Source organism: Furipterus horrens, unplaced genomic scaffold (assembly GCF_987537825.1).
Source record: "Furipterus horrens unplaced genomic scaffold, mFurHor1.1.pri manual_scaffold_4, whole genome shotgun sequence".
In the NCBI taxonomy this organism is placed as follows: Eukaryota; Metazoa; Chordata; class Mammalia; order Chiroptera; family Furipteridae; genus Furipterus; species Furipterus horrens.
The window spans coordinates 40,109,891-40,326,499 of NW_028327174.1; the positions used below are offsets into that span (position 1 = coordinate 40,109,891).

A 216,609-nucleotide genomic window follows, 5' to 3' on the forward strand; every position below is an offset into this window, starting at 1 on the left:
CAGTGAAGCTGAAGCTACAGAGCCTGGGCAGGGTGATATGGAGGGTCTGCTGTTGCCCATGCAGCAGACCCCCCCTCTCTTTGCAGCTGAAGGGTCCAAGGGAAAGACGGAGTCAATACAGCTTGGCTTCAGGTGCGCCGCAGGAGTTGCCGGTGTTGACTACAACGTCAAACCGCCTTAGGGACTCCGGCTCCGGATTTTCTGTCGGGGTTTACTCCCTTAGCCTTTCCCCTGAAGAGGTATGCCGCAAGGCAGCAGAGGTTTTTTGGAGTCAGAGTTTTCCTTCTCTGATGTGCCCTGACTGGAAGATCGAACCAGCGACACTTAGCTCGCAGGCCGACGCTCAATCCACTGAGCCAAACCAACCAGGGTTCAAAAGAGTACATGCATAGGATATAGAGATATACAGACAATTGATGAGCATAAACTACTAGGCTTGTTACATCTAAATGGAAAAAAAAAAGAGGGGGACTCTCAGCCTCTGCAGGAAGCAGTTGGGAGCTGTGTGAGTGCCAAGGCAGGAGTGGACCCGTTATAAGAGAGTTGTAGGAGTTTGAGTTGTGAAAGGTGTTGTCGTAGAGAACCAGGACTTAAGACTTACCTGTAAGGGTTGTAAACATGGATTCACAGTGTGAAATTCTGAGTGTTTTCACTTGAGTCAGAATGATTGAAAACTGATTTGATGATCCCTATCTGCCCACTGTAAATTCTCTAAAGCAAGGCTCAGAGTCCCATAGTTTCTTCTTATACTTGATGATTTACACAGAAAAAAATCCCATATATGATACCATGGCCTCATCAATATTCATATACCATACATAATACAGATGAAGGTGTTATTATTAAAAAGAGTGGAGGTAACTGATTCTTGGGGAGTGGAGTTCATTGCTGCCAAGTGGAGTCAGGGAGGCAGCCTTGGTCTCATCCTTCTTGCGGTTCACTTCCCTTAGGAATCCTTCGCTCTGTTTCCTTATTTGGAAATGGTTTTTGACTGACCCGGACAGAGAGATCTGTGCAATAAGCCATTTTGAGAACCATAAAAGTCTTGGTCTTGCACCCTCCCTCTCTTCAGTCCAGGGAGACCAACAGACAAAAGCCCCGGTCCCTGTTCATTCTCTCCTCTCTACACCTGTGGCAGAGGGCATCTGAGGGAAAGAGGATGCGATGGGCAGCAGCCACCCTCCCTTCATGTTCCTGTCCTGAGCTAAGCAGAAAATGGTGCCAATGGTGGCAGCAACACACAGATCTGGTGCCGTATGCATTTGTGCATGGCTCTGGGTGGGTCCCACCAGGTTGTTTGTTTAGTGTGTTTTCATTTCTTTCTTCTTTCTTTCTTCCTTTCTCTTTTTAGGTTCTGTTGTTGATAGTTGTGAGTTTGTTGCCATTTTAATGTTCATAGTTTTGATCCCCTTTTTCTTAAATAAGTCCCTTTAATATTTCATATAACAAGGGCTTGGTGAGGATGAACTCCTTTAGCTTTACCTTGTCTGGGAAGCACTTCATTTGTCCTTCCATTCTAAATGATAGCTTTGCTGGATAGAGTAATCTAGGTTGTATGTCCTTGCTTTTCATCACTTTGAATACTTCTTGCCTGCAACATTTCTTTTGAGAAATCAGCTGATTGTCTTATAGGAATCCTATTGTAGGTAACTCTCTTCTTTTCTCTTGCTGCTTTTAACATTCTCTCTTTATCGCCAACCTTTGGCTTTTTAATTATGATGTGTGTTGGTGTAGTCTTCTTTGGGTCTAGCTTGTTTGGGACTCTCCGTGCTTCCAGGACCTGTATGTCTATTTCTTTCCCCAGATCAAGGAAGTCTTCCCTCATTATTTTTTCACATAAATTTTCAAATTCTTGATCTTCCTCTTCGCCTTCTGGCACCCCTTTGACTCGGATATTGGCACATTTAAAGTTGTCCCAGAGCTTCCGAAGCCTCTCTTCATTTTTTTCAATTCTTGTTTTTTCACTCTGTACTGGCTGACTGTTTATTTCTTCCTTATATTCCAAATCATTGATTTAAAGCCTGGCTTCCTTCCCTTCACTATTAGTTTCATGTGGATTTTCCTTCATTTCATTTAGCATAGCCTTCATTTCTTTCCTTCTGCATTTGACATACTCAAGCATATCTGTCAGCTCTGTGAGCATCATTATCACCAGTGTTTTAAACTCTTCATATGTTGGGTTGGCTATCTCCTCATCGCTTAGTTCTCCCACTGGAACCTTGATCTGCTCCCTTTTGGGGGGCCATACTTCTCTGCCTCCTCAACTTGACAGGCTCCTGTATTTGCCTCTGTGTCTTAGGTACAGCTGTCGCACCTGTTACATTGTAAGGGACAGAGCCTTAGGCATTCATCAGTACAGGCCAACTAATTTCACCACGTTGTGGTGCTATCTGTGGGGGAGGAGTCTGAGAGGGAACAATGTTACTTGTTCAGCACTCGCCCCTTTTCTAGACACTTCTCCCACTTCTGGTATGGGACTGGCGCCTCTCTAGCTGTTGCTCTGGTTGTGGTTCCCAGAGTGTATGGGTCTGCAGATGTTCTAGGACTGTGGGAGCCCTCTGAACAAACAGACTCTGCTGTGAGACCGGCAGTTTCTTCCTCCGCCCCAACCCTCATTGGTTTTCACAGTCAGAAGCAATAAGGCTTTATTTTCCCCCAGCACTGGAACCGTGAGCTGTGCAGTCTGGTCTGGGGCTGGGATTGTTCCCTGGTGTCCCTCCCTAATTTTTTAAATGTATGACTGCGCTTTCTGCCGGCCCACACAGCCACTGTCGCCACCACTGTTGCCACCGCCGCCTCCACATCATATCCTCTCCACCCTGGCTCCTCCCCTCTTACCTGTCTGGATGAGTATTTCTTCTTTATATCTTTGTTTGTTGAACTCCCATACTGCTCAGTTTTCTGGAACTTCTGGTTGTCTCCAGTTCTGAGGTAGTTGTGTTCCTTTTTAGTTGGGGAGGGAGACACAATGTGTCTACCTATACCTTCATCTTGGCTGGAAGTTAGGCTCATACATTTCTAAAGGACATGCAAAATGGTTCAAGCTTTGTAAGTGGGAATTTGTCAATATCTAACAAAGTTATAAATGCATTTACCTTTTGGCCCAATATTCACATTTCTAGTAATCTATCTCAAATACACAAGTGTAAATAAACAAAAAATATTTGCTTGTATTTGAAGAATGAACCAATGGAAAGTTCATGAAAATAGTTACCCATGAGGGAATAGGATGAAAATGACAGGTATGAAAATAAAACTTGTCTGAATGTGGTTATTTAGTTTTAACTTTGAAAATAATAAAAAGTGTTTATATAATAATAAACTAAATTACATTAAAACGCAATATCTAGAAATTGAAATTAAATGAAAACAAAGGAATCTAACTATATTACACAGTATCTTGACTGAACATCTTGACAGTGAATATGTTCAAAAGATAAAAAGCAGTATAAAACATATCTTGAACTTCATTCAGTATTCTTATTGTTAACAACGATATTAATATTTTGATGCAAATATATGTATCTTTGTATATTTATATAGCTTGGTACAAATATATATTTTGATGTAAATTAAAAAGTAATTATGCTAATGATGTTAGGAACCAGGGTTTTCAAAATGAGAAAGGAAATACATGTAAATTAAATAAAAGATTTTACATAAAACCCAGTATTCTAAAACTTGAATTGAAAAAATTAAAGTATACTCATGAGTTTTTGCTGCCAGTGAAAAGCCCCCAAAACAATGACAACCCAACAATAAACATTCCTAAAATCTAGATTGCAGTCTTTAAATATCACTTCTCATCTACAAAAACTAAAGGTAGAAGGCGAGTTTGGCAAAGTCACCGGATACAAAGCTATTGTACAAAAATCAATATTATTTCTATATGTTAGCCACAAACAACTGAAAACTGAAATTGAAAATACCATTTATAGTAAGATTCAAAATAAGAAATACTTAGAAAAAAATTTAAACATAATATATATGAGATCTGTACATTGAAAACTATAAAACATTTCTGAGAGAAACTAAAGAAGATCTAAATAAATGAAAAGGTACACCATGTTTATAGATGAAAACAATCAATATTGTTAAAATGTCAACACTCCCCAATTTGTTCTATATGATTCAATGCAATTCCAATTAAAATTCCAAGAGTCTCTCTGGAGATATTGATAAGCTATACAATTAATATGGAAATTCAAAGAACCAACAATTTTGAAAAAGAGTCCAAAGACTTATCTAATTTGATTTAAAGACTTACCATAAAGCTAGAGGGATTTTATATTAGCATAAGGTGGTGCATATAAATCAATGGAATAGAACAGAGAGTCCAGAGGTAAACTCATGCATATGTAATCAATTGATTTTCAAAGTCAATTCCAAGGTAATACCATGACAGAATAACAGTTGTTTCCACAAGTAATGCAGGAAAAGTGGCATACGTATACAGGGAAAAAAATGAATCTCAATTCTTATCTTATACTATACACAAAAATTAACTCCAAGTGACTCATAGACCTAAATATAATAAAACCATAGAATTCTAGAAAACATAGGAAAAAATATTTATAATATTGGGATAGTAAAAGAGATCTTGGAACACAAAAACATAGAAACCATAAAAGAGATAACAATAAGTTGAACCTCATCAAAACATAAAACATCTGCTCAAAAAAGCACCTAATTAAGGAAATTAAATGTCAAGCCACAGACTGGGAGAAACAGCCAAAATACACATATCTGTCAAAAGATTTGTATTCAGAATATACATATAAAAGGAAACTCTTACAACTTAATATTAAAAAGACAACCCAATTTTTAAAAATGGGTAAATGACTTCAGCAGCACTTTCAGCAAGAAGATATATGAGTGGTCAATCAGCTCATAAAAAGATGCTCAAAATCACACGTCATCAATGAAATGGAATTAAAATCACAATGAAATACGACTATACACCCACTGAATTGCTAAAATTAAATTCATTTTTTACAAAAAGGCACCAAGTCTGATCCATGTGTGGGGCAGATAATGTACAAGATGAGCTTGGAACAGAATATTGCTCCAGAAAGCAAAAATGCTGTAATGAGGACACATCAGAAAACAAACTGACTTCTAGCCAAGATGGATGCGTAGGTGGACACACTTTGCCATCCTCTACAACAACAAGAAGAAATACAATTACCTCAAAACTAAAAACAACCAGAACTACCAGAAAATTGAACTATATGGAAGTCCAACAAAGATATAAAGAAGCAATACTTATCCAGACAGGTAGGAGGAGCAGAGAGGACATGGTGTGGAGGTGGTGGTGGTGGCAGCAAGGCAGTGGCTGCAGTTGGCCAGTGGAAAGAGCAGTCACACATTATAAAAATCAGAAGGGACACCTGGGGAGCAATCCCAGCCCCAGATGAGACTGTGCAGCTCATGGCTCCAGTGCCGGGAAAAATACAGTCTCATTGCTTCTGGCTGTGAAAACCAGTGGAGGTTGGAGCAGAGGAAGAAACCGACAGTTTCTCAGCAGAGTCTGTTTTTTCAGAGAGCCCCCATGGTCCTAGAATGTCTGCAAACATACCCACTCTGGGATCCACAACCAGAGCAAGAGTTAGAGGGGTGCCAGTTCCATACCAGAAGTGGGAGAAGTACCTAAAAAGGGGCAAGTGCTGAGCAAGTGACATTGTTCCCTCTCAGAACCAAACCCCACATACAGCGCCACAATGTGGTAAAACCAGTCGCCCTGTACTGACAAATAACTAAGGTTCCTTCCCTTACAGTGTAACAGGTGTGACAACTCTACTTAAGACACAGGCTAACACAGGAGCCTGTCAAGTTGAGGAGGCAGAGAAGTATGGCCCCCCAAAAGGGAGCAGATCAAGGTTCCAGTGGGAGAACTAAGCGATGAGGAGATAGCCAACCCAACATATGAAGAGTTTAAAACACTGGTGATAATGATGCTCAAAGAGCTGACAGATATGCTTGAGTATGTCAAATGCAGAAGGAAAGAAATGAAGGCTATGCTAAATGAAATGAAGGAAAATCCACATGAAACTAATGGTGAAGGGAAGGAAGCCAGGCTTTAAATCAATGATTTGGAATATAAGGAAGAAATAAACAGTCAGCCAGTACAGAATGAAAAAACAAGAATTGAAAAAAATGAAGAGAGGCTTCGGAAGCTCTGGGACAACTTTAAATGTGCCAACATCTGAGTCATAAGGGTGCCAGAAGGCGAAGAGGAAGATCAAGAAATTGAAAATTTATGTGAAAAAATAATGAGGGAAGACTTCCCTAATCTGGGGAAGGAAATAGACATACAAGTCCTGGAAGCACAGAGAGTCCCAAACAAGCTAGACCCAAAGAAGACTACACCAACACACATCATAATTAAAAAGCCAAAGGTTGGCGATAAAGAGAGAACGTTAAAAGCAGCAAGAGAAAAGAAGAGAGTTACCTACAATAGGATTCCTATAAGACAATCAGCTGATTTCTCAAAAGAAATGTTGCAGGCAAGAAGGGATTAGATTATGACATAAACATAGCTCAACTCTTGTCTATTTTAGCAAAATAGACTTTAGGATCATAGAATGAACTGAGTCATCACTGTTTTTAATGTAGGAAACCATGAGGCTTGCAAGATATACTGTGTCAGCCAACACCCCCTTCCAGGTATGCTATAGGCCACACTACACTGACTCTTCATGGCAGCCCAGTGTCTAAGCATTAGCCTCCTCCACCACCCCCTTTTATGGCAGAGGAAACTTAAGAACAGAGGGATTAGGGAACTTGCTCAAGGCCTTTCAGCTAGCAATTGGTAGAGCCAGTTTTCACATCTAGGTCTATTGGATCCTCGAAATGTGCTTGCATTTCAGAGCAGGGGGCAGGCAGGCTTGCATTTGTCTTAGTTGCAAACAAAGAAATGCACTGCTTCATTTAAACAGAAAGGGACTTATTTCAGGGTATGGAGTAGCTTACAGAATTCCAAGAGTGCCAGGGACCAAACCTGAATGCTGCACAGCCTGAACAAATACCCACCCACACCAGGGACTGTCAACACTGAAACCGTACCTCCACTTGTGTGCTTAGGTACTGGGCACCTATGGCACTGGGGCTTGCTCAGTGGGATCTTGGCCACAGCAGCCCTGGAAGAATCACAAGACTCAATCAGCCTCAGGGCAGGCTGCCTCCTCATGGGACTTCTTCCGCCCTCCAAGTCTCCAGGCTTGCTTGGCAAAACATGGTCATATATGTATCTGTGGCTACAAGGGAGTCTAAAAAACCAGAGTGCTTAGTTTTCCAGCACCTAAAGTGCAGGATAGCAAGCTAGAAGGGGTTGGAATTGGCACTGAATAGGAGGATCCGTCATAGGCTTCCTTAAAGAAAGATCTTGCTTCACAAGCACCTATTTAATTGGTTACTGACACAAGACGTAAAGCAAATGAATTGCACTTCGACAGCATCTCCAGAAAAACTGGAAGTGATAGAATGATTGGGAAGGAATTACAGCCATGAGGGCCATGACGAATGAATGATGCATCCCATGGGCTGAGGAGAAGGAAATAGTGGCTTCTTGCCATAGGTTAAGGGGTTATTCTGTTATTCCTGAAATCTCTTTCCAGTAGCTCCACACATGAAAAACCAACCTGGGGTACATCCCTTCTATGTTGCTGTGATCTTATATGAGATGTTGACTCAACAGACTTGTAACTCATAGTCATGGGGAGTTTTGTTGAAGAAAGGGTGGAGGAATGCCTTCTAACTGCTCCCACACTCAACACCTGGGTAATGGGCACATTTTAACAACTTTAAAAACCCCTGTAAATTTCTTCATTGGTCATTCTGTGCTAAACTGTTAGCCTCTCCCCACAAGGTCAATGTTCATTAATTTAGTACCACCACCTACTTGACAGGTTGTCCTATAGCCTGTCAAGGGCATTGACAGGTGACAAGGATATTGCTATTCCTGAAGGATAAGAGGGAGCTCTTCACCCCCATTCACAGAGTACTGACAGCAGAAAATGTCAATCCACTGTGGAGGTGTCACCAAGTGGCAGCTTGAACATTTCCTGCTGCTGCTAGAAACCAGATACCATAGCGTGAAGCTCTTCTTTGCATTCAGCACCTGTTCATTCATTTTCAGAGCCTGTTTTCCTTTGACAGCACTTCTCAGAGAGAATAGTGACGAGTGTACAAATGAACCACCTCTTCCTACTTTGCTGTACAACGACATGTCTACTATCTTAAATTTTCAAACATATCAACTTTTTGCTCATTTTCTTGATATATTTATCGTGGTAGCTATACTGAGGCTTATCAACTTAAATTTTTATTAGTGAATAGCTCAAAAAGATAAAGTCTATCTCATAAAAGTTGCTATGAAGTTACTTTAAAAATGAATTATGATCCAGTGATTCCACTGCTAGGATTAGACCCTAAGAATCCTGAAACACCAATTCAAAAGAACCTATGCACCTCTATGTTCATAGCAGTGCTATTTGCAATAACCAAGGCCTGGAAACAGCCTAAGTGCCCAGCTGTAGATGAATGGATCAAAAAAACTGTGGTACATTTACACAGTGGAATATTATGCAGCAGAAAGAATGAACTCTTACCTTTTGCAACAACAGGGATGGAACTGGAGAGAATTATGCTTAGTGAAATAAGCCAGGAGGCAAAAGACAAATACCATATGATCTCACCTAATACAGGCACCTAATGAACAAAACAAACAAGTGAGCAAAATAGAGCAAGAGGCATGGAAACAAGGAATAGACTGACAGTGACCAGAGGGGAGGTAGGGAGGGGGAGAAGGGAGGAAAGAAGGAGAAGGGTCTAGTCAAGGAACTAATGTAAATGAGCCATGGACATGGACAACAGGGTGGGGATTGACTGGGAGAGGGGGGAGGTGGGCAGGGCAGGGAAGAGCAATCGGGGGAAATGGGACCACTGTAGTAGAAAAACAATTAAAAAATGGAAAAAAGAAAAACCCCAAATTATGTTTCTTTTTTTAAACGTTATTTATTTATTTATTTTTAGAGAGAGGGGAAGGAGGAGAGAGAGGGAGAGAAACATCAATGTGGGGTTGCCTCTTACGCGCCCCCAACTGGGGACCTGGCCCACAACCCAGGAATGTGCCTTGCCTGGGAATCAAACCTGCGACCCTTTGGTTCTTAGGCTGGCACTCAGTACACTGAGCCACACAAGCCAGGCCATGTTTCTTTTTATTAACATCATCTGACAAAGGAGAAATTTCATGCTTCTTAAAAACTGTCATATAAGTAAAAACACTTAGCAGAATGCAGCAATTTAAGAAAGACCTTTAAAGGAAAAGGGAACATCAATAATAACAATTTTAGCGTATCTCATTAGATATATCAAATTTTGTGTTTCTTGGAATAAAATCATGTTGTTTGCACATTAATCCTCCTGGGTTATTAGGCCTAGTTACTCGGTAACCCTTTCAGCTATTTATTGCAAAGGAAGTTGTGTTTTGCTGTTTGCTCATCAATGTAGTTAATTTTAATAACAAATTCTCTTTTGTACAGAAGGTCTCACTACTTTCGAAATGTCTGATAGATAAAATTCTCAAATAGGGTCTTTTATAAAAGTTTATGCTATTATTGCTGAGCCTGGGACTTAATCTTATCTCTAGAACCAGATACTGCCTGAGCCCTCATGCACTGCCAGTGACTGAATGAGTTAACTTCAACCCCTACATGCTATGAAAATAATCACTTCCCTAATTTTTTTATTTCTATAAGTTTGTATGTCAGCATAGGAGGTTTTATTTAAATGGCATAATATGTAGTAATTAATAGTAACAGATGACAGAAAGAAGTGAGGTAAAAGAAGAAAGTAGATCATTGAGAAGAAGCTCAGAGAAATGTGGATAATAAGAATATTCGAAGTCACTAGCTGAGGACTGGTTTAACCCTGAGCAGGGGTTGGCAAATTGTGGATTGTTGGCCAAATCTGGCCCCAGGTCTGTTTCTGTACAACCCACGAACCAACAGTGGTTTGTATATTTTTAAATAGTTGAAAAAAAAAGGTCTATTCTGTGACGTGTATAACTTATAATAAATTTAAATGTCAGTGTCCATTAGTAAAGTTTTATAGGAACACAGCTGCTCCACTTGTTTACGTATTGTCCTCGGCCGCTTTCTCACTGTCAGGGCCAAACCGAGCAGTTGTGACAGAGCTCGTGTAGCCTGCAAAACCTAAAATAGTCACTGCCTGATCTTTTACAATCAAAGGTTGGCAACGCCTGGACTAAACTTCTGAGTTTTAAATTTTGATTCTTCTTTCTTCCTAGCTTTGCTTTTCCTACACTCACTAGTCTTTTCTACACCCATCTTGGTGAGCTACAATCTGTTCTCAGAGGTTTATACCTAAGCCTGAAGTAGAAGAGGCCCAGAAAAAACAGGGAGCTTGATAGAAGGCAAACCTTGGTTTAGATTCTGGCTCTGCTGCTTGTATATGTTTACTTAATGAGCATTAGTTTTGTCATCTGTCACATACAGATAATACTTCAGAGATGTGTAGTGTGTAGTCTAAAAAAATTGAATATGTACAGTGCTTGATATATACTATCTTCTCTAAAAGTACTAAATTCCTTTCCAGTTCCCTAAGGAACAATGTTCTATGACTCTGGTTGTTTGCCTAAATTCATAGAGATGGTTTGGGGACAAAGAACTTTTTGTCTGGAGCAGTTATTTTCTTAGGGTCCTCTCTGATAGGGTGACCATTCAAGTTACCTTCTTGGACTTGAGTGGACTTCCTCTCTAGCCTACATTAGAGCACCTTCACCCTGGGGTCTGAAGAGGCCTGCTTTGCACAAGTAATATTGTGGCTTTTCATAGTTTCATTAAAGATTATCAATGGTGTTTTCATTTCCATTTTGAATTCTTTCTCATTCTCTTCTATAAATAATATATGTCTGGATTTACACACTTAAAATGAATCTTATCCTATAGTATTTCTTTTCCTGTGAAGAGTCCTAAAGAAAATTCTGGCCAATTTCTACACTTAAAAAAAAAAAAAATCAAAATACTCCTAAATTCTTTGATCATATACTCTTAAACATATACTACAAACACTAAGCAATTTGCTGTGGTTTTAAATGTAACTCATTTTTCTATATAAAGTAGAGGTATTTATTAAAGTTCTCACACTTAAAATACTTGCATGGTTATTGTTACATCTCAACTTTGTTTTGGGTCTGGATAGAAGCCACAGTGATGACTCAGTTCATTCTATGCTCCTAAAGTCTATTTTGCTAAAATAGACAAGAGCTGAGCTATGTTTATGTCATAATCTAATGACCCAACAGTATATAAATAACATTTTAAACTTTGTTTCTTTTTTTGAGAGAGAAATTCACTTAAATATAATTTCTTTTTACATATATCTAAAGCATAACTATGATTTTTATGTTTTTTTCTACTTGATATCTAGAGCTAAATCTTACTATTTTGTCTTGTGGATGAATAATAAAATTTCTGGTCCTACAGTGAAAAAATAATTTTAAAAATTAATTTAGTATGTTGTGATATGAGTTATGTCCTCCATCCTGTTCCTGTCCACATCCTTTAACTAGTTGTCCTTTCTCGAGCCCTACACATTCAGTTTCATTCTGTGTTTCCATAGTCTGGAAAGTCTGCCCCTCATGCTCTGCCTTCCTCTTGTTCTGTGTAACAATTGCTTCAATGATCCATTTCCATTTTCAGCTTATTAACTGCTTCAGGAGTGATGTTTGGAAACATGAACAAAAATCACCAATGATATTTTATGTGACTCATTTTGCATTGCTTAAGTCTTAAAATGCATTCCCTAATTTGTTGTCATATGTTGGAGGTCTATCTTTTGGATGATCCCAGTGTCCAGTCTTTTCACTGGGGTCTGTTGGTATAACTAAAGCAGGCAAAGCATAAACCAGAATAATTTTCAAAATCAGTTAAGGCAAGTCTTCCAGGGCAATGGGAAAAGCGTGATTAAGTGACACAGCAGTAATGTCCAGGCTGTACCCATGCAGGACATGTCTGCTGACCAAAGCAAATAGTTTCCATTATGTATTTATTGACCTTACCAGGGCATGACTTGGGGACATGGGTTGCCACCTTCAAAGTCTTCAGTCTGTTATTTCAGCCACCGGCACTTTGCTCTTTGGGTTGTGACTGGTGGATACTAGCATGACCAATCCATTCTTGAATCATGCTAACAGGTTTTTATATGAGCAGAATGGGTAGGACAAGCCTGAGTGACCTCATAAAGTTATTGAAAGGATCAAATGAGGCAATGCATGTGAAACTCAGAGTCTGGAACATAGTCATTGCTCAGTGAATGTTATCTGTGATTATATCAGGACACACATACATCCTTCAAAATTTAGCTCCAGTATTGCCTCTTCTGACAATTCTCAAGACCATAGGTATAAAAAGTAATCAGAGTTGCTCAAGACTTTCCACCTTACAAAGACCTTTCATCTCCATCATCTCATTTGATTTCTGACTTCTCTGGGAGGTGATATAGGTGTTATTATTAGTCCTATCTGGCAGATGATATAACTAAAGCCCAATAAGTTTAAGTGATTTTACCAAAGTCACACAGGACATGAATCCAAGTCTTGTGGTTACTAGTTTTCTTTTTCGTCCACTATGGTATTTTGGTAGAGAAGATAACTTGTAATTCTTAGATACACATTGGGGATGGAGGAGGAAGTGGTAGAAAATGAGAAAGGAGTACATGGCTTAGGAGAGAAACTTATATGAACAATTGATGAACATTATTTGCTGGTTGTGAGGTTTAGGCAAGGTACATAACTTCCCTGTGTCTTCATTTTCTTATCTGTAAAATAAGAATATTATTACCACTATATTATGATTACTACTATAATCAGTTTCCTAGGGTTCTTATAAAGGGGGAAATTAATAATTTAAGTAAAATGCTTATAACAGGACTTGTCAGAGTGGTATTCAAGACATGTTATCTTTTTTAAAAAAGTTAAAGAAAAGTATGAGTTAAGTTGGAATGAACCTTCATATCTGTTCACCAAAATGAACTTCAAGAGCTTGTAAGTGGGTTTTTTCTGGATCACCCAAAGACTGTAGTTGCACATGAAATAAATTGTCAATGAGGTTTTGTAGCTCTGTCTAGCTTGTAGCCATCCATGAGCTGAGCATAGCATCTTTTTATCTCTCAGTATCCTCATGAAAATAGGCTGATATATCTAGGGACTTTATTAGATGAAAGTGGAGGACCGATTAAAGAACTATTATGACATGCACATTCTACTTACTAAAATTTTTCAAAAAGAACAGAAAAAAACTAAAATGTCAAAAAGCTAAGAAGTTTAGCTGGGTGTGTGACATGATGCCAAATCATGTAACTTATCTCCACTGGCAAGGAGAGGAAACATTTCTAAAATGAAGTGATTTCAGAAGACATAGTGATATGCTTGACTTGGTTTGCTAAAAATTATTTGTGCAAGTTGGTTATGCAGCCATGGCATCAGCTGGGTTTCTGTGGTCACAGAAATACTCTTCTACAGTCTGCAGCAGAGAAGTATTTGATTATGTTCTTAAAATAGTTTTGTAGTTCAAGGAATTTTATTTCAACTTAAAGAGCAAAACTTAATGTTTAACTTTTTCTGGAGTTGTTCATGTTTTAAAAGGATAAGAGGAGAAAGTTAGATTATGGAGCAGTATGCGCTGTGTTGCATTTAGAATTACACATCCATCCTTGGTTAATAAGATGGCAGTTCACTCTGCAGGATCCACACACTGAGCTGAGCATCTGTTTACGTGTTCCTGGTCACCCCCTTTCCATCGCCAATGACTATTATTTCCTTTTACTACCCTGTCTTCTCCTTGCTCAACAGATGGCTGAAGACAGAGAAAAGAGTCTCTTATCTTTTATTTTATTTTCAAAATCTTATATAAATAGATAAAAGGAAAAAACACAAAGACCTCAGTAGAAACATTGCATACGATGGAAAAAGAGAAGAGATATTAGTGATAAATAACTAAAAGTAGTATTTTGGTCTGGAGGTTTAGTCTCCTTAGTTATCAACAAAAGGTAGATTGAAATGACAATAAGGTGATACTCCTTTTTTGCCTGTTGAATCAGCAAGGATTTAAAAAAAATAATAGTTCTCAGCACTGGTAAATTCATGGTAAGACTGAAACACCTTCCACTTCAATTGATGTGAAAATTAGCACACAGCCTTCAAAACACATATGTTCTTTGACCCAGTAATTCCACTTGGAGTAAGTTCTATACAAGGTAAAATCCAACAATCAGAGAATGATTTAATTATTTCTTTTTAATTATTTTAAAGTTTCTCTTAAATACTTGACTATGAGCTAAGAACAAATTTGAGATCTTTGCACATATTTTGTCATTTTATCCTCATCAGAACTCTATAAAGCAATACTATTACTCTCTTCTTACAAGGGGAAACTGAGGTACAGAAAAGCTAAGTAACTTCATTGCTGAAGGGCACACAGACAGGAATGGCTCCAACTCTGGAGCCAGGCCCTAAACTACTATGCTCCACTGCCTAGTTCTGAAAGAGTTAAGGCAGCAGGCAGAGTTATATAAAACACAAGACAATTTCAAGAAAGGAAAAACAATGGTGGGGACATAAAACAGAGCTAGGAATTAGGCTAAAATACACATTATTCTACATATTCCCTTGTTATAAGAGGCCACACATTTACCTAGAAGCATTTCTTTTCTAGCAGCCAGTAGATAAAGGGAAATCTAATTAGCCATACAATTTACAGTACTTGTGAGATAAAAGCAGACCAATTATCCTGGAGAAGACCAACTATTCTTGGTTGTAAGACCAGACACAGATATATTCCACGGAACACGGAAGTTTCTCATAAAAAGAAATACTATTTGGCCAATGACTTCAATGACCACTTCTGCTGGGTGAGTCTTCCAGCTTTTCTCATTGGGCCTCATTCTGGACCAGTCTGGAGTACTGAGTACCTGAGAGTGAGTGGGCTGATAGCCTTCAAATAATCCTCCCTTTGATCAGTGTTTTGGGACATGAGATTGAGATGGTGCTTTTCAACAAGAATCTAAAATTCAGCTTTTCTATTTGTCAGTCTCAACATGGCTTCTTTATAATATATCCGTAGTTGTAGAACTTCCATTTGGCCAGCTTTTAGGCAGTTCTGAATGATGGTTGTTCTGTAGTTTAGTTGGAATTTTGATGTCTAAAGATTTTTCTAATGCATGCTGAAAAGCTAAACAGAAGTATATTGTCTCTTCTCATTTTTGTGTGGCGGAAACTCATTTGCCTTGAAAATTTTTTACTTTGTAAATGTTTGCACTTTGAAAGACCATATCCTTTTATTTAAAAAATTTAGATATAATTGCATACAACATTATATTAGTTTCAGGTGTACAGCACCCAAATTCCTAATTCTAGCCTGCTTCGTAAACCTCAAACTCTGGTTTTTATTCTTTGCACTCACCAAGCTCTTTTCTGCTTTAGGGTTTTATACAGGTGGTTCCCTCTTCCTGGAAAGTGCTCCCCCTACATTTTGCATGTCCAATTCCTTCATGTTCCTTACATATTAAGATAAATTTCACTTCTTCAGAGAGAGGTCCACTAATCTTCCCGTTGTTTCCTTTTTCTTTCTCAATCTTATCCTGTTTTTCCTCAAAAACTTAAAAAAAATGTATGTTGCTTATTAGATGTCAAATATTCTATTCACAACCATCTCATCAGTAGGTATATACTATTATCCCCTCTTAAAGAATGGGGCAACCTAGACACACAACTAGTAAGGGGCTAATTTGGATTTGACCCAAGCTGAATAGCTTCTTCTCTTAACCACTATGCTGTACCCTGCCCATCAATGTTACAATTTGGAATTATTGTATTAATTTATCTTTTTTGTTGCTGTCTGTTTTTTAAAATGTTTTGTTGGTTTCTTTTTTGTTTGTTTTTCCTTTCCAGAACAGAAGCTCCATGAAGTCAGGGATCATTGACCACTGATGTCTCATTTGTCATTGATTTCACAATGCCTACTATTGAACCTAGGAGAAAATGGGTACTTAATAACCATCTGTTTAATAATTGAATGGATGAGTGAGAGCAAGACAACACAATATTTATGCTGACAGAGTTTATGAGAGGTTGATTTGAGGTACTAAGTCACAAAATACAAGTTTTCCTACAGATTTAGCAGGTAAGAAATTTGGGAAACCTACTTCCAGGAATGGTTCAAGAACGAATTTTCTACATATTTTTCATTGATATATATATATATATATATATATATATGTCTAAATCTACATATTTATCTATACCTATGCTCATACCCATATTTCTGTCTTTACATCTTATGTACATGACATATGGGACATATACATGAGAACAAGAGAAGTGTAGCTATGCAGTACAAGAAGAGTCTGGTGTACAGTATAAGGAAATAAGTTTTACTTCTTCAAGTTAAATACCCTTATAGAAAAGATCAAAATTGTAATAAGCAAAATCTTAAAGTGTTAGATTAGTGTACATGTCTGAATTAACATAAGTGTATCAGTCAGAAAAATGGTACAGGATGGAGCATAGGGAATGGCAGTAATGGAACTTAGAAAAAGGAAAGTCACAGAGGCAAATTCTATTCTTTGTTCTGGCCAAAGGAAAGGGAAATGTAGGTAATGTACCCCAACTGCTATTATCCTTTGTGCGTAAGGGATGGGCCAGGAGCATACTGGGAAGAAGACAGTTTAGCTATCTGCAATACAGGTTTCACCTCTTTTCTCTTCAGTTCATGATCACTCATCACTGTGACAGGGTGGGCATGACAGGAGCACACAGGAGGGGCTTCTCAATTGCCATGTGAGGTTAAGGTAGCATAGGTGACATGATGTGATCATTATTATTCCTGCTTCTTTGCCAGGTTGGATTCATGGTGGTTGCAAGTTTCAAGTGCTTTTCTTTTCTTTTCTTTCCTCTTTTCTTTCACTTAGCAGACAATATTATGTTGTAATTGTCAACATCTGGAAGGAAGCTTTCTTGTCTGTTTTAGAGGCAGTGAAAATCACATCCGGAGAGCCTGTTTATTAGTCAAGGCTTTGTAAGGGCATTGTCGTTTGCTTTTCTTCCCACACCATCAGAAACTGTCTTTTTTTGCTTTATCCTGTACACAATGATGGGAGAGTTGAGTCCTGCTTTCTAAGTCAGAAAACGTGTGTGTGTGTGTGTGCGCGCGCACGTATGTGTATGTGTGTTGAACAACTGACCACTGAGAAAAAGCTGTGGAATAAGTGCTACCCAGGAGAGAGGGAAGGAACTGGTCAGACCCCTGGCTTATTGATCCCACAGCCTCCTAGTTACACAGAAACTGCCCTTTTTTCCGCTCCTATCTCTTGCTTTCCTCCTGGTTATTCTCTTTCCTCATCCCTTCTCTCCTCTTTATTCCCCTTTACTCCCTGACGTTGCCTTCATCTCCTCTTGTGACTCTTCATCATCACTCCGCATATTGATTAAAGTGGCCTTTTTAAGAGCATATAATATTTAGTTTCTGGGTTTGTATTATAATGAATGAATGTGAAGCCAACATAATGATCCAGTTCAAGGTTATGATTCAATTTTGGCTTTACCACTTAGAGTTGCCTTACTTTGGGAAATCACTCAACTTTTACTCTCACCATCTATAAATTGGGGATAATGCTTTCTACCTCAAAGAGTTGTTAGGATGGCAGAAAATGCATGCGCCATACTCAGAAGAATGCTTGGCACATGGTCTCAGTAATTATTAGCTTTTATTTGAAAAAATATTTATTACAGGGTATTGTTGATATTGTATTTAGGAAACTTCATGCAGCTTTCCTTTACTGAAGAATCTATAGAGTAAACCTACTGGGGCAAGACATTATGGCACCTAGAGTCTTCCTGGGTGCATGCACTATGGTTTTTTTTGTTTGTTTCCCCCCTGAGTATTGATCTTGTGATAAGCTGGGCATAGAAAGCTCAGACGACAGTAAGCAATCTTTAGCAAAGACTTTCCTCAGGTGGGATGAGCTTGTTGAGCATGAGGCGAACCAGGCCAATGCAGAGAGGAGGAAGAGGGAAGAATGGAAGGGGCGGAAGCTGGCGCCTTGGGGTGCAACTGGCATGCTCTGGAAGCGTAACGTTTGGGTACATGAGGCCGGGGAAGAACGCTGAGAGCTCAGACTAGAAGGATGCTAGAGCCCCGAGCGCTTTAGTTACTGCTTGCTTTTCTTTGAGGGAAGGCGCCGACCCCAGGCAGTTTGCGGACCTAGGGCTCCCGTGGCAGCCAGAGGGGCAGGGGCGCCCATGCCACGGTCGGGGGCTTTGACGCCCACCCAGGCAAAAAGCCCTGGTAGGAACCCCCACCCACAGCAGCGAGCTTGACGGGCGGGGCGGGCTGGGCGGAGGCTCACTCCCTGCGCGCGTCCCTCCTCCTCCGCTTCAGTCCCACGCGCCCCCGGTGCAATTGGCGGCAGCGGCCCGGCGTGCCCGACGGGATGCGCCGCGGGATCCGTTGGATCCTTCCCTCCTCCTCCTGCGCTGACTCCATCCGTCTCCCCGCCCCCTTCTCGGAGTCCGGGGCAGGCGCGCAGGGAGGGAGTGGGCCCGAGGCTGCATCATTCCACACCGGCTGCAGCACAGCCAGCGGGAGCAGGTGGAGGGAGCGAGCGAGAGGAGAGCCTGAGCGCGCGGGGTCCGGGGAGACTGCAGTGACGCTGCCCGGGAGACATGGCGGCCGGGCGCCAGTGAATAAGCAGAATACCGAGCCTCTCGCCGCCCCGGCCGCCGCAGCCAGAGCCATGCCGCACGGCCGCTGACCACACGCAGGGGCCGGCCCAGAGGACACATGCTGCAGCTGCCGCCTCGCCCCTGATCCTCTCCCCTGAATTCCCCATGTTGCATTTCACGTCAGTTTCTCGGGTGGTGTAGCTGCTGCCGCCGGAGGAGCAGCCAGGACATTGCTCTGCTCGTTCATCCAGCACACTTTGCTTACCATTTTTTCCCCTCCCCTCCCCAGTTCCTTCTCCCTTTACCCTGCCTGCTTTGCATCCGTCTCCCTCTCCTGTGACCCCCTCCTGCCTCCATCTACCGGGGCTATGGCCGCAGAAGAGGTATTGCAGACTGTGGACCATTATAAGGCTGAGATAGAGAGGCTGAGCAAGGAGCTCACAGAGACGACCCACGAGAAGATCCAGGCTGCTGAGTACGGGCTGGTGGTCCTGGAAGAGAAACTGACCCTCAAGCAGCAGTATGACGAGCTGGAGGCTGAGTATGACAGCCTCAAACAGGAGCTGGAGCAGCTGAAAGAGGTGAGTTGCCTGTCACCTCATCCCTCCCGGGCCCCGGTGCCCCACCTCCAGTGCCCCCTCATCATTTATGAAGAAATCGGAAAAGATGCTATTGAAAGGATTGTTTCTTCATCTTAGAGCCCTTTGTTGATAAGGGAAGATTGAAAGAGTCCATTGTTTTTCCCCACAAGGGAAAAATTGCCCAGGGAATGAATGTATAAACTGGAATTTGGGAGGCAGTGGCTGTGGGGGAGGGAGACTCGTGAGTCTTAAAGTCTCAGCATTCCAAGGCGACATTCAGCTGAGTTGGAATGTATTCATTAAACTTTACAAAACAGCTGTTCTTGCAAACCGAGGTTTCAGTGACAATCCCGTAGTCCACAAAGGTGATGGGTAGATATTTGTGGAGGACCCACAGTTTCAGGATATGGAATCTGTGGTACCTGAGCCTTCTGCTGAATGTAACCACTCCTTGAGGAGAGAGGGAAGTGTTGGAACACCCGCCCCGCCAATCCATCTGACAAAGGCTGGGCAGTCTTCATTCTCCTTGGCTTTACTTTTTCTTGTCATCGGGCTGCCGGAGAAAAACAACTGTGCTGGGTGATCCCGCTGCCTTCATTTCACCTGAGTGAGGCAGGCTGGGCCATGCACAAGTCTTATAAGGTCACCCTGACCAGGGAAAATTAACTCCCTTACAAATGGTCTGAAGAATGGTACAGATCAAATAGTGTGGGTAGATCTGCACTTCAAATAAAGCTCTTCTCTTTGAAATTACTATTTATAAAACTAGAATATCACAAATGGACACTTGTCCTCTTTAGTCTTTTGGTATTTATTTGGCTTCTTTTAAAGACTGGCTAATATACTGGAAGAGAATAATAAGCTTTGATTTTGTATCAACACTCGTAAGACTACATATTGTTGAAGGAACTCAAGTCTGTTTTATTCCCTTCCTGAGGCACTATGGGTAGCAAGTAACTGGTTATAAATTGAAATGTACACACTGCTTTTCTGTGTGACAAGTCTTTATTTTTAGGTGCATATTGGCATTTTAAATCTTAATTCTAATTTTGCATATAATATAAAAAATGTTTTTCTTACAATTCTTTTTTTGGGGGAGAGGGCAACTTGTTTTGTGTTATTACAGTTTAGAACATTTATGACATAATTAATTTGCTTTTTAATTTAGCATATAATATTGTAAGCATTTATACTTTCAGGTACATCTTATTTTTTTCTTATGCCTAAATGCCAAAAAAATAAATGTGGTAAAAATTCTACCATGAAATCTGATGTTTGTGTATCAGGCTGTAAATTTCTAGTTCATGTTTCTCTTACCATGGACATTTCTGTTCTTAACAACAGCTAGACTTAGTGGTATATTCCAATTTAGATTAAGTCTTAGGCTGATATGTTTATATTCAGTGATGCTAAATCTTGTGAAGTCAGGAAACAGGATGATGATTGTAATTCTCAGAGATGTTTTGATGTTGTCTACACCTGTCATCATTATTTTGCCAAGACAAGGAAGTGCAAACTCAGCAGTGTCAAGCCATCACCTTCTTGCTAAAGGAGGTACACTTAATTCAGTGAAATGGAGTATAACTGACCTTCCTGCTCGATTCAAACAACCTTTCTAGGGTTTTTGTTTTTGTTTTTCTGTGTCATTGTACTGACTGTGCATAGTAAACCTTAATGCAGTTGTCTTTTGCCTTTACTAGACCATGAGCGAGCTCTTAGGCAAAGAATCTATCTGAACTTACTTGGCTTCTCAAGTCTTTAACACAAAGCCTAGCACAGTGAGTGTGGAATAAATATTTTATGAAAGGATAAATTTATACTGGAAGAAGATACCTTTATCAAGCATTCACTAGTTGATATTAGCGCCAGAGAAAGCCTAAGAAAATTAGGAAGTATAGAAAGTGACTAGTATTAAAAATCTATTTTCTTAGCAATCGTGGGAAAAATGAGAAAACAATGTTTTGTAGGAATAGTATAACACTGGTTTCTTAATACAGAATAATGCAAATATCAATTATCATTTTTTTCTGTAAAATTTTGAGGCATATTTTGTTCTATATACCATGAGGTTAATAAGAATTTATCAGGCCCTGGCTGGCATGGCTCAGTAGATTGAGCACCGGCCTGCAAACCAAAAGGTCACAGGTTTGATTCCAGTCAGGGCTCATGCCTGGGTTGCGGGCCAGATCCTCAGTTGGGGACATGTGAGAGGCAACCAGTTGATGTATCTCTCACCTATCAATATCTATCTCTCTTTCTCCCTCTCTTCTCCTCTCTAAAAAATAAATAAATCTTTGAAAAAAGATTTTATCAGGAGGATTTTTACCAGTGATAATTGTTTACATATGTATTTTGAGTTTCATTTAGCATAAATATTATTCAGTTTTAGGTTCCTAGTGACTGGTTTATACATTTATATAAAAATATATTTTAGGGTAATAAAATAATTATTATACTTGATTACTTGATAATGAGACCTGTTTTTTTAATCCTTTAACCATAATATATACTTTAGTTGGGAGTATTGTTTAAATGAGCTAAATCAGTATAATAATGTTTTCTGTTTAAAAAGTAAATCCAAAATAATTGTGCAAATTAAGATACTCCAGTGATGATAGCATATAGAAGTCATTTTTGAAAACAATGCTTTGTGAGTGCTCTAATTTTTCAAAAGGGAGTTTTGTTCATTTTCAGTTATATACAGCAAATTATGTTGTCGTATTATATCTATAAAGCCAAGTATAAAATAAATCTTTGGCTTAATTCTAGGCTCTTTCAACAAGTATGATTCATTTAAAAATAATTGGACCAGCTTATGAGAATGTCAACAGAAAAGTACTGTACTAAGTCCAAGTTGGACATTAGTAATTTGCAGCATAGCAACATGGCTCAGTCTTTATAGGTCGTTTTGTTTTTGCGAGTCAGCACCCAGCAATCTTGCTGCCTTCCTTCCCACGCTACGTACTGCTAGGGTAATGCAAGTGGGCAATGTTGCCTGAATATGTACAAAATCAAGATGATGTAGTCTGTAATTTTTTCCCTAGTCATGTCTTTTCTCAGTCCAGATTGCTTTTTGGATTAGCCTGATATTTAGGGCTTTGCCCTGTGCCTACATGACTGCTGTAATTCTATTCTCGAAATAATACACTTCAAAGAAAAGTACTTAGGATCTGAAAAAAGGATGGCTTCTGACATCATCATGTTCTCCTTTTCATTATACTTGGGCATCAGTACAAAGCAACATGTTCACCAGAATACTTGACCATGGTTTGATTTCACAAATAATACTTGCTTTTCAGTGACCTGAGGGGCACCCCTGCCTAATTATGTCCTGGCTGATTTTATGTTTGGGATGTACATAAATCAACACTGTCTGTCCCCAGACAAAATTAGTATTTAAAGAAGAGCCATGATTCTAAGATAATTTGAAAACTAAAAATATGCATGCTTTAAAAAGACCTGTAAAATTTAAATTTAAGGTTTTTTTTTTTTAAACTTAATAGGTAGTTGAAATTTTAAATGCAGGAAAGTTTAAAAAGATTCCCTAAGAGACGAATAAGTGTTTCTGGTAGCATTTTAGAAAACATACCCACGTGACAACTTCAGAGAAGTTTTGCAGTTAGGTTACAGTAGACTGTGGACTCGGAATCTTCAACTCATTTTTCTCAACCCTGATACCAAGGGTAGACACCTGCTGAAGAAGCACTTTAGGGCATTGAACAGCTTCTCCTGGAGCCAACTTTCTGTGTTGTTTTTTTTCAGAGCCAGAGTGAAATCATTTAAGAAATAAACATTTAACTTACTTTTAGAGATTGTCACATTAGGGGCTTGATGAAAGACATTTAGTTACATGGCTTTATCTTTAAAGAACTATTTTCCCCCTTCAGATGCTTAGAAAGATTGTTAGCTTATTTTATGTCTGTAAATTTTAATCATGAAGTCATTTGGGGGTAAAAACAAAAACAAAAAAACCCCATATTTTTTCCAGTCTATGAATAAACAGAGGACGTTAATTATTTACCTAAGGTAATATTTTTCTGTTATTGTTTTTAAAGAATAAATATTTATATTTATTATTCCATTTATTATCAAATTAATTAAAACATTAAAATATATCAATATAAGCTTTGGGAAACTGTAAATAACTTAAACAAACATAATCACTTTCAATCACATCTCTTTATTTTAATTCAATTGCTTTACCTTGCATTATCCCTTTCTTTAAAAAAAATTTTTTTAAATGACTGATTTTAGAGAGAGAGAAAGAGAAACATTAATTTGTTGTTCCACCTATTCATGCATTCATCTTTTACTCCTGTATGTGCCCTGACGGAGATCGAGCCTGCAACCTTTGTTGTATGAGGATGGCACTCCAACCAACCAAGCCACCCAGCCAGGCCCACCCCTTCTTTTTATTCCAATCAACATTTCATCTCTGGCAAAGTTATTTCTCAGATATCATTTAGCAAGATCTTACAGTCTTTACCAAGAGTGCATGAGCAGGTACAGCAGCCATGGTTTGAAAATTTTTTCAGGATTCCATGCTTACAACATTTCATGCCCTGTTGTCCCCTTAAGTACACTTGTACTTTATGGATATTTCATTGTAGGTTGAAAATAGGATATTTACTTGCATGTTGAAATATATAATAAAGGACTTTCTCACACATAAGTTTATACACATAAATCTGGCTTTAAAGGAGAGGAGGACGTGAAGAGATGCATAGTCTTACTATTAAATAATATATCATTTTAAAGGAAAGGCAGGTGGCAGGAAATGAAAGCGGGACAGTGGCAGTGGCCACATTGTGTCTTGGTAATGGGCAAATATTAGAAGTTAGCGAAAGGAGACACTTAGTAACTGTGCTTGGTGCCTTCTGTCATATCTCATTTAATCTTCAAAGTAACTCAAGAGATTTATTGCCCATTTTCACAGATAAGAAAATAATAAAAACAATAAAGCATTGAACGATGTACAAAACTCCATTTAGGGACTCTGCATGTCTTCTCTCAAATTCTTGTAATACCCTTTTACAAGGTAGATATCACTTTAGTTAAACAGAAGAGGAAAGTACAGAGGTCTTAGGTTAAGTATTCTTCTCAAGGATGCAAAGCTAAGTGATGAAACCTGGTTTTGAAAGAAGCCCACTTTAAAAAAAAAGTTTTGTTTACTTATTTATTTATTTTTTAAATATGTTTTATTGATTATGCTGTTACAGTTGTCCCAATTTCTTTCCCCCCTGCTCCCCTCCACCCAGTGACCCCCCTCCCTCCAGTTGTCCCCCCCTTTTAGTCCATGTCCATTGGTTGTGCATATAGTTCTTCTCAACCTCTTCCTGTCTACTCCACTCCCTCCTACTATGCTTCTTAATTCCTGCATCATCTCCTCCCTTTTCCCCCTTCCCCCTCTCCACTGACCTCCCCCCAATATGTTCCCCATACCTATAATTCTTTTTCCACTCGCGTTGCCTACTTTGTTTGCCTTTGTTTCAATTCCCTAGTTTCTGTTGTTGGTTGTTGTGATACAGTTTTCATTTTAATGTTCATAGCTATGATCCTCCTTCTAAACCAGTCCCTTTAACATCTCATATAACAGTGGTTTGGATCCGATGAACTCCTTCAGTTTTACTTTGTCCTGGAAGCACTTTCTCTGCCCTTCTATTCTGAATGACAGTTTCGCTGGATAGAGTATTCGTGGCTGTAGGTTTTTGATTTTCATTACTTTGAATATTTCTTGCCTGCAGGGTCTCCTTTGAGAAATCAGCTGATAGTCTAATTGGGACCCCTTTGTACATAATTATTTTCTTCTCTCTTGCTGCTTTTAAGATTCTCTCTTTATCTTTAATTTTTGACATTTTGATTATAATGTGTCTTGGTGTGGTTCTCCCTGAGTCCAGCTTTTCTGGAACTCTCTGTGCTTCCTGGATCTGTAAGTCTGTTTCCTTCACCAAGTTAGGGAAGTTCTGCTTCATTATTTTTTCACATAATTTTTCAATTTCTAGTTCTTTTTCTTCACCTTCTGGCAATCCTATAATTCGAATGTTTGTTCGCTTATAGCTGTCCCAGAGGTTTCTGATCTTCCTCATATTCCTCACTTTTTGTTTCCTCTTTCTGCACTGGTTGACTGTTTGTTCCTTCCCTATGTTCTGATTTGTTGATTTGATCTCTGGTTTTTGTTTCCTCACCATTTGTCTCGTATGTGTTTTCCATTCATTTCAGCAGGGCTAGCCTTTATTTCTTCCCCGTTGTGTTCAATATCTTTTGTTAATTCTGTAAGCTGCATTATGACTATAGCTCTGAACTGAGCCTCAGAAAGTTTTTCTATTTGTTCATCGGTTAATTCCTTTATCTACTTTTTTGTTAGGTTCATGACTGGTATTTCAATCATTATTCCTGCTATCCTGACCATTTTCGTTTATCTTTCCTTCTTGGGCAGGGCTGTCACACCTCCTACACTATCGGGTGCAGCTCCCTGAACACTCGTCACAACCTGGCGACCTTTTTCACCACACTGTGGTGCTTTGTGTGGGGGCGGAGGTCCAAGATGGATTCCTGTCGTTACTCTCTGCTGAGAGACTGGGAGCCTCCATCCCCATGCCCTCTGGGCCTCACTGTCCAAGGCAGTGGGGGTGTCTGCCTTCCCCAGTGTTAGAATCACGAGCTGATGGGTCTCGACTGCAGCCGGGATTGCTCCCCTGGCATTTCTCGCCGCTATCCCTGCTGCTATCACCGCCAGCACAGCCCAACCTTTCCGTCCTGGTTTCGCCCCTCCTACCCGTCTGGATGAGCACCACTGGTTTATAACTTCATATGTTGGACTTCCATGTAGTTTTATTTTCTGGAATTTCTGGTTGTTTTTGGTTCTGAGGTAGTTGTATTCCTTCTTAGTTGTGGAGGGAGACAGAGAGTGTCAGTCTAAGCCTCCATCTTGGCCGGAAGTCCTGAAAGTTTTGTTTATTTTTATAGAGAGGGAAAGGGAGGGAGAAAGAGAGGGAAAGAAACATTGATCAGTTCTGTTGCCTTTCCCATGCCCTCATCAGGGAACCTTACCCAGTTGCCTCTCACATAACCCTCACTGGGGGACGTAACCTGTAACCCAGGCATGTTCCCTGACTTGAGAATCAAACTGGCGATCTTTCACTTTGCAGGATGATGCCAAACCCACTGAGCCACACCAGTCAGGGCAAGAAGCCCACTTTCTTATCTCTGCAGGGTGTGGAACACCTCGGTCACAGTGCAATGTAGAAGGTCATGGTGGTATTTACAGAGGGTGGATTGGAGCTGTGCAGGGGCAGTAGGGATAGGAGGAGTGAGCAAACCTAGGAGGTGGGGGGTGGAACTCAGTGCTGGATGTGACGGGAAATGAAAAGTGAGGCAAAGAATCGAGTTGAGAGTCTCAGGATGGTTAGAATGCAGTGTCATTCACAAAGGAAGGTCCATTGGCTTAGAGCAATTTTAGAGAATATGTAAAGTTGATGGCCAAATTATGTGAGTCCTTGTAATTCATCTTTTCTTTGAGGGGTGGCATACATTGTATGAGGAATTCAAATACTCAACTCTCAATAAAACAAATGAATAATCTATGTAATTGGTTGCCCAAACCTAATTTCCAGAATATGGAATAATAATTTAACTACATTTTCACTAACTAGTTGAGATTGCATTCTGAATTAGGAGAAGTGCAAACTAATAAACAGTGGGCAGAGAAGCTGGGTTGGACTTCCAGGGCAGCCTCAGTGGAAAACTAGCCTGTGATGACCTCTCTGGCCAGGGGGGCTGGGAGGAACAGTGCACGTCCCTCACTGATTGGTACTTGGAATTCCATTAGCGCTTTTAAGGGTTTAAAAAAAATTTTTTTTATCATAAGAATTTAGTTGCTCTTTAAAAATTCCAGTTGTGTAATTATGACAGCTATGGCAATAATCCAAGTTAGATAAAATCATATACAAATTAATAGATTCCTCTTCCTCTCCTCCTAAATCTATCTGTATTGCCAATACTTAGTGAGTATTCTCTTATACTTGTTTTAGATATTGTTAAACATATGAATTAGTATGCGGGGTTTTTTGTTGTTCTTGTTTCTCTGTTTTTGTGCAAGTGGGATCATGTCGTACATATTGTAACAGAACACTTGGGCTGCTCCCATTGAAACAGAACCCACGGGCTGTTTAGTTAGGGGCCCGATTGCCCACCACCAGAATTATAACTCTTAATACCAGAGTTTGGTGAAAAGAAAAAGAATTGTTTATTTACACATAGCCCTGCCTCCCTCTCCCAGACCTGGCCAGTCTTAGGAAAGTCAGAAACACCGTTTCCCTACTTCCTAGGCACAGTTCAGCTTTACCAGTAGCTGCCGATCACTCAGTTCTGATTGGGGAGGTCCTTTCTGTGCTGTGGTGCCCTCCAGCTCTCAATGCAGAACCGCCTGGATTCTCAGCCTCCTTGTAAACTGCCTTCTTCCTGTATACAGGGCCGATGTCCTCTCCTTCTCAAAGCAGCCTGGCAAGAGCTTCTTCTTTAAGCAGCCTGGAGACCCCTTCTCCAAGCCACATGGAGGGAGCCCACAAGAGCCAGAGAGTGAGGGCGTGAGGGCCAGAGAGAGCCTGAGAGAGAGAGAGCCTCCTAGAGCCAGAGCCAGCCCAAAATGTCTGCAGCTGCTTCTCTTCCTCCTCCCTGCCTCCTCTCTCCCCCTGCGTCCTCTCTCTCCCTCACTGCGTCCTCTCTTGCAGTGGGTGTTGCAAACAGTCCTGACCATTCACAGAACCCTACCTAGGCTCTGTCTGCTTCTTCGTACAAGCCCACAGTCCAAGATCCCTCCCATCTTCCTGAGTCTTGGAAGTAAAGTGGATCTTTGCAACAATGTTTCCAGCCACTAGCTCCAGGCATGCCAGGGCATCCTGAAAGCTGCTCCCTGCTCCCTATCTCCCAGCCACAAACTCTGGGGTTTGTTTTTGGACTCCCCTGTTTCTGTAACAATTTGACCCTGCAGCCTGGTGTTTTTCATTTCCTAGTATGTACTTTTAAAATGCAGTCATTTCTAGGACAGAACTGTATTTTTAAAGTCCTTATATTTAAAGTGGGAAGAACATGGGTCTGATTAGGGAAGAAGACCAGCGAACCTCAGGGGTGTGGGTGCTGGTAGAGGTGCAGGTAGGTGGACCACGTTCTGCCTCAAGGGTAGCTTGGGGGTAAGTGATAGACAACAAGTGTAGGTGTGTTTAAAAGAAACTGATGGAATTTGTTTGGTTGCCCCCCAGCAGACCTGTGTGATAATACCAAGGAAAAAGATGGAAAGCTTTGTGGGTGAAAGTTTTGTGGGTGAGTTAGCAGTGAATTTGATTCCTTGTCTTTTTGGCTGGGGTCAGCTATGTGTATCAGCATAATAGGTGGCAGGTTTCCATGGCCAAGAAGAGCCTGTCCAGCAGTGTGGCCACATCCTGTCCATACTGGGTTTTGGCGAGAAGCCAGGATGATTCAGATAATTGGGGCTCATTACGTCATCCCATAGTTGCCCTGGGATGGTTGAGTTTTAAGATAGCTCTTATATAGCACCTCAGATTGAGTGTGTTATGCAGGCAAGAGGGAGAAGAGGATACAAGACAGGAAAAATGTTCCATAAGTGTTCTTCCTTGTGGCAGTTGAGACCTTTTCCTCCTGGAGTTTAATTACCTTGTCTATAAAATTAAGGCTTTGAAATAGATAATCTCTGTGATTTCTATCAGCTCTAAACTTCTGTAATGCTGTGTTTTAAAGTAACTTAGTCTACTTACTGATTTACCTGTCCTTTTCAAATTTATTCTACTTTTTATAAAGTACGGATTACTTTTGTTTAATTGCAATAATTTTCACCTAGCCTTTAGGGATGTTCATCAACTGTTTTCTCTGTTTTTCCTCCTATCTGTTCCCACTCTGGACACTCACCTCTAGCCAGGAAAATGCACCTTCCATCTGTTTTTACACTTGTACTGTACCTGTACCCTTCCATTGTTTTCCTCCCCAAACAATGTATCGTTCTCGTGCCCTTTGAACACCTGGTCCGAGCTCATTTTCCTTCTGCATTCACTTTTCCCTTCTAATCAGGTCTATACTGTTGTAGAACTGATCCATTGAGTTTCTTTTTTTTAATTTTTAAAATTGATTTATTTTTTAAAATTTATTTGTTTGTTTATTTATTTTTAAAGAGTGGGGAAAGGAGAAAGAGAGGGAGAGAAACATCACTGTGTGGTTGCTTCTTACTCGCGCCCCCAACTGGGGACCTGATGTGCAACCTAGTCATGTGCCCTGACTGGGAATCGAACCAGCGACACTTGGCTCGCAGGCAGACGCTCAATCCACTGAACCATAGCAGCTAGGGCCATTGAGTTAGTTTTCATTGACATTTTTGTACTTGGCTTCGTAGAGCAGAACAAGGCTCACTGGGTCCCTGGGAGCCAAATTTTGGATCAAAATAGAGAACTAACAGGTACAGCTTCCTAAGGCTGGAATGAAGCAGCCTTCCTTAGGAAGTCATGAGTTCTCTGTCACCAAAAAATGTTTAAGGAGATTCTAGCCAATCACTTGCTGGGAATACTGTCCTGGAAGGTTTATGCTTGGAAAGGCGTTTATATTAAATGATCTTGAAGACACTCCTCCTAGTCTGAATATTTTTGACCTTATTCCAGTTGTTCCAAGTAATCTCATATGTTTCTGTTGTTTTATAGTCTCTTCCCCCACCACCAAGTCAGTGTTGCTAACATGATTAAAATTTTGTTTTCATGTTTAGCATTTCAGAGTATTTAGGACTTTTGAACATTTAGAATGTTTTTAAAGTATATTGGAAGTTTATCATCATTTTTGATCTACGTTTTGCTTGATTTTCAGAAGAAAACTGATGTGTAATAGAAAAGCTTGAAGTAACTACATCTGTAAATTTTGGAAAGTTTCAGTGAAACTATACATTTAAAAAATATTTTATTTATTCTTAGAGTTAGGGGAAGAGAGGGAGGAAGAGAGGGAGAGAAACATCCGTGTGCGAGAGAAAGAAATGCCCATCTTGCATGCTCCCAACTGGGGACAGGGCCTGCAACTCAGGCATATGCCCTGATCTGGAATCGAACCAGCAACCTTTAGCTTTGCAAAACGACCCTCAACCGAGCCATGCCAGTCAGGGCTTGCCAATATGAGCTTTTAATTTTTGCTTTAGATTACCCATTGTTTCTTGTTCTTTTTCATTTATTGATTCAAAAGTTTGTATTTAGTGGCTACTGTCTTGAGCACTCTGCCACTTACTGGAGATACAATGTTGAACAAGACACACAGGATGGAGCTGCCTGAATAGAGCTTATGTTGCAGACCTGGGAGATACTCAGCAAGCACACACACGCTCTTCAGATGTGAGAATTGGCATGGGTGAACAGACTGAGACTGGCTGGGGAAAGCGCCATCAGAAAAGTCACTCTCAGGGGGTGATATTGGAACTCAGACCTGAATGATGAGAAGTCATTTTTAAAAAGAGGGGCAAGTGCAAAGATCTTAGAACTCTGTAGTTGTTAGGGGGAAATGATGGGTTACCATGCCCTGTCACGATAACCATTCATATTTGAAAAATGACCATCTATAAAATAGTATATTGACTTCAGAGTTTTTGAATGAGGCTTTGTGTCTCAACATTGGAAGTGTTTGAGCAGAGCCTCCATACCCTGCTGAGGGTTTCTTTTAGAAGAGGTAGATCAGAAGCAGTGACTCTAGGATCACCTGGGTGACATAAAAACACTGCTCCCTGGATCCTACTCTGGGACGGTTCAAACCAAGGCATGAGATGGAGCTGGCGCTTCAGTATGTTAGCCCTCCTCTGCTCATAGGTGCAGCCAGGGTTGAGAGCCTCTTTCTCAGAAACTGCTAACTCTAGGAGTAAGTAACTCCATAGGGATGGAAGTGTCTGTTAAGAAAAGCTGGGGGGTTATCAGCTAATATGTAAACATTAATTGTACCGTCCTTTTACTTCTCTGTTTTCTGGAAATGAAGGCTCTGCCATGGCTTTCTGAAAACTAACAAACATCATCAAAAACTACATTACACAGTTACGATGTATGTTACATTAGAGTGTATTAACTTTTCTATCCTCAGAGTTGTTTAAAGTTTCTTTTTAAAGTTAGTTGTCTCCTTTGTTGTGTCCATTTTGTTTTTGTTCGGTTTGCAGTTGTTTATGCCAACTCGACAAGTTTAGAAATAGAATATTAAAAAAGAATTGCTCTTTAATTTCTGGGGTTACGAATTTTCCATTTTTGTTTTGGTTTACACATTCTTACCGTTTTAAAACATTTTATGGAGAAACAGCAATCCTCTAAAATGGAATATTTAACGGATATGTTTCTATATTTAAATTTAGAATTGAGAGTAAGAAACCTGTTTACATTTATGGCAAGTACACGATAACAGTAGCAATTTCCTTAAGGATGTTGTTGCAGTTTGGCTCGGGTCTGTAATAGACTGTTCAGAATGATGGGTCTTTGTTTTTCTCTTGTATACTGCAGACTAATGTGGAATCAAATGCCACTGCTGAAGGGCCCTTAGCCATCAGTTTTTGAAACTGAAATAGGTTTATATTATACTGTAGATGTGCCTTGTTGATAAACCTCACTGACTGCCATTTCCTAGATGGTTTTAGGAGATTTTTTGAAGTTGACCTTGGTGTTAGGTAACTAGATGGAGACAGGATGAGCTGAATCTTGTACACGACTTCCTTTGTTGAGCTCAAGATACCATCATCTTGCAGATTATCTCTTTGGCATACACAACCATTTCCCCCCTTTAAGTCACAGTCCAGCTTTCTTTATGCTAATGTTACGTACACAGAGCCTTGACACTCAAAACCTCAAGAAAAGGTCAGTAGGAGGGGAAAACAATAATTAGAGAAAAGGGCAATAATATAATGTATTTGAAAACCAATTATAGATACTTCTTGAATTTTGAAAACCAATTGTAAGTATCGTTTGACTCTTTGGATTTTTTTTTTTTTTGAATTGATAAGGTTCTTAATTAGTGTTAGCAATTCAGAATTAACTACAGTTTAACGATCTGGTTCTAATGATCTACACAATAAGCAGATTTTCTTTTTATTAATGTTTCAAAATAATTTAGAACTAGAACCTTCAAAGAGTTCTTAGGTCTCAGGTCCTCTATGTTAATCACTGCAGTTATTTCCAATCAAGTTTTAAGTGCTTTTTTTTTTTCATTTTAGTGAAATAAATAATATACCTTTGCAAATCACACTGAATTGTTTAGAATAACGTGAGCTATTGTTTGCTAAAATTTAGACCAGAGCCTCAAAACTACAATGAATGTATCAGACAATGGTCGCAGTAAGACGTGTCAGGAAAAGGCAACAAAAAGAACTCAAGACCAATAAGATTTTAGTTATCATGATTTAATTCCAAGTGACAAAATTTTAAGTTGCATTTTAATTTGTGATGCCAGTGTGATTAGAAATTAGGGAAATGGACAGCAAGGTAAATACTGCGAGCAGACAGGTCATTGCCTGAAGCTAAATAGGGGTTCATTGATTCTTCCCTTCAATATTATATATTTAGTGCCTCCTGTGTGTTAGGCACAGATCTGGGTGCTGCGGATACAGCAGAGAACAAACCCAGTAGAAATCTCCATGTTCATGAATCTCACATTCTGCATGGGTGAGATGTTGGGGGGGCATTGAGGAAGAGAGACAGTAAATAGATTGAATACGTAAAATAGAATGTTAGATGGTTCTAAATAGGAAAAGGGAGCTGGCCTGTGAAGTGGGGAAAGGTTGCTATTTTCAATAGAGTAGTCAGTGAAAATCTCCTTTAGAGGGGTGGTGAAGAGGCTGCCTGGCTGGAGGAGATTCAATGAGGGGGTGAATAGAAAATAAGGTCAGAGGGGGCAGTGGGGGTCAAATAATGAAGCAACTTATAGGTTGTTACCAGAACTTTAGGTTTTGCTCTGAGCAAGGTGGGAAACTTTTGGAGGATTTTGAGCAAAGGAATCACAATGTTTTGCAGTTTACTTCCCACATTGAGATAACCTGTACCAGGTCTATCCTGAAAAAGTGCAGTTATTGTTAATGTAATAAGAATGGTTTGTGCGACATTGATGTAACCTGGCAGCCAAGGAGAGTGGACTGGAATTCCCATGTGTGAACAATGACAACTTCCCTGTACTAGTCAGTGCGGGGTGGTAGTGTGACAGAACCCCTGGGCTGTCCAGATTGAAACAGAACCCATGGGCTGTTCAGTTATTAGGGGCCCGAATGCCTGCTGCCAGAAGCATAAGTCTCAATACCAGAGTTTAGTGAAAAGAAAAAGTTGTTTATTTAATAGTTATATCGATTTAGATTATTTGTGGATTTCTGCCGTTAAGTCTTATTTTCTTTAGAACACGCACAAACACATAGTTCTGCCTCCCCCTATCAAACCAGGCTAGTTTAGAAAAGTCAGAGATACAGTTTTAGCTTTACCTGCAGCTCCCAATCATTCAGTCCTGATTGGGGAGGTTTTGCCTGTGTTGTGGTGCCCTCCAGCGCTTAATGCAGAACCTCGTGGAGTTCCCGGCCTCCTTGGAAACTGCATGGAGTTCTCCCTTTCCTTTCAAAGCTGCATGGTGTTCTCTCCCTAAAAATGTCTGCAGCTTATCTTTAAATCCCTGACTGTGACGCAGTGGGCATGATAACCAGTCCTGACCATTCACAGAACCTTACACAGGCTCTGTGTGCTCTTTCAGTATCATTCCATGGTCCAAAACCCCTACCATCTTCTTGGGGCCTTGTAAGAATCAAAGCCATTTGTGTAACAAAGACACTAGACACTAGCCACTAGCCACAGGCATGTGAAGGCAGCTTAAAAAAAGCTGTTTCCCTTCCCCGTTCCCCCAACCTGCAGGCTCTGGGGATTTTTGGAGACCCCCATTCTGTAACAGTAAATGCATTGAGTGAGCACGTGTACTGTGTGGCTGTCTCATTCAAAATGACTGAGTACGTAGAGCAACAAATCTGCATCAAATTTTGCGTTAAGCTTGAACGTTCCTCCATGGAAACTATTTGGATGATTCAAAGGCTGCAGCTATGGGCAACTGGTGATTGGTAGCTTCAGCACAACATGCCTGCTCATGCATCATGTCTCATGCAGAGATTTTTGAGAAACATCAGATCAGCCAGGTGACTCAGCCCCGCACAGCCCAGATTTGGTGCTCTGTGAGTTCTGGCTTTTCCCAAAACTAAAATCACCTTTGAAAGGGAAGAGATTTAAAACCCTCGATGAGATTCAGGACAATACAACAGGGCAGCTGATGGCGATTGGGAGAACTGTGTGAGGTCCCAAGGTGCCTACTTTGAAGAGGACTGAGATGTCATTGTCCTTCTGGACAGACCCTTTATGTCAGAACTTCCTTTTCCTAGTTGTGGCTTGTCTTTTTACTCTGAGATGACCTTTGATGAAGATAACTTCATAATTTTAATTTAGCTTATTTATCATTCGTAATGTTATATTTATAGATTGGATTTTTTGATTCTTATTTAAGAAATCTTTTCGATGTCATGAAAGTATTCACCTATCTTATTTTTTGAATGTCTTATAGTTTGCCCTTTTTATTTAAATCTTTAATTCTCCCTGGAATTGATTTTTATGTTTGATGTGTGATAGATATCTAATTTAATTTTGTCCATACTTTTCACCAGAATTTTCTCCCTATAAGGGGAAAATAGAGACAGGAGAAGTCTTACTTTAATGTTTTTAAATGTGATACCTTATTGCTAAATTTTTCTTCTCCATATTGTGAATATTATAAAGAGAAAAAAGCTCAGATGTGTTGACTTGAAAATATAAACTATAAAAATAATTTTCATTGTCTGCTTTGTCATAAATCAAATTTCTATATAGGCATGGCTCTATTTCTGAACTAATCTGTTTCATTGGCTTGTTCTACTCCTGTGTAAATACCATATTGTCTTACTGTTACAGCTTTACATTATGGTCTTGATGACAGAATACTTCTCCCTCGTTTTTTCTTCTGTAGGAGTTTTCTTTGTTCCCGTTGGTTCTTTGCTTTGCTATGCTTTCAACATTGACAAGAAAGCATTAATTGAATAGGTGCAGATCACATTGTTTATTTCTGTCTCCTCAATAAGCATGAAGGAGGGGGATGTTGAGTGTCTTCTGATCGTGGTTGTCCTAGACTTTGAATAAGCAAAGGAGGCAAGCTCCAACAAGGGAACTCAATTGTCTAATTAGATGTTACCAGAAGTCTTAAATGAGATCTGTGATTTAATTCTTAATAAGTCACTTTGGAGAAAAATATCGAGGGCTTTTCATAAAGTACAGATATTGAGGGCTTTTCAAAAAATACAAGCTCTAGTTCCTAAAAGTTCCTCTTGTGGCTTTTGAGCCAGCACATGCGTAATTCTAACTTAGCATCTGAAATATCTTAATTACCTCTAGCTCTATAAAAATTCTTCCATTGATTATATTTTTCTTATCACAGTCATTGAAAAAATAAATTTCTACACTAATTCCCAGTTAACATGTCTATTTCAATATAAATAACATCATACTCCTGCGAAATTTGAAACTTCTATGGAATAAAAGGTGAAATATTGCCTAAGTAGGAATTGATTTCCTTTTGTCATTTTCCATTACATATTTCATTTGTAGTATTATGAAAAATGTGATTGTTTCTCTCCTTACTTAAAAAAATTTATTGTTATTTGTGCTCAGATAGTTTTAAACCAGTTTTTTTCTTATGTTTATAGTTTTTATTTTCAAATCAACATATTTGAGTTTTCTCTCTTTATCGCACTGACAACATGGAGAAGTTCAGCAATAAGGCGTCACGCCTAAAAACATTAAAAAATTAAGACTTCTTAAATCCCCTTTTTTCCCCTTATGCTTCTTTCTCATCTTCTTTTATCCCCTTTTCATTTTTACTCTACATGAGAATAACGAAGATTTAATGGATCATTAAAGAATAAACTCAAATTAGGAGAAAAGTACTGAGAACATTTATTAAACATGTGTGTGGAAGAAATCTCCCAAGGTAAGATATAAAACTTAGAATCAAAGGGCAGTACTGACACATTTGGTTGCATAGAAATTAAAAACAAATGTGATAGATACCTCAAACAAAAGTCAAACGCAAGCAATAATACAACATGGATGACTTATAAAAATTATTATTTCTAATGTAGAGCTCCTGTAAGTCAATTGAAAATAATAATACAATAGAAAGAAGACAAAGGCCATAAGTAGACCAACTGAAGAGGATATGCTGATAATTAATAAATATTTTTAAAATGCTCAATTTTAGTAGTTGTGAATGCAAATTAATAATAATGACTAGTTTTCATTTTTTAAAAAACAAAATTAGCCCTGGCTGGTGTGCCTCAGTGGACTGAGCACCGGCCTGCGAACCAAGGGGTTGCCAGTTTGATTCCAGTCAGGGCATATGCCTGGGTTGTGGGCCAGGTCTCCAGTTGGGGGTGCTCTAGATACAACCACATGTTGATGTTTATCTTCCTCTCTTTCTCCCTTCTTTCCCCTCTCTCTAAAAAATAAATCTTAAAAGTCTTAAAACCCAAACCAAACCAAATCAATTTAAAAATTTTAAATATTGCTGATATACAGTGTTGGAAAGTTTGTGGAAATGTGAACATTCTCATTTTTTTGTGGGAGTGTGAATTGCTGTGAGCTTTGAGAATGTGATCTGTATTAAGACAAAAAATGCCCACAAGGCTTGGGTCCCAAAATCTCCCACAAATCATAGGTAATTGTAGACTATTCCCCAAAGGGCTCCTGTCAAAGAGAAGGACTGTTTAGCATTTAATATCTATTTAGATTCTATCTAAGCATAGAATATATATCTCTGGAACATAAAAGGAATTAAATTAAACTCATTCTTATTTAACATATCTTAACAGACTTCTATATGCTTAAATAATGCTCTGTACTTTTAAATAAAATAATATTTTAAAACCTAGCTGTAATCCTACATGTCCCCATTTATCGCTTCTCCCTTAGCCCATTTCTTAGACCTGGTTTGAATTTTTGAATTAGCACTCTCAAAGTGTGATTTTTAAAAATTGTGTCAATATTTTTCACTCTTTTTGGTTTTGAAAATATTTGAGCAGTTTTGACACAGGGTGATGCTCATTATTATGGGGGTTTCTGGAGTGGCTCCTCCCACAGTAAAGGGACCACCATCCTCACGTGTGCACATTGCTGCCCCCGGAAGCAGTCCTATGGGGCTCCACTGACCATATTAGCCCAAAGAAGTACACATTTACCCTCAGGTTTACAAAAAAACACTGTGCTCATAATAAGGCCTCTCTCCCATGCTGTGACAGATTTGGTGGTGACTTGGGACATTTAAAATTTACCCTATGTCTCAGTGCTATGTAAAAATAAAAGTTATAGACTGTAAAAACAACTTTTTGAGAATTCATTGCAAAAAGGAAAAGCTGGCATAGGAAACAAATAACTAGTGTAGGGGATTAAAAAAATACTTTTTCTCTCACTTTCTAAGTTCTGTAGCAGGGCTAATAATCAAATTAACAGACAGATTAACAGGAAAAAATCAAATTAGTACATGTGCACAGGGAATTCCCATAAGCATGAAAATTCCAAAGACAGTGAGGTAAAATTGGGTATATATGTCATCTTGGACAAAGGAGAAGAGGGTGGGCGTTGTGTAAGGGTCTGAGATTTCAAAGGACTCAGGCAATTTACAGGTAGTTGAGGAAGAGTGCCACATACATAGCAGGTGAAATTTTGCTAGGCAACCCAGAAACAATGAGACACTGGAGCATCCAGTAAACATGTCCCTGCTAGATGCTTTCCTATCTGTCATACTCAGTTCAAATTAGGCTGCTAAGATGAACATCCTAAAATGTCCTTCCTGGAGTAGATATTTCCCTCTGACTTTTATGCAGGAAGCCGGGGAGGTCAAAGGTTCTTTTTGAGTCTTTTGTTTCTTAATAACCAGCTTAAAATCAATATTCCAAAAGGCAGCTTTTTGAGCCCCTTCACTAGAAATGATGGAATTAAATGGTACTGTACATTACTAGAAGTTTTTTTTCTTCATTCCTAATCTAAAATAAGAAAAGTTACCATAGACTTTTATTCATTTCATAGATGATTATTGGATACCTGCTATGTCGCAGGCATGTTGGGTGTTGAGGGTACAAATTTCTTGTCCTCAGAGGGTTGATATACCAAAATAATAAATAATTTTGCATAGTGATGTGTGCCAAAGTGTAAATAAAGCAAGGTAAAGCCTGTCCGGAATGTTAGTGGGGCAGGCTGTTTTAGAAATGGGGACCTTTCAAAGGAATGACAACCCAAGTGGTGAGAAGAAGCAACTGGGGAAAGATTTCAGTGTTCTGGGTTGAAAGTAATGGCAAATGGACAGACCTGGAGATGGGGATAAGCTTAGTGTTTGCGCAAATGGCCGGAGTATTAATGATATCCTTTTCAGTGTGAAACTGTTGAGGGACCAAGGGTCTCTCCCACTAAAGGCCAGTGGGGTCCCACTCCTCATGGTGATAACAAAACACTCACTGTACCGCGTGGTGATTATAATTAACAATCCTGTATTGTTTATTTGAAAGTTGCTAAGAGAGTAGATCTTAAAAGTTCTCATCACAAGAAAAAAAAATATGCGCTTTCCAGCCGGCGCCAAGCCATGGGCATCTCTCGGGACAACTGGCACAAGCGCCGCAAGGCCGGGGGCAAGAGGAAGCCCTACCACAAAAAGCGAAAATATGAGCTGGGACGCCCTGCTGCCAACACTAAGCTTGGCCCCCCCCCGCATACACACAGTTCGTGTGCGGGGAGGCAACAAGAAGTACCGAGCCTTGAGGCTGGACGTGGGCAACTTCTCCTGGGGCTCAGAGTGTTGTACACGGAAAACAAGGATTATTGATGTTGTCTACAATGCATCCAACAACGAACTGGTCCGCACCAAGACCCTAGTAAAGAACTGTATTATGCTCATTGACAGCACACCGTACCGGCAGTGGTACGAGTCTCACTATGCACTGCCCCTGGGCCACAAGAAAGGGGCCAAGCTGACTCCTGAAGAGGAAGAGATTTTAAACAAAAAACGATCAAAGAAAATTCAGAAGAAATATGAAAGGAAAAAGAATGCCAAAATCAGCACTCTTCTAGAGGAACAGTTCCAGCAGGGCAAGCTTCTTGCATGCATCGCTTCAAGACCAGGCCAGTGTGGCCGAGCAGACGGCTATGTGCAAGAGGGCAAGGAGCTGGAGTTCTATCTAAGGAAAATTAAGGCCAGGAAAGGCAAATAAATCCTCTTCCCTCCTTTCTTGAAAGCTCGTGCTTCAAAACAAAACAAGCTCGTTTAATAAATGTGTTCTCTGGTTAAAAAAAAAAAAAAATATATGCAACTGTATGGTGATGGATGTTAACTAAACTCATGGTAATCATTTCACAATATGTACATATATTAAATCATTGTGTTCTACACCTAAAACAAATACAATATAATATGTCAGTTAATCTCGATTTACAAAAAGAAAAGGAAAAAGAACACTCATACTTTCCAACCACACCCTCTCCCACCAGGGGGCACTGTGAGGTGGGGGGCATGTTGGAGAGGAGGATGGAGAGGTGGACAGTGACCAAGTCCTTCAGCCCTGGTAAACAGTTCGGATTTTATTTTAAGCATAACTGGCAGCCACTAGAGTGATGTGATCTGATAAATGTTTTAAAAAGATCACTTTGGCAGTTCGTTGTGTACTATGGAAAGAGTGAGCCAGGTGAGGAGGCTTTTGGCAGTAGTTCTAGTATTAGATGAGGTGGCTGGGACTGAGGGAGTATCTAATAGAAGTGACAACTGATCTGATTCAGGAAATATGTGAAAGGACTTGCTAATTAATTGAATTTGAGAGCAAATGAAAGGGAGAAATCAGGATGGCTCCTAGATTTCTCTTATAAGGGTCTAAAAAGAATATAAAAATATCATGGTAAGAAGATAAAAAGGAATAAAATAATATTTCACAATTGAAGGAATAAAATAATATCTCACAATTAAAGTTAGGAGATTAAATAGCCCATATTTATTTAAATTTAATTCTATGGATCCCAAATTTGATGCTTTGTTTTAAAAGAATTTATAAGTGTGTCTGCCAAAAGCATCTAAGAGTTGGAAAGGAGCCATACTTTGACAGAAGAACAAGCATCATCCTATAGTTATGCTCTATGATGTCATTTACTGGACTTAAGTTGGCTACATTTCATGATATACATTGAAATTATAGCCATATTTCTTAATTCCCTATTACAAAACTAAAGTGTTGTCATCTTTCTTCCTAAAAAATCAAACTAGCGATACATACTCTTAATATTCTGTGAAGCCAACCCCATCCAGTTACTAAAATGGATGTCAGTATTTTTTAATTGAATTTATTGGGGTGATATTGGTTAATAAAATTACATAGGTTTCAGATATACAAGTCTATAATACATCATCTGCATATTATGTGTTCACCACTGCAAGTCAGCTCTCCTTCCATCACCATTTGTCCCCCTTTACCCTCTTCTATGTCCACCCCCCCCTTTCCTCTGGTAAACACCATACTGTCTTCTGTGTCTCTGAGGGTTGGTTTATTTGTTTTGCTTAATCCCTTCACCTTTTTAACCCGGTCCCTCAACCGCCATCCCCTCTGACAGCTGTTTATCTGTTCTCTGTATCTATTAGTCTGTCTCTATTGTCTTTGTTGGTTTATTTTGTTTATTAGATTCCACATATACGTGAAATCATGTGGTACTTGTCTTTCTCTAACTGGCTTATTTCACTTAGCATAGTACTGTCCGTGTCTGTTCATGCTGTCACAAAAGGCAAGATTTTCTTTTTTATGGCCAACTAGTATTCCATTGTGTAGCTATACCACAGCTTTTTAAAATCTACTGAAGAGCACTTGGGCGGTTTCAAAATCTTGGTTATTGTAAATAATGCTTCAGTGAACATAGGGGTGCTTATGTTTTTTTTGAATTAGTGTTTCAGGTTTCTTCGGATATATCCCAGAAGTAGCATTGGTGGGTCATAGCAGTTCAGTTTTTAATTTTTTGAGTTAATGCCATACTGCTTTCCACAGTGGTTGCACCAGTCTGCATTCCTACCACTAGGGTTCCCTTTTCTCCACATCCTTGCCAACACTTGTTTGTTGATATATTGATGATGGCCATTTTGACAGGTGTGAGGTGATATCATTGGGGTTTTATTTTGAATTTCTCTGATGGTTACTGATGTTGAGCATCTTTTCATATATATCTATTGGTCACCTGTATGCCTTCTTTGGAGAAGTGTCTGTTCATGTCCTTCACCAATTTTTAAATTGGGTTTGTTTGTTTGTTTGGTTTTGAGTTGTGTAAGTTCTTTATATATTTTGGATAGTAACCCCTTATTAGATGTATCATTGGCAAATATATTGAACAGTTCAGTGGATTGTCTTTTCGTTTTGTTGATGATTTCCTTTTTTTAAAGATTTTATTTATTTATTTTTAGAGAGATGGGAAGAGAGAGAGAAAGAGAGGAAGAGAAACATCAATGTGCAAGAGAAACATCAATTGGTTGCCTCTCACACACCCCCAACTGGGGGCCTGGCCTGCAACTCAGGCATGTGCCCTGACCAGGAATCTAACAGGCAACCTTTTGGTTTGCAGGAGATCACCAAACCCACTGAGCCATACCAGTCAGGGCTGTTGATGGTTTCCTTTGCTGTGCAAAACCTTTTTAGTTTGATGTAATCCCATTTGTTTATTTTTTTCTTTTGTTTCCTTTGCCCAAGAAGGTAGATCAGAAAATGTCCAAGATTTTACTGCCCATGATTTCTTTTAGGATTTTTATTGTTAAGACATTGAAGTCTCAGGTGCTGACCACACAAAGAAGAATTCAACTCAGCATGGTCTAGTGTCTCCTGAGATCTCCCTTTGGATATGATGCTTGGGAAGCTAATTGGATCCTTCTCTGATGTTTCTGAAGCTGGCCACTGGGTGTGTTGCTTCTGGGACCTCTTGGGAGAGACTCTGGTATAGACCAGTATCAGACACAACCTGTGACTGGCCCTGGGCAACCTGTTTAGAGCTACAAAGTGACCCCTAGTTTGTGACTGTTTCTGCTGGGCATGGGTGTGCATAGAAAGAACAAAGCTGTGTACCAAGGCTGGCTTTTACCAGCACTGGGCCCAGGGACACGTCAGCAAAAGTTTCTAGGCATTGCAAGATCTGCCTCTGCCTGATAGCCTCAGGCACTGAAAGAGTGTCTGGCAGTACTTAAGTTGTATAAGGTAGGTTCTCAGTGAGTCACCAGGTAGGAGCGAGTGGTGGTCACCAGATTGAAGAGGTTCAAACTTGGTGCCAGTGCTGTGTCTGAGGCTACTCAGCAAATGTCCCAGTGTATACCAAATCTAGCTGCTACCTGCTGGGTGCTCGCACACCTTTGTGATGGGGCACGATCTTAGGGAGTCATTGGAATGAGGCCAGCAGAATTTTTAAGGCCCAAACAGATCAAACTTTGGTTGTATTAAGGGAGGGCTCCACTCAAGGAGATGGCATCTGTGGTGCAGGAGAGGGACTCTGCACAGGCATCCTGGCAGCTCTTTCTTCAGTTCTCTCCCCAGAGCCACAAACTCCAGTGTCTCATCATGCAATTCTAGTTTTCTCTGCCCTTCTTCTGCTGGAGCCCAGGGTGAGTGGCTGGGAACTAGATTTTGTTCCTTGGCTCTTTGAGAAGGCACCTGTGTCTCTAGTAGACCTCATCTCTCCCTGGTGGACAGAATCCCTGCCAATTTTCAAAGCCAGATGATATGTGGGCACCTCTTTCTAGCTCTGGTGCCCTGGGCTGGGGAGCCCAGTTTGAGGTTAAGACCCTTCACTCCACAGGATGAACCTTTGCAGCTGAGAGATCCCTCTGAAACTTCAGTTGTCATCTGTGGCAGTGGGGCCAGCCCTTCTCATATCTCTGCCCTTCCTGCCAATCTCAATATGGCTTCCTCTGTAAATCTTTGCTTATAAGACTTCTCTTCAGCTAGTCTTTCAGTGGTTATTCAGGTTGATTGCTCTATATTTTAGTTGTAATTCCAGTTTTGTCCTAGGAGGAGGTGAGTGTAGCTTCCACCTAATCTGTCTCCATCTTGGATTCAGTGTTAGTATTTTTGAAACCAAAGAGTTAAAATAATTATTTATAAGAAGCAATGTGTGTACTGTAGAGTAGAAACATGGAGACTGGGACATAAATATATCTTTCAATGGTAATTAAAAAATGTGACTGGTACAGATAACAGATTTCCTTCTCCTCTACAGTGGATCTTTGTTGACTCACTCACAGTGCTAGATCATGCTATAGCCCACAAGGGTCAGGGAGGCAAGTGAAGAAGTCTCCTGAAAAAGCTGATGTAATCTTGGTCTGCACTAATAGGCACTTTGTCCAGAATGTGATGTTAAATTGTCAGTCCATCCACTCCTGGAATATTGTATTGTAGGTATAATGATCCAGGGACCTATGGGTTTCAGATACAAGGATACAGAGCTCAAGTTAATATGAAGAAGGACCTTCCTTGTGGAAGTCTAAGAGCAGAGTGAGAATTAGCAGTCTTTTTGAGGAGAAACCTCCCTGTTGGGTAATGGAGATATTTAAGTAGAAGCCAAAAAGCTACTTGGTAGGGATGTTGAGGAAGTAAGTCAGGCAGTTAATGAACTTGGAACAGAGGATGTCTCCATTGCTTTCAGCACTGTGACTCTGTCATTAACTGTACCTGTCTCATAAATAGTGCAGCATTAGAATAAAGTCCTGATAACAACAGTCATACCAGTCCTGTGGTTTGTTTTGCAATGAACGCTTAGTCATTAAATTCCACAGGTAGAAAGAATTCCCGGAGATATTGGCCACCTGTCATCTAGAGCAGAGATTGCAGACTGGTATCCTGTGGGCAGAATCCAGCTGAGTGATTTAGAAACACTTACTGTAGGGAGCTGCTTTAATATTTGTTTGTTTTTGTTTTTAAAAAATCATTAGCATTTGTTTATTTACTTATTTATTTTTAGAGAGAGGGGAAAGGAGAAAGAGAGGGAGAGAAACATCACTGTGTGGTTGCCTCTTACTCGCGCTTCCAACTGGGGACCTGATGTGCAACCTAGTCATGTGCCCTGACTGGGAATCGAACCAGTGACACTTGGCTCTCAGGCTGTTTGTTTGTTTTTAAGTAAGGAGAGTCATATTTTAAAAGTCTGGATTTGAGGTCTCTTTCAGAACATTGAAAGATTTCACAAAGTGCTTGGCCTCCATTTCTGCTTGACTTTAGCGGGCTGGAACTGAGTGAGTCTCTTTCAAAACGGGCATGAACATCCAGTTTGTCACACTCCCCACCATTCCCTCTCATCTGCATCATCTTACTGTACTTCCCTTATTTCCATCATCTGTCATTCCTTGTCAACATTTGAGTTTTGACTTCTGATCTAGAGGCTGATGCTCTCTTGCCCTTCTAGGGGGGAAAATAAAGGAGAAAGAAAAGTCAAGAATGAAAAGTTGGAGGAGTTGGAGGAGGATCAAAGAGCCTTACAAGGAGCCCTGGACTAGGATTAAGAGCATAAAAATTTCATTCTGAGTTCTACCTCTTATATCTCAAAGCCTCCATTTCTTAATCTACTGAATAGGAACAGTAAACAGGCTGATGTTTATGTCTGAATGAGAGAGTATATACAGGAGCACCTGGCATACAACCTTGCCCAAAGTACACATTTTAGTTATCTTGTTAGCTGATGTCTCCCTTTGCTCTCCTATCAAATCTGAGGCAACTGTAATGTTCCCCTGTTCTGTGATTATTGATTGTTATGTCTGTTTGTTTTTTTACTAGATTCTTTGTGTCTCATTCAGCTTTATATCAGCAAGTACTACACTTGACATTTTGACAAGTAAAATAATTAATGAGCGAATTTTGAGAATGGGGGAAGAGAATAGAGAAAAGGGGAAGAAATGACTGGGCATCTCTCTTCCTCTTCCTCAGATCCCATCCTCTCCTTCCCCAGATCCTCAGTCTCCTACTTTTGCTGTGAATTCGAATCTCTTTAGAAGGATGTCCATCTGTACTTAGCTGGATCACTTTGTGTCCAGGTCGAAATTCTTAAGAAATTAAGGAGATGATTCTTTTCTAAATATAACCCAGTTCTTTATTTAGGAGCTTATTATGATATTTTCTTATAGCCTCAGAAACAGTGATTGATGCCTGGAGCTAAAGTACTGTTTTGGTTTATCATGACTCTGGTTTTTATTGAATACTTAGTATTTTAACATTGGTGTTTTATTAATAAGTTATTTTGCTCTTGTGACCTAAGTAATACTCTCAAATATTTACTATAGTGATTCATTACTAGATACATGGTTTTTCTATATTTCTTAAAAAGGAAGAAGTCATAGAAGAGAGGAGACAAGGTAGTGTATAAGGTGATGTTATGTTCTATTGGAACATCTGATCTGATTGCTTTATGTCATATAAAGCCTTTCATACAGTGTCAGCATGTGCAACCAATGTTACTGCTTGTTACTGCATCATAATTATACTTAGTTATATCTATTTGTTCAAATGGCCTCTTTTGTACATTTTCCAGCAGTGTCGGTGTAGAAAGTACTCTAAACGTTATCAGGAAACCTGGGGTCTAAATCATGTTCTCTACTTACTGGCTAGGAGGCCAAGGCCAAATATTTAAACTGTAAAAATTGCCGAATTGTGTTTGCTGCCCACCATATAGTGAGTATTGTGCCAAATATTTAATACATCCTATCTCAATGCTTCCAATAGCCTGTAAAGTAGATGTTTTTATTATTACTTCCATTATATAGATAAGAAAACTTAGTCAAATAGATTAGGCAACTATCTAGTTAGGGATGGAACTAAAATTTGAGTCACGCGATGTGACTTCAAAACTTACATTTTTAAAGTAACAGTAATATCACTAACAATAATGTTACTGTAATTGTAGGAGTAATAATTTGGACTTACAGTGCTGGTTATATGCCATGTGGTTCTCCAGGGCTTTACGTGTATTAATTTGTTCTAACTTATTGAGCTGTGTTTTATTAGTTCATACAGTTATTATGAGTATTAAAAATGAATATGTATGTATTTATATGTGTACATATAAATGCTATGGAAATTATAAAGTAATGTGCACTCACATGAGAATGAAGAATTTTGAGATTTTGATTAATTCATATTCCTTAAAGTGACCAGGCAGGTAGAGTTTGCTGCATGCAGGAAAGCTACATGTGTATTAATTTCATAAAACATTATGGCAGTAATAGCTTTTTTCTTTAGTAAGTTTGTAGTTCAATTTCCATTTTCTTTAAAACTTTTTACAGGCAAGAATTCACACAGTGCTGTTATTTAGCAACTATATTACAATCTCCTAATTGGGAGGGCTAATTACCTGTTTTATGCCTTAGCTTCTGTGGCTGCTAAGGTGACGGCTTTAACTACGTTCATTTACCTTTGCTTCTGAATTAGGCGTCAGGGCACCGTCCCTTGTTTAGCCATGTTCTCCAACATAGACTGACTTGGTTTCTGTAAAACTGTTTATTATCATCTCCGAGAATTTTTTAAAAATATTTATTTGTTTTTTTAGAGTGAGGGGAGGGAGGAAGAAAGAGAGAGAAACATCAATGTGTGGTTGCCTCTCATGGGTTTCCAACGGGGGACCTGGCCTTCAACCCAGGCATGTGCCCTCACTGGGAATCGAACCAGCAATCCTTTGCAGGCTGACGCTCAATGCACTGAACCACCGCAGCCAGGGCCTCTGAGAATTTTTAAGGCCATAGTTTTATTGCCTCTGTTGTACTTTTTCTTTTTGTGAGCAGCATGATGAAAAAATCAAAAGCCCTTAAATCAAATCAGTTTGATCCATGTTCCTAAACTAGATGGCAAGCTGCTTTAGACTTCTTCCTGTCCCTTATACATAGCCACAGCTAAATACTTGCTGATTGACTCTCAAGTTAAGGATTATTTTTATAGTAGCATATGGCAGGTGTAAAAAAAATTCCGGTGGTGAAAAACTTGTTGGCCTCTCTCCATTTTCAGATTTTTCTAAAAGGCCTCAGAGCAAATATGAAGCAGCAGAACCATCTGTTCCTGTGCCCCGGGGTGGGGGGGACTTCAGCAGTCCTCCTTTAGGTCGCCCTGTCTTTGTTGGGGCTCGCCTTGCAGTGCCGTAATTAAGTCAGCCTGTGGGAGTCCCTGTGTTGAAGGGGCTCTGTCCCTGCTGGATAAGTACCACTGCCTTTGTTGTTACATGCGGTGCTATTGTGGAGTGGATAATTTTCATTCCTGCGTGGGTCTCGATTTAACAGCGGGATCTTCTGGGCTTCTTCCGAGAAGCAGCATGTTTCCCTGAAGATAAATGGTGGATGAATTCTTTCTTGAGATTATGAAAAAACTATTGTAAATAAAAGCTTTTCTTTTTCTCATGTTGAAGACAATGCTAAATGTTTGTAATTATACTCCCTATGAGTTACTTGGTTCACTTGGCTTCCTTCTTGCTTTGTCAAAGATGGATTTTTTTCTTCCCCATGGCAGGGAAATTTTATAGAAATGTAATATTTTAAAAATGCCTAAAAGTCAAGAATACATCTTTATAAGCCTCTCAGTGTTGTCTACTAAAAGAAAGGATATAAATGAGATGGATAGAATTGGATTTGAATGTCCTCTATTTATCTTTTTCATATTCTTAATTTCATAAAGCCTTGAGTTCCCTCCTTCAGCCAAAGCTCCCTCTGCTCATTCATTTTCTACCCTCTCACCTGTGTCTTGCCAAACATTCTACTTCTGTGTCTGCTACTCTTTTTCATGGCAAACAAACTTTCTTGTATCTTATTTAATCTCTTCCCAGAATATGCCTACCATTTCCTTGATTTGGTTTACTTGTCTCCCCTGCAGCTCTTTGTGGAAGATACTGCTCATTTTCTCACCCATGCTACCAAGATAAGAATCCAGAGACAGTGGCATACTCCTCCTTCTCCATTGCAACCATTATTATTCTCTACAATAATAATTATAGAAAATGATATTTATTATTCTGTTATTCCTCTATCATTGCCTCTACTTTTGCTTTGCATGTCTTGGTTTTATTCTATTTTGACTGAATAATTCAGGGAGAAAGACAAGAACTCAAGGAAAGAGCTAAGATGGGGTGTTACAGCGAGCAGTTCACCAAGTATGCTATGGCATGATGCTTTCACTTTTCATGAAAACATATAACTTCATTGATAAGCACTCAATTCTGACTACATGGTTGAGTATAAAGGAGGTCCAAGAATGATAATATAAAGTTTGGATATTTAAGGGTAGGAATAATATTCCATTGGTGAGATGCATATTTTCATCATGAAATGTCTGGTAAATCAAGTCAAAATTGTCCTCAGTTTTCCAAGAACCGTTCCACGGCACTTTCATTTCTGGTCTGGAGCTTCGGAAGTCTGTTATTGCTCCAAGGATTTATTAATAGGAGAAAACATATTAGAAGTGTAAGTTATGAAAAATGCTATAATTTACTTGTGCTCATAAGTGTTACTGACCCGAACACAGAGGAAACACAAATCTACTGCCTTTTTAAAAAATTTTTTAAAAATTTATTTTCATTTTATTTTTTATTTTAGGAAGAGGGGAAGGGAGGGAGAAACAGAGGGAGAGAAACATCGATCTGAGAGAGCAACATCAGTAGGCTTCCTTCTGTAAGTACCCCAACTGGGGACTGAACCTGTAACCCAGGCATGTGCCCTGACCAGGAATTGAACCGGTGACCTTTCTGTTTGTGAGGTGACGCCCAATCAACTGAGCCACACTGGTCAGCGCAAATCTACTCCCTTCTTTTCCACAAATCTTCAATTATTGGATAGGTAAAACATGGTATGCCATGCTATTTTGAATTTTAATTATTAATAAGGTTGAACAATTTTTTCCTGTTTTTTAACCATTTAAAATTCCTCTCTGGCAAATTGTTTTTGGTGTATGTGGCCTTCTTATGAAAGTGCATGTCAGTACCTTCATTGAAGAAGTGCCATAGTTTGAGAATTTTCTAAGCAGTCTATTTATTTGCTTAAATGTTTATAAGAGCTAGATCTATAAATAAAACCCAAAAGTTTGGGTTTTAGTTTTTTTAGATGAATACAATTTTACATATATTTCCTTATTCTCCCAGGGTTACATATTTAAGCATGTGTAGTTTTGGCATTTGAGGAAACAATAACAAAAAAAAAAGACATAAGTGTTATCTATAGCATGGTACATACCTGAGGAAATGTGGTGACTTAAATTCAATCATTGGAAACTCAAAAATTTTCAGTGTAATCAAAGTCTTCCTTAGAATGTATGTGTTTCCTTGACTCAGAAAAGAAAACACATTAGAAAAACTAATACTAGTTATCTTCTAATTCTGTAAAAATCTCTCAAGTTCAGTCTTCTGCTACCCTTTGAGGGGATAAAAGTTCAGAACTATGGTTCTGTTTTGCTTCTTTTCCTTTAGTCAGTGGTTACCTCCTCTGAGCCCTTGGCCCTCCTTCTGTGAACATACGGTGCTCCATCTGCCCTTTTCAAAGTGAGGATTCACAATTTAAACAAGACCATGTTTGATCTTATATTTCTGTCTTATATGATACCAACTTAAAATTGAGAAAATGGTATTATTCAAGACCTTATTATCTTATGTGTAGCTTATTCCGAATTTATATTTCTGATTCATTTTTTTGTCCTGACAATCTGCTTTTGAACAATTTGTTGTATTTCTATTAAGCTAAAAATGTGTGAAAAGATATCTTAGAACAAAATCTTGTATTTCTAATGCCCAATGAGAAGTCTGGTTTAGAGGTCTCTCCTTGGACAAATTTGAATAGTATTCTGCACGTATTGGTTTTCTTGCCGTTTTTGTTCCTCATTCTTTGTAAGTGTCATGAGTCAGTGATCCTTGTTGTACCTTGTTTTTGTGCCTCCCCAGAGCCTAACACACAGTACATGATCAACAAATGTTTGTTGAATGTAGGAGCTAAATCATAGTTTAGCTAATAAGTAAAAGGTATAAATCTCATTAACATTTTTCATTTTGCTAAACAAAAGATGAGATAGTAGATTCCTTTTAGATAGGGAGAAAAAGTTATAATGAAAACACGTAAGTCTTTCCATCTACTTCTGCATAACAGTCAACTCCTAAAGTGCCCCTGGGCAGGACCTGTGCTGTAATGGGCAGGAGGGCACAGCTTAGACGTGTTAGTATGAGTTGTATGAAACTGCCATTTCTGTTGGTCACAGAAGATAGGATATTGCAGTTCCACATGGGCCAGCCTGATATATTAAACTGAAGGGTGTGTGTGTGAGGGCTTAAAATTAAATCTATTTTGAGAACCTTTATGATCTAGAGCAACTGACATAGTAAAAGTCAAAGCAAAATGAATCCACTTAAAAATGAGGACCAGCACTTCACAGTAAATAGGAGGAAAAAAGGACTGATTGGAATCCTTTACAGACATATACAAACATGTGAAAATATGTTGATAAAAATAAAAACTAATACAAATTAAAAATGAATGGTTTATTGTTCTCTATGGCTTTTTTTTTTTTTCTACAGAAAGGCACATTACAACAGCCTTCACTTCACATCTGGCTCTTGCAGCATTTCTTTAAAGAAATCTCAAACTAAGTTTGAGGACTTTATTAACTTTTCCAAGCCTTTAAAATTACTTCTCATTAAAATTATTTTCTTAGGAGCATCCAAAATATAGATAGGCTTTCTTATTTTCTTTTCATCAATTTTTTTACAGTCGAATGCAGTCAGATCCTTATCTGCCAAGGACTTTGGGTGTTATTGGGGACATCCTGTGTGGACCTGATGAAATCGTGCTTGTGGCGTGATTAGAAGTTTCATTGTGCATTAATCTGCTGCCTTTGCTGTGTCCCCAGCAGCACTCCATGAGACTTAGCTGTGGAGGCGCTGATTCAACAGTCTAAATAGTTTTCTTCACTCAACCCATTTCCTTTGTCCTGATTTTTCTTTCTTCCTTGCAGTTATTATCTCCTGATGGTATTTTTTGTGTGTGTGTCCTTTTTTTCCCATCTGGTTTCTAGAATATCTAGTCTTACATGTCTGCATGAAACATCTTAAGCTGTGAAATATACCATATGCAAGTATGCAAAAAAAGTGCACAAACATGAAGTAGTTTAACAAATAACACAAAGCCACTATTGTGCCACCACCCAGGTGAAGGGAGTAAAATATTGTGAACACCTGGAATCCCTTTATGCCCCTTCTCCATTGCAGCTTCCCCTCCCGCCAGGTAATCTATAATTTTGTCATAATAAGATTCTTTTAAAAAAATATTTATTGAATTTATTGGGTAACAGTGATTAATAAAATTGTATAGGTTTCAAGTGTACAATTCTATAATACATCATCTGTACATTGTATTGTGTGTTCACCATCCAAAGTCAAATCTCCTTCCATCACCATTGATAGCCCTTTACCTCTTCTTTCTCCCCCCACCCCCCCTTCCCTCTGGTACTCATCATACTGTTGTCTGAGTCTTTTTTTTATTAATCCCTTCACCTTTTTCACCCAGGCCCCAACCCTCTCCCCTCTGACAGGTGTCAGTCTGTTCTCTGTATCTATGAGTCTGTTTTTATTAAGTTTGTTAGTTTATTTTGTTCATTAGATTCCACATATGAGTGAAATCATGCAGTACTTGTCTTTCTCTGACTGGCTTATTTCACTTAGCATAATGTTCTCCACGTCCATCCATGCTGTCACAAAAAGTAAGATTTCTTTTTTCTTTTTTTACAACCAAGTAGTATTTCATTGTGTAAATATACCACAGCTTTTTTTGATCTATACATCTACTGATGGGCACTTGGGCTGCTTCCAAATCTTGGTTATTATAAGTAATGTTTCAATGAACATGGGGGGGTGCATGTATTCTTTCGAATTAGTTGGTTTCTTCATAAATATTTACAAAAGTAGAATCACTGGATCAGAAGGCAGTTTAATTTTTAATTTTTTGAAGAAATACCATATTTTCCACAGTGGTTGCATAATAATCTTTTGTAGTCTTACCACATGTAATTTAGTTTTGTCTCTTTTTGAACTTGACATAAATGGATTCATATTGTATATATTCTTTCATGCCCTACTTGTTTGGTTTAATATTTTTTGTGAGATTCCCCAGGTTATTCCATGTAACAGTTTATTTTATTACTGTATCATATCACATGGTATGATTATACAACTATATTTATCTACTCTTTGGTTGATGGACTTTTGAGTTACTTTTATTCTTTGGGCTATTATTAACAGTGCTTTTATGAACATTTTATCATGGTCATGAATTTCTACTAGTATTATGGCTGTGGCATAGAGTATGCCTGCCTTCAATGTTTTTCCAAAGTGATCATACCAATTTATATATCTACCAGTAGTGTATGAGAATTCTCGATCCTCACTATCATGGATGTTGTCAGATTTTAAAGTTTTGCTTATCTGGTTGGTATATAATGATACCCTATCATAGTTAAAATTTGCATTTCCCTGATTATTACTGAGACTGAACAACTTTTCATGTTTATTTGGATTACCTATTTTATAAAATGCCTATCTAAATCTTTAGCAATTTAAAATATTAGGTTATTTTTTTTAATGGTTATGAGTTCTTTATACATAGTCTTGATCCTACTCCTTCATCACTTGTATGTGTTACAGATATCTTCTGCACAGTGGTTTGTCTTTCCTCTTTTTTTGATGTCCTTTGATAAAATTTCCAATTTTAATGTAATTAATATAATTGAATGCATAATTTTTTTCCTTTGTTGTTCATGCATTTTTGGGTCTTCTTTAAGAAATTCTTTTCTACGCTGAGGTCTTATATATAATTTTAGTCTTCCACAGTTCTTTCATCTTCTGTTACTGTAAGTGTAAGTAAAATCTTTGAACCCATGGTGGTTGAATGGAATATATAGAGGCTGAATTCGTAAGTGATTCTTTATAAAGTGAGAATTAGCATATCACAATAAGACAATGGCTTTTTTGCTAGCAAAATCGAATGCATTTTTTTTCCTATTAGAAATGTTTTTGCTAAAGTAGAAATGAATATATGTAGGTATAAATCTGTAGTAGGTGTGAATGCCAAAGAATATGGTTTAAACTAGCAAAATATACCTTCTTAGATACAAAAACATTTTGTCAAATATCATCTGGCTTCATTTGGGCCAAAGAACCAGGAGATGTTATACAGTAAAATTAGTTTACTTATGATAACAGCACTTAATAACTGCTTTCATTAATCAGGGCAGGTTTATTTATTATCCACCTGCATTACGAGGTCAAAAAGTTTATTCTCTACTAAAACCTTTCATATAGAGAAGGGGATGAAATTTTGCCACCCCCAAATATGCCTTTTGGGTTATTGATTTTAAATTTGTTATTAAGAAACAGGAGTCAGAAAGAACCTTTGAGGCTCCCCTTCTCTGCAGAAGGGAATTCAGATGGAAAGACGTGTTCCAGGAAGGGAACCTTAGCATAGTCACCTTAGCATTTCGAATTAAGTGTGGTAGACAGGAAAGATCCATGCAAAAACTTGTTCTGGATTTCCCCCGTCCCCTTGTTTCTGGATTGCCTAGCAGGAATTTGTTTACCATGTGTTTACTTCCTCCTCTACCTGTGCATTGCCTGCTTCCCATTTGCAACTTCTCTTTTGTCCAAAATGACATATAAACCTCAACTGCCCAGCATCTCTTTGGGTCTCATATATGTAAAATAAACTTGGGACATTTTCTCCTGTTAATCTGTCTCACATTTATTTGACTATTAGCCCAGCTAGAAGAATTTAGAAGGGGGGAGGGAAAAATGTTTTTTGCACCCCCACAATAACAAGTTAAGCTCTTGTTTCCTTCATAAAGATTAAGATTCAAATATTAATCCAAACTGCTCAGAATTACTTTCTCTCCCTCACCTTTTTGGATGCTTACACTCCACTCCCCTACAATAGAAGCCAAACTGCATTATCAGTCATCTTAGAGCTCAGAGCTCTCTCCTGTATCCACATACCAAGCCATCCATTTCCTTTTAGGGATAAATACCAATGGCATTAGTGTGTGTGGTACAAGTGCCCTTGTCCCTTATCTAGGAAAAGAGATGGCTGTCTCCTGATGGTTGAGTAATATACATAGACATACAGGGAGACCTCATTTTTCTTGAAAACAGTATTTTAAATTCTTGTCAATGTTTTAATCAGTACCACTATGCATATATTATCTCTGCATAATTTAGCACCTTGTGTTGAATTCCTACATATTTGGTCTTTGCTTCTGCTAAGGGCCTGTGTGAATAAGAGAGGAATGAGGAAGTGAAGGAGCCTCAATGACAAGTACATCCACTCAATGCCGCCCTGTACACAGCACTGAAATAATGAGGAAGGCTCTCTGACATGGATATAACAACAAAATGGTGGAAGAAACGGCTATGGGAAGGGTCAAATGTTTATATTTTCAAATTTCATTTCTTCTTTCTTCTGACTCCAATTTTACTGAGTGTCAATTAAATTACGGGGTACTGTGTTAAGTCCAGCTATTATACAGGATATCCTGAAAATCTTTAAATACCTCCTGGTGTTAGAAAGGCGAAGGAAGATGTAGATGCTAAAAATAATTTTAATTTATTATTCTAATACATGATAATGCAGAATGCTTTGGAAACAGAGAGAGCCAGTAAAAAGCACAGAGAAAGCAGTTTTTGAGCTGGATCTTAGAGGGCCAAGTTGATAGAAATTGATGATCAGTTAGATTTGAGGGATTATGGAAAGGGAGTTTTGTTTGTTTGTTTTAAGGCTGGGGTGAATATTTCTATAAACACAGGGTTTTAGGGAGAAAGGCTTAGAACAAAGTTCCACAAGACAAATGATCTTTGTTTTCTGTATATGTATATGTATATGATGACAATTTGTTCATAGATACAAATACTTATCCTTGTTCATAAATTATTCATATAACATTTACCTTTCCTTAGTCTGAGTTGTCAGCTTTGGCCATAGAGAATAAGGAGCCAGCTTCTCCTTCAGTGGGTGTTTGGGCAGAATGCTTTCAAAGAAGTTTTTTTTCTCTTGGTTCTTTTTTTTTTTTTTCTTTCTAGTTTAGAGTTCTCTGCTTGTCTCATACCTTCTTCATCAATTGATGCTCAGGAATTTGATATCAGAGACATTTGAGACTTATTTAACCTTTGGAAGGAATTAAAAACAAAAAACAAAAAACAAATGCCCCTAGAAGCCAATTTAGTTTTGCTGAGGTGAAAATCACTCCCATAATCAGAGTCTTTGATCTAGTAAAATAGAGAAATTTGTGGTCAAATGATGACCACAACAGTTATGCTGAAAAAGTTTTATTCACCCCACTAGACATTTTTTAGTGTTTGTGCTGGTATTAGACCAATATTATGCATTGATTGGTATTTTATACTTTGAACTTGATAGACAAATCAAATTAGAAATCAATTGTGTTTTTAGTCAATTGCGTTAGCAACTATGTGTGCAACAAGTGTTTACTAAGTAATTCTGTGTGAAGCACTTGTACGAGGTGCAAAAGGGGTATATAGTAAGTCCTGCCTTCGTACAATATAATTACAAATGATACACCCATACAAACAGAATTCCTCTCATAACCCATTCATTCTTCCCATTCACTCTTCTTCCTAATTATACCATCTGCACAAATTAACAGTCTTTTATCAGGCTTATTTAGAAACCAGTTCTGCAATTTCTCTTGCACATTTTTGTTAACAATAATTATTAGAAAAAAAAAAACTTTACTATTTACTGTTAGATAGTTGCTCTTACACTCAATCTTGTAGCACTCTCCGGAGAGTGCTACAAGATTGAGAAAATAGCCCTAGTAGGAAAAGAACTCTACTAGGATGCAAAGTGTACTTTGAGAATGACCAGGTTACCTTCTTAATTTTCTTATTGCTAAAGGATTCCATTTCTTCCTTCTCTCCCTTCCATAAATATTAATGCTCACTTATTAATGCCAGAGGCATGGTGGCTCAGAGCTTACATTTTGGAGCCTAGACTGCTTGAGGTTGAGCTGCTAGCTATTTGATCGTTGGTGTACTGCATTCTGTGTCACTATGCTCATTTGCCAAGTGGGGATGGCAACGATAGTACTTGCCTCATAGGATTGTTATGAAAGTCCTGTGGGTTGATATGTATAGAGTGCTCATGACAGTGCCTGGCATCCAGTCAGTGTCACGGAAGTGTTAGTAAGTAATTACAAACACTGGCATGGATGAGACACAGATGCTTCCTCCTAATTACTTACCTGGTTCTTTTTAATATGTCCTCTTGGATACTTTGCTTGGTCTGTTGATTCTATGCATGTTGAAACAAACCAACATGTAATGAAATTTATACTTTCCTGCTTTTATTCCTCTGTCCCATTCCAAAGCAGAAAGTTCTAGTAGTTTCCCCACTGTAATTTATAGAGACCTAGTATTCTGAGTAACCCTGGCTGGTTTGGCTCAGTGGATTGAGCGTCGGCCTGCGAGCTAAGTGTCGCTGGTTCGATCTTCCAGTCAGGGCACATCAGAGAAGGAAAACTCTGACTCCAAAAAACCTCCGCTGCCTTGCGGCATACCTCTTCAGGGGAAAGGCTAAGGGAGTAAACCCCGACAGAAAATCCGGAGCCGGAGTCCCTAAGGCGGTTTGACGTTGTAGTCAACACCGGCAACTCCTGCGGCGCACCTGAAGCCAAGCTGTATTGACTCCGTCTTTCCCTTGGACCCTTCAGCTGCGAAGAGAGGGGGGGTCTGCTGCATGGGCAACAGCAGACCCTCCATATCACCCTGCCCAGGCTCTGTAGCTTCAGCTTCACTGGAGAGGACACTCCAGCGTCATCGCAAGATGTCGATTCAACACGGGAGGAGACGGATACCATGTCACTCCCGAGTCGGACTGCACAGCCATTCTCGGCGGTGCAGATAGACTCTTAAGAAGCTACACCATCGTCTCTCGAGACGGACGGCTGCCGACGACGACGGAGTTGCTCTTACATATGGGCTAGTAGTACCTCACTCCCTTGTGGCTTCCAGATTTTCATCTTGGGAAAGCTGGTGGATAGAGAGGCCATGAATTGAAATACAGAATATAGGAGGCATTTGAGATGAAGAAAAACTAATGGTTTGAACACATGACTTTAGGGAACTTTAAGACATAGGAGTGAAAGTACTGGATCAGCTGGGGCAGATTCACTTCTGAGCCTCAGGATTGACTAATAAAAAAAGCCACAAAGTTAACAGTGAGGAACCATGAACACGTGTCTTGCTCTGGCTATGCAGTATTTGGTTTCAGATTATTGCCTGTAAATCGTCCTTGAAGTCAGGGGAGTGGATTGAGATGAAAATAGAGGAAGGAGGCAAAGAGCTGTGGATGGAGGCCTGGGGGCACAGGCCTCCAGAGCAGAGGGAGAGGAGGCGGGAAAGCCAGAGGAGTGTGGTGGGGAACTGCAGGAGGACCAGGAGGCTGGGGCCTAGGGAAACCGGCACAGAAAAGATTCTAGAACGACAGGCTGAAGAAGGTCAGCACAGGAAAGTGGCTGGGTTGGGAGGGTCACGGGAGCAAGGGCGGAGAGTTCTGAATTCTCATTGCAGTAAAGGGACATGCGAGGTAGGGTTTTGTCCTTTAGCCACTGTTTTGGACATTTGATATTAGCCAGCTTCTTACTTCTCGGTAGTTAAGATTTTTACCAAGAAGAATTTCTTTGTTAAGGACAAATGATTTGTGATTAAAATCATTCAAGTTCATTTCTCACTTCACTGCTCATTTAATGTCTTTTATTTATTTATTCATTTATTTTTAACATCAGCTTCAAAGTTACTCTCTTTAGATTGTCTCTATGGTGATGGTTTTTAAAAAGCTTTTTCAAGTTTTCTAGAAACATGAATAAGTAGACATAATTTAGTGAATGTGGGCAGTAAAGGACATGGGTGTGACAGTGAAGTGCCTGCCATGAATTAGGAAATAAGGATTAAAATAAACAAGGGGCCAGAGTAGAGAAGGAAAAGTCTCAAAGAGACAGAATGGCTCCAGATCAGCAAACTTTGACGACAGTCTTAAGAAATAATATTCATATCTGTACCAAGACTGCAGCAGCCAGAGGTAGGGATGTTTAAAAAGGGAAGCAGAGAACAAAGGGAAGCTGAGCAGCAGATTTTGGCTGCGGGCACCGAGCAGGGATGGGCACCCTGCCTGGCCCCTGCCGTGGTCAGTTCCCTGACAGGTCTGTGCTGTGGCGACAGACACCCTGGGTTTTCAGGGCCTGATGCAGTTACATTCAAATCAGGCAAATTGCTAATTCTGTTTCCGGGCTCCCCCAACTGGCGCCTGGTTAGCTCGTTGCTGGAGAACTTGCCTAGAGGAGAGAATGAGATTTTCTTGCTGATGTCCTTCTCTGACCTCTTGGCACTTACATAATTTTTAAAAAGATTTTATTTATTTGTTTTTAGAGAGAGGAGAAGGGAGGGAGAAAGATAGGGAGAGAAACATCAATGTGTGGTTGCCTCTCACATGCCCCCAACTGGGGACCTGGCCTGCAATCCAGGCATGTGCCCTGACTGGGAATCGAACCAGTGACCCTTTTGGTTTGCAGGCCGGTGCTCAGTCCACGGAGCCATACCAGCCAGGGCAGCAGTTGAATAATTTTTATTGTAAATAAATGTCTTTTTGGGTTTTGTGCAGCAATCTCCTGTGGGTTCAATTCATGTGCAAGAGCATCTGCTAGCCTGAATGAGTCTGGAATGGGGTCAGCTCTGCTAGTCCATGCTCATTACCTGAATCATGCCAGGTTCACCGAGTTGTGCTCCCTGTTAAGGTCTCTTGGCAGGCAGGCAGGTAGGCGCTTTCCTGATGAAAGTTCTCCATAAAGCCTTACACTGGAAACTTCTATAGGTTACTGTTATTTTTCTAGAAATGATACAGTTTAAGGTAGTAAGATTTAATTCTGTAACTGTAAAGATCTGTAACAGTTATTCTCTAATGTGAAATGAATAACTGCTCATTTGTAGGCATGTCATGATTGTCCCATATTGCACTATGGCTCCTTGTGCTCAGCTACATGGGCCAAGCCATTTCTCCATAGCCTGATCATCTGTTAGGAAACATGTATTTAATATAGATTTTGGGTAATATTGGAGTCAGTGTTAGTCATCAATGAAGATTTCCTCTGTAGTGATGGGCTGGTTTCCTATGAATGATAGTATTTGTACAACTATATGTTCATGTATGTTGTATATAACTTAGTGCATGTAACTAGTAAGTTACATAGGTCACACAATATAATAATACAATCTGCCTTTTATCTGTTTCTATATGTGTTATAGGAGAAATAATTTTTTTCTGAAGTCAAGAAATATATATTATTCCATGCTGATTAATTTGTATGCTTTGTCAAAGAAGCATTGCCAGAAAATAATCTGAAATGTAGAACAGTAAAGTTGGGGCTTTAAATGTTTTAGGTGACCCAAGGAAAAGACTAGTGTTGGAGCTTAAAAGATGCGAAATGAGAGCACAGGCAAAACACTGGCCCTGTCTGACTTGGGAGAGTCTGGTCATGTGATCCTAGGACAAACAAGTAACCAGTTTGGGATTCCCTGATAGCCTGATCAATCATTTTGGACTGTGTGAAGATTTGTCTACAGAAATAAGAGAAAAAGCACATATTTTCTTCTTGATCTTGAGAATTTAGCCTGGGTTTGCTCTGTATCAACGGGACAGTCCTAGGAGACGCTCAGTCAGCCTTAGAGAGGCACGTGGGTGAGGATAGGGATTAGAAGAACTGGGCTTGGGGCTGAGCAGGGAGAAGGATGATCTGAAAAGACACCCAGGTAAGATGCTTCTCTTCACCCGTACAAATGCTTTACTTGTTAACATCTCTGAATTCACGTCCTTGCTTTTCCATGCTGTAGGCAGGTCATAGCCAGGGCTGTTGTGTCGCACAACTTCAGTCAGTAGTGATGGTTATGACATTATGCAGTGCACATCTGCACAGCCTGACACAGGGGCCTTGGATTGGTCCATGACAGTGGTAAGTGTGTGATACTCTGATATCCCACTAAAGTAGAGGTATTCTAGTATCTTAATAAATAGATAAGAATATACAGGCTCTTTGTTTCAAGATAGTAGTCTAAAGAGAAAAAACTTTTTGCATAGATAAAGAGGCAGACAAGACTCGTGGAAAATTTACTGACTCTTCAGTTTGAGCATTTCCATGTCATTTTCATTATAGCCCTTCCTTGTAACCTTAATATAAACTGTACCAGGCTTCTTAGCAATTCTGGCAACTCTTTGTACTTCAGCAAATACTCCAAAAAATATGGGATCCACTGGCTCGTGTGTAGGCCTTGGAACAGACGGTGGTGACATCGGCAGGAAAATGCTGGCAAACACAGTTGGCTTAAAGATACAAGATTTCCTTGATGTAAAGGAATACTGAAATTGACCTGACTGGGAAGGTCTGCACAAAGCAAGTGACGGTGTAGCGTGTTTCAAAACAGTTACAGAGTCTAGCTCCTCCAGAGCCCATAATACAGATGAGGAACTGCCATTCATGGAACCTGCACAGATGCCACCAGTAGGCAGCTGCTCACTCTCTTCCTTCAGGGGTCTTTGCACCCTGACAGCCCTTTTGACTCTCCTGGAACTTCTGACTGTACGCCTGTCTGCTCACCTGGTGCATCTCATTAATTGCTTGTATACAATATGCTTACTGGCTTGTGGCACAGCTCTGCCTAAAATCACTTGTATTTTTCATTCTTATTAATTTGGAGACATGCACACGCCAACCCAAATGTAGTAAGTTGCACAGTATTCATTGCAAGATGGGATAAATTGAAGGTCATGTTCCCAGGCATCCTTAGGCTTATAGCAGTACATTATAGTTCCTTCATATTGGGTGATGACTAACCAGACTCGATCAGATCTCTCTCTGGAGTGTGTGAGCTACAAGGAGAAAGGAACAGAAGTGCCAGTGGTGGCAGCAGAGGCAGCAGAAGGAAGAGAGAGGAGCAGGTCCTGTGAGCAGTGGAGTCAGAGCACACCGGGTCACAGGGTGAGGAATACCCAAGTAGACGTGGAGGTTGGCGGGCTTCCCTGCCTCTGCCTGCACATCTGCTTCTTTCTTTCCTGCCTATGGTTTGCCTCTTTCTCCTTCCTCATGCCATGGCGGAAGATGGATGCTCCACAGTTCCTGAGCATACGCCTTCATTTTATGCAGTCAGCAGAGACTAATGTTTTTAAATCCTACCGCAGCTGCCAGGTAGAGAGAAATTGATTGACTCACCTGAGATTGGGTGTTCACAGGTGGTCCATTATTCTATAACCAGGGAGACAGATTTTTGTAAATAATCATGGCTGCTGGGGCCCAGCCCCGAGAAAACAGAGATATGAACAACATGAGAATAAGTTCTCCTATTTGAGGAGTTGCTTCTTGAGACATATATCACAACCTTTTATTTATTGTTCTTTTGGAGAAGTCAAACATACTTCATATAGTAATAATATAGTCAAAACCCCTGGCTGGTTTGGCTCAGTGGATTGAGCGTCGGCCTGCGAGCTAAGTGTCGCTGGTTCGATCTTCCAGTCAGGGCACATCAGAGAAGGAAAACTCTGACTCCAAAAAACCTCCGCTGCCTTGCGGCATACCTCCGCTGCCTTGCGGCATACCTCTTCAGGGGAAAGGCTAAGGGAGTAAACCCCGACAGAAAATCCGGAGCCGGAGTCCCTAAGGCGGTTTGACGTTGTAGTCAACACCGGCAACTCCTGCGGCGCACCTGAAGCCAAGCTGTATTGACTCCGTCTTTCCCTTGGACCCTTCAGCTGCGAAGAGAGGGGGGGTCTGCTGCATGGGCAACAGCAGACCCTCCATATCACCCTGCCCAGGCTCTGTAGCTTCAGCTTCACTGGAGAGGACACTCCAGCGTCATCGCAAGATGTCGATTCAACACGGGGGGAGACAGATACCGTGTCACTCCCGAGTTGGACTGCACAGCCATTCTCGGCGGTGCAGATAGACTCTTAAGAAGCTACACCATCGTCTCTCGAGACGGACGGCTGCCGACGAATATAGTCAAAGAAATGCACAGCCACATCTGGTTAGATTTGATTGCTCACCTGATATCTGGATCTGAGGGTTGTTAAGTTACATTCCCGAAGCTTCAGTAGTAAAATGTTCTTACTAAGTGAGTCAGCATCACCCACCTTACAAAAGAAATCCAAAAAACCTTCGATCAGTTCAGGTTTATCAGATTCCCAGTGCTTGAAATCAGATGCTGGATTCAAGACCCACCCAGCTCTAATATTTGTTGATGGACTTGTCTATTTATGGACTTTATTTTAAACAAAGTCAGTATATATACTTTTTAGTGTTGAATATGCTGGAACTAACATTTTTTAGTTACTTCCTCCTTCTCTGGGCTTTGGTAACTGATTTTTTCATTCTTCTCTTAAGTCTTTTCCTCCAAAGTTCCCCCGATGCTCTGTATCTCCCCAGTCTGTGAATAGGGGCTCAGGTTCAGTCTGTGGCCTCTCTGCTCTTCTTTTCCACAAGTTTTTCCAGTGTGTTGGTGGTGAGAAGGCACATTTCTAGCCCTGATCTCCCACATAACCACTTCTTTGTAGACACAGTTGCCAATTGAATGACAACTCAGTGACTTCATGTCTCACAATCACGAACATTCTCATAATTTGTCAATGTCTATGACATTCCCCCATTTACCTATATGTTTAATACCACGAACTCATCTTTGACACCTTTCCCTTCGTTTAGTCCCATTACCAAGCCCAGCTGATTTTTTTCTTTGCGGTGACTCTATGAATAATTCCGTCTTCTCCATTTCCATGGCTATGACCACAGACCTAAGAGGTTTTATTTTTTATTTTGTTCTGTTTCTTAAAACTTCTGGTCCAGTAGTTCACTGCCAGGAATCACACCAGAATTACTTGAATATTTTCAAAATATATACCCTCTGAGCTCTGTTACAATCACAGTCTCTGGAGTGGTCTGAAAATGTTGAAAAGTAACAGCAAGGTCTACAGCAAAAAGGTTCTGAAGTGATTCAGATGCGAGCCCTCGACTAAGGGTCATGACTTTGGTCTTCCCTGCAGTCCAAATACTCATGACTATTAGATCAATTTTTTAAACATCACTTAAATCCTTTCTTTGTCAGCAGGCTCCTCACACTGGTTAGCTCAAGGTCAAGCTCCCGAGTCTGGCATTCTGCACTCATTATTCCTTTGTGTGATTCCTGAACTCTGAGCAGCTAGTGTTTCCTTAATCTGCCACATTCACATCCATCCTGTGACTTTACTGCCCTCATTAAAGTAGATCTTCCTTAACTCCATCACGTTCTTCACCAGGTTTTCTCAGTGAATCTACTTCATATTATTCTTTCTTTCCCCAAATTTCCCTGGTCTTACTGTCATCATCTGTATTGTTTATAACCTGATGGTACTGTCTTGTATGCATGAAATCTTTTCTATCAACGTTCAGTTTCTTAAGAGCAGGGAAGTTTTTGGTATCTAGTACCGAGTCTAGCATAGCCTGATACTCTAGGTCAGCTTAAGCGCACACTAAATAATGCCAGTACTGATGGATTGTGGATAAGCCTCCTCCTGCTTTATCCTGTATTCAATTAAAAATGATCCCATTTTAGGTTTTCCTGTAATTCAAGCAGTTTATCCCATATTGTTTATGCAATTAGGCAGAAAGATGAGCATCTGTCAAATTAACCTTTTTGCTTTTCTTATTTGAAATGCAATTTTAAAGAATGAACTGTAGTTTTCTTATAATTCTATTAGAATTGAATGACATTTATTATTTTTTCAGTTAATCAGCATATTTTAAAACTTATTTAATCCACAGTGCAGACAGGGCCCTAAAAACAAGCAAATGTGGATTTTGTCCACAGCTGTAGCCTATCAGCCACTAACAGCCTGACTGCATTACTGTTTCAAAGGTGCACAGCAATCATTTACACTCTTTATTACCCAGGGGCATTTCAGACTGTTAGTGAAATGCATTCATCCCTGGAGTAACCATCTGTGACTGGCGACACCATAAGGTGGAATGATGAGCAACTAAACCTAATTAATATGCAAAAAAGAGAATTTCAGCTGTCCAGCTATGGAGATTAAAATTCAACCTTTAGTTGGCTGAGCATTTCAGCTCAATTTTTAAATCAGAGTATCTAGTTTAAAAGCTCATTGTTTTAGAATTCACAGAGAGAGAAAAACAGCCCTTTTTCTCCTGAGGTAAGAACATCTAAAAGTATATATTCCTTAATGCATGTTTACTATAAAAAAACTAAAACGACAGAAAAAGGAAAGTTTTTATAAATTGTTAGGGGACTGCTATTATTGTTATAGAATACCACAATAACAATCCATTTTCTTGTTTATACATTGGCTTTATTTTACTATTTCAGCTGTATTAAAATAGAAGAAATTACTGGGAGCAACATTTGTTAAGATGTTAAGACATATTTGTTTATATTAAATGGGTTTTATAACAATGCCTTAAAATCTTTGAAAATTTTCTCCACCTTTATTATGACACGTAACCCTGAAAGTGTTGCTTAAATTTGCTGTCTGGCTAGTTGCTTAAATTTGCTGTCTGGCTAGGGGTATGAAGCCCTCACAGTGATGCCAGCCCAACTGGAGTTATCTAGGAATCCTACGGACAAACACATACTTTGGAAAAGATAGCCCATGGTGATTTATATGCCCAAGTGGACAAATAACACCTTTACAGTATAGTGAGTTCTTGAAATAGCCCCGCTGTTGCCGCCCATTGAGAGAGAACTATTCTCCTGAGGTTTGCCCCAAAAGGCAGAAGTAAAATAGCAGCTCCTGTCAGTCTGTGACAGGAGAGGATCATCAGACATCTGTAGACACAACAGCAGACTTAGGCCTTTCTGCAATAAAAATGCACTTACAGATGATTGCTCCTCCAAGGGGTTTGGCATGCCTTAATAAGGCTCACTGCGGTTCAGACAGCAGGCGGACAGCTCTCTGAATGGCAGGACAAGCAAATCTGAGAGCGGAGTGCTTGCACTTGTCCTGTCTTGGCCTGGGAGGACACAGTGCCATCTCCTCTGCTCAATCCCAGCTCCGGATGAATTAATAAAGGGATATAGCCGAGGGCAGCTTTAGCTGGGGCTCAGGTTCCCAGATATCATATTGCTGAAATCTTAAGTATATGCTTCAAGTAATTGAGGGAAAGCGCAGCAGGGTTCTACTGGCTCGAGATGAGGTGCTCCGGGAGATCGCTGTGAACAGCATTTTGAGTTATTTGGCAGGATCCCTAGATCATTTCCCTTAAAATTTCAGTATGTTTTTGGTGTTCTGGGCTCCAGATACTTACTGTTGTTTTCCAAAGAGCTGTGAACTGCTTGTCAAGTTTACATTTTGAAATAATACCATGATGACAGTCCTAATCTTGTCTCAATATTATTTACCACAAGCAGGGGACATATGTATATGTCAGAACACATGCGTTTAGATCAACCAGGAGAGCTGCTTGTGACACAATCCTAGAAGCAGTCAAAGCTCTTAATAAATTATTTGAAAATACTTGCATTCAGGAAAATCTCCAACTATTGGAATTCTTTTCTCCAAACAGGAAAAATTCTACAAAATTGTTATATATGTATGTGTGTGTATATGTGTTTACACATATAAATTTATATATATACTCATGTGGTGTGTGAGACATTTTGTTTAATGTTATGTAGTGTGTGATGCTGTTTTGTGTGTGTGTGAAGTGCTGTGTTTACTAATGTGTATATGATGATATCTCTGTATTTTAAGATTACTACCCATTTGACAGTATTGACATTGTGACCTAGAATCAATCACAGGAAATCTGTAAATTTTAACTCCCCAAACAATTTCTCAAACATGACAGTATACTAGGTTATGCTGAGTGAATGCTATTGACTATTACAAAAACAGTCATCTTGACATTTATAAATCAAGTAATATTTCTGTAGTCAAGCAAATTCTCTGACTTGCAGATTACTTTTCATAATCAGTACTGATCTTTTGTACCTCATTGCCCTCCAAGGAAGAGAGTAGGGGGCTCTAGTTTAGACTTTTAAATCATTTATTTCTTAAATAGTTTATGCTATATAGTGTAGATCAGTATTTAAGAGCATGGTTTCTAGAGTAAAGTCTGGATCTGTTACTTGCTAAGCTCTATAAAATAGACAAGTTACTTAACATTCCTGCCTCAGCCTATTCATTTGTAAAATGTGTATGTTAATAATAGTACCTATCTATTAGGATTTTATGTATTTTTCTATCTATACATGTTTATGTATACATTTATATATCATTTTTCCATTTCTCTTTCCCTCTGGAATGTATACCTACTTACATGTGTATACATATACAGAATGAGTTAGTACATATCAGTGGTTCTTAACTGGGAGTAATTTTGACCTCTCCTCCTTCTCTGGGGACATTAGGCAATGTCTGGCCACATTTTTGGTTGTTCACAACTAGAGGAGTTCCTACCTGTATCTACCGTAGAGGGCCATGTGCTGTTAAATGTCCTAAAATGCTGAAGACAGGCCCCTAAAACAAAGAATGATCTGACCCAACCTCAGTAGTGCAGAGGTTGATTATCTCTGGATTAGTATAAATCAGCTGTCATCAATCTGAATACAGTACATTTTTCTGGGAGAAGGGAAAGAGAGAAAGAGAGAATAGACAAGTGAGCATACATATACTAAATGAACTAGTACGTAAATATAAAACACTGAACTGTTGCCTGGAATATAATTTACTGACATGTATCTGTTATAATTATTATTTTTCTAAACCACAGGTCTGGTTTTCACATGCTCAAAATGTAATAATGTTGGATGTTAATTGGTACATGTTTTGAAAATATTAGATATTAACTCAACAGATGAAATGTTTTAGAAATTGCTCTTGTCTGTTGTAATTATTTTGAGTCTAGAGCCTTATTTTCAGAGGAAGGTACTTGAAATCTGCCTCTGTGTGTCAATTTGAATTTCCTTTTTTATGCTATGCCTTTTTGTACCCTTTATGTATATTCGTTATGCAAACATTGATGAAGGACCCAAGCCCCCTCATATGGATGCTAGTTTACTTTCTCTAGAAGGATGAAATGTTGGTAGGACAGGCATCTTTGCTGAGATGCGAATGTGGGTGTTTGGTTATTATTTTTGGATAGTTTGTAATAACAGAATTTCATACCCACCCTGAACATCTTAGGGGTCTAGAACAGGAGGACAAATGGAAACCCACACATTTTATGTCTTATTAAATATTAAAAGTGATAAAACAAGGGTGTTCCCCACTTTTCTGCTTTAGAAATATTTCCATGAATATGGTTTAAATAAAAATAACCACTCTTATTAAGTTTGTCTGGATAATAAGAGCTGTCTGACTTAAATTAGTTTTAATTCTTTTAATCTGGTATGAAAATCTGAATCTTAGAATACAGTGGTGTCACTTAAAATTGCTTTTGTGTTTCATAGTACTCATTCATGTAAAAAATTAGGGTTTATTATGCACAAGGTATTGAGTTGGGTAGATATCTGGTTAAGGGTGAAACATATTTTTGTATTAAATTTTAGATATACACACATATACATTTTTGTATTTACTTATCTTTTCCCCCTTATATAATTAAAACAAATGAATGTAGATGTTTTAATTGTACTTAAGCTCTCTCTAAATTTACTTTATTTTCAACAAGGCTGTGACATACATAATCTTATAAATATCTAATATTCTTTTTTATTTTTTTATTTTATTTTATTTTTTTTGTCATTTTATTTTTTTATTATTTTTTTAATGTGTTTTATTGATTATAATATTACATTTGTGCCAATTTCCCTTCCCTCTGCTCCCCTCCACCCGGTGGCCCCCCTCCCTCCAGTTGTCCCCCCCTTTTAGATCATGTCCATTAGTTGTGCATACAGTTCTTCTCAACCTCTCTCTGTCTATTCCATTCCCTCCTACCATGATCCTTAATGCCTATATCATCTCCCTCCCTCTCCCCATTCCCCCTCCCCGTTGACCTCCCCCCAACATGTTCCCCGTACCCATAGCTCTCTTTCCAGTCTCGTTACCTGTTTAGTTTGCCTTTGTTTCAATTCCCTAGCTTCTGTTGTTTCTTGTGATGCAGTTTTCATTTTAGATTTCATTGTCTTGATCCTCCTTTTTCTAAACCAGTCCCTTTAACATCTCATACAACAGTGGTTTGGATCTAACGAACTCTTTCAGTTTTATTTTGTCCTGGAAACACTTTCTCTGTCCCTCTACTCTGAATGACAATTTCGCTGGATAGAGTATTCGTGGTTGTAGGTTTTGGATTTTCATTACTTTGAATATTTCTTGCCAGTCCCTTCTTGCCTGCAGGGTCTCCCTTGAGAAGTCAGCTGATAGTCTAATTGGGACCCCTTTGTACATAATTCTTTTCTTCTCTCTTGCTGCTTTTAAGATTCTCTCCTTATCTTTAATCCTCGACATTTTGATTATAATGTGTCTTGGAGTGGTTCTCCCTGGGTCCAGTTTTTTTGGAACTCTCTGTGCCCCCTGGACCTGCAAGTCCATTTCCCTCCCCAAGTCTGGGAAGTTCTCCTTTATTATATTTTCACTCAATTTTTCAAGTTCTAGTTCATCTTCCTCGCTCTCTGGCAAACCAATGATTCTTATGTTGGGCCTTTTATAGCTGTCCCAGAGGTTTCTGATCCTCTCATCGTTGCTTCCCATTTCCTCTCGCTGCATTGGTTGACTGCTTGTTCCTTCTCCATATTCCGGTTTGTTGAAATGAACTCTGGATTTTATTTCCTCACCATCTGTCTCGTATGTGGTTTTGTTCCTTTCGTTATGAGTGTTTTTCGCTTCTTTCTCATCTTTTTCCAAATCTTTTGTGAATTCTGTAAGCCACCTGATAACAATGGCCCAGAACTGAGCCTCTGACATGTTTCTTATCTGTTCATCTGTCAGGTTCTCCATCTGTTGCCTGGTGAGCTGTGCCACCGGGATTTCTATAGTTGTCTGCCTCATTTTGACAGATGCGTTTTGTTTTCTTGGGCCGGCTGTAGGGGGCAGTGCCTGTGTACGCGTCACAATCCAGCGACCGGCGCCTGTCCGCGACCTATTTCGCAGCCCTGTGGCGCTTTCTTTGGGGGCGGGGGTCCAAGATGGATTCACACAGTTATTCCGCTAGGAGACCGGGATCCGTCCTCCCGCCCCCCTGGGCCTCACTGTTCAAGGCGATGTGGTGGCTGCTTTCCCCAGCGTTGGGGTCGCGAGCTGCCGGGGGTTCGACTGCAGCCGGGGTTGTTCTCCCCGCCGCTGTCCCAGGTGCGACCGCAAACAGCTCCGCCCCCTTTCTCTCGTCCTACCTGCCCAAAGAGCGCCGCTGGTTTATAACTTTATATGTTGGGCTTCCGTGTAGTTTTATTTTCTGGAATTTCTAGTTATCCTTTGTTTTGAAGTAGTTGTATTCCTCTCTAGTTGTAGAGGGAGACCTAGCGCGTCCGTCTAAGCCTCCATCTTGGCCGGAAGTCCCCTAATATTCTTTTTTTAAAAAAGCTATTTTTTATAGGATGGGTTAACTCTATAAGCAGTATCTTTATCTTCTGTCTGGAAGCCTTACTGATACAGTGATACCCAATATTGCCTATAATATGTTCAGATCCAGAAAGAAAAATGATGTGAATGTCATTATTCTTCAGACTCACCTACATCCAGTCTTTTACATGACTTACTGAGCTGCCCCCACCCCCCAGGTAAAAGATCTGAGCCCAAAGACACCCATTGCCAAATCATCACCATCATAACACTGAGTAGGAGCCCCTCCCAGCTGAAAGCTGGCAGGCTGTGTGCCAGATGACAGGGAGCTGCCACTAGCAGGAACCTTAGTGAAATCTGTTATTCAACCAGAAACATACACTCCATTAACGGTATGTCAATATGACCAATTATGTTCCTCAGCACTGACATCGTGACTGTATCTTTTCTTTGTCTTTAGGAGAGAATAATTTTATTTACTGTAATTGTGAAATTGTAGCCAGTTGTCAGAAGAAGGTCCTCTTGGAAGTTTTGCGTTGCCATTGTTACTGGTTTCAATTGGTCTTTACTTGATATCTAAACTCCTGATTGCAAATCACCTTAGTTTAAAGGTTAAGATCAATAAACTGGACTAAACATTCAGTAAGTTGATGTGAATTCTAGAAATTCCTGATGGTATTCACTTCTCAGGGAATAAGATGAAAGCAGGCAGTACTTTAAGTAATCAACATTTGTAAATAAATACTTATGTGTATGATTATTTTGTTTATTTCTGCTCCTCCAGCTAGGCTGTAAGTTCTCTAAATGTGGGGGCATATGTATTTTGCTTGTCCTTTGTATTCCCTCACCTAGTACTGTGTCGTTTCTGGCAAATAAGAAGGCTCTGGGTGAATATTTTTTAATGCATTTGTTACTTTGCATGGATTTTAATTCAGTTTCCTGGTACAGAATCTGCCATGATCAGGAAACTGCCCATACTGTTGCTGGTTCCAGAACCAAGCCCTGCCTGCTCTAATATCTGCCAGCAAATGGATGCCCCTCATCACACCCTTCAGTGCCCATGAAGCGAGGGAATAGATGCTGCAATCTCTGGTAGCACTGCCACAGAGAAGGAAAAGCCCTTGATGACAAGGCCTTACAGGAAATAGAGATTCTTTGATTAAAAATAAAACTTGAATTTTCCATCATAATAGATTTTCATGTAAGAGTGTAACATATCTTGTTCAGTTCTTCCTGTATCCTCATGCAGCAATTGAGGGTTTATTATGCACAAGGGCCTGAGGTGGGTTGATACTCTAGTTTCATTTGGTTGATATAAATCTTAATGTATGCTCATTGTGGAGAATTTGACAAAAAGGAAATGTATAGAGAATAACATTAAATTACCTATAATCATATTATACAGAGATAACTGTTTGGTAACAAAATAATACTTTTCTTTCATTTATTTTCCCACACTTAATGATTTTAAAATGATAATATATATTTTATTTGGTTTATTCACTCAAGGCTATATTAAGATTCTTGGCTGGTGTGGCTCAGTGGATTGAATGCCAGGTCTGCAGACTGAATGATCGCTGGTTTAATCCCCAGTCAGGGCACATGACTAGGTTGCACGCCAGGTCCCCAGTTGGGGGCGTGCAAGAGGCAGCCACACATTGATGTTTCTCTCCCTCTCTTTCTCCCCGCTTTCCCCTCTCTCTGAAGATAAGTAAATAAAACCTTTCTTGAAAAAAGACTATATTAGGAGCTTGGAAAAAATTTTAATGGGTTGGCAATGTATTGTATGGAATATAAAAGTTTCTATTTCTAGTTTTTTACTATTTTAGTAATACAATAGCTTTTGAACGTGAATTCTGATGCTCACCAAATACTCCATGTGCCCCTTATATTTTCTAGCTTTTCCTTTTAGTTGAGTTAGGATCCTGAGAGTAGTTTTAGACAAGCATCTATGATGAGAATTCACTGATGATCACTGCCAGGCCAAGACAGTTAAGAGCTAGTGTGTTTCCTTTATTTCTTTCTTACCCTGCTGAAATGAACTTGGAGGTGCTGTGTTTCAGATGGCATGGCTGGAGGAGAGCTGCCTAGTCTGCTTTCAACTTTACCTGAATGAGAAGTAAACATTTGTTGAGTTAAACCGTTGAGATTTACAGACCTGCCTATTATATAGCAGCTTCTGTTAATTATTTTGATAATTTATGTTGTTTACCAATGGTATTGATTTATTATTATACTTTTCAATTCTAATGGCCAGGCTATTATGCACCAATTCTCATTAGTGCACTTAACCCTCAGTTCTTTCCACCATGTAAACTGGAGATAAATCAGAATATATGGTTCAAAAGGGAAAAACTAAAGAAAGCTTACTACCATATAATCTCCTTTTGTCTATCTTCTCTTTTTTATTGACATAAAACCAATCAATACTTTAGACTACAAAATTTTCACTGAGTGGAGGAAAATAAATGGAACTTGATGGTATTTGTTATAGAGGCAATTAAGGTAATTAGAGAAAGCCAAATATAACCTGTCTCTGTCTGTTCTTTAGTTGTGAGGGTCAAAGGGGGAACTTGCAGCCTGCATTCAGAAATCCCTTTCAATAGTATATTGATAGCTAAAGAGAAAAACTCTTCTTCAAGGGCCTCAAAGGACAAAAATGAATCCATTAACACTCTAGAAAACTCTCTCACTGCTGCAGGGAAAAAATAAAAAGAGGTAAAATGGATTTTAGAAGGGCACAGGAACTAATTGTCAGTATTTATGCTCTTCATCAAAATTATTTTTAATGAGCTCCCTGATAGCTGTGCATCCTGACAGTGGAGCTAAAATGACAACTGGGGTCTTAGGGTCATAATTAGCTGACACTGTGTGCTTTTGCTGAACCAGAGAGGGAGATCCCTCCCTGAGAAGGATCCACGAGGGACGGTGAGAAGTCAGGCAAAGTATTCCTTGAGAGCTTGCATTTCACATCAGAGGTCAGAGGAGTTGCAATAAAGATGAATTGGGTTCATGAGTATAAAATAGAATATTATGAGAAGAAAAACTAGAATTACTGGAATACATTTGGAAAACACTCCAGGATTGACTGGTCAGATTTGTATGATAATGTTTGAGGACATGTTTTGTCAAAATACATTTGTCAAGAGGATTTGGCAGTTAGCCTAAAGCTAATTTGTAACTTGACTGATTTGCAGATTTGCAAGGATTGAACTATTCAAAAGCAAAAATACAATAACACAATGCAGAATACCTAGAAACAGCAGAGGAGTACACGTGGACCCGTTCAGGAATCCTGAGGGGGCTCTTTGTAAAGGGAAATATATAGATAACCTTTATTGAATGGTTTTTATGGAAAAGGTATGTCTCGCTTAACAGACTATGTTAATCAGACTTTGAGTTTCCAGAGATTGTTACAGAATTTACTAAACTGCAATAGTTCTCAAGTGGGGGCGCTTTTGCCCCCCAATCCTGATGTCTGGATATATTTTTGGTTGTCACATCTAGGGGAACACTACTGGCATCTAATGGTTTGTGGCTAGGGATGCTTCTGAACACCCAAACATCCTACATTGCAGAGGATAGTCCTCACGACAAAGACTCAGCTAACAATGGCATTCCTGCCCAAGTTGAGAAAACCACAGAACTTGCATGTAAATGAACAAAGGGATAAAATTGGGAAATGAAAGCTAACCATATTTGTTAAGCCTTGTACCCAGCACAGTGCCTAAGATGGGATTATAGATGAGGTGCCTGCCTCACTGGGAGCATAGACTCGGCAACCACTCTAGTCCTGTGTTGGACCTCTTGCTTGAGGGCACATTTCTGGACCTCTCTAAGCTTCAGTTACCAGAAAGTGGGAATAATAATAATAGTACTTGCCTTGTAGTTTTTTGTGAAAATATAACAATGCCTGACACAGTGCATGACAGTCTTTAAAATGCCCAATAAATGGTAGCTGGTATTGGCATAGAAATATAATTGAAAAGATATATACTATAATGTTTGCATAGGTTATCACTATGCCATGGGTTTTAACTTTCTATTTCTTACATTGTATTTAAAAAACTTCTATCATAACATGCGTTTTTATAATAAGAAAATAATAAAGTTGTTTTAGGTTAATTGAAAAGAAAGCTTCAGGTACCATATTGTAAATTCTAAATAGTCTCTAATATTTTCCAGAATCAAGTCAAGTCTAGGTATTATCTAGATCACAAAATAATAAGATATTTTCAGCTACATCCTAATTCACAAGCATGTAGAAAGCTGTATTACTGGAATGAAATGAAAAATAAAATGTCTGTCAATATTCTGAGATAGCAAAAGAAATGATGTGTTTATGACTGACTGGAGAATGGATTACAGGATTTTGTTTTGCTGAAGTTATTCATATCTACTTGTGTCTTTGTTTAGACTTTAAAATTAATTCTTCTTCTTCTATGGGTACATAGCAAAAACAGGGAAGTAGCTGAGAGTCATTCTTATTTGGTATGGATTTTCCTAATGTCAAGTTGAATGTGATTAAGGAAAGTCAGAAAGAGTCATGGAGTAAGAGCACAGACTCTGCAGCCACAGCCTGGTTTCCCTGCATCATGTCTAGATTTTTAATCTTGGGGAAATAAACTTAACTTCCTTGTGACGTAGTTTCTGAACCTTTAAAAAGGAAATAATAATGCCCTCATAATATGAAGGTTAAAAAAAATACATATATACATACATGTACACACATGTATACACTATATAAATAGTTTAAAGGGAATATGCCTGGCTTATAAATAGGGACTATGTGAATGCTTGCTATTATAATAGAAAGTTGGGTACATTTTTTAATTTTAATTTTTTAACCTATTGCAAAGAAGAAAGACACAACACTCACTTTGATAAAACAAGGTAATTTTTATAGACATTCTTCACCATGTAAATAGGAATATCAGACTGCTGTATATGAATTAATTCTGTATTATTTCATTTACATTGGATTGTTTTCTATGTCTCCCTCATGGTGTTGGTACATCAGAATATCATGTTATTTAGAAATAGCTATAAGTGCATGATTGAAGCTTTTCCAAGTTGTAGTTCTTGGTCGAACACTTTCCTTACCTCTCTCACTCTTTCCCAAGGAGGGCGTCCCATTTGTGTTTGAATCAGAAATCTGAGAAAGCACACTTCTGTGGCGTTCTTGGTGGGAGAGTGCAGGATTCAAAGTTCCCTTTCCCTTGGTGGAGTTTCTTGTTCCTTGTTTCCCGTTTACATGGTAAGGCTTGGTCTCCGTGGGCCTCCCACTCAGTTCATGACAGAGGAGCAAGGCAGGTGAGGGTCCATCGGCAAGGAATGGAGGCCAGCCGCCCAGGGGTGGTTTCATCCTGGATCTGGAGGGAAAAGGGTGGGAGGTGAGGCCAGGTTGTCCTTGAGATTGAGGTGAGGAGAACAGTAGTTCTCTTGGCATTTGGCTGACAATCGAAAAGTCAGAACAGTGGCTTATCACTGGTAACGGTTGTGCTGAGACATTTTAGGCTCAAACTGCTTCAGCAACGCTCAGCAATGTAGAAAATTTGGAAGTGAGCCAAGCACTTGGCAGGTCTTGAGTGTGTCCAAAATGGATTCCTGAGAAGAATTCTGACTGCATTCCTATCTGTTGTGAGGAAGTGGGACAGCCTTGTACCAGGCAGGATGTGAAGCGTGGACAGGAGCTTTTATTTCCATAATAGAAGTGGGCTCAATGATGAACCCTGGTAAGTTTAAGGATCTGGGCTTAATCAGCACTCAAGGCTCTGATGGGGAATTGAAAAAATTTATTTTTATTTATTTTTTATTTTTGTGGGGGAAAATATTTTTAAGAAAAATAATACGTTAAAACAATATTTACTCCAACACTTTGGAGGAACACAATACCTAATTATTGAATTGTTGAATGTATTCAAAGTATTTGAAGTTTTATTCTGTTGGTTGGTGGCTTTTGAATTCTACCGTAAGAGCCTTTGAGGCTTCCTGAGGAACTGTGTGGAAGGAAGGAGAGGCATAGCTCTACTTTGATCCATTTTATATACTAGACTTGTCTAGATGGTTCTCTTCGAAGAAAAGGTTTCTCTGCTAACCACAGTTTGAAAGCTTCTCTGTCAGCAAATGTCATCTTACGGTTGGATTGCCTAGGTCACTGGACAGCTGTCGTTGGAAAACTATCCATGTTGCTTTAGCTTCCTTTCCAGAGAAACACCTTCATCAAACTGTGTTTCAAAGTTATGCTTTTAAATTATATTTAAGGTTCATATAAGACTGTTATTTTTTTTTCTGTGAAACTGTAGAATTTTAACACATATTCCCTACTAAAGGCCCTACATGAGTTATATCTCTGAGATTAAATCCTAAGGAAAACCTTATTTATATAGAGAGTGAGTACAATTCCTCTTCCCTGACAATGCAAATTATATAATTATTTCCAACTTTTCCTTAGACATCCTGAAATTCTGAGCTATGTTTATGCACAATTACAGAAATGATATTGACTTTTAAAAAGGATTGGAATATTTGTTTCCTCTCTGTTCTTTACCTATTTCCCCTATTTTTATTACTTTCCTCCCATTTTATTATATATATGCCTCTTTGCAAGCTGCTTCAAATGATTTTGGGGATGAGACAATATAAATTCAATAAATAAAATGTGTCCACTTACAAACAAAACCTTCTTGGTACTGAGCCTAAAAATTACTTATATAAAAAGATCTGGTTCCCCACCTTCTACAGAAATATTGGTTGCTCATTTCCCTGTATTGTACTTCACCTTCTGAAGTTTACAGAATTTTAATGAACATATTAGCCTATTAGAAGGCTCATGGATCTGTGTTTATAGCAAGTGAAACCTTACTTTCAAAGTTTCACTTTACAGATTATGGTTATTACAGTGCTTTCTGGTAATTTGTGCGTCTGTAATTTGGCAAAGGGTCTTTATTGGTTTGGACATAGATTACTAGAGCATTTACTTTTAGAATTTGAAGCGACATAAGAGATCTAAGGGGAAGGGAAGGGAATAGAGGATGGGAGGCAAGGAGGAAGGGAGGAAATGGAGAGAAGGGGAGAGAGAAACTGGTAGAGTCACGCTCACCTAGTTTTAACTTCTTTTGAGTTTTGCCTCTTCTCTTTCAAATGTAGTAGCTCAAAGATAGATCAAACACCTTAAGACAGCAACCTCTCCTGCCAAATGCTGTTGTCATCAACACTTTAGAAATTATTAGCACTTATTCTACTTTGATTTTCCTCTCTGAAAAATTACTTTTTAATATTTATACAGTTACAGATGTATTCATTAAACACTTCTCTAAGAAACATGCACATACTGGAATTTAATAAATATTGATTGGATAAATGAATGTGAACTCTTTAGAAATTACTTATTCCACAAATGATCTGTTACCAAGATTTCCAGAAACTATTTTTGTATTAAATAAACTAAACAAAACAAAAATCTAGTCTGCTTCTTCCCACAGAGTTTTTAAACAGCTTTGACATAATGATCTTGAGCATATTTTAATTTTGTTTATGGTAGAAATAAAAAGGCATCACTACATTTTTCTTTTTGGGTAGTTTATTGTTCTCCCACCATGAATTAGTAAGCGTTCTTTGTTATGAATATAATAGACTTTGTCTTGAAAATAGTTTTTCCTTCTTCACTGTTTCTCTGTTGAGTTAATTTATGTATCTTTTGCCCTACAAAAATGTAAGATGTTACATAGTCATAAATTTCTTATAAAATTTGAAAATTATATTTTCCAATTAAAGCTTAAATCTGCTGGAATTATCCTGTGTTTATTTTCTTTCAGTTGGATAACCAATTATGTCAGCATAATTAAACTCACCTGCCCTATGAAATGAATTGCCATCTCTGCCTATAATCACATCTTTCCCCAGATTTCTTGTTCTGTTCCACAGATCTGTCTTCCTGTAATTAGACCAGTGTAACATTTGACAGCATTGTAGTTAACAGAAACTTGAAAATAGTAGAGACTCTCTTCATTACTCTTGGTTTTCACAATTTCCTCAGTTATTTCCAGATTTTTCTTTTTCAATATATGTAATTACAAATCATTTAGTTCCAAAACCTCATTGGGATTCTAACTGGAATTGCATTGTGTCCTCTGATTGACAAGCATGAAATGTGTTTATATTTATTTAAATTTTCTTTTATGGTTTTTAATGTTTTATAATTGTTTCTCATTTAAAATTTGTAGCTGTTCTAAATGTTCTGTGTTTTATTTTTTTGTAAATATAATTTCAAAATATTTCCCTTTATATTTGGTTATTATTATTAAAAGCCACTGGTCTCTTAATAGTGCTTTATTCTTTTGTTTTATAGCATGTATTAGTTGTCCTTTTTTTGGTATGTTTCTTCTTTTGAATGTTAGCACAAAGTATGTCATGTTTACCTGGTTTATGATATATTTTATCCCCAGTATTTCAGTATGTTAAATGAATGAATGAATGAATATCCTCTTAAAAAGAGTTTAAGAGGAGACAAAAATCTACTCTACTCCCCCCCCTTTTAAATGTGTCTAACACATACTGGACTTGACATTCTGCACGATTCAGTGTATCTTTAGTAAATTTACAGGGGCAGCCATCACTATAAATTAGATTTAAAACATTTCATCCTCCCAATAAGACTGCTCTTGCCCATTTATAGTTAATCTCTGTTCAATTGATTGACCTATTCTGGACATCTCATGTAAGGGATCATATAATATGTGACCTTTGTGCATGTCTTTTTTACTGAGTATAGTGTTGCTAAGGTTCATCCATGTTGTAGCATGTATCATTCCTTTATTGCTAAATATTCCGTAATATGGATAATACCACATTTTGTCTGTCCATTTATTAGTTGCTGGGCATTTAGATTGTTTCTGCTTGTTGGTTATTATGAAGGATGCTCCTATGAACTTCACATGAAGGTTTTTGTGTGGACATATTTTCATATCTCTTGGGTGGGTACCTAAGGGTGGAATTACTGATCGATTTTATGGTTTTTGAGAAAGTGCCAGACTCTTCCAAAGTGACTACACTGCTTCATATTCCTAGTGGCAGTGTATTAGTGTTCTGTTTTCTCCTATCTTAACTTTTTTCTCCCAGTTTATTGGTATATGATGGAGATGTAGTTTACATTGAAGTACAATTTATATGGGATAAAATGTTAGATGTTAAGTGTACAATTTAATGAGATTTGGACAAATGCATACATTCGTGTAACCAACCACTACCTCAATCAAGATATGGACCATTTTTGTCACTCCAGAAACTCCCCTTGTCTCTCACCCCTTAAAAGTCAACTATTGTTTTGATTCCTATAATCATAGACTAGTATCGTCTATTCTGGAATTTCATATAAACCAACAGATACACTCTTTATGTTGGCTTCTTTCACCGTGGAAGTTTTTTGAGTTTCATCAGTGTTGTGTTTATCTTAGTTTCTTTCTGTTGCTGAGACTATTTCATTGTACGAATGTACTGCCTTTTGCTCATCCATTTCCCTGTTTATGGACATTTGAGTCATTTCAGTTTATTTTTAAGAACAAAGTTAGTAGTTATTTTTAGTTTATTATTAGGAACAAAGTTACTAATATTGAACATTCTTATACAGTATTTTTGTGGATGTGCTTTCATTATTCTTGTGTAAGTACTCAAGAATGTGATTGCTAGGTCACAAGATATGTTATCTACTCATTTGTACCTGATATTAAGTCACCTTACAAAATTTTATAAGAATTAGTTTTAAAACTGTAATGTCTTTGATTTTCTAAATAATTGTATGGTTTGTCATGTGTATAATTGTTTTTTATGATATTTTACCACATTTTTAAATTTTCTTGTAGAGAACCTCAGAAATCTTCGATAATGCTGGGGATATTTGGCAACCACACATTGAGGTTTCTCCCCTTCTCATTCTCCCTCCCTTCTCCTCTCTCTATAAATAAAATAAATAAAAAATACTTTAAAATACTGTAAAGGTTTCTTGTATTGCATGCTCATGGTTACTGGTAATGGTGTTTTACAATAAAAAAAGAAACAGCTCTGTTTTTCATGTTTTGACTAGAATAATTTAAAGATAGCATGTACTTTTTATTTTCCATAATTCTTTTTCTAAACATTGTGTAGTTTTTTTTTTTCTTAAAATGTGTATTTTTTCCCCTCTAACATATAGGTTTGGTTGGGGAGGAAGACATTTCCCTCTAACTTTCTAGGTTATCTCAGCTGGTTTAATAATTAAATTTACATGAAACATATTAATAAGAGATAATAACCAAATTTAGTTATATACATACACATGGAACCCCACATACATGAGAGAGTCAGAGACCCCACATACCTGAGAGGTTCAAAGACAAAAAGGTATGAAGAGCAGATATTTGGTAATTAGAAGTTTGCCCTGCTCTGCAGATAGGTCATAAAAAGTTATTTTTGGTGATAACTCATTATGGACAAGGCCCCAATTTAAATTCTTTAAGGAAGAAATAAAAGTTTCTTTTGAGTCTGCCAGGGTCTTGATTGACTTCAGCTCAAAGTAATCCACATGCCAAAGTGGTGTTACTGAGCAATGGGGGGCTCCTTCATGTGGCAACTTGGTGCATGACCCAACAGTTAGTGTGGAGAAAAACAGGTCTTTATTTACAATTTTTCAACCTTGGAGCTGTGAGCACTCCTGCTCAGAGCCTTGTTTTCCCAAGAGACCCAGCACTTCCCTTGCTCCTCAAAAGGCTATAAACCAAAACCAAGCCCAACAGTTCCCCATCCCTTATCTGTCAGCTCTCTCCTTCAGGATTTGAAGCACATTGTCCTCAGCCTCCATATAATAGTCCAGAAAAGCATGTGCCGTGTTACTGGATCATGGTGAAATACAGGAAAGGTACAAGTCCTAAGAGAGTGTCCTCTCCATATGTCCCAAGTTCCAATAGTTCAGATAGAGTTTGGGTCTGCAAGGGGGAGTACTTGGTGGCTTCAGAGTCCTGGAGTGGGCACAATCAAAGCAGCAGCATGCCTGTTGCCTGTTTTCTTACTAGCCTAAATTACATGGCTGAATCATCCATACGAACTGCACAGCTGCTTGCTGCTCCTTACATGGCTGCCCCAGCTCGCTGCTCCAACATGTTCCTTCCATTGTGCTTCTTCTCATGGCAGACATCCTTTCAAAACAGCATGGCCCTTTAATATCAGGCTTCATGGCAGATGGCAGGGCCCTTCTTCATCCTTTCAAACAGCATGGCCCCTTCCTTATGGCTGGCTCCTTTCCTTATGGCTCTCTCCTCCAGGAAAGGCTCAGCTGTCTCCTCGTATTGATATGCAAAGTACTTTAGAAAGTATCATCCACCCTTTTACTAGGCCTAGCTTCCAGCCTGCCATAGATATGCAAATTACCTTAAAAGCAGCACTGCCTCCTCTCCCATCCCCCAAACCATGGGTCCCTTCTGTACTGTTAACAGTGGCACATCTTGAGGAGGCCTGTTCTGAATCCCTTCAATTTCTATATCTACACTTGAGTCTTAGTGATTTTAATTCTTAAAGATAGATTCCATCTTTTTAAAAAAATTTGTAAAAATATTTTATTGGGATAAAAAGGGTAGAAAAAAGCTACACATTGAGTTTGAATCCAAACATTATCTTTCTCAATATTAATGTGTAGCTTTTTTCTACTCTTTCAATCCCAATAAAAGAAATATTTTTACAGTTTTTTTATGAAAAAAGGATAGGATCCATTCTTTAGAAATAAAATCACTAGGACTCAGGTATATGTATACAAAGATAATTTCATATTATTTGCATAATGGCAAGAACTAGAAAAATCTGAAGTCCGTCAGCAGAGGAATGGTTGGATAAAACGTATATTATGCGTTCACACTATGGAATTTACACAGGTAATAAAGATAATGAGATCTTTATTGATCTAGATGAATTTCTGGAATTTTTTTAGTGAAATGTACATAGTATAATACAAATTTTATAAGACAAACAATTACAGGTGTGTATTTGCAATCTTATAGGCAAGGGGCTACGTTCAAAACACGTCCACTGGGATACTAACTTTGGTTTCCTGGCTGGAGTATTGGGAAGTGGAAGGAGTTGAGTTAAAAAATAAATAAAATAAATAAAACTGTATTATTTTGAAAGGAAATGATTTTTAAAAGCATATAAATATTTTTGTAAAATATTGTGGAAACAATAATAAAAGTTTGGAAATAGTATAAATGATTAATTAGTGAAATTATTTGCAGCTGTTAAAAATAGTCTTATACATGTATTTAGAATGTACATTGAATGAAACAAAATTAAAATTCAGATTACAAAAGAGTATGCATCTGATGACCCTGGCTACTTTCTTCTAATATGATTATGTGATGATGGGTGGTTTTTTGTTTGTTTTTTTAAACTCATAGGACGTTATTTCTAGAAGTTGAATTACCAGTGCACTTACCATGCATTATACTCTTCCTGATAGAGCCACAATTTTATGAGATTGAGTCATGTCTTTAATTACAGAGTAGACTGATTGAGGGTGAGGATCGCTTCTTAAAATACTGTGTCACTCTCAGAACTCAGAATAATTCTGATTCATAATATCAAGGGATCACCGTTGAACACAACCCACATGAGCGAATCTGCTCAGCATGAAACAGGTGAGAGCATGAGCCTTTAAAAAGAGCAGGCCATGGTCAAAGAATTCTCCACGTGGCTGCAGTGCTGCTGCCTACCTGGTGCAAGGACACGGGCTTGACCACAGTGCCTGCTGGGACCTAAGTTGTAGTTTCTAGGAGAAGGACAGAAAGGTGAGACAGGGTAGGACTCGGGTGAGAGGGGACTGATCAGTCTGCTGAGTCGGCAGATTAGTTCCTGATTTACAGAACAAAATTTAGGATTGGATTGGATTTGAATCCAAACTGGAGCCTCTACTCCAGGATGTCCTGTTTGGTGGAGGAACCATGCAAGTGAGAATCTCATGACTTAGCAACATTAAGTCAGGCAGGTGGTCTCAGAACTTGTTGGTTCCGAGTAGTCTCTTAAACTTGTAGAAACCTGGTGACTGGGTAGGTAACAAAAACGGCAGCTCTCCCCATGCTAATATGTTACTGCTGCTGTTGGTACCTGGTCACTCAGTTTGGTGCCTTCCAGCTGTGGTGAGTGAGATGTTTGCATTACATTTTCATTTAAGGGGTTCACACAACCTTTTAGGGAGATTCACTTTTTCTTTGTTAATCGAGTACTCCGCTTTTAACAGAGAGCAGTCACTTTTTCCACATAAGGTAGGGATAGGTTTTAGAGCATGTAAAAATATTAACCAAAAAAGAGCATAATAGATTTCATAGTTCTTTAAAAAGCCCACTGAAACGGAAATAAATCTTTAAGGGGACATTCCTTAAGAGGGGTTATTGCACATCACAAAGCGACCCTGCTTTGCATTTCTCTGTGTAAAGTGATCTGTTTGTGCCTCTGTAGGAAATAGCAGGCCACACCTCAAGTGATGAAGCAATTCTGTGGAGGAACCCATTTACACCAGGTACCGGATGCAGTTCCCATCAGCTATGTGCTCATATCCAAAAATGTACTCATATTTTAAATAAATGATAAAATCAATTTCTAGATAAAGTATACATTACCAAGTAGGAGCTTTGTATCATTGGTATATTTATCAATCTGTATTAGCTAAGGTGGAACCTGACAGAAAAATATTGACCCATTCTCAAAAATAGATGAAATACATTTCGAGGTCAGTTGTTTTTCTTCTTCTTTGTGCTAAGGCAGTGCTTGAACTCTAATGATGGGGCAGTGTAGGGGAGGAAAAAGTTTTTGTCGACCCTCTAGGGTCCCTGGCTGGGTCTGAAAAGTAAATTAACAAAGGCAGATTCATGTAGGTTTTATGTGTTATGGGAGCCTTCATAAGGAAATGGAGACTTGAAGAAACTGTTCAACTGAGTATTTTTATGCTAGTTTTGGTCAAGAGTGGACAGTTGTGGAGAAATCTGATAGGTTGAGGAGTATGAGGTAAGGGTAGTGAGCTGGGGGACACTTAGCAAGACCCGTTCTTTCAGATTCTTCTCAGTTTCCCTTTATCTTCCTCCCATGTAGGGAGGACACAGGGCTTGTCTCACATGAGGGTTTCAGGACGTGTTTCAAGAGAGAAGTTCGGGGAGGGACAGTGGTTAGAGTGACCCTTCCTCCTGCCATTTCCTCAGACTCCTTCAGCCTAAAATACTCAGTATGCTCTGGTGTCCTATTCTGGGGTAGTGTACCCTGAGCCCCGTCAGTAGGCTGAGTAGTGAAGGAAACTACATGTCTACTTTCTCAATTCCCAATGTGCTAATTTTACTAAAACAGTGGAAATAAGCAAGATATTTTCATAGCTATAATGCCAATTTTTTAAAATTGTGTATTAGGCTGAAGTAATTTAGATGTTTGTGGTGGGGTTAAAGAGGACCTAAAGTGGAGGATTTCCCCTGTACTAGGCAAATAAGCAAAGCCCTATTTACCCACGGAGCCCGAGCCCAAACTTGAATTCCACTCCCCTCATGAAGTGGCAAGGGTAGTGAAGTCTACAAGTAGACCTCGGAGGTCCTGAGCTCCTGGCTTCGACAGTCAGCTCTAGTGCTCTACCCAAAGGACGCTGAGGATTTCCATCTAGACCTTGAGGTCACCCACCAAATCATGTGTTCTGGGTCTGCTTTTCCACCTTCCTCATGGGTGGATGTCTTCTGGGAGAGTCTCAGCTGCACTTAGCCTTGGTGTAAAGGGGAACTCAGATGCCTTAATATAGGTACCAGAATACATTCTGGAGTTGGGCCTTTCTCTTGATGTTTCCTGTGGTCAGATTTTTAAAATTTATTTGCTTTATCAGATTTCCTAATATACTTTCCCATGGGTCTCTCTATTCTCTTCCACGAAGGATTTCCTAGGCAAGGTTAATAACCTCATCCTGCTGGAAAGACATTGTTCTCTTGAGGAGACTAAAATAGGAATTCACCGCTTTGGGCTCTGCAGGTTATGCTTTCCTCCTAACGTTCTCTCTCCTAGTCCTGGCTGGCTAATGCAGACTGTTACCATGTCTCCTCAAAGTCATCTTTTGTAAATATTTTATTAATAATTAAAGTTAGCATTTACTGGATGCTTATTTTGTAACATATATTATCTCATTTAATTCTTACCATAATGTTATTAATTAAGGAGCATTAGCGTTCTCACGTCTGCCACATCAATGAGTCCTCATCTTTGTGTATCCCAGCTTTTAAGTTTGTTGCTGTTGTCTCCGATTATGTTCTCTTTCTTGTATGCATGTATGTATGCATGTATGTGTATGTATGTATGTATCTACGTACATACACAATTAAAAATGTATTCTGTAGCTTTAGAGGAGTTTAGGAATATTTTTGGCATTTTGAGAAATACATAAAAAACTAAAGAATTGTTTATAAAAATAATTCCACATTTTACTAATTTGTCATATAGAATGCCATGCTGTAAAGTAATTCTGGCTATAAAATGAGGGCAATTATTTTTAGATTTTTTTTCTAATTAACATTTGAAATCATGTAAAGTGACTATCAAGAGCCCTTCATTTTATGCATATAAATGCAATAAGACAGCTGGTTATCTTACATACTTTAGGAAAGATTATATTTTAGCATATTTTCAATTTCAGCTAAGGTAACTATCTTATTGGAAAATATAATTTCTCACTTGCTTTTAGAACATAATTTAATTTTCTTAGCAACTTTTGCTTTTAATTGGAATTTACTTTTTATGATTCTAACAGAGTAAAAGACTGACCTATGTAATTTTAGTGTAATTAAGTTTTTCTTTTTACGTCTGTATGTACCTCATCAGTTCAGCAAAAGCAAAACTAGAAGTCCCTGCACAGCAGATTGCTGGAGAGGAAGTAATTTGCTGATCTGTTCACACTGTAAGACCCTAGTGTCTGGCAGAATTGTGATGGTAATTGCTCCAAGATGCATTCTGTTTACAAAGACTAGTGTTGCAGCTGTTGTTAATTAGTGGCTACAAATGAAAAACTGCCAGTGTTTTGCTGGTTAGATGTACTTAAATTTATTTCATTCCAAATAAGAATTTAAAGAATATCAATGTAGAACAGGAAATGCTCATTATCAATTAAGTTCAGAAAGGTGGTGGTAAATATCTGAATCTCCTTTTGATTTTTATGGGAAGGAGACAAACCTGACTTTCTACAGTACAAATGATTACATTCTGTCTTGTACAGTTTTATATTTTTTTCTTATATGTAAATTTCTGTCCTGAGCCGTGACTCATTTGCAAGGAAAGGTGTTTTGCAGGCCCCACTGTCTGGCACTGTGCATAGAAAATGACATGGGGAGATGTGTAGTATTTCTATTTATAAAAGTTTTAGAAATTTTTTTGAGAAAATTGAAGGGCTGGAAATGAAGGCGTTGAAGTGTTGTTATAATTTATTATAAAATTTGGTGAAATTTTTATTTGTCCAGTGGGTTAAAAAATGTGCAGATTTTCTTATTCCTTTGTTTCTACAGGCCTTTACATCAATTTGCTATTTGTTTTAAAATGGCAAAATTAGTGCTGAAGGACTGTTGAAAGTTGACATTTTAGGTTACTATAAAGTATTTAAATTGTCGCAAGGAAAAAAATGGATTCATTGATTTCAAGGTACACTGATTTCTTGCTACTTCATGGCCCTAAATAGTCTATAATTGCTTATAACTAAAATGTTTTTTGAAAGATGATTGTTTTCCATGCAAGGTGAAGACCTAATTCCATGGAACTTCGGACAGTGTTAAGCTTGTTGGCTCTGTGATGTATTATAAATCTTTCCACTTTCTCAGTCTGCTTCAAAGTATGCACCTTGGGACCTCACACAGTTCTCCCAATCACCATCAGCTGCCCCACCATATTTTCCTGAATCTCTCGAATGGCCGAAATCTCTTCCCTGTCAAGAAAATTTTAGTTTTGGGAAAAGCCAGAAGTGGCAGGGCACCAAATCTGGGCTGTAGGGGGGCTGAGTCACTTGGGTGACTTGATGTTTCTCCAAAAAACTCTGCATAAGACATGATGTATGAACAATCATGTTGTGATGAAGCTGCCAATCACCAGTTGCCTGTAGCTGTGGCCTTTGAATCTTCTGAATAGTTTCTGTGGAGGGACGTTCAAGCTTAATGCAAAATTTGATACACATTCGTTGTTCTACTCACTTGATCATTTTGAATGCAATGACACACAACACACATGCTCTCAATAGTGTAACCACCCCCACTGACTAGTACAGTGAAGTCGTCATTGTTCACACATGCACATTCCAGTCCACCCTCCTTAGTGGCCAGGTTACATCAATGTTGTGCAAACTGTCCTCTTTATATAAACAATGGTTGGACTTTTTCCAGACAGACCTCATATATAAATATATGTATTCACTCACTCACACACGCACGAGAGAGAGAGAGAGAGAGAGAGAGAGAGAGAGAGAGATTTCTAGAGCAAGGATTTAAAGCTAAATTTAATCAAAGTTATAAGGACTTGGTTTCACTGTGTAAATTAGACACTTTCTGGATGACTAAGAGCCATAAAAACAAACAGCAGAAAGTACTGTAATCACATCTTTATAAAGTGTTTCATTGATGATGGTTGTGACACTGGAGTACTAGTCAGAGTAATTTACTAGTTCAAGTTGACTTGAGGGTTCATGTTAATCGTCGTCGTCGGCAGCCGTCCGTCTCGAGAGACGATGGTGTAGCTTCTTAAGAGTCTATCTGCACCGCCGAGAATGGCTGTGCAGTCCAACTCGGGAGTGACACGGTATCTGTCTCCTCCCGTGTTGAATCGACATCTTGTGATGACGCTGGAGTGTCCTCTCCAGTGAAGCTGAAGCTACAGAGCCTGGGCAGGGTGATATGGAGGGTCTGCTGTTGCCCATGCAGCAGACCCCCCCTCTCTTCGCAGCTGAAGGGTCCAAGGGAAAGACGGAGTCAATACAGCTTGGCTTCAGGTGCGCCGCAGGAGTTGCCAGTGTTGACTACAACGTTGAACCGCCTTAGGAACTCCGGCTCCGGATTTTCTGTCGGGGTTTGCTCCCTTAGCCTTTCCCCTGAAGAGGTATGCCGCAAGGCAGCGGAGGTTTTTTGGAGTCAGAGTTTTCCTTCTCTGATGTGCCCTGACTGGAAGATCGAACCAGCGACACTTAGCTCGCAGGCCGACGCTCAATCCACTGAGCCAAACCAGCCAGGGGAAAGTTCATGTTAATAACTTCTAAATATAAAGTGCAGAAAAACAAATGGGAGAATGGACATTTTTGTCAAAGTATAAGTAGGGTCTTTAATGATACAAAATAAATGTAAATGAACAAGATTTCACATTTATCTCTGAATTTCTTCATTGTGAAGTATGTGAGGTGTATGAGAGTTGACAGTTTTGCAATTGCTGTGTCTTTCGTTAAACTTCTGTACTACATTTGTGGAGATGCTTGCAAGCCTGGGGATCATTTACAGGTATTATAAAAGACTATAACGTTTTTCTATGTTTAAAGGACTGTTTCAAAGCAGAAGTTGAGTCAGGTCATCGAAAGAACTTTGGATTAAGGGCAAAATGTTTGGATTATGTTGTTCAATCTCTCACTAACTGGCTCTATGAATTTGGACAGGTTACTAAAACTCTCTGTGTCTTACTTTCTTCTACAGTGCATGTATGAGCTTAGATTACTCACCAACCTCTAAAATTCTGTGGTCAAACATTTATTTCAGGAATAAAGGGTTTATTTCCCAGGGTATTTTTCAGTCAGGTTTTCCTCTAACCATTTTTTATTCACATGTGGAATGGGATGTATTAGAACTGAGCCCACCAGGGTCAACGTGACTGAACTCTCTTTGCTCCAGGAAATTCTTGCCCAGGGAGACCAGGCAGTAACTTAATAAATAACTTCACTGTTTGCTTTAGGAAATTCTTGCAAATCAATTTATTAAGACAAACAGTTTTCTCATCTGGGCAAACAGCTCTCTTATTAGAATAATATGTTATTCACCTGGGCACATAGCTTGACAAGTATATGGGAGAGGGACATTATGCATTGAGGCCTTGAAAATGAATGTGCTATAAATGCTATTTTATTTTATTGAGTGGGGGTAAAATATCTAAGTATGTGAGTCTAGATGTTTTTCCTGACTAACATGAGACTCTACATAGTTTGCATATGGGTGAGGTTCATTATAACAGTATTAGTGAGGTCATAACCATGAAGTTAATTATAACAAAGTAGGTGAGCCAAATCAATTTTCTATGCCAAACATATTATAGTTTACAACTTTATATAAATGATCATTTGTCTATGATATACATTCTAAGAAATCTAGTTTTCTAAAACATAGTCTTTTTAAAAAAAGATTTTTATTCTTAGAGAGAGAGGAAGGGAGGGAGAAAAAGGGAGAGAAACATCAATTGGTTGCATCTCATATGCACCCCAATCGGGGACTGGCCTTCAGCCCAGGCATGTGGCCTAACCGGGAATTGAACTGGTGACCTCTTGCTTTGTGGGATGATGCCCAATCAACTGAGCTACACCGGTCAGGGCTAAAGCATACATAGTCTTAAGGTTACAGGCCAAAGCCTTTGCAGTTTGAGATCACACATCACAGAGGTTTTCTTACATTACTTACCCAGCATGTTAGAGCTATTTAGTAGTTTGACAAGAGACAGAACATGTGCAAATTTAAACTCAAAGCAGAGATTTGTGCCTGTTGCTTAAGTCTTCTGTTTAGGGTGCTCTTAGGACCACCAGATGAAAGTACTTCTCAGCTCATTATATATTTGACCCTACACCTTAAATAACCTGTTTCAAAGTTATTTTTTCTTGAAGTTTCTAAGTACCTTCATCACCCATGAGCTCTCTTTTTAAATTTAAAGCCGAATGAACGTTATTTTCAAGTTCATAATTTTTATTTCCTCATGAAGCCTGATAGTAAAAGCTTTGTCCTTAGGTTCACAGTTTTACCTCAGAAAATTCAGTCACAGATCTGAGAGGAGCTTGTTGAGCGTATAGTTATGACTCTGAGTGTGCCTTTAAGGAGAAATAACCCTGAGAAAGAGTCCAATGACATTTACATTCTGTTGCTTTGACATAGCCTTTTTGTTGTGGGGACATTTGATGTAGACTGAAAAAGACTTCTTGATTTTCAGTTAAAAAAATTACCAAATAATGTGTAAGGTAAACAACCTCACCTTCTGAGCCTCTCCCCACTGTTGACCAGCTTGTTATAATCTCTTTCCCTTCCTTTTCTTCTCTTTCCCCTTACTCCCCACCAGGCGGATCAGAGAGGTGATGAGGCATAGAAGCCAAGGTGTTTAGGAAAAGTAGTCTTTAAGCTGGGGACATTGCCATTCCAAATAACATCAACGTTTCTTACCAAGGTGGCTCACAATCCTTTCCACAAGAGCAAAGTAGGACAGGGCTCACTAGATAGATGATGGTTCCGCTCGAGTTTAGCTTAAACAAGCTCAGATCTTTTTCTGCTTAAACTACTTTAGTATCATCTAACTTCCTCTCAGCTCACAAGTTTCATGTTATCTTATTAATGCTTCTCATTAAGTTCCTTATTTCTAATTTCCTGCTGTACTTCTGCTACAGTGTTAGAATAGTTGATGCACGGGCTCTGGGGTCAGAATCTCAGCTGTGTCAGATACCAGCTGGTGACTTTGGCAGGTTACTGAAACTTACATGCAAAATGGGGAATAATGTTATTTGTTATTATAAATAGTGTTTTTAGGCTGAGGTGGTTTTTAAAAATTCAAGTGAAAGATCACATTACTTCATGTGAGAATAAGAAGGCACACACAGACCATAATAGTTCAGCCCTGGCCTGTGTGGCTCAGTTGGTTGGAGCACTGTTCCGTGCACCAAAAGATTGCAGGTTTGATCCCCAGTCAGGGCACATATCTAGGTTGTGGGTTCGATCCCCAGTCGGATCATGTATGGGAGGCAACCGATCCATGTTTCTCTGTCTCTCTCTGAAATCAATAAATATTTTTTAAAAATTTAAAAAACATAGTTCATTCACTTTCTTAAACAATAATGTAAGTGCTGCATACAGAGCAAAGGAAACCATTTGTCTAAGAAACATTTTTTCTTACTTGATTAATAATAAAAGTCATGAGCTATTCTCTTACATCCTTGTCACAAATGAGTTTTAAGAAAATCTAGGCCATATTGATAACTCCATAGCAATACTGCTTTTTTTGCAAATAACTGCAAGATCAGGAATCTTCTTTTGTTACTTTCTTTTTTAGGTTTCAAACAAGTCTAGTGTATTTTCTGGGAATAGAGTGTGAAATAATTTTTTTCCTGAATGAAAACATCCTTTCTATGGTTCTTCTGAAAGAAGGCTTTTTTTTTCTGAGCCCTGAACTAGAATAATTTCCTTTGTGGGATCCCTTTTATCCAGGGGGATTTGGAGTGAGGTCACTCTGCCTGAGCTGATTTCAGTGCATTTCCTTAAGCTGAATTGAATGAGTGGCTTCACAATTTATCCTTTAAAGGGATCAACTTATTTTTATACAAAACCTGCGTGTAAATAAAACCAGCTGATTTCTTCATACAATATAATGAAGCCTTGACATTCTAGTGACTTGGTACCTAAATGCATAGGCAGTCAATAAATGTTTGTTGAAAGGAAGAAAGAGAAGGGAAGGAAAGTTGGCAAAAAGAAATTTTTTAAAACTGGGAATTGGCTTGAATTTTAATTGGTAAAAGGAATGTGAAATTTATTATTTTTGTTCTTGGGGACCCAGAATATGACTTACGATAACTTAAGAAGTTAACTTTCTTTTATCTGCATTTTAATGACAAAGACACTCACTCATTGGACGAGACCCAGAAAAAATATTTTACCTGTATTTTATACTTGTTTTGTTCAAAAAACAGAATCTATAAAAATGTTGAAGAATTTCTGGTTATAATACTTAAAACGTGTGCATTTTATTTTGCTTCTGGACAGATCTGTTGAGATTGTTTGTTGAGCACATATTTTCCCTTATGTTGATTCTTTTTTAAAAATGATTTTATTTATTTAATTTTAGAGAGTGGGGAAGGAGAAAGAGAGGGAGAGAAAGATCAATGTGAGAGAGAAACATCGATCAGTTGCCTCTCATACACGTCCCGACCAGGGGCTGAACCCAAAACCCAGACACATGCTCTGACTGGGAATCAAACCATGTTGTTTTGCTTTGCAGGACAATACCCAACCCACTGAGCCACACCAGCCAGGGCTCCTTATGCTGAGTCTTAAATTCTCTGTTATTTGCTAGGTGGCTGTAGTAATAAGAGACTAGCTTTTAACCCAGCTAAAAAGGAGACTGAAAGAGGGCTCCTTGCTCCTGAGATATTCCTCCTGAATTTTTATCCACCACACATGGGTGTGGGACCAGCCCATTCCGTGTCAGTGCCCTTCCTACCTCTCTGGATGGCTGTGGTTTCTTTAATTCCATAGTTGTCAGACTTCATTCAGCTCAATTTCTGATGGATCTGAGTGATGGTTGTTCTATAGTTTAGTTGTAATTTTGATGTGGCTATGCGAGGAGGGAAGCCGTGTTTACCTATGCCTCCACCTTGACCAAAAGTCCTACACATTTTTTTTGCAAACCTTTGTCTGGATCTGCCCTGAGGTGGACACTTTGCTGATCAGTGTCTGGGGTCCCTCTTGTTCTGCTTTGCTGTCTGACAATCCCCTCCGGCCTCCCAGGCAGTGTGGGGGGTGACCACTGTGCAGGCCTCGGCAGCCACTCCTCCCATAACCCCTGGAGGGTGGCGCTGGTCACAGGCAGCCATCCTCTCTGACTCTGGTTCCTCCCCAACTGGGCTCTGGGTGTCGAGAGCAGGGTGCATGGCTGTGGCTCCTAAGGGAGGGGTGCACTGCTGTGGCTCCTTCTCATGGGCCTGTTCCTTTTGTCTGTCAGAGCGCATGGACCCAGGTTGCAGCCAGGGCCGCTGGATGCTTCTCCCTCTCTGCGGTCCTCTTGGCCGCTGCCGCTGCTGCCCTGGGTCGTGCCCTTCCTCCCCTTCTTCCTCCTCCTCCTCGGAAGGACACATATTTTAAAGATAATGATATTATTAAATATATAGCTAGTTGGGCTTACTTTGCTACATAATTTAAAGCAACTGCGTTACACTGCAGCAGAATATATCAAAAGCAATATTGTGCATTGTTCCTACATACATGCGGAGAAATCTTAGTACATTTTAAAATTGTATAGAAATGTCAATTTTCTTCAATTATTTTTAAATAAAAATTACCCATGAAATGTTTGCAGTGTCTGAAAGGAATTTGCTATCTGGACAAAATATAACTAGAAGCACAACTTCCCTAAGTTTGCCTATAAATAGACAGTGAAGCTAGTTTTGTGATTTCTGCTAAGGATGCAGCTTCAGTAGCCTTGAAAAAGATTGTTTCTCTTCTCTTGGGCCCAGCATTGTCAGGATATACTTGGAATGGTGATGGAGTAGGGAGGTACCTGGCAGAGCCAGACAGGTCTGATAAATCAACTTTCACAATTAACCAAATGATAGATGTCAGTTGGCTATCATGTCCAATTTTAGTTACTGACAATTAGAAATGAGGTAAAGTAGGGTGTTTTCTCTTTCTCCCTCTCTGTCTAGAATGCAGATATTTTCTGAGTAGTGTGAATTCTCAGGGGATTTGGAAATGCCAATCATTGGGCATCTATCTGTAGTCTGTGCAGAATTGGTGTTATTTTTCTATTTTAATTAAAAATAGCCTGAGATAACCCTGCATCCTTTCACTGGTCTTAAAATCAGGTCCAGTGAAGGACCAATTTTTTCATAAAAATATTGACTAATTTTGGGAACCCGTATGTTCAGCTAAAGTTTCTGAGCTGCAGTAAGTATTAATTAAGGATTCATAGAAGTTATTATATTTGCAATTTCATTTTTGACACCTTTTTGAAAATCCATTCTATGTATATATCTGGATTTTTAAATTTCCTTTGGTGGTGGATCCAGAGTGCAATTATAAAAACTTCACATCAAGGTGGACAGATGTACTGTTAACACCTTAATGGTTGTTTTAGCTGCCAGGAGACAGTTGCCTGTGTGCTGAGAATTATATGGGAGCTATACACTGCCTGCGTTTATTGATTTTACTCAGGCAGTGTAAGGAAAATGGCTCTGTGGAAAGTAGTGCCCTGACTCGGAATCGAAGCAGCAACCAGTCGGTTTGCAGGCTGGGACTCAGTCCACTGAGCCACACCAGCCAGGGCTCCGCTGATAATTCTTACCTGTAACAATTATTACTTGGTGTTTGCCAGATGCTGATATATTTTATTTCCATCATTTCTTCATCATTTCTTCTACTTGTATTAATCAGAATTCTTTAACAGCTATTTCTTCTTCCCTTATTTATTCAGTTATAGCAATGCAGACATATGGATATAATTTTAATTATTTATTTTGTTGCCTAAATTTTCCCAGATCTGGCAACTGGGAGCCCTTTCAGGTAGACTCTTGTATCCCCTGAGATAGTCCCATCATTTTTTAATTTATTGATTGAGAAAGAGGGAGTAAGGGAGAGAGAGAAACATAGATTTTTGTTGTTCCACTTGTGAATCCATTGGTTAATTCTTGTATGTGCCTGACCAGGGATCAAACCCGAAACTGGTGTATTAGGACAGTACTCTAACCAACGACACTAGCTGGCCAGGACATCCCCATCATTTTTAAAAAGTAGTTTGCTGCTACTTCTTTGGCACCACAAGATGTATCAAGTTCGTTTTGCTATTCACAAACAAAATTTGGGTGCAAGGTATGGTCATTGCTACTGATATGTCATTGTTTCTTTGCCCTTTCAACTGACAAGAGTTAGGAAATGTGTATATACACACATGTAAACCCCTTTCTTCCTCCGTATCTTTTGTCTATATGAATATTTACCTACTAAAGACTATAAGTTCATCCTGATACTTCTAATTACAACCCAATACCACTAATTTCTTCCTTTTTTGTAACTACTTTCTCCAACAGTGAGAAACCTGGCTTTTGTTATCTGTATTATATTTACTTATTTGCTTAACCCATGTCAAGAAGTTTCAGAGTTGTGATCCCATAATCCCTGTGAGAAACAAATTTCCTAACTAGGCAATATCATTTGGGTACAGTTCTTTTTGTCTTTAGCTTTATAGTACATAGCAAAAATACTGATTTCCAAAATTATTCGCGTTAGATCTTTTCTTCTCTATCCCTTTCAGTGTGGTTACATTGTTATTTGCAATACCGCTAGGTTCATTTGTTGTGGTGGTCCATGTGGGGTTCCCCTGACACAGAGAGTATTTTCTTTTGTACAAATAAGTAGATACATATGTGTTTTCTTATACAGTGACTACATTTTGATGTTTTCTTTTTGGTGGTACTGGGCAGTTTGAATGCTGTTGGGTGATTTTGTCTCTTAAGGGTACTGTTTATCATTGGTGTGTCCTTACTGCTAATGTATTAGAAAGCTAATTGAACTATTGTTTTCTTTCTTGAAAAACATTCTGGGAGTTTTTCTAGAATGAAAATGAGAATGTAAATTTTGATGTGGTTATTAGCACTGAACTGTCAAAAACAAAAAGGTAACAAGGCAAGCAGCAATGTTTTTCAGGTTTTCTTTAACCCATTGTATATATTTTTAGCAAGATATTTAAAAATTTTACTTCTGAAGAGAAAAGTTTCTACTTATTAATCGATTTTGAATTATTTTAAGTATCAATGAGAGCTGCTAGACTGTTACATAAAATATGTAGTTTTTGCTTGTGGAGGTCTTGCAAAATAGCTCTTTTTTACAAACAAAGCAAATGGAAACATTTGCCCAAGTCTGTTTAAGAGTGCTCTTATGGTGCATTTCACTGTGTGCTCTTTTTCTTTTCAAATACCCTGCAGGCCTTTGGGCAGTCCTTCTCCATCCACCGGAAAGTTGCTGAGGATGGAGAGACTCGGGAGGAAACGCTTCTGCAGGAGTCAGCCTCGAAGGAAGCTTACTACCTGGGGAAGATCTTGGAGATGCAGAACGAACTGAAGCAGAGCCGGGCTGTGGTCACTAACGCGCAGGCAGAAAACGAGAGGCTCACAGCCGTGGTGCAGGACCTGAAGGAGGTAAACAAATACCCCGTGAGAGATTTGTGGGAGAGAAAAACAAGATCAAGTTCTGTCCAGGAGAGAGGAGTAAATCTTTTACTTTAATCAGAGGAACTATATTAAGCAAGAAGCATGCAGTACTGATGGTAGCACTTTTTCTGCTTTTGTAGTGAAATGGCAGCTTGTTCTGAGATGAGCTTTTCTCTCATTGTTTATTAAGAATTGAAATCTTTATTTATTATGTATTTGGGAATTGGGCTTGCTATTTCTGCAAAGGTGTTGTAAAAATATAGTGACCTGAGTAGTACTTCTTTCCCCTTTCCCTGTCTTAATACAATGTGGAGAAGGGTTGGCTATAATGCTGTGGGTCCGGGCTGACTCAAAATGACAGTTGTGTTAGCTCCAGACTCTTCACACTGGGGAAGGAGACCTTGGGGGAGTGTTCTAAGGGGTCTCAGAGTGTGGCAATGTGGAACCATAAACTGCTTCAGATTGTAGACAAGGCAGCCCATTGCACCTGGTGCGATCAGGTGTGGGAGCCTTCCTGCCTCGGCCCCGGGCCTTCACTGGACTCCCTGCTTCTCTTCAGCTTTCCCACGGCTACAGCACCTGCCAGATCAGGTTCAAACAGGCAGCCGGTCTGCCAGTGATGCTGGCAACCCAGAGCCAAAAGCAGCTTCATCCACTAGACCCTTTTAAGAGCAATTTTGGAAACTTTGTATTAAATCATTTACTCCATTTTTTGGCTATGAAAGTTGCAGAAAAGGTGCTGATGGCACCTAATTCCTACACCAGTGCAGCAGGAAAGACCAACAGGTACCAGATCCACTACTAATGGGCTTATTAATGGAGCGTTTTAGTAATAGAAAAAAGTAGAATGAAAAAAAATGCTCAATATTGTGAAATAAAACAGAAGTAATCCACTGATATCTCTTTTAAATTAGTGACATGTTACAAATAGGGTTTTATTATTCTGAGATATAAGTTGTTCAAAGTTTATTGAAATTTAATTAATAATTTACATTTACACATGTCCTTATTACAATGAACTAAATGAATATCTACAGTAAGGTTTCTGCTTTATCTAGTTCATTCATGTTGGACATGCCCAAATACAGTTGTATGGCTTTGTGGAGACAGAGAAAGGAGCCAACTAAGTAGAAGTTAGTATGTATTCTTAGTATAAATAATAAGAAGAACATGAGACAGTTTTCAGGATGCCCTGCCTCTTTTCCCTTCACTGCAAACTATTGTTGAAAACCAAGCTGCTCTCTAGCTCTTTACCTGGTGCATCTGTATGTGCCGGGTTTGGACCATCACTTGCTTTCCCTTTGTAGTACCAGACTCTCCTCCTACTAAGAAATTGCCATTCACCTGTTCAATCCCAGGCTTCCCTGTGAGACAAGAATCTACTGCGGAAGTGGACCCAAGGTCATGTAGTGACATAGACCACTACCCTTGTTAAGCAAGATATCAAACATTCACAGGGGGCGACCTCGGCAGCCATGAGCAGCAGGTTCATGTGGCAAGTAGGCAGACAGGACGGAACATGGGCAACATGAGGGCCAAGTGCACAGACAGGCGATTTGTGGAGAACTGTGACCAATGAGTCCAGATCCTCAAAGCTGCACACCTCCATGGCCACAGCAGCTGCAGCTGAGGAAGGAACAGTGAGGGTTGAGGAAGGGGCAGAGAATCCAGAGTTGTCTTTCTGTTGAGGCAAGACAGTGGTGATTGATGGAGCACCCTCGTTTAGGTGCTCGGTGCTTGAGTGCAGATTCAGTGAGTAGGTCTATCATAAGCAGCAGGAGTTGGTAATTAAGTATGAGGATGTAAGTTGGGAATGAAGGGAGGCAGTAAAGAAAGAAAAATTTGAGGATCCCTTCTTTCAGATCAGTTCTGAAATTTTAGTGAGCCTCAGAATCAAAGAACTCATCAAAACATGAGTCCCAGGCCCCACCCCCAGAATTTCTCAGTCAGTAGGTCTCAGTGGGACTCACGAATTTTTATTCTTAACAAGTTCACAGTACATGATGCTGTGGCTGCTACTCTGGAGACTACACTTTAAGAACCACTAATGAATCCCTTGGTTATAGTCCTTCAATATCTATGCATTTTCAATAGTTGATTTGTAAGAAGGGACTAACTTGTTACATCTACATGTATGTATTTTTAAATCTAAAATAGCTCCAGGATATTTGGCTGATAAACGTACTCATTCAAGTTTGTCAGGTAACTAAAAGAAAACAAAAGAGCAGGTTTGCCTATTCCTTGGTCTTCTAAGTGTATCTACAATGTGTTTCTTGATACTGTCTCTGATGGGCTGAAAGCTAGTTGTATCACTAGAGGGAGAGAAATATCAATGTGCAAGAGAAACATAGATCTGTCGGCTCTCAGCTGCCTCCTGCCAGGGAACCTGGCCTGCAACCCAGGTATATGCCCTGGAGGCCTGCTGGCATGGCTCATGTTTTAATGTACCTAATAAAACTATTATTAGCATTTAGAACTGATTACATTTGTAAGGGGAGAAATAAATAAATTCTCTTTTGTAGTATATTGATATAGACTTTTGATGACTGGTGTTAAATTAAAATCCCAGATTTGTTGTTATTGTAGGTTCAATTTTATTTATTTTCTATACTCTGGGCATTGATGTATAGTTATTGGAAGAGAGATCATGAAACAAACAAACAAAAAATCATGACCCGATGGTCCATGAGAAATGGACAAGGATAACAAATGTAAAATGTGGTAGATGCTATATAATTTAATAACTTAATTAATGGAATCATGTTTATTTACTGAAAAGACTCATTTCTTATTACAACAGGATTGCTGGTCCTGACAAAGGTATATGTGTGTGTATATGTGGTTTGTGTATTATGGAACTTTACATATTTGTTCACATGTGTGTGCGTGTGTGTGTGGTTAAATTCTGTTCCATATACGGTAGGTATAGAATAGTATATTGGAAAAACTGCAAAGTTTTCTGAATTAGTATTAGAAAATCAATATTTAAGTCTCAGCTCTGCTAAAAGTTTTAGAATTTTATTCATGGTATTTGTAACATTATTTTGGTATGTAGTAAATACATAATAAACATAAATTGTCATTAATGTCTTCATCTTCCATACTGTTGAAGATATCATTTATTATATAGATCCACTTTCTTAAGTGAAAGAATCATTAGGTACATACCTCGTTGAGTTTATTATCCAGGAAATTATTTCCGTTGTGATATGAATAAGGCAATAAGGATTTATAGCATTAAAAAATTTTTGCTTTCGAGGACTTCCGGCCAAGATGGAGGCTTAGACGGACACGCTAGGTCTCCCTCTACAACTATAGAGGAATACAACTACTTCAAAACAAAGGATAACTAGAAATTCCAGAAAATAAAACTACACGGAAGTCCAACATATGAAGTTATAAACCAGCGGTGCCATTTGGGCAGGTAAGAGTTAAAGTGGGCAGTGCTGTTTGCGGTCGCACCCGGAGCGGCGGGCGGCGAGGAGTCCCGGTGGCCAAGCCCCTGGCGGTGCGCGACTCCGGAGCTGGGGAGAGCGGCTACGCAAGCCCCTGGCGGTGCGCGACCCCGGCGAGGAGTCCCGGTGGCCAAGTCCCTGGCGGTGCGCGACTCCGGAGCTGGGGAGAGCTGCCGCCGCATCGCCTTGAACAGTGAGGCCCAGGGGGGCGGGAGGACGGATCCCGGTCTCCTAGCTGAATAACTGTGTGAATCCATCTTGGACCCCCGCCCCCAAAGAAAGCACCACAGGGCTGCGAAATAGGTCGCGGACAAGCAGGCGCCGGTCGCTAATTTGTGACGCTACACAGGCACTGCCCCCACAACCAGCCCAAGAAAACAAAAAGCATCTGTCAAAATGAGGCAGGCAACTTTAGAAATACCGGTAACACAACTCACCAGGCAGCAGATAGAGAACCTGACAGATGAACAGATAAGAAACCTGTCAGAGGCTCAGTTCTGGGCCATTGTTATCAGGTGGCTTACAGAATTCACAAAAGAGCAGGAAAAAGATATGAAAGAAGCGAAAAACTTTCATAACGAAAGGAACAAAACCGCATACGAGATAGAAGGAAAGGAAATAAAATCCAGAGTTCATTTCAACAAACTGGAATATGGAGAAGGAACAAGCAGTCAACCAATGCAGAGAGAGGAAATGGGAAGCAACAACGAAAGGATCAGAAACCTCTGGGACAGCTATAAAAGGCCCAACATAAGAATCATTGGTTTGCCAGAGAATGAGGAAGATGAACTAGAACTTGAAAAATTGAGTGAAAATATAATAAAGGAGAACTTCCCAGACTTGGGAAAGGGAATAGACCTGCAGGTCCAGGAAGCAAGGAGAGTTCCCAAGAGACTGGACCCAGGGAGAACCACTCCAAGACACATTATAATCAAAATGTCAAAAATTAAAGATAAAGAGAGAATCTTAAAAGCAGCAAGAGAGAAGAAAAGAATTATGTACAAAGGGGTCCCAATTAGACTATCAGCTGACTTCTCAAGGGAAACCCTACAGGCAAGAAGAGACTGGCAAGAAATATTCAAAGTAATGAAAATCCAAAACCTACAACCACGAATACTCTATCCAGCGAAATTGTCATTCAGAATAGAAGGACAGAGAAAGTGTTTCCAGGACAAAATAAAACTGAAAGAGTTCATTAGATCCAAACCACTGTTATATGAGATGTTAAAGGGACTGGTTTAAAAAAAAAAAAAACAGAAGCTAGGGAGATGAAACAAAGGCAAACTAAATAGGCAATGAGAGGGAAAGAGGAACTGTGGGTACGGGAAGCATAATGGGGGGAGGTCAACAGGGAGGGGGAATGGGGAAAGGGAGGGAGATGATATAGGAATTGGGGATCAAGGTAGGAGGGAATGGAATAGACGGAGAGAGGTTGGGAGGAACTGTATGCACAACTAATGGACATAATCTAAAAGGGGGGGACAACTGGAGGGAGGGGGGCCACCGGGTGGAGGGGAGCAGAGGGAAGGGAAATTGGCACAAATGTAATAATTTAATCAATAAAACACATTAAATCATTAAAAAAAAAAATTTTTGCTTTCATTGTTAAAAAGCTCCAGGAGTATGTTTAACTGTAAAAACTAATCTAGGTTTTTCATATAAATCTTCCTGTTTTTCAACATTTTCATCAGTCTTATGGCATATATACCTTTTAAAAATATTATTTATTTATTTTTAGAGAGGAGAATGGAGAGAGAAAGAGGGAGAGAAACATCGATGTGTGAGAAAAACATCAATTGGTTGCCTCTTGCCCGCCTCCCTCTACTCTCCCTCTTTTGCCAGGGACCCGGCCCACAACCCAGGCATGTGCTTTTGACTGGGAATCATGAACGAGTGATCTTTTGGTTCGTAGGCCAGTGCTCAACCCACTGAGCCATACCAGCGAGGGATTAAGTATAAATATCTTTAATGGCAACTGCCTTAAATAATTTTTGAAGTACAGGGAGTATTAAAAAAATCACCCAAATCAAAGAACCAAATTAGGAGTTAATCTTTCAGGGTCAGTAATAGAGGGGGGCGAAAATCCCTGGGTTGCCTTGATGTGCATCATTTTGCTGAGAGCTTAAAGAGAACAGATAGATTACTATAGTGCGTAAGCAGATAATTAGTAAACAAGTTTAAATTTAATTTTTCTATCTCAAACAATAGGCCTTAACTTACTCAAAGATAGCCTAAACAGGTGTATTTGGACAATATTTATTGGACACTTTGTACTAAATTAAATTAAAATCAACATTGATGAAATCACAAAAAGGTTAGCAAAACTTCTAATACCACTGAGTATTCTCAATTGTTAAGTTAGAATTTACTGCAATATTTACAAAGCATCCAATGCAATTATGCCAGCATTCCTAACCAGAATTGCTATTCATATAAAAATGAGATGTCACAGAAGATAGGCCCCTTTGGGTGGAATGCAGAAGACTGGAGTTGTAAAATGGATTATTGACATTAGTAGAGATTAAGCCTGTACTTGGAAGTGCAAATAACTAACCATTTTTGACCGCCAGCAATGTACCAGGCACTGTTCTAAATTCTTTACGTGAATTAACGTGCTGAATCCTTATAACAACCCTATTGAGGTAGGGGCCATTATTATATCCTCTCATTTTACTGATGGAGTGGGCATGTGACTCATGGAGAGGTCTAGTAACTTGCCCTGCATGCATGAGTAATAAGTGATGATCCAGGATCTGAACTCAGAAAACCTGGCTGTGGTCTAGACACTCCTAGCAATGCCACTGTAGTTCAAGAGCACATTCCCCTCTTCTGAATCTTGCCTCATGCTAATGAAATTTCTGGCACAATATATGAAGCTTTAGTACAATGGATAAAATTGTAACTTGTTAGTAATATTTTATTATGGTGTGGCCATTTTATATTTTAAAAGCCGCTTAATCCATGTAATTTTTTTTTAATGTGTTTTATTGATTATAATGTTACATTTGACCCAATTTCCCTTCCCTCTTCTCCCCTCCACCTGGTGGCCCCCCTCCCTCCAGTTGTACCCCCCTTTTAGACCATGTCCATTAGTTGTGCATATAGTTCTTCTCAACCTCTCTGTCTACTCCATTCCCTCCTACCATGCTCCTTAATTCCTATATCATCTCCCTCCCTCTCCCCCTCCCCCCTCCCTGCTGACCTCCCCCCAGTATGTTTCCCATACTTATAGTTCTTTTTCCACTCTCGTTGCCTGTTTAGTTTGCCTTTGTTTCAGTTCCCTAGCTTCTGTTGTTTCTTGTGATGCAGTTTTCATTTTGGTGTTCACAGTTTTGATCCTCCTTTTTCTAAACCAGTCCCTTTAACATCTCATATAACAGTGGTTTGGATCTAATGAACTCTTTCAGTTTCATTTTGTCCTGGAAACACTTTCTCTGCCCTTCTATTCTGAATGACAATTTCGCTGGATAGAGTATTCGTGGTTGTAGGTTTTGGATTTTCATTACTTTGAATATTTCTTGCCAGTCCCTTCTTGCCTGCAGGGTCTCCCTTGAGAAGTCTGCTGATAGTCTAATAGGGACCCCTTTGTACATGATTTTTTCTTCTCTCTTGCTGCTTTTAAGACTCTCTCTTTATCTTTAACTTTTGACATTTTGATTATAATGTGTCTTGGAGTGGTTCTCCCTGGGTCCAGTTTTTTTGGAATTCTCTGTGCTTCCTGGACCTGTAAGTCTATTTCCTTCCCCAAGTTTGGGAAGTTCTGCTTTATTATATTTTCACTTAATTTTTCAATTTCCAGTTCATCTTCTTCGCCCTCTGGCAAACCAATGATTCTTATGTTGGGCCTTTTATAGCTGTTCCAGAGGTTTCTGATCCTCTCATCATTTTCCTTGCTTCCCGTTTTTTCTCTCTGCACTGGTTGACTGTTTGTTCCTTCTCTATGTTCTGGTTTGTTGATTTGAACTCCGGATTTTATTTCCTCACCATCTGTCTCATATGTGGTTTTGTTCCTTTCAGTATGAGTGTTTTTCGATTTTTTCTCATTTTTTTCCAGATCTTTTATTAATTCTGTAAGCCACCTGATAACAATGGCCCTGAACTGAGCCTCTGACAGGTTTCTTATTTGTTCATCTGTCAGATTCTTCATCTGTTGCCTGGTGAGCTGCGCCACTGGGATTTCTATAGTTGTCTGCCTCATTTTGACAGATGCGTTTTGTTTTCTTGGGCCGGCTATAGGGGGCAGTGCCTGTGTACTCATCACAACCCAGTGACCGGCGCCAATCCACAACCTTTCTCGCCGGAGCTTTGTCGTCACTGCCCAGCGACCAGTGGCGATCTGCAACCTATTTCGCAGCCCTGTGACGGTTTGTGTGGGGGCGGGGGTCCAAGATGGATTCACACAGTTATTCCGCTAGGAGACCGGGGTCCGTCCTCCCGCCCCCTGGGCCTCACTGTTCGAGGCGATGTGGTGGCTGCTTCTCCCAGCGTTGGGGTTGCGAGCTGCTGGGGTTTGACTGCAGCTGGGATTGTCCTCCCTGCCGCTGTCCCTGGTGCTACTGCAAACAGCTCCGCCCCCTTTCGCTCTTACCTGCCCAAAGGGCGCCGCTGGTTTATAACTTCATACGTTGGGCTTCCGTGTAGTTTTATTTTCTGGAATTTCTAGTTATCTTTTGTTTTGAAGTAGTTGTATTCCTCTCTAGTTGTAGAGGGAGGCTGATCATGTCCGTCTAAGCCTCCATCTTGGCCGGAAGTCTTAATCCATGTAATTTTTATTATAGTTGAAGCTCCATTTTTCCCATATGGAAATTTACAACCAAATTTCATAATATACCAATGGCTCAATTTCTAGAAATCTATTATTATGCCAATGTTGGGAATATATCTATTACACCTAAAGGAATCCACATCTATAAACTGCTATTAGTGTGTGAGTGTACCTCAATGATTATTTGCTTAAAATTAATAATATTTTCTCCAGTAGTCCTGAATGATCATGTAGCCTTTGCTCACATACTTCCAGCACAATGGACAAGATGAGCTATGAGTCCTTTTAAGGATGGACTTGTTTTGTCTGTCATTTATCTTCGTATCCCCAGCATCCAGCACAGTGCCTGGTCAAAAGCAGACATTAAAAAATAATGTTTCTTGAGTTGAATTGAACTGGGAAAAACAAACAAAAAACCACATGCTTTGGTAGCTAGCTACTGCTAGGTTTGAATTTCAGCTGTGCACTTACCAACTGTATGGTATTGACAATTTACTTTTGTTCCCTAAGCTTGACTTTTTTTACTTCTACCAAGGAGATGATAATGCTAATGTGTAGGCCCTATGTTAAAGCCTGGGACAATGGAGATGCTAAATTACTGTAATTTTCTGTCTTCCAACTCTCTTCCAAAGCTGCACTCCTGTTGCTTGACAGCTCTAATTGTTAAACTGCTCCTTTTTGTTAAGTGAGAAGTTGACTCTTGTGACTTTTTACCACCTGGTCATATTCCCAACCTCTGGATCTACAGAGAATACTTTGTTTTTGAATCTTTATCCAAGGATATATTTAGTGATTTGAGAGAGAGAGAGAGAAACAAAAAGAGAAGAAGGGAAACATTGATCAGTTGCCTCTTGTATGTACCCTGACCGGGGATCAGACCCACAACCTTAAGTATGTTCCCTGACCGGGGATCGAACCTGCAACCTTTTGGTGTATGGAACTTCATTCCAACCAACTAAGCCACCTGTCCAGGGCCAGAGAATACATTTTTTAAATTTCCTATTCCTCTTGACAATTATAGTACATGGCCAACAGCTTCAAATATTTAGAAAGAACTATCTTGTCTTCTCTTTTTAGGCTAAACATATCTAGTTCCGTTAATACTTCCTCTTGTGGCACATTTGCAGTGTGCCTCAGCATCCTGGTTATTACCTTCTTAGACTGACATCCAGTGTCTCTTAAAAATGTGTTTTCTCTTTTTAAAAAGCATGATACTATTGACTGCCTTTATTCCTGTTTGGAATCCTTAAAAATTTGAAATTTTGGACCTAGGTTTTGAGTTTCTCATCTTAGGGTTTTGATCTTTTTGGATTTTCATTCATTCCGCAGAGGTCTCGCAGGGCTTACTTACCATGAGTCAGATGCTTGGGAAACATCAGTGAGCAAAACTCAGTGATAGGTGGTTGTTTTCAATATTAGGCCAACTAAATGTGTTTAGAGACTATTTCCTTCTACTCTTCAGTATCATGGGAATTGAAAGGGAGCTGCGTTTTATACAACAGGTACCATAGACTGAATGGTGTGTCCACCGAACATCCATATGTCTAAACCTAACCGCCAATGTGATGGTGTTAGGAAGTAGGGTCTTTGGGAGGTGATTAGGTCATAAGAGTGGAGCCCTCATCAATGAGTTAGTAGTGACCTTACTTAAGACACTTTAGAGAGCTCCCTTTCCCCTTTCCCCACATGAGGACACAGAAGTGACTGTCTATGAACCAGGAAGCGGTTCCTCACCTGACACACAATCTGTCTGCATTTTGGTCTTAAACTTCCCAGCCTCCAGAGCTATGACAAATAAATGTCTGTTGTTTAAACCAAATGGACTACGACAGCATGCAACATTTTGTACAATAATGTTGCATTTATCTTAGTCTCTCATTAACTTTGCACATAGGTGGACCTGCTGTGACTGAGTAAATGAAAAACATAATTCAAACAGCAGTTAGATGCCGTGGACCTCAGTCACCAGCACATATTCACTCTGTTCTATAGAGAGCCCTTTAGTCAGTCTTTAAAAATCAATTTGCTTCTATTATATCAGTAGGTGGTTGGTAATAGCGCAGAATTATAAATCAGAGAATCTGAGCTTAGTTCTAACTGGACCATTTTAACAGTTGTGTGACTAAAATTATTTTCTATATAAACATTACAATAATACCTATTCTACTTTCTCTGGTTTTTATATTTTTCATGAAAGTGCTTTATAAGGAGTAGAGAACTGTGGAAGTATTATTTATTGTTTCAAAGTTTGGTAATCAGACTTACACACAGCAAGATGAAAACCATAAATTAGAAAGATGAATTGGAATAGAGGGAGGGACTCCAGCACCTTCTGACAGTAGCAAGAACTAATGGCTGACATCCTGGCACCAAAAGAATAAACAACACATATTTAAAAACCAGTAGGTTGAAAGAGGAGAGCCTTATTATCAGTGAAACAGCCTTTCATACCTAGCTGCTTCTTGAAAGGGTCACTGCATTATTACTCAGTACAATATTGAATGTGCTTTCTGATGACCTGCTTCACGGGGAAATATTAAACTATTTACTTAATGCATCCAATAAATAACAAAGCTGTTCTTATAGTAACTAATGTTTCTGGCCGAAATAATCGGTCACTGTGAGTGTTCACACACAGCTGAATGAAACTGACACTTCCAGTAGAGGGATGCACAGGGCAACAATTTTTAACATAAGTCCTGTTGTGTTCAATTTTTCAGCTGTTTTAGACTTAAATAGGCACGCTGATTTCAAAACTGCAGTTAGTTTTCTTCTATCATGTCAAGTTTTTTTTTTTTTCTGTACAGCTTATCTTAATGCGACCACTCTAGTCTGGATCGAGCCTGGATCAAGGGAAGCACTAGTGCTCCCCTATTGGCTGAGAGCAAACCTCCTTTGAGTGGGGAGGGGTAGGGGATGACCTTGGAGACCAGAAACAGGTTTATATTTGTCTAGGCTATTCAGTTACACATGAGACAGTGTGGTGAGAGGTTATGTGCTGCTCTGTATAGTGAATCGTATTCCGAAGTGTAGTTTGAGTTCTTGTCTATATACAAGGAGTTAGCAGAATTTATTATGTTATTTACATACGTACTTATTTCCTTGCCTTCAGATCATGTCTGCCTCTGCTATTTCTCATCATAAGTGCCTAAACAACCCTGATTTGTTTTATCTGTGGCAGTTTCACCATTCCCAGTCAAAGGACAAACATCAGCGCATTTGTCAGGCAAGCCCATTTTGCATATTTTAAAGTAAAACTTGGTGATCAAGATAAGTCTTGGGCTCCTCACAAGGGGTGCAAGCAGTGTGTCGAAAGTTTATGGATGTGGACAAAGGTAACATGATAAATAGCCATTTGGTATACCTATGGTTTGGCGAGAGCCCAGAGATCATTCAAGTGACTTACTTTTGTATAGTGAAAAAGTCAGGATATAACAAGAAAAATAAATGTAAAATAGAGTATCCTAGTCTACCATCAGCTATACGCCCAGTGTCTCATTCAGCTGAAATCCCAGTGCCAGTTTTCATTGAACTACCCTCTTTTGAAAAACAGGAGTGTGGTGAAGAACTAAGTGACAGCAACGATGATTATTTTGAAATTGGAGATGAGTCAGTTGGTAAGGGATTTGATCAGCATGAGTTGAATGATTTGGCACAAGATTTAGGACTATCCAAAAAGGCTTCAGAACTCCTAGCATCAAGACTGCATGAGAAGAACTTGCTTGAAAAAGGAGCGAAGGCATCCTACTTTCGATCAAGAGAAAGTGCATTTCTGCAGTATTTTCGAAGTGATAGTGGCTTTGTGTATTGTCATAACAAACATGGTTTAATGGAGGAAGTGGGAATTCCAATCTAGAACGCAACTGAATGGCGACTGTTCATCGACAGCTCAAAGCGGAGCTTGAAGTGTGTCCTCCTCCACAATGGCAATTTATTTGGTGCAGTCCCAGTTGGCCATTTAGTTTATTTTTGTGAAGAATATTAAGACATAAAGAGAGTCACTGATCTGTTGCAATATCACAAGCACAACTGGATCATCTGTGTTGACCTTAAAATTGTCTGCTTCCTTCTTGGTCAGCAACCTGGATGCATCAAGTATCCCTGTTTCCTGTGTATGTGGGACAGCAGAGCTCGTGAAAAGTATTGGGTGGAATTGAATTGGCCTCCAAGGTCTGACCTCAAACCTGGTGATCCAAACATTCTACATGAGCCACTTGTTGACAGAAAGAACATTCTATTCCCACCTCTGCACATAAAACTGGCTCTCATGAAGCAATTTGTTAAAGCTTTGCCAACTGAAGGAGACTGTTTCAAGTATCTCATTTTGGCATTTCCTAGTCTGTCGTTTGAAAAGATAAAATACCCTCCACCCATATATAATATATATGTTTGGTAGCAGAACTTTATTGTACACAATTTGACTTACAGTAACAATATATAGCCTTTATATGAATAACATAACTCTGAATAAATAGTATATTCAGGTAATTTTTTCTTTATTTTCCTTTGTATTTACATTTTGTATGATTTTTGGGACAAAGGGAGGGTATCCTGTACCTTAAAAAGTTGACATGATAGAGAAAAACTGGGATCATTTTTCGATTCAGATGCCAAAAGTTAGTCAAAAACAAGTGTTCCCCCAGTGTGATTTTACCCTCCTGTGAAGGCATGGCTGGGGTAGAGCTGGAAAGCTATGTCCCAGTTTCACTTCTGCTCTCTGTACGTGTTGGGAATGGACCCCACACCTCTCTGGAATGATGCAAAGCACCAAACAGTAAAGAATTATCACTGATTTTAATTGGTTTAAATAACTAATAATGATATCATAACTAATATTTATGATAGTTTACCTCATGCAGTTTACATTAATTATCTCTTTTAATTTTCTCAAAAGAATTGCTAGGCACGTACTCTCTCTCCCCCCTTTACAGCTGAGACAAAACGAGGCTGAACAACTTGTCCAACAAGTAGTCAAGACGGTGTCCTACATCAGGCAGCCTGACTTGAGAGTCCCGGCTCTCAACCATGTTAGTGCCTGCTTATTGGCTTTTTGATTCCACCAGAGAGAGCTATCTTTTTTTCAGTTGGAAGTCCTTCTTTCTAACATTTGCTGAATCTGCTGTAAACAGGTATCCCTATTAACATCATCAAGAAGTTGAAAGCAAAGTTTAACAGTATACAGACAATGTGCCTTTGGGAAATATAGTTACATAAACAGGTTTGTTTATAAGATTAGTTTAATTAATTATAGGCTCATGGAAATTTTGGGTTTATACTTCAATGAATTTAACACGTGTATAGATTTATGTCACCACAGCCACAATCAGGATGCAGAATAGTTATATCCCCCCAAGCCTCCCCTGTGTTGTGCTATTTCCCTGTAGTCATACACCCCTCACCCCCAACCTCTGATAACCGGCCATCTGTTCTCTGTCACTATAGTTTTGTTTCTTTAAGAATGTTATGTAAATGAAATTATACAGTCTGTAACCTTTTGAGTTTGGGTCCTTTCTGTCAGCATTAATGCCTATGAGATTTCATCTAAGTTGTTGCATATATCAAAAGTTTGTTCCTTTCTATTACCAAATAATATTTCACTGTATGGGTATACTACAGTGTTCTTTTTAAAAACTTGTTGAAGAACATTTTGGGTCGTTTTCAGATTTTGTCAGTTACAAATAAAGATGCTGTATATGTTCATGTATATTAATATTTTTGTGTGGATAAAGTTTCCATTTTTCTAGGGCAAATAACTAAAAGGGTGGGCATTCTGGGATAGGGGTAAGTATACATTTAACTTATCCAGAATGGCTATACCATTTTGTAATTCCATTAGCACTGTGTAAGTGTTCTAGTTTTTTTTTTCATTTTTTCCAGCACTTGATATTATCAGTTTTATAAAAAATTTTAGCCATTCTTATAGGTGTATAGTGGTAAACTCATCATGACTTTAGTTTGCATTTCTCTAATGGATAAAATATTGAGCATCTTTTCATATGCTTATTTGCTTTTCATATATTCTTGGTAAAGTTTCTGTTCCAGGCTTTGCCCATTTTTTAATTGTGTTGTTTCTTTTCTTAGGTACTTTTTGAGAATTCTTACTAAATGCTGTATTTAAGACCTTTGTTTGAATATGTGATTTGCAAATATTTTCTCTCAGCTTGACTTTTGATTCCTTTTTAAATTAAATTTTATTTTTCAGTTACACTTTACATTCAATATTATTTTGTATTAGTTTCAGGTGTACAGCATAGTGATTAGACACTTATATACTTTACAAAGTGTTCCCCTGATATTTCCTGTACCCAGCTGACACTGTACAGTTATTACAGTATTATTGACTATATTCCCTATACTGCACTTTACACCCCCATGATTACTTTGTAACTACCAATTTGTAGTTCTTAATCACTTGACCGTTTTCATCCAGCCACCAAACCCTCTTCCCTCTGGCATTCATCAGTCTGTTCTCTGTATCTATGAGTCTCTTTCTATTTTGTTGGTTTATTTTGTTCTTCAGATTCCACGTATAAGTGAAAGCCTCCACTTGCCTTCATTCTCTTAAAATTGTCTTTTTCAGAAAACAAAGCTTTTTATTTCTGTGAAGTTATTACGTATATCAAAAAAAAATTATGTATTTTTTTCCGTGGGTGTTGTATTATGTTTTTGATATTAGATTTAAGAAATGTTTCCATCCCTAAGTCATAAATATTTTCTTCTGTATTTTCATCTGAAAACTTTATAGTATCAAATTTAGATCTGTGATCCTTTTTAAGTTGATTTTTGTATGAGGTGTGAAGTTTAAGTAGAAAGTCATTTTTAGGGCATATCAATGTTCAATTGTCCCATCGCTATTTGTTGAAAATCTAGTCTTTCTCCTTTGAAATGCCTTTATGTATAGCTTTGTCAAAATCAACTGGTCACATTTTTTTGAGCCTATTTCTAAACTCTGTTCTGTTGACCTATCTGTCTATCCCTTTGCAATACCACACCATCATGATGAAATCAGAGAGGTAACAGGAAGCCAAGTCATGTAGGTAGGGCCTTGTAGACCATTGAAAGGATGTTAGCTTTTACTTTGAGTGAAGTGGGAGCTATTGGAAGCTGTTGAGCCAAGGAGAACATGACTTCCGCAAGGCAGGGGTGAGTAGGAGGTTAATGCAGTCATGTAGATATGAGAAAAAGGTGGCCTGGGCCAGGATGACAGGAGAAGGTGGCGAAAAGAGGTCGCCAATATTGTGAACATATTTTGAGAGTAGAGCCAATATGAGTTTCAATAGGTTGGATACAGCGAGTATGAGATAAGGAGGAGAAAAGATAACATGAAGTTCGAGGGTTTTAGCTTGACCAACTTGAAAATTGAGGTGGGGAAGACTTCAAATGAAACAAGTTTTAGAAGAGAAGATCAGAAGTTTTAGACATATTAAGTTTTTAATTTCAACTAGTTTTCCAAATAAGTTTGGGAGCGCAATCTTGGGATAGAAATATAAATTTTGGAATGATCAGTAATAGATGCTATTGAAGGCTTATCACTGAGATCATAAGGAAGGGTGTGTAAAGAGAAAAAAGAAGGGGCCCAAACACTGAGCCACGGGCCACTGAGCAGCACTGAGGTGTTGAAAACAAGAAGGGAAACTAAAAATGATACTGAGGTAGAGAGAAAATAAACAGAGAATGGTTCCCAGAAACCAAGTGAAGAAAGTGATGTCTACAAAGGAAGTAGTGATCGATAGTGGAAATGCTGCTAATAGTCAAGTTAGATGAGGAAACTGAATTGGCCACTGGATTTAGCAAGATGTGGTCACTGGTCACCTCAGAGAAGTTTCTCTGGGGTGATGATGGCGGAAGTTTGATTAGGGTAGGTTTCAGAGAGAATAAAAGGAGGAGAATTGAAGACAGAATAGAGGCCCACTTTTCCAGGAGATAGTTTTGTTTGCAAAGAAGACCAAAGAAGGAGAAGGTAGTTAGGGGGACAAAATAGGCCCAAGAGAAAGATTTTTTTTTTTTTTTAAGATGAAGGAAATAATTGTATATGTGAATGCTGATTGCTAATGGTCATGATCCAGTGAAGAGGGGAATTTGAATGATGTAAGAGGAAAAGGGAAAATGCCTAGAGCCCTTGATCTCCTTGAGTGAAGAAGAGCGGAGTGGGATCCAATGTGAAAAAGGAGGGATTGCCTTCCGAAAGGAGTCAGGCATTGCCAACATTATTGTCAATCTGCAAAAGCAGAGTATGCTGATGCAGATGTGGATGAAGAGAGCCTCTGAAAGTCCTCTCCAGGCTGCTTCAGTTTCTTCACTTAAGCAGGAAGCAAGGTCAGTAGCCAAAAGGGAAGGTAGGGGGATGGGTTGGGGATTTGAGGAGAGATAAGTGGTGAGATAGGCACCTGGGAGAGTGTGTCACTAGGTATGAGCATGGGAATGAGTGGCGGAGAAGTTCCCTCTAGAGGAGAAATTCTAGGACTCGGGATCATCTGTGTGAATACTGAGAATCCAGAAACTTAGATGGTAAGTTCTGGAGATGTTGACAATGAGCCAAGAGCTAAATAAGGCCTTGAAGAAATGAAGGGGGCATGAGTTGGCATTTGGTAGCTGACAGGAACAATGCTGGTAGAGGACAGGATACAGTGACTGCCTACCTTGCTGCCACTACTTTGTCCCAGTGGAAGCTACTGTTAATTTGCTTCCCTGACAAAATGTACATGTTGCAGTTTTTAAAAAATCTCATGAAGACATGAAATTTAAAGCAGAGGAGGTTTAGGGAAGGAGGGAGGAAGAATGCTCCAAAAGCAGGCGTGTAGTGCAAAAGGGGACACCCATCCCAGCTCCAGGCCGGCACTAGACAGGGTTGCAGGGCAAATTGTGTGCTCCAGGGAGAGCCAGTTCTCCACTGAAGCAAGGACATGCATTACACACATCTGTACGGTCATTCTAATGCGTGCTGTAACCCATGTGCCCATAGTCAGGGACTGTCCATTGAACTGCGTGCATTGTCATGAGGAGCACATACACTTCATTCTCTTTTTAACTATTGGAAATATTTTTTTTCCCCATGATTTGGAAAGTTAGGTTATTGTATTTGTCAATGAGAAACAATACAACAGCTTTTGAATATTCCCAAAATGATATTGGTTGATCTTTATTGAAAAATATCTTGAGCCTCTTTGACATTACTTTGGGGAGGTAATAAGCACCTACATCTCCATAATCACAAACATTTAGGGGAGAACTTCAAAAATGAAAACATGAGCGTTGGCCTGCGAGCCAAGTTTCGCTGGTTCGGTTCCCAGTCAGGGCACAAGACGAGGTTGCATGTCAGGTCCCCAGTTGGGGGCGCAAGTGAGAGGGAACCACACAGTGATGTTTCTCTCCCTCTCTTTCTCCTTTCCACTCTCTCTATAAATAAATAAATAAATAAATAGTTAAAAAAAAAATGAAAACACCTGTGAATATTTCCAACATCAAGATGTTGGGTATCATTTGGACACAGCTTCAAAATAGTACCATTTTAGTTTGTGACTTTTTTTTTCCCCTGCATTAGGTAATAAGAAGGGACATAAGCTTCTGGCCTGATATGACAGTTACATCAACTTTCTTTGGAATAGCCAGTCATTAAACTAGTGCCAAGTGAAGAATTAAATGGGAAACTGCAGGGAAGGTCAAGCTAAAGTTAGAAATGTTGAGAGAGCATTGCTCAGGGCGTACTACAGAAATGCAACTCTGGAGCTGACATTGGAAAAATAAAAAGTTTTGCCCTGAGCAGTGTGGTTTAGTTGGTTGGGCATTCTCCTGCAAAGCGAAAGGTCGCTGGTTCAGTTCCTGGTCAGGGCACATGCCTGGGTTGTGGAATCAGTACCCAGATGGGGCGTGTTTGAAAGACAACGAATCTATGTTTCTCTCTCACATGGATGTTTCTCTCCCTCTCTTTCTCCCTCCCTTCCCCTCACGCTAAAAATAAATATTGCAATAAATGAAATAAAATAAATATTTTAGAAAAACTGTTTTTTAGAGTAATCTTGTATAGTCTGCTTTTTTAAGGGTAATTAAAGTTTTATCAGTTATCATTTAAAAATAATAAACAGGGAAAGGCAGCCTACTTTTTAAAATGTAGAATATTAGCATAGATGGACTTCTTTTTTATTCCCTCCCTTCTTTCCTCATCCATCCCATTCCCTCCCTTCCCTCCCTTCCCTTTCCCATCTTGTGAATAGGGTCAAATACCAGTTTTCTACATCTCGGATATAAGAATAAAGAGTGTGCACAATCCATTTCGTACATATTGATTCTTGGATTAAAAATAGCTTGATTCAGTTTCAGAGTTTTTTTCCCACCCAAGCTCAGGTTTTGCTCCCTGTGCAGACTGGGCAGAAGGAATAGTAATGCATACTCAGCAGTTTAGCTGGAATGCTTAGTGGACAATTTTAATCTTCTTATTTTACGTCTTGACCTCTATTTTCAAAGAACATTCTGGTTGGCAGATCTAGCCTGATTAAGATTTTTGTTCAGGCATTTAATTCTCCTAAGGGAATTTATAGCGTAATCTAATAATCAAGATACCTCAGTCAACCAGAACTTAATTTCTTGAAGGTTATAGGAAACTTATACTTGAACAAGACAGAGCAAACTAATGAGTGAGCTTAGTCATATAATGAATTTTGATATATATCTTGAATTATACTTTTTAATGCTTAATCAACACAGATATTTTAAAAATAAATATTGTAGACCAATTATGCTAGATTAATAGACCCAAGCTTTAACTTTCAATTTGACAAAATAGAATGCAGTGCATCCCATATGAAAGGCTATATATTGATTACCTCCTTAACTAGCTTCCTCAACATCACTTGTTCAATAATATTAAAAATACTTAGATTTAGAAATAGTAGTCTGATAAGAGTTTGGTTTCACCAAAACATTTTTTCAAAAAGCAGAATTGTAACTAAACATCTCTTCTGAGCCTATCACAGTGTACAAAAACCTGACTGCCTGCATTACATTAAAGAAATCTAGGATATCAAAATATACTTCCTGATGGGCTTTGGGTCACAATATAGCCCTGCAATTGCTTTTAAACAATGCGGTAAGATTTGGCTGCCTATATAAAGAAGGGGCCAGCAACATTTTTCTGGATGACAAAATATTCATTGTTAGAATGAAGGATATAGAAGAACCTGTCAGAATAATAACACCCCTCTTGCTCCCAAGTATTAATGATAATGAAACTGGACCTTGAGAGTAATACAAATCTTGCATCATTATTTGAATCAGTCTTTCATTGGCATTGCTTGCAATGAAATATTGTTACAAAACTTATATTTTCCTTATCTCCTTAAGGAGCTTTGATAGACATTTTTTCCTAATTGCCGCAAAGTTAAATACTGAGATTTTGCAAAGTAGGGCTGTATTAATTTTCTATGGCTGCTGTAACAATGTACTTTCAAATTGTGTGGCTTCAAACCACACAGATAGATTCTCTTACGGTTCCAGGGGCCAGAAGTCTTCAGATTACTGGGCTAAGGTCAAGGCGTTGGCAGGACTGTACTCCCTATTAGAGGTGCAAGTGGAGTGTCCGGTTCCTCTTCCAGAGTCCACCTTTTTCCAGCCTCTAGAACAGCATTCTCTTTTGTTGACTGCTGACCCCTTCCTCCATCCATCAGAGCCGGCAGTACAGCACCTTGTCTTAGCACCACATTGCCTTTTTCTGTGTCAGATCTTCTGCTTCCCTCTTTTAAGGACACTGGTTACACTTAGGGTCTACCCAGATAATCCAGGATGATCTCTCCGTTTCAAAATCTGTAATTGCAAAAATAAATAAATAAATAAATAAATAAATAAATAATCCATAATCACATCTGCAAAGTCTCTGTTGCCATACAAGGTAGCTGTCACAGGTTCCAGGGACCAGGACCTGGTTGTCTCTGGAGTGCCATTATTCAGCCTACCACAGGAGTGATACTTCCCCTTATTGGAAATGCATGTTCTAGACCATTGAGAAAGAAAGAAAAAAGAAAGAAGAATGAAGGATAATAAATATCTGTCTTTGGCTAGTAATCAATTATTTATTATATCTTAATTTATTTGGGGAACTTGCTATTCGAACAGAGAGAGAGAAGATACATTTAAAATGTATACGATTCAGAAGAGTAGAGTTAGCGAGGCCCATCTTATTGTCATGTATTCACTCATTCATTTATTTTACATCATCTTTCAGCTGAGGCCAGTCATCAGAGAAGGGCAATGAGTCACTCCAAGGTCAGACAGTGTTGTTACCTAGCTTTTACTGTAATGGGAAATCCACCATTAAGCTTCAGATTGAGAGAAATACTATTGAGTTGGCAAATGCTTTTGATGGGTATGTGCAGATAATCATATGTAACCCCAATTTTTCAGACGTTGGCAAAGAGAAATGGGAATTCTGTGTTGTATTTTAATTTGCTGCACAATTTATCCTTCAGGGATGACCATTCTTTTAAGCACCTACCTTGTGCAAATGCTGTGCCAAACACTGCTAGAAATACGTGTAAGACAGTGTCTGCCGTTATTAGACTGTTCCGAGAGATAAAATGAATATATAATTAATTCTACTACTGGAAGGCACTTCTCTCCCCCTGAGCTGTGCTTGTCAGATAGTGGCCTGAATTAAAGCAGGAAATATACCTGCCTGATGTCCTCTGAATACACAGACTGATCAGTATCCCCTGGGAAACATCCAGTGGATACCACTTGGCTGACCAGCCTAAGAGAAGTATTATCAATGACTTAATGCCAGGTTCCTCTTTGTTTATGTAATGGACAGCCTTACATAGCCTTGAAATTGATCAGTTCTCTATTAACGATCTGTGAGTTATGCTTCTATCTGAAATGCAGACTTAGCTCAGGATTATGTATTATACAGCTGCTTTTGGAAACAGACTTTCCCCGACACATTTCACCAAATCACAGGCTAAAAACAGTGGTTGTTCTGGGAATATAGGATCTGGGTGTCTTAATCTTAAAAACAAAAAACAAAAAACAAACAAACAAAAAAACACTAAGTTGCCAGGAAATTTTGTTGAAGTCTAACAATATAACATTTTATGTTTGGTAAAGCAGATGCATAAAAGGAAATTGTATTAGGTAAAATCCGTTACAAGTTTATTACTTAACACTTTGCAAATAATTGAAGTTAGCAGATTTGGATTTCATTTTTAGAGCTATGTGCAGAATTTGCAAGTGTATTCATCTTCATGTTTGCCAGGCTTTAACACTGGTTATACATATATTAGTTGAGTAGCCTTAGGCCAGTGAATTATCTTTTCTGGGCCTCAACATTGCTATTTCAAGTTAAGTGGGAATAATAACAATACCTGCCTCCTAGGCTATTGTGACAATTAAATGAATCTTTATGTGTGACACACTTGGAACAGCACCTGCGTATAGTCAGTGCTGAGTCAGTATTAGCCATTATATGATATCATTGCTGTTTGCCTATGGCTTTAAGTGTCTTTAGAATTATTTCTTTAAAAAAAATTTATTTATTTTTATTTATTTGTTTATTTATTTTTAGAGAGAGGGGAAAGGAGAAAGAGAGGGAGAGAAACATCACTGTGTGGTTACCTCTCACTTGCGCCCCCAACTGGGGACCTGATGTGCAACCTAGTCATGTGCCCTGACTGGGAATCGAACCAGCGACACTTGGCTCACAGGCCGACACTCAATACACTGAGCCACAGCAGCCAGGGCTTAGAATTATTTCTTAAGAATAGTATTTTAGAACTAGCATTACTGGATCACATGGTACAAGTTGTTTTTTTTTCAAGATCATACGTGTAGCCATGTTGCTTTTCTAAAGTATTAAAGCAATTTATTCTCCCATAAGTAATAGCAAGGAATTCCAATTTCACTCAGCCCTGGCAAGTATTAAGCCTTGTAGCACTTTCAGGTTGCTTATTTAGTAGGTGAATCATGGCATTCCAGTATTAATTTATAAAGTCATGGAGGTGTATAGACATAGTTTATCTTGTTAATCAGCATATACTAGAAATATATGTGAAATTCAGTTTGGTTTGTGGAACAATGTGAGAGTTTAAATTAAATATCTTCCCCTAAATAGCTAACTGTTCCAGCATCATTTCAGCATGGTATCCCTCTTTTTATAAGAATATTACATTTTCACCTATACTTTTTATTTAAGTGTACCAAAAACAGTTTAATCACCAAAGAACATATATGCATGACCCATGCATGGACATGGTGTGGAGATTGCCTGAGGAGGAGGGTCTGGATGAAGGGGGGGGGGCAAAAGAGGGAGGAGGGAAGACAACTATAATAGCATAATAAAATACGATAAAAACCACAGTTTAATTGGAGTAATTACAATCTCAAAAATAGGAGAATCAGAGTAATTACAATCTCAAAAAATACCCAGAATATTTTTACAATGTTGGAGAATAAAAGAAATGAAAAGAAAGAATTGTTAGTAAATCTATTTTTAAATCTGTTTTTAATTTAAGTGAAGAAAAATAGAGATATTTAGTACATTATTGCAATTTCCTACAATATACAACTTTTGTGATTTGACATAGTTTTTAAAGTCATGCCTTACAAGCTTTTAGAATTGGCTTAAGTCCTGGGGTTAAGGGTCTATATTTTTGATAACAGTCTCAATAATTTTACTTTGGATATCGAAAAAACGCAAGAATATAGTCAAATTCAGTCTTCTCTCCCCTAGTCTAAATATTTGGTAGTCTTCGGATTTCTTATCAGGTCTGAGAAGGTTATCACATGCATAGTTTCTGGATAAATAGCTGATTTTGATCTGAGTGATTTTCTTCATAATTTCCCTTTAATTAAAATTGATTTCTTTCATGGTGATTGACTGTGAGGAGGGGGCAGTGGAGAGCAACTGGGAAAAAATGGGTATAACTGTAATAGAACAATACAAAAAAACTTTAAAAGTTGATTTCTTTCTTAAAGACACTTAAGTTCTTTTTCACAAGGACACTTACATTATTCTATGTTCAGTGCATGTTGTTTTTCTATCCATCTGTTCCATCTCTAATTTGTCTTCTGTTCGATTCTGTTATTCTCTCTACCTACTCTTATTTCAGTTTTTCTCTTTGTAATTATTGCCATATCACAATGTGTTTAAAGTTTACTAGCACTATTTTCTTATTTTTCTTCTGTTTCAATGATTTTGATGGCCCTTTCATTTTATTTTTAATTCATATTTAAGTGGTCTGATTCAGTTAGTTTTTAGATTATCAGTATGCCTGTATTCTTGATTAATAGAACAGTTTGGAAGACTAAGGTTTCCTTCTTTCCTTTTTTTAAACTTTGTTGATTTAGTATTTCTTGTACAGGTGACTTTAGGACGTAATTAGTTCAGCTGTCCACAGGTAAGAGGAATCCTTTTTTGTCAACCTTTCTAAAATTAAAATAATTGCTTTTACATATATTCTTTAAAATGAAATATGGAAACTAATGATATTCACAACCAGACATTGCAAAGATCAATACTAAGGTTCTTTTGTATTGGAAATAGAGAGCTAATAGTACCTACTCTTAGACTTCTTCAGTCTAATTTTTGTTCTACTAATAAGTGGTCAGTATGACAGAGTTCTTCTTAAAGACCATTTGACTTTGTGTCCTTCTTTGCCCTTCCCTCTTATGCAAATAAGATGACCCTTACGTCCAATCAAATCATCAGAGCAGGCTTTTCATCATTTTTAATGGAATGTCAGCCTTGCCCCCTGCTTGCCTGCTACCCGAAGCATATGCATCTCTCTTCAGTCTGCAACACAGAATATTCTTCAGAGGCTGTCATCAGAGAAGTTACCCTCAATTACCTACTTGCTATTCTATTCCTGTCAAAAACCAGCTGACAGATATTCAAGGGCCATAACCCAAGTGACATGCAATCCCCCAACTCCTCCATTATTTCTTAAGTTGTTTCTTCTCTTGAGATAAGTATTAGAAAGCTATACACTCATATGTAGCAGTATGTTGTGCTGTTTGAAAATATGGACTCAAATGTCAGAGAAGAGTTGGGTTTCAATTCAGATCCCATTACTTACTCTCAGTGGAATCTTTTCTAAATCTCATAACCTTTCTAAGCCTCAGTTTCTTCATCTGTATAGTGGGGAAAAAAATAATAGTGAAGAAACTTGTTTTTCTTGAATATCTAATGGTATTTTAAAAAATCAAATAACTAGAGTTGTGCGACTCTTTTCCTTACACTTGTTTCCTGGGGACCCAAGAGCTCTGTTTAAAGCTCAGTTAGAATGACGCCTTGAGGCCTGGTCAGGGTGTTGTTGCTGGGTATGTGAGCCTTTTGCCCTCTGAGCAGTCTGTTGTCTAAGATTAATTGATTTTCCTAAAGCAAACAGCGAATCGAATTACCGGTTTACAGTCTTCACTGCTATGGGTAAAATTTCCCTGGAGCAGATGACTGAGTCATGCTCACAAAGGGGTCTCAGTTCTTAGTCCTAATAGCGACATCATGTTTATGCTTGTTGCCGTACTTCTAAAGGATATACGCTTCTTTTTAAAAAAAAATTAAAAATTCCCTGTTTTATTTTAACTGCTTTATTATATATGCATATTTTATTATAAATGGCCTCAAACCATTTAAGCAGAGGTACTACTACTACTACTAATAAAAGTGATAATATAATCTTAATCATTAGTACAAATAAAAAAGCATGAGAGGCTGTGTAGTGTAGAGGTAGAAGCCTGAGATCTGGAGACAGACAGATGTGGGTTTGAATCATTGCCCTGAGCAAAGTATTTCCCTCTCACTGCCTCAGTTTCCTAATCTGTTAGATGAGTGCAACATTGCCATACAGGGTTCCTTTGAGGATTAAATAAGATAGTGCAAAGCTCTAGGAAGTTACTAGAATAAATGCCTAATAAACAGTAGTTTAAGAAAGAGCATAAAATCACAACTTGGCCCCACAGTGATTTTTAAGAACTTGAATATTGGGTTGACTGACATCTGGAAGGAAAAAGCATCCAGCTTTTCTTACCAAGAAACTGAACTACTATAGATAAAAAGTGCCTGACTTTAACCTGGCTCCTGTTAAGTTTAAGAATTATTTAAAGAATATCACAAAGCCCTGATTTGGTTAAATTCTCTGAAAAGGTCTAATTTCAGATTTCAGAGCTGGAGATGGATGTGGTACTCATGGGAGTTCACTCTTAGAATCAGGATACCCCAAGGAGCAGCCAACATTGCTTCCAGTTCTCTTTGCAGTTGATGCAAAGGCTTTTAATGGTTGATGGCAAGTGTGAGAAGAAATATTGAAACTACCCAGTGGTCTGATTTGATTTTTTGTGCGGGAAAGATTTCACAACATGAGTCCAGCTGATTTTGAGAGTATGTTTATTAAAGCAGGGGGTAGTGAAACAGAGGAAGGACTTAGGTTAGAAGAAGCACCAGGAGAGAGCCTAGGTGGTGCTTGGCTTTGGCTCCCTAGAAATGTGACAGCAAAGAAGTGAGCCAAGGCGAGGCTGCTGTTAGCTCACTGGTAAGTCAGAGAAAAGGGGGGGCCATGGAGACAGAGTCAGGGGGTTAGCCTGGTGCAAGCTGCCACTGCCCACTGCTCCCCTAGTTGCAAGTATCATGGAGACCCTTTGAGTTTAGAAGGAAGTAAAAGGTTCATGCCCAAGAATAGGCGTGACCGTGCTTCAGAGTGAGCCTCTACTGGCATCATTTGTCCTCAGGGTTTTATCTCTCTTCTGCAGGTGAGAATCTCAGGGGAGGGTTTCAGCAGAATATTCATCAGCTTTCCAGGTGCAATTTTAATATGCTGATGCATCAATATGAGCATATAGAGGAGTTTTGGATTATTCTCTGGTCAGCTTCATTGCTTACTTTTATCTTGGGTCTGTCTGGCTCTAACTGGGTTTTTGTTATTTGTTCCCTTTTCTTCATCTGTCCTTGGGTTTGGCTGGTACAAATGGCATTAATTGGGTCTCTGTCCTCTTCTTCCCTGACCAGGGTGATTTAAGCTGTGAATTCTCTGGTCAGGGAAGGGAGGTATAAACCATTTGCTCTCAAGTTTCCTTGGTTAGGGAAGACAAGGTCTTGTGATTTACTAGCTGTCTGTAAGTTGTTCAAACTGTTTGGCCTTGTTTAATTTTCTTGTCTCATTTTCCCAATTCTATTTGCCCAGGAATTGTCCTAGCTTCTTACTGTCCTGCCTCAGAATGTTTATATTGAAAAAAACTACTTGTTGGTAAATAATGTAAAGATGTAAACAGTATCTTTGAGGCTAGGGAAACCTGAATGGCCTATTATTGCATAGCTATTTCTCTTCCTCAGGATCGCCTGATAACTAGGAGAATGATGGAAGGGACTAGTCTCTAAGGAGCATAAGAATTGATTATCTTTACCTCCAGAAATAATATTCTAATAAGATAGCAGATTTCCACCAAACCATTAACATTTTTTTTGCACTTTTCTACTGAACAGGATGAACTGTTAAGAAAGCATTCTTATTTGTTATTTGTAGCTTTTCCAGTGTTTATTGTTTTTGCTTTCCTCACCCACTATTCTACACTTATCAGCTATTTATTGAACATCTTTGTTCAATTTTTAACGTATTTGCCAGATATTAGTCTAGGCACTGGGAATACAGCAAGACACAAGACAAAATCCTTGTTCTCATGAAACCTACATTGAAATAAGTGAGATGGACAGTGAACATAATTATAATATCCAGTCATGTTGTAACTTGCGAGGGAAATCCTTGGAGAGACTGGGTTGTTGTGTTGGGAGTGTGACATCAAGAGTTTTATATTGATCATGTTTGGTTTGAGGTGCCTAAGAGATCTCAGAGAAGCAACAACAGGAAGAAGATAATTAGATACACAGTCTGGAGCTCAGGGTAGAGAATGAGGCTAGAGAAAGAAATTCAGGGCTTATCAGTGAATAGATGACATTTAAGCCATGGATCCAGATATGGTCCCCTATCTAGTGACAAGGAAGATATCTAAGGATCTGACCTTGGACACTCCAATATGCGTAAGTCAGAGAAGAAAAGGATGAGCCATTAAAGGAAACGAATTTCTTCAATTAAATGTGTTTCCAAAAGGAAGAAATGGATAGGATGGGGAGGGGTTATGGGTGGGCATTGGCTGGAACTGGGAAGCTGGGGAGTCTTTAGGGAGAGGAACTCCAGTGGGTAGAGGGGAATATGGTAACAGGTGGCAAAAAAGAAAAGAAGGTTTGAACAAGTAAACTTTCTGGTACCCTGGGAAGCAGGCCTGGGATGGAAAAGTGAGCCTGGGTTTAACTGGCAAGAAGCCTGATGTGTGTAGGGATCTCTTGAAAATAAAATGTTTTTAATTATGGGTTCTTTGAAATAATTTAATTGACCCTATACTTTGGTTAATGATATGTGTATCTATTTTAAAGTAAAAAGGTAATTATCAGGAGTTTTAAGGCAAAACTCTGAGGGATTTTTAAAAAATATGAAACTCTGATAGAATATTCTTATGAAATACCCCCACCCACCCACACACCCAAACACACACTGAGAGTTCATTTAGCTAATAGTGATTCTTAATATATATTTTATGATATTTCTTTGGCCTTGATCCACAAGCTAACTACAGACATTTCTTTTTTTTTTTTTTTTTTTTTTTTATTTTGGTTTTTCAATTACAGTTGTCCCCTTTTCCCCCAATTTCTCTCCCCCGCCCAGCCCACCCCCTCTCCCGCAATCATATCAGACATTTCTTAATTAGCCGTTTTGTTGCCTAAGATACTAATAGAAATTCAGGACAGGGAAGAATACATCACTGGCCTTTGTATATCTCTGAAAGGCCTACTTATTAGACTTGATTTGCTATAAAAGCTGCTTTCCTCTGCAAACTGAGAGGGGACCCTGTGTGTGAAGTGTGGTCAGCGGGGTCTTCCAGAATAGCATAGACACCAGTCGCTTACCAGCCGGAAGCCATCCTGCTTTCTCAACAGCTTGGCTCTGGCTTAAGGAGCCTCTGACTAGCAGGTGCCAAAGGAAGACACTCACTGTCACTTTCCAAAATTCTTTCCCAGGGCTGGGGGAAGGGAGCCCTCCTTTAAGCTCCTATGTGGCACTTGGAGCCTCCAAGGAGGTATAAAGCTTGTTCTCATCCCCCGAATACTCCATCTTCCCCTGAATTAGTGGCCTTCCTTTGAGCCAAATCAGACTGTACTCCGAGCCTAAGGCTGTGGCCCCTTCTCTCTCTGTCTTCATAGTGCTCCTTGCCTCCTCTTGAGCGTGGAGACCCAGAAAATGAGGAATTCATTTTGCAGAGAACTCTTCATTTTCTCTTTCTTTATTTTATTCTTTTCTTGCAGGCTATTTTCTTTGGGTTTCTGCCTGAGTGCCTAAATCAGAGAGTCTTAATGATACCTAGTAGCTCAGACTCTGAGATCTGCACCCTAGCCCAATTTCCTTCATCTCTCTGGGCCTCAGTTCACTCACTATTGCAGCAAAATACACGGTACAAATTCTTTTTATTTAACATGCATATCGTATGTTTAATTACCAAGTACTAATGCATATTAGTTAATATATGGCTGAATCAAAACATGCTCCTCTTGAGAATATTCTTCCCTATATCTGATAGTCATATGTCTCTAGTTAAAACAAACTATATTAAAACATTAAATAATCAAGGTTTTCCACTTCAAAGCAACCATAATTGCTTGAAAAATCACTTTGAGTGATTGTAAAATAACTAATGACAATAAAGCAGTTATTTTTGTATAAAAGAAAGAGAAAACCATAGACTTAGAATTTATTTAACTTCACCTGCCAAGAAGGAAAAATGTTAATGAATATATTTATATATAATACATATGTATATATATTTTTCAAAAAGAAACTGGATTTCTACTAAGAGAGCAGGATTCGTATATTTCTGTCCATCTTGCCTTACAGTAGTACTTTCTTTGGTTTTAGAAGTCTATCCACATAGATACAGTTTGTAGAAAAATACTCTATTCGAAATGTTTTTTACTGCTACAGAGTGTGTGAAGAAAATGCCTCAGAATATTCTCTTAGGAAGGCACAAAATTTCTGATGCAGTTTGTATCCTTGACACTGTTTCACATCAGGGCTGATATATATAATCTGCCTGCTGGTGATAGAGCAGTGCAGTCTCATCTGACTAAGTAAGATATGAGGGAGGGAAGCTGCGCCTTCTCGGCTTCTGTGTGGTGTCTTCCTGGACAGTTGCTGGAATTCATAATGGTTACACTCCACTTTCCTAGCCTCAATTTCTGCTTTTGTTTGCTTTCACTGAAGTTTTAGCAATTACACAGACTCAGAGCATCAAAAGGACTCCTAGACCGAATGGTATAGTCATTTAAGGCTGTATAGGAGCAGAAGACTTTTCTATTCTTCTCTTCTAGGTTCTTTGGCTAGCCTAATAATTAAATTGACATAAGACAGATTACAAGGAAGAGAATACATTTCATACCTTTGGGAGCCCCATAGAAATATGAAACTCCCCATAAGTCAGGTAATTGAAGCTTATGTATCATCCTGGGCAAAGGAGAAGAGAGTAGGGACTTGGGGCTACAAAAAGGAGAAAGATGATTCACAGAAAGGTAAGAAGAGCAAATGTTCAGTAAACAATGTTTGCCATGCCATGCAGGTAAGTCTTTCTGAAATAAAAAGTTATCTCTGGAGACTACTGGTCAAGATGGTAGTGTGGGTAAACATGGCTTGCCTCTTTGCACAACCACATCAAAATTACAACTGAGTTATAGAACAGTCATCACTTGGAGCCATCAGAAATCGAGTTAAATGGAAGTCTGACAACTATGGAATTAAAGAAACCAAATCCATACAGGCTAGTAGGAGGGGCAGGGATGCAAAACAAGCTGGTCCAACATCCACGTGTGGTGGATAAAAATTGAGGAGGGATATCTCAGGAGTGAGGAGTCCCAGTGCCACACCAGGACCCCCAACCCAGGGCTCCACTGGCAGAAGATAAGTCCCCATAACTTACGGCTGCAAAAACCAGCCGAGACTGAGTAAGTGGGAAAAACTTGTGGAGTCCCAAACAGTTCCTCTTAAAAAACCCACATACAGAGTCACCTAATCAGACTTACTCCCTCTGAGCTCCAGCACCAGGGTAGCAGCTTGAAAGGCACCAGTGGCATACAGGGAGGAACTGACATGTCTGACATCAAGGCGAGAGCTGGGGGTCATCTTTCTCCCAGATAGAAAGATGGCAGAAGCTATTGTCCCTTTTCTGAACCCTCCTCGAATAGCACCACAGAGCTGGCAGGCAGGCGACATACCTGACGCCATCAGCCTGGCTAATACTGTTTGCCCTGCCCTGGAGATCCTCTGAGACTCCATCCCACCCAACATAACTGGTCCACCCACGCTGTTAACAGAGACTTTTCCATATGAAAAGCTGGTCTTGGCTCTTGCTTCACAACTTCCTAATTCCTCTCAAACAAACAACAGCCGGCTTCAGGGAGCCCTCAGGCCCTGTACCTCTTGCTGAGTGTCCCCAGGGCCAGCACTAGCAGCAGCCAGCCTAGTTTCACAGCTTGGCCCTGCCTTGGAATCTCCAAGCACAGCACAAGTAGCAGCCATCACTGAGTGCAGGGTGGCCCCAGACAAAACACAGGTGGGGGCTGACCTCGGCCTGCACCACCCAGAAAACCCCAGAGCCTGCACACCCAGTGGACAGCTCCAACAACATTGGAGCACCACCTCCCTGCTCTTGCACAGCTGATCCTCCATGGAGGGAGGGTGTTGGTGGTCAGTGGTCACAGCTAGTTCTTGCAACTGACTGTCCTGCGTAATCCCTCCCATTGTCCTGCCAATAGCAGTCAAGGCTCAATTACAAGAGGAGGATGTTCTCAGCCCACATAGAGGGCTCATCTTGAGTACTCAGCTTGGGGTATAGGGAAGGCTGTGCCATTGGACCTATAGGACACCTACTACATTAGGCCACACTATCAGGACAGGGAATCATAGCAGCTCTACCTAATTAATACATAGAAACAAATACAGAGAAATGGCCAGAATGAGGAGACAAAGAAACATGGCCCAAATGAAAGAACAGATTTAAACTCTAGAAAAAGAACTAAACAAAATGGAGATAAGCAATCTATCAGATGCAGAGTTCAAAACACTGATTATAATGATGCTTAAGGAACTTAATGAGGACCTCAACAGTATAAGAAAGATCCAGTCAGAAATGAAGGATACACTAACTGAAATAAAGAACAATTTACAGGGAAACTATAGTAGAGTGGGTGAAACTGAGAATCAAATCAGTGATTTAGAACATAAGGAAGCAAAAAAAAAAAAAAAAGAAAAAAGAAAACCCAAGCAATCAGAACAAGAAGGAAAAAGAATACAAAAAAGCGAGGGTAGTGTAAGCAGCCTCTGGGACAACTTCAGGAGGTTCCAACATTCACATCATAGGGGTGTCAGAAGGAGGAGAGAAAGATCAAGAAATTGGAAATCTATTTGAAAAGCACAATGAAAGAAAACTTCCCTAATTTGGTGAAGGAAGTAGACACGCAAGTACAGGAAGCACAGAGAGTCCCAAACAAGATGGATGCAAGCAGGCCTACTCCAAGACACATCATAATTAAAATGCCAAAGGTTAAATATAAAGAGATAATCTTAAAAGCAGCAAGAGAAAAGCAGTTAGTCTCATGGGAATGCCCCTGTGGGTAACTGTCAGCTGATTTCTCAAAAGAAACTTTGAGGCTAGAAGGGATTGGCAAGAAATATTCAAAGTCATGAAAAGCAGGGACTTATAGCCAAGATTGCTCTATCCAGCAAAGCTATCATGTAGAATTGAAGGGCAGATAAAGAGCTTCCTAGACAAGGAAAAACTAAAGTTAATCATCACCAAACCATTATTATATGAACTGTTAAAGGGACTTATTTGAGAAAAAGAAGACCAAAACTATGAACAATAAAATGATAATAAATACATAAATATTAGCAATTGAATATAAAAAACAAGCTAAGCAAACAAGAAGAACAGAGACAGAATCATGAATACGGAGAGCATATTGATGCTTGTCTGGTGAGGGGGAGTTAGGGGGAATGGGAGAAGAGATGAGGGGATTAAGAAGTACAAGTAGGCAGTTACAGAATAGCCATGGGGATGTAAAATACAGTATAGGAAATGAGTAGCCGGACAACTTATAGATATGACCGATGGACATGAACAATGATGTGGGGATTGCCTGAGGGAGTGGGGGGTGCTGGGTGGAGGTGGACAGAGGGGGAAAAATTTGGGAGATTGATTATGCTGTAATAGCATAATCAATAAAATATAATTTAAAAATGCAAAAACAACAACAACAACAACCCATACGATCAATACACATATCCTCAGGTAAGGATTAGATAAAGAAAAGAAAAAAGTTATCTCTGATAATAGCTTTCATACTCGTATAGTCCTCCTTACCTGAATTCTTTTAGGAAGTAACAGGAAGTCAAAGGCTCTGAGTGTGCTAATAATCCACAAGCCAAAGGGGCACATTCTGGGGAGTTTCTTCTGCTCTGCCTCAGCTTTGGTGAAATGAAGAAGAAAGAAAACATGGAAGACAGAGAGAGGTCTGAGATTTTCAGACACAGCTCTAGGGCCCTTCCTTAAAATCTTCATGGTATATGCTCTGCATCCAGGCTGTGAACCAAGATATGCACAAAATACCAGTTTTCAGGGAAACCAAGACTGAAGTTTACAAAACAGTCTTGTATACCTCGCTGCTCATATGGCTAAGTTAGATAATATAATTGAAGATGCCAAGTACCAATCATTAACCTATAAATTCCCTACAAATAATATAAACAAATAGAGTATGTGTCACGGAATTTCAGGCTTTAAACAGCATATTATAAGTCACTAATTAGTGCATTCCATCCTTGTCATGGCCCAGGGTCAGTGGCGGATGTCCAGGTGTCCCTGGAGAGGAGCATAGAGCTACCTTTGACTGCACGTGAACCACAACCTTACTCAGTAGTCCCTGTCCTTTGCTAATATTGTTTACCTCTCACCTGGACCTTATAACTTTCATGTTTCGCTACCTAGGTCTTCCCCTATATCTCAGCTTATCACACCTGTCATATCAAAATACCTTTCTTAAGGTGATTCCCAAGTTCAGTTTCCACTTCTCAAGGCAAAAAGAAAAGCTGATAACAGGGAGGTCTTGGTAAGGAGAGTTCTTTGTGAAACTTTAAGGTTGAATGTTAAGAAGTAGAAATTTGATCACTTCTAATAATTACTTAAAAGCTGTATCTTTGAATTTCTTAGACTTTTAATATAATTGTTGAAATTAGAATGCCAGTTAAGATAGCTCAATATTTCAGAGTTAGTATCTTATAATAAGCACATATTAACCATGTTCATTTTCATGTGGGAGTAAGTTGATGCTATAGTTAAAGTTTGAAAATAAAATATAAAAACTCTGGAAGTATATAAATGATGTTAAGAACGGTGGGTGGGGGTAGAAATTAGGCTGAAGGGAGAAAAAATGGGTGTGTGATTGTTACTGTATAAATTTTTATCATTTCTGAGTCTGGCATCAGATCTCCTTATCTTAAGTTGTTCATGAGATGAGTTAGAATCATATGTACACATGGAATGGCATTTTTAAATAGTTACTGATAAAGAACATTCTAAAGGATCGCCAACACAGTCCTACAAAAGCCTTTAACCGACTTTTTAAAAACTACTTGTTAATAAAGATGTATGATAACTCATTATAGTTTACAACATGCTTTTAGAAATACTTTTAAATTTATTTCTGACAGATTCTGGAGTTGAGTGAAAAGCCATTTTTTTGCTTGTAGAGTTAAGAAAACAGAAAGTCCTAGGAATTTTTTTGTTGTAAGCTGGTACTTGAATCCAGGTTCATGTCCAGAACTATGTTTACCCTATCACACACCTCTGTATAAAACAGTTGCCTCTCTGAAGCTAATATCTTTGGTGCTATTTTATGTATTGAAGACTTTATCTGAGTAACTATATTCACTATTTTAAGCTTTCTCCTCTATTATCAATGTTTGGACTAAACTTTACTTCTTGGATAATACAGGTGTTTTATAGCAACAAAAATAAACAGCTAGGTCAGACCTGCCAGATTTCCTATTAAAACTTAGTTAGCTTCTACTATATAGATATACCTAAAATATAAACAAAAATAGTGTCTTTTATAACCTCCAGTCTCTTGGGGGATTAACTTGTACATTTCAAAGCAAGTTATAAATTATATTAATCCCCCTTTCTGTCCAGCCTTTTCATCCTGATGGTACTCACTTTACATTTTGTGATCTTCAATCCCTTCTCCTTTCTCATCGCTCTAAATTTTTTCTTTTAATGTTTACTTCTGTTAAAAAAAAGTCATTTTAATGTAAACCATTACTTCCATTTTTGTTCACTTTTTTCCTTGTATGATATCTCTTCTCAGTAAAAAAATGTGTAATGTGTTCCAACAATAATGGAGACTAAAAATTACTTATCATAATCAATGATTTTTGTTCCGTTGAAGCTATTTTCTCTTGGGTTAGAGCATTCTTTAAAGCAAGGTCGCAATAAAGTGTGAAGCTGAGGTGAAAGGATATTTGCTAGAGATCAAATTATTTCTGGAATATTTGTGAACTGAGCCTTCATGTATTACCTAAATTTTCCTTATTCTATTTAATATAATCAGGGCAACGTGTATATTTATAGTTATAAGGACATACTACCAGAAAACTGTCATACCATCATTCATTATGGTGTTCAGTATCTTTCGATTAACAAATGAGAAATGGAAAAAAGAAAAATCAAGCAAGTTAAAAAAAATCAAGAAGCAACTAGACTATTTTGGGGAATGATTTTGATTTCCTGACTTCAAGGGTGATTATAGAAAAGATTAAAATACCAGTATTTTATATCTGCAATAGCTCATTCCAAAATAAATCAGTGTATTCACATTATAATACCAGGTCACAAAGCCACATTTTTATTGATAAAAAATAACTGCAGCCCATTAAGTGAAATTTAAATGCTCACACTGGTGAAACATAATATCGTGATTGCTGGATCGGACATATGCTGGATAAACGCCAGCACAATGCAGCGCTTTGCTGATATATTGTGAAATATGTTTCTTGCTGCAGTGAAGCTGTCTGAGGATTTCATAAACAAAGATGTTTTGTTAGCAGTAAACAAACTGTAAAATCTTATAGTTTCAAAAGACCACATATTATATAATCCCATTTATATGAAGTGTCCAGTATAGGCAAGTAGAAAGTAGATTAGTGGTCGCCTAGGACTGGAGGGGTTGAGGGCCTGGGGATGGGGGCAATAGCTAAAAGGTGCAAATTTCTTTTTTGAGATGATAAAAGTGTTTTGAAATTAATTATGCTGATGGTCACAACTCTGACACATATTAAAAATCATGTACTCTTTAAACGGGTGAATTATAGGTATGTGAATTATAAAGTTGATACCAAAAAAACCTTACACAGGAGCTTTCCTGCTAAATAATGTTCCACCCAACTCAGATGCAATGTAAATGTTTATTAAACTCTTTTTTTATTACTTAGAATAATATCTGATATCCTTTTATACAAGTAAAAAAAAAAAACTACAAATCAGGGTATAAGAAAACCAGTCATATATTATTTATTTTGTGCCATTTATTTCAAATGTGTGCATACGATAAAAGGGCAGATTTTATGTGGCTGTCAAGATTTTGCTTATGATAAATGTTTGAAATGAGGCATTGAAATGTGAACTGCTTGTGAAATGGACTGGCCCTTGACTTCTAATGGAGGCAGCTGTCCCATGGGAAAGATGCCTGTATTACTTCAAATTCAGTCTAGGATAGTTAACCCTTTGTCATGCCACCGCTTCAGAGCAAGGTTTGCAAATGCCTCATAGTAAGAATTATGGCCTTGGTTTCATTAGAGCTTTTTTACTCTTGTATGGTCACTCGCTCATTACTGGTCAGAACCTGATTGTCTTATCCCACCTTTTTTTTTTTTTAATACCTAGTTACTCCTCTGCTTTAATTTTATGCCATTATTTAAATCTGATGGTCCATTCAGCCCTGGGTAGTTGGATGGGATCTGGAGTTAAGGAGCGGTAAGGAGCTTGGTGGTTTACCTCACCATCTGTATAGATACTATCATTTTCTATTATCTCAGAGTAATGTTTTCCAGTGATTTGGTTTGTGGATTATTCAGAAGACTCCTTTAACAAGGCAGAGGTCTTGTGCTGGATTAAGTTTAGAATACGCAGCACACCATGTCTTGCTCTTATATAGTCTCAGTGACCACTAGCATGTTAGGGGTTCTGAGAACAACAAAAAAACCGTAACTTTATTTAACCCGATGTTTCCCCAATTTATGTTCGAGTGACTCCTAGTAACCCCGCACAGAACTCCCCTACTTCATAACTCACTTATGGAAAATGCTGTCCCAAGTCATAATTCTCTCCTCTATTTCTCCCAGCCATGGCAAATCTTTTTACATTTCTTTTCTTTTCTTTTTTTTTTTTTTTGCTGAGCACAATGTTTGTTTTAAGCCACACTTCAAACTTCCCCTGTTTGTTTTTCTAGTGATGGCCCAGTTATTAAGTCTGGATAGCATTTGGAAATGCTGACTATGTGGTGCTCTGGATGTCTTGGCTTCTTCATTGATAGCTCTCCTAAAGAGTTGCGAAGCCCACGGTACTGCCTGAGGGAGCAGTACGCCTGGCCTTACTGTGATTTTTATCCCTCTGTCTCCATCAGCTTATTAACTACTGAAGGTCGTGCATTCTTGGCCCCAGTACAGAGAATTCCTGGCTGGGGAGGGGCAAGGAGAATTCATGTCCACTTCTGTCTTCAACAAGGGAAGTGTTCATTTTTGGCCAAGTGAAGGAAGGTAAATGTAAGTGTGTTGAACTGCCTCAATTCCCTGGGAGTGGCGACTTTCCAGGAGAGAAGTGAGAGCAGGACCACATCCCCATCCTTTCCTCTCTCCAGCTTTCTCTGTTTGGACCATAGTAGCTGTCTTCCTTTATCCACTCACAGATCCAAAAATTCCTGGTTTGACTATCCAAATTAATATTACTTACAATTATTTATAAATACATCATTAACTCTCACATTCCCTTCATTGGAAAATTTCTCTTTTTCTTACAACTCTATTCAGGCACTTTTATCCTTACTAAGGCCATTGTTTTTACTCTGCTTTTTTTGTTTGCTTGTTTATTATCATCAACCAATGACCAAGTCCTGTTCCTTCTTATGGAGATGTTCCTCAGCATTCCTCATCATTTTCTTTTCCTTTGGGCAGTTGGAGTGGCTACTTGGCTTGTTCTCTATGGCTCTTTTTTCTTAAAGCTCCCTCCTCCGAGCCCTCAACAGAGTCCCTTGCCAAAACATGGGTCTGATCACACGGCTGCTTTGCTTAACAGACTTTTCTGCTTCCCCAAATTCCTTTTTTAACATAGAATTTCCTGCAAAATCTGTCTCAGGTTACCTTGTTCCAACCACATGAGACTTCATAGTTCCTAAACTATCTCATAGTTTAACAACACTGATCTGTAATTTAACATTTCATTGTATGAAACCACACCAAATTTAGGCATAAGCTGAAAATAATTTGCAATTTTCTAGATTTTTTTCGAATTTCTCTCTTTTACACCTGTCAGTGCTTCAGCTTTGTTGGCGCCCTCAGGAAACGCTCAGTCTCACTATTGGGTATTGTAGCACTGCCTTCAATGCAAACAGGACTCTGCTTCTGTTCAGGAGTTGACCTCTGGCTGGGTAGTCTGTCCTCCTTCTCATCCATTTAGTTAACTCCACTTGCCCTTCAAGGTTCTGCTCAAATGTAACTTCCTTTATAAAACTTTCCCTGCCTCTCCCAGGTGTATTGGTTGCTCAGCCTTTTGGTATGAACCTTTTGTATAAATTGTCTGTGTGTTGGGATAAATTATGTGTCTGGTATCCCTGCTCATTTCTGCATGTACTGTCATTAAATCCTTACAATGACTATATAATATTAAGTATTAGGATCCTCATTTTTTCACAGATGAGTAAACTTGGAATGTCTGTCACCCAGCTCACATAAGCTATTACAATATTAAGATCTACTGTGACAATGAATGTAATTAATTTATAAAAGACAGAAGGCCATATAACTGTAAGGCATTATTATTTTCATACATTACTCTATGTGTGGTAACAAGTGTTAATGTTTATATTTTCTTCTTGACAATAGAGGGAATTTATTATTCCTACATAAAGAAATCCTTTTAATGTTAATTAAAATAAAATGTTAAGATTGCTGCTATAATCAGGTGCAATGCAAATAATGAAGATAGTCTATTCCACACATTTCAGGTTCATGCCCTTTCCACTCAGGAAGAGTCATGGCTCAGGTCTCTAGAAGTGACAGGCAAAGGCTAAAGCTGTCCCTGGTTGTGCCATTTTCTCCCCCTTCTCTCATGCTTTATTTTCCTTACTCATTCTTGATGGAAGTTCTTAGTAGAGCTCAGCACCATCTTCTCCCAGGGAGAAAAATTTGTGGGATATAAATGTCTGATGAGTGGTGCAAAAAGCATCAGGAGCAATCTTTTAAGTTTATTGTGGAAACAAAGAACATTGCCCGTAGAATAAAATCTGTGGCAGTTCAAAACAAGGATTTCTAGCAAAGTAAATAAGTCCAGTTTCCTTTCTCTGAGTGATAAATCTGTTTTATTGCTAGTAAGTCTTTCAGCTTAGCCAGTGTTGCAGCCAAGCTTTTCCTTAATTTGCATTAGGAGTTTTTATGAGCTATTTTATCATTTATTAGTGATCCTCATTTGCTTTGCTGCGGTCTTAAAATTATCTTGACATTTACTGTCTTACTATATAAAATTTTATAGTTAATTTTCAGTGTATATGAGCTAGGTTTCTGGTCATTACATTTTCTACAAAGTATACACATTTTACAGAATATTTATAACTTAACATTTTCTTTATAATTTATATAAATTGCTGGCATCCAATTTATCAGCTGTCCTTATACTTTATTCATATATATTCATATATATATATACATATATATATATATATATATATATCACTCAGTTATGGTAGATCTTTGGAGAACTAGAAATATATTAAGGTTTCATGTTTCTGCAAAATAAAAGAATTTAATGGATTTTTGTAATTTGGCTTTATTGCCAACATCTACCATTATTTATTTTTCACTTTCTGAGCCTATAGTGCTCAAAGGATTGTCAAGGGAGCAGTGAATAAAGGAATGTTTCTGCCTCCAAGTCACTGTACTGTGGAGTGAAGAAGAATTAAACATCTCGTGGTTCCGCACATTGAGGATTGTTTTACTTCAGAGTGTGTTATTCTCCCTTTTGTTCCCCATAAACAATGCAAGACAAAAAGCCACCATCAGTGCAACACTATCTTGCTAAACTTTTATTTAACCATTTGTATTACTGTTTTACTGTTCATTCCATGGTGTTGAGGGCCTCAAGCATGCCAGAAATTAGAACACATCAATGAACATAACATTACAGAAAGATTTATTATAAGCAGAGGAAAAAGGAAATTTAATAAATGTTAAAAGTATAAAAGCTAAGTACATCACTGATTTCAAGTAATGATCAGTCCTGTTGTTCAACAATTATTTTTTGAGCACCTCCTCAATGCTAGATATTGATCTATAAAATAAATCATAGGGTGATGATGCATAAAAGTGGGGAGCTGTGCCATATTAGCTGTTTAGGAAAGGTCTCTTGGAGGAAATGACATTTGAACTGAGACCTAAATGACAAGCAGAAGTGTTTTTCTTAGATCTGAGTCTATGGATAGAATTCAGGATGGGAAAACTGAATGGGAAAAATAGTGACATCTCTGTTTTCAGTAAACTTAGACTGAATTGCACATTTTCTTCCATTTGGATGTAGGCAACAAGCCTCAGTAGTATTAGCAGCATCTGTGAGCAGTGTTTTCATACCACATCTCAGTTCTTGCAGGTATTTTGAAATATTGTCATTGCTTTGAAATTATGATACAGTCATGCGCCACAGAGTAATATTTTGTTCAATGATGGACCACATATGTGACATTGGTTCTATAAGATTAAAATAGAGCGGAAAAATTCCTATTGTTCAGTGACATCAGAGCTGTCCTAACACAGTAGGGCAACACATTACTCACGTGTTAGTGGTGGTGCTGATGTAAACAAACCTACTGCTCTGTGAATCATATAAAAGTACAGCACATACAATTGTGTACAGTATGTATTTAATCATCATTTTAGAGTGTACTCTTCCTACTTATTAAAAAAACTTTGCTATAATACAGTGTGCCATGTTATGCTGGCAGCAGCCTCATGTGTCTTGTATTTACTGTGTCTCTTGATTGCATCATTTTATCTTGTGCTTGATTTAATCTCGTGTTGTTTTTGTAGAGTAACAGGCTGAACAGGCTGTGGCCTAGCAGCAATAGGCTACACCATATAGCCTAGGTGGGTAGTGGGCTAGACCTTCTAGGTTGGTGTAAGTTTACTCTCTGATGTTCATACAATGAAGAAATCACCTAAAGACTCATTTCTCAGAATGTTTCACCAATGTCAAGTGGCCCATGACTCTTTAACTACCCAGACTTTATCTACACTTCATAGTCTCTAGAATAAGAAAGTTCTGTATTGATGATTTATTATATTGTTTCAGAACAATGAAATGGTGGAGCTGCAGAGAATTCGGATGAAGGATGAAATACGAGAGTATAAATTCCGAGAGGCCCGCCTCCTTCAGGACTACACTGAGCTGGAAGAAGAAAATATCACGTTGCAGAAACTTGTGTCCACGTTAAAGCAGAACCAGGTAAGGTTTAAGAAGTTATTTGGTTATACTCAAGATGGACCATATCTTCTGGCCATTAAGGTTAAATCTTCTCTTTATTTCTCAGGAAGGAACTTGTCGAAATTTGCCTTAATCTCCCTACAATATTTATGTGCTGGAATTTCCCAACCCTTTTATTTTAGCTAAGGTATTTTCCAACCCTTCTATATTAGCTAACACTGAGAAGGCAAACCTAGAGGTTGTATAATTTACAATAAAGCTTCACTGGATAAGAAAAATTTTAGTTTATACATTAGCTCTATGATAATTTATTTCAGAAGCAAGTCCTTTGTATTGTAATCATCTTAAACTGACAATGTAGTAGAAGCCTGGATCTTTAAGTGTGTTTCGTACTACAAGCTTCATGTCTCCCTGCAATCTCCCTCTCTCGCCCTCTCGCTCTCTCTCTCTCAATTGCTGTTGCATCATACAGGGAAATGGATTATGAAATATAAATCAATAAGACCAAATTATAAGAAAAAGAAAATGCTTGATTTCTTTTTCAGCTCTAACCTGACTAAGAAGATTGCAAGTGTACATTTTAATAATTTTTTTGTAGTGCAGCTTAGTTTAATTGCTTAATTTTCTTGATTGATTTGCATTTGATTTGTTACAGTTCCTACTTACAGCATTCTTGATTCTGTAATTTTAGAAGAAGTTATTCGTGAATACAGTTTTATCAGGTAGTGAAGCAAAGGTGAATTGTATGTTCAAGATCTTTTCAAGGTGCTTCCTCAACCAGAACCTCTACTCTGTTCTAAACACTAATAGAACCTCTCAGGTCCAGTCAACATGTTGTATGCCAGGCATTGCGCTAGTCTAGGAAGATACTGAATCCATATGGTAGGATTGTTGCCCTCAGTCAACTTAAAGGCCAGCCTGGATGTGTGCTTCTACTTCTACATTCTTTTCAAGTTGGTGGCTCTGTCTAAAATGTATTGGTTTTGATAGATAGAGGGGTTAAGAAAGGAAGGGAAATATCCAGGTATTGATACAATTAAATTTGATTTCTGACCATTGCCATTTCCTCCCATCTTTGGAGTGAGGGGTGAACAAGATGTCCACTAAAGAGTGCAGGGGTGGCTTCAGAGCGTGGAAAATGTCTTCTACCTCATCCCCTCCCGTTAAGCACTGAGTCACTGTGTGTAATGGAGGGCCCTCAGTAGTTGGGGCATTCCAGCTCTGGATTTGACTGGAGTCACTAAGCTCACAGGAGAGAAAATTAGACTTAAAATAATTTTTTAAAAATATGCTTCTCAGAAACTTCTTAAAATAAGAAGGATATTTTTTTGTGGTTTGTTTTTGGTCACTGATGAAGTATGTAGAGGATTGAAGCAAATGTACTTAAAGTGCAGATATTTAAAGTGACCATTAGTCATGATTTTTAAAAATCCTCACTGCTCTCTGCACAGGCAGGAGTGTGACCAGATGGCCTCACTGTACAACCTCCAGTCACTGCATGTGGCAGACTAATTTACTCTGGAGGTTAAATTAGGCCCGTATTAGGTGTTCTTGAAAGACTGCCAAGGTATCCTGTGAGTATTCATTAGGTATGAGGCCGTTTCTGTGGGAATTTGTACTATCAGTCTGGTGGATTACTGTTGACGGTTTACCCGTGTCCTCCACTGGTAATTGGAATGTGGGAATCAAATGCTTAACTCAGAGGTTCAGGCGGAAAAACCAAATAGGAAAATGTATACATCTCTTTAATTTTATTTTTAGATGCAATATGGTAATTTCCCAATTAAGTGTCTAATTAATTAATTTGAAATCACTTTCCATGCCAACACCCATTTGAACTATTTTGCTGGCAAATGGGTGCACTATAGTGTCTCTATGTCTGCCAATTAAGGAACTGGGTATTCTTTTTCTCTCCTACTCTATTTATAGGAGTTAGCGCTTATCATAAACTCTCTTTCCAATTAATGTAGTATTAACTATAATAATTTATTCCACATATATTTTTTTCAAACAGATGATGATGGCTGGCTTTCAATCTCAAAGCTCGTCTGAATGTTGCTTTGTACTAAAGTTCCCTGTACAAAATATACTCTCCAGTCTGATTTGATGTTTCTCTCAGCAGCAAAGATAATAGCATTTTAAAATACTTGGTTCAAAGAACTAGAAGATTCTTTCCTTCTGAAGTTCCATTTTCCTTATTGATTATTCTCTGAATAATTATTGTTTAAATAGCACTTCTTACGTCCTTTTTAGTCCACGTATATTGGTTTGTTTATTTTCCATCTCCCTCCACTATGATATAGAACCTGGAAGAGTGCCATAGAAGGCATTAAATAAATACTTGTTGACCCTTGGCTGGTGTGGGTTAGTGGATTGAGTGCTGCCTGCAAATTGAAAGGTCACCATTTCAATTCCCCATCAGGGCATATGCCTGGGCTGTGGGCCAGGTCCCCAGTTGGGGGCACGAGAGAGGCAACCATACATTGATGTTTCTCTCCCTCTCTTTCTCCCTCTCTCTAAAAATAAAAATAAATAAATAAATAAATAAATAAAATCTTAAAAAAATACTTGTTGAAAGAATGAACAAATTGTTTCTTAAATTTCTCTTACAGTCACTCTTCAACTTCAAGACGAAACTAAAATTTTAGATAATCATAATTAACCAAACCAATTTTTTTATGTGGTCCTAAATATGAAGTGTATGGAAACATCAAAGAGTTGACTAAAAACTTCAGCCACAGCCCTCTGTGTGCTGATTTGGTTCTGTGTCCAGAATGAAATCAGGTCCAATCTTATGAATACGTTTTTCACCTTTGTGCTTTTTCAAACAAAAAGAAGTGTAAGAAGAAGCAGCAGTTCCCCAACAGCCCACCAGAAAAATCCACTGATGAAGCAAAGCTGTTTATCAGACCTTTTGCATAAAAATCCACCTCCATAAACCTTACTAATGTGTCAAAATGGAAGGCTTAGAGAAGGGTGTTCATAGGATTGTAGGATATGGATTGGGTTTTGCCAGGTGGAAAACTGGTTGGGATAAACTGAATTTATGACACAGCTTTGAGTTGGGAAGTACAACAAAGTGAAGGTCTTGACATGAGTCTTGAGGTATCTGTTTTAGTTTGGTCTCACCTTCTAGGAGCAGGTTTTTCCTGTAAGCAGCTCAGTTTTTTATGCAAATCTTTCAGTTTGCAGGCTGCCACTCAGTCCAGTGAGCCAGTGTTGGTCAGTATTGGGACTGGGGACTAAGGATAGAAAAATTTGCCTGGTTGCAGTATTACTTAACATAGAGCAGGAAATTATGTTAGCTTTAGTTTTTAAAGTTGTGATGGTGGAAGGAGGGGAGAAATAATAAATTCCATTTTCTTAATATCTCACATCTTAAAGCCCTCAAATGTTTGCATTGAATACCCTTGTTAAAATAAATAATTCAATTATACTTCTATTATAAAGACCATTTCCTCCAAGGATATATTTCTGTTATCAGGTAATAATATCATAAGAGATATAGGTAATGTATTCAGTTCAGTTTGATTTCATTTAACCAGTATTTCCAGGGTATTTTCCTTTGAGACCGTGTACTTTAAAAAAAAAAAATTGTTTGTTTATTTTTATTTTTAGAGAGAGGGGAAAGGAGAAAGAGAGGGAGAGAAACAACACTGTGTGGTTGTCTCTCACTTGTGCCCCCAACTGGGGACCTGACGTGCAACCTAGTCATGTGCCCTGACTGGGAATTGAACCAGCGACACTTGGCTTGCAGGCCGACACTCAATCCACTGAGGCACAGCAGCCAGGGCGAGACCATATACTTTTTTAATGGTCACAGACTCAAAGAGCTTATAGTCCCAGTAGGGAAATTAGGTAATAAACTCATAGCCATCCATGTAATTGCATATTAAAGCTATTTGTTAGGTTTGCAAAAGAGGGTCATATTAAGATCTTTAGAGTTCCTAGCCCTGAAAAGATTATGTTACCTATTCCCAACCCTCATGTAGTCAAAAATAAAAAAGAGCTACTAAACTGTGAAGTTGCTACAAAGAATCCTAGCAGAGTGCTGATTTTTTTTTTCTTATGGTAACTACTTTGATACTGTTTTAAAAATATCAAACACCAATTAAAAAAATATTTAATTTACTTTTAGAGAGAGGGGAAAGGTGGGAGAAAGAGAAGGAGAGAAACAACAAAGTGCAAGAGATAACATCGGTTGGTTGCTTCTCACACACCCCCAACTGGGGACCTGGCCTGCAAACCAGGCATGTGCCCTGACTGGGAATCGAACCAGCAGCCTTTCAGTTTGCAGGATGCCACTCAGTCCACTGAGCCACAGCAGCCAGGGCTCAAATACCAATTTTTAACTGTCCTTTCACTGTGTTGCTTGGTTCATCCAGTTTCCTGGGGCTCTAATCATCTAATGTGTCCTTACAAGGATGGCACTATCAGGGAGTAATCTGTTGGCCTGAGTGGGTCAACAAAGACTTCGAAATTAGGATTAGATTCTTGACTTGGATCTTGAAGGATTACTTTACTTCATTTTCTGGATGTCAACCTTTGCCTAAGCAGAGAAAGACAAATTAGGAATATTAGGAACTTGAACCAGTGAGTGGAATGAGTGAAGATGCCTAAATTAGAAAGAGATAGGATTTTACAGGGAGTCTATCATCAATTGAATAAAAATCACAGAATTAAAAAACCTACAAAGCATACTAAATTAATGTCATTAAGTCTAGCCCAGGAGTTGACACGCTTTTTCTTTAAAAGCCAGATAGTAAATGTGATTGCAGGCCATACAGTCTCTCTTGCAACTTTCTACTCTGTTGTTGTCCTGTGAAAAGCAGCCATAAACAATTTGTAAACAAAAGAGTGTGACTGTGTTTCAGTAAAACTTTATTTACAAAAATACACAGTGGGCTAGATTTGGTCCAGAAGTCACTGTACTGATTGAAAGCCTCTGGTCTAGGCTATCAGTTTAACAGGGATTAAAAAATAAAATGTAATGCAAACTAAATTAATGCCTACAAATGTAAGCTATTGCACAATTTGGGGACATTCTGAGGGATGGTTCAAATACTAGCAAAGGTTTGCAAGCAGGTGTCCTGAATTGTCCAGGGAAAGAAAAGGAGGTCAGAATGGAGATGACTTTGTAGTGTATAAGCGGGCCTGGAAGGAACCACGATACAAGACTCCGTAATCCCAAGCAATTTCCATGATTTTACTCTTTTGAATGATTATATTATGGACCTGTGACATTCCATTGACCCTTTACAGCAGTAAGTGTTGGTTGCCCATCAGTATCCACTGCTTCCTTCTCCCAATGTTGTGCCCTGTTAAAAACTATGCAAAGTAATGTTCTTTACCTCCCTTGCTACCAAGGGTAATATAACTTGTACTGGCCAATGAGATATGAGAAGTGATATGGGCAACATTTGAGACTTGTCCTTAAATGGAGAAGGTATGCCCCTTATCTTATTCCACTGCTTGGAACATGGTCAGGATGGCAAGATACCTTAGACCACATGGACCAAAATAGGAGGCAGTGTAATAAGATGGAGGGAGTCTAGTTCCTGGATGACCTCATGGAGCAGAGACTTCTACTGATCCTTGACTGACTACCTCTATATTGTTACATGATAGAGAAACAAACTTCTATCTCAACCAACTTTCTCTTATTTAGGTCTCTGTTACATCAGCCAAACCTACATCCTAACTCAAACTCCACAGAAAACTGTTATCCTAACCTTGGCAAGACAAGCCATTGCTCTGAGATTATGTGAAAAAGGATGGTAGGATGGGGGAGAACTAGAAATGTATGAAAATAATAATGGTCTATGATTCCCATCTTTTAGTTTTTTAATTTAAAAATATTACAAAATTAAACTAATATAAACACTAAAATAAATTTAAACTAAACACAGTTAGTATTAGTATTCCATATCATAATGACTTTATTATATATATATTTTTTACTTTATTTTTTTCACAATAGTTTATTCAGCAGAGCATAATTCTGTTGAAACACTGTGAAGAAATAATGAAGCACTAGGAGGGACACCTAGGTGCATGAAGAGTATTTCTCCTTTTTAAGGAGATCACAATATAGTTATGGAGACAAAATATTTATTGAAAAATGGTCTGTGATGTGTGCCATGGAAAAGGTCCCAATGAAGGCATGTTGGTTTAGAGTAAAAATCTCTTTTCCCTGTGGGCTTTCATAACCACGAGGGTGTTTGAACAGGCTCTTATTTGATAGCATTCAAAAGAATATTACATTGATAACAATAGAATGTATGTATTTGTTATTGCATAATTGGTATTGTTATTCCAGGTTCTATTCTTAAGTACATAAATTTTTTCATTGCTTCCTTGTCTCTTAAACATATTTATTGAGATTATGTTCTTACTGTGATCTTTTAACTAATTTATCTCTGGGTACAAAATTATATCATTATTAATAATTAAATAAAAATTATTAGTAATGAAAAATGTTAGTTGTGACTAGTCTGATAATTACTAAAGAAAAAAAAATCCCTGTTTTATTAGGTCAGTAGTGCCCCCTTTTGACCATTTGGAGCCCATAAAAGAAATCCTAAAACACATCTTCATCTCTGCTAAGAATTGAATTTATATTTATATAGAATTTTTAAAAAAACCATCCTGTTACTGTAAGGGTGTGCTTTTTATTTTGTAGAGTGATGTTTTAATTTTTTTTTAATGATTAGGTCCTAATGGCAGTTTTGTCAGACCCAGATTTTAGTTTTCTGAATCTTTTCTCTCCTATCTGATTTAGGTTGAATACGAAGGCTTAAAGCATGAGATTAAGCGATTTGAGGAGGAGACAGTGCTGCTGAACAGCCAGCTGGAAGATGCCATCCGGTTGAAAGAGATCGCTGAGCACCAACTGGAAGAAGCCCTAGAGACCTTGAAAAATGAAAGGGAACAAAAGAACAACCTGCGGAAGGAGCTCTCCCAGTACATCACCCTCAATGATAATCATATCAGCATCTCCGTGGATGGACTCAAGTTTGCCGAGGACGGGAGTGAACCGAACAATGATGACAAAATGAACGGGCATATCCACGGGCCCCTCGTAAAACTGAACGGAGACTATCGGACTCCCACTTTAAGGAAAGGAGAATCTCTGCACCCCGTTTCTGACTTATTCAGTGAGCTGAACATTTCAGAAATACAGAAATTGAAGCAGCAGCTTATGCAGGTAAGAACTTCGTTTAGGGCTGTTAAGAGTGAATTTCTTAGAGATTGCAATGCGTGTTGTGAGATTTCTTATTGTTACATTTTAGCTCCAGATTAGTTTTAAAAATATTGCTTCTTCAACCAGCAACTTTGAAAGACCAACATTTTAGAAAGACCCACCAAAAGAGGTGTTCAGAAATCTCATTTGCATGGCTTTAAGAAATTTGTCTCTTAGAGCCACAAATTAGATTGTAATCAGAGAGCAGAGAGACAGCAAGCATCTTGATGCATGTCTAACAAAAGAATTCAAAAACTTTATATACAAGTAAAGTGATAGAAAAGACACAAAAGACTTCCTGTATGCTAACTAGCCAGGATACCATATGATTAAGAATACAGATTTATACAGAACAGGTATAAATCTGAAATCAAGGAGTTCTGATTGCAACATAAGCTAGACCTTAAATTTTAGCATCTTCAAATCAAGTGTCTTGTGTAGAGTCTCACGTTTAAGCTTATCATCACAAAATGGCTTTCTAGTTTTGAGTCTTGCCTCTCTGCCGTACCTTGATCCGGAGGTAATGGAAGTCTTGTCTGAGGAACATCACCATCACCTAGGGGCTTCTTATAATTACAAATTTTTGGACTCCACTCCAATCTACTGAACCACAAAACTGGTTCAACAAGACTGTTTGGTGGTTAAATTTGAAGCTTACTCTTCTATCTGTTAACCCTCCAAGGTTCTTTGCATATAGCTGAGAATTACAGGCTGCTTAGACTCTGGTAATCATTTATTTTTACAGCAAACAGCACTTAAAATTTTCTCCCCCTCTACAGAAGTGATGAATAAAGAATGAAATTAGCAGAAATAAATAAGAGGCTAGAAAACGAATGAAATTAGTTTATTATAAGGCTTATTTTTAATATTACATCAAGAGCCAACATATCCTGCATTTCATGTGCTCAGTGCTTTGGGCTGCTAAAAGCTAATTTGTTTTCACAATGATGAATTTGACTCAAGATAAGAAGGCATGGCCACTGGAGGAAAATGAATTTCATATAGACTTCTACCTGACTGCAAAGTCCAGTTCTGTGTAGGTAATACTTTCCTGTGTCTTTTTGCTCAGTTTACACTAATCTAAGTAGGTTGAGACTGTGGGGGAGGGGAGAATTTCCCTGCTTTTCCCTCTTAGTTTTTCTGATTGTTCTAAGAATTAAATTGACACGAGGGAGATTAATAGGCGAAAATAACCAAGTTTATTACATATGTCGTTTGGGGGCTCCATCAGAATGTGGGACATGGGGACAAATGGGGCAGTTGAGACTTATGTGCCATTCTGGGCTAAGGAGGGGAAGACAGACAGGTCTGGGAGGTCAAGGGGAAGGTAGGCAATTCACAGGCAGATGAGAAATTGTAAGCATTTGGTCAGCAACTTCTTGCTGGTCTTCTACTAGACCTGCTTTGCTTGGTTCCTCCCTGTCTGCCACACTGAGTTCCTATTAAGCTAAGGTGATAGTGCCCTTTCTGGATTCCTTTAGACAGGTAAGGGGGGGGAGGTAAAAGGCTCTTCTTGAGTCTTTTGTTTCTTAAAAACAACCAGCATAAAATAATCAATATCCAAAAAAGGTGTATTTTAGGGTGGCACACTGTGTTTCCCCCAGTGGGGTCAGGTACAGCAGTGGATGATTTAATCATGTGAATATTTCTGCTGTGAAACACGTGAGTCTTCATACTAAGGGGAAAAAATGAGGACTCTGAGAGGCCTCCCATCAAAAGCCAGAACTTGTTTGCATGTTGCCACAGAGGGAGGTTGATAAAACTTTCATTTAAAGGGTTTTGAGATTGTGACTGCTATTGGTATAGTAATTGCTGTACTATCAGGCAGCCCTCAGTTTTGTGTATCTCAGCTTATAACGTTAGCATACTTTGGGTGCGAGAGTTTGTATTTTCATAGTTCTCTTTTCTCTTAGGCTCTCTTTTGTCTAGGGTCCAAAGCACAACATTTGAGGAAAAGCTGTCTGTCTTCAAACTGAACACCTGCACTTAGTTAATGTTGACAGTTTGTGAAGATGTCAAGGGGCACAGGCAGGGATTAACACCTTGTGCCAGGAATATGCAGCTTTTAAGATGTTCTTCCTTAGGATTTTTGGAACCCTTTGAAAACAGCATACCCGGGCCAAGGCCTGTTTTTATCTTAAAAGATTTCATCTATGCACATAAATTATGTTTTCACATCCATGAGTATTTACTTAATCTGGCTCTGAAATGGGAAAAAAAAACTTTGTATCTGCCTTGGGATCAGGAATGTTGGGTGAATTGCTTTACTTCTCTGAGACACATTCATGAAGGGAATGGTAATAAATTCCTCATCACTAGTCTCTATGATGCCTTTGTTGGAATTGGGGGTGAGGGGACAGAGCTTCTTCCTCAAGATGCCTACTGCCATCTGCTGGGAAATAGTAATAATATAAAAATCCACAACAACTATAATTTATTATAAATAGTGCCCCCTAGCATTGTATCGTGTACAGCCTGCAGATAATCACATTGAAGCCCTGGTGAGCATCCCATCCAACCCTCCTTTGTAGAGTTGTTGTGAAGACTCAATGGGTGGTAAAGATGAAACTATGTATATGTCACAAAATTTATTAACTGGAACCATCCATCAGTTTTTGAGGTGTCAAGAAGATTGCCACCTCCACTTTATTTAAACCAATACATGAAGCCTAGAAAGTATAGGAAAAGGCAAGGAATGGTAAGCCTATACATATATTCGGGGGTGCTTTTTTCCCCAGAGCAAATTGGAGTGAATATTTTATTGAACTGTATTTCTTCCTAGAGTATGCAATAAACTACAGGAATATTTTAAATTTAGTCAATCATGATAACTTTCACATAACACAAATGCATGTGAATTTAAAAAATATGTGTAAGAAAAATATATATAAGAAAATATTTTTTGAAAAGGACTTTAAATTTTATTTTTCAATTACAGTTTACATTTAATGTTATTTTGTATTAGTGTCAGGTGTACAGCATAGTGGTTAGATATTTATATAATTTACAAAGTGACCCCCCCCCAATATTTCCAGTACCCACTTTGCACCAAACATAGTTATTACAATATTATTGGCTGTATTTCCTATGCTATATTTTATAACCCTGTAATTATTTTTTAACTACTAATTTGTCCTTCTTAATCCCTTCACTTTTCTTACTCAGTACCCCAAGAAAACACATTTATTCATATAAGACTCCCAATACATTTGACAATAGACCGTGATACTGAACAACTCAATTAGTGTCATTCTTTATTCACTAAGAGATATTTTCAGGATATAATTGGATAAATGATTTTGGCTTTTTTGGTGCCCTCAAGACTCAGTTATTTCCAATATATTATAATTGACATTTTCCAGTAACAGTCAAGTACCTTAATTAGTTTTATTAGAAGGAAAAGAAGTAGATTCTGTCTGGAAAAACTAAATTATCTAATCTAGTTAAAGGATTCTCTGTGCTTCTGCTGAAATTTTTTACCTTTGATAATAGCCTCTGTTTAACTTCACATCAAGTTGAGTCAAACTAAGCAGGAGAAAACTTTGGATTTCTTTCCAGTATCACACGATATATAATTTCACATGTAAGAAACCAGTAATGTTTCTGTAAAGCTGAAATGGGTATGTTTTGTTGTATCCTCATGGATGTGGAAGAAATATTGATATTGTGTTTAGATCGGCTCTGTTAAAGGTGATTTCAATTTTTTCTATAATGATCAGTTTGCTATATGACATGTAAGAGTGCAAAGCAATTAATTTAATTTGTCTGGTTGGTTGATGCGTATAGCAACTATATGGAGTAGATAGTACTATTAGCCCCAGTTTATAGATAGGGAAACTGAAGCACAAATGTTATGTCATTTCCTCAAACTAAAAACGCTAATAAGTGGGCTTGCTACACAGAGTCAAATAAATTAAATCTTATCTCTGCTTAACAAAGACTCAGAATATTTATGGGGTGAAATTGATGAAAGCAAGATTGGTCCGTTACTTGTTTTTAAAATGTAAAGTGATAAATACAATTTCCTAGTACAAACTTGATAACTTAACGTAGTTAAAATATTACCGACTTTATATTTTAAGATTACATGTATAGGTTTATAACCAAACATGTTTCTCAGAAGCCTTACTTTTCTATTGTATATCAGTAAACATAAGAAGAGCATCTGTAATCATACAACTAGGGGAACAGTCTTTGTAGATTTTCTTAAGAAGAGCTTTATGGAGAGAGAATTCATATTACATACAATGCACCTTTTTAAAAGGTAGAATTCAGTGGTTTCCAGTATATTCTAAGTTGTGCAACCATCACCACAGTCAATTTTAGAGCATTTTTATCACCCCAAAAAGAAACAATGTACACATTAGCAGCTACTTTTTATTTCCCAGAACCCTCCAGCCCTAAGCTACCACGACTTTACTTTCTTTCTTAATAGATTTGCGCATTCTAAACTATATAAATGGAATTATACAGTATGTGATCTTTTTATGTGGCTTTTTTCAGTTAGCATAACATGTTATTGCCAAATATTCCATTGTATAGATAGACCATTTTTATTTATTCATTTATCTCAGTGACAGACATTTGAATTGTTTCCACTTTTTGGCTATTATGAATAATTCTGCAATGACCATTCATATACAAGTTTTTGTGAGCACATATGTTTCAATTCTCTTGAACACATACTAGGAGTGGAATTGCTGGACCATATGATAACTGTATGTTTCATCTTCTGAGGAACTACCAGACTGTTTTCCAAAGCAGCTGCACCATTTTGTACCTCCACCAGCAGTTTATGAAGGTTTTGGTTTCTCCGCATCCTCGCCAACACTTGCTATTATTTGCCTTTTGATCATAGTCTAGTTCAGTATAATGCTGAATGACAGCAGGAGCATTATTCTTTGTCTTGTTTTTGATCTCAAGAGGAAAGCATTCACTGCTAAGTATGTAATCTGGTATTTTGTATCAGGTTGAAGACATTCTCTTCCATTTCTACATTTATTGACTATTTTCATCATGAAGAGGAACTGAATTTTGTCAAATGCTTCTTCTGCATATATATTGAGATGATCATGTGGTTTCTGTCCTGTATTCTACTAATACAGTGTACAGTGTATTATATTTATTGACTGTTGGATGTTGCCTTCCTAAGATAAATCCCACTTTATTGTGAAATTCTTATATGTTGCTGGATTCAGTTTGCTATCATTTTGTTGAGGATTTTTGTGTCTATATTTATCTGGTATTGGTGTCAATAATACTGGCTTCGGAGTAAGTTCAAGCATCCCTTTCCATTTGTGTGTGTGTGTGTGTGTGTGTGTGTGTGTGTGTGTGTGTGTCTTTGTCCAGCTGACTGACTTTTGCATATGTATGTGCACAGGAAAAAGAGGAAAAGGGAGTTTTCCTTTTGCCACACTCTCTGAATATATTCCCTTCTTTTCCAGCTCTTGGATTCTCTCACCTGGTGTTTCTTAGTTCCATGTTAAGCTTTTTTCACAGTTCTCTTTTGTCAGAGCACAGGTGTGCATTGCCAGAGATGCTTCACTTCAAGCAGAGAAGAATAAATTATTTATTTCCAAGTTCTATTTGTGTATGTTGATACTATGCATACCATTATCAGACTCTCACCAATCATTCAGGTGTCAAATAGAGAGTCACATGACCAGGAAGAAATCTTTATGGAAATTAATAGCTTATAAAACAGCTTTGATTGTCTTTTCCTATAGAAGTTTCATTATGAATTTGCAAATTCTAGATATCTTTTTATGGTTTTTGTTGTAGTTCCTTCACAAAAAAAAAATCTATGAATTCTTAATATGTGTAAATGTGTTTATTGAAAATGTAAACATTCAGTGAAATTAAATGTAATTTCCATGGGATATGACAACAGTAATAATAGTTAAGATATATTGTAACTTACACCAGCTAAACAGTTTACGAATTCAGCATTCAGATTTTCTGGCAAAATGACCAGTCCTATGATGAAAACTAAAATCCTCAGTTCCAGATCGAAAATAAAGATTTTAGGAAGAGAAATAAGGCAACTATTCTTAGTCACTATAAAAGATTATAATTAACTCAGCAAGTCTCTCTTGGATAAGTTCACAAATGGAGATTAAAATAGCACAGTTAAAATGTTCAGTAATTTTAATCTTTAAACTTCTTGGCATTTATTAATTCAAAGCACAGTGTATCTAAAATAGTTAAGCTCTGCTCTCTAAAAATCCAAATACAATTAAGAGACTCTAAACCTCAATAACTGAGAGAAAATATAATACTGGAATTTTATAGAATTATCCTTTTATGCAGAAAAAAATGTGTGTGTGTGTGTGTGTGTGTGTGTGTATAAAATTTGGATACCATTGCATATTCAAGTGATTTCACCAGAAATCTATTGGTTATAGAAATTAGACCTTTATGTGGAGCATAAAGGCACACAAAAGAGTCAGTGTTCTTTTTGATGTCTTCTGGGGGTGCTGTTATGAAGGAGCTGATAGACTTACCTTTTAGACTTAGACAATGTTTATGTTGAATCTGAATTGACAGAATATAGATCAAAACTCTACTAAAGGCATTATCTCATTCATTATAACACTTTTGCCTCAAAAACAAGCTTAAGACACATTAAGTACATTTTTTTCTGGTCCAATTTTTATTTTATTTTATACTATTTTATCCAAAGGCTTTTCCTATTAAAGGACTTTTGGGAAGTAGTTTTGTCTTTTGTAATCATGTATACTAATCAAATGATATTTAGACTTTTCAAAGCAAATTCACTTAATTTTCAAAGAAAAAGAAAACAAAACTCCTGAAATATCCATTTACATTGAGATTGTATACAATACCAATAATAGAATATTGAGGAGATTTTTCTATTCCCTTTATCAAAAATTCAAATGACTTGATTTTTCCTCTAAGACCATATTACATAATTACCTGGGTTTTTCACTTAAAATTATTGTCCAATAGTGGGGATAAATATATTTATCTTTACAGTCTTTTATAGCTAATGGAACCCAGTTAAGTGGATTTGTATTCAACTCTATCCTGACTCTGAAATGAAAGAGTTGCTTTTGGACATAGATTCAAATTTGTGAAAACAGATTGTTTGCCACATAGAATCATTTTGGTCATGAGAATTGCACCACAGTTACCCAAACATTAACAATAGCTAACATAATATCTTGAGCATTAAATTCACTATCTTAATCATCAAAATGTCATATTGTGACATTTTGTGTTCCTTTTATAGATTAGTAAACTGAAGCTTGGCCAGAGCCATAGAGCTAAGTAAATGTTGGTGCCAAGATTTGACTCAGGTTCTCTGATGCTGCAAGCCTCAGTTTTGTTTTGTTTTGTTTTTACCTATAATACTGTTTCTTTTGGAATATTTTGCTTTCTCTAGCCATAATACATAAATTGTGGACTATGTTCTTGTCATAGATATAGGCATGCACTATGTCATAAAATCAAAACTACAACTTAGGAGCCTGTAAATAATAATTTAAAATAACAAAACTATATTTTAAGTTCTAATATACATGACCACACTATACAGGCAGTCCTTGCTTTTCATGATATTATGGAAACAAATACAATTAAACAAGCTGAAACTGTGCAAAACAAGTTTATTAATGAGAAAATTACATTTAAACGTTGGTTATAAATGTATAGAGAAATGAAAAATAGTGAAACTACTCAGTAGACTGTAATCTAAAAATTAGAAACAAGCTCAAGTTTTTTTTGTAAAAATCTTACCTCTGAAATAAATATTTAACCCCCCCCCAAAAAAACTTATCAAGAGTAATTCAAACTTTCTTCTCATGCTTTAACTTACAATACTGAGCAAGAATCTTTTTTATGCCTTGACAAATTGTCGTAGTCCTGTCTAAGTTTAGATCACCTTCCAACGTTTTTTCCTTTGCATTTCCAATGTGTGAAAAGATCTCTGAGAGTGTCTTTAGTGTGCTGGTGTCACTTCCTTTAGGAAATTTTCATCCTTTTTATAACAACTTCTTTTTTCATTTTTGATACATTCTCCTTTGCCAAATTGCTTTGGCTGTGTATCTAAAATCCTTCAAACATCATCAGTGTCTACATTCCCACATTCAGCTATTTCTTCTATAACTCCATTTATGTTTGATTCAAATTTCACAACATTTTCATTCTGTTTCTTTGTTGCCCCTTGCTTCCTTCCTTCCTTCCTTTCTTCCTTGCTCACTCTTCCCCCTTCCTTCCTTTCTTCCCTCCTTTCCTTCCCTCCCTCCCTCCCTTCCTCCTCTCTCTTCCCTTCCTCTCCCCTCCCTTCCCCCCATTCTTTCCTTCCTTCCTTCCTTCCTTCCTTCCTTCCTTCCTTCCTTCCTTCCTTCCTTCCTTCCTTCCTTCACCAGTTCCCTCTTCAGATTATCTATTTTTTGTAAAACATTATGTGGGTTTACCACTGTGAGACAAGAAGACAATACAACTATAGACTTTGCTGTCTGTGAGTGAACTGAATAACAGATATACAGTGACCAATCACTGAAAGCCTTTGTATGAAGTCATGTGATTGGTCACCGGTCATGATGTTACTATGTAGTGATTTTGTAGATTGAAGTGGCAAAGTTTGTATTTTACATTTACTTATAGTTAATATATTGGTCACTGAAATTTAAACTGTATTTTATACTTGCTCACAGTTAATATATTGGTCAATGAAATATAAATGTATTTTGTGTTTTAACTAAACCAGATCAATGAAATTCATGCATATTACAACCTTGCCAAGTGAGGACTGTCTGTACATGGTAATTATATGAAGGATCTCAAGTACCATAAAGGATCATAAAAATTCTACTCTACTGTATTTTAAACTGATAGATATCTTCTAAAGTAATATACTGGTTAAAATATTAATTACATTTTAACAATTGATATTTAGTATGTGTTTACAATAATTATTATACTTGTCTCCTAGAAATTTAGAAGAGTTTGGAAAGATATAATGTATGATCCAGAAACGTTTGAAAGTTTGAATTGATAACTTTCTCTAGATGTAAAGACATTCACATCAATCTGTTATCCTTAAAGCAGGTCTCATGATGGTTTAGTTTAAAAAAAAATAAGGCAAGTGCAGAAGGATATGATACCTCTTATGTAATGCTTTAAAATGTCAATATTATATAGTACTTTAATATGTAAATATTTGCTTGTTGAAAAATATGCTTACATTATAAACATGTAAAATTTAAAAATTAATAATAGTGATTTCCCATATGGAGGGACAGAAAATGGTTCTAAAAATTCTCAGATTATCATTTCTTATATACTTATATTTAATGAGACACTTTCATATTGAATCATGAATATTTTTCAATATACAATAATACCTACCACCTATTGATACTAAAATGATCAAACTATTAATCACCAATTTAAAAAATTCCTATTTTAGAGAGAAGGAATTGAAACGATGTATAAATTGTTCTTTTAGCCCTAAAACTCTTTATTTTCTGGCTTTGATATTAAAAGCTCTCAAGTTTAGTATATCTTTTTAGGATTAAATGCTTATTTTTAAGGAAATGTTTAAGGTTCTCAGCAGTATTTAGTTAGTTAGTCTAGGGTTTTAAATCTGACTTAAGGTTAAACTATGGGAAGGAAAGGATGATTCATAGGTACCTGAGACAGCCACTATCCCATGTGAACCAAGGAGCAGATATAGTCTGCGGCTCTCAAAGTAAAGACAATGGCAAGTACTATCTCTTGAAGTCATGTTATGTTTTCTGTAAAGTGTTAAAATATACAAATAAGATTGTTTGAACAACATTCAAGTTTTATGAGTTGATGTGTATAAAGCATGAGGATTTGGGTGGGTAAATATGCATAGCATCATTCTTTTAGAATGATATACTTAGAGTGATTGACTTACCAGATCTGCTGAAATAAGAAAACACACTCCAGTTGAATTTGAAGTAATGGGGACATTGGCTCTGTCGCAGCTATTTTATGTGTATACATGCCTGACTGTGAATGGATTCAGTTCATCAATGCATTGCATCGAAGTCATTCAGAGACTTTCTTTTGCCATTGCAGGTAGAGCGGGAAAAGGCCATTCTTCTGGCCAATCTGCAGGAGTCGCAGACGCAGCTGGAACACACCAAGGGGGCGCTGACAGAGCAGCACGAACGGGTGCACCGGCTCACGGAGCACGTTAATGCCATGAGGGGCCTACAGAACAGCAAGGAGCTCAAGCCTGAGCTAGACGGCGAGAAGGGCCGGGACTCGGGGGAAGAGGCGCATGACTATGAGGTGGACATCAATGGCTTAGAGATCCTCGAGTGCAAATACAGGGTGGCAGTAACTGAGGTGATCGATTTGAAAGCTGAAATTAAGGCCTTAAAGGAAAAATACAATAAATCTGTGGAAAACTATACTGAAGAGAAGACCAAATATGAGAGTAAGATCCAAATGTATGATGAGCAGGTGACAAGCCTTGAGAAGACCAGCAAGGAGAGTGGAGAGAAGATGGCCCATATGGAGAAGGAACTGCAAAAGATGACCAGCATAGCCAATGAAAATCACAATACCCTTAATACAGCCCAGGATGAGTTGGTGACATTTAGTGAGGAGCTAGCTCAGCTTTACCACCATGTATGTCTGTGTAATAATGAAACCCCCAACAGGGTCATGCTGGACTACTATAGGCAAAGCAGAGTTACCCGTAGTGGCAGCCTGAAAGGACCTGATGATCCCAGGGGACTTTTGTCTCCACGGTTAGCCAGGCGGGGTGCGTCATCCCCAGTAGAAACAAGGACCTCCTCTGAACCAGTTACAAAAGAAAGCACAGAGGCCAGCAAAGAACCAAGTCCAACCAAGACCCCCACTATTTCTCCTGTTATTACTGCCCCACCATCATCTCCAGTATTAGATACAAGTGACATCCGCAAAGAGCCAATGAACATCTACAACCTTAATGCCATTATCCGGGACCAAATCAAGCATCTGCAGAAAGCTGTGGACCGGTCCCTGCAACTGTCTCGTCAAAGAGCGGCGGCACGGGAGCTGGCCCCCATGATTGATAAAGACAAGGAAGGCTCAATGGAAGAGATCCTCAAGCTCAAGTCCCTGCTGAGCACCAAACGGGAGCAGATTGCCACCCTGAGGGCAGTGTTGAAAGCCAACAAGCAGGTGATCTCATTCTGTTGACCATGCATGCTAGCCAATGCTTTCCTGACTTGTTTATTCCTTAATGCTTTCGAGTGTCTGCTATAATCAGGATGAGAGGTCAGATTCCTGGGCAGTGGAGGAATAAAAACTTAAGTCCCAGTACCAGGTCAGAATATAATAATTATTTTTAATTCAGTGAATGGATGAAATAGAGTAACTGTGCTCCGTTAGGTGGAGGTAGACATGAGGACTGAAAGGCAGTTCAGGTGCTGTGTGAAAAACAGGAAGTGGGGGGATGGCAGAGTAGTCTGGCTTGGCAGCTTTTACCAGGGAGATACAGCCAGAGACACCCTGGCAGGCCGCTGGAGCAAACAAAGGAGGGAGGGAGGGGGGGAGAGAGAGAGAGACAGAGAGAGACAGAGAGAGAGAGAGAGAGTGAGAGAATGTACACTACCTTTGCCAGTGACCACATATCTGAAATTTGGGCTCGAAATTTGGGCTCAACTGGGATGTTAACTCACCCCAGAGCTTAAGCAGTAGAGAATTTTTCCTAACCGTAGATCTTGCCCTCAGGAATAAGTAAGGGTGCTACCACAAGACCCTACTTGACTAATTCCTACATCTTCTTGGTGATGGAATTGGGAGCTTTGTCTGGATAGCAGTGCTATGAAATATAGACAGGAAGATATTTATAACCTTTACTTAGTTTCTCTGGAAAATGAACCTTGAAAGATGCACTTGAGAAGGGTGCTGAGAAAGAGTGTTGATAAAGAGGAGCAACAAAGCATTAGTTACCTTCTTGCAAATGTAAGCAGAGCTAGTGTTAGAAAACGAGGGTTAATTTCAGATTCGTAGTTTTTTCTTTTGCCTTTATCTGGGGGAAATGACAGTATTATTTTGTCATCTACACTGCAGCTTTCTAGCATCTTGATCTTCAGTTCCCATAAATCCATTAATATAATTTTGGAGGTTTATACCACAAACAGTAGTAACATCTGCGCTATAAACATGTTTTAGATAAATTGAAAGGCAAAATGGGACCCTATTTTGTGCCATCACTTCAGAGAAATAGAACAGATTAGGGTAGATGAAGAATTTGTGAGAGATCTGACTCCCAATTTGAGATCAGAATGAAAGAACTTGTTACCATAAACACTGCTACAATCCAAAGACCTGGTGATTTAGAATGGTCCTAAATAATCAATACTGTATCAGATAAGATGTAGCCTTTATCAAGAACATAATATCATGGGCATTCTGGGTCAGGACATTTGGATAACTTCTCTGACTTCTTTCTGAAAATTGAATATTAAAGCCTAGAAACCTAGATCTATAAGAATGTCAAGACACATAACTGACACAGAGGTTAGAAAATAAGCATGATTGATCGGGTGGGAGAGACTTAATTTGTGAGCTAACATTCTTTGGTTACATATTTGATGGCCCGCAGTATGTGGGATGAAAAAAAAAGTGACTAGTAATCTAGTCGGAGTTCAACAATGCCCATAACTGTTTACAGTAGTACATACAAGCATTTTAGAATGGTATAAACAATGCCATAGGAATTAGCAGAACAAAGCATTCCTGGCTGTGGTGCCATTTGCGTCATATCCTTTTTGGCTCAGTAAGTTAAATGAAAACACATTTCCAGCCATGAATTCAGTTCACATTTTAATTATGGTGGGCCTATTGCTTTGATGCTTATGTGCCATAAATAGCTTCAGGTGTCTACAGGTGACACCCATTGTATTTATACACGTGGAATGTTAATTATTAAGGCTAAGGTGAGAATTCTGTGGTATAGGAAAAAAAGGAAATTTTCTGTCTTAAAATAGTTTTCTGCATTCTCTATGAATCTTTTACTGTGCTTGAGGATTGTTTTGTAAGCACGGTGTTTTCTGATAAATAGACAAATGTTTATGAAGTACCCTCTGCATACTAAACTGTGCTAGATGCTAAAGATTCAAAGAAGACTAATCCATGGTCCCTGCCCCCCAGAAGAGGACTCACTGACCAGTGGGCATGACAAAACACAAACAGATAATTCCAGTTTGATGTTACACATGGGAACATTGCAGAGGAAACGACTAATGTCTTTTAGAGGAGCTGGAAAAAACTTCACAGAAGGAATTATTCTTGTGTCTGTTCTTAAAGGATAAAGAGCTATTTTCTAGAAGAGGAGGGAATAATTCCAGAGAGAAAGAACCATGGGCGATAGAGGCACAGAGATATATTCAATGAATGATTTTGAAGGTCTCTATTGCTGGACACAAGATTTCATATTGAGAAAGTAAACTTTGGCAGTGTTTGAAGAACGTGGCAAATGCAGATGCCAGGAAGTCTGCTAATGGGTTATAGACACTTAGAATTACTTAATTCTGAAAAAGCTTTGCACAGTCTGGGACAAACAAATCTACAAAGCTGAGTCCTTTCTCACAAATAATAACTTTGTACTTCTGTTTCAGATCTTGTTTTTCTGTCTTTCCCCCTGACCCCTCCCCCCGCACCCCCTACCCCCTTCCCCTTAGGTAAATGACCACATGGCTCTGTGTGCTTACACATTTGTTATGTCTACATTTTCGTAACTGAAACGTAAATATTTGTTCTAAATGACTATGTGTCTAAATGTTTTTTTTTTTTTTTTTAAATTTAAAACAGCCATTTTTCCCCCAGCTCAACTTCAGCATTCTGGGTAATTTTCTGAATTTATAATATTTTTGAAGATTCCAATAAGTTATATATAGCATAGCAGTACAGGGCATACTGAACTATTTTATAAATAATTTCTCATTTTAATTTGAATTTAAATTCAATCATAACTAATAAGAAACTACTTTGGAATAAAAATATGAACAAAGTACCCCATCCCAACATTGTTTTAATTTAAAAAGAATCCATTTACCTCTATATAAGTTGGCACTTTGCATAAGAAAATTGAGGCTGTCCATTTCAAGCACGAAAAAAAAGAAAATGTTAAGAACCAGATAGTCTTCCTGGGAAATCTTACTAATAATGGATTTTTTTCATTAGTAAAGGACTTTTTACAAGTTAGTATTGAATATTTTTACACAGCCTAAAAAGCTGTAGTTAACTGTTTGTAAATATTGTGTGTTTCTGGTTTGGTTTCAATATGCATATCATGTGCAGTGCATCAGAGAGACCGTCCCTAAATGTGTATTAATTTCATGTATTAATTCAGTCAACATTTTTTTATTTTACTTCCTACTACGTGTCTGCCTTGTTCTCAGTTTGGAACACCATTTATTCCAAGAACTTTAGACATGCCCAAATCCCAAATTTGAATAAATATTTCTAGCTATTCAACATCTTGGAATTTTTGCTTATGGAGCTTGTGAAGAATTAAATTTGACGATTAAAATTTGATTATTTTGATTTGATTATCTGATTATTAAAATTTGAAGAAGTATGAAAAGATATAGAAAATCATTCTTTTTAAATTTTTTTCTGAAACATAAAATGTGGTCAATAGTTTGTCATATATGCATGTCATAAATTGCAATGGCCTGTATTTTTTATTCTGTTTGTTTCAGGCCCCCAGAGCACAGGAGACACAAGAATATTTGAGTTTTGTTATATTTCAGTTGGAAGCAATGCTTTTCCCCTAACTTCTTCTTGATAAAATTCTTCTTATATAAAGTTTCATTTTGACTCCCTGAATTCATGTGAGAATATCCAACACTCAACAATCTGCATTAACTATTTACTAAACAATCACTGCCTTAGCTCCTGATACTGACTCTGGTTCATAGCTGGCTTCTAGGACAATTAACCACATTATGGATTCACAGCACATTTTGACATCAAAGAAAAACTGCCTTATGTCCAAATTACATACCTATGTTTATATAAAATTTAACCAAATCCATTTCACTTTATTAAAGTCATAAACCCAGCATAAAGAAACCTGTGCGCTATATTCTTCTGATACAAAAGTTGTAAGCATTGTGATTTCTCTGCTTCAGACAGCTGAGGTGGCACTAGCTAATCTCAAGAACAAATATGAAAATGAGAAAGCCATGGTGACAGAAACGATGACAAAACTTAGAAATGAACTGAAGGCTTTGAAAGAAGATGCAGCAACTTTCTCATCCCTGAGAGCAATGTTTGCAACAAGGTAATGGTTTTTCCTTCCAAGGGCAGGTGTGGTACATGGGAAAAGACTGTAATATTCACATGTACCTTTGTGCATCTTGAGGGTATAAGTTGTGAAGAAAATAGAAGAGATTCATTCTACTCTGACAAATCTCAAATAAGGCCATTTGGGCTGTTTTCCAGGGCCCTCTACTGGACGCACTGGATCAAGCAATGCCTTTACATAGAAGTATTTAAAAATTAATACAGTATTTTTTTCTATATTCACAATAGAGCTTATGTACCCAGAAGAATTAGAACAACAACAATAACAAAAAAGCCTCCAACAAGGGGAAAATTCTTGCTTGCTAAAGTAGCTACTAAATATTATCACCACTGAAATTGATTATCACCAAAGTACATAAAGAGCTTATCATTAATAAATATTGTACGACAAAGATACCATAGTAATTAAGACTAGTATTCATCATATCAGCTACTTAGACTTTAATACACTGATATAAATATAACTGATAAAATGGAATTATATCACTGAATTTTTCACATTGCCCAAGTAATTAATTACATATACATTAGTTACTACCTCCCCCCACCAGTTTGATTATGAGGTGCCACTGTTTTCTTTTTAAACTTGAAATGACTATTAATGTATTGATTCAAGGCATTCAAAATGCTGAAATTTTCAATATGTGACCATTTTTGCTGTCACAATTTATTGCCAAATAAAAACAGTTATATATTTTATATGATGCAAACTCAGTACAAAGTTAAAGAAGCATAACTATGCCTTTATTTGCAGATCCAGTGAACAGTGTACATGTAGCTGATACAATGTAAAGCAAAATCCTACCTTGTATAGGAGCCCAGGAATCTGTCCGGCTTTCTTTGGGCATCTGTAAAGAAAGGCTCTGGCTTATACTTGGTGATTGACTCAGTGAGGAGGCTAAGTGCCTGAGGGTCCCTAGGGGTGCAGGGAACCTGAAGGGAACTGACTTCTGGGTCTCCAAGCGTGCTAAGAGTTTGGAGAGTAGAATATATACACCTCTGGCCCTTAACAGGGGAGGCAAGACAGAGAATGAGGATGATGTCCATATTCCTCATTAATGAAAGAAATCAGTCAGGATTATATGTATAGAATCAAGAAAACAAATTTTCTCTTTGAAAAGAAATCAAAACATTTTTTAAAGGGACATTTCAAGTCTTAATCTGGTTTACATAAGAATTATTTCCCCCTAATATTTCATTTTCCAGAAATTTGGGGATTTTTTTGGTATAGTAATTGCTATACTCCATAGCATTTTAAAAAATATTTGCTATCTGACAAAATAAACCCAGGACCCTGAAGTTCACATTGTATTTCACTAAGCCATAAATTTTCTTATGCTATCCCTATTATACTTCTTGACATTCAAGGTAAAAGAAAATGGGGACGCACCCAGATCTCAGGTTCTTTCATGACAGGGTCTTTTTTTTCTTTAAAATGTCACAAGACTTGTGCTGATTTCCAAGTGTGTACAATACATTTTGGATGACTCCACAAAGTCGTTAACTATCTGTTGGTACATGAAGAATATTTGTTATCTCAGTGGGTACCTAAACTCAGAAAAAACTCTGACTAATTACGTGAATAATTCTTTGGTCCAACTGTATGCATGCTCAGGTTTTACCTTTGACGGGAAAACAGATCACTGGCCTTACCTTCCTGCTGCTCACACATATCCAACCTGGATAAAGATGCCTGGCAGCCTTCTCTATCTGTATCAAATCTGATGCAAATCTTGGTTTTCTTTGACACCTGTTGCTTAATCATTGGTTGAGAAATCACTGAAAATACTCAGGCTTCTAATTCAGACAAATCTGCTACATTGAAAGCAGTAGCAGCCGCAATCTGTACTCAATTAAAATAGAACCTATAAATGTAGATAAAGAAGAAATGTTTTCTTTATAAATATTTATATCCTTTTGCATGCTACAGGCATAGCCTATAACAAACTTGTCACTTTCCTCCATAGAACACATTACACAGAAGAAAAAGCCACGGTAGCACACCTAAGATGCCGTGACCACTACCTGAGAGGTTACTGTCTATTTCTATGCCACCACGCGGCAGCCCTCACAATAACTGTCCTTGAGGTTTAAGACATCACCTATTAAGAATGTTCCCATCTGTAGTACTCCATTGTATAGATGAGCAATCAGTTATTGTACTATACCTGCTTGACTGTTTCTAATTTTCTTCCGTGGTAGGATACCCTCAATTCTGCTCTAAGACCAGTGTTCCAAATATCTAAATTCCAGTAAAATCTATTACTCTTCCATTTAAATTCCAAATTCAGTTCCACCAAGATTGTCTCCTGAACACATTTCTGTTTTGGTTCCAGATGTGATGAGTATGTCACGCAGTTGGATGAGATGCAGAGACAGTTAGCAGCCGCAGAGGATGAGAAGAAGACTCTAAATACTTTGTTACGAATGGCTATCCAACAAAAACTCGCCCTGACCCAGCGGCTGGAAGACTTAGAGTTTGACCATGAGCAGTCCCGACGCAGCAAAGGCAAATTTGGAAAGAGCAAGATCGGCAGCCCTAAAGTAAGTGGGGAGGCATCAACCATCGTGCCCACCATAGACACTTACCTCCTGCGTAGGCAGGGCCCACAGACCCCCGACATTCGGGTCAGCAGTGGCACTCAGAGGAAAAGGTATGCATGCAGCGCTCTTCACAGTGTGGTGCAGTGGCCAGATGTTAGTTAACTGCAAACATTAATGTGTTCTCATTGTGGACGATGGAGGAGGGGAAGGAAGAGAAAAACTGGGAGGGGGGTGTATAAATGGGCCTTGCTAATGTTGGTTTCCTCCAGCCCAAACCTCTTGATAATTGTATTTATTTCCTCCTTTCGGTTCCCCCCACCTCCCCTCTTAATGAACCATAGTATAACTTTCAAGTGTCTGTCAACACTTTTGCTGTGCCTTGTGTGCATAAATATACCTCTGCCTTCCCTCCAGCCTAAAAATTGGTAGATACAAGGTGGACATTAATAATGAAGCTTTGTTTTACATGGGTGGTCATTTTAAAAGTCATTGTACGTTTGTGAATGGGGCTTTCACCAGCTTATCTTGAATGGGGCAAGGATATGAATCTGTTCTCCTAGGGGAACTTTTGTTTATGTTACCAAAACTGAGGACTGACTAAAGGAGATGTCTATATTTAGGTAAAATGGGATGGAATATGTATAGTCTTTTTCTTAAAAGTGGGTTTTTGTGCATTTTCATCTGGTATGTGAATATTGCTCAAAGAAATCACTTGTAAGGTTTTTAGTAGCTTGATTTTTCTGACCTTTTTCCAGAGTCCTGGATGTTAAATTACTTACCCTATATTTTCAGTTAATGGAAAAAATTTTATTTTAGGAGATTTCAGTACGAAGTCAAATAATAGAAATATTTTCTATTTGTGGTTCAAACTAACTATAATCAATTTCTCTTCCAGTATCCAATACAGTTTCCAAATGGGGTAGTATCCTGATGTGGAAACTAAACAATTAGCAAAAATCTTGACTTACATATTTAAAAAAAATTAAATGCCAGTATAAATTATGTTGTCACTGGTGAGGCTTTGAAAGGTAATTAAAGTAAAACTTTTTTGTTTCCTATATGTATTTTCTTGGATCTCCTGCAAGACAATTTTCACCTTCCCTTTGTGATCAGAGCCGTCCCAGGACTTCAGGGGCTTCCTACCTACAGAATTTATTAAGAGTTCCCCCTGATCCCACCTCCACAGAATCATTTCTTCTGAAGGGCCCCCCTTCCATGAGTGAATTCATCCAAGGGCACCGGCTCAGCAAGGAAAAAAGGTTAACCGTGGCTCCACCAGGTAAACATTTTTTCCTTGGGTGCATGTGATGCAAATGATTAGTTGGATAGACAGCTCTCCCCTTCCTTCCACCCACTCATGCCGACCCATCCCCAGAGCCTCATTTTGATGACCAGTAGATTCCTACAGCTCAGCCAAGAACACCTTGACATTTAGCCTGCTGTTTCCTCCTTTACTCAGCCAGGCCGTCACTCCTTAGGAGTCTGCAGGGAGATGTAAAGGGACACTAGCAACAGGCAGGCGCAAGGCAGGACACACACCTGGATCCTGTTTGCAATTTGGTAGCTCATAGCAATTCCACCTTGTTCACATTTTGTCATTTCGTTCTGATCATTTTTAATATAAAGCCTTCGAGCTTATCTTTTGTAGTGACTCAGAATGTTTCCTCGGTCATTATAAGACAAATAAAAGTAAAATCCTCTAAGGTTTTCCTCCTCAGGAGCATTCACGTCTTACTATAATGTTTCTGTAGTTTGCAAGCCCTTACTGATTTATGCTTACCTGTGTGCTCACTATTTACTTGAGCTTCACTGTTCTGTATTTTTCTTTTTCCTTGTCCTATGAAGGGCCTCAGTTGAAAATATGACTTCTGGCAAATAAAGATAATCCTTTTGAGAAGGGGCACACAGGAAGCCCGTGAAACAAAATAAGCCCAAGGCCATTGCTTATTTCGCTCTCATAGGGAGTGAAAAATTAAAATTAATTAAGCTACTTGTCCACAGTTAGAAACTCAGAGATTTCACATGGGCGGCTCTATTTCTGGCCACCTTGAATGATTCTAAATATCTGGCATCTCTAGGTCTGCATTCATGCATGTCTGCAACCTGTTAGAACTATGTACTGATTGCTGCTTTCTAAACAGGGCAAGCTTTGCAGTTGGCCACAGCCCCCTCACTGCCTGTTACTCATGCCCAGCTTGCTGCCTGCATCTCAGTTGTCTTCTGGCCCCTACTGTAGCCTTTGAGGGTTTCATGTTTGCCACAGATTTTTTTTTTTTTCATTTACTTTGATTTTGCCTCCTACCTAATTTACTTTGATTTTACCTTAATTCCTTTTTGGAAACCTCAGCCTTTGGATCTCTAATACAATACTTTCCTTATCTGATTCATGAATCAGCCTACTGATTGAAGTTAAAAGATTTGTGGAAATATATAGCACATGTTCAACTTTCTAAGAGTGTTTGAGGAAATCAATAGTGACAATAAGTTGGAAGAGCTTGACAGTAAAAATGTACACCTTAAAAAAAATAGCAACAACTCTGTGGGTGTTTCTATTTTCATAGCTCATTTCCTATTATTTTAGATCCCACTGGAAAGTACCTTGAAGTATCTATGAATTGCCACAGTGGTAATGATTCATTAGGACACCTACCTTGAATAAAACACCTCGAGTCTTTTTAGTGTTCCAGATAGATTTAAGTAGCACCATCTACTAGAACTTATTAGAAAATAAATTGTATAATTAATGAGTTAACCCTAGTATTTTCATTTAAAAGGGGTCATATCAATATGATTAAAATTAATAAATATGAATAACTTAATTTTATATGTGACTATTTGATCATTGTTTTCATGAATATGTATTTTACATTATTGTCATTACATTTTGAAAACCATTCACATTATGCTCATAAACTTTTCCATGTTGCTACCTACTCTTATTTTTATTCCTAAAGATCGTATCATAAATTTTATCTCTGATGTTATCACATTAATCATGACTTCCTCTCTTGTTTACCACTGAGATAGTTTTCCATTATTTGTTATATCATAGAATCTGCTAATATCGTCATGCATTCAACTTCTCATCTATTCAATTTTTTCTCAAGAGTGAGATCACTGCTTAATAGTATAAACGTCTTTATGTTTTTGTTCCATTTTTAATACTGCTGTCAAAAAAGGTATATCAATGTACTAAAACTCTATAAAATATTTTTCTCATTTGTACACATTCTGAATCTTTCTCCTACTTTATGCACACATTTTACACATCTTACAACTCTAAGGCTAGTTAACATAGATAAATGGGAATACCGTTATGTTGTCTTAAATTGTTTAGTTTTGAATAACCAGAAAATGACATTGGACTTCTAAACTTCTAAATTATTACTATATGCAAGATTAAAGGTATAAAAATTGTAGAATTCAGAATCATCCCTAGGCCAAAGAACCACTTTCATGACAATATTATATTACCATCATATTGATAAACCATATTTTTAAACATGTATTTGAAGTTAAAATAATAAGAGGGAGGAGGTAAAGCTGTTATTATATCCCAAGGAATTTTCAGTTATATATCATGTTATCAACCACATTAGTCCTTATTAAATTCTTAGCTTAATCCAGCAGCATTTTCTGACAGTTTCCAGTTAAATGAATTAGTATAGAAACTGAGTAATTTATACCAAATTATAACTTTTAAAAATATTTGCATTACTGACTATATATATGAACTATTGGGTAAGACATAGTAAACATTATTTATAATGTTTTACTATATAAAATGTTTTAATTAGCCTAAGAAAGGGAAAATATGCCATATATAACTAATCCTAGATTTTATGCAAGAAATACCTTAAATCCATGAAAAATAAATCTTATGGGTTTTTTTATTCATGAGTTTGTAAGTTATTGATTATCATAAAAGTTAATGGCTACTAGTAATATATATTCATAATTTTAAAAAGACAATTCACAGTTGATTTATCAGATTGTTTTTTGATAAACTTTGTTCTCTAAAATATATTTTAATATATCCTTATAGGAAATTTTAATTATTTTAATAAGCACATATAAGGGTTGTTTTTTTACTGAGGATCGTTGAATTAATTAAATTAACAAAAATTAAGTCAATTTGGTTTGGATCCTTTGGTTGAGGAATTGAGAGAGCTATATGTCTCATTTAAAATTTTAAGGCACAGCCCTAGCTGGTGTGTCTCAGTGGATTGAATGGTGGCCTGCAAACCAAAGGGCTGCCGGTTTGAGTCCCAGTTATGGAACCTGCCTGGGTCGTGGACTGTGTCCCCAGTTGGGGATGTGCAAGAGGCAACTACACATTGATGTTTCTCTCCCTCTTTTTCTCCCTCCCTTCCCCTTTCTCTAAAAGTAAATAAATAAAATCTCTTAAAAAACTTTTAAAAAATCAAATTTTAAGGCATAGGGAATGAAATATTATTTACCATATATAAGAGATGTTCTCAAATATGAAACCTCATCTTCAAGGCACAATTTTTCAATTTCTAGAGAATCAACTCTAGGGTGGGGCATTGATTTTCAAAATTAGTAGAATGTTTTACATTAACTGATTAGTACTTTGTATGAATCGGTTTGCAACCTTTTAGAGGAAAATTCTGGCCCTTGGCTCTGACTTTGGCTTAGTCTCTCCTACCTCAGCCTTTAAAATTCTGTTTCTGGGCATGGCTTGTTGACTTTCTTATTTTTGACTTTGCAGTAGTCCCTCTCTATATCGCGGTTCACTTATTGAGGCCTCACTTTATTGCGGGATTTTTAAAAAAATTATATTTAATTATTTATCATGGATTTTTTTACTATATTGTGGGATTTTGCGGTACTATATACATATGTTGTTAAAGTTATGTAGGTTTAAGTGTGTAGAATATGTTTAAGAACATATATAGTGTTTATAAAAGTGTGGAAAAGGATAATAAGGGACTGGGAAGGGTTTATAAAGCCTTAAAATATATATAAATACTAAAATAAATGTGAAGTTCCTACTTCGCGGATTTTCACCTATCGCAAGGGGGATCTAGAACGTAATACCCACGATAAGTGAGGGAATACTGTATCTTTACCCTGATATACAAACTCCAGTGTCCTTCCACATGTGCCTACCAGTTTTGATGAACTGGAATCAAAAGAGACCCTGTTTTCATCAACAAATTTGCAGTCAGGTGGCAGATAGTATATCTTTGTAAAAACATTGGTTATTATACAGCCAACATTTTATCTTGATATCTCAACTACCTAGGCCTACATAATAAAATACAATCTTACATTTAATCAGTAATTAAAAGTAATCTGCCATAATATGTAAAAGGAATCTATGTAATTCATAGGCATGAGATGTTTCTTCTGTAGTAAAGACCTAACTGCAATGTTTGTACAGGATAAACAGAAAATCTCAAACTTGAAAAGCAAGTTTTAACTCTGTGTGAAGTAATAGCCTAAGCAACTTACTCTCACACTTTTCCAGGCAGGAGCTTTTCCTCTCAGATATTTTGTTTCCTGCTATTATTTCAATTCTGTATGTCCCTTCCTACTTTTTGCTTTTCCCGCCTCTCTTTCTCTGACACCAGTACTGAACTAGTATGAAAGAATGGTATTGTTTTGAAATCTGAAAATTTACCAGGGTATTTTAGATTTTAATGATTTTAAAGCAATTAACAGAAAGTCCTAACCTTAGATATATAATCACTCCTTTAGATGTATAGTCAACAGTAAACATGAACATGTTACTTAATGAAAGTTGCCTTCACATTTCACTATATTCAAACAAGTAGACATTTATTTGTCTATTTGTTATATTATAAAGCCCGTGTTCTTAAGCATGTGCCAAAACAATGGTCTTTTTAAATTAACCCATTTGTTCATTCACTCATTTATTAAAATTTAACAAAATGTACTGAGTATCTACTATATATATATAAGGCCCTTTTCTTGGATCTTGACAACAATACTAAAAAAAAAAAAAAAAAAAACGCTTGGGAGTGGACTAGAGGTGCTTGAGGAGAGTCTGGGGATGGTGGCTTTGGGAAGAGAACTGAGGAAGCAGCCACCAGGATCCCTGTGCTGAGTCATTCTCCATATTGCAGGAGCCATCTTGCTAAGACAGAGCAGTCCCTTCCAAGTGGCATCAGCCTGAGGGGAAGCAATAGCCCTGCCCACAGTAATTACTCTGCCCCACCCTGTGGTTCTTAAGCCTGACTGCTGATTACAGACTGACTAGATTAACAACTGAAGGAGACAGCCACAGACTGTGGATTGCTGGTAGTCTCAAACAGGCTACCTAGGGCCAAAGTGGGACACCATCTGACATCACCAGGAGCAGATCCGGAAAGATAAAACAATTGAGACCAATTCCTCTGCAATTTTCTTCATGATTTGTGTACTTTCTCTCCTACCTAGCTTTTTAACATTGATTCTTTTCCTTCAACTTTGTGTCTTATTAATCACTAGTTTTTATATTATAGTTTATTTCAAATCTCATATTTTGCTCCTCCCTTCTGTTACTCCATTTTACCTTCTTTCCTCTTCTTATTTTCATTTCAAATTTTATTTCTGAATTGCTATGACTTGTTTCCATTCTGTACTCTTACTATTTCTCCCCCCTCCAGCCTCTTAAAACCTTTTTTGTTGCCTTTAGTCATCTCACATTCTTTTTCCCATTTTTAAAATACCCATATTCTTTCTCCACTTCTATCAATCTTTGCTTGTTGGTTGTAGTTGTTGCATGTATGGTGGTGGTTGTTGCATTTATTCAATTTATATTTCTAGATCTTTACCATTTTTGTATTTCAAAGCTCAAATTTTACTGTTCCCCTCTCCTACTCCATTTTGCCTTCATCCTACTCTTTTTTATTTTCACTTAAAATTTTAATTTTTCCCTGTCTTACCCTGGTTTTTATTCCTCAGTTTTATTTTCCTTCTCCCTCTGTCCTCTCAAAATCAGTTCTCTTTCTTCTAGAGATCTCTTAAACTCTTTGTTCTTTCTTTTTCCCTCTTATTCCCATCTCACTTATATTAATCTTTGCTCATTTGTTGTTGATAATGCTGTGGTGGATCTTTTTCTCCAATCTGGTTCTAATTTTTTTCTCTCACTACATTTTTAGAAAAATTCCGTTTAAACCTAATACTGTACAAATCCTTCCTCTTACTCCATTCAGCCTTCTTCCCTCCCTCTTTTATTTATGATGTGAATTTTACTTTCTCTCTTTACCTTGTCTTTATTCCCTACTGTTATTATTGCTCCTCCCTCTGCCCTCTCAAAATCATTTATCTTTAAGTTAGTCATCTCATACTCATTTTTCATTTCTTATAATAGTCTTAATCTCTTTACACCTTTATTAATATTGGCTTATTTGCTGTTGATAGTGTGATTGTGGATAGGGGATGTTTTGGGGGTGCAGATTTGTTTCTTGGGCTGTTTGGTTTTGTTCTGGCAGCGCCTGTACAACAGCATACAAGATGTGGTGGGCGGAGTGACTCTCAGTCAGACAGCCAGAGGGAAGGATCTGCCAGAGAACAACCCAACAACAACCAAAATCCAATTACAACCAAAGAGCCCAGGTAAATAGTGTAAGGGGCATCATAAGAGCATCAAGTTCAGGAGATCAAGGAGACTACACCACTGAATCCAACAGGTCTCCTACCACAGAAGGTAAAATTACAAATATAGGGAGTCAAAGATCAATCTAAGAAGCAGAAACAAACAAGAAGAGTCACATAAAGTGGGAGACAAAGAAACAACTCCTGATCAAAAGAAAAGAAGGAATCCTCAGAAATAGTGCTAAATGAAACAGAGGCAAGCAAACTATCAGACACTGAGTTCAAAATTATGGTTATAAGGATGCTCAGTGAGCCCGGTGAAAACCACAAAGAACTCCAGGGAAGCTATAAGGAACTTATTGCAAACTACAGTAGCATAAAAAAGGACCTAGAAACTATCAGTAAGAGCCAGGAGGAAACACAGAATACAATTTCTGAATTGAAGAACACAGTAGAAGGAATTAAAAGCAGGCTAGAGGAAGCAGAGGACTGGATCAGTGAGCTGGAGGACACCATAGAAAAAAATTCCCAGAGTGCAACAAAGTGAAAAAAGAATGAAAAAGAATGAAGAAGTTTCAAGAGAGCTGTAGCACAACATGAAACATAATAATAATCATATCATAGGGATACCAGAAGGAGAAGAAGAACAAAGGATAGAAAGTCTGTTTAAAAAAGTAATGACAGAAAACTTCCCTAGTTTGATGAGAGAAAAAGTCACCGAAGTCCAGGAAGCATGGAGGATCCCAAAGAAGATGAACTCGAAGAGGCCCACTCCAAGACACATCATAATTAAAATGGCAACATTTGATGACAAAGAGAGAATCTTAAAGGCAGCATGGGAGAAACGGCTAGTAAAATACAAGGGAGCTCCAATAAGACTATCAGCTGATTACTCAACAAAAACACTACAAGCCAGAAGGGAATGCCAAGAAATATTCCAAGTCATGAAAAGGTAAGGCCTGCAACCACGACTACTCTACCCAGCAAGGCTCTCATTTTAAATAGAAGGTAAAATAAGGAGTTTTCCAGACCAAAAAAAAAAAAAAAGGCTAAAAGAATACATCTTCACCGAACCAGCATTGCAAGAGATGCTAAAGGGGCTGATTTAAGAAGATGAAGTGGGGGGCAGGGGGGTGACACAGGTATAAAGGGAAAATGTGGCAATGAATAAGTACTTATCAGTAATAACCTTAAATATAAATAGGTTAAATGCGCCGGTCAAGAGACATAGGGTAGCTGAATGGATAAGAAAACATGATCCGCATATATGCTGTCTAAAGAGACCCACCTCAGAACAAAAGATCTATACAGACTGAAAGTCAATGGATGAAAAAAAATTCCAAGCAAACAGAAATGGAGAAAAAGCCGGGGAAGCAATACTTATACCAGACAAATAGATTCAAAACAAAGGTGATAAAAAGAGACAAGGAAGGACAATATATAATGCTTGAGGGAACAATCGACCAAGAAAATATAACTCTTGTAAACATATATAAGGAACATATATATAGGAGCACCCAAATATATAAGGAAAATCTTGGAGGACTTTAAAAAAGATGTTGACAGCAACGCACTCGCAGGGGATTTTAACACCTCATTGTCAATAATGGATAGATCTTCCAAGAAAAGAATCAACAGGGATATTGTGGCATTGAACAACAATCTATATCTAATGAACTTAATTGATATATATAGAACATTTAACCACAAAGAAGCAAAATATACATTCGTGTCAAATGCACATGGAAGGACACAAAACAAGCCTCAACAAATTCAAGAAAATTCAAATTATATCAAGCATCTTCTTGGCTCACAGTGGCTTGAAACTAGACACCAATCTCAAGGAAAATATACAAATTCATGGAGACTGAATAACATGCTATTAAATAATGAATGGGTTGATGATGAAATCAAGGAAAAAATCAAAAGTTTCTGGAAACAAATGAAAATGAACACACAACAGCCCAAAACTTATAGGACACAGTGAAGGCAGTTCTGAGGGAAGTTCCTAGCAATATAGGCCTACCTAAAAAATATAGAAAAATCTCAAAACACACAACCTAACCCTTCATCTACAAGAACTAGAGGAACAACAACAAACAAAACCCAGAGCGAGTACAAAGAAGAAAATAAGATCAGAGCAGAATTAAATGACATAGAGACTAAAAGAATAATTCAGAGGATCAATAAATCCAGGGGCTGGCTCTTTGAACAGATAAACAAAAGCGACAAGCCTTTAACCAGACTCATCAAGAAAATAAAAGAGAGGACCCAAATAAATAACATCAGAAACAAAAGAGGAGAAGTTACAACTGATAACACAGAAACACAAAAGACTAAGAAATTGCTACAAACAACTAATTGGACAACTTGGGTGAAATGGACAAATTTCTAGAAACATATAACATTCCAAAACTGAATCAAGAAGCAGAAAGCCTGAATAGATTGATAACAACTAGTGAAATTGAAGCAGTAATAAAAAAAACTCCCAACACACAAAAGCTCTGGACCAGACAGCTTCACAGGCAAATTTTACCAAACATTTAGGGAAGAGCTGACTCCTACCCTTCTTAAACTATTCCAAAAAATTCAAGAAGAGGGAAGGACTCCCAAACTCTTTTTATGAGGCCAGTATTATCCTAATTCCAAAACCAGGTAAAGACACAACAAAGAAAGAAGACTACAGGCCAATATTGCTTATGAGCATAGATGTTAAAATTCTCAACAAAATATTGGCAAACTGGATCCAGCAATACATTAAAAAGATCACACACCATGATCAAGTGGGATTCACCGCAGGGATGCAAGGATGGTACAATATTCACAAATTAATAAATGCCATACATCACATAAATAAAATGAAAGACAAAAATCACATGAGCATACCAATAGATGCAGAAAAACCATTTGATAAGATCCAGCTCACATTTATGATAAAACACTTAGCAAAGTGGGAATAGAGGGAGCATACTTTAACATAATAAAGGCCATATATGAGAAACCTACAGCCAACATCATACTCAAAGGGCAAAAACTAAAAGCTTTTCCTAAGATCTGGAACAAGACAAGGGTGTCTCCTTTCACCACTTTTATTCAAATAGTATTGGAAGTTCTAGCCACAGTCATTAGACAAGAAAAAGAAATAAAAGGCACCCAAATTAGAAAGGAGGGAGTAAAACTGTCATTATTTGCAGATGACATGATAGTGTAGATAGAAAACCCTATAGGCTCCTTCAAAAACCTACTTGACCTCATAAGTGAATCTGGCAAAATAGCGGGATACAAAGTCAACATTCAGAAATTGAAGGCATTTTTGTGTACCAACAATGAAATATCAGAAACAGAAACTAGGAAAAGAAACTCATTTACTATAGCAATAAGAAAAATAAAGCACTTAGGAATAGACTTAATTAAGGACGTAAGAGACCTGTACTCGTAACACTACAGAACACTGAAGAAAGAAATTAAGGAAGATACAAATAAATGGACACATACAGTATTCCCTCACTTATCACAGGTATTATGTTCTAGACACCCCCCCATGATAGGTGAAAATCTGCGAAGTAGGAACCTTACATTTATTTTAGTATTTATATATATTTTAAGGCTTTATAAACCCTTCTCACACACTTATAAACTGTTCCCAGTTCCTTATTAACCTTTCCCACTCCCTTATTAACCTTTTCCACACTTTTATAAACACTATGTATGTTCTTAAACATATTCTACACTCTTAAACCTACGTAACTTTAACAACATACGTATACAGTACCACAAAATCCCGTGATATAGTGAAAAATCCATGATAAATAATTAAATATAATATTTTTTTAAATCCTGCGATACAGTGAGGCCGCGATAAGTGAAACGCGATATAGAGAGGGATTACTGTATAACGTGTTCATGAATTGGAAGAATTAACATCATTAAAATGTCCATACTATCCAAAGTAGTCTATTGCTTCAATACAATCTCTATTAAAATATTAATGACACAGTGGAATACTATGCAGCAGAAAGGAAGAAGTAATGCCTACCTTTTGTGGCAGCATGGATGGAACTGGAGTGTTAAGTGAAATAAGCCAGGCAGTGAAAAACAAATACCATATAATCTCATCTATAAGAAGAACCTAATGAACAAAACAAACAAATGAGCAAAATAGAACCAGAGGTATGGAAACAAGAAACAGACTGACAGCAACCAGAGGGGTGCAGGGAGGGGGATAAAGGGGGAAAGAAAGGGAAGGGTCTAGTTAAGGAACAAGTATAAATGACCCATGGACATGGACAACGGGTGGGGATTGACTGGGGGTGGGGATGGGGTGGGTGGGGTGGGGGAGAGTAATGGGGGGAAATTGGGACAACTGTAATATAACAGCAACAAAAAAAAAGTACCCATGTTATTCAAGAAATTCATAATCTGTATGGGAGCTAAATAGGCAAATAAATAATGATGTTAATAGATGTTCCTGGAATAGTAGAGGAGTTAGGGTGGTTAGGAGACCCCTTCCAGAAAAGCACAACACATGAACGCTAACTAGAGCTTAATAGGGGTGCAGGTGCGGGCTGTGAGAAAAGCCTTGTAGGAAAGCAGGTCAGTTTGTGCAAAGACCATGAGCTTGGCGCTAGGAACTGGAGCAGGACTTGGGAGTGATAGGAAATGAGAAACATGGGCAGGGCCAGTTCAGTGAGAGCAGACCTAATCTTGTGGGCATAGTTAACAGTGTTAAGAATAGGACCACATTTTCATTATGTAAGATCACCCTGACAGCAAGGTGGGAATGGATTAGATGTGGGTAACATCTAAGATAAAGAAGGACTTACAGAGACTAGTGAAAATGCAGATGATGGGCGATGGAAACTCGGAATCACAACTGTGAGGAATGTGAATGTTTACATGAATCTAAAGTTAGAGAAGTCCAACTATATACGAAAGCCAACCTGTCCCATATACACATGACCTATTCTAACTGCCTTTGCTCCTTCATGCCCCTTTTGGGGGCATGAATGTGGAAGGAACCCAGTGAAGGCTCTTTGAACTTTCTGAACCGACTACCTCAGTGGGTTTTTTTCCCTAAAGTATTTTCCTATCAATGCTTTTACATTTATGTGTGTTCCACTTCACCACATCACTGTACTTGATTTTTCCACAGGATTCAGTTCTTGAAGTAGCAGGGGTGCACAACATTCTGTTGAAATCTATAGTGTTTTTAATGTAGCTTCCACAGTGTGCTTCCCTGGGCATTTATTGATATTAGAGCATGTTGCCCTGAGTTTGGAATCTGCCAAAACAAAAGTTAATTCAAAAACACTAATTCACAAAATTACCAACCACGTGTTGAAAAATACATTTTTCTGTCTTGCCCCAATGGAATATGCCATTAGAAATGGAATCAGATTTCCAAATTTTAGGGCACCAGTTTTGCTGCAAGAGTATTTTGCTTACTTCTTCTGGGTTAGCCATGATTCATTTTACAGTAGAAACAGAAAACACCCTCAAATTTCCTCTCATTTCTTTCAGTATTTCTTCAAGTAGCAATTTCATTTTTACAGGAAATCTTTTAGTATAGAATGATCTTGAATTGGAATGTACCATTTTAAGAATATAAGAATGTCATCTGAGAGATGTCTCTTCATTAGATTCTGTCCATGTCCGTAATGACAGATTCCTAATTGAAAACTGAAAAGTACAAGAATTTATCTAATGTCTTCCCGAAGGGCTCTGTATTTGTTTTGTTTAGATAAATATGAAATGTCCTCCAATATTGTTGAATGTTTTGATTTTCATCCAGATAACTAGTTTCATACAAAATATTTTGAAATTACAAGATTTTTCTCCTTTCTTATTTTTTATTGCAAAGGGTTAAGCTGTATGTATATCTTATACGGTAGTTTTATCATTGTGTACATAAATACACCAAAATTATGAAGACACTTCTGATCCCTCGTCTGCTGTAGGCAGAATTAGCTGCTTCCTTCTCTGTGCCCCATGACAGACAGTAGTCACAGTTTGTCTTAAAATCAGATTCCTCTATGAATCTCTAAACTCCTTTCAAGCAGGAATCTTGCCTCCTTGGTCTTTTAATCCCTAAGATCTTGCCCGGTACCTCCTACACAGGACGTTCTCAAGTTGTTGAATAACTGGTAATCAGTCCAAGTTCTTACAATGAGTGGCTTTATTGTGGTTTGTCATCTATACATGGTTCTTCTGTTGTACAGAATTATAAATAGTGTATTTCAGATAGTTTTTTAATTTATTAATTTTAGAAAGAAGGAAGGGAAAGAAAGAAAGAGAGGAGGGAGAGAGAGAGAAAAATCCATTTGTTGTTCCACTTATTTATGTTCCCTAATCAGGAACTGAACCCACAACCTTAGTGTATTGGGAGGATACTCTAACCAACTGAGCTACTTGGCCAGGGCTCAAATATCAGATGTGTTCTCTCTCTCTCTTTTAAATATTTCTTACAATTTTGTTTTGTTTCAGTTTTTCTTTTTTCAATTACAGTTGACATTCAATATTACATTAGTTTCAGGTGTACAGCGTAGTGATTAGACATTCATGTAAATTACGAAGTGATTCCCCCAATAAGTCGAGTACCCACCTGGGATCATATATAGTTATTACAATGTTATTGACTAAATTCCTTATCCTGTACTTTACACAGATATGGTTTAATATAGATGATGTAATAAAATCTACATAAGAATTGCATTAGGAAAATTTTCAAGTCAGTTATTCACTTTTTTTATTATTTAATCCAGGCAGCATATATCATTTTAAAGTTCCTTTATTTGCTTGTTTTAATGTATGCATGCCCCCAAATCAAGGCGATTATAAGAAAATATCCATTTTAGAGGGCAAAATGTATGAATAATACAGTGTAGAGTAAAATGTTCCATATAAATACAAAGGCTTTTCTTATTTTTTTCTTATTCCTTTTGATATGTTTTTATAGCTTTTAAGTATGTTTTTCAAAATTCAAAAGATACAAAAGGGTGTTAAAAGGGAAAGTAGCTCTCTTTGCTACAGCTGAGTCCAGCCAACCTTGTGCCTTCTTTCAGAAACATTCTCTACGTACACAAGCAAATTTATATAAATATATACATATATACTTACAAATATGTATTTTATATATGTATTACTAACATTGACACAACCACATTGTTATGCATGCTGTTTTTTTTTTCACTTATACATCTTGGTTTTTTATTCATATGAGTACTCATCTTTTTGTTTATTTTTAAACAGAAACTATGGAGGAGAAGGAAAATATACTTGAACCCTTTAAGAAAGCTTGAAATGTTTCCATGTGTATAATAGAAGTATTTCTTGCCAAATAGTAACATGACAGCTATAAGAATGTTTCACCTTCTAGACCAGAGCTGTTCAACAGAAAGACAGTGTGATAATTTCATATGCAATTTTTAATACTCTAGTAGCTAACTGAGAAAAGAAATGAAAAGAAACAGGTGAACTTAATTTTAACATTTTATTCAACACATTATATCCATAATATTACCATTACAACATGCAGTCAGTAGAAGCAATTAAGATATTTACATTCTGTTCTTCTTGGTCTTTGAAATTCAGTGTTTATTTTGCACTACAGCATATTGCAGTTTGAATTAACCATATTTCTAGTGCCCAATGGCCAGAATTTGCTAGTAGCTACTGTATTGGGCAGTGCAGTTCTAGACCTTAGTTACCAATGGTTTTAACTAGCTAAATCTGGGGGCATGTTGGAGAGGCACAGGTGAGCTGAAACACATGGAAGGCCCAGGACAGTCCAGGCAATAACTACGTTCCTTTCCCGATCCTGCCCGAATGACACTTTCTGGCTCACTGTAAAACACTGCCAGGCAGATGGAAAACCCGAAAGAGTTCCTAAGTCATAGCTCCTGCTTCAGACTCATCAAAGAGGCCAACCACTGCTGCCCCAAATGACAAACTAGTCCAATTCTAAACTTAAAAATTGCACGTTATCCTTATACCTACGCATCCTCCCCACCCATAAGTTAGAGAACAGCCTTTTTTTCCACCATCCTGCAGTCAGCTATTTACAGAACCTAACCCTTAGTTTCTTGGGTATCCTTTGTGCTCGTGGATCAGGTTTGACAACTGTCTACCATTGGGATGGCCTTGCCTTCATATCCCAAAACACCCCGTGCAAAGAAGAATTTTAGTCCTCTGTTCTGGTGGATAGCTGGGGCCTCTGCCTCATCATACTTCAGGTGAAAATGGCCATCAGCATCTTCCATGCCAGCAATTTTCAACTAGTGTACTGCAAGAAGTTTTAAAACATGCAATTCCTGACAATTTAGTCAGGGGCACTGACCTCTTTTTCCTTAGATTGTCAAATAAAACAGTGACAACAGCCAACACAATAGCCGTCTGGTGTGAATGAATCAAAATTATACCAATTTTTTTTGTTAGATCAGCAAAAAAAAAAATAATGTATTTTTTGGTGTGCCACAGAATTTTAGTGGTTAGCTTACCTATGCTGTGAGATGAAAAAGGTTGAAAATTGGTGTTCTTTGCTATATTCATACTGTTTAATCCACTCTTTTGGTACTAGTCTGTTGCATTCTACTGTTTGCCTTCACTGTAACTACATAACAGCCTCTATTATAGCAACCTCTGATTATGAGCATTTCCTTGATTCTTATATTCAAATTGCTTCTTTGAACGGGACATTTTCTGTCTACAAAGAATACAAAGAAAAACATAATAAGAAAAAGCCACTATAGGTACCCAGCGAAGCCAATCTTAGGTTAACAGCTGTGGGCTCTCTTTTACTTTTATAAGGATATATGGAGTGAAGAAATATGGAAGGCCCTCCCAACTGTGAGACTCTCTGATTTTATGAATACAAATTTTCTCTCCATGATTGGGACTGGAGCTCACTGTACACAATCCATGTTTTTAAATAGAGCTATATTTTAGCATCATGTAGTATACTTTCCATCAAGGAAAAGAAAAATTCCTGTTATCTAACTTTTGGGGGGACAATTTAAAATATGTATGTGTTGTGAACTGACTATACAAGGCAGGAAAGGGTGGTGTTTTGAGTTAACACTGAATTCTTGCAGTGTACTAACACTTTGGTTTCCTTCTCAAAACAGATGGGCTTCAGTTTCTAAACCTATACCTATATTGTGACAGTGGATATAGGGCCACTGATTTAATTCAGAAATGCTTCTCTGGTACCCTTCAACATGGTAGTCAAACAGACTCTTCTGAACATTAATAGCTTGGAGAATGGACCCTTCTGCACGCTGCGCCTGAGCTCCGCAGCTCTCCTGAGCTCTGAGCAAGCCGGGCAGGGCCTGAAGGGGCAGTCTGAGCTGGCTGTGAGCATGGAGCCAATGGCGGGTAGTGCTACTGCTCATGGAAAGCCTACACTTGGTAACTTCCTTTGTTTTAAGAGATGTAGTGAAAATATAGTTCCACAGAACTGACACCTATTTAAAGTGACCAGTCATTAAATGTGCACAGCTAATCAGCCAGAAGAGATTCACAGGGTGCTGTATTTATCACACCATGATGAAGCACCCTCCCACCCTCTCAATTTCCTGTTGCACAGGTGTATGTCCCTTCTGCCACGCACCCCTCTCTTTAGTCATATTAATGCTTGTTTGGTTTTCTTGGCTGTTTCCCCACTGTATTTATTATGCCCGAAGGGTATGAGAGGAAAAGCACAACTCAGAATGGTTTACTTGACTCCTTTCAATTGTTTATGAAAAAAAGAAAAAAAGGTAAAGTCGTAAAGATGCCATTTAAGCATTAATTTTGTTGTCCTTTAAGCCAAAAAGAAAGTCATTGATATATTCTTGATATCACAAATTTAAAGTTTTTGTGAACTGTACCTGTCAAAGCCAAATCTGTTTGGCTTTCTTTATTCATTACCGGACCCCGAGATTTTCTTTTTCTGTTATGGTGCTTAGGTTACTTACGTCACTGCCATGGGTCCAGTCTGCAAATCATATCTCCTTCAGAGGGACCGCTTCTTCAACTAACCTCTCATGTAATTGCATGCATCAGTGAATGTCCTGGAAAGGTAGACTAGATTAGGCTGTTACTTTTATAATAATTACTTAAAAGAAACAAACTTCTGTAATTTCAAGTATTTGAGTTAGAGATTTATATGAAAATAGGTACATTTGTTTTACAGGATAATGATTTAGAACAGGACTGTCATTTTTACTTAACCTACTTTCAGTGGTTATGAAATTGGTACTTTTTTTAGTTGAAGGGGATATACTTTGCTCATGTTAAGAACTTTTTTGCTGCCCTGATGCTGTTCATCTAATCTATTTTTTGTTCTAAACTGAGCCTCTCCTCTTAATTCTTCATTGCACTTAAGATTATGTCTTACTAAACATTGAAAAATCAGTCAATGATCAGTTTGGATCATAAGAAGTGAAATTATAAATTTGGAGTAGAAAGGAGCACCATTTGCTCTGGCCAAATGTTACCTGAGTCCCTGGCACCAATGTCCCAGTGAGGATGTTTATTAGTTCATCTTAAATACATATTTCTGGCATTCCAGACAGTCCCAGCTCCACCTCTATTCACAGGATCCTTAAAAAAAAAACAAGTATAGAATAATCATTTAGTCTGAGTAGGTATTTATAGAATAAGCCATTATTGATGACAGTAGAATCAGTTAAACATAAATTTTTTTCTCTTTTTATGCACTACTTGACATCAAGCAAAAAGAGGTAAGTTGGCTATAAACCTGTAGGTGAATCTTATTTTCTTTAATAAATTTAAGAAATTTATTAAAGAAATAACATTGCTTCAAATAAATTTCTACAAATCAAATACTTTTACATTAGGAAGCTTGTTATTATATCCGTATTCTTTTCTTTGAAAAGTGAATAAGCACCTTCTGTAAATGTGGATTTTAAAAAATTTAACATTTAAACATACTGCTTTCTCTTTAACTGAGTTATACTTTTGGTTTAATTTGCTTATGAGGACATAGTACATTTTTAAACACTTGGTTTAGTTTGGGGGTTTCTGAGTTATTTTCTCCAAAAATACATGGGTTATATGTTATAAGTATTTCCTCTTTTCTTAAAATGAATTTAAAAAAAAAGCAAGAAACTACTGACATTGATGAAAGCCTATAATTTAAGATCTATCATTTTATGGAATAGGATGCCTTGAACCGATCAGAATATTTTCTGGCATTGAATTTTTTGAAAATGACAAAAAATAATGAAAAATATATTAAGTAAGAAAATCAAACACATTTCACTGAGTGGTGTCTCACATATTTTTCTTGTTTAGGATATATATTTGCAGTTGATCTTTTTAGTGGGTTTTTGGCTGTAGTTTGTTTAACTTATCTTTCATTCTTTTTGCTGATGAATTAATTGTGACATTTCAAAGGTATAGGCTTGTCTTTATCTGATACATGCTATTATTGACTTTGCTTAATTGAAAACAGACTACCATACCACCTTGATTTAACTGTGCCCACTGACGTTGTTCTTGGGAAGGACATTTCTGAATAAAAGGTTATTTTCTAGTAGGTGTTAAATTGATGTAAAAATCTGGCAGCAAAATGTCCTTTTACCTCTTGGTGCCACTGTATTTAATTGCCCTCTCCCCCTTCACCTCCATGTTTTTCCCACCATAGGCTGTTGATTACACACATGCTTGTGGTTTAATTGTAAGTTGTTCAGGAGTGGCAAGGTGACTCTCCTGCGGGGCGTTTTTATATTTCTCTTTTATGAGGTTTGAAATACAAATAGATTATGAATATTGCTTTGTTTTATCAGCTAGTCACATGATCCTCATTAGAACAGCAAATGGAAAGCTGAATGAAAGCTTTTGTCTAATCTATAATCACTGAAAAGTCTAAAAATGCTCCCTCTTCTTAGCAAGTGATGCTTTGATACTATATTGTTGAAGACAATTTTAATGCCTATCACTAAAGTGTGATAAACTATATACCCAGTTGTCATTATATAAAGGCAGAGGCAGAGTTTGTGAAGATTTGTCAGTCATATTTTTGCACTGTCTATGTGGAAATTTTTTTATGTGTTTCAACAGTTCTGTCTTTATTGTTCTTTAATAATACTTAATGAATAATGATTGTTTCTGACTATCAAGGTTATAAACATATAATGGGATTTGCTGTGTTAAACACTGATGTAAAGTTAAAGGCTGAAGTGTCTGGTGACATAAATTAGTAAATGACACCCCTGAGTAGCTGGAAATTATACCATTATCTTATCTGTGGGTACTTTCTGAGAAACTAATATATTAATAGGATATGTGATATTTTTGGCAAAAAATGGATGAGATAGCCAACTCTATGTGTTTGATTATAAAATGCTCAGTTGTTCACAGCTATACATTGTTATTCGTCAATGCACCATTAAATTTACATTAGCTTTTTGAAAATATTTTAACTTTTCCTAACTACTGTTTATATTTATATAAATGTTTCTAGTTCATGCTGTCATTGTTTTTCTTTATATAATGTTTCTACCTTAAATTTGTTCTACTGTTTTCTAAATTCTCTACTTCCTATGTTTGTATTTTCAGTTTATATTTATAGGTGTCAGTAGGACTACTCAACTGTTACTACTACTAGGAGAGTGTATTTTGATGCTTCTTTCCATTAATTTTTCCGTTAACTCACTAACACTATTAACCATTTTGTAGATTTAGTGAGGAATAATTTAGGATTGATGTCATTTGGCACACTTTAAAGAATGGCAATTAAAATTTATTTTTAGGATGTATACATCAAAGTTTTATAATCATCAAAGAATAATAATAATTACTTGATATCACTAAATTAGCTTTAAAATCTTTATCAGATAGTATTTACTCTTTTTTATTCTTTTTGTTAGAAAGATATAGTTATGATGATAGGAATGTCTAAATTGTAAACTCCCCCATTTTCAAGTGTGGCTCCATCAGACAATGGCATTAATAAAGTACTAACGAAGAAAGAAATCCAAAGAGCTTTTAGGGTAGTGAAGTTAGTATATTAGCAAGTATTTTGCACCGCATGCGAATTCTCCAAGCAAATTACTGTGGGGAAACGGAATTATAAGAATTGTAAGGCAAGGTTCTCTCTGCCCTTAGCCCTACAGCCTGACTGAAAAAATTAGGCTTACTGCACAGAAAGCAGTGGTCACAAGCTGTACACAAGAAATGCTGAAGGAAAGGAGATAAGTCCTGCAGGAGTTTAGAGGAAGCAGATACTTCCTTCCTGAGTGGTCAGGAATAAAGACTGAAACTTGTTAGTTCTAAATAGTCAGAAGAGAGAGCATTTCAGATGAATAAAATGTTAGGAGCAAAGGCTTAGTAAAATGATTTCATCATATAGTCTTTTTGAAGCCTTTTAAATTTTCATTGTTGTGAACGGTACAATATTTACTTTGTTTCTTGAAGCTAAAAACCTCAAGGGCATCTGACTTCTCCCTTTGGTCCCTCATGTCTAAGGGATGACCTGTTCCTGTCAATGGACCCCGGGGTACATGCTTTCACAGAAACGCTCATCTGCAGGACCAGTATTTACTGTCCTCACTTAACAGATGGAAAAACAGAGACTCAGATCGGTTAAGTCACTTCCTCAATGCCCCGCAGCTACTGGTTGGAGAAGCAGGGATCTAAACACAGAGGTGTCTCTGCTGGATTCTAAATCTCATGCTGAAATGGAGGGGAGTTGAGGAGCACAGAGGAGAGAGGCTAAAGGGGAAGGCCAGGAGCCATAGAACATGACTGCAGAAGCATCACTGACGAACAGAAGGAAATTACTGTGACGTACCCATTCCCCATTCCCATAGATTGTTGTGTAAAAGCCTCCCTTAGGAAGCATGTCAGTAACTATGGGGGGCACCTGCATGCTATTAGCCACAAATATTCATAGTTCCTGAGTTTGGGAGGCTTTTAAAAAAGATAATTATGCAATTCTTCTGTCTTTACTTCAATACACAATGCCGAAAAATGTATACTTTCTTTTAATATAAGTACACAGATTTTACACCCTATCATTGATTTTGTTTTCCCCAATACCACTGATTTGACCACTTTTACATCTTTCTAAAATGCTTTTTGCTGAAATTCAAGTACAGATTTTTATTTAGAATTTGTACTCTGGCCTTCTGTATATATCTTTCCTTTGAGTTTCTTTGAATTAAAACATTTATTTCAACCCTTGGACGGCTTAGATATTAGAAGAATTCCAGAGAAATTTAGCTATTCTTGGTTTATTGAGACTAAAGAGGTACTGTTGACAGAGTAAGAGAGACTAATTCTTGCTTTCACTTTGGATCAAGTACAAAGGCTCTGTATTTGTTAGACTGAGGGGCTTAAACAAATGTGTTCCTCCCACTTCTGTAGGCTAGAAGTCCAAGATCAAGGTGTCAAGGCGTGGGCTGGTTCGATCTCACCTGAGGCCCCTCTCCTTGACTTGAACATGGGGTGCCTTCTCACCACTGCCTTTTATCTACGTGAATGTCCCCCTAGGTCTCTGTGTGCCCCAAATCTCCTAAACCCCTCTGCTTATAAGAACATCAGTCAGATTAGATTAGGGTTCACCCTACCTTAATTATGTCTCTAAAGATCCTATCTCCAAATATGGGCATATTCTTAGGTACTGGGTTACTGTTTCAACATATGAATGTGGGGGAGGACATAGCCCATAACAGGTTCCGAGGGGCATTCTACTGAAAGGGCATAGGGTGGACAGTCAGAAACCTGGGATCAAGTTCTCACTCTGTCCCGCTTTCTATGGAACCTCAGAAAATCACTTAACTCTTCTGATCCTCAGTGTTCTAATCTGTAAAATGGACATTTTGACAACCAAACTCAGCTGAGTATTCTGAGCACTTAAAAGCTTTTGTTCACTATAAAAGTCAAACAGGAAGTGACCATACATAAATTCCTTAACCTCCCTAGGCCTCAGTTTCTCATTTATAAAATAAAAACAAAACCAATTTCTTTGAGTTTGTGTAAGAATGAAAGCGCTGTTGCATGCAAAGTGCTTAGCCCAGTGTTTGCACATATACAGTATTTAAATATTACATGCTACCATTATTTTTCATCCTTTCCTCTTCCTTCCACATTCCTTCTGCATGCTCTTCCTTTTCTGTATTTTCCAGAATCTCAATTAAGGAATAGTATGGAAGAACAAGTCCAGGTTTGCAGAGAAAGGGGAGAAGTATATCCTGTGAATGTAAAAGAGAATGTCTGTATGCTGTGATCATTAGCTATGAAGTTATCTTAGAACAATCCATAACTACCTCTGTCAATTCTTAATGTAATAGCTTTCATGATTAAACATTCTTGCTTTTCTACTGTTAATCATCTGTCCTCATTGAAAGGTCCTTAAGGAATAGTGACTGTTTTCGCCAAGTAGATAAGTTTTTGTTCCAAAGTGATATCTGTTTGAAAATAATAGTAATGTCATATTCTGTAATAGCAGTTGTTCAAGTGGGTAGATTTGATGATTACACCTTTCTTTACCAGTCTTGGAAACAGTACACCACGTTGTCAAAGACAGTAACTATCTCATGACGAGGCACGTTTGCTCTTTGTATCATGAATTTGCTTTTTTCCTGCTGATATTTGAGTTTATGAGTTGCCGTTTTCAAAAAGAGAAAGGAAAAAAAAGGAAAGCACATATGCCTTTCCTTCTCACTGTTTTTGTTGAAGGAAAGATGATAAAAAGTCATGGCCTTATGAAAGACAGGAGAAGATGTCCCAGGGAGAAATAGAATATGGAAGTGAGAAGGTTAATTCCGAGGTATGGCAGAAGAAGAAATGTATTTTTATACAACATAAAAGGCAGTAGTTTCTCTAACCTATAGACCTACGACCTTGAGGCTGACCCTCAGAAGATTTCTAGAAATCAGTGGGTTTCACGTGCTCAATATAAAGTAGAGATTACTAAAAACCAGCATGAATTCATCAAGAATGACTTATGCCTCATTCTCTAGCTCATAAAACCAGAAAGCAGTAATATAACTGAATTCTGGCAAACAACCAACCAGGTATTTTATAATATATTTTTTAGACAAATAGAGAAATTATAGATGATAATATAGTTGTTTGGGTTTATAACTGGTTGAATGGACATGTTCAAAGGATCCAAATTCATAGGTTGTTATTTATGAAATATTGTGTGCACTTCTCCTGGTCTTATTACTAGTTGCTACTCTTTAAAGATAAAGATCACAATTTCTGATTTGAAAGAGAAATAAAATGGAGAGGAAGTTAATATGCTAGAAGCTAGATGACAAAATTGGATCTAAAAGGTGTTTCAAGAAGGAAAGATGAAACTCGTACTAGAGATGAACACAAAGCTAAAAGTGTATGAAATATTCCATTGGATCCCCAGACACCATAAGTACAGGATGGAAGAAGCATGACTTGAGAACACCCTCTGTAGACAACGCAAGTTCATGGGAAATAGCAGTGTGACGTGGCTGCCAAAAAAATGCCATGCAGGCTCCTGGCCTTCTCATGGAATCAGGATGTCCCAGATGAGGCAAGACTCTGCCACTCCACTCTGCCAGTCACATCTTATCCACATGTGATTTCCTTCTGAACACCTCATTTTTAGAAGGTTGTCCACAAACTGGGACATGGTCAGGCGGCTAGGAGGAGAGTGAGGGAGGTTGAAATCCTGTCTTACAAGTAAGAACTTGGGCTAAGGGAAACTCAGGGGATGGAGATAGTTTTCAGGGGAAAATGTGTGGCACCCGGAGGAGTTTATGGTCATGAGGGAAGGAGATGCCGTATGGAAAATAAGATCTCATGAAATGGCAGGAATGCATCAGTTCTCAAGTCAGGAAACCAGGGGCTGGGTGCAAGCTGTGGAGACTGTTGGCCACAAAGAGCTGTTGCTCAGCCTCCCACTGGGTGTCCGGGCACCAAGGGCACCATCACTGCAGTGATGTGTCCATAGGTTTAATTCAGCCTTTGGATCATACCATCCTAGATTCAAATCTCAGCTCCACCTCTTAGTGGACTTTGGCAAATTACTTAACCTAAGTTCCTCTTTCCTCATCCATAAACTGGGAATAATAAAACAGGGTAAAAGGAAAGCATGCATGTTCAGTGCCTAAACAGTGTCAGGCATGTGGTAATCAATCAATAAGAAAGCTGCTATCATCATCATCATCATCATCACCGTCATCATCATCATCATCACCATCAACATCGTCATGACATTTTATTATATTTGTTTGTTGAATATGCTTGTCTTTCTCAATTGACTGGGGACCATATCGTCTGTTTTCCTTTAACCCCCACCTCCAAACATAGTTTTAGACATGTAATAGGAGTTTAATAACTTGATTGTCAAATGGTTGAGTCAAATGGCAATGACTGATGGGGTTCTGCAGTGCCTTCTCCTTAAGATACATAATTTTCATCTCTGATGCCCTCAGAAGCAATGAGATGAGGCCTAGTTCCTTCAGGAGTGAGTTTACCAGCTTCCAGACAGAGTAGGTGAGATCATGTAACATCTTCAGCAGCTCAGTGCTGGGATTTCCTCAATCTCCTCACCCACCCCTTTCACTTTACAAAATACATGCTACTACACATGAGCTGCTCAGCTAGGTTAGACATGTGTGTGATTGGAGGGCCACAGACCCGAGAAGAAGAATTTAGAATATAATTCAGTTGGAGTGATACAGCTATTTTTAAATTTCCTTTTTTCATCCATCACCATCTTAGTTATGGATTTTTTTTTTTTTTTTATTCTTTAAGGATAACACTTGGCTAAGTACTTATAAATTATAAATGCAAAGAATAATAATAGCCAGATGTGATGTTACTTCTGAAGAAGGGAAAACTGATATTCACAGCAAATGTAAGGAATATCCACCTCATATGAAACAGTTCATTAAGGTACACATTATAGTCCTGCTCACCTGCTTTATAAATTTCAACACAAAGCATATTTCAACTGACTAATCTGTGGCTGCATTAGCAAAGAAAACATTTCCAATATTAAATGAGATGTGGAAAAATATTTAAACTATTTAATTCCATTTTACAGAGGCTAAAAACTTTGCTATAGAAGAGCTTTATTTACACCCCCTCTGCCACATAAGACATAGGCCAGATCCCGTGTTTTTCTAAGGGTTCATGTTTTATCTGCATCCATCGCATTTACCCAAATACACCATAGGAGGGCAGCACACACCTGGCCGTATCAGAGGCCTTATCTAAATTAGTCCAAAACATTCCTCAATTATCACTTAGAAAAGCCATTAGAAAAAAAAGAAAAGGAGCATAAAGGAATTCATCCTTCCAGACTCTGAGTTTCTACAAAAGGGAATCAATGAGCTAATCAAGCTGCAAAATGGGAAAACAAAGAGTTTAAAAAAAAGAAAATTCCCCATGGCTGAGAAAACAGAAGTATTTGTTAATTCGAAGAACTTTTACTGTGTAATCTGGATATCAGATGCTAAACAAGAATCGGACCTTGTTCCTATTAATAAGCAATAATTAATAAGTTACTCTCCAACAAAGACCACCTAATAAAAGGTCCCTTCAATAATGATGTTCTCTTGAATGCACTCAAACCAAGCCTGCCTTATGTTGTGTTCCACTTTGCACCACAGACAGCTTTAGTGTGTTTTCACTATCTCATACAAAAGCATCAACAATCTTCATGAATTTTGGTATTCCGAAGGTACATAGTCACGTTTTGTTATAATAGAGAATAAGTGATTCTTAGACACAGTGTTTGGAGTATAGATTTTTATACAGCCTCATTAATTCAAGGCTGTCAATCCAGAGTTTGTAATAATTTGGCTTAAATATTATCTACATAACATAGGGAAAGAGGTATGCTAAGCAAAGACATAGTCTAAGCAGTTAGCAAGAGGAGATTTTGCAATTATTTAAGAATAATTGAACTTTTAAGTCTAATTTTAACTTTTTTGCCAAATATTTTTGCAGAAATATAATCTATGAATTTATAACCAGCATCCCGGTGATTGTAGTGTGGTCAGCTTGGTACCAGTAAATAGACTGTTCTAGAATACCCAGCTCGTGGTCTTTCTTGGAGTAGGTGACTAACACAACTGATCAGCTAAAAGATCGACTCTTACTAGGTAGCCCTTTGTTAACCTAATGAGAGTTATATATGCATATTATATGACTTTAAAATGACAAAAATAAAACAAAAGTGGATTTCCCATTCAGGTTAGCTTTCTCCATCAGTCTGACAATTTACTATATAATAACCATTTTAAGTTTTCTGCTAATAGTTCTTTTTTGTGATAAGTAAAATCTATTTTCAGAAAACTATGTAAAGATGATTTTCTTCTCTCATATCCTTCTCTTAATCATAGAAAAGATTGTATTGCATTCTTTTCTTAATGTACCTATGGGATTGATAATACACCCATGTGTCCTGACAATAAAGTCAGTTATTTGAATATATTCCATTTTGAGATAGCAGATTGAAGTGCTAAGCAAGTAACAGCCATCATGTTCAAGCTCAGAACTTGAAGGTTTAAAAAAATTGTATTAATAGACTTTATTTTTAGACGTATCCAAATACCAAATATGAACGGCCACATATGTCCCAGTATCTGTTTCTGTATGAATACACATTCCTCACTAAATCTCTCAAGCAATTGCTTTAGTTACTAACAATGCTCTGTCGTCTCTTTGTATACATGTCTAATTTATCAGTTTCTTGTAGATTGTCAGCAGCCTGCTGCCTCCGTACCGCCACAGTGCTCACAACTAGCCGGGAGGCAAGACTGCCCGCCTGTCAGGTAAATTCAGACGCCCGTTCTCTCCCCACCCGGCTGCATGTCAGAGCCATAGACCCCAAGCTCTCCTTTTCTGCACCATAACAGTCTATACATAATTACGTTTGCAACATTTTATTTCAAACTGGGCTACACAAACACACCTTGGGTACTTGAGGTCAGATGTACCCAATGGACATCCCAGAGCAGAGTTTATTTTCCTGGCCACTAGTGGAACTAAAGGCCACCTTCAGGTCTCTGGTGTGAGTAAATGTTTGTATTACTCCAGGGTTTCATTTCACTCCAAAACAGAAAACCTGGAATTGGGAGGATGTTGGCTTGCTGCTTCTTTCGTTCATCTTTTGCTCTTAGAATGTATTTCTCAGACAAACAAAACAGGAAGGATAGAGAACATATTTAATGGCTGTTCTAAGACAACTTCATGAAACTGTTTCTCATTAACACTGAAATTGAAAGGTGGAGAAAATTTTGTAATTGGTGTTTCAAAAAAGAATATTTGCAGTGACAGAGCCCTTTGTGTGGGATTAACTGGAGACATTTGAAGGCAGGTTTACATACTTCCTGGACACTCAATACGAGAGCTCACTGACAGTTTCTATTTCAGTGAAAACTTTGCCTCTCCATCATGAATTCCTGGGTGACTTCCACAAGCACCCCATGAGGACCTTCCATAATATTTCAGTTCCAGTGATTTGGCCCTCTGATGGTGCCAAGTTTTTATAGTTGGGTGTGGCTTTTATATCTGCTCCTTGTTCTCTCTCCTACCAGGCAAGGTTTCTTTTGAGTAGGGGCAGGCCCCAGCGTACTTCCATGTATGTCTGAGGAGTAGGTGGCAGTTGCAGGCTGCAGTGGCTGTGGCTTAGCTGGAGTGCTGGGGACTCACAAGTGTTTCCCAGAAACAGTGGCACCCAAAGCCCCTGTGACTTGGTCTCTGAGGCTGTGGTACAGCCTGCTGTCTAAGTGCGACATTAAGTTAGCAGGGAAAGGGACATGATTAAACAGGTACCACGCCAGTGTCTCCTGATTGATCTCAGCCTGCCACTCCCACCTTTTCCAGCAGCAGGGTTTTTACTTCAGGAAGGTGCTTCGAGAACATACAAATGCCATTAGTCTACAGTAGCCAGCTTAGACTGATTTCAGTTATGTAAGGAAATATAATTATAAATGTTCAAACCCATCTCAGTGGATTATCTGTGTATCATAGTGAAGAATGTGGGCTTTTCACCTACAGCCCATTCTTGGCCAAGCACCCACCACCCAAGGCCCAGGACAATGTGCCAGTTACCATTGCTTCCAGGAACAAATGAAGGAGCTTTGAACTCATATTGCTTGGGTTTGAACTCCATCTCAAACACATATAGTTGTGGATTCTTAGAAAGTTACTTCTGCTGTCTGAGTTCTATCTCTTATAAAGTAAGGATGAGAATGAGGTATAGGCTTGGCCCATAGCATGCTCTTGATATCTGGCATTGCTACTAACTCTTAATTAGTACCTAAGCTTCCCTTAAGACAAAGATCTGCCATCTCTTTCATAATCTCTCTAATTTGCTTGGGCAAAAAGTAAAGAAGACTATTGGGGAATGTTTTCACCTTTCATTTTATTTCACCTTGTTTTTTTTTTTTTTTTTTTTTTGAGAACCAGTTTGACAAATGGTTACCTATCCCAGTTCCATGTCTTTTGAAATTACTGAATTTAGATTGCTTGCTACAAATGTTTTTTAAAAAGCAATTTAATGAATTACAGATATTTCTAGTTTCTACCCACATGAATAGAGCATGCTGCAGAGCAGGCTTCCACTGTCCTTCATTGCGGTCCACAAAGAGAAACGATAAAATGCATATAGACTGTAAAAGATTGTTCTTTTCAAAGTCGCTGGAATCATGACTGGCTTCCTTCCCACCTGTGCCCACTGCAAAATGGATCGAATTGCATGTCCTCACTGCCTTTTTCACTTTTTTCCTGGCAGAAAACTTAACATATAGCGAACCTTTGAATTCCTACCATACACAATGTTAAATTCTTTACACTTATTAATCACTACAACCTCCATAAGGTTAAGCACACAATTGAAAATGAGGAAAACGAGGTTGGGGAGGTAAAATGACTTGTCCAGGGACTCCCATCCTGAAAGCAGCTGAGCCCAGTGACTCAGGCACCCATTCGCCCAACCACCACCACGTACCGCAGCATTGCCATGGGATGCTGCACCCCACCCCTCTTTAATTATGCTGTGAGGAGCCAAGTCAGAGAGTACTTAAATCACCCATGTTAACTCTACCTCTGAACTGAAAAGGAACCTTTGTTTAATGAGAAAATATTCTAAGAATGTTCAGTAATCTCAAATCAGGTGTTTTTCTACTTATCTTTCTCGCTTTATAGTATACTTTCTACAGGTAATATGTATATTTAGATATATTCAGATAAATAGGTATATGGTTTTGAATAAAATAGCACTTTCTAATATTTAAACATACAGAACTTTCTATATATTGTTTTCACAGATGAATGCTATTGTAGAGCTAAATTATTAAAGTTGTTTATAGATAAACCATATAAAAGGGACACCAAGGTTGCAGCTTTGGATGTAATATTTAACTACATAGAGATATTTGGTATTTAGCACTTTCCCCCAAGAATTTGATTACTTGGGAAAGAAAAGTTTTCAAAGATAAATTTATTTCTATATTTTAGTAATAGTTTGTATGCTAACTGTTCACAACATGGTCTTACCTACATAAAGTGAGCTCTTAAATGGTAATGGTTGAATAATAAGTGGGTTCCTAAAGATATTTAGCAATCAGAACTGAAACTGAATTTTTCCTATAGCTGAAATGATTAAAACATATAAAATATTTACACTTAAGGGATAATTACTTAATTTGTAAGCCAAAAATATGCTTCTGCCACATATATACAGTGTGTGATTGCATTTATGCAAAGTTAGACTAGTAATACTATTAAACTATTTATAATCTCACACTATATAAGCAATATGAAATAATGGAAAATTGTTTTTAATTTTTCAATTCCAGTTGTCATTATTAAATTAGTTTCAGGTGGATAGCATAGTGGTAAGAAGCGATTCCACCTACTCCCCCCCATAAGTCTAGTATCCTATAGTTATTACAATATTATTGACTATATTCCCTTTGCTGAACTTTACATCCTCATGACTGTTTTGTCACTGCCAATTTGTCCTTCATAATACCTTCATCTTGAAAAATATTTTAATTATCATGAATGACTTAATGCCAAGGTTGGGCCAATTGAGCTATATAATCCATGTTTTAGCTGTGACTACACACTTCAGCTGGTCAAGCAGAAATGCTTCTCTTTCTTTATCATGAAAAATATTGAATTACACAGGAGCTTCAAAAATGTATTCCCCTTATGCTATTTGCCATTATGTTGAATAACGTCCCCTAAAAAGAAACTCATTCTGAATCATTCAGATTTAACAAGAAAACTCTGTTGGGTCCATGGAAAGTCTGTCTGCTGCTGTGTTTCCAGGGCCATCTGAGTCCTTTTGGAGAGGGGAGAAAGAATTTTGCCATGAAATATTTTCAGTCCTCTTGAAACTCCAGGTCTCCCATGTTTACCTACCATGTTTTTAAAAATAGGAAAAATCACTTGTATCACTGATAGTCCTTACTATACAGGAAATTATTTTTATCATTGGTTGTCTTAACCATATAGAAGAGCATATCTCCTTTTAAACTACATTTATAGCTGTAAAAAGACTTTGGGAAGTAGGAATGACCTCAAGCAGATTAGTATTTGACATAATTTTGATGCCGTATCAAAATTCTGATATTCTGCGATATACGTGAAGGATAATTTCGGTACCAAAGATTAAGTTTGTTTAATGATAATTCTGAATGACTTCAATGATAATATTAGCTTAAAAAATATATGTAATTAATAATAGTAAACCTTGAATAGTTTTGTCAAACATTACTCCTGTTAGAAATGAATTCTATGGTACTGAATTTCATAATATAAGGGGAAAAAGCAGTTATAGAATAATGCCAATCTCTTTCAGTAATACAAATATCCCCATAGTGGGATTTCCCCTGTTAGATTCTGAAAGGCCTGAACCCAAATGTGATTTGTAGTTTTACCTTCAGTAATTTTGCTTCCTTGTTCTTCTGGATTATTTCTCATGGCATTGATGTGCCTGAGCACTTCTAAGTTTGTTTATACCAGGGGCTCTCAGACATCTTTTGGAAATCTGCATTATATATACTTAACAAATAGGAAATGTTTGAAGGCTCTTCAGTCTTAAACTCCCTAGCTAAAGCAGATAGGGGGAATCCTTGCAGCCAATTAGGATTCCAATGGCAAATTGATTATCTTAATGAATCTGATTGACCAGGAAACTGATTTAGAATTCTCTTAAGTCTTGGTCTAACACAATCTTCATCCCCAGGAGCTTGCTAGAAATGCAGATTCTCAGGCACAACCCCAGACCTATGGAACCAGAATCTGCATTTGACCTAGATCCCCAGGTGATTGGTATACACATTAAAGCTGGAGAAGAACTGATCTAAAGAAACCTTGCAACTAATCCACAGACCCAGGAGAATGGGACTGTGGGCAGAAATTGGGGGTGGGAGGGAGTGATCGTGAGGTGTTCACATATTTCCCTACCACGTTTTATTTTCCTTTGTGCGTGGTTTTGAAGAGCCATGGTTGTCTTGGCATGCTTTAAATTTAAACCATTTTCCATGTGAAATTTCTGCTCATGTTTTGTTTTTTTTGTTTTGGTGAAAATAATGTGTCTGTCTAACCTTACAAGTTGCCTAGCCCCTTAGCAGTGCATTTCCCGCTGACAGCTTGTTTCTCATTTTCAGTCCTGACCTAGCTCTCCCTGACGAGCAGCCACATTCCAGCTCGCAGTGCGCCCCTCTCCACTGTCTCTCCAAGCCTCCTTACCCCTAGTCGCCATCTCCCGCCGACGAGCCTCTGGGGTGAACGTTTTGTAGCCACACACAGGATACTACTGCCCAAGATCCAACCGGTGTTTTCTTCTTGGTTGTTAGCTGTATGGTGGGATTAATGCCTGTCACTTTGGAAGATGAAAGAAAGTTAAGAAGAATAACACAAAGCACAGACTCCGGCGTGATAAAACTTTTTATGGTTTCTCTCTCAGTCACGGATAAACTTCTGCAATGAAATGGCTACAGTTCAGTTGAATAATAAATAAAACGACACAGGACACTTGTATCTCAGATGACTTGGCTTTGTCTCGATAACATAGAGAGACCTAAAACCATGTAAAATACATATATTGTAAAATTATCTTTCCTCATGTGTCACATTCGGCTATAGAAGTTGATTCCAGTGTTTTTCATCATTAATATTTATTCTGTACTTTATTTGCCACATGATTTATGTTTATAAAAATAATTTCTGAGAGAGGTGAACCTAATTCATTTATTTTTAAAGAGGCATAATTTGCTCTGTTAAGTATGAGTTTTAATATAGTTTGAAATATGGAATTGGCCAGATGGTCGTTTTTCTTGCACAAAATGATAAATAAGGTGCATTGGAATGTTAATAACTGTATTTTGCTGCTACACTGATATTGTTTATGCACTTACTTTCTAATCAGTAGCTAATTAACTGCTGGATTTTTTTAAAACTAGAATTCTTCACTGGACATAATTGAGTAAATCTAAGTAGGAGACTATGTTATGATTCATTGACTTATTCAATCTTGATGGCATCTTTAATTCTTTTTAAAATTGCAGGCAGGTAGATGCACTGGTGCTGCTCCTTTGTGTGTATGTGTGTGTGATAATGTTAAAGAAGGCTACATAACATTAAGGAAAAAATGGTGTGTTTATTTAATGACCTGAATTTTTTTTTTTAACTTCTCCCAAATTCAGGGTCCTAACTATGAGTCTTTCCTGCTAAATCAAGTATAAATGGGAAAATATATCCATAGAGAAATGTAAGTTAGCCTTGGGTTAATGAATGTTCAAATGTCAATTAAAGTTGTATGTTTTGTTGTTGTTAGTTTTTTTCATAATGAATCTTCCTTGCCAAAAAACAACAGATAATAAACCTTAGCTCATTGTCTACTTTTGACAAACACTCAGGTGCCTACAATCATATTATACATATTAAAATAATACTTGTTCCTAGTTCATTTACAGATCCTGCTGGATAACTCTTATGACTTGATTTAAGGCAGTCGATTTTCATAGCAAAATTTATTTTGCACATAATCTGACAAACAAGGAAAACAGCTAATTGAGCTGAAAGGTCTAACACTCCTGGGCTCCCTTACCTATCAAGAACTGCCCACACAATTGCTCCTAGCCCTGATTCCTTGTCTAGTCAGGTAGCCTTAACTTATTTAATCATAACGGTTTGACCTTTTCGTGTAACAATATCTGTAACTTCTTTTTAAAACAAAAACAATCCTCACTATTAACATAAAAGATAGTTAACTATACAGGGCTCTTACCATGAACATCTAATAAGAGCCACTCAGCTTATTGAGTGGAAGCGGGTGGGACATTAATGGAATGGTCCATCAAAGATGGCAGCCAATGGGCAGTCATAAAGCATAGTGCGGGAGCTTTCATCAGTTACACACCTATTAAGTAGTGGTCACTGTTACCAAAGCAACCAAGAGGTTTTTGGTTTCTTATATGAGTGCTATTTTCAACAGTGTCATTTATTATGCAACTTGAAGTAGTTAGAAATCTTCACCATAAAAAGGGATCCAGGTGAAAGCAGAGAAAAAGAAACAAATCTTCATGAAGTCTTGATCATGGTAGCCTAACCTGTTCTTTCCCACCTGCATTCCCTTGCTGTTCCTAAACTCTTGCTTAATTTTATCCGTGTTGTATCTGCCCTGTATCAGTATTAGTGAGACAGTGTGGATTATATTAGAGTTCAACTAAAGGAAGCTACCCTCCTGTTTTTTTCTCTTCGTTATTTCTTTTCCAAGCATCATGGGTCTGGATTTGAGAAGAGGTATAGCTGCAGAGTTGACTTTTAATAAAAACTCTTTGTGCCTGAGGGAAAATATGCCATTTTAAAAAGTACCTCAGAACATCTTCCTATATTGCCTCATCACTTTTGTTGGTTGTACAGGGAACTCAGCAGTAAGTATTGTCTCTGTGTAACTATAGAGCAGTAATCCTACTTGAAAGTGCAGTATTGCATTTTTGTTCCCTTACTCTAGTTATGACCCAGTGAAAGGCTGGGTCACAGACAACACATTTTTTTCTTCCAATATAAAGTTTATCAAGTCTACCATATACTAATTTTACTTCAGTTCCTTTATATTAACAGAGTGGGAAGTGTTTGTTTTGAAATATCAATTCTATAAAAATGTTCATTTTAGCAAAACTTTGCCAAGAAGGTATAGAAACTCAAAAATAAAGCTCTAATTTTCAGCACAAAATTAGGTAATAGTCCCTAATCAGTAAGAGAGAATTCCATGTATTTAAACTGTGGCATCATTTAGGATAGTTTAAACTGAGCCTTATCAATATTTATTTGTAGGCATTTAAAATGAATAAATATGTGTAGCACGGATAAAAATCAGTACTTGTAAAGAACATCAGGATTCAAAAGGAAATTGAAAATTTGAATTAGTAAAAATCTGAAAGAACAAACTTCAGTAAGACCAGGTGAAGAAGGATGTGGGGGAGAAAGACTACAGAACTAGAAAAAAAAAAACACTAATTATTTCAAACAAGGTGAGTGAAAAGATTAAAGGTAACTAGTAAGCATGGTTAGCAGAGTAACCAGGTAATTTTTTTTAAAGTAAGCACAATTACCATACTGAAAAGGATAGTATGCAGAAATGCTTTCCTACTGTGAATTTTTTTAGTTGAAAGATAAAAGAGCAATAGTCTTTGGCCTGAGTGTACTCACAGGAGCATACAGGACCCTCAGATTAATCTTTCCAGTCAACTCATGATTCATAAGATCCTTTTCATTCAATTCTGTTTCAATAAGAGGAATTTGGATAACTTTGAGAAATCAAAAGTTATTAAATAATTAAGAAGAGAATTATTCAGAAATATTATACTTTAGCCTAAGGAAGAAGAGGTAAACTTGATCTTCAAGAAAATGTAACCAATGATATCAGCTATAGGTGTGATTGTTAAGACTAAATAAGAAAAACAAAGTTTTCAGTGTGGAGGATTAATATTAACTGTAGGAAAGAGATTCTTAACAGTGGGAAATGAATTATCAAAATTGATAATTATAATGATTTTTAAAAATTAAATATTGGTTGTCCAGTAAATTGTGGCAAGATATCTTTAGATAATATAACTCTAGGATTTCATAATCCTATGATTCTTTTTATTTCAGATTTAAAAATAAATTATTCTGGTTTAGTCATAAAATATTTTATTCCTTTAAATAGAATAGCAATCTTAACTTTTCCAAAATACTTGGCAAAAAATAAAACAGGATTGTTGGTATTTTTCCTTGCAGCTATATTTTGTATCTTTAAAGTTGTCCAGAATGTAGTGATTTTACTGTAAAAAGCCTCAGTTGTCAAAATCTAAAAAAAAAAAGACGTCCTCAGGAATACTTCGGAAATAGGTTTGCAATCCCTTAGGGAGTAAAAGCCTCTCAAACTTTATCTTTTCTTAGAATCCTCGATCTACTATATCTGCTTTTTTTCATGCTTTAGAAAATATTTGTGTACAGATAGTTCTTCTGTTTAAACAAGCATTCAGTGTCAGTCAAACCACATATGTGAACATTTCCTGATATTCTGCATTAAATAAAATTCTCTACAGTTCTCAAGTGGTAATTACAAAATGTGAAAATGAAATATATTTTCTACTGTGATAAGAAAGACAAATTTGCTGTGTAATTGTTAAATTCAGTCAGCCAAAAGACATAATCTTTCTCAGAAAGACACATCAGGGGAAACTGATGGATTTCCAGTAAGCAACCGTGCTAGTTCAGCCCAAGGATGCCACAAATGCAGTGATAGTCTAGCTATAAAGTAGGACTAGGTTCACAAGGAACTCTTAGAATAAAGTTCACAATTTTAAAAATTGTCCTATAACTTTTTTGTTTATAAACCAGAGTGGTTTTAAAATAGTCCTTGTATTAAAGATTGCAAATTGACAAAAATATGTTTCTAAGGAAAGGGAACATAATTCTTCAAAAAGCTGTTGAACTGGAGTTGTATGATCAGTGCTGATTCTGATATAATTTTTACCTTAAAATCAGTGTCTGTGGACTCACATGACCAGTCTAGCTCCCGAGTGATCTTTTCCATTGTAATAATGCCCCCAGGTGAGTTGTCTGTAATTGAATTCCTCTTTTGTTAAATGCCAAGTTAACTGCCATTGTCCCTGATGTATTTCATTTGTAGCCCCATTCCATTATTTAACATCTGAAAGATTTCTTTTAGACATCCCTTCCATTCTTTTTACCTAAAGTATAATTTAAAAAGATATTTAGTATTAAAATATGTTCCTCAGTTAAGAATTTTCCAGAAATAACCTGCTTATGAAAAAGAGCAGCAATTAACTGCCTTTAGTGTAAAGGTATGAGTGCATAAAAGTATGCCGTGTAAAATGTTTGCATGAGATATTTCGCATCATGTAAGCTTTACCATATTCATAATATGAACAGTATAGAAATCTTATTTCTTGTGATTTCTCCCTTAGGAATGTAAAGAGGTTGTTACCTATATCTGATCTCCTTTCCATATTGAAATGCATGGCTCTAATCCTCAGTATATTTTTATTCCTTTCCTCTGGAGTTATTTAAAATTTGTCCTGTTTAAACTGAAACTTAGATCAACTGAGCCAGATTATTTCTGTGATTGGAGTTTAATTGCTATATAACATTGGTTGAAAACACATTTTTATTTTAACTTCTTTCAGAATTATTCTCTGATCATTATGGTTCTCTAATGAAAACACTGAAAAGAAAATCTGATGCATTCTAGTGTGACTTTTTCTTTTTTAAAGCTTTTTTAAAGCAAAGATCAGAGAACTATAAAGAAAAATGTTAACATTTTGTTAATTAATCATTATCTGATGATAATGGAGATACAGAATGAATCATTTTGTTGTTTGTGTACCAAAATAGAGAGAAAGTAAATGATTTTTAACATTATTCCCACAAAATTAAAACTGTATAGTTTGACTGTTAGAGTCAATTAAACAATTCTTTGAAAATCTTTTATGACATTTTTATAATCTACTCAGTGTTTTTCTTTGCATGATTATGCATATGTGATGAACCATACATGATTCTGATACTGTATTTCTTTTCAGTATTAACATTTGGATAATGTGTGGCCAAACCCAATTTGTACACTATATGATTGTTATAATCTGCTATTTCCACCTTTAATTGCAATTTTGTTACTGTGCCTTTAGGGTTAAATCATTTGAAGTAGTTCCACATAATGCTAGTATCATATGAAAACATGACTGAAAGACTGACCTAAGGAACTCTTGTGTTGCTAATTATTTTTAAGAATCCCAATTTCAAAGGAAACGTATTCTCAAAAACATGCATTCATTTTAAGTTCAAAAAAATCTTATGAATTTATTATTGTTTGTCCTTTTTCATTTTCTTTATTGTAGACAATCCTAAGTGAATGTCTCATGGGAGAATCCATATATGTTCTTGTATTTATGTAATTGATCATGCACTCAATGGTTGGAAAGGTACTCCAGTGCTAAGAAAATAACCGAAGCCAATATATTGATTCTTATATCTTGGTTTATGTTACCAACTGGATATGATGTAATGCATAATTCTTCCCAGCAAATAAACTGGTTATCTTTTGTTCATTTCATCTATGTTAACTTTTTATCAGTTTGAGCAGTTTTTCTGTATATCACTTTGATTTGTAATTACAAAAAAGAGAAAAGCGAATGAATTTCTACATGATCTATATATTTATTCAAAGTGAGCATTTATTTGAACTAAAAACTTAAATGCTTTGCTTTGACATTTCTACACTTTCCTTATTAAGAAATGTGTATCAACTTTGCCCATTTTCTCCATTCATCATCTGTCCTCCTTGTAATCTTTTCTAAAAACTTATTTTTGGCAGGAGGCTATATTTAGGGGAATTAGATTAGGAATGCACCAGCATGAAAGAAATACCTGTTCTAAAAAAAGGAAGCATTTTAATGAAAGAAATGTGATTTTGATGAAAGAAGAAGGCAGTTTGTATGCTTTATTTGGGGAGACAGTTCTTTGTTCTCCTTCATACAAAAGAACTGCAGAGCCCCACATCTTTGAGAAAGGTTAATGTACTAACTCCTTCATATAAGAGTTGTTACAAATCGGCTGCTTTGGGAGTCATCTGCTCTTACTTGATTTCTTGAGGGAGAGACAAAGGAGGTTTATAATGAGTTGAAACCTCAAATGCCATCCTCGTTATAGTCCACTGTGGGCACTGCAACAATACCAGCTAAAGTTGCCTGTTGTAATAGCATAAACTTTTCTAAAATATCTCCCTTTTCTCTTCTGAAATATACTAACAAATTGGGGTGAAATGGTCTTTAAATTAAGTGAATGAAATTTCCTATCACAATGAAATCATCTGACAGAGTTCCTTCTTAAACATTTTATGAATGAACTGTGACTTAAATACATTAAAAAGAAACTCAGAATAATTTATCTACAACATGACTGTCAAGGAAGATCTTCCTGGCAAAAGTATTGCCAGGGTCAACAGTAAACACAATTTGTAATATAAATGTAGCAAGCAATGCAAAGATAAATCACAACTCTAATGATATCCTGTTAAATAGTAAAAAATGTTGCAACTGTTTATATAATTTGTGAGACCCAGTGAAAATAAAAATGTGGATCTCCTTTTTCAAAAATCATTAAGAATATCAGCTCTGGCTGGGTAATTCAGTTAGACTATTGTTCTGATTTGCCAAGTTGTGGGTTCAAACCCGTGTCAGGGCACATACAAGAATCAGTCAAAGAATGCATAAATAAGTGGAACAATATATTGATATCTTTCTCCCTCTTTCCCTCTCTCCCTCTATCCCCCCTTCTCTTGTTCTCTCTTAAATAAATAAATATTTTTAAAAAGAATTTCAGAACAGCAACAGTAGAGCATTAAACTTAGCAAGGAGTCCTGAGCACAGAGGTGCACATGCCTATGAAGCCAGCTTCGCCCCAGACAACACAAGTGATTCAAGACCTCAGCACTAAATGTAGCTATCCAGAATCTGGGCTTTATTTTTGACAGAATGAATTTCCCCATTTCAGTGCATAGAAGAAAAAGTAATGTGTTTATGATCTGGAAAAAAATTAATGCTATTACTTCGAAGAGTTAACTAAGTTGACTCTGGCAATACTCTCATACTCCAATGCAGCCATACATTTCAACTCAAAATTTCTAAATTCTCATATATGTTCCAAGTTGTACAGAGATTATAAAAATCATTTTTAAAAATATTCAAAATATCAGCAGTAGCCCTGGCTGATGTGGCTCTGAATTGAGCACCCATCTGTGAACCAAAAGGCTGCCAGTTCAATTCCTGGCCAGGGCACATGGCCTGGGTTGCAGGCCAGATCCCAGTGGGGGTGTGTGAGAGAGGCAACCAAACAATGTTTTTCTCCCTCTCTTTCTCCCTTCCCCTCTCTCTAAAAAAATAAATAGCATCTTAAAAAATATCATCAGTATACATTTGAATCAGTGTATATTAAAGTAAAACTAATTTAAGAACCCTACTGATAACCTTCATAACTTGACTTCCTCTGACATTTTCAATTATTAATAATGTCAGTCAAATGTCACAGGACAATTTACTTCATTTAAAAGAGCTATTAGCCCAGATTAGTAAGTGATTCATATCAGTGTTTTTCCAAATAAATCAAAAGAGAAAAATTATTCACCACATTGAAATCTGTTGACACTGAAAATAATGGGCTCTCCTGTTATAGTAAGCTATCCTATATGTAAGAGAAGGAGAAAGTAAGAACATATGTATTTTTTCTCTTTTAGATAAAGTAACTGTGGGAACTTACAGAAATAGCTATCTGTAAAAGTGCGAAGAATTGGTGGGAGGGATCCGGGGTAGGGGGCATCATATTCCTCAGTAGGTGAGTATCTTTTTATATTTTCAATTTCAACCATGGAAATATAGTATCTATTCAAAAGTAAAAATATAAAGAAATATGGGCTCTCAAAAATATCACAGTGAAATCAGAAATAAAAATTAGCATGAATTCTAGAGAAATAACTTTCCTAAAACAGGCTGTGTCAGCAGAAGTATTTTTAAAAGCATAGAATTTTTGGCACAGATTTTAGCCCTGACACTTATTAGTTCTGAGACTTTGGAAACGTACTTAACTTCTCCAAGCTTCAACTGTCTCATTTTAAAAATGAGGATAAAAATGACTATTTGACAAGGTTATTGCAAAGATTAAGGGAAATAACAAAGTCCTTTCAAACGTATGTTCAAAGCTATTCTTTCAGTGTTTAGCCTTTGATAGCCAATATTATTTCTAATAACACTAGCTAGACTATTGGGGTCCTATATGGATAAAATTCATTCATTTACTTATACATGTATTAATTCACAACTATTTATTGAGAACTTATTTTGTGCCAGATATTGCTCTAGGGGATTAAGACACATCAGAGAACAAAACAAAAAAGGTTTCATGCCTTTTTGAAGTTTGTATTATATGTAACAATGAGGGAAAATTTTAAAAAATTGTAAACATAAATATGTAAATACCAAAGTATGTTAGACTTTGCGAAACTTTTATGGAAAAAAAAAAGTAGAACAGGGAAAAGACATTGTGCTGGGGTGGGGTGGGTTGAAAGTGAAACATTGCAAGAGTAAATGGAGTGGTCGGGTAGGGCCTTATTAGAAAGAAGAAAGATAAAAATTATCCTGCTCACATCATGACTGCTTCCATTTTTTAAATTATTAAACTGCATACCTTGTTCAAATTTTTAGAAGTTATTATGCCTCTAAAAATGTCAAACAAATTCACATTAAACAATAGCATTTTCAAAGACTAGTCTTAAAATGTTCTAATAATTTAGAGTAATAATTACAAAATACGCATATATGTTAAGTGTTGTTTTAAACATCCCAGTATTTATTTTATAAATAGATATTATGCTTTCTTGGAGCTTTAAGACATGCCCATTTATACTTCTCTAATAAAAATGTTAGTCAAATATTTTATTGATTATATTGTTACAGTAGTTCCAATTTTTTCCCCTTTGCTCCCCTCCGCCCAGCACCCCTCCTCCCCCAGCAATTCCCCAAATAGTTTTATTCAACAATCTTAATTGATAACTGTCAATGAAGTAACTCATGTTGTTTTTCAATACAGGGTGTGGGCAGAAGTAGGTTTATAGTTGTTTGTATGGAAAATAATACTTTTGCCACAGCCTATATATAGTTAGAAATCAAGATATATTTTCTTCTACTCCTTAATTCGAACTCCCCTTAACTGATCCTTTCATCCAAATTTTCTATAAAATTAAAGGCCTCTTTTAAAATACATGCTCATAAACTTTCTTACTAATACAAAGGTAAGAAACATCATATTGCTAAGCTCTGCATTAGCTTGCTACTGAGCATAACCATTTTTCTTAAATGTATAGATTCAGGCTTCAAGCTTTGCTATTTCAGTAGAATTGACAGAAAGCAACATATATTTAAAACTGCCTTTTCTTTAGTCTCATGAGTAGTTGTCCTAATCCTGGGTGACTTAATCAGTTAGAAAATAAAGGCCATGTTACTAAATATATGTAATGTGGAAAGGGCCTCATCAAATTACATGCCTAGGTAAGTATGCATACTTAATATCAAAAAAAGATGAAAATGAACTGATGAAAATATTACCTATTAAAAGTCTAATGATCTCCTTTGAGGAGTTTTTTAATGTCACTTCTTTCCAGCAGATGCAAAAATAAAGCTGGCTTGAATTCAGGTATTATTCTGATAATGTGATTTTAATTACACACACTAAACCAGTCAAAGGTAGTCCTTTAAAAATGTCCTTTATCTGGAAAACGGCTGTTCTTTGGACTGGGCAATGGTGGCCTACCATTACCTGTAATAGCATTTGATTTCCACCTCTAATGATTGATGGGGAAAACAAGATTTTTCAGAAATACTGCTGAGAAATCTTATTGGATGTTAAATATAACAAAGTCCACATTTGAATATATTGTACACATTCCTATATAGTTTCTATACATTTTAAAGGATCTGTGTATAACATTTACATGATATATTGTTGCTTAGTATTATTTAGTAGAACTTTGGAAGTGAGACCATATCAGGGTAATAGAATAACTAACAGGTTGAGTGATCTCAATATGTAGGTATCAATGTGTTCTGGTTCTCTTGGTAATAACTTTACATATGACTATTCAAACTGCAAGTATTTTCTTATAAACAATTTAGTTGCTATAAAAACTCTTGTGGCAGTTCATAGATGAACATTTATTGGCCACATACTACATACATCAGTAGAATCTCAAAAATTCCTTTAAGATCAACCAATTGAGCAAAACTATACCAACTAGCAAACATGAGAAACTAAAAGAGGTGTGGAAATAATGGCATTCTTCCATTGCTTGCTGCTCGATAGTGAACAATATTGATGCCTCCAGAGCAGTCCCATTATTTAGGACATGTGAATGCAATATATAATAATATAGTTATAATATGTACCAGAATTCATCTGAGACAAGTTTGAAAATAAGCCCAGCGTGCCTATGACTGTGTTAAACTGTCTGAGGTATTGAACAAGTTGTTCAAGAACTGATTGTGTTCTTAAATATCTTCTAGATCAGCAAAAACCCAGGGTGATAACTGGCCAGGTCGGTGAAGATCACACCAGTGAGTGCAGAGGCAGTGTCAGCTTTTGAAGTTCAAGGTCCCATTCATAGCCCAGTGTTGCTCATTATACTTGTTCCCAGCAGAGCTCCTCTTTGTCATTGGATGGGAGTGATATCTCTCCCTTACAGGCAAGAAGTTTGGGAGAGCCCTGCTCAGTTCAGAATAAAAACATTCATTTCACCTAGAGTAAATCAGTGTTTTGGGTTTCTTTGGATATATTCTCAGAAGTGGAATTGCTGGGTCATAAGGCAGTTCCATTTTTAATTTTTTGAGGTAACTCCATACTGCTTTCCACAATGGCTACCCCAACCTGCATTCCCACCGACAGTGCATAAGGGTTCCCTTTTCTCCACATTGTTGCCAATACTTGTTTGTTGATTTATTGATGAGAGCCATTCTGACAGGTGTGAGGTGATATCTTATTGTGATTTTAATTTGTATTTTTCTGATCATTAGTGATGTTGAGCATCTTTTCATATGTCTATTGGCCATCTGTATGTCCTCTTTGGAGAAGTGCCTATTCAGGTCCTTTGTCCATTGTTTAATTGGATTAATATTTTGGTGTTGAGTTTTATAAATTTTTTATAAATTTTGGATAGTAACCCCTTGTTAGATGTATCAGTGAATATGTTGTCCCATTCAATGGTTTAATCTTCATTTTGTTGTTGGTTTCCTTTGCTGTGCAAAATTGTTTCAGTTAGATGTAGTCCCATTTAAAAAATTTTTTTTTGTTTCCCTTGCCTGAGCAGATATATCAGAAAACACATTGATACAATAAATGTCCAAGACTTTACTGCCTATTTTTCTTCTAGGATTTTTATGATTTCAAGTCTTAACGCTTAAGTCTTTAATTCATTTTGAGTTTATTTTTGTGTATGGTGTAAGAAGGTGGTCTAGTTTCATTTTTTTTTTTTTTGCATTTATCTGCCCAATAGTCCCAACATCATTTGTTGAATAGACTATCTTTACTTTATTTTGTGTATTTGCCTTCTCTGTCAAATATTAATTGACTGTAAAGGTGTGGGTTTATTTCTGGGCTCTTTATTCTGTTCCATTGATCTATATGTCAGTTTTTATGCCAGTACCAGGCAATTTTGATTGCTATGTCTTTGTAGTGTAGTTTGATATCAGGTAGTGTGATTCCTCAAACTTTATTCCTCTTTCTCAAGATTGCTGTGGCTATTTGGGGTCTTTGTGGCTTGATAAATTTTTTAGAATATTTATTCTAATTCTGTAAATATGCTATTGGTATTTTGATAGAAATTGTGTTGAACCAATAGATTGTTTGGGTAGTAATGACATTTTAATGATGTTAATCCTTCCTATTCATGACCATGGTATGTGCTTCCACTTATTTGTATCTTCTTCAGTTTCTTTCTTCAGTGTCATAATTGTTTGAGTGTAGGTTTTTTACATCCCTGGTTAAATTTATTCTTAGGTATTTTTTTATGCAATTGTAAATGGTATTGTTTTCTTAGTTTCCCTTTCTGGTAGATCACTGTTGGTGTATAAAAATACAACTGATTTCTGGATATTTATTTCATATCCTGCTACTTTATTGCCTTTGATTTCTCCTTCCTGTCTGACTGCTGTGGCTAGGACTTCCGGTACTATGTTGAATAGTGGGCATCACTGTCTTGATCCTGATCTTAATAGGAAAGCTTTTAGTTTTTGCCCAAAGATGGTGTATGGTTTTTTAAACATATTACTGGATCCGGTTTGCTAATATTTCTTTGAGGATTTTAGCATCTATGTTCATCAGGAATATTGGCCTATAAATTTCTTTCTTTTAGTGTCTTTATTTGGTTTTGGAATTAGTATAATGTTGATCTCATAAAATGACCTTAAGAGACTTTGTTCCTCTTGAATTTTTTGGAATAGTTTGAGAAGGATAGGTGTTAGTTCTTTGAATGTTTCATAAAATTTACCTGTAAAGCCATCTGGTCTAGGACTTTTGTTTGTTGAGAGTTTTTTGATTAGTGTTTCAATTTTATTAGTTATAATTTGTCTATTCAGATTTTTTATTCTTCCTGATTCAGTTTTGGAAGATTATATGTTTCTAGGAATTTATCCATTTCATCCAGATTGTCCAATTTGTTGGCACATAGTTTTCGTAATATTTTCTTATAATGCTTTGTATTTATTTGGTGCCCGTTGTTACCTCTCCTCTTTAATTTCTGATTTTATTTGGATCCTCTCTCTTTTTTGTGTGTGTGATGAATCTGGTTAAATGTTTACCAATCTTGTTTATCTTTTCAAAGAACCAGCTCTTAGATTAATTGATCTTTTGTATTTTTTTTTTTAGACTCTATTTCATTTACTCTGCTCTGATATTTATTACTTCCTTTCTTCTACTCACTTTGGGCTTTGCTTGTTGTTCTTTTTCTAGTTCCTTTAAGTGTAAAGTTAGATTGTTCATTTGAAATTTTTCTTGTTTCTTGAGGTATGCCCATAATGCTATGAATTTCCCTCTTAGGACTGCTTTCATGGTGTCCCATAGGTTTGGGGTTATGTTCTGATTTTCATTTGCTTCAAGGTATCTTTTGATACTTCCTTGATCTCATTGTTACCCCTTTTATTGTTTAGTAACATGTTATTTAGCTCAATAGCCTTGTGTGTTTTCAGTTTTTTTCTTGTGATTAACCTCTACTTTTATACCATTCTGGTCTGAGATGATGGTTAAAATGATTTCAATCTTCTTAAATTTATTAAGACTTGTTTTGTGTTTTAACATGTGGTCTGGTCCATCTTAGAAAATGTTCCATGTGCACTTGAAAAAAATGTATGTTCTGCTGCTTTGGGGTGAAATGCTCTGAAGATATCAATTAATTCCATCTGATCTAGTGTATCATTTAAGACTGCTGGATTCCTTTTAATAGATTCTTCTCTTATTTAAAAGCCTTCTCAGAAGCCCACTGCAGATTTCCCCTGTAGATCCACCTTAATCATTTTAAGTGTACAGTATAGTAGTGTTAACTATATGAACATTATTGTGCAACACACTAAACTCTATATCCACTGAACAATAGCTCTTCTTTTTCCTCTCCCTCAGCCCCTATCAACCACTATTCTACTTTCTGTTTCTAAGTTTGACTTCTTTAGAATCTCATTGAGTTTTTGAATTGTAGATCTGCATGTGGTGGGTTCAAATGTATTTAAAATGTCTCCAAAGAGATTTCACTATAAAGTGGAATTAAAACAAAAATATTATAGTATATACAGAAAGGCACAAAAATAGAACAATCAGTGCAAATATGATATTAGTTAATGGATGCAAATGTGATATTAGCAAATATTTGTTGGAAGAACAAATATTTTTTCCTTGAAAAAAAAAGCATTTTAATGGACTTAAGAAGGTACTTATAAATACATAAAGCTGTATTATTTCTTCAGATAAGCTAAACAATTTTCCATTACATAGCAAGCAATACAATAGAAGCAGGAGAAATTGCTAAATTCCTCAAAATAGACAAAAGACATTTTACAGTGTCAAGATTCCTGAATAATCATTAAAACATTTTGTTATGGTTTAACTGGCAGAGTTTTATTCTTACTTAGTGCTTCTTACAAGTAATGACATCTTACATCTTATGAAATAGAGTATATGCCTGAGGATTCAGATAACCTATAAATGCAGCCCCTATGACTAGTAAATTTCTCTTTACATTCTGGACCTTCTCACTTCCCAGGTTACTGTTTCATAGTACTGAACTGATTCATGGAAAGCCTGTGGTGGTCTTAGTACATCAATACCTATTGCTAATTAACTAAAATAGTTAATAACATCTGGAAAGCTTGAGTACATAGTCATAATCTTTGCTTTGTGTTTTCTAGTTAGAAAAGAGGTGATTAATAAAATAGAATTGCATTTCAATATTCTCTGCTCTGATTGTCCTGGTAAACCATTGAGATAGTTGAGCAGCATTTGTGTATGAAATGTTTAACAAAACAAATCATAACAAAACCACTACAACAAAAACTAAACTAAAAAAAATACATGATGTAGGTAGCAGAAAGATGAGAAGACCTATTTCACGGCAATAAAGTTTTCTAAATCTTTTTGTGCCTGATTTAAGTAAATTTCTCAAATATTTCATTCATTTATTCATTCATTCATGGAGGTGGCATATCCTTTGAGATAAAACATTTCAGAGTTTAGTTTTTTTTTTTAAGTTTTATATTAATAGCCTAAAAATAAGGGATGCAGACAGCTAAGGTGACTGCTAAAATGCAAACCCGACAACATCACTTCTTGCTTAAAAATCATTTCCTTGTGATCAAAGTCCTAACTCTTTACCATGTTGTACATGATCCTTAATGATCTGACTTTACTCTTCCTCCAGCTTCATTTCCCAATTCCCATGCCCTGTAATAGAAACTGTGTGTGTCTCTCACTCTTTCCTTCCCCCTCTCCTCCTCCCTTGTGTGTCCTGTTTTTCCATTAAGGTAACTCTTCATCATCCATTAGGCCATCTATCATTTTTTGAGTCTCCCTTAATTTTGACTTCCTCTAGGAATCTTCTCCTGACAGGCCAGCTTCAAGCTGAATGACCCTCTCCTAATCTCATGGAACCAGGAGCTCCATAAGGCCAAGGACTGTGCTTTGGAAAGTAACTGCTTTCTTTCCATTTTCCAAAGGATTTTAACAGTATACTGACTGACCACTTCCTTTTAAAGAGCAAAAGTGGTCCATTTAAGTACAAGGCCAAACCTGTGCCATGACAGTTTCAGGTGACACCTCATATTTGTGCATATCTTCTGAGAGGTATATATATAAAATCCATCCTTACAAAGGTCATTATTTATGCAATATATAGTCAAACTATAGACATATAAATTAAATTTACATGTTAGAAATTATACAACTTACATATGATTTTACTTGTATATCAAATATTATTGAAATCTTAATTTGTAGCAACTCAAAATATTATGCTGTTTACTAAGCGCCTGTTAAAATAACTGTAGTGCCTTGGCTGTTGTACTCAGTGGATTGTGTGCCGGCCTGCAAATCAAAGGGTAGCTGGTTTGATTCCTGGTCAGAGCACATGCCTGGGTTGTGGGCCAGGTCCCCATTAGGGGGTGTGCGAGAGGCAGCCAATCAATGTGTCTTTCACGCATCGATCTTTCTCTCCTCTTTCTCCCTCTCTCTAAAAAAGAAATAAAAATAAAATCTTGAAAAAAAATAACTGTAACATCTTCAATTAGGTCTTCATAGAATTATCTTCCGTATATCAACCCCCTAATGCTACTATATAAAGTCAGCATCATTCATACCTTTTAGTGACCTTTTTTCTCCAATGACATTTATATGAATTCCTACCTAGTGATAGCATCAAAGTAAATAACTAATACATTTATAATTCATTTACTGAGGAAATGACACAATTTATTATTGAAGTGAAAGTTTTCATCTTTCTCTAGTGTGATTAAAATAAGTGTGAACCTGCTTTCAAGTGTTAATTTCTACTAAATTCTAGTTGGGAAGTGATGTTCTACCAGTATTTAAAGCAGCTTATTAATTCACTAATTTAATTTTTTATATTGGTGTTTTAGAGAGAGTGGAGAGTGAGAAAAAAAGAGAGAAACATTGATTTGTTGTTCCACTTAGTCATGAATTCATTGGTTGATTCTTGTATGTGTCCTAACCAGGGATTGAACCTGCAACCTTGGAGTATTAGGACAACGCTCTAACCAACTGAGCCACCCAGCCAGGGTTTAATTCATTATTTTTATTCTGAGTATTTTATTTATTTTTTTGTTTATTAGGGACTAGATCATTCTGAGACAGGTTATTGACAGCCTCGGTTCCCACGCCATCCCCCCGCCACCTGCTTGTAGCTGCCTGGGAGTTTCCCATGATAGCGGGGTGTCTCAACCCAAGCTCTGTTTGGCCTTGATCAGCAGCCCTCAGACTCACAGCTGCGAGATAATGACTGAATTCAACAGTTTCTTTTTTCTTCCTCCTATAAAAGAGCCCCCTCCTTCCCTAGGACCCCAGAGTTGGGCCATTCGCAGCATGGCTTCCTCCCTACTTGCTAATTCCCTCAGATAAACTTCTTTTCTTCTGCTCGCTGCCTCCTCATGTTTCTCTGAGCAACATTGTTGTTACATTACGGTGCCAAAGCCCAGAATTGTGACACCGGCTCAATTAGGACTCCCGAGTCAGACTCAGACCTGAGCTGGCCCCAATCCTTGGACCCAGAGTCGCTCAGACCTCCATAGGTTGGCGGCTTGAGCTTTCCCTCTGGCTTGCTGACCCCTTCCTGGACTGCCACTTACTCCCAGTCAACATTGGCCCCCGGATTTACAGAAGACTTCTCTGCCTCCATTTTCTCCAGTGGTTCTGTTTCCTGGTCTATTTGAGAACATTCTGGGCAGTCTGGCCCTAAATCTGAGCGCTCAGTCTGAACCACTCTTAAGAGTCATTTGACTCCTCGGGGGTCAATCCAGACAACCTCCCTCCGAGCCTGATGAATCCCAGGGACGCCTGGGATATATCAGTGCCTCTCCTCTCAGCCTTTGGCCCTCCATCCTCTGGTCGAAACAGAAACGCTCCACTTGACAGAGTGCGGAGCCGGAAACTTGCCTTCCCCTCTCCTTCCTTCTCGGACCCACAATAACAATAACCATAGCCATGGGAATCAGCAAGTCCCTCCCACCCAAAAATACCCCTCTTGGGTGTTTAACCCATAACCTCAGACCTCTCCAACTAAATGGAGAAGTCAAGGCACTGTCATGTGGCCCCAATATCCTCTAAATAACCAAAGTCAGTAGCCAAAAAACGGCACACTTAACTTTAGAGTTCTCACAGACCTCCGTAACTCTCTCTGGCAGTTGGACAGGTGGTCAAAAAATTTCCCTATGCTCAGGCTTTCTAAACTCCTCAGACCACTCTCCCTCTGCAAACAGCTCATTGTCCACAAAACTCTCCTTATCCAAAAAAACCCACTTTCCTCTCGACGTTCTGCACCACCTTTAATGCCTTCGCCTCCTTCCTTACACACACACAAAATTAATTACTAATAATAAAATGCTGAAACACAGACTTTTAGCAATAACCAAAACATTTATTCACAGACCGGCAGCTTTAGGTGCAGCCAAGGACCAAGGGGGCTATCTGGCTGCATTTCCCATTTCCCAGAGTTTAGTAATGAACCTCTTCCCCTCAGATTTCAGATATCCTTTGTTCTCAGAGGCGTTTGTGCTGAGCCTCGAAATGCCCCCTTTTTTAATGCTAATATTGTTAACTCTCGCTCAGAGAAACTGCTGTAATTACGTTTGCCCTTTACTGCTAAATATTTTTCCACTGGTCTAAAAGCTTCTTACATTTAAACACTTTTGCTCCCGTGGCGCCCCCAACCCCACCCCAAACAGGGGCCACTGGGCGCTTGGCGCTATAAGTGAGAGCCCCTTGGCGCTCGCCCTCCCCTGCCTCACCGGGTCAGTGAAAAAACGATCAAAGTGGTAGTATTTCACCAGCAGCCCGTGAGGCCAGTGGACCCCGCCCCACCACCCCAGTCAAACTCCCCACCTGGCACTGTCCCCAGTGCGCTCCTGTCTCCCCGCACCGCGGCCGGGCCACCGAGGGAGACCTGAGGCACGCGGTTTCCCCTCACCCAGCCCCTGCTTGTGCACCAGCGCCCACCAGGCTACCCCGGGCATGCCGCCGAATCCCCAGGTGTCCGGGCCCCCACCCGCAGAGGGAACCTACCCCCCACCCCGCCACCCTCAAAACCGCTGTCACCTAACTCCTCACAGCTCCCGCCCTCCCCGCCGCTTGAGCCGATTCGCACGCACGCCGGTTCGCACACAGGCAGGGCGCATGCATGGGGCCTGCACCGTGGCCCGGGTCGGGGTGTCTGGGCTCCTGCGGAGGCTGCTGGGAGGTGCTCGTTTGAGCCCTTCCTGGCCTGCACGTTCATTCACCTATAGTAAAAGATATCCCTGTAGTCAGCTGATAGCCCCGGCCTTCTGGGCACTTCTTTCTCCCAGCCCTGCGGGAGCGCTGGGCACTCCCACCTCTTCCACTCCAGCGCGCCCCACTCCCTGGCCCGCCGCGGGGCGCAGCCACCGCTTCCGGATTAGAACCGCTGGGCCGGCGGAAGTCGAGGTCAGGCCCCACCGCCAGGGGCCTGGGACTTCCGCCCCACAGGCAGCCATGCCGCCCCTGCCTTGCCGCCACCACCTTCTCCAGCGAATCCCAGAGGCCCATCCCTACCTCCCATTTTCGAGTCCCTCCCGCCTATGATCAGCATCGCCCCTCTAGTCTTCAACACCCCCCCCCCCAAAAAAACTTATTCAAATCGCCTTCCAAATATTAAAAGCGGCAAGAGGAGAGGGAGAAGGAGCCACGGAAACGAAAATACAAGCACTTTGTTTTGCTGGCTAATGCCCTTAAAAATTCCTCCAAGGAAAAAATTAAATTAAGCGTAAAAGCAAAGCCTGCACCAACAGGCAGCCTCCTGGCCCCTGTTGTCCAGGAAAAACATTGGACAAAGCTCTGTCCAAACCCCCGCTTACCTCCTCTAGGTCCCTGCCCTTTCTGTCAAAAGACGTCATTGGAAGGTAGACTGTCCATCGACCTGTAACCGAGGGACTAGCGCGCCTACCTCGGCAGTGGATCTGGACGCTGGCCTTACCGTTCCAGACCTCCTTGGACTTTCTACTGCCTGACGGGGCCTGGGTTCGAGATCCACGCCTTTCACCATCATGGCTGAAGAACCCAGGGTAAACATATTAGTGGCAGATATCAACCTGTGGCAAGAGATGACTCCGAGCCCGCAATCAATCCCGTCTCATCACCCCAAACTCCACAGGAAGTCATTATAGGAGAGATTCCACGACCCCTCTCCCAATCGGTCTCTGCCACGCCCCCCCCCAAAACACACTCCTTGGCTCCTTTTATTAAAACAAAAAGGCTAGAATGACAGCCTCGGTTCCCACGCCGTACCCCCTCCCCGCGCCTGCTTGCAGCTGCCTGGGAGTTTCCCATGGTGGTGGGGTGCATCAACCCGAGCTCTCTTTGCCCTTGATCAGCCCTCAGACTCACAGCTGCGAGATAACGACTGAATTCAATAGTTTCTTTTTTCTTCCCCCTATAAAATGGCCCCTCTTTCCCCCGAGAAACCCAGAGTAGGACCATTCGAGGCACGGCTTCCTCCCCGCTTAATTCCCTCAAATAAATTTCTTTTCTTCTGCTCGCTGCCTCCTCATGTTTCTCTGAGCGACACTGTTCTTACAGTTATGTTGATAAAATTAAATAGAATGTTTACAACATTTTGATTAGAATTAAAGGACAACAATATACATATAATTTTTTTCTACACTGGAAAATATAAATATAAAATTTAAGGAACACAATCAGTTCATAGACTTCCTGTTATATTAATTCCTAGGAAAGGAGTGATTCTGGGCTGCCAGCACCTCTGTGTATAGTGGATATTCTGTTGTCCAGAGCTCCAGCTTTTGTCCCGGGCCCCTGTGCACTCCAGTTGGCATTTGCAGAAAAGCAGTAGAGAGTTGAATGGCCAGGGTGCAGAATCCAGATCCGGAGGTGATACATATCACCTCTGCTCACCTAACCACAAGGGAAGGTTTAAATCAGTCTCCTTGTGTGCCCAAGGAAAATGATACAGGATTTGGTCATCCTTCCGCATCGTCTTGGCCACAGAGATAATGGAGTAGAAACCTGTGTGTTGTGTGCATCTCTGTATTGCAGCACAGTTCCCATTTAATGTATTAATGAGTTAGTGATAAACTTCCTATTAGCTATATAAACAAATAAAACAATATTTTAAGATTATATGTACAAGATTACATTCAATACTTTGTTCTACTCTAAGATAACTTGAAATCAAATAAAGTTCTGTTGACCTATTTATTTAGTGTTGCACATCATCATGGAATGCAAAGTCCCTTAGAAATTGTTTCTATCAGAAAGTACTAAGCAGCAGTAACATTGACAGAGGTAATGCCAGGTGATATACATGTTATAAAAAATTCCATCTGAAAATGCAGATATCTACTGATGTGAACTAATATATTATTAGGCAGATGCAAACAACTTGAACCAAGAAAGAAATAGAAATGTGTATAATGTACACAACTTAAAATAGCCAAATGAGTAAATACTAAACTGCTATCCCAAATACTTGGGGTAAAATACATTTTGCCCTATACAGGTTTATTTACAGTAGTATGTGGGGGGTAGGGGGAAGGTTACTTTAAGTGTCATTAGTAACAAGTTTTCTAAAAGAAGATTGCCGGCATCTACTCTCTGAAAAATAGGTTACTGTAAGCTAGATTGCTAGTTCAGTATTATTGATTGCAACACTCTCCTTTTATTAAAGCAAATAAATTTGTATTTAAGTTGTAATAGTTAACTTATGTATATGAGATTAATCCCCTTTCAGTATTGTTATATTTGCAACTACGTGTTTAAATCATTTCCATTATTATATGGCACAATAGAGAACACTGCAATTACACAGAAAGAGAAATATAATTAGATGCAATGCAGTGATACAGGGATAATAAATCTCAAGGGAGCAAAAGCTCCTTTTAACTTGGTCTGAACCTTTGGATTAACTATTAGGATGGTAGTTCTGTCTCCTCAGGGGTTTATATATTGGAGTAGCAGCCAAGGAAACTGAGACTGTTGAACTGCCCTCTAAGAACTTTCTTGAGGAGGGTTGGGTTATAGGCGACACACTGCAGGGAGCTCAAGATGTTACCTGGGTAAATGACCATTTGAATAAATGTGGGGTGGCTTCCAAGGTGGAAGTGATGGCTGGGGAACTCTTTCTGCTTGAGCGCAGGCACTTGTTTGAACTGCTGCCTTGTCCCCTCCTATTTCTGTAGTTTTTCGTTATTAGAGAGAGTAGTGAATTTTAAAATGCAAGTAAGCAAAAACAACTTAAAATGTATTTTCTCCGGTTAGTATTTAGCTGATATTAAAGAAAATTACTTGACAAATTAGAAGAACTCTGGCTCTGGCCTGGTGGTGCTGTTGGTATACCAAAGAGTTGTGGCTTTGATTCTGGTCAGGGTGCCCATTGGAGGCAACTTATTGATATTTTTCTCTTCCTCTCTCTCTAAAATCAATGGGCATGTCCTCAGGTGCGGATTGAAAAAAAATTTTTTTTTTAAGGACTAAAGTGCATTACTAATATAGTCGTGAAACTTCA

General features: G+C 38.0%; 1 protein-coding gene and 2 pseudogenes across 3 annotated transcripts; 2 read left to right on the forward strand and 1 right to left on the reverse strand.

Moving 5' to 3' along the window:
- Positions 1 to 842: 842 nt before the first annotated feature.
- Positions 843 to 1,126, reverse strand: LOC150011564 (neuronal regeneration-related protein pseudogene; annotated as a pseudogene).
- Positions 1,127 to 19,031: 17,905 nt separating this feature from the next.
- On the forward strand, positions 19,032 to 194,577 carry BICD1 (BICD cargo adaptor 1). Of its 3 annotated transcripts, XM_090272995.1 has the most exons (11): positions 19,032 to 19,323; positions 95,885 to 96,097; positions 137,006 to 137,158; positions 143,919 to 144,344; positions 154,452 to 155,546; positions 159,509 to 159,660; positions 162,020 to 162,337; positions 163,313 to 163,506; positions 180,506 to 180,514; positions 189,490 to 189,565; positions 194,417 to 194,577. In XM_090272995.1, exons 1-11 carry the CDS (start codon positions 19,111 to 19,113, stop codon positions 194,502 to 194,504), a joined length of 2,937 nt encoding a protein of 978 aa, XP_090129121.1. In that variant the 5' UTR covers positions 19,032 to 19,110; the 3' UTR covers positions 194,505 to 194,577. The 3 variants fall into 3 exon arrangements, with proteins under 3 accessions (XP_090129121.1, XP_090129119.1, XP_090129120.1); XM_090272993.1 differs by lacking the exons at positions 163,313 to 163,506; positions 180,506 to 180,514 and having other exon boundaries at positions 162,020 to 162,227; positions 194,417 to 194,477; XM_090272994.1 differs by lacking the exons at positions 163,313 to 163,506; positions 180,506 to 180,514; positions 189,490 to 189,565 and having other exon boundaries at positions 162,020 to 162,227; positions 194,417 to 194,477.
- LOC150011566 (small ribosomal subunit protein eS8 pseudogene) lies at positions 38,992 to 39,689 on the forward strand (annotated as a pseudogene).
- Positions 194,578 to 216,609: the final 22,032 nt, after the last annotated feature.

Coding starts and splice junctions, on each gene's coding strand:
- BICD1 (XM_090272995.1), top strand. CDS start 19,111: ATGGCCGCAGAAGAGGTATTGCAGACTGTGGACCATTATAAGGCTGAG. Junction 96,098..137,005: donor TGGTGCAGGACCTGAAGGAG/GTAAACAAATAC, acceptor ATATTGTTTCAG/AACAATGAAATGGTGGAGCT. Junction 137,159..143,918: donor CCACGTTAAAGCAGAACCAG/GTAAGGTTTAAG, acceptor TATCTGATTTAG/GTTGAATACGAAGGCTTAAA.